Here is a 288,358-nt window from a genome sequence, read left to right on the forward strand (position 1 = left end):
CCGGGGAGACTCATCTTTGTCCCGTGGACGCGGCCAGAACTCCCGTCTCCCTCCGGGCTGGGTGCACGCGCTGCGCCCCTCCCGGGCTCTCGGATTTTAGGTCGCGAAAAGATGCCCCCTCGCGACAGCGCGCACCTCCCTCTCGCCCCATCAGCGGGGTGGTGGCACCCCTTTTCCCAAAGGGTGCCAGCTTTGCGGCGGGTGCGGCGCGAGGCCACGCGGGCGCTGCGCCCCGGGCGCGCCCTCCCCCTCGCCCGGCGGCCCCGCCCCCGGCGGCGGGACCAGGAAGCGGTGACGTGGGGCGGCGCTGACTGGCTGCGGGCCGCGGGGACCGGCGCCGCCAGCAAATTAAGGCGCGGGGCGGCGAGCGCCCGGCGCAGTGTCCTGGGGGCCGCGCTGCGCGGCGATCCGGCTCCCTGCTGTCGCGCCCTCTCTCGGGCTTCCCGCGGCTGGGGCCCCTCCGGCTGTCCCCCGCGGGGGAGAGGGAGGAAGGACGCGGAGGGGGCGCTGCGGGACCCCCGGGCTTTGCGCAGCGGGTGCCCGTCCCCAGCGGCGCAGCCTGTGGTCCTGCCGCGCGCGCCGGTGCCTGCGCGCCGGGTGGAGCCCGCGTCCGTGCCCCGCTCTCCGGCCGGTCCGAAGGCTCTGCGGCTCCGGCGCTTCGCGGTCGGCGAGTGCGGAGGCCGGTGTGGCGCTCTCGGGGGGTCGGGACGGACTCCCCCGGAGTCCCCGGCCGCGCTGTGGTTGCACTCGGAAACTTTGCGCCGCGTTTCGGTCTTTGTCTCCCTCGGGGAAGCTGGACGGCGCTTCGGCCAGCCCTGTCCCTGGGCAGGACCGCGTCCTCGGGGCCATGGAGTTCACGGCGTCGCCCAAGCCCCAGCTCTCCTCCCGGGCCAACGCCTTCTCCATCGCGGCGCTCATGTCCAGCGGCGGCTCCAAGGAGAAGGAGGCCGCGGAGAACACCATCAAGCCCCTGGGTAAGTCGGCGCCTCGCCGCCCGCGGGGGGCAGAGGCGGGGAGCGGCGCGTCCTGCTGCCCCTGTCCCCGGCCGCGGGGGGCTCCGGAGGGTGGGTGGCCGCCTGTCCCGGCTCGCGCGCGGCAGCCTCTGACTCTCCGGCCACGGCCATAAGTCGGGGGTGGGAGGTTTTTTCCTTGAAGGCCCACGTTTTCTTTGGGAACTTCAGAGTCTGAGATACAAGCGGTTTCGCATCTCGTTCAGGCGGTAGGCGCTCCCCGTCTTTGCCTAGAATCCCAGGAGGAGTGGGTGTGGGTGCAGAACTCTGTTGGGATAATATATATAATAATAAATAATAAGTAAGGATATATAATAATAAAACCCATTTTTAAAGACGCAACAGGATTGACGACGCGGGTAACACCTGCTTGTGCATTTGAATCCAAGGAGACTGCAGGCGACTTCACCAGAACCTGGTTTAATTTTGTTTTCCTTCCGACTGGATAGACTGCATTAAACGGGGTCAGTTCTTAAAACCACGGCCGAGGGCTGTAGGCGAAGCCAGTCCTCCCCGCGCGAGCCATTTTCTTCTCAGAAGTTCTGGACTTATCAATAAGACAGCATTTCCTAAGGGCCGTCATTTCAGGAGAGGTTGGCAAAAACATTAGCCAGTAACCATTTCCCAAATTCCTCGACTTTTAGCTATACTGTTTATGTAACAACCTTTGCCATTTATAGAAGACTCCAGGCTGGGAGGAAAGGGAGGATGGTCCCCTTAGCACAAGGGAATTACGTGGTTTCACTGTCCCTTTACAGCTGAGAAAGAAGTGTCCTCATTGTCACCTCTTGGGGCCCCAGGAAATAATCATTTCATATCCCGACCAGCTGGTAGCCCTAAAACAGTGAAAAACATCAAATGGCAAACGGGATAATATTTCTTTTTAACTCTCCCAATTTTTTCCTTCCTCCCCTCGGCCCCCCCCCCCCCCCACATTTTTCCCAACAACTTAACATCTCACATCCAGAACAACAACAATAATATGAAAGATGAAGCCCTAGAGATGAAAACCAAGGGGCCTGGGCAGAAAAAAAAGAGAATGAAAACCCCCGTAGCCACTCAGAACCAAGGAAGAAGAAACCGGAAGGGCTCCCGAAAAAACGTCAAAAAGTCTCTCCTCCACGGCTCTCGCTTTTCCCTGGCGTTTCCCACCCACCCTCCCATCTAAACCGAAACCTGCCGACCCAATGGAAACAAGCAGTCAAACAAACGCAGGCCGGCAGGGAAAAAAATCAACCACCAATTCCAAAGTTGTGGTTGTGGGACTTGCCAAGGGTACCCACTCCTGTTTGGGGGCTCCCGGATCCTTTCTCGCTGCCCCATCACAGTTTGGTAGCCAGCAGGAAAAGACCATTTCAGGTTAAAATTCCTCCCAGGACAGACAGCAGCCTGGGACACAAGCCGGCTTCAGGGCCACTGTCCTTTCACCATTGCCACCTTGTCTACTTACTTTCCTGAGAAAAAACACCCGATCTAAATTCTAAACGAAGCCCAGCTCACAGAGCCACCACCCCCTCCCTCACCACACACCCCGTCTGTGTCTGTGGCTAAGCATCCCCCTGGAGGAGCCAGAAGTCATTCCGGTCCCTTTAGGGGTCAGTGCCACAGAGCACCACTGGTGACTGTAAGCCGTGGACTCCCGGCCAGAGAAAGACGGGGTTCTGTTAGGAGAGAACACGGTGTGAAACCCTACTGAGCTGCTGAAGCCAGGGTGGGGGCCAGAGGCGTCTCCTGACGGCCCGTTTAAACCCTGTAAGGCTATTTAGAAGCACAGCCTCAGACTTTTCCTTTAGAGAAACTTTTTTTTGAGACGTAATTGACGTTCGGCATTGTGCGAAAGCATTTCCGTGTTGTTTTCTTCTTCCTCTGCTTCCTCCACTTCCCAGCCCTGACGCGCCGGTGGGTCCCAGGCTTAGGGAGTTTGCATTTCTCCATGGTCAGGAAATAAGAAAACTCCCCAGGCTCCTTCCTCATTCCCTGGGAAGACGTTATGTGAGTGAGCTTCTGAACATATTCTTAGAGGATAAGATTTCCCCATAGCACGGGTCTCTTTGTTTTCCACTTGAAAATATAGGGATAAGATAAAGAATTGGATATTTTTTAATTTAAAACCTTCCTAGGAGCTGGATGGCTATTGTAAAAGAAGAAAAGGTAAAAGTGCGCTCTTTGCTGCCCTAAGTCAAGGAGAAATACAGACGACAAAACGTTTTCTACGATGCATCTATGATGTACATGCATACCTACTACATTTAGAACTGGTTTCAGTTCCTGGGGGCCACTTAGAATAGAGCTGTTTGGAGGTCAGTTTCACATCGCAGATTCAAGTAGTTTCTTTTTTAAGGGCTGCAAGATAATTGGGATAATTACAGAAGTCCCCTGTGCTCCATCAAAGTGACTGGTGGAGTCCCAGGCCCTTATCAGCGGGGGGGGGGGGGGGGGGGGATGTTTGGTTCCTGGTGGTGGTATTCCCGCCTCCTGGTGGATGGCAAAGCCTCCTTCCTACTAGAACATGCCTGCTAGCCTAGGGTTCGGGGTGGTTTCCTCAATCCTAACACCTTTTGTCCAGAAATGGCCCAGAGCACGCACTCCTGTGACGTAACAAGCCAAATGCTAGTCTTTCATAAGATCTCAGGCTGGGGGGGACATCGTATAAATGCTCTAATCTAACACCCGAAGGCCTATGAAGTGAGCGGCCGGCCGAGAAGTGAAATGGCTTCATTTTTTATTTTGAACCGCCTCTCCACTCGCACCCATGTTTCCTTTTTCTGTGGAGAGGGGGCTCCGAGCGGGGGAGTTCCTCTCAGCCAGAAGACGGGCTCATCCCTTCGCTCCCTGGCTCTCCCTGGACAGAAGTCTCTCTCTGGCACCGGCTCGCACAGGCTGTGACGTCTAGGGCTTGGGAGGGATGCAAACAGGATCCTTGCTTTTTATGCATCGTGATCACCGCCTTCCCGGCCCTCACACGTCTGTTCTCCAGTGTGGGCTTCAGCCGTGGTAACAAACCCTGCCTCTGGGACGCACTAGTTTGGTTCCGTAAGCCAGCCCCAGGCGCGCCGCTCCCCGGGACGGTCAGGCTAGATTTCCAGAATGGTGGGTCCTCAGCTGCCTTCCTGGAGTTTCTGAGCTTCACTTTTCCCAGGTCACATCTGGGCCCCTGTTTCAGCTGTGCGGCTCTCCCTCCTGCGCCTCCGCTCACAGCATTCGCTGTCGCGGTCCGTTCTCTTGCAGAACAATTTGTGGAGAAGTCATCGTGTGCCCAGCCGCTGGGCGAGCTCCCCAGCCTGGATGCTCACGGGGAGTTTGGCGGCGGCGGCGGCAGCGGCAGCCCAGCCTCCTCCTCGCTGTGCACCGAGCCACTGATCCCCACCACCCCCATCATCCCCAGCGAGGAAATGGCCAAGATCGCCTGCAGCCTGGAGACCAAGGAGCTCTGGGACAAATTCCACGAGCTGGGCACGGAGATGATCATCACCAAGTCCGGCAGGTACCGGGGCCTGGGCGGGCGAGGAGCGGGTGGGGGGGTGCTCCCTGGGTGGCTTGGGGGCGTCTCCCGGAGTTGGGTGAATCCCTGCGGGTTCTGAGCCCAGAGAGAGAGCTGCTTCGCTCCCTCGGGGAGGGCGTCTTCCCGCAGACTTACTGCGGAAAGTGCTGCTCAGAGAATTCCCAGGCGTTTGCTTTCCCAAGATCTGGCCGTGGGAAACCTCACCTCGGTCTTGATGAGAAGGGCACAGGGACCAGGAATGTCTGCCCCCCACCCCCCGCAGCCCGGGAGGGATTGGGGGTGCAGGCTGGGCATCTGGAGGGAAGGAGGAACCCGAGTCCAGGGTGCAGGGGTGGGGGTGGGGGGCGGCTGGGTGCTGCAAGGGAGGCAGGGAGCTTCCTTTATATGGGCTCAGTCTGCAGAAGCTCCGGTCCCCCCTAAAGGAGAAGTGGAGCCCGGGCGGGCGGTAGAGTGAGATTTGTAAGGGTGGCACTCTGCGGGAGGGGCGCTGGCTCCGAGGCCCTGGGCGCGCTGCTGGGCAGGCTCAGGGCGCGGGAAGCCAGGCCCTGGAGCTTGGTGGCCCTGGGCTCCAGCTCTCAGACTCGGGGAAATACAGCCAAGGTCCCCCAAGCCCAAACTGAGAATCCTGCTCCGCTCGCTCTCTGTGGCAGGAGCGTTTTCTCCCAGCAGCCCCAGGGAGTTGCAGCGCTGGGTGGCTCCGGAGACCCAGGGTCAGCCCAGTGGGCTTGCTGAAAAGCTAGGCTTCTCCATAGTCACAGACGTTGGGCATCCAAAACGAAACGAAACACAACTTTCCCCAGCCCTGAGACTCTTGTAAAACTATCCAGCCCGTAGGTCTCCAAATTCACATCTCTGGCTTTACAGGAAACAGAAAGGGTTTGGGGGCCTCTGGGAGTGGCGGCGGGGCAGGGGTGGGGGGGTGTCCCACTCTTTCCTTCCCTTCCCTTCCCTTCCCTCTAACTCAGCGGCTCTTCAGGCTGTGTGAGCTCAGGCCGGTCTTCTCTGTCTCCCCGTGTCAGGAGGATGTTTCCTACTATCCGGGTGTCGTTTTCCGGCGTAGATCCTGAGGCCAAGTACATAGTCCTGATGGACATCGTCCCCGTGGACAACAAGAGGTACCGCTATGCCTACCACCGCTCCTCCTGGCTGGTGGCTGGCAAGGCGGACCCACCGCTGCCGGCCAGGTGTGTGCCTCCTGACTTTTGCCTGACCAAACATGCCTGTGACCCCTGCTAGCAGAATGTCTCTTCCTTGGCGGTTTGAATTCCAAGCAGGTCTGTTTTTAAAGCTCTGAGCTCTGGTAGGATTGCCAGCCCAGACACTCCGGGATCGACTATACCAGCTAGTCTCTGAGAAAGGCAGGGTTTGTGCCTTTTCCTCTTAATTCATGTCAGAGTTTCCTCAAATGGCAGTTGGAATATTCGTTAGAAATCTGGGCCCGTTTCATATGTCACTCATCATTTCTAGTTGGCTGATTAACACTAGTAGGAAGCGGCTGCCCTAAAATCCTGTTTTTAAAAAGTGCAATTTGGTAAAGTGGTTGCTAATAGTAAATATTTGTTAACAATGTAGTTGTATCTGCACATAATAAATATCATTCTGGTAAACATCAGGTTAGCTTTTTTTTTTTTTACATGAAACATTACTCAATTGGGATATTAGGGATCACACATGTTTATTTTTGTGCTATTCATTGGAAATAACGTTTTCCCAGTAGAACCCTGTTTAAAAAATCACACAGGTAAACCTTTGTTATTGCTGCTTTGCCCAGTTGGGCAAGGGGGGGGAGGGTTTAGACCTCCTGTTCACATACTTGCTCCTGTGAACAATGAACAGCTATAGCGATAGGCTGCGGAGCGATAGTCTTAATACAAAGACTCCCAGCTGACCTTACACTCAGGGTCCTAAAGCCAAGGCGCACAGCTTTCAAGTTGTTTTAGGGCTGATGCATGGAATTGACTGAAAGTTCCTATCAGAGCTGAAACTTCATTTCGATGGGAAGATTCAGGAACGTTGACGGTCCAGCTGGTTCTTTGTAAGTGTGTAGTCTGGAGTCTTAGTCAAGGCACAGAACCTACACAGACCGTTTCCACTCACAATTCACACGGAACCTTAGCTGATTGGGCAGCTGTGCCATTACGGAGCCCACAGGGCGCTGGGCTGCCGAGAGGAGAGGAGAGACGAGAGGAGCCTCTCAGAGCTTCCCATGCCCACGGAGACCAGGAAGGACATCCCCGACCCTCCCAGGTCAGCACGTTAAAACCATATTAAATGACTAAAGACATTTTAAAAAATTGTTGCTCATTTTTTAAAACAGTTTACAATAGATATTAAAATGAATATAATTAGTATTCTCCACTATTTACTACTACTAAATAGCGGATTCACATTACTTTCAAGCTTTTAAAGGAGAGAGAGATTTTAGCAGATTCCTAACCATTTTTACAAACAGGTCTTTTTTTTGTTTGTTTTCCTTCAAAGTCTTTCCTCTGAGAAGTTAATCACTCTGACTTAGCATACGCTTTCTTCCTATCTGAAGGGAAGGGGAGCTGGGCAGGCCAGCAGGACTTTGGGACTAGGACATGCCTTGTTTATGTTACGAATCTGCTCTGGTTGGAGAAGGAAAGCATGTACCAATACACTATCTGAGCTGAAGCATGTGTAAGCTATTGCTGGAATTTTAAGTCCCAGGGACCTGGAGGGAAGAGGGCTTCCTGTATGTTTTCTCATTCATCTTAGTTCAGCCTATTTATATTGGTATCAGGTAAAAACATCTAGTGTAGACATATTCAGTAGGATAGAAATAGGATCGGATAGAAATACTCGAGGTAATTTAAGCAACTATTCTTTATTAATATTTAAAAAAGAAAGAGTGCTGTATTTTCTAGCTCCACACGGAAAAGGAGGGGGAACTTGGGAGGGTGATCTGTTTTGTACCGATGGTGGAAATTCCTTGTGGCTCTAGTTCTTGGACACGTTTTATTTCAGACTGAACTTCATCCGTCAGTTGTTCCTAATCAGAAGAAATACTGCTTGACAATGTCATTTGACCATCATAATGGGCAAGGCTTTACACGCGATCTAAAACAGTGCTCTGTTTTCGCATAGAATGTTTCCTTTTCTTTAGAGTAATGGATGTTGAGGTGTGTTAAGCTTTATCGATGTGACAGCATTTGGTGAATTGATACTTGAAGGGAGAACATTTCAGCAGCTTCTGGGACTTGCCATGTTCTGGAGCCGTCTTTTTGGCAGGGAGGCTGGGACGTGGGGCTGATGGGTAAAACAACTGCACCCAAAAGGTATAGCCTTGGACGGGTGTCACGTGAAAAGCCATGATGGTTGTGTCATCAAAGAATTCTTCAACTGAACGGCAGTTTTGAGCACTCCTCCTAAAAGGAGCAATCCAACAAGCAGGCAGGCAAGCAGACACCTAAAGAAAGCTTCCCCGGCTCTTGCCTGAGTCCAGGAAGAATCCTTATTCTGGGGGCTTTGTTTCAGCATCTCCATCCCCTTCCGTGACAGACCAGGGCACCCACTTCTTGTTCTTCACGCGGACACTGCAAGGAAAGGTTTTGTGACCTTTTCCCTGGCCTTCGCCCCAAACATGATGCTGATGTTTAGCTGTAGTCACACTCTCCTATAGAAAATGGATCTACAAATAACCTGTTACCGCCAGGAAGGAACTTGTGCTGTTGAATCCAGCACATCTCCTTCCCCTCTCATTGCTTCTGTGATCTCCCCCGACTTCAGAAAAGCTTATGTCAGGTGGTTGGGATGGACAGAGAGCTGTGCTTAGTGGGATCCTCGGAGATAGAACAAATGCTGTGCATTTAACTGTGAAAGATGGCTTTGCACGTCGCAGCTGATCAATAGATGATAAATGCTTGATAGATACATTTTTTTTTTTTGCTTAGGCTTTTTTACAAATGAATATACTGAATAATTTGAAGCTTTCTCAGCTTGTTTTCACTGCCATCACTTAACAACGTTCTGATGTGTGGACTGTTAAAAGTTCCCAGGTCTCTGTATTAAAGTTACTCTGTCCTGTATCTATAAAGAATATAAACTTTAAATTCAGTCACCTTCAATTTTAAATGATTGGAGTCTCTAGAATTCTTTCTTTTAAAAATTCTTTGTTTTTATTGATTTTTAGCAATGCTTATCCTGGGAACTTATTATGCAATTAGTATAGCCTAATCTTTCTTTTGAAAATACCTATACCATTAGATTTCATAATTTACAGAAGTAGCCCAGTAGCCTATTAGATAGATAGGAAAAACCCCATCTTTAAAAATGGCTTGCTCCACAGATGATAGAAAATTTATTAAATGTTACTTGTTTTAGAGCATTGTACATGAAGAAACGCATTTAGAGGTTTTAGAGTTCTTTGGGTATTGCTATATTATTAAATTTGACATTATACAGGGTAAATAAAAGTCACCATTTATACAGGGGTTTTGTGTTCCTTTAGAATCAGAATATTTTATAACACACAGAGAGCAGGTTTTTTAAAAAATGCCTCAGTGGAATCTCTCATAATTTTCTCAGGCTGTATGTGCACCCGGACTCCCCTTTCACTGGTGAGCAGCTACTCAAACAGATGGTGTCTTTTGAAAAGGTGAAGCTCACCAACAATGAACTGGATCAGCACGGCCATGTAAGTACAGCACCTGGGACTGGGTGGGTTCCCCGGGACGGGGTAGAATGGAATGGAGAAGTCACACAAAACTTCCTCCCTCTAACCTCCTGCTCGCCGCCCTCTGCCCCTCCCACCCTCTCGCTGCGAATCCTCTATGAGAACCTCCAAGTATTCATCTTGTCATGAGGCCATTGTTATGCAAGGGGGCCGGGCCTTCAACACCATGGATTTCCCAAGACTTGAGCAGCTGCTTTGTGCCTTTGCCCATGAAACAAAGAGAACATGCATGTTGCAGGCTACTACATCCCTTTCTTGGGTTAAACATCTGAATTCTGTCAGTGGGATGTCAGATAATGCAGCATAAAAGGAATGGGGCTGAGACCCCGCCCCCCCTTTGGGGATTGCCCAAAGCATGTTCCATTGAGCACACTCACGTGAGATGCAAGAGAACCACAGGGTTTATGTCCAGATAAGTTGGAAACCTGTTCACCTGCTTCCAGCCGCTGAACAGCGCCACCAGCAGAGCAGAATTAACCCGGTTACTCTGACTGGGTCTCGAGAAACAAGGCCCCCTGGGGCAAATGGATGTTGGCAACACCAGAAGCAATTTATTTGGTTTCAGGTCCAAGCCAACCATTTGAAACGATGTCGAAAGAGGTTTGGGAAAGTGCTTTTTACTCAATCTATATCCCCTGTGTAGAGAGTCTTACGAATATTAAAGCACAGGGAAGTCTTGCAATTAAAAAAACAAAGCAGTTTGATGATTTGGGGTCAATAAAGGAGTTCATCAAAATGTGGAAAGGGAGAAACTGGAATGCTGAGCTCTTAGCGATAGTTAATAGAACAAACACCACTGACACAGGCCTCTTCGCACGTCTGGTAAGATGTCTTTTTAAGGAGCCATCTGTGATGTTATTCCGTGCTCTTAAATAACAAGCACTTCCTATCTGCTGTGTGATTTACCAGGGTTACATCCTCTAATCCCCACCACACCCTATGGGGTTAATACTGGTTTTGTATTTGAGATGAGGCTGAAGAGGTGAGATCACTGACTCCAAGATTAAAGAGCTAGAAAGTGGCAGATTCACTATTTTACCCCAGGTCTGTCCAATACCACCCCCCCCCCCCCCCCGTGTTAATAACAATCTGTCCGCCTAGCATATATCATTTCTTACTTTGGAAAATGTAGACATATATCCTTTGATCTAACCAGACTAACAAATGAGAAATATTTTACAGACTTGATTTAAAAACAAATGTATTCTCCACATGACTTTCCTCCCATCATTTTAGAAAAGATACTTAGAAAAGATCAGAAAGATGCTTGACCTGGATTCTCTGCCGTTGGTTTGATGAAATGTGATTGACAAGGATGACTCTGCAGTATCTTGTGAAAATGATTTGCTGTAGGAATGGAACAGGGTAGATCCTACTCTTAAAAAACTGAATTTGAAACTGTAGACTCTATGGTTCTCTGTTTGCCTCATTGCAGTTTGGGCTGTTGAGCAATACGAACACCTAGCATTCAGTGTTCCCCATTTCTTTGTTGTAGATCATTTTGAACTCGATGCATAAGTACCAGCCCCGGGTGCACATCATTAAGAAGAAAGACCACACGGCCTCGTTGCTCAATCTGAAGTCGGAAGAATTCAGGACGTTCATCTTCCCAGAGACGGTTTTCACGGCAGTCACTGCCTATCAGAACCAGCTGGTGAGTGCCCTGTTCACAGTTCACTTCCTGAATAAGATAAGGATTTAGGAGGTTCTTCCATTTTTGTGGGTAGAACAAGGATCCCAGTACTTGAAATAGAAGTTCTCTTTGGAGAACGCTGTTGAGTATCAGCCAGGGCCTCCACGTGTGTTGAGTGAACCACACTCAAGGTTATGAAGGTCCGTATTGCACCAGCTTTTCTAGAATCTGTGTACTCCTGATTAGGTTGTTCACTGCCTACTCTCTGACCCAAACCTGCCCCTCTCTGGCTTCTCAAATTTTCTTCTCGAGAAATTACCTGCTTCCTTTTCCTCTCCCTGATAGAGCCTCCTAAGGTACATAACCATGCACTCATTGTTGCCCCATAAAATATAGACGTTCCATTTTTTTTTTTTTTGCTAAATTAGCACCCATATTCTAGCCGACTGCCCACACTACTGATGCTTTAGACACTTTCTGAGGCATATTCAGCTGTAACTTAGGGTGTGGTCATTCTAGTAGAATGATTTTAAATGTCTCTTTATGTAGTAAACTGTAGTAGGCAAGCAGTGTGTATTTAATTAACATCAAGATATGTAATTTATAATATTGAGTGATCTATTGTCTACTCTCTGTTGTACCTCACATTTAAAATGTGTGCATTTGTTCATCCATATGGGTTAGTTCAATTCAATAAATATTTATCAAAGTCTTAGTAAGAACTGGGTGCTGTTAGACACTTGCCCATGTATTTTCTTCTCTCACGGTGAGCATAACCTTGCAGGCTGGGGGTAATAGCGACATTCTGTAGTGAGGAAGCCAAGGCTGAGGGAGGACGAGTAGCTTGCACAGCCGGGAAGGACCGGCCGGGCTTCCTTGTGCTCTGTCTGCCTCAGGAGGAGGAATCACACCGTCAGGTTATTCGGTGGTGTGCCCCCTCGCTAGGTCTTTGCATCTTGCTTTCATTTGAGTAGTTACGGGTCACTGGCTGTGCTCCTGTCTTGATGTTATATTTTGGGTTCCGAGTGAATGACTGTTAGAGTGGGTTGGTCCATCAGAGGAGACAGGGTGTTGGGTCTCTCGGGAAAAGCAACAAGAGGAAGCTGAGCCCCAGCTGGTTTGGCTCAGTGGAAAGAGCGTTGGCCTGCGGACTGAAGGGTCCCGGTCCGATTCCAGTCCAGGGCATGTGCCCGGTTGCAGGCTCGATGCCTAGTAGCGGGCGTGGAGGAGGCAGCCGATCAATGATTCTCTCTCATCATTGATGTTTCTATCTCTCTCTCCCTCTCCCTTCCTCTCGAAATCAATAAAAATATTTTAAAAAAGGACCAAGCTAAAAGCACGGATAGCCCTGCTCAGATAAGGAAGTGGGAGCCCAGAGCAGGGATGTGGGCCGATGGCCGAGAGGAGGTGTGACGGTAAGGTGTGAGCACCTGTGATTCCTATACAACTTTGAGGAGGTTTCGTGTCACCATATGGCTGCCGTTTTCCTTACCTGTGACTGGGGCTTACAGCTGCCCAGACCATCTTAGGGAAGTCCTGTGAGCATCCAGTGAGAGACTGTGCATAGTCATGCCTGGAAACCGTGAGGCACTCTGTAAGTGAGGCGTGTGGTTTTAAGGACTTTCTCTGGAATGTCCGAAGAGGATCTGTCACCATTGGCATTGTAAAATGTTAGTGGCATATTTTTTAATGAGATACATGAGTGCACAAATGTTATCATACTAATCATCTTAAGGTGTAAAAGCAAAGTTAAAGGAAGTTTCGCAGGAGAGCATCTTAGATTAGGTTTCATAAGTGAAGGAGCTGTCCTGAGTAAATGCTAGCAGGACCTCTCAAACCAAGGTTCACGGGACTAGGAGGGGGTTGTTGACATAATTATAACAGCTAATATTTGGGTGCTTGCTGTGTGCAAGGCACCATTTAAAGTGCATTGTTTTATTTAATCTCCACAATGACTGTATGTGATAGGAAAACAGTATTTTTGTGTCGCCTTCTAGGGAAGCAGAGGCACGGAGTTAAATAGCTCGCCCAAGGTGACCTTCCCGCACTCTTCTCTGTTTGAATCCACGTGTTTAGGTGCAGCAGTCAGTGTGCTAATCTCTAAGCTTTAGATACCTGCTGTCCTCTTGGCTTGTGGCTCTGACGGACTCCGAGACATCCTTTTTAGAGGATTTCGCCTCTTTATGATCATTTTTCCCCCCTTTTCAACAAGTGCTCACTGCTTACCTGCCAGTGTAATGAGATGGCAGTGATCTTAAACCGGCGGTCAGAATGGCCACTAGCGCTGGCTGCACCTGGTAGCAGCCATATGTTTGTTAGAAAAGGTCAAATATGCCCTGACCGGTTTGGCTCAGTGGATAGAGCGTCTGCTGGCAGACTCAAGGGTCCCAGGTTTGATTCCGGTCAAGAGCATGTACCTTGGACCTTGGTTGCAGGCACATCCCCAGTGGGGAGTATGCAGGAAGCAGCTGATCGATGTTTCTAACTCTCTATCCCTCTCCCTTCCTCTCTGTAAAAAAATCAATAAAATATATTTAAAAAAAAAAAGAAAAGGTCAAATATGTAAAAGTTAAACAAATGGTAAAGTGAACCTCACGTGCTCCACCCAGATTCAAAAATTAACGTTTTGTCACTTTGCCTCCCCTTACCCATTCTGTCTCTGTATGTATCCATACTTCCTGTTCATTTAATCGTTTGATACTAAGTTGCATGCATCATGATACTTTATACCTGTAAATACTCCCGCAAGTGCATACTGATATGAGAGTATTATTTTTGTAACCATAATATCTTTATCATAGCTAAGACAATTATTAAGAATTATTCCTTAATATCATCTAAAGTTCAGTCAATATTACAGTTTTCAGGATGGGCCAACAAATGTCTTTTATAACCCCCTTCCCCTCTCTGAACTAGATAGAATCCAACTAAAGTCCATGGTTTGGATTTATTACTTTTAATTTAGAAAAACCTCTCTACATTTTTTCCTCAATATCTCATTTAATTCTGACACCCCTCAAGAAGGCCCCACTGAGCCCCATTCTGTAGATGGAAAAACAGGTTCAGGGTAGTTAATACACCTGCCCAAGGTCACAAATCTGGATCTGCATTCCTCCTTTTTGGTGGCATCATGCTGGATTGCAGGCCAAGGACATTACCACTGACAGTGTCAAGGTTTGGAAACTGGGTTTGAAAATGTTGCCCAATGAAAATAGTCAGTTTATTTCAATGCATCTACCTTTACCTGATTCCCAGCACAGTGCCAAGTATATATTTGAAATTCAAGTAATGGTCAAAGACTTGCTTTCCAAGCCAGTTTGAATGGTTTATAAACCTCATGAAAACCAATCAAAATTCATGTTTAATATACATACACGGGGTGAATAAATCAGTTTGAGGGTTAGTATTTTCTTTAGTCCTGTACAATTTTCTAAAGTTAGCCTCGATTCTTTCTAGGCCTCCCACCTCTGCTTTTTCATTATTATGTCATGTTTGTGTACTGGCTTTCCTAAAATAAATACAGGGTGTCCCAAAAATGTATACACACACTTTGACTACTAGTAATTATACAGACAGTGTTTATTAACATACATTTCATTTTCAAAATTGAGCTATCAGCTGTTAAAGTGTGTCTGTATTTTCGGGACACCCTGTATATAGGAGATACAATAAATATTTACTGAGGATAGTAGAAATATTACAAGTTTTCTATGCACACAAAACACAGAAGAGAGAAGAAGAAAATTTAAAAGTTCGCATCGAGGATCACCTTCATATGTCTCAACCTTTAGCTAGGACTGTTATTTTTACATCTATTAAAAGCCAAATCAGAGTTTTCCAATTTGTGAAAAAGCATCTCATTTATTATGGCTGGTAGTTTTATTTAGAAGTAATGAAAATGGGACTTTTACAAATTATTATTTTTTTGCCTCGGGTTTTGGCGAGGAAATGATCACATTTGTCTACATTATTAGATAAAAGCTAAATACATTATACTTTCAACAAACTATTTTATAATTTGAGATTTAAAGGTCATACATTGTTTTTAGAGCGGCAGACCACTGCTGTGGAGTTGAAGTGTAGGTCAGGCTTCATTTTTAAATGCCTGGGGACAGATCCTTCCCTGATAATTGGAGAAATGGTCTCCGAGGGCCAATTTCACCTCGCGCCTGGGAACCTCGGCGTATTCAGAGACCCGTGATGTCACGTGGAGGATCAGCCCCTGGAAGGTCCCCTTCTCTTTGGCACAGCTGGTAGTCAAACTCTGCCCCCCGTCGTGCTTACATTTATCCACAGGAAAGGGGGTGCTGAAGGAGTGAGTGTTTTGTTAGGACATGCATTGTGTTCTGTTAATTAAGATCAGATGTGGAAAAGTGCGTATGTGTTGACCTGAATCAGTTGGTGGTTTGCATATACGTGCATGTACACTTATCTACAGGATTTCTTCAGCACGGTGTGCTGTCCTTACCTGTTAATGCATTTTCCTCACACCCAATATAAGAGATTGCTGCTTTTTAAATTTGGTTTTGAATTATAAGCCATACCTGTGGTTTGGCTAAGCAAGACTCTGCATCCTATGTTCACTGGTTGACTAGTTTTGGATCCTTACCTTCGACACGGGTGACACTGTTCAACGGTGTTACAGGCTGCAGGTGTTCCGTGTTAGGGACAAACAAAGTGATGTCCCACTGAATCACTGTCTGTAACTCAGGTCCCTTCTCTCATCAGTTCTCAAATGTGTGACTTCGCCAGTTGTCCCAAACTTCATGCAGGGATGTAAAACCACACCTTCAGAGATGAATGCCTATATAATGACTGGTTTTTGTTTACATATCCATGGAATAAAACCTGTGCCTGATCTTTAAAAATGCATGATTACCTAGAACAGTGGTCGGCAAACCTCGGCTCGCGAGCCACATGCGGCTCTTTGGCCCCTTGAGTGTTCTAACGCCACTTCTTCAGAATAGACTCGCCCAGGCCGAAAACCGACTTCTGCGCGTGGGCCACGAAGTTTCAATCGCACTGTTCGTGCGCGCCTGCACGTGGTATTTTGTGGAAGAGCCACACTCAAGGGGCCAAAGAGCCGCATGTGGCTCACGAGCCACCGTTTGCTGACCACTGACCTAGAACGTTAAAATTCTATCTAAAAATTATTTTATCTTAAGATAGAAAATCCAGTAGAACGCTTTTTTTTTTCTTCTGTAATCGGAAGAAGAGTTCATTTCGTCTCTTAACTGGTAAAAAGATGAAAAATATTCCCGACTGCTTTCTCTGGAAGCCAGGTTCAGCAAATGCTTCTGGTGACGGTTGCTGGCAGCCCAGGAGCCGGGGAGCCGGGGGAGAGCGCAGCGAGCACGGTGGCTGGTGAAGAACTGGAACCCACATCCCTGTGCTGCTCACAGTCCTCATAAAACCTGTCCCAGATGGGAGTGTGAGTCCAGGGTCCCCCAGTTTTAGTAATAAGAGCTCCCCGCCCCCCCAACTTCCAAAAGCAGCTGTTTTCCCTGGGACTAGAGAACACGGGCCGTAGAGGAAGTAAATAGCTGGTTATGTCTCCGGCAACTTTTCTAATCAGTGCACTCGAGTTAAACTATTGCTGTGACCAACGGGGAGGTCGAGGCGTATGAGAGCACCCTGCATTGTTCTCTAAGCTTTCCTGTTTGAAATTACATCAAAATGGAAAGAAAAAAGTTACCACTGATCCTCCTAGGGCTCATGAGGGAGGGATTTAAAGACTATTTGGAAGTATAGCATTCCCATAACGAGAGAAAATCTCAAAGAAACCGGAAAACTGGTTGAAGCTAATCCATTTTCTCGTTCAAAGCTAAAAGGCGGTAAGATGTGGTGACACGCCTGTTGAACAACATTACGTGTTGGGAGTATTTATTCTCCACGACAACGCTACCAGCATCACCCTTACCCTTTGGAAATATAAAGACCAACCAATTCAATGTTCAAAATGCTTTTCAGGGACAAAGTGGATCAAAAGTCTTTCTTCAATTATAACAGATAGAGAATACTTCCTGTCGTTTTAGTTAGTAAATACTCAAACATAGCTTAATGTTTCACGTTTTAGAGGGATGGTGTAAAAGGACTTCTTCCCAAGTCCTTGGTTTTTCTTTTCTTTTATTATGTGTTAGTTTCAAGTGTACACATTATATACTTGACATAGTGTTCCCCTCGATATTTCCAGTACCCCAACTGGCAGCATACCTAGTTATCATAATATTATTGACTATATTCCTTATGCTATACTTACTTCCCTGTGACTTTTTTATAACTACAAATTTGTGTTTTGTAGTCCCTTCACCTCTTCCACCCAGAGCCCCAACCAAACCTCCTTCCCCTCCGGCAACCATCAGTCTGTTCTCTATGAGTCTATTTCCATTTTGTGTGTTCATTTATTCTGTTCTTTAAATTCCACCTGGAAGTGAAATCACATGTTATTAGTATTTAGTTTTCCCAGCAGCTATAGTATCTGCCATGGTCTCCAGGAAATGTCGTTCGTTGGTAGATCCATTTACTTCGTGACTTTATCAATGAGCTTGCCGTGAGTCACTGAGCTTAGAAGCAGACTTCACTTCATCGCTCTGTCGCACAGTTTCAGTTTGAAATTTCCCCCTGGGGTCTGCTCACCCTGCAGGTCGCTCACACGGCAGTGGGTGCGATGCCACTCTCTTTACTGGCACTTGAGTCATCTCGGTCCTGCTCAGCCCCGTGTCCCTCTGCCTGCTCCATGGCCTTTTCAGCTCCGTTAGCGCAGGACCATTTATTTATCTTTGCACTATCCAACGGTTCGCCTGGGACATGATAAGCAACCCATCTCTATTAACTCTTTGCTGATGAATTATTGTGGAAGCAGTATTTCATGAACTATAAAGCACTTTAGAAATAAAAAGTACTTTAACATAATTATCCAGTAGAAAGACACAGCTCCTGTCTTTGAATTTAAAATCTTGGCGGTATTCTATCATCTTAGAACATACTGATTGCTTGGGCTTTAGAAGATGTTTGTAAGTTGATTTCCAACAAATAAAAATGTTCTCCTTCGTCCTGGAAATGGAGCTTCCAAAGGAAACGCTACTCTGACAGACGGGCTCGGACTGTCACCCTTCGGGTCCGCGGCTGAGTGAGAGAAGGGTCTCCCCAGACGCCTGGTCACACCTGGAGCCACCGCCTGGGCCTCCTGTGTGTTTCTCTGTCTGCATCCTCCACGTGGCTGCTCCTGCCCACTGGAGCAGGTTTCTCACTTATCGAGCTTATTTCCTCCCCCGTTTCCCCTTCCCGTGAACTAAGCTGAAAAGGAAGTTAGCCAGTTTGTGTGTGTGGCTGCTCTAGAGTGAACGTCATGGGCTGAAAGTGAGCATTTCTCAGGCATGGCCCAGTGCCTGACAGGGAAGTGCCTTCTCTAGTCAGGAGAGTGGGAATCTCTCCTCTAAGTGGGATAAGGAGCTTGTTTGCAGCTTGTACACTGGTCAGCTCACATAAGAAAAGGAGTGGGGGAAGAGATCCAGCAATGAACTTCTTTGCATACGTGCATAGCCCATGGACAGACAAGACTGCGGAGAAGGCCTGGGGTGGGGTGGGAGTGAGGTGGAGGGGGCCAATGGGGGGAAATGGGGCATCTGTAATACTTTCAGCAATAAAGATACATTTAAAAAAAGAAAAATGTGGCAATAAATAAGTACCTAAAAAATTTGAAAAGGAAAAAGAAAAGCCTTTCTTTTGTAATAAGAAAAGCAGTTCTCTAGGTGCCGGTGGCTTGAAGGGAACAGTAGATACACGGACCTGAGGAAAAGGTGCTTTTGGCAAAGGAGCATTTCATACTACTTTGATGGTGGGAACGCCGTCCTTTGAAGGAGGAGGACGTGCCTCCACCCACAGCTTTTCCCAGGTTAGACTGGTGGTGTGTCTCTGAAGATTGCCGTGGGTTCTCGTAGTGATAGGATGAGCCGTGACTCCCTTAAAGGGCCCCGGTTCTTCTTCACACACCGCATAGCGGGGGCAGTGCTAGGTTCCTGCCAGCGCTGACACTCAGGACCTTTACAAGCATCTTTTAATCCGTGTTTCCTTTCTTTGTTCACTTATTTTTTGCTTCAAACCTAATGTATTATTCTTTGAAGATGCAGTGCGTATGGTTTAATAGATCTTTTCACGTTAATATTAACTCTGTGGGAATGAGGGCTAGCACAGCATAGACAACTAATACTTCAGACCATGATTCTTAGTAGAAAATAACTCCACCCCCCCCAATGTAAGCGTAGAGTCTACCAATAACATTGCATGGGTGGACAACAAAAGACTGACTCATTTGAGTCTAATTTAGTAAGATGGAGGCGGGGTACTGGGGTACGTTTATATTCTAAAAGCTTTATAGCATCTATTTATGTCATGTGTCTCAATATAGAATTAAACATGAAGCTATTATTGGCCATGTAATCTTTTTATCTATTATGGCATATGCTGGTATATATGTGCCCATGGTATTAATAAATGATGTCGCCACATCAGCATGAGGCAGTGTTCTTATTTTTGTTCCCCATTCCCCACCGGTGCTGGCCTTCCGGACAGCTGCCCCCTCCCCGGTGGAGCCCGAGCCGATGACGACTGTCTGAATACTTCACACTGTTCAGGAGAGCCCCCCCCCGATGGTCTCCATCCACTGACCCGCAGCCTGTTCCCAGACACCGCCTTCTCTCCGAGGCTTTCCCCGGCCAGCCCCTCGCAGCCATCCCTCCCGTGAACTCTCTAGCAATTTCGACCTTTCTCCCGATACTGGCAGACACTGGATGTGCTTATGGAGCCAGGGTGGGAAAGGAACAAACACTTTCTCTCTGCTTTTATTTTCTGGACCTCAGAAATGACCTCATTGTGTCACCCCTTCTTCCCCTTCCAGATAACCAAGCTGAAAATAGACAGCAACCCCTTCGCCAAAGGATTTCGGGACTCCTCCAGGCTCACGGACATCGAGAGGTAATGAGGATTTTCTGTTTACTTTCTTTGTCCAGATAAGATAAAGAGGAGAGCGAGTCTGTCCGGGCACACTCCTTTCAACGCCGGAGAGCCGTGACCTCCCTGGACACAATCTCCCCGTCTCTGTCCCCTTCCCCTCCAGCTCGGAGCCTGTAGATACAGGAGTGCTTAAGCTGTGACAGCTGCGCAGCTGCATGGACTCTGTACTCAGCTTCTCCGTGAAGTGGCTCCTTTGGTCGGGACATTTATTCGGCTGTAAAAATAGGGCGTTGTTATCAAAGTCTCCGTCCTCTGGATGCCGTTAAGCTCCACGTCTCGAGTGGCATCCCCAGAGAAATGGAATCTTGATACCTCGGAACTGGGTATATATATTTGCGAACACCACGCATACAAGGGTAGTTTGGGGTTTTGAAAAAAGGGAGGTGTCATTTAATTCAAGGCTCACCTTTTACCCAGAGCTTAGACTGCTGCTATTTCATAGGAGAGATGTCCGATCTCAGGACCTTTAAGACGACAGGTGACAATCATGTGCCTGAAACTCACCCCACTATTAACGTCATTCAAATGGTTCACACAGTGAGACCATCGATGTGGTCAGTAATGACGACTCTGAGACCCAAGGTTTGCTCAACAGGAATGTCAAAAAAATGTGGTTTTCAGAGAAGATTTTTTTTAACCTGATCCTTTATATCTCTTACACATACTATGTAACTTTCTGTACTTATTCTGTGTGTTTTGTGTGTGTGTGTGTGTGTGTGTGTGCATGAGAACACTTGAGTTCTACTCTATGAACAAATTGCAGTTATGCAACAGTGTCATCAACTCTAATCGCCATGTTATACATGAGACGGTCAGACCCTCCCCATCGCCTGTGCTTGTTCTTTTAGGTGGCCTGAAGTCTTTATTGACAGGTGGGGTACCCTCAGTTTTACTTTATCTCCAAATCTTGGTGTGATTGTCCCACCAACTGCCACACTCTTCATTATCTACCACGTGGTCGCATCTTCTGACCTTCGCCCTTCTTCCTAGCCTGTGTTGGCAACTCCGATTCAGGGCTAATTACATGTTTTAGCAACACCTGTCCGATCCTTCCCTCAGCCTTCCACATGGCGGATCGTAGAGGGGTGGTTTTCATTTGGGGGAGCAGATATAGAGGCTTTGTGGGGAGGCAGTGAAGCCAGCAGGAGAGGCCGAAAGTGGGCAGCAGCCGTGGGATTTGAGTCGGAGAAAAAGGTCCATTCGTTGGAGAGTTCGAAGAGTGGTTGGGGGTGTTGAGATCAGAGAAAGAAGCTGGAGCTTGTGGTTGAAGGTCCGTGGCAAAAGCAGAAAAGGCAGTGGGTGACCCTCCGGTGAGTTGGGACATAGGTGGGACTTAGGCCTGGAGACCCACCTCAGTGACAGTGTGGGATCAGCAGCGTGGGTAGCACGTGAGTCCGTGTACAAGGGCTCCTCAGGAGGCGTGACCTTTTTCATCTATTTCTGGAGGGCCAGAGGCGCCGGTTCAGATTGGGAGTCTGCAGGTGGCATTGTAATCAGTGAACCTTCCTCGGGGTTCGTCTGGGGTCAGGCAAGAAGGAAGTTGGTGGCTCAGAGGGGGCGTTAGTGATGTGTTTTCATGGCATAGACGCCATACATCCTGTCTCAGATCAAGGGTGAACATGGTGAATTGGGAGACAGAGTCATGGGTTAGAGTCCCAGCTCTGCCTCTGACTGGCTGAGGGGTCCTGGAGAAGTCACCTGACCTCTGAGTCTGTTGTCCTCATCTAGAAAACAGAGAAAATCACCCTGCGGCTTCACAGGTTTCTTAGAACCAAGGAAAGTGGCGTTTACGCAAGCAGCTTAGAAATGCAGGTTTCTTATTTTACTAGAGGAGCATGGTTTTTGCCCCAGCCAAGTCTACTTCTAATGGGTCTTAACAAACTGCTCCTGGAGTGAGCTTAACCCCCTTCGATGCCCACGTGTTCCTGAGATGGGCGTGTCCAGACCGCCTGCCCTGTAGAATGACAGACTGGCTGATGCATGCTTCCTGAACCAGCATCCTGGCTTCAGGGCACTCACACGCACACGGCGCTCATTCGCTCTCGGCGGTCTGGAGGCTGTGAGAACGTCTTGTGTGACTTAACTGGAAATGTGCAAGATGACCCAACTTGTGTGAAATCGGCCAAGGTTTTGGATTTCATTTCCAAGTATTTTAAGTCTGAATTTTCCCTAAACAGCCTTTGGGGATGGGACAAATCAGATCAATTGATCTTTAGAGACCTAAAGGAATTAAATTAGTCTGGAGTCAGTTACTGCACTAAACCACCTAGTAATTGAATTGCTCCTTGTAACTGATTGAAAACAGCCCCATCTGTAACAGCTCAGGGACCTTTTCTTTAGAAGGGATCTGAGAGAAAAATGCACTTTTTCATGACACGATGACAGAATTGGCACTTTTCTAACCTAATTGAATATGATGGTGTAAGTATGTGACCTCAGTGATTTCCAGTTTCCTGTTCCAGATTTACAGCTGCTGTGGGACACCCCAACAAAAACGCCTGTAAGGGTGTTTGCCTTATACCTGCAGGCTCATCGTTTTGAGCTTCAGCCCCTCTACAGCTTTTGGGGTGCTCTAAAACAGCAGTCGTCACCTTTTGGACCTCATGGACAACCAGTGGTCCACAGACCACTGGTTGGCAACCGCTGCTCTAAAAGGCATTAGGTTTTCTTGATCTTATTTGACGAGGTTCAGTTTGGATCCTGAATGTCTCACATACTTCACGTGTCGCCTGACTCTCAGGGACAGCATCTCCCTCATCTGAAAAAAGAAATCCGCCTTGTTCACCAGAGCAGGAGGTATTTTCATTAGGTGCTTTGCACATATACCTGCAACGGACAGCTAAGAAGCAAACCAAACGCCCAAAGAGATTTCTTAAAATAATGTAATTTACAGCTATTTTACTTCAGGGAAAGAAGTATCTATCTGATGATCCCAAAAAATAAAAAACATATAGACAGTCTATTGGCATTTTATTTTTTGTGGCAGGGGGAAGGGGGAAAGGACACTTCTGTACTAAGAGTGGTTTTTGGTTGTTGTTTTTTTTGGCAGGTGGGAAAGGACTTGCTTTTGAAAATAGAATTTTTTCATTAGAAATCTGCCCAGTTTAGTCTGTAAAAAGCTATTGATTCCTATATGTCTTTGGCATCCTGCCATTTTACTGAACTTAAAAATATTAGTTTCAATAATTTTTCCTTTTAGCCTGTTGAGTTTTCCAGTTAGATTGCTATATCATTTATAAAAATGATAATTTTATATTTCTCTTTCTAGTAGTTATACTTTTTAAGATGTCTTTTTTTGTTTTATTGCACTGACTAAAATTTCCAGGACACTATTGAAAAGTAATGATAATAGCATTTTTTATTGTTTTTGACTTATTTTAGTAATGCCTCTAGTGTTTTCTCATAACATATGATTTTCATTGGCTATCGTTTCAGATGGGTATCTTTATATTGAGGTAATGCCCTACTGTGCCTAAATTAAGAATTTTATGTTATCCTGAATGTTACTTGGGGTTATATTAAATGCTCTTTTAATATCTGATGAGACAATTTTAATTACTTTTGTACTTTTAAATAGCAGTGTAGTTAATTATAGTCATATTGTCTATGTTGAGCCATTCTTGTATTCCTGGAATAAATCCTGTCTGGATTGTCTCTCTCTTTCTTATAGTACATTTCTAGCTTTAATCTACTGATTTTATTTAAGACTTTTTATGTCACTCTTCATAACAGATTTGACTTTGTTTCTTCTTGCCTTCTCTGTTAGATTTTGGTATCTGGTTTCTGCTAATCTGTTTAGATGAGCTGAAATACATTTTCCTTCTTTTTATTGTCTGGACCAGTTTAAACAGCAAAGATGTGATCCTTTACCTGGAGATTTTGCAATCTTGCTCATAAATTCATCTGGGTGCAGTATTCTTTTGGCGAATACTTCTTTACTTTTTTAGTTTGTCCCACAGTTTATCAAATAGATATTTAACTTCTATCCCACTTAATGCTTTTTGTCTTAATTCTACTTTGTCTAAATCTTATATTGCTATACTTACAAAATGTTTGCTTTCTTTTACTTGCTTTTTAATTTTAAAAAATTTTTTTGTCACTACTTCCTTCTCTTTTGCATCCTCAAATGTCCTGATGTTTCTTTCATTAAGGAAAAACACCTTCCCCTTGATCCCATTTGTCTTTTGAGTTACTGATGCTCCCAGCTTTTGCTCCTTCTTACAGTAAAGCTCCTTGAAAAGAGTTATGTGTGTTTTCTTCTCCAATCCCTCTCTTCCCTTTCTCTCTTCTACCATGCCATTTTGACTTTCACCCCCACTGCTCCACCAGTCCGCCCCGGTCCAGGTCACCATGGCCTCCCCATTGCTAAATCCAGTGGTCCGTCCTCAGTCCTCATCTTACTTGACCTATCAGCTAGGTCTGACACAGTTGTCCATTTTCTCCCTGTTTTCTTTCGGCTCCCAAGACTGCCCCACTCTGCTGGTTTTTATTCTCCCTCATTGGCTGTCTTTCTCTCTCCCCCTTGTTAGCTCTTTCTCTTGTCCTCCACCTGTTTACAGTGATGTGCGCCAGGCCTCCATCCTTGGACCACTTCTCTGCCCTGTCTGCTTCTCCTCCTGGTGATTTGACCCAGTTCCATGCCTTTAAGTACCGTTATAGGCTGACTACTATTAAGTTTGCATTTCTGGTTCTGGCCTCACTAGCGTTAAAGACCTGACTGGCTGTTTCTTTTACATTTTCCTCTCCCCATACAAGGACCTAAAATCTCACACATCTAAAACAGATGCCCATCTCTCTTCTTCCACACCTCTCCTCCCTGCAGTTCCCGCCTCAGCGGCTGACAACTGCACCCTTTCCGTTGCTCGGGCCCAAACATTGGGAGTAATCGGGGCTCCTCTTTTCCTCTCACTGCCCGCACCCAAACTCTCAGCTAATCCTTCATTACCCAGAGGAGTCCACCTACTTCTCACCATCTCCCTTACTACCACCGCACTTACCCAGGACACTCATCTCATTCCTAGAGAATTACATTAATTTCTAATTGATCTTTCTGCCCTTCAGTCCATTTTCAGTACACCAGTCAGAATGATCTTGTCAAAGAAAGAAAGTTGGATCGCATCACTCTTGCACAGAACTTTCTATTTTGTTAGAAAACCTAAGAATTGGCAACACATGGGGATAAATTTGGATATATATCATATCTGAGTTGAAATGTCATTATTAGAGATAACAGTTTTAGCTTCTATTAGACCAGAGAATGTAAAAACTTATCCAATATTCTTAAGAACAACAACACACTTAATTTCACAATTCCCACTGGATTTCTCATAGCCTTGATGGTTGTGTTCAAGGCTCAGATAAAAAAAAAAGTATGAACGGAAAATATGACTTTCCATAAATAAAAAATAATTGAGATGCAATGTAGATTTTTTTTCATTAGTGTTTACAATATAATCAAGTCCTTTGAATTGAAAACTCAAGTCATTATTGGGCTCAGAAAAATTTTCTCTTTTTTCCCCTCCTCCTCCTCCTCGTCCTCCTCGTCCTCTTCCTAGTCCTCCATGCTTCTAATTAGTCCTCTCTGTTCAGAACTTATAAAACTCCCATTATACATATGTTACATCTCCTAACTCTATTCCCTATTTCTCTTATTTATTGTTTAACATTTTTCATCTCTTTTACTTTTTACAGTTATTGGGAGAATTTCTTATGAATCTTCTAATTTGTTGATTTTGTTTTCTGCAGCATCCAGTATTAGGTTTACTGCCTTTACTGAGTTCTCTTACAATGTGGTGACTGTTATTTCACCATTTCCAACTGTGCTTCTACATTTCCAGATAGTGTCCTTTTCATGACTACAGTCCTTGCTTTAACAATACAGGGTCTTCTTAAAGCTGCTCCAAGATCTGCCTTTATCATCAACCTCCGCTGCTTCGGGGTGGGGTTCAGGTGAGGATGAGGCCTTGTCGTCTCTCTCCCTCCCCTGCCGCCCCCCCCCGCCCCAGGTAGCTCTGCTTGTCCACAGATGAATGGCATGCTGGCTGATGCTTCCCTCCTTTCTTGCTTGTGGCTCAAATACCTAAATAAGGAGTTGGCACTCTCCCCAATTTCCTGAGCTCCCTTTGCTTTCTCAGTCCTATCCGTGGGGCAGAGAATTAAATACATAGGCTTATCTCAGCACATTGGTTCGGAATTCATACTGAGAGTCTCTACAAAATACGTTTAAAACGCCCTGGCATTGAATAACACTTTCAAACACATGACATCTGGACACATGCCCAGTGAGAATCAGGCTTCTTTGCTCCGAACTCAACAACACTGTGTTAGTTTAGATGAGGAAGGAAACTTCAGCTGAGTGAGTTGCAAATCTACTATTCTGGGAAATGATAGAAGTCTTATCTACCCCCAGCCAGGGAACAGCAAGCATTTTGGCAGATTTGATAAAGAGGTTCACAGTTTATGGATAATTCTAGGCCTTTCCTAATGACTGAGGTGCTAGAAAGAAAGTGGAGTTTGGTTCTGACTCAGCTCTAGGCTGGCTGGAGGAGTACCTGGGGCCGAAGGTTTTAGGGGTAGCGTGGGGTCAGTGGGCACACCTCTGAGCAGGTAAATGGCTTTGAGTATGGGTTCGTACACCCCTCTCTGTTTGGGACAGCACACAAGCTAAAATGGTCCTTACATTTTTAAATGGCTGAGAAAATATAAGAATCATTTTAATGGAATTACTAAAAGATAATATGTGACATGCAACAGTAACACGAAATTAAATGGAATTGTCTATAAATAAGTTTTATTGAAGCACCGTTATGGTTTTCAGTCTGTATATTGTATGTGGCGGCCTTTGTGCTGCAAAGACAGAGCTGAGTGTATCTGACAGAGACCATAAGGCCGGCAAAGCTTAAAATAGTTCCTGTCCGACCCGTAAGAGAAACTCTGCTGATCCCGGCTTAGAGCTGCAAGGGGCGGTGGGAATGTGGCAGCCAGGAAAACTCGTGCCCAGGAATTTGACCTCCTCAGGATGAGTCTTCCTCTTTCAGGGTTGAAAGGAAGGAACGTAGCATTTCATTTCGAGGTCTCTGTGGTGATGCTGTTTGACAAAGCCGGCGGCGGGGTGGGCTCTCTGCCCGCACTTGACCCTTCTGTCTTCCCGCGGTGGCTGAGGCGTACGCTTGGGGTCCTTTTAGCACCTGTAGTCCCAGCCAGAGCAAGATGACAGAGCAGGTGACCGAGGGATGCACCCTTTCTAAAGAGTCTGTAGATTTCACCGTCTAGGTTATTTCTGTCCGTCTTATGAGTATAGAGAACGAGGCTGCCTAGTTTTTCTCGTTGAGGGGGCTAGAAACTGGCAAGGCCTGTGGGGAGCAGTGGAAGGGGCGTTGGGGTAAGCAGGTGTCAGCGAGAGTCCTAAACCATCGCCTGTCCAGTGTGTTGTTCAGGACTCAGAAAATACTTTTTTTGACTATTTTCCAGATTGGCATTTTAACATGGCAAAATAACATGATACTTGAAATGCGTAAGAAGCAAGTACTCAGGGAGGTCTTTATTTTGAGGCTGAAATGATGTGGGGAGCCACCCAGCTGACGCCTGTCATTCCACCAGCGAGGCAAGTAGGACCCAGAGAGTACGAGCGATCTGCCCGAGTGGCTCAGTTGGTTCGAAGATTTGGAGTTAGAACTCAGGGTTCTTTGCAGCCAGGACTGGACTTTTTTAAAATAGCTAGTTAAATTTTTCGCGTTGGTTTCTATATTTATAGGTTCATAAATCCTTAGAGCCGTGACGAGTCTTAGAGACCCAGCCCATCAGCTCCCCACACCCTCTCTCTGTAGAAGAAAGGAAAGCCCAGCTGCAGAGAGCCATTCTGATCTCGCAGTTTCTTAGGAAAGAAACTTCTCCTTTAAACATCGCCCCAGTGAAGGTAGACTCGGTCTAAGAGGCTGCACGCATCCAGGGAAAGCGGTTTTTGTTTGGTCGCCGGATGAAAGTCTGCTTTTAAATAAAACCTGCTTATCGGATACATGACAATAGCCACAAAAAGGAAGGGATGGCTTCTAGCAGAACTAATTTTTTCTCTCAAATTATAGAAGTGCTCACTACAACATTCCTCTCACTAGCAAAGCCGGGTTTCTGCCCCTCAACTCACTTACCGGCAGCTTCAGGAGGAAGCACTTGTTTATGAAAGTGTCAGACAAACCAGCGGGCCAGGGCGGGGAGCAGAGGGACTCACAGTTAATGTCACCTGCCCTCCTTTTCCCCTGGCGCGCGTCTGCCTTTCTGTGTGTGACGGACTTTTGTTCCCTGCCTCACAATTTACTGGAGTTGATTTAGGAGTGGAGGCATCCGCCTTTTGCCTGAGACCTTTCTTCTGGTTGTCAGCCGTGAGTCTTAGGAAATGAAACCTAACAGCCTTTGTTTTTTATTCAGTGTAGTTTACTAATTTAAGTTGCTAATGCTAAAGTAAAATCAGAATTGTCTGTTACTACTGAAAAGAAAAACGGGTAGGACTGAGTCAGATAAATGAAAATCAGCGAAAGTCTAAAAGCTTTTTCAAAGATTAATTTAGACTTATTTTGTTTTTCCAAAATGGATTGCATAATATGTTTCCGTTTTCAAATTAAAATTAATGATTTATAATACATTTCAAATGGTATTATCTAAAGTTTTCATTTATTAAGTACTTGGTGGAAGCTATAAATATTGATATGTTGTCTTCCAGTAATTTATAAAATTATCTGCATAAATCTTTAGAAAAATATTGTGACAAGGAGTTATTTACAAAGGCCCAGCAAGACATGATGCAAACATGAGCAAATTGATGAGCAGGAACAACTTGAAATATTTTGTTTCCTATAAGTTAGATTTGATTTTAATGGATTTGACATTTTCTCCCAGGACACAGTTTTTTCTAGGTCCATATTTAGGAGAGAAAGTTAAAATGTAAATTGAAATAACATTTACTTTTTATTTAATTTCGGCTCTGACATGTATATATTAGAGGCTGGTTTGAACGCAGCCTGGCACTTGGGAGCGACTGCAAGTCTCAGTTTCATCTAAAATGATTATGATTGTGTGACCAGCGGTAGGAACACGTGACCTGGATCCTCACTAACAATTATCATTGAATTTTGTTATCTATAAGCACTTACTGAGCACTGATTATATTCCAGGTACCAAAATACAATGTGTTCATTCATTAATTCTTAATAATAACTCTAGAGCTAGATCATATTAATGTCCTCATTTCATAGATGAGAAAACTGAGGGTTGGAGAAGTGAAGTGATTTGCCCACAAGCACACAGCTGGCCAGTGGGAGAGCTAGGATTTGAGCTACGTGGGTTGCAGCAAGCATGCTCCTAGCTGCTAGCGGGGGGCAGGGTTCTCCAAGGGGGGCCCCCAGGTCAGCAGCAGCAGCAGCATCGCCTGGGGGGGGGATGTCACAATCCCAGGCCTTCCTCACACCTACTGAATCGGAAACTCTAGGGCAGGGCAGACACTCCTGTTCTGACAAGCCCTCCAGGTAGTTCGGATGCCCACTGTCTTCGTCTGCTCGGGCTGCCGGGACAAAAATGCCATCGCCTGAATGGCTTACACAGACATTTCTTTAAAAAAAAAAAATATTTTATTGATTTTTTACAGAGAGGAAGGGAGAGGGATAGAGAGTTAGCAACATTGATGAGAGAGAAACATCGATCAGCTGCCTCCTGCACACCCCCTACTGGGGATGTGCCCACAACCAAGGTACATGCCCTTGGCCGGCCGGAATCGAACCTGGGACCCCCTCAGTCCGCAGGCCGGCGCTCTATCCACTGAGCCAAACTTGGCCAGGGCCAGACATTTCTTTCTCATAGTTCCGGAACCCGGGAAATCCCACATCCAGGTGTGGGCAGATTCCGTGTTTGTGGGTTCACACACAGCCATCTTCTCCCTGCGTCCTCACCTGGCTGAGAAGAAGGAACCAAACCATCTCCCTGTCTCTTCTTATGAGACTGTTGATCCCACTCACGAGAGTTCCGTCCTCGAGACCTAATTGTCTGCAAAGGCCCACCTCCTCATTCCATCGCATCCGCGAGGAGGATTTCAGCCCCGAATCTTGGAGGGGACACAAGCATTCAGTCCCTAACACACACTAACGCGTGGGCACCAGGGCCGGATAGAGAAAGCGCTGCTCTCCGCTGGTCCCGAGGCCCGCAGTGGGGCAGCGCAGACACTCAGCACACACGCAGCTGCCGCCGATCTAGTCAGGGCAGTGGAGGACGCATGAGGTGCCTGCTGGTGCCGAGGGGCAGGGAGGGAGGAGGACGGTCCGGTTCAAGGAGGGATCTGCTCTCCAGTTTCAAAGACACAGGAAGGGCGGTCCGTTCCAATCGGGTAGAGTCTGTTGGTTCTGCTCGTCTAGAGTCTGAACAGATAGTTGAAATGACTTCAAGTGGTTCGGATCATTTTGGCGGGATCAACAGGGGCCCTGTAGCTACCCTCTGTCCTGCCCACCTTCTGAACATGACTGTGCCTCTCACATGTTATTCTTGGAACTGATGGCTACAAAGTAGTCAGAAGAAATCTTAAAAAAATACCTAAGATATGATGTACTCTTTTAAAAAATAGTTTTATTGGTGTTTAGAGAGAAAGGAAGGGAGAGGGAGAGAGAAAGAAAAACATTGCTGTGAGCACGGAACATCGATGGACTACCTCCTGCACGCCCCCTACTGGGGATCGAGCCCACAACCTGGGCATGTGCCCTGACCGGGAATGGAACAGGTCACCTGCCGATGCGTAGGATGCCACCCAACCAGCGGAGCCACACTGGCCAGGGCTGATGTGTTCTTTCTGCCTAGAGAAGTAATTTAGTCGTAGATATTAGAAAGGCTGACCTTCAATCCTAGTACCCGTTTCTTTTATCTGTTAAATCCAAAGTAGGTCTATCAAAACTACCACCTCTAGCTTTGGGCTATAGCAGCACTGAGCATTACAAGGCACTGTTATACCTTGCAATACCTAAATCACTTAACGTATGAGGCGAGTCATTGTTATTTTTCAGGATACAGTATTTTAGAAATCTTCCCTATCGGTTTCCAGGCTGACGGGTTAGACGTAAACAGCAAGGGCTGTCTACTCCTCGTAACGTCTTGGAAGAGATGGCCCTGATATGCACCACTGTTTTCAATCACTTAAAAGGCAGTAACTCGATTAGGCCACCCTTTGTCTGAGAACTGCCACTGCTTGCAGCTCCCTCCCCAGCCCGGCACAAGGAAATCACTGCGATAAAACCCCCTTCTCCCCTCCCTCCTAGAGACGAGAATAAGCAACAATACCAGTGGTCTACCAAGGACAGCATGAATATGATGTGCCTCTTCTAGAAAAGCACCATATTTCACCAGGCAGTGGTGCATTGCGTTGCTCGGAAAATGACTTTTCGTGTGTGTGTGTGTGTGTGTGTGTGTGTGTGTGTGTGTCGAGCAGATGCTAAACTCTGCTTTCAAGCTAAATGCTCGGGTTGAGCAGTGTGTGTGCCTAAAATGGGAAGAGGGATACGCTTTCAGCGACACACCATCCCTAATGGGCCCACGGGTGGTCATTCCTTCATGACTGTGCGAAGAGAAAATACGTTCTCGGGTATGGGAAGCAAGTGCCTTCCTCGTGTGAAATAACCGCATATATCAGCAGCCTGGCACGAGGCTCAGGCTAAAAGGACCTGGGCCTGAATGTCCTGTTCGTAAGGGTTGTCATTTCAGTAAGGGTTGCTCAGCTCACTTGACTTTTTTCTTAAGGACCCAGGTTACCCAAGAAGACAGTCCCTCTCCAACACTGTAGTGAATTAAGTCCTTGAGTGAGTGACAGTGTCTGTGCAGGCTGTGGGGGTACAACATTATCAGCGTGGGGACATACAAAGATGAAAATGCAAGCGTCCCCCCAAAAATGATACACCCTTTAACACCTGACAGCTCAATTTTGAAAATGAAATGAAGCCACACTGCCTTTAAAATTATTCAGCGTGTGTGTATCCGTTTTTTGGGGGACACCCTATATCTGATAAGTGGCAAATTGATTGATTAGGGTCCATGTCGTGCCAAATTATCCTTTCCCTTCATATATTTATTAGCATATATAACATTATTCCATTTAATATGTTTACTGGTACCTCTTACGAAGTGATACAATATTTTCATTTTAACAAGTCTAACTCAAGGGACTCAACAAGTCTGTTTAAGCAATTCTAAAAAGTAGGTTACACTCTTAAACAAGTGATACAGACTCACTAAAGCTTACCATTTTATCTCTCGTGGTGGATGTAATTTTATGGAAGCACCACAGATACCATTCCAGTCAAGTTCTCTGCTGCCTTCAGCTTCCCTTCACTGAGAAAAACCCTCTTATTGGGATCATACTATTCTGAATTAGGATTATTCAGATGGGTAGAATTAAATTGGAGAAAATATAACCTAAGACAATAAAACGTTTTTACCTGCTTTCGTTATACTGTTATAAATCACTAGCATTTACTGAGCACCTCCTAAGTGCCAGACACAGTTTGGGGCAACACAAATGCCGTATCTCATGTAATCCTCACAGTTACAGTTCTCATCACGAATCCCGCTTCATTTTATTTTTCTACAGCACGACTGTCACCGCCTAATATGCTACACCTTTTCCCTACTGTCTCTCTCTTCCCTCTAGCCTCCTCCCTCGTTAGGCATGGATTTTTGAGGTGTTTTTTTTTTTTAATATATTTTTATTGGTTTCAGAGAGGAAAGGACAGGGAGCGAGGGATAGAAACATCAATGATGAGAGAGAATCATCGATCGGCTGCCTTCTGCACGCCCCCTACTGGGGATCGAGCCCGCAACCAAGGTACATGCCCTTGACTGAAATTGAACCTGGGACCCTTCAGTCCACAGGCTGACGCTCTATCCACTGAGCCAGACCAGCGAGGGCTGGATTGTTGAGTTTTGTTTACAGCTGTCTCCACAGCTCTACAGTGGAATCACTTACAAATGTTCTGCGTGTCATCTTTCCCGGAAGGAGGTCTTTTGGCTGAGACACTGATCTTCCTGGTAAATATCTGTGAGACCCCTCTGCTCCCTGAGTACCTGCCTTTCCGTTTACTGGGCGCGTTGCTCTCTCCCCCAGGGAGAGCGTGGAGAGCCTCATTCAGAAGCATTCCTACGCCCGCTCACCCATCCGCACCTATGGCGATGAGGACGTGCTGGGGGACGAGGTGCAGACGGCACAAACCCGAGGTAAGATGCTCCGGAGGTGCCGCTGCCGGGAGCCCAATGCCCAGCGCCCAAGGGCGAGAGGCAGGCGCGGGATGAGACCTTGACCTCAGGGTACACTTGGCCCCTAAGTATTTCAGGAGCCCCTTCAGGAAGGGGCGGCCCCTGAGGGCTCAGAGTGCAGTATTTTGCCCTTGAGCCTTAAGAGATGCTGCTGCCCGAAGCTTTCCTGGGCTTTGGATCTCTTGTAGAAGAATCTCGAGCCTCTGAGTTACCTGTCTGTGACCTCCTAACCAAAGAGCTGGAGGGTTTGGGGGGCAGTCCCTTAGTCTGCCTGACCCTCAGTTTTATAATCTGAAAATCTGTCCTCCTTCGGTCAGGAATACCTCGTGAGGATAATGACTAAAACAGGAAACACTTTAAAGAGAAGGTTCTCCCAGTGAAGGGCATTATGGAGAGGCAGCGGCCCAGTGGGAGGGGGAGGGGGGACTGGAAGTTCCTCCGTCCAAAGGCCCAGGGAGGAGCCCTCTGCACCTGGGAGACCAGAGGTGCCCGGCCCGGGGCACAGGGGTGTTTGCAGGGACAGAGCACCCTCTGCCATATTTAAATGTCCGTCACATAGAAAGAGCACACAACGTCAAAAAACAGGACATCTCTTAAAACCACACCCACATACGCGACTAGAAAGTATCCGGTGGGGAAATTTAATGTCCACTCTCGTTTAGGCATCTGGATGCTGCGAGGTAAGAAAAAGTTACTTTGTAAGTTGTCGAATAGCTAATAAAGAACTGTGGAAGCTGGGGGGGGGGGGGGAAGGAAAAGGAAACGCTCACGTGGGTTCTCTCAAAGGCTTCGGAAACCCCGGAGCTCTGGGAGACTCCCCTGGCCCGCACTCCTTACGGGGAGGCCTCGGAGGTTCCGGCAGGTGTCGGCTCCCTGCAGCTCCTTCGAAGCGAATCGGCCCCTGCCCTTCAGGTAGCTGCGGATGTCTGGCCACTCTCTGGGAGTGTGCAGGCCATCTGACGAGCTGTCTTTATCTGTTTAGGAAATTCTCTGTTCCAAATATGTAATACATGATTTTGTATCTGGAAAGGTAGATTTGCCTCATGGTCGACAGGTTTGTCTTTTTGGATTATAGATCTTTGACGTATTTCTTAAAATAAGAAATATGATCCTTACAGATAAATGATACAGGATGTCCCAAAAATATATACACACCCTTTGAATCATTATTAAGACAGTGATTATGAAAGTGTATTTCCTTGTTAAAATTGAGCTATCATCAGCTGTTACCGTGTGTGTACATTTTTGGGGGAACACCCTGTATACGTCCGTCTCGATTTGCACATTGACGTCGAGTTTCCGGTCTAACACGTGGTCCCCCCTTTCAGGGTCAGCCTTCACCACATCCGACAACTTGTCTCTCAGCTCCTGGGTGTCGTCCTCGTCCAGTTTCCCTGGATTTCAGCACCCACAGTCCCTGACGGCTCTGGGCACCAGCACAGCGTCCATAGCAACACCCATTCCTCACCCCATCCAGGGCTCTCTGCCGCCCTACAGCCGCCTCGGCATGCCTCTGACCCCCTCGGCCATCGCCAGCTCCATGCAGGGCAGCGGCCCCACGTTCCCCTCCTTCCACATGCCCCGGTACCACCACTACTTCCAGCAGGGCCCCTACGCTGCCATCCAAGGACTGCGCCACTCCTCCGCTGTGATGACGCCGTTCGTATGACTCTTCTGAAAGCAGGAGAACCCCAACCCCGAGTGTGCGAGTGGGTATGGAACTAAGGACAGGCTTTGGGGGGGGTGGGAGGGAGGGTTGGCGCGAGGGATCTCCAGGAGACATGCGCTCTATTGAGGAGGAGAGCTGGACTCCCAGCGACGCCGGAGGGAATGCACCATGGACCAGGATTCATCTGGAGCTGTGTGTGGGGGGGTGCTCTTGGGTTCGAGAAAGAATCAGTGTAAAGGTCTCAGCCGGCCTAAGTTCTGCAACGGATAGGATGCCAGTTTCCCCAGACAGTTGAATCACACAAGGCAGATGAATCTTAAAGTGCATTATTCCTAGGGGTTTAAGACGCTGCGTCCATGCAGTCATGTATAAAATCACAGTGTATAGTTGCTTTCTGCCTCCCGCAGGTTAAGAGAGTCTTCAGAGAGGCCAGGCTGCCTAGCATCACGGCATCAGGCAGAACGACTGGGAGCCCGTGTCTCCCTGTGGGAGCTGGGCGGGGGGACGCGTTGCGGGCGCTGAGTGTGGGCATGTGGGGGTTTGCTTTGTGTTCGCTTGCTGGGGGAGGCGCCACCATCAGCGGATGATCCTGTTGTGTGAACGGCCAGCAATGACTTTGCGCCGTTCTTTCTGTGATGATAATGAAGGGCCAGGGCCTGGAGGGTGCTTTCTCACCGTCTTGTCTTCTTGCTTCCTCATTCCGTCCTTGCAAACCCTTGCCATGTAGGTAGGAAAACTCTTTTGTACACAGTCTGGAAGCCAGAGGCTCTGTGTGTGACCGTGTAAATCCGGGGGCTTGTTTTTACTACTGATCTCCTCGCTGGGGCGTTCTCCAGAGGCTCCAGGAGGACACGGGAGCCCTGTCCCCTGAGCGGCGATGAAGAGCTGGCGGCCCTGTTCTGGAAGGCACGTCTGTGCCACGGGCGCCAAGGCCCCTGCGTCTGTACTCGGCGCTGGGAGGCCCTGAGGAGGTCACCAGGCACCGGGCCACGTTCTCGTGTGCTGGGTGGATCTGCCTTGTGGTTGGGTCAGCTGCCACGGCGACGGAAGGGATTTGCGAGGGACCGTTTTGAGCGCCTGGGTAGCCACCAGGGAGCCCGTGCTCACACGGAGTTAGACGTCCACCCCGCTCATCTGCCCTTTTCCTCACTCTGCATTCAGTGACTCCCTCCCCATGTTTCTAGCCTGTCCTAGGAGACGACATGTTGCTCAATGACTCCCTGACACTGAAGCATTGCTTATGAGTAAATCTAGACACGTATCCACTTTATTTCCAGCTCTTGCTGTCTCCTCAATCCCTCCTCTGCTGTGGAATAGTAACTCATTCTATTTTAGTTATGTATATTCTCTCTCTTATTTTGAGGCAACAGAGATCCAAATATTTGCGGTCGGGGTAGGACAGTTGGTATTTTGCAACAGTTGGTGACCCTCATCGCAGACATTTAATGAAGTTTATAGACCATCAGCTTTAGATACAATGCAGTTAGCTGTAGGATAAGCCCGGTCTCCTTCACCCAGCTCCCCCAAACTCTATTCTAATGGAATTTAAATTTTCTACGTAATAATCATTTTACTCCGTCTGACTGCAAAAGTATTGACTCTGTTCGAAGAGATGGGAACTGTTGCTGTGGAGAGTAGAGGTGCATTTCAGAGTAAAAGCAATACACTCACCACCTCCGACGCCCCTGGGGTTTTATTGGGTTGTTTTCACGTTAGGCTTCGCCACATCAAATACTCTTCTCGGGCGCTTGCGGCTTATGAGACAAGGCGAGACGGCACAGCCGGTACATGGGATGCTGTCGTCGGACTTTGCAACGGCCGTTCTCTGCGGTCCCCGGGTTACAGATGGAGAAGCATGGGCTGAAGCAGCCCAGCATCTGGGTCCTGTGGCCGACACTGTAGTCCGGCTTACAGCTCCTGGCATGCTATGCTATAGTCTCCACAGGTAGTTTTATTTGAAGCACAGCAGCGCAGTGTGCATTTCCTTTAAGAAGCAGTGATGAGTAATGTTTCAATAGCCACAGAGCTTAGGATGGGGATTTGATATTGAATAGTTGGCCTGTTGCCAGTGGCTCCTTTCAAGACAGTGGCTGCTTCCAGCAGGAACAGCAGAAGTAGATGATATTTTACATGATGCTACTCAAGACCCTGGTAGATTGCTGGTCTGCTGGAGTCAATCGTCCCTGAACTTGCCTTTCAGTGAGAATGAAAGGGTCATTTTAATACTATGTTGACATTTTTCCCAATCGGTGTGTCTCAAAGGAGGGTGCGTGTTTTTGTTAACTATGGGTTTACACCAGTATTTCTTGACTTCGTAACTTTCCTTGGTAATCAAGCAATAAGACTAACAATAAGTAGAGTGCTTAGAGAAGACTAAGGTAGCAAAGCATGCTATCGGAAAGTCACGTCTGAAACGTTAAATGGGATGTATTAGTATTGGGTTTTGTTTGAATCAGAAAAAAAAAAAGCACAAGGGACATGGAGCTCCGCCCGTCAGTCACTGTCGCCATGGGAACCAAGGGTAGGCGTTCACCCCATCCGAGTCCTATGAGCTTTTCAGATTGTTGATTCTTACTTAACTCCTTGGGCATTCAAGATTTAAAACTGTTAAGTATATTTTACCAAAAGTACTTACAAGAACTAGATAACGGAATGCCAGCTGAATAAGAAAGAGCATGAATTTGGCTGAATAAGAAAGAGCATGAATTTGGCGTGAATTCAAGGTTTCCCCTCAGGTATCAAAAGCATGGCTAACATGCAGAGCTGATAGAAAGAGGCGCAGCCACAACTGCTGTATCTCGAGCCCAAAGAAATGAATTCATAGCTTAGTAGGGCCTGCATCTGTGATTTGTTTTAAAAGCATTTTATCAATAACTCTTAAGTTCTGTTATTTATTCTACTTAGTAAATTCCCCCTCCCCCCTCTGCCCACCCTTAGCAGTATGAAGACAAACACATTCAGATTGTGTCTGATACATCCCAAATTATGGGGCCACAAGGTCTACAGTAATGAATTTATATTTCATTGCCGGTCCCTCTGAGTTTATAGCAATGGTACGTTGTCCGGACGGTGTACCCCCGTTCCTGGTGGGTGGGCACACAGGAGGAGCAATACAAAGCGTCCTGATGACTCACCATCTAGCAAAACTCCGCTGTAGGGCTCTGATATGGGAGTCCCATGGATTTGGGGGGTCTCCCCTCCCCACCCTTATCCACATCTCTATCATTGAACAACATCCCAACCCCTCCCAAAGAAGAAAAAGGAAATCCTGTAAAAGCCCAAGAAATGAGTCTTCTTAGGTAAAGCATCCTCACTCCATACTGCCTCTGAGTTTTTCCGAAAGATGTTAGGGTAGTTATCCCCATTCTGAAGTTCTCATTTGCCTTTCAGGCTGTCCTGCTTGTATTGAAGCTGAATTATATGGAGAAAATAGGGCTCCAATAAAGTGGGTGGAGTGACTGCACCACCCCATTAGTGAGGCAGTCAAGCTTCGCCACGACTCGGTAACTCAAGTTCAAAACTTTGGCTATGCAATGTGCAGGGTCACATGTTGTAAGAAAAACCCTCTTTTTACCCAATCTTCCCTTCACTAGGTAAGGAAAACTGTTTTCATTGTTAAACATGTATGCACTTGATAATTATCACCAGGATAACAATATTATATCCTAAATCTATAAACTTTTTAAAAATATATTTTTATTGATTTCTGAGAGGAAGGGAGAGGGATAGAGAAAGAGAAACATCAATGATGAGAATCATTGATTGGCTGTCTCCTGCTCGCCCCCTACTAGGGATCAAGCCCACAACCTGGGCATGTGCCCTTGACTGGAATTGAACCTGGGACCCATCAGTCCACAGGCTGATGCTCTTATCTACTGAGCCAAACCAGCTAGGGCTATACCCTAAATTTAGATGGCCTAGACAGAAGGAAAGCCCTGCACGGAATTCAGCAGCTCCTCTGGAGAATCCCACTGGGGTGGACGCTGGATTTTATACATTTCTATATGATTTCAGAATGCAAGGATTTTATGTAAACAAGCAAAGGGAAGGTTACAAACTCACTTTGGAAAATCAAAATGCTTTCTTCACTACTGTTCATTCCACACCAGTTATAAAACAGTCCAATACTTACCTTTCTTCAGCATGCTTATATGTGCAAAGGTTCACTGACAAATGTTTGATAGGCAGAGATTCCCAAGGTATTTTCCGGCCCTTCTTTCTCTGTCCATGCCTTAAATAATTCCAACCCCCTAACCTCTGACAATACGAAAATAAAAACATTTTGGTGAAATGCTACATCTGGACAAAAAATACAGTTTGTTGTATTTTACTTCTGGTACATTATAATAGTGTATTTAGTTGTTTTGTTTTTTTTGTTTTTTCTTAGTTTCAGAACCCTAAAAAAAAGTCTTTGATTTCCTAAAGGAAAAAAAAAAATGAATTAGCCTTTTTAGGAGAGCGTATCACCGGCCTGTTGTTTGCTGTGCTCATTTGCTTCATGAATTGCGTGAGAGCAGTCACTGTAATGAAGTGTGTGCGTGGGGGCGGGGGGGAGGGCATGGGAAAGGTTTTATGAAAAAAAGAAGTTATAAGCCTAATACTATGAAGTAACATCTAACAAAGTTCTTTTTAAGTGCAATATATTTATTTCTGCTAGAAATGTATTATCAACATTATGTAATATTTGAAGCATTACATGTTATTTGTAAACAGCTTAAAATTATATATTACCCAAAGTTGTACAGAAGTACACATGTGTGCATATTCATTTCTTTCATGAAAAACGGTGTGGTTCTGATACATATACACACATTTACGCCTCTCACTCTCAGACACACTTTGCTCCGTGACTCTGGGTACCCGTTTCCACCCCTGGAAGAAAAGAGGAAGATTTGGTAAGGCCACAGGTCATGGCTGGCCACTCCCGGGCAGACACAGCCCACGGGACTACTACACAGGGTTTGGGTTTTGCCTTTGAGAACCCCACAGAGAAGACATTGCTCTCAAGTCCCCACTAGTTCCAAATGTCCCACCCCTGGTCCCCTTCACTCATCCCTCTTCCCATGAGCACTCAGAGTGCGGGGAGTTGGCCCCTCTGCGCAGAATGATATGGAGACGCCACAGAGCTTAAAGGACGCCTGCCTCTCATTCCAGCCCTGAGCTCCTGGATGTGATGTAATGACATTACACAGCAGGCTGACACCAAATAAGATTAGCCAAACGCAGCCCTAATCCTTCTTCCACATGACAGTCCTTCAGAAGCTGACGTTATCACGCCTCCTGCGCTCGCAGAAGTCTAATCTGTTACCTGGCATTTTCCGTGCATGCCAAACACCAACTTGTAACAATCTTTTATTTGGAATAATTCTAAGCTTACAGAAAATGTGCGCAAATAGTATAAAGAAACCCTGTGTACTCTTTACTTAGATTGGCCAATTATTAACTTTTTGACTCATTGCTTTTAGCATTTGCATTCACAGTAGTGCACGTGTGCACATGGACACACACACACATATACACACGTAATATATACAAACTATAGAGGCCCAGTGCATGAAATTCGTGCACGGGTAGGGTCCCTAGCAGCTACCAGCTGCCGGCCAGGGCCTCCCTTCATTCTGCGCCGCCCCCTGATGGTCAGTACACGTCATAGCGAGCGATCGAACTCTTGGTCAGTTGAACTCCTGAGGGGACACTTTGCATATTAGGCTCTTATATATATATAGATGATTTTTCTGAATCATTTGGGAGTAAGCTTCACATACCATTCCCTATTATGCCTAAGTAATTCAAAGTGTATTTCCTAAAACCAAGAAGGTCCCATGAAACATCCCGGTAGAGTTAGCAACCTCAGGACATTAACAATGGAACAATGCTGCGATCTGCTGTTGGTACTCCAGTGATGTCCAATGACCCAGTGGTGTCCTCTGTGGCATACCTTTTCCCTCAGGATAGATCCAGAGCAGGGTCACATACTGCATTTTTAAATGTTTCCTTAGTTTCCTGTAAGCTGATACAGTTCCTCAGCCTCTTCGTCTTTCATGGCAAAATAATAATAATCATCCCTGTTATTAGTGGTTTATAAGCGATTCCTTTTAGTTGGGGATCTGTATTAGAAACAGAGATCTGGTTGCCAGATGTGCCCAGTGGGGTGTGGTTGCTTCTTTCAGTGGACAGGAATCCACTGTGGGTGGCGTGCAGGAGGCAGCTGATCAATGATTCTCATCATTGATGTTTCTATTTCTCCCCCTCCCTTCCTCTCTGAAATCAACAAAAAATATATATATTAAAAAAAAAGAAACCAATTCTAAAGTTTAGGTGGAGAGGCAAAAGACCCAGAATATCCAATACAATATTGAAGAAGAACAAAGTTGGAGGACTGACAGGACCAAATGTCAAAACTACCAAAAAGGTACAGTAATAAAGATGGTATGCTCATGGTGAAACAATAGAAAAGATCAGCAAAACGGAATGGAGAGCCCAGAAAAGACACCACATGAATATAGTCAACTGATCTCTGAACAGAGAGCTCACCAAAGAAGATAAACAGATCACAACCGAACATGAAAAGATGCTCAACATCCCATGTCATTTGGGAAACGCAAATGAAAACAACAATGAGACAGCACCACACAACTCGGAGGATGTGGGATTAGATAGTGGTGACAGTTGCACAACCTTGTGAATATACTAAAGTCAGTGAATCCTACACTTAAAAGAATGCATGCTATGGTATGTGAGTTATATCTCACTAAAGCTTGTTATTTTAAAATGCAAAAGAAAAAAGATAGCCAGCAAATCTTTTCTTTTCATTCTTTAGGGCCCAACTTGTCAACTTTGAGAACTTCCAGGGAAGTAAAATCCTGTGTATTTGTGAGTTAAGAGTGAGTGGTCTAGAATCTTCTCCCTGCCTCAATTTATTTTATCTGTAAAAAGAAGATAATATTGCCTATTTGAGAGCATTATGTGGCCTTGGGCTATCAATTTATATTAGTTTATTTTTACCCTCCCTCCTTTTTTTTTTGAGAAGAATTATAGCTGGTTCTTTGGGAAGATAATGTAAATAATTCTTCATCCTGAGTTTTAATATGGTAATAATTGCTACTTTTTATAAAACATTTACTGTATTTACACACTTTATATACATTATCTTGCTTAATCTTTGCAACAAATCTATGAGGTAGGAGCTATTATTGCTCCCCTTTAAAGTATGAGAAAACTGAGGCTTAGAGAGATTACGTGGCCTTCAGTAAGTGGAGAAGCCAGATCCCCAGGTTCTGCCTTTACTTGTAACTAACACACTACACTAACTCCTCACACACATAGCTGTAAAATAGAAGAATTAAAAAACAACAACACACCATTTCTCTTGCCTTTTTTTTTTTCTGAGCCCAGGTACAGGGCCTTAACTAAAAAATGTAAAGACTGTATAACTCAACACCTTTTCTCCTAATCGACTACACTGTCACTGGTAAGTGTCTCAGGAAGAGTTGGAACAGACTGCAGGCCAGAAGGGAATTTTGGAGTTCTACCTCCCTCTTTTGTGGGTGGGTAATAGCCATGTGAAAGCAGGATGTTGCTGCCCACAGAGCAGTCTGCTGGGCTTGATATAAGTGCCTACTACTCATTTAGGCACAGGTTCTAGTTGCCATGTAGCCTACAAGAAGGTGGACGTGATTAGAAAATAGGAACAATGGATCCCACTGTACTTAGAGACTGGATAGCAAGTGAAGTCAGGGAGGAGCCAGAGGAAGAGACCAGGAGTGCCGTGGGAGCCGCTGGGGGCTGGGCTGAACAGGTTAGAGCGAGGGGAGATGGGGACGCTGTGCTCATCAGGATTGGCGGTGAGAGGTGCCGCCACTGGAGGACAGGATGGGGGACACACTGTGGGGTGAACTGCAGAGAGTCAGACCCTCAGGCTGGAATCAGAACACAGAGCTGGAGAGAAGGGAAGCCCTGGGAGGAAGAGAATTTGGTACAGGTCACTGTATGACCTAGCAGGTACGTCTTTCCAGCTACCCAAATATATGTCCACATCCTAACTAGAATCGAATGAAGCCATGTAGTCCAAAGTCTTTATTTCAGAGTTGAGGACATCAGAGGTAGAGAAATAAACAGCCCAAAAACACACTGGGCCCGATCCGGTAATATTTCTAGACCACTATGTCATAATCGAAGTTAAATCTTAAATCAATCTAAAATATCATGTAATATAAAACATAGCATCCGGATGCCTCATGTATCTTTGCTGTGTTTGCTGTTTTGCACTTAATCTGCCCATATGTATTTTACAATTTGTTCTTTAATATATTCTAAGACTTCTGCCTATTTGTATTGAATGTGCTAATTCTTGTATTAGTCACTTTGGTGGTAAGTAAAAATAATCTCAATATGTTGGAGTCTGTCCATGGAGCTGTCACCAGTATGTTATATGTACATATGTATGTGGTTGTGTCTGTGTTGGTTGTCAATTAACAATGTATACTGAGTACCCTTCTGCTGAAGTCAGTGAGCATATACTATGCAATCGGGCTGTCTCCCCATGTAGGAGTTGAAGAAGTTCTCCTTCATCCATTAATTCATGAAACATGCCTTTTAATGAAACATGCCCATATAAGGCTGCCCATGGTGAAGGAGGTCTCATTTCACTGGACATAGGCCTGGGGAACCATTCAGAGTATGGGTGGCTGAGAGAGCTCCAGTGGTAAAAGGAGAACAGGCCCCTGTAGACACAGAAAGTAGACCAGAACTCCCAGAAATTCCAACTTATCACAGATGCCTTTTCTCCTCTGGACATCTGCATGACGTTGGCAGTGGTATGCAAAGCAGCTCACACAGATGTCTGTACATTCAAGCTGTCTGCTTTGTGGTGATTTTCCATTTTCTCCTATGAAGAAGGCCTGCCTCCAACCAGGATTTAAGCATGCCATACAAAGTAATTCAATGGCTGTGAAGTTACTGTTTAAAAATGAATCAATCAAGATATGTAATGGTTTTGGTCTAAAACAGTTGTTTTATAACATACTAGAGGCCTGGTGCACGAATTCGGCACCAGTGGGGTCCCTCAGCCTGGCCTGCGGGATCAGGCCAAAACCGGCTCTCCGACATCCCCTGAGGAGTCTCGGATTGCGACAGAGCACAGGCCAGGCCGAGGGACTCCACTGGTGTGGCCGAGGGACTCCCACAGGGATTGGGCCTAAACCAGCAGTTGAACATCCCTCTCGCAATCCGGGACTGCTGGCTCCTAACAGCTCGCCTGCCTGCCTGTCTGATCACCCCTAACCCCTCTGCCTGCCTAATCGCCCCTAACTGCCTCTGCCTGCCAGCCTGATTGCCCCTACCTTGCCCCCCTGCTGGCCTGATCACCCCTAACTGGCTCTGCCTCAGCCCCTGGCCTAAACCGCAGTCTGGCCTCCCTCTGCGGGAGGCGACCTGGCAGATCAGGGGAAGGCACCGTCCCCATTACCCTGCTGCTGCTGCCACTGCCGGCCTGAGCCTGGGCCCTTTGCAGCGTCTTTGTCTGGAAGGACATCTGGAAGGTCATCTGAAAGACATCCGCTCTAATTAGCATATTACCCTTTTATTAGTATAGATACACGGGCAAAGATATATTTTCCAGCAGAGGTAACTGAAGAAAAATTTGAAAAAAATCTTTTAACATGTATATAGTACATGTTAAATTAGAAAATAAATAGCCACCAAGAAGCATATACCTATGGCTATCCTATTTTGGGGAGACAAAAATAGAGATACATAATGAAGCAAAAACGTTTTTTTCATCTTTGTGAATTTATTGGAAGACTTGCAAAAATGTAAGATGCAAAAATGTAAAATATAAATCCCATTTGATTTACCTTTTTATTTTATTTTTTTAAAATATACTTTCATGGATTTTAAAGAGAGATAGAAACATCAATGATGAGAAAGAATCATTGATTAGTTGCCTCCTGCACACCCCACACTGGGGATCGAGCTTGCATCCAGGATATGTGCCCTGATTGAGGATCGAACTGTGACCTCCTACTGGTTGACCTTCAACCACTGGGCCCCACTGGCTGGGCTGGTTTACCTTTTTAAAATTTCTTAATTGAAATAAATAAAATTAGTAAATCAAATTGCTCTGAAAGAATCTTGGATATGTAGTTCAATTATAGCTGACATAATTATGAGATCCTAAGAATTTTGTTACCATCTTTGGGACCAATGATGACAGACTAGAGATAACACTGGGATGGCAATTCCAACTCCTTGCACCATAAAAGAGAAAGAACTACTTTAACGTAAAAGAAACTGTGAAACAGCACAAATACAAAACCATCTTTTGTGCAGAGAGTATCAAGTAAAGTGAAATTAGTATTTTAAATGATCAAATTTCAGGTGGGAAATTTTAAATTTTCAAAATGATGTTCGTTAAACATACCTCTATCTTTCCCGTTCCCTTTAACCATGCTAGACAGAGACATAACTGAGCTACCCACTTAAATTTACATCTATGTATTTGTGTAAAGTAACATTTAAGTTTGATTAAAAATTATCTGAATCAATTAAAGCAAAGTCATTACTATATTAAATGGAAAACCAAACATTGGCCATGATGAATATCTTAATTATTTTGAAAAATGAAATATGCAATGTAATTATTTTTATCAGTTATGTTTGGAATTTTCCTAAATTTTATATTTAGTAAACTAATATATTACAAGAACAGTGATATTTCTTTTTAAAAATAAAAGTTAAAACTACCTAAAATGTTAAATTCTGATTTACAAGTCATTATTGCCATCTGCTGGTTATACAGTTTCATTGCATTTTTTTTGCAAAAATTACCAATCAGGTTCACTGAAAGACAAAAGGGAAAAGGAAAACGGAGGTGAGGTTTAGATGACTACATTCAAAATCTCTAAGTGAAAGAAGTAAATGATTTGCTAAATCATGAGATCGCTTTATTTAAAAGAGAATAAGATACAGTGAGAATATATTGTATTATATCAAATTATAGTGTATTATTTTAATTGTCAGTTCACCACAGCATACTATTTTAAGTTATTGTCTTTAATAACTAGGTAGCTAAATATGACTGAAACAACTGTCTTCTCAAAATTAGTAGGTCAAATAAGTGACTAATGGTAGAGACGTCATGAAATGATGAAAACATATCATGTTCTAGTCAACTGAATAAAACCCCTTTTCTCTTCCCCAACAAAACCCATTCTCCACTTAGTAAGAGGATGCCTAGTAATTTAGGCAACTGTTGGCCAGTTTTCTGGGTTAACTAATGAACCTAGAACTTGTATTACTGTTTAATAATAGAACTAACATATAACTTAATGACAAAGAATCCAGGTAAGCAAAAAATAAAAACTACTATGCATCATTTTATTCTGAATATGATCAATCTAGAGCAAGATATAAAAACTTTTTTATTATTAAGCACGTACTAAGCTTTAGGTGCTTCAGCATTTTTCAGAGGAGGAAATAAATAGTTAAGTGGCTAAACTCTTCGGCTGTCACACACTGCTGATCTTCCATAGATGAGTCCTTTATGGAAACGGTGTGGACTGGAGCCTAGCCTATGGTTAATTCTACGTGTTCGCTATATTTCTGAATGATATACGAATTTCCTGCTTCGTTTCCTTTAACACTAAACCATGAGTATTTTCCTATATCATTATTCATTCAAAATGACTTCAGTCAACTTAGTAATGAATGCGGCACTGTCCGTGTGTTCTATCATTTATTTGATGTTGAGGCTATTTCTAATTTTTAACTGATAGAAATGACAGTACAATGAACATTCTTATAAAAATGTTTTAGTGATAAAAATGACCATATTTGTACTTTCCAGGGTAAGAATATGCTTTATTCTCTTAGGACACCGAGTGATCCAAAGCCAATGGGAAACTCCAGGCAACGGAAAAAAAGTTGATTAAAAAGGGAAACCTAGGAAATAGAGGCTGTGCACGTGGGGACTGCGCGCACCACCTGGGGGGGTCTGCGCCTGGGGCGGTGCACCTGAGGGCTGCGTGTGGGGCAGTGCACTTGGGAGGCTGCGCGCAGTGGGGCGTTGCACTTGGGGGCGGTGCATGTGGGGGAGGTGCATGTGGGGGCGGTGCATGTGGGGGAGGCTGCACGCGGGGGAGGGTGCACGTGGGAGGCTGCGCGTGGGGCGATGCACGCGGGGGACGATGCACGTGGGAGGCTGCGCGTGGGGGCGGTGCACGTGGGAGGCTGCGCGTGGGGCGATGCGCGTGGGAGGCTGCGCGTGGGGGCGGTGCACGTGGGAGGCTGCGCACGTGGGGGGCGCCCGAGCGGCGCGGGCCGCCCGGACCTCACGCCCCGCTCCAGGGCTCTCAACGGCGGCGGGCCGAGTCGTTGAGGCTGTGCGCCCTGGGCCGGGCCGCGCCGGAGAGACGCAGCCCCATGGAACAGGGACTAGGAGAAAATGCCCAGGCAGAGGAGGAGTAAATCCAAAGACGCGGCCTCGGCCTCGAAGGCGCGGCCGGCCTCTCCCCGCTCCACGGGGCCCAGGCGGCGGGGCCGGGCCGGGGCCGGGGAGCCGGAGAGGGAGAGGCTGCCGCGGGCGGAGGCGGACCGGCCGGGGCTGCGCAGGCCGGTGAGCGGCGGCCCCCCGCCCGGGAGCGCCCGGCCCCTCTCCCCGCGGAAGACCAGCAAGCCGAGGGCGCAGAACGGCGTGCCGGGGGAGGCGGTCCCCCCGAACTCGCTCCTCCGGCGCTTCCAGGGGCTCAGCTGCGTCCTGGAGCAGCTGCGCGACAAGGTGCACCTGCTGCGGAGGCGCCAGCTCTCGGTGCGCACCACCGTGGGCCTAGGTGAGCGCAGGCGGGGGCCCTGGGTGCGAGGAGGTTTGGGGGCGTCTTGAGGGTCAGGTGAACAGGCAGGCCTGGTGGCCACAGTGAAGGACAAGGCCCAGGCCCCCCCAAACCGCTGACAAGAGCCCCGCCCCAGCCCCCTTGTTTGAAAACACTTCTCAGGGTTTTCGGGCGCAGTGGACGCCCAGGAAATATTTTAATCAGGGCACCACTTCGTGGTTGTCAAAAGGAGGGGTTGGCCCTTGAGGGGCAGACATTGGGAAGGGCGGGGTCAGACTCCTTTGAGAAGCTCCGCGGAGAAGAGAGGGGTCCCCTGGGGAGATGGCCAGGAAGAGGAAAGCGGGGGGGGGGGGGGGGGGGGGGTGCATGAGGCGTCGGGCGCTGGTGCCACGGGGTCTCTGCTGCGGTCACAGGGACGCTCGGGTCCAGGTTCCCATTGGAGGGAGGGAGGTCCCCCAGGGCCCGACCTCCTGCGGTTGGGGGGCTGGCATCATCTGCCTTAGGTTCTCAGGCGAGGAACGTGGGGTAACGGGAGGGAGGGAGACACAAGGAATGTTGTGAGGACTTTGGAAAGCCAGACAGATTTAATCGGATATTTTATTTTTTCCTTTAACTTAATGTGACTTTTAAGAGTTTTCACCAGTATGTGTAGTTGTCTGGAGAGTAAGAAAGAGGATACCAATGTAGCGGAACAGGACAGTCTCTTTGCATTTTATTTATGGATTGTTTTTCCATTGGTTTTGTGTTTGTTTTTGAGAGAGAGAGACAGACAGTGGCCGCCTCTGCTCGCCCCCCACCGGGGTTTGAGCGGAAACCTTTCAGTGCCCAGGCCGCGGCGGAGCCCACTGAGCCACACGGGCCAGGGCCAGTGTCTGTGCATTTTAAAGCCCACGGAGCCTTACCAGAGGGGCGCCTGTTCCAAGTTGGGGGAGAAGGTGCAGGCTGAATTTCAGAGTGGTCCAGAGTTGATTCTGTGTTAGTAAAAAGTGTCAACCTGTGTAGTGAATATCTACTTCTTCTGTAAAGAGCCAAGTAGTAAACATTGTAAGCTTCTCAGGCCACATACAGTCTCCATTGTCTATTCTTCCTCCTTGTTTTTACAACCTTTGAAAATGGAACAGCTGGCCGGTGTGTCTCAGTCGTTGAGCTATGAACCGGGGACCAGGAGGTCACAGTATGATTCCCGTCAGTCAGGGCTCATGCCCGGCTCACAGGCTGGATCCCCAGTGGGGGGCGTGCAGGAGGCAGCCGGTCCATGATTCTCTCTATCCTTCTCCCTTTCTCTCTAAAAATCAATGACAATATATTAAAATTATTATTTTTTAAGTCACCGTGCTCAGCTAGAGGACAGGAACACACCGTGGCTGCAGTTTGCTGATAATGGTGTAAAACAAGCAAATCTGAGATGTATAGAGCAGTTGTGAGGAAGAGCCCAGGGTGGTTAGGAATCTGGGAAAAGGCCGAGAAGTGTGATTGGGAGGCTTGAACATTGCGGCGTTTTAGCATTGTTATTATTATTAGTTGTGTTATTGATTTGCACTTATTTCGTTAGCCAAGTTGAGTAATTCTTTTTGAATCTTTAAGAGGTTATTGGTGGTGGTCTGTAAAACGTATTGCCAAGTATATTTTGGGACAAGCGTAAGACATACCATTATAAAGCCTTGGAGGGGAGACAGGACATGAGGAATAGCTAAGTAAATTCACTCCTCTGTGACAGTAACAAAAAATACTTAGAATATTATGAGAATCAACTTTTTCAGATCTTTGGAAATTAACCACAGGTTTACAACACTCCAGAGTGTGTTCATTCAAGAAAAACTGCTGAAACCCTGTAAGAACGGGGATTTGTGGTGGTTTAAATTGGCTTCCTGCCCTCCCTTCTCCCCAGCTCCATGGTACCCCTAAAAATAAGCAGAGTGCCAGCCACCGAGGGGTCAGGGTTTGGAGCTCCTCAGAAAGTCCATCCTCAGGAGGTCACAGTGGCGTCATGGTTTGACCTGCCTGGCAACCCCCTGTTAAGCCTCATTCCTACAGCGTTGACCTGGGGACTCCCAGGCCCGGAGTCTGGGGAAGGGGCCCTCAGGGGTGCTGCTGAGGACGCATTTCCTGTCTTTGCCATCTTCTGGGGAGCACGAGGGAGAGTGGGCGAGGGGGGCTCCTGTGGCCGGAGTCACTTCTGGAAGGAGGGAACTGGTCATGTTGTGTATATGTGATTCCTTTGTTAAAAGTTGATGTAAAGAAAGAGAGAATAACAGTGATAATAAGAGAGAATGATACTGAAAAAAAACAAACAAGGCCCAAATCATCAGGAATTTCATCACTTTTGCAAATTTTGTGAAGGCGACAGGATCTCCCAAGTCTCCCCTTTTGCTCCTCAAATCCCCCCTGCAGAGGTAAGTGCTACTCACAATTTGTTGTATGAGTTTCTGGATTTTTTCCTAATTTATGTAGACAGGATCAGCCACCTTGCTTGTGTGTTCTCGCTAGACATACAGGGAATGCATTTGAAATAGTTGGTTTGAGGGTATATTATAATTATAAGAAAGCAACTTTTAATGACTTTATTTTTTTTTTCCAGGTATCTTTGTGGGAGTTATGCACTGGTAAGATTAGGTTCAGTTTGAAATAAATAAAAGCATTTTAATTAAAAATTGCCATCACTGTTCACATACAATAAATCGTAACTGTTTGGTATGTGTATAGAGCATCTGTATGTGTATCTGTATCAGTTGACACATACAAGCTACTTTTTTTTTTTTAACTTTATTTTTAAATCCTCACGCAAGGATATTTTTCCATTGATCTTTTAGAGAGCGTGGAAGAGAGAGAAACATCTATGTGTTTGGTTGCCTCATGCACGAGGGCTCGGGCCAGGGAGGAGCCTGCAACCAAGATATGTGCCCTTGACCCGAATGGAACCTGGCAGGCCAACGCTCTACCCAATGAGCCAAACCGTCTAGGGCCAGATTACATTTTTACTTTTTTATTTTTTTTAAATATATTTTATTGATTTTTTACAGAGAGGAAGGGAGAAGGATAGAGAGTTAGAAACATCAATGAGAGAGAAACATCGATCAGCTGCCTCCTGCACACTCCCTACTGGGTATGTGTCCGCAACCAAGGTACATGCCCTTCACCAGAATCGAACCTGGGACTCCTGAGTCCGCAGGCCGACGCTCTATCCACTGAGCCAAACCGGTTAGGGCCAGATTATTTTTTAAAAACCTCATAATGTGAAGCAGCATTTACAAAATGGGTACATTAGGGGAATAGTAACTTATGCCTTACAATACTTGTGCTTTACCAAAGGATTCACTCCTGTATTTCTTAAATATCTAGATTTTTCTAGTGGACTCTGCATGTTTATTTCATCTAAAAAAACTCCCTTACTTTACAGTAATGATATATGCTAGTTGACATAAGCTTAGATGTTAACTTTAATAGCACCTGTCAATTGGAAATCAGGTAGAAATGAAGATCAAGACCCTCAATGGTAATACAGAGTTAAATGAGACTTCAGTGCACATGTACCTTATTTTGCACAAGTGATTATTTTGGTAAAAATTATAGTAGTTTTCCTCTTACATATTGTCATTTTTACCTGAGCTCCAGGATTTCTCTTCTTGGGAAGAATGGGATCTGCCCCAGGTCCCGTTGGGACAGTGCTATTCTGGCCATTTGGTCTGCAGGGAGACTTGGATGTTAAAACTAAGGCGGTAATGGTAAGAAATACTCCTTGCAGCTATTGGTAGCCTGGCATACGTCCCACGTGTAGCTGAAGGTGTGTGGAGACAGGGTTGGCATGTGGGATTTTGCTTTGTTTTCTGATCGTTGGAAAGAGTCTGCCGCGTCAGTGAAGGAAAGCAGAATTGCTCCCTTTCTTTCCGGACTCCTTTTGCTCAGCGCACATGCCCCCATCTGCTCTGCCTGCAGCGGTTGCCTTCAGCTGCAACAATAAAACATCTTGGTGTTCTGAGTTCTTTGACACTTGAAAGCTGATTCCTTATGTGGAATTATTCTTATTTATAATAGCTTTAATGTAAAGTAGTTTTATTCAAAATGACGCCCCACAGGCTTTTCCACAGTTACAGAGGCATTTCCAAAACCTGGCACATTGGAGGCACTTGCGAAATGAACAAACCCAAACTTAGCCTCTGTTCTGGCTGAGAGGCCTGGAGTCGAGTCAGCGGTGTGCTGTGCTGGACTGAATGCCTGAAGACACACAAGCCAGTAAACAAACTATAAAGTTATTTCAATGTTTACTGTAAAAATTTATTCTTTTTCCTTTTCATGGTTTTGTACTTTGTGTCTCTATAACTTAGTTATTTTAGGACTTGTCTGAAACATGTTTTTATTATAATATGGTGCTTTTTTTCTTCTTTCTAGGATACATTTATCAGTACTTTTTGAAAATGATCGTCATTTTTCTCACCTCTCATCTTTGGAACGGGAAATGACTTTTCGCACCGAAATGGTTAAGTTCTTTTTTTTCTAATGAGTTAATTTATGGACATAATTAGCGGGCAGTTATGAGGAACTGAAATGCGTCTTTGGTGAACTGCCTTGTTCCTCAAGCTATGACTTAGGTTATTACTAGAGTAGAAAGGGTTTCAGGATTCTTTTACTTACCTCATTTTCTCTCCTCCTGTCCTGATACGGACTTCTCGTTAAGATAATAAAGGTCAGTTATAATAGCTGAGGAAGAGGAGAACAAAGACAACACTTAAGAAGTGATATAAGGCATCAGATATTATCAGAAATGCTTGCTGTCGGGTTAGAGTTGGGAGACCCCATGTTTTACCTAGCTTTTTCTCATCCCCCCCCCTTTTTTTTTAGCTCTTGACTTCAAGATAATCTCTTTTAAGAGGGAACTTTAAAACCTCTAATATTTTTTTTCTGTTATTTTGATATATAATCTGTAAAATGTAATACATGACTTATTACAGTCTTCTGCTATTATCCTTTTATTAACTCTAATGAGGTATAGAAGCCTTGCCTTTCTTTACATCTCTTTACCCTAACCCCTTTATAACGTAATCACCTTAAATATTTTCTCTCCATTTAAACCTACAGAACTTACGAAAGAATAGCACATTGATAACCTAAAAAGTATGCCTTTTGAGTCTAAGAATGCAGTAGTAGCAAGGAGGAATTAGGAGGCCTTATTATTAACCTTTTCCTACAGAAAAACTGTTCTGAAAGGAGTTATGAAAATAAATATGTCAGATTTTACTTACATTGACAATTTGTGCCTTTTTAAGGGACTTTATTATTCCTACTTCAAGACCATTATTCAAGCACCTTCGTTTTTGGAAGGACTGTGGACAATTATGAATGACAGGCTCACTGAATATCCCCTTGTAATCAACACAGTGAAACGCTTCCATCTTTATCCAGAGGTGAGTAAAACTTGAGTGATTCGGTATTTTTTTTTATTAGATAAAAATAGTAAGTGAACACAATGATGTTTTATAAAGGAGGGGACCTTTAAAGTTTATTGATTGTGTGTGTCCTTATAGTTGACTAGAGTATCAAATCCTCTCCTGGATTTGTTTTAATCTGTACTTCCCTTATTGTTTGTGGAGTTAAGAATATTTTCATGTTTAATAGACATGTGAACTTATTCTTCTATCAATTACCTATATAAATATTTGTCACCTATTTGTCTGTTTTCTTATTTGTGGGCATAATTTATACATTTTATAGCGGAATCCTTAGTAATACATGCTGACATATCGTCCCTCATTCTGGCTGCTTTCTCTTCACTTAGCTCTGTAGAGGTGTGACTTGCATGCAGTAGAACACACCATTTTGAGTATATAGTTCTTTTAGTTATACACTTGACAGATGTACAAAACTGGATAAGCAAACCACCATTGAGTTATAAAACATTGAAAATAATACCATCAAGTTCCCATGTGCGTCTTTGTGGTAACTGTCCTTTTCCATTGAATTGCCTTGGCACATATGTTAAGAATTGATTGACTATATTACGTATGGATCTGTTTCTGGATTCCCTACTATTCTGTTGTTCTATATGTCCATATTTATGCAAGTACCACACTGCTTTGATGATTGTAACTTTATGCTCAGTCTTAAAACAAGATAGTTCTCCAACTTTGTTTTTCCGCGTCAAAATTATGTTTCTATATAAATGTTAGTCACTTCATCAGTTTCTCTAAAAATCTTACCGAGATTTTGATTGGGATTGCATTGGATTTATACATATATTGGAAAGAGTCGACATCTTAATATTAAACCCTCCAATCCATGATGATGGTATATAGTAGATCTTCAATCATTTTTGTCTCAGCGGTATTTTGTATTTTTCAGCCATACAGTCTTCTATAAATACTATTTTTACTATTGTAAAATTTTATTTTTGCATCTTATGTTGCTTTTGTATAGAAGTTACAGTTGATTTTGAATATTGATCTAGCATCTGTCAATCTCTATCTTTTGATTGGTGTATTTTACCACTTTTAATGTAATTAATATGTTTGGGCTTAAGTCTGTAATTTTTTGTTTTCTCTTTGTTCTGGTTTTTCATTTCCCTCTTTTTCTGTCTTCCTGTGAGCTATTTGTACATTTTTTAGTATTCTATTTCAATTTAAGTATAGTGTTTTAATATTCTTTATATAGATTTCTAGTGGTTGTAGCTATTATATTTTATACATGACTTATTACAGTCTTCTGCTATTATCATTTTACTAGCTCTAATGAAACCTTAGCTTTCTTTACATCTCTTTACACCTACACCTTTATAACATAACTAGGGGCCCGTTTCAGGAAGATTCCTGCAAGTGGCCGCTGGGGCCACGCGCACCACCGCCCGCCCCGCCCGCGCTTTCCCTCTGGCAGACACCTTGCTTTCCACTTTCCCTCCCTCTTCCTTCTATGCTGTCTTCAGTCTTCACTCCTCCCTCCCTCAGAGTATGCAAATTAACCGCCATCTTTGTTGGGTTAATTTGCATACTCGCTCTGATTGGCTGTGGGTGTAGCGAAGGTACAGTCAATTAGCATTTTTCTCTTATTAGTGTAGATCATCTTAAATATTTTCTCTACATCCATTTAAATCTACATCAGATGTTTGCTTTATCTATTTAAAAAAATTCTTCCTGATGTTCCAAGATGCCTTCTTTCATCATTTCATTTCTGTTCAGTGAATTTTCTTTAATCATTCTTTTAGTATAGATCTTTGACAACATATTTTCGTAGCTTTTCTTAATTTTTCATGTTGCATTCCCTTTAATTCTTGAAGGCTAATTTTGCTGGACATAGAATTCTGTATTGACAGCTTTTCTTTCAGCATTTGACAAATGTGCCACTTTATTCAGCCCTCCATGGTTTCTGATGAGAAATCTACTTGTTGAATTGTTTTTCTTTTTTAAGGTAAGATTTTTTCTCTTCCTTGTTGCTTTCACTATTTTATCTTTTTTTTTCACAAGTATTCAAAAGTATGATGTTTAAAAGTTTTAAAAAGTGTGATACATTTGGTGTGAATTTCTTTGTTTTTATCCTATTTTTTTGTTTGCTTGGCTTTAGTTTCCTCTTAGGACTCCAGTGACACAAGCATTAGTTCTTTTGTTGTAGTCCCACAGGTCCCTATGGATTTGTTATGATTTTTTTCAGTCTCTTCTCTCAGTTGCTCAAATTGATCAATTTCTACTGTTCTATTTGCTAATTCAGTGATTATTTCCCCCAGTTCCCTTCATTCTATTGTTAAGCCCATCCATTGAGTTTTTATTTCGGTTATTGTATTTTTCATTTATTTTTTCCTTATATATTCTGTTTTTTGTTTGTTTCTTTTTGTTGTTGTTTTTTTGCTAAGACTTCATTTTTCCCAAAGACTTTCTGTGTTTCCATTTGTTTTAAACATGTTCATAGTTGCTCATTGGAGTAATAATTCTAATATTTTTGTCATCTCATTGTTGGAATCTTGATTTTTTTCCATTAAGTTTGAGATTTTAATGTGATGAGAGATTTTAAATTGAAACCTGGACATCTGAACATTGTAGAGATGAGACAGTAATCCTTTCAGAGGTTGAAGGATTACTTCAGGCCATGGAAACTAGAACTTGTAAAGTGAAAATTTGAGTTCAGTTTTGGTTTCAGAACCATGGTTTTCTACTGTATCAAGCTACATCCCAGAATGTTCTAGACTTAGAACATTCATTCAGTGTGGTAATGTTTTGTACCTCTATGATAAATGCACAAGAACAAAAATTATACATCTTAACAGAATGTCAGTTTTACAAAATTAAGTTATGAAATAGTAAATCTATGCTTTTTGGACATGGAAAGAGGTTTACGATGTTTTTAGTAGGAATAATAATATATAATATTCAGCCCTAGCCGGTTTGGCTCAGTGGGTAGAGCGTTGGCCTGCGGACTGAAGGGTCCCAGGTTCAATTCCGGTCATGGGCACATGCCCAGATTGTGGGCTCGGTCTCCAGTAGGGGGTGTGCAAGAGGCAGCCAATCAATGATTCTCTCTCACCATTGATGTTTCTATCTTTCCCTTCCTCTCTGAAAAAAAAAATATAATATTCATTATAATATTCATTATAATGAAAAAAATAATATTCATTAGTAAGAGTAATATTATATAATATTGAAAAACTCTATGTGTTTTTATATGCCTGGGGAGAGAGAGGGATGATCACTAACCTTTTAAAGTACTTGGCTCTAAGCTCCACAGAATTCGAAAAGGGTCCTTCCCCTACCTCATTGGATGCAGATATCTTGACAATGTACACATTTCCTGCCACTAGGTTTTCCAACAAAGCCATGGTTATGGCCCCTATTAAAAAGACATAGCAGTGACAAATTAAGTAAACTTTATAAAAAATCCTACATAATAAAATGGTAATATGTAAATTACCATCACTCTGCTACGCCCACGATTGGGCCAGCAGGAGGTGCAGGGGGCGGGACTCAGGGTGGCCGGGGTAGCTGATTGGGCCAGCAGGACGCTGAGCTCGTGGCGCCAGTGGCGCCGCGAGCTCAGCATCTGTGCCATGGCTGTGCCGGAGGCTTTCGAAAGGCCTGGTGCACCAGCAGATAGACAGCCAGCTCCCCCGCGATCAAAAGCCAAAGCGGGGGAGCTGGCTGTCTGTCTGCTCCGGCACAAGGCCTTTCGAAAGCCTCCGCCGCGCCGGAGGCTTTCGGAAGGCCTGGTGCACCAGCGGACAGCCAGCCAGCTGGTGCACCAGGTGCATGATTAAACCATGCACTGGGCCTCTAGTAAAAAATAAAGTACTTGGCTCTAGGCAATTTTTAATTTTACTTTGAACTCTTTTCTTTTTTACTTTTTAAAATCATCTTGCATTATTTCCCTCAACTAGATAAACTTTTTTAAATTCTACCAGGTATGCCCATTTTATTTGCAATATTTTGTTATATTCATTTGTCTTTACACTTTTTAAAGTGGATTGCAGATTGAGAAGAATTGGTTATACTAAATTTACTTGGTTAGAGTTTTAATGGGCACAGGAGCTATTATTCCATATGCAATGGGTTAAATATTTTTTAGACTATGTATGAATTAAATAAATTCAAGGGCCTCAATAACATGTTATGAAATATTCATATAAATCTTTGTATTTTGCTATTAATCATCATGTTTTAATACAGAATGTTATACTTGATTTTACAGCTACTATTATGTTAGAGTTGATTATAAGAGTATATTACAGGCATGTTGATTACATCAAAAATTTTTACAGATGTTCATTACTCTATAATACACAACTGTAGTTTATAATGTGTGTGCATAATTTTAAAATGACTGTTTCCCAAGTGAAATTATTGAAATACATTTGTCAAAGTTTATAATGTCAAAGGCAACCATCATGAAGTGATATTTTGAAAACATTATGAAGATAATGTGCTTTCCTTCACTCTCTCCTTTATTTTTATCTTTTGTAGGTGATTCTGGCCTTCTGGTATCGCACATTTGTGGGATTAATGAATTTATTTGGGATAGAAACTAAGACCTGCTGGAATGTCACAAGAGTCCAACCTCTAAGTGAAGTTCAAAGCTGTGAAGGCATGTTTATTTTTCCTAATATGCTGCTATGTTGTCACTAATGTTTGCATAAACATCTTATACTGTTATGACTTATTTTAAGAATTATTGTAAACTAGTGATTGATTTTATTAAAAGACTATAACTGATTCCTCTTCAATTTTCTGAGAATGCTATGTACTTACTAATATGAGTATTTAGAATTTGAGTATTAATATACCTCAGTGCAAGGCAGTCCTGACATTAAATCATTCCTTCCATTTCAGAATAAGATACAAAAAAAGTTTTAGGGTAGCTTGAATACATAAATGTGGGGATGTAGATTAAACAGTGAAATATCTACCTGTGATAGTGAATATAAAAATTTAGTTATGGAAACATAAAATCAGATATACAATAATAGATTGATTTAGAAGTGTTTCCCACTCTTCATATGCACCTTCTGCATTGGTATTTTAGTCAAAGAATTACTTTGGGACAGGTCACAGTGTTCCGGGGTCTGTAATTGTTACGGCTCTTTAAGATGTGTGCGATTTCTCACTTTCACAGTCTCTGTGTGATTCTGTCCCTTGAAACTGATATTCGAAGTCACATGTATCTATTTGCATAGCATTTACATAGTTGCTTTCCCCTTTATTTCTGTATATTCTCAACAACATGACTACTTAGTATATTTTATATAGTTTTGTAGATTTGTTTGCAATAACAGTCAACTCTCAGAATATTTTTATTGATTTCAGAGGGAGAGAGAAGTAGAAACATCAGTGATGGGAGAGAATCATTGATCGGCTGCCTCCTGCACACTCCACATCGGGGATCGAGCCTGCAACCTGGGCATGTGCTCTGACGAGGAATCAAACCATGACCTCCTGGTTCAAAGGTCGCCACTCAACCACTGAGCCACACCGGCTGGGCTATTTAAATTTTCTAAGTTATGTTTTCTCAATCATTAAAAATTATTTTCATAACAACGAATCTCATAGATTTGTTTTGAGGATTATGACATGAAGGTTGTAAAGCACCTAGTCCACTGTGTGTTAAAATATTTTATACATGTCTGTCTATCTAGTCTTATGCATGGGATTCATTATATGTTAATGTTTAAGGTTCTGGATATATACATAATGATGGATCAGATAACTAGGTTATCTCATATAGTCTAAAGCTGTTCCTTGAGGTCAGGGCCCATATTTTACTCATCCTAGGACCAAGCAAAAGGTAATAACACAATGGATTTTCTCTTGTAATTCATCAAGTGACTCTACAGACAGTTCCAGATACTAAACAATAGCAGTACTTATTGTCCAAATAGAATGAAGCACCAACTAATTATTACAGTGTAATAATAATTAATTGGGGGAAAGTATAAATGCAACCACAATAAAGTATAAAATCTGAGTGTAACTGATCTCATGTAAGGGGAAAGTACTAATGAACTATTAAATAGAGCAGCAATCTGTAAAGCAAATACTTTCAGCAAATTCATGAGTTCCTGATTACAAAGCACTGCAATAATTATGTCCAGTTACTTTATAGCCATTTATTTATTAAATACTAAATAATCTGTGTCTTTTTAAAGGAATAGGAGAACCTGCTTGCTTTTATGTTGGTGTGATTTTTATTTTAAATGGAGTAATGATGTCGATGTTCTTCGTATATGGTGCTTGTCTGAGGTAAGACTCCTGTATTATAAGATCTTGTAGTGGGCCTATAAAGCCTGGCTGACATTTGTTGATTATATGAAAAGGATAATTAATGAGATCAATTTATTAGTAGGAACATTTGTAGATTTACCTTTTTCAGCTTATTAATATAGTGGAATACTGGACAACAGTGACAATGGACGAGAGCTGCGGCCACACACACCAACATGGACAAATCTCATAAAATTGAATGAACGAAGGCAGGCACAAAATGAAATCCTGCGTAATTCCATTTGTACGAAACTTGAAAAAACATGAAAGTAAATGATGGTGTGATATGTACGTACAAGTGGCTGCATTGATCATCGCAGAAGTCAGGACAGTGGCTGTCTCAAGGGGTGACGAGTGGGGACTCGGGTGCATTCGGTTCTCTGTCTCAATGACATGGTGGCAGCAGGGATGTCCACTTTATAATTACCCCATAAATTCTCTAGAAATGTTATGTACTTTCCTATATGTGTGTCATAGAGGAGAAATAGACTGAAGCACATCACAGTTTTTTGAGGGAGGAGGAAAAGATTACTTAAGATTATGGTGTCAGGCTTAAAGGTGTTTTATTTTAGAAAGTAGTTTGTATATCTTGTGCTTTATTGAACACTAGTAGCCCGTTTGCACGAAGATTCGTGCAATAGACCTTCATTCACCTGGCTGCCTGCACCAGTTTTCTGCCGGCACCGGGGACCCAGGCCTTGGTTGTGGCCACCACCTTCTGCCTTTTTCAGGGTCGGGGCTTGGCCCCGGGCGGTGGCCTTGGGCTCCGCGGCACCCAACATCCTTGCTAAGGATCGCAGGAGCCGACCCCCAGTGGTTTCCTGCGATCGGTGCAGGCTGCCCACTGGTGCCCAAGGCCGGGAAAGCCTCCGCCCCAGGCTTTCTTGGCCTTGGGCTCGGCGGCACCCAGCGTCCCTGCTACCGATCGCAGGAGCCGACCCCCAGTGGTTTCCTGCGATGGGTGCAGGCTCCCCACTGGTGCCCAAGGCCCGGAAAGCCTCCGCCCCAGGCTTTCCCGGCCTTGGGCTCGGCTGCACCCAGTGTCCCTGCTACCGATCACAGGAGCCGACCCCCAGTGGTTTCCTGCGATCCGTGCAGGCTCCCCGCTGGTGCCCAAGGCCGGGAAAGCCTGGGGCGGAGGCTTTCCTGGCCTTGGGCTCCGCCACACCCCAACGTCCCTGCAACGGTTTCCTGGTGGGCGTGGTTGGTGGGCGTGGCTTGGTTAGTGGGCATGGCTTGGTCGTAGCGAAGGTGCGGTCAATTTGCATATTTGTCTATTATAAGGTAAGATGGAAAATGTTACACAAGACTAAGACATTTTAAAATTTATATTTTTCATTGCTGAGCAATCGCAGAGTTACTGTCTTCTCTAAATTAGTTACATAGTTCTGGAATATCAAAGGAAGCTTCCCGTCTTTGGGAAGTTTATGTAGCTACAGCAAATGTTGACTGTAGATGTTCGCTGAAACTGGAGATGCTGAGTGGCATATGAGAAAAAAGAGAAATGGGAATTTGTGGGGATATTTTGTTTTTCTTACTGTGGCCACCCTCCCCCACCGGCACCAACGTGAAAAGCTACTGCTCCGTGTCTGTTGTTTTGGTGGCGAAGGCTAACATGTGAACATGCGTATCTAACTTCATCACATCTGCACTTAACGTCTTCCCTGTCCTTCGGATCAGGACAGGGAATTTTATAACCCTTTGCTTCGAAACAGCCCCTGGCATCTTACAATTATTACCACAGTTTAGTACTCCTACTACCCCTCCACAGGGTTTATTTTTGTGTGTGTTTTACTCTGTTGTTTATGTTGTCAAGTCTTAGTTTTACCCACATGTTCCTAGTTTCTATGGTATATACAGTATTGTTCTTTTCAGACATTCCTTCTCTCAATTTCTTACTTTGCAAAATGCATCCTTTGAATTTCCTTTAGTGAAAACTTACTAATGGCAAATCACTTCCTATTTGCTTTCCTCTGGTGTTTTGTTAAAAAAAAAACAATTTCTTCCTTTTTCAGTCATTCAGCCAATACTTACTGTCTTCTAAGCATGGAGCTATGGATATAAGTGATGACCAACATACAGAGAAAAGGCAGCTTTAAGAAATGGTTCTCAACCATTGATAGTTTTCCTTGATCTGGTTTTTGTATTCTACATAGTTGTTTTCATTGGGACTCAAGAATATTTGCAGGAATTTAGACAGTTTAAAGTGACTGCTAAATGAAACTGTTAGACTCTTGTTTTCATCCCTTAGTCAAAAGACAAAAATCTGCCTCCATTCTGAATATTCAAAGAATGCAATATAGACTCTGAAGTGTGGCCTGTTTGTTAAATATTATCTTATGTTCAAATCCTATAAATTTTATTTCAAAAATAAATATAAAATTCAGATTATTTTATATGTACACTTTATATGTTTGTACATTCAACATTAAAGCATCAACAATGTGTACTTTAAAAATTTTTACTATTATATGGCTTAATATGACATTTTAAATACGATTTTAAATTCTAAGACAATCTTGTGTAAAACTCCCTATGTTTTGTATGAATTATGATTGTATACTTTTCTTACAGTGGGACTCACATTGGAGGTCTAATTACAGTATTGTGCTACTTTTTCAACCATGGAGAGGTTTGTTTCCTAGAAAATAATTTTTAAGAAATAGAAGGGACTGTGTAGGAACAAAGAAATATATCCATCAAAACAATATGTAAATTGCATATTACTTAGGACTTCGCAATACTTTAAAGAGCCTTGTGCTGTAAATTGACATTTAATCCTGTTGACCCACGTTTTTACATAATTAGAATTTGTGACATGAAATGTCTTGCCTGGTTTTTAGTGTATGCACTCACACACATATATTTCGCAGAAAAAGGAAATACTGTACTTGTTGAGTTCAGGCACTTTGTATCTCATTTATTCCTATTAAACCTTTTTGGGAAGATGGCTGTTATCCTCAGAGACGATTTGAAATAGAAATGCACAGAGGTTAAGATCTGTACCCAAGATTTCACATTCACTACCTGAGGAAGCCGGGGCTCCCATTCACATCTGTCTGGCTCTAAAGCCTCATTTCTTCTATTACATGATGCGGCCTTTTCAGTAACACAAAATGCTGAATCAGAATAGAGCGTGACCAGTTCCATCCAATGGGACATGCCACCTTAGGAGAGTTTGTAGAAAGTGTTTAGAATAGGATACATCCATCCACGTGGCATGTGCCAGACTCTCTGTCAGGTGCTGAGGATGTGGCAGTGAAAAGGGAGAGAATCCGATGGCTAGTTTTTGGAAGCAAAATATGTAATACGTTATGGCACAGCTTATACATGGTATGACCTTTATTCATTACCACTGAGAAAGGTAGATGGTTAATTACTTCCCCTGCCAGCCTGGTCACCCCTAACTGTCCTCCCTTGCAGGCCTGGTTGCCCCTAACTGCCCTTCGCTGCTGGCCCAGTCACCCCTAACTGCCCTCCCTTGCCAGCCTGGTCGCACTTAACTGCCCTCCGCTGCAGCCCTGGTCACCCCCAACTTCCCTCCCCTGCAGGCCTGGTTGCCCTTAACTGCCCTCCCCTGCTGGCCTGATTGCCCACAACTGCCCTCCCTTGCAGGCCTGGGTCCCCCCCAACTGCCCTCCCTTGCAGGCCTGGGTCCCCCGCAACTGCCCTCCCCTGCAGGCCTGGGTCCCCCCCAACTGCCCTTCCCTGCCAGCCATCTTGTGGCGGCCATCTTGTGTCCACATGAGGGCAGCCATCTTGTGTGTTGGAGTGATGGTCAATTTGCATATTACTCTTTTATTAGATAGGATAGTAACTTAAAGGCAAACAAATGCCTTGTTATTCACCAAATATGTTCATGTGAAGAGATGATCCCTTCATGTTTGTGAGTTCCCTCGTTAACATCTGTTTAGGTATTTTCCTGGGCGTGGGTACCTCTCCAAGCCTTGGGATACCAGGGTCATCCCTGCCGCGCTGGGATGTGGGTCCGGTTTTCCGTCCCAGACTCTTTACTGCTCCTGTACCTACTATCCTGTTTGTCCTTTGTGTTTCGTACACGTGGCCTGACAGAGCTTTCCCCTATTTCTGCACTTGCTAGTTCAGTGGTCGGCAAACTGTGGCTCGTAAGCCACATGCGGCTGCGAGCTGCAGTTTGCTGCTCTGTTGACTAATGAGTTTGCTGACCACTGTCCTAGACTCTCGATTCCAATAATTACAGGCTGTTGTTGTTCCTTGTGATTAAGCCCCTATCCCAGTGGTCAGCAAACTCATTAGTCAACAGAGTGGCAAACTGCGGCTCGCAAGCCACAGTTTGCCGACCACTGTGCTAGTTAATGGCCCTCTACCTTATGGCTTTGTGTCATTCAGAGAGCTCCAAGGACTGAAAACTATACCAGGCATTTTCAGAAGTGAATGAATGTGGTATTAAAAGCACTAAAACCAGCCCAGCCATGATTTGAAAAAAAAAAATATTTTTATTGATATCAGAGAAGAAGGGAGAAGAAAAGAGAGAGCAAGAAACATCAATGAGGAGAGAGAATCATTGATTGGCTGCCTCCTGCATATCCCCTGTTAGGGCGATAGCCCACAATCCAGGCATGTGCCTTGACCTGGAATCGAACCGTGACCTGGTTCATAGGTTGATGCTCAACCATTGAGCCAGGACGGCCAGGCCCCAGCCATGATTTTGAGATTAATAATGTTTATTGCATTGGAATGGAAAGTGAATAAGCCTTTAATTGATTTCAGGCTACTCGTGTGATGTGGACTCCACCTCTCCGGGAAAGTTTCTCATATCCATTTCTTGTACTTCAGATGTGCATTTTAACTTTGATCCTCAGGTAATTTTTATTTATGAAACAAATCTAAGTATATTATAAGGTATGTTTTTTAAAATATGCATCAACCTATTAAGTTATTCAAAAAGAAAAAAGAAAAAGTTATTCAAATGTAGGTGCTGTTTTTTTTAATCACTTTTAAAATAAGTTGAATAGCCAATTAAGAAAATCTAAAATACTAAGTTTTAGATAACTACATGATGTTTTAATAAATCAAAACATAAGTTTTTATGTGTATTTGGTAAAGATTCCAAGGTTTTAAGGAAACTATTACTTTCTCCCCCTTCTAACTTACGTAATCAGACTCATAATTTTCCCACCTATGGTTTTGAGGGAACATGAATGTATATTCCAAGAAAGGAGTGTCCCATACAAGGATGAAGTTGGGAAATGCTAGGTTAGATAGACAAGGAGCATATATATTTAGCTATTTGTGAAAATACCTTAACCACTGATGTTTCTAGCAGTTCCATCAGTCTATCTCCGGTGCTTTTCTTGGACACATTTATTTGTGTTGGAATTAATTTTATAAGCCTTTCAGACGTTAAGAGGTCTGAGAAACAGCAACCACAAAAAACGTGAATAGTAGAATCCCATTAATAACTTTATCATAGAAGTAGTTTTCACACGTTAGTGAGCCCTCTCACTGAATGATATTTATGGATCAACAAGGTCTGATATTTCCTTTTAGAGCTCAAATTCAGATTGTTTTATGCTAAACATTTTTATAACCCAAGTAGCATTTAAGTGCCTTTTAATGAGCTTTTAAAAGTGAACTACATCTTGTCTTCCAGCAAAGAGGAGGGAATCGTTAGATGTGGCCATTTTGCCGGTAGTTGACCTGTGTAGTGATTGGCTCCTTTTAGGGGCAAACTCACTGGTGTTCGTTCCCTCCCCCAGGCCCTCGCACAGCAGCGGGAGGTACTTCATTGCGCTCTGCCTCTCCAACGTTGCTTTCATGCTCCCCTGGCAGTTTGCTCAGTTTATACTTTTTACGCAGGTAAGATGATTATTTTAAACCAATTTAAGTTGAATGCAAATGTACTTGGTTGTTTCTATACCTGTGTTACAATGCGATTATATTTGTGCCCTAATAGGTTTTCAAAAAAAAAAAAAGGAGTAATTGTGAAGTTTAGATATATGTGTGATTTTGAAAAATAACAAATCGTATAGTCTACAGTCTGCTAGTGTACTGCTTAGTTAGGCAGGTACTCACGGTCAGCATGCAAAAGGATTTTCCCGATTATTTGAATTCACACTTTTCTTGTTGGCATTGGACGTGAGCTCTATAAACAAACCTACCTGTAGACTCTCTTTGCCTTAGGAATTGCTTTGGGTGCCAAGCTACGTAACATGGTAAGGGCCAATCCTGTTCCTCATGGCGGGGCTTCTGCTTCTACTCCAGCTTAAACATCAGCCGTTTGGTCTGAAGGACAGAGTCTCACTGGACACCATTTCTCAACTTCAATCATGATATTTCTTAAGCGAATTGAGACCATGTCCTATTTACCCAAACAACTCAGTATTAATGGCAAGAAGCTGATCTGAGATTTTAAAAAATATGTATATTTTTTATTGATTTCAGAGAGGAAGGGAGATGGAAACATGATGAGAGAGAATCATTGGCTGCCTTCTGCACGCCCCCCACTGGGGATCGAGCCCACAACCTGAGCATGTGCCCTGACCTGGAGTCGAACCGTGACCTCCTGGTTCATAGGTCTATGCTCAACCACTGAGGTGTGCCAGTCAGGCTGAGTTCATTTTTTTTTTTATTATATCATAGAGGAGGGAATCGGTAGATGTGACCACGAAATGTGTAAGTTCTAGGTCTGGATTTATTTTTTGTGCCTGGGTGTGCAAGTCTTCCAGCACTGTTGGTTAAAAAAGCTATCATTTCTCCATTGAATTACCTTTGCTCCTCTGTCAAAGCTGTTGCCTATAATTGTGAGCATCTGTTCCTGAGCGCTCTCTTTTATTCTTCTGGTCAGTTGTCTATTCTTTCTCCGATACCGTGTGTCTCAGTTACTGCTGCTTTGTAGTAAATCTTAAAGTCAGTTCGTCTCCAACTGCTTTTGAGAGTTTTCTCTTTGGCTTTGGCTTTGAGCAGTTTTTACTATGATGTGCCTAGGTGTGGTCAGGTTTATTTATTCTAATTGATCCCTTGTTGGGGTTTGTAATAGCTTATAAATCAGTGCTTGATTTTTTTCCCTATAAATTTTGGGAACTTCTCAGGTAAAACCTCTTTAAATATAGCTTTTACTTAATTCCCTTCTCCCTTTCTGAGATGTAAAGTAAAATATATTAGATTTTTACAACATGTACTCTACATCTCCCATGTTCTTGCATATATTATTCACCCCTTTGGCATTTTATGCTTTTTTCTAGATGTTTTCTTCTGACCTGTCTTTCAGTTTGTCACTGGTTTAACCTGCTTTTAAACCCGTCTTTGACTTCTTAATTTTGGTTCTTGTAGTATCTAGTTGTACATTTTCAATTTGTTTCTTTCTTAAATAAGGCTTTCGTGTACTCTCCTGGAATTTTCAATCCTGTTATTTCTTTGCACATGTCAAACATAAAGTCATTGCCTGATGATGTCAGGCATGTTTTTGAGTGGTTTGTGAGCTAAGAGTAGTTTTTATATTTTTAAAGTGTTGTTAAAGAATAAAAGAGAGCCCTAGCCGGGTTTCTCAGTGGTTAGAGCATCAGCCCATGCACCGAAGGGTCTCGGGTCAAGGGCATGTACTTTGGTTGCAGGCTCGATCCCTGGCCCGGGTCGGAGCGCATGGGGGAGGCAACCAATCAATGTGTCTCTTTCACATCGATGTTTCTCCCTTTGTCTGCCCCCCTCCCTTCCACTCTTTAAAAATCAATGGAAAAAGTATCTGCGGGTGAGGACTAACAACAAGAAAGAATACAGCAGGTCCTCGACCATCGTTTCATTTAATATTGTATTGTTATAACATTGATGAGATTCCACGAGAACTTATATCAATTAGCCTATGGTAAAATTGTTTTCATGTATGTCTTTTAGCTTAAAGTCAGTGAAGCCTATTGACCATGTTAAGTGGCAACTTAGTGTATACAATAGAAACTATAAATGGCCAACAGAGTATAACATTTACTATTTGGCTTTTTATATAAAAAGTTTGCTGACCCCTGAAATAGATTAGGGATCTGTTTCTTATTTTTATTTTTTTGGCCTTATTAATAGTTTGTGGCTTTCATACAGGTATTTTCCCTAGCCTAGCTATTCTAGTTCCCAATGAGAAGGTTAGTTGAAATTACTTTGGTATCATTATTAGAAATATGACTCTCCTGTTAACATGTACTTTGCTTATGAATAGTGAAGTATTTGTTTTCTACATTTTTTTTCACTTTTGCTTTTTTTATATCTTTATTTCAGATAGCCTCATTATTTCCTATGTATGTTGTGGGGTACATTGAACCAAGCAAATTTAAGAAGATCATTTATATGAACATGGTAACATTTTTCATACTTATAAGTCAAATATTAAAATAAGATCTCAGGGACGCCTTCTTTCAAGTTTTATTTAATACACCAAAATGGAAATGTACATTATAGATACTATATTACAACATACTTTCAACTACAGAGTTGATGCTTTTACTCTCTGAAACTTTTATTTTTATGTTTTGGTTATTATTAGTCACTATTTTTGAAACTGTCTTTTCCCTGAGACTTGAAATTTCTAGCACTGTGCATGAATATGACACTGTAAATTTTGTTTTTGCATTTTTGTTTTTATCTTCATTTCCCAACACATCTCCCTTAGTAACAAATATTTTCTAGCTAAGAACATAAAATAAAGCTTCCTTAGTAATAGAAGTCCTCAGGTAGTGCAACAAAAATAAGATAAAAAATTAATACAACTAAGTTTTATTTATTATATTACTCCATTATTGAATCAATAGAAATAATAGTTTTTTGCAGTTTTCTTTGTACCAAGTAGCAGAGAAAAACATTAAATTTTTCTATGTAGAATTCATAGTGTTGAAACTACTTAGAATCTATCAGTGTGTTGAAATTCTATTATCATTCAGCCAAGATCTATTTATTAATCTTATTTATGCATAAAATGTTTGTATTGGAATGGCTATATGCCTGTAGACAAAGTCTGCATTATGCTATAGATCCAATAATGATGAAACATTCTTTCCTTTTCAGATTTCAGTTCTCCTTTGTTTCGTGTTGATGTTTGGAAATCCAATGTATTTATCTTCTTATTATTCTTCATCTTTGTTAATGACATGGGTAAGTATTTGTTAAGCTCATTAAGTTGTGTTTTTTTTTTTTAACCTGTGAAATAGGAGGTTTAATGCACCTAATATAGGTTTAGGAGAATAAATAGGGCCCTTTCCTGATTATTGGTCATATGAAAAAGTTTTTCCCAAATAGCACCTATCCTATCTAATAAAGAGGGAATATGCAAATCGACTCTCATGCCATCACAAAGATGGCAGCACCCACAGCGGAGGTGGGGTCTCCATAACACAAGATGGATGCACCCACAGCGGAGGCCGAGTTCCCGTAACGAGCCTTAACGAGCAATCAGCAGGGACCTGATGTTGTGTGGCGCTGGTCCGGGGCAGGGGACCTGAGGCTGCGCGCCCCCCACCCCGCCCGGTGGGGCTTGACGGGGGACCTCAGCCATGCCCCCCGCCCCAGTGCTGGGCCAGGGGACCTGAAGCAGTGCCCCTGTCACAGCACCAGGCCGGGGGACCTGACGCTGCACCCCCCACCTGGCGGGGCTTGATAGGGGACGTGAGGCTGTGCCCCCTGCCCAGTGGGGCTTGACGGGGGACCTCAGCCATGCCCCCCGCCCCAGTGCTGGGCCAGGGGACCTGAAGCTGCACCCCCTTCCCAGCAGGGCTTGATGGAGGTGGGGCTGGCCAGGTCTGGGTCTCGCACGATTTCGAGGCACGCACGAGTGGGTGCAGACCTGACTCTGGGTCCCGTGGTGCACCACAGACTCTGACAGGAGGGAGATTTTCATATACATTTTACTGATTTTCTTTCATCTCTGACACTTCTATTATAGAGAAAGGGCAAATAGCAATATTGAAATATTTCCTCTAATTACCTTTTAATGTGCATGAATTTCGTGCACCGGGCCACTAGTTCTCTATATCATCCTTAGAAAAGAACATGGTACTTTAAAGTTACCATTGTAGGGAAAATACCCAAGTAAATATTTTAAAAAACAACTAGCAGGTAAGACTTACTTTTATTTTTTTAAAAAATATGTTTTTTACTGATTTCAGAGAGGGAGGAAGAGAGAGAGAGAGAAACATTGATCAGCTGCCTCCTGCATGCTCCCCACTGGGGATTGAGCCCACAACCCAGGCATGTACCCTAACTGGGAACTGAACCATGACCTCCTGGTTCATAGGTCGACACTCAACCAATGAGCAACATCGGTCGGGCAAGACTTACTTTTAAAATATACCATTAATTTATTACCAAGATTAGTTATTTCCTTCTAAGTCACTTCAGTAGATTCAATACATATTGCAGTGACACTACCATTGCTCAGAACATTTTTGGAACTCCTCTGAATTGCCTTCACAGACTGTGGCACATTCTTTTGAATATCCTCAATGGTGGCAAAACTTCGTCTTTCAAGGGTGGATTTGATTTTTGGAAACAACCAAAGTCTTGTGAATAAGGTGGGTGATTGGGATGGGTAATATATAGATCTTGATCAAAATATGGTGTGACATTAAAGTAATAAGACCTATTTTCTTGCACCCATACCTAAATTATCTTTGGGAGGTAGTTTAGAAAATGGAGTTCCAAACTGTTTTGAGCAATGATAACATAATTAGAATAGGTAAGTAATCTCCTCATGTGACTTACTTTCACTGAATGACACCCATTTGGATATGTATTTGGAACGGTGGTTCAGTAAATCGGCTTTATTACTTTATAGTCACACTTCTGATATTCCTAAGCCAGAACCTATAATGTTCTCCACTGGAATGCTCCTGCATGTTCTCTTTCCGCAGTTACCAAAAATGATACCAGCCACAGTAATACCAAAATAGAACACTTTCCCATGTATGGTGTATTGATTGAACCTTTTGGGATTGCCCTTATGTTTTAACATTTTTTGCTTCCCACACTTTTTTTTTTCTCTTCACAATAAGTAATCCATTCTCTTGCTCCCAAAAAATGCAGGCTTTTCATTTTCAAAAATTTGTCAAGCTTTTTCAGCATGACAAAAGACTTGTAGTAGTGTGCCCATCCACCTCTTTTTAAGAAAGCTATTTTATTTTGAAATACAGAAAACTGCGTAAAACCAGTGTTTTATGTACTGACAGTACCAACTAGTACTGAAAGTACTTATTAATGAACTGTTTTTGGCAAATAAACTGCCATCAACTCAAAAATCAGAATTTTTCCTACCATCCTGTTTCAATAATGACTTTGCTATGGTAATCATTCCTAGATTTCCTTTATATTTTCATAACTGATATCTCTATTTTTAATCTATAGGTTTCCTATGTATCTGCTTGTTTTCTTTCCTAGGAAATGTAAGAGCCTAGGCCATTGAACGTGTAGAGGATTCTGTGGTCTAGAGATTTTACTCTTTGAATTCTATGGTGTAGCTTTACATCCTCCTTTGTCTTCTGTATTTATAATGTGTTAATAATTGAATCCAAAACTTGGATAGGTTAAGGTTTTATCCCTTTAGCGTAGTATTGTTCTTTTATCAGGATGCACCCAATGTCCAGAGCCTCCCTTTTTATGATAGTAGCCATCAATGCTTTGTAGCCGATCCATTAACTCAATAAAAATAGCAAATTGGTGTTAGTCCAGTCCCTCATTTGCAGTTAGTATAGGGAAAGTAAAAGTACATGTCTGAATGAGTGGAGTTGAGAAGAAGTAGAAAAATATTTAAAGAAATAACAGCCAAAATTTTTCTAACTTGATGAAAATTATTAACTCAGAGATAAAGAATTTCAGTAAATCCCAAATCCAAGAAATCTGTAGTAAGGCATATTATAATGAAATTGCTCAAAATCTGTGATAAAGATACAATACTAATAATAGCCAAAGGAATAAGATGTGTTAAATATAGAAGAACAAAGGGTAAGGATATAAGCAGATTTTTCATAAGGAAAAAAAAATGCAAGCAATAAGACAGTTAAGTAACATCTTTACAATATTTAAAGAAAAAAATACTGTCAATGTATAGTTCTATACCTAGCAATATATGGCTCAAAAATGAGGGCAAATTAAAGACTCCATGACCAGATTTGCACTAAGAGAAATTTTAAAGGGGGTCCTTCAGCGGGAAGGAATAGAATATTAGGTGTCAGTATGGCACTGCACAAATGAAGCCCTGGAAATGGTAGCTAGAGTTGCTGTTACAACAAAAATACCAGAGGCTGGTGCTTATTTCTCATAACTCTAGAGCCTGGCGAGTCCGAGACCAGGATGCAGCTGATTTGATTCTTGGTGAGGGCTCTCTTCATGTGTAATCAGATCCCTTCACTGTATCCTCCTTAGAAGGGTACTAATTCTCTTCGTTAGAGATCTAATTACCTCCCACTGGTTTCATTCCAGTACATTGGAGATTAGGGTATCAGCACCTGCATTTGGTGGGGGACATAAACATTTCATTGATAGAACCGAGAGTATGATTTTTGAGGACCCTAGCTTTATACATCGGTCTCAATTTCTTACCTTTAATAACTCCAAGCCCTCTCCTGCTGCCCTCCTTTTTAATACTGGCATATAGTTGTAACCTCTCTCTACAGTCCTCCCTAAAGGCTGCATAGGTTCTCTCCTAATTAATGTTTTCGTTTTTAAAATCGCCTTCTTTTGTCTGGAATCTGGAAAGTTCCTTTTCTTTCTTCAAAGTCAAGTTAGGTTTTAAATAAAAAACATTTCAAAAATTTTTATTTGGGAGTTTGGAGAGGAAGGATTTTTAAATTAACTTAAGCCACTAATTTTGCTGGATAGTTTACATATATCCACTTACATGGACACACCATCCACACACCATCTGCCTCATCAGAGGGAGTTGCCCTACACAAAACATCCCAAGTAATGCAGTGAGGAATTAACTTGATTCTAGAGGCAACTTTTTAGCACACACAGCATTTATCTCTCACCCCAAGGACAATTTGTCATTTTCAAATTTTGAAAAATCAATAATTAAGAAGGAAAATGGCTGGGGTAGGCAAGATGGAAGATGGGGTGGCTGTGTAATTTTTGAAACACATAATTCATATAAAATATGATTGTTAATTTTATTTGTTTCATTTTTTTATTACATGCACTTTAGGTGATAATTCTAAAGAGAAATAATATTCACAGATTGGGTGTATCTGAACTCAACTTTTGGGTAAGATTCAACATTTTAAACATAATTTCTTTAGACTCTTTATATCTATAAACTGAACATGATAATGTACTTAAAAAGGAATGATTTAGAGTTAATCTTATTAATAGCTATTTGCTTAAGGTGGGATAGTCCTTAGCAACTTCTACAAGTCATTTTTAAAAAACTTGTTCATTTATTTCAGTACTACCCTCAGCCTTTCTTCCTTTACTTTCCATTCTGCTATACCCTCACTACCTTACTTTTAAAATTTCTTTCTATTTGCTGTGAGTCTCTCACTCTAAATTAACTAACCTTCTCTTCAAAATAACTTCATTTGTAGTTCTGTTCCCACTTTTCCCTTTTTGTTTTCTCTATGCTTTCAAGTGTAGACTCTAGTATTTTTGTCCTTGTAGCATTTCTCCACAATCTCCCAGCCTCCTCTTATTTCAACTTAGACACTGCTTAATCTTTGACTTCCTCCCAAGTGTACAAATGGGTGGGTCATGTTACCTCTATGTTTGTGTATTTTGTTTCCAAGTAAAATAAGTATATTATTAGGGAGGCACTGCAAATACTAATTACCGTAATATCAGCAGATGACATTGTTTTTCTTTGATTTACTTCTATTAAAAATTAAGACCTGCCATACTGAAGGACTATGTGATTATACAGTATATTGTATATTGATAGGGTAAAACTGGAAAAGTTATGGTAAGATAAGAAAGTACATTTCAGAAAGCAAAAGAACAAAGTGGAATGTATTCCCAGTTTCTTCTTGCTTGAGGAATTCTCCCATCCCTTGTGGTGAACATGTAGAAATATTTGTAGCCTTAAGTTATTGATGACATGACTTTCAATATATGATTTTTTTACTTCAGAAAAAAATAGCAATGGTTTTTTTAAAATATTAAACCAAGAAATCAGAAAATTCAAAGTTTTTATTTAATTGTATTCAAAGAAATTGAAAATGTCATTTATAAACTATTGAAAAATAACAACATAGAACAGTGTCTATGGACATTTAGAGAATTCTGTCAAAGCTTTTGCAGCGGCAAATTTATTGTTTTAAATATTTTCAGTTTTAGACTGGAAAGAATAAAAGTTATGCTTTTATTTCAGTAATTTCAAAGAAACAAAATTCTAAGAAGAGAAAAGTTGAGGTGTAATGAGTGTTCAGCACATACTAGTATTTATATTTTGAAATTTGCATAGTTTATATCACCAGTCTCTTGCAAAAGGGAGAAACAAATCATGGTGGTCATCTAAAACCATGCAAAAGATGTCCTGGCTTTTAAAAAGCCAGTCAAAAAGGAAAAGCAAAGATATTTTGTGAACTAACACTTTTTCTTACAAAAAACCTATTTTATTTCTCAAGTATTTCTTTCATGGTAGTGGAATAAAGATTATATTGCATATCTTACTCTATCATAACTGGAAAATTTGAAAACAATGAAGCTCTTATTATTTTTATATTGAGTGAGAGTAAAAAATGAAAAAAATGTCACTTATGGTTGATTAAAATCTATTTTTAATATTCTTTACTGTCATGTGGCCACGTGAAAGAAAGAAAACACCTGTATATAATTATGTACCCTCATTCTGATCAAATTGGGTTCATCCCAGGAATGCAAATATGTTTCTGGAAAATCCATAAATATAAATTATCACACTAACAGATTAAAGGAGAAAAGTGACTTATCCCATTAGATGCAGAAAATGAATTTAATACAATTGAACACCCATTTATGGCAAAAACTCTTAGCACAGTAGAAATAGCAGGGAGTTTCCTTAACCTAATATAATTCTTTAGCCTTCATTGGTTGTACAGGTGAGGTACTTGGAGTGATTAAATTTTTTTCTATGCATTTATTGATATGATTGAATATTTAACCAGGTAATTTTTAGTTCCTGACTTCTATCTATTTTATTTATTCTTTAGCTAATTCAATGTTTCGGTTGGTTTTGTGGAACAATCATTTTGAAATTCCTGACATCTAAAATCTTAGGTGTTTCAGATCATGTAAGTACTTTCCAGTTAAAACATAAAACGTTTTGTAAACATGTATACCTGGGTGGAAACTTTGGAACCAACTATTTTTTTACCCCTTCATTTTTATATAGGTTAAGTGCCTTCTTCAAGGTCCCCAAGCTAATTATTGGTAGAGTAAATACTGAGAAAAATGTGTATCAATGAGTGCTGACTTAGCCTTCTAGGGAAAAAATTAATAATATGTTTAGTAGTTAATTTGTTTATTTCAGTTGAAGTACAGATAATTATTTGTTTAAATATTCATTTATTGCAGATGTTAGCACATGAGCAGTCTATACTCAGCTTTGAAACATAGAACTCTTAAAATACCAATATTTTTATTCATAATTATGGATTAAATGGAAGAGATGATTTGATTTTTAAAAGTTTTTTCTTAAAAGTTCGCTATCTTTTTATCTTCTGGAAAATACATGGACCACTTACCCCTCATGCGTGGCATTTCTGCTTGTTTTAAGGATAATGCCTTGATAATGGCCCTTTTAAAAACATAAGTCCCTACTTAAAAATTAATTTAAGGAATAGAAAACAATGCATGAATTTACTTTTGATTTTTAGCACTTACTGTTGGGATATGAGCATACATGCTTGAATCCTGCAATAATCTACTCTGAAGTTTACCTAGTACTATTCAATTAAGACCCTATCTAATGCTGAAATCACTTCAACTTTAAGAAGGGAGTGTGGTATTTATTCTCTAAAAGGTCAAGTGCTGTCATTATCTAATAGAATTGAACATGCATACATGTGCATGTTAAGTACAATTTTAGAATGTAAGGATTTATTTGCTATCGATTGCTAGCTTTGCATAGTGGTTTGTTAGGAGTATTTGCTGCTGCTGTTTGTGTATCTGACACATTTTCTTCATTCCCCTTTTGTTCTTAACTTTTTATTCTCAGGGGAGTATATATTTTATGATAAACTTTCTTTAGTTCTCCTATGATTCATCTGTGTTTCTCTTTCCTGCCTCGCTGCATGTTGTCAACCGACTCTTTACAAATCTTACACACACATGCACGCACACACGCGCGTGTACACACACACACACACACACACACACATATCCTGGGTACTCTTACTAAGTGACTTCCTCTGTGACAGCAGTGAGAAAGAGTTGAAACTAACGTGTTTTGGTTAAATTATTAGTCACCAGACTTGCTGTTAATTAGAACCATAAAGGAAACTCTCCCTTATCCTCGGTCCTGGTAGGTGATGGGAACCATGAATAACCACAGGTAACCATATAAGCTTGATATAAAATAATTTCTGTCTCTGTAAAATGCTCTGAATTAAGGGTTCCCATACCAACTATTTCCCTGTTTAATCTGGCCGTCCGAGAATGCAGTGGGAAAAGCATTGTCTCCCGACCGCAGGTGATAAACAGTCCGGAGAACACAGGAGTCCCACGTAGGGGTGCTTGGCAGTGCTTATTTTAGAGACCTTGGAGATAAGGAACTCCAAGTGGTATGCGCAGTTGTTGTAACTCCTCTGAAGGACAGCTGTCACGTTTAATGGCTTGATTATATGTCCGAGAAATTCAAGAAGCACCAAAAGTTGTAATCAGTGCATGAGGCTTGATGAAAATGACAGCGCATAGAAAATTGGTTCATGATTTACAATGTGTGGTAAAAGGGCTTAACATGAAACTGCTTTTCCTTGGTAAATGATGTGATTATAAAATCTCATGATTAACTGCATGGTGGTTTCTGCCCAGCAAATATTGATTTTGGCTCATTCTTTACATTATCATCTCTGCTTATTTTTTCTGACCTCTTTCAACTTTTCATTTCTCTTGACATTTCTTTTTCATAGTTCAGCGTATAGCATGCATTGTATTATTCACTGTATTTTTTTTTTTCCTTTGAGAGGGACACCAGGTACTGGATTTATGTGCTCTGTAGCTTTCATTACCATGATATCAAATGAGTTGTTATTGACTGCAGTTATTGGCATAATTTTAATTTGCTTTACTCTATTTTCTTCCAGATTCGCCTGAGTGACCTAATAGCCGCGAGAATCTTGAGGTTTACAGATTTCGATACTTTAATTTACACCTGTGCTCCTGAATTTGGCTTTATGGAAAAAGCGGTATGTTGTTTTTTTGTTTTGTTTTGTTTTGTTTTTTCCTTCTCTACTGGTATGATAATTTTTTGCTCCTAAGTTTTCTTTTGAATCTGAAACTCAAAATTTTCATTCAGAAACATCCGACTTTTACCCTATCACCTTTCACAGTAACTTTGCTAATCACATGGCCTTCCTCACCTGTTTCCTCTTGTGTAAAAGCACTAAACAAGGGCTCCTATCTTACAGTTATTGGTGGTGGTTGAATGAGACAATCCAGGAGGGAGCTTAACATGTCATGTGAGCCACACTGAATGACTGTTAAGACAGTTCAGTCACTTGTAATAACATAGGTCAGTTGGAGCTATGGGACTACCCAGAAAAAGTAAATCCAAACTCTTACTTAGGTTTTTTAAAAATTCAGTTTTATTTCAGTTAATACCTCAAATACTACAAAAAAATTTAAACAAGACATTGCCAGCAAAGGGACACCACTAATCTTACTTTGAAATTTAAGAAATGACTATTTTGAATAATTTGTTTTATTTCAGACTCCAATGAGATACATAAGGACTTTATTGCTTCCACTTGTTATGATGATTACTTATTTCATCTTAAAAAAGGTATTTAAATTTTTTAACACTTTGGGTTAAAGATAATAACTTACAATAGATTGATAATATCTCAGAATTCTGTCTTATTTTTAGGAGGAACTCTTCCCCTCCTAAAAACCGTGTTTTTTTTTATTGAAATCTTTTTTTTAAATCTAGTATTATGTTTTTTTTAGAAAGCCACATTATAAAAGGTATTTTCATGTATCCTCTCAAAAGAAATGTTATCAGTCACCCACCATGTAGCAAGAACGATGTTAACATCGTAGGTACAATGGGACAAAAAGGCCCGTGCCTTAGAACTTAAAGCCTGTGGAAGCTGGGGGACCTTAAACAACCACACAAATGACTGAAGAATTATAGTTGTTACGGATGCTATGAAAGTGAAGTATAGGACAGCATTCATCTTTCAAATATAAAGCTCATTCAAAGAAATTTTGATCCATTTGGAGACATGCACAGAAGAAATTTTTATAGCCATTAAAAATCATTCTGTATGTGTTCATTGTTTTTATAACAAAGAACATATCACTATAGAAGAAATAATGTTTAAACTGGCAGTTTTTCTTGGTCTCGGAATGGTTGATCTGGAAGCCTGGTTAAAGACAGCAGGTCCTTAGTTTTAGCAATTTTGAACTAGTTTTATATGGTTTACAAGTTGTCTTGCCTTAAGTCACTATACTAGTATATTTATTTTATACTTTTGGGCAGATAACAATGTGATTTCTCTACCCCCGCCCCCTACCGAGGGTGGTCTGTTGAAACTAGTTTTTGGTATTTAGAATCGAATTGCTTATCTTCTCCCTGTGGTTCCAGTTCCCACGTTTCTCATTCCTTTGTTTTCACATAGAATGTGAATAATTTATGAGTGAGAAAGGCACCTCCTCCACATCTCTGTAGTTTCACCCCTGATCCAGGTCCTGAATGACTTGGACAACTAGTCAACCCCAATGACTTGGACAACTAGTCAACCCCAATGACTTGGACAACTCCTAATAACATGGACAATTGCTCAACCCCCAATGGCTTGGCCAATTGCTCAACCCCCAATGGCTTGGGCAACTGGTCAACCCCCAATGGCTTGGACAACTGGTCAACCCCAATAACTGGGACAACTGGTAAAAACCAAATGACTTGGGCAATAAAAACACTTCTTTTGCCCTGGCTGGATGGCTCAGTTGGTTGGAGTGTCATTCTATGCACTGAAAGGTGGGGGTGGGAGGGTTCAGTTCCAAGTCAGGGCACATACCCAGTTTGCAGGTTAGTTCGCTAGTTGTGGTGTGTATGGGAGGCCACCATTCGATGTTTCTCTTTCTCCTTTACTCTCGCTCTCTAAAAAAGTCAGGAAAGGCATAGTCTCAGGTGAGGATGAAAAAAACAACAACTTGCTATTGGGTGTGTTTATGTTAATGAATGAGAGCATTTTAAATGTCAAATAATTTCTTAGAAAACTTTCATTGATTCTATTCACAGACTTTCCGTGATGTTTTATTTGTTTTATCTACAAACACTTATCAAAGGTAACAATATCATAGTTGTTTCTAAATCATACTATATTTATTAAATGACTTGCTGTCATCCATTTTTTCAAATGAATGGACATTAAACTTAAGCACTATGATTAAGGAAATCCATATTAAAAGGCCTCTACATCCTGTGAAGCTTTGCTATCAAACTAAAACACCTAGTCTTTTTAATGAAACATAAAAATGGGCAGTCGTATACTCTTGTGTGAGTCTGATACGAACTCTCTGAGGACAGAGCCAGTTATCAGTGCTCTTTATTCTGTGTTCACTGCACAGTACCTAGAACACAGGTGCCCTAAACATTTAGTCCATTTCTGCTGTAAATATTTAGTAAATTTGTTACACAACTTTTTTGGAAGTAAAAATATTTATAGACTTTACCCAGTAACTTCTAGGAATTTATGCTAAGGAAGTACTCAGAGATGCTCCCAGTTTTACGTACAAGGATGTTCATGGTGTTTATAATTGTGAAAAATGAAAACAGTTCTGAAGTCCAGGAATGTTTACGTAAAGTTTTGCATGCACTGTATATGTTTGAATATGTAATAGACAGTCTTCTTATTAATTTATCCCTTCAGAGGTACACTCTCCAGCAGTTAGTAAAACCTATTTTATCTTAAGAGACACCTTAAATAGGATGACTGTAAGTCATTCCTTTTAGATTGCTGATTTACCTAATATATTTATTTCCTTTTATGCTTTTAAGTAGTTTAGAGAGAATCAAAATTTTAAGATCTAAGAAGAAATAAAGTTTATTTTTATGTAATCATAAAGTGGACGTTTAGTAAGTAGATAATATTTTTGTTTTATTCCAGAAAACAGCTCCTTGAACATGGTGAGGTAAAGCCTTAATTTTCATCTCTGGTAGACTTGTGTATTCGATTCTAATTCAAGGCCAGTTTGCCAAGGTCTAAAGTTCCAGGCGTCCTCAAACTACCGCCCGCGGGCCACATGCGGGTGTTTTTGCTGTTTTGTTTTTTGACTTCAAAATAAGATATGTGCAGTGTGCATAGGAATTTGTTCATAGTTTTTTTTAAACTATAGTCCGGCCCTCCAACGGTCTGAGGGACAGTGAACTGGCCCTCTGTTTTAAAAGTTTGAGGACCCCTGGTCTAAACCATGCTGCCGGCAACCATCAGCACTGCTTGAGTGGGTCAGCCGTGGTGGTAAATTTCTGCTGGTCCTTCCCGCATTTTAATCTGCTCTGTTTAATCTGAACGGTAGTAAGGATTGGAAAGCCAGAAGGTTGATGTATGACCATGGAGCATAATTAAATTAAATTGCCCCCATACATTTATTTTTGCATTCATTTGACGATAACAAACATTACCTTTTTGCCCGCTGAGCTAGTTCAGCCATCAGGATGGTTACCTGTGGCTCTATCACTGGAGCCGGGGCTCCTGCCCCACACAGATGGGATGGTCAGTTAACAAGCTTTAGTAGTGCTACAGGTTACAAGAGACTTTACAGCAGGGTTCTCGCCCTCTCAAATGTGTATAGATTTTCAGTGGAGACATGAAACAGATAAAGCAGCATTTTACACGGTGCTAAATTATTTTGTGGCACGTAAAGGACATATGATTTCCTAATAGAACTAGGAGTCTTACAGGAAAGGTCAAATTTACCAGAGAGGGCAACTAAATTTGAACTTAGTAGGAATAGCTTACAATGACAACTACTCTTTTCTGAATAGTTACTATGTGCCATGTACTCTTGCTGTTTAATTCTCATAATAATATTCCCATTGTGCAAATAAAATTATGTTAATTAGGTGATACTACCTGTTAAAGAGATAAACACTAACACAACTTAGTAGTAGTTTAATCCTTTGCTCACTTAAAGTTAAAAGTAGGAGTCCTGATTGGCAGGAACTAAGGACCCAGATTCCTTCCATCTGTGGCTCTGCCATTTCTACATGTGGCTTCTGGGGCCAATGTGCTTGTCTGCACCTACCCGCCAGTGAAGGAGAGAGAGCATGGAAGATGGTGTGGTGTGGGCGGGGGCTGTGGGGGCTGTGGGGGGTGGTGGTGGTGGGGGGATGGGGTGGGGGGTGTTGTGAGGGCTGGGCCTGGAAAAGGTGCTCATGTTGCCTGCAGGTGCAGGGCCACACCTGACGACCAGGCAGGCTGGGACACACGAGCTAGCTCTGTGCTTGGGGGAGGAGCAGGGGAGAAATAAGGAGCTTGCTAAGGTCTCCCAGCTAGCTGGTAGGAAGGCTTGCACTTGAGCCCAAGCAGGCCATTTCCAGAGCTCTCAGTCAGGCAGCACTTGGCGCTTCCCCATTTGCATATATTCACAATTTCACTCTCACAGCAGCCTATTGAGGTCAGGACTGTTATTATCTCTGTTTCTCAGATGAGAGACGCTACGACATAGGGAGGTTCGTGGCCAGTTTTGTGGACCGAGGAGGACATGCCCAGGGTGTTGAGCAGCCTCCCTATCGGTTAGCCGTCACTCTGCTGCCCCCTACTGTGACTGCTTTTATGTACATCGGCCATGTCACATTCCTCCAAGTTTTCCTTCTGCCTTCTCATCCACACTTTATATTTTATCAGACAGCACTTAAAACCCACCTCTCTTTAGAGGCATACTATTCCGCAGCGTTCTGCCTTTCTCTCCGCCCAGGCCCCTGGTTCTGCCCAAAGAGGAATTTTACATATAAAAAAAAAAAGGAGAAAAGGAAAAAGGATTGATTTTGAAATAAATGTTCCACATTCCAACTTTGGGTCTCATAATTAGGAACAAATAAGTAACAAATTTCACTTTTAAACAAATTTACTTAAAAAGGGAAAGAAACAGCTCTGGGTAGAGTTTCACAATTCTGTTTTAAATATAAATTATGCATTTCTGCTTATAAAAATGACAAGTTTAAACATTGTGGAAAATGTTTGGGAAACATTTTCTGGAAAACACAGAAAAATTACGATTCAGAAATAAACTCTGTTAACTTCTTAGGCATATATGCTTGTAGGTTGTCCTCCCCGCCCCCTGCCCCCCATGCCCCCCATGCATGAATGTGTATACAGGTATGCATACATACACAGGCACGCACACACACACCATCCATATCATTCTGTATGTACAGAGTTTGACACTCTGAGCACTTTCCGTGCCATGAAGCAATCCTCTGCCATGTGATCTTTGAGTGGCCGAGTGCCTGTGCCAGGGCAGTGCCTTAGTGGTTCCTCTTTGGTGGCTTAGGGCGTTTGCTTTGCTGCTGAAAGGTCACTGCAGTGGCCGCCTTTGCAGACGCGTTTCTGTGCTCTGGCTCCTCCCGTCAGGTCCGTCCCTGGAATGGGACGTTCGGTCCGAGGGGTCGGCTCTCTTCGGGGACTTGATGCATGCGCTCCATCTCTTTCCTGGCATCCTCTCTAACACTTAGTGTTCATTTACTCTTTGTCAATTTTATAGATGAAAACACCTCATTGCCTTTAACACTTAATGTGTTTGACTGTTAGAACGTGACTGTTGAGTTGCCATTTACTTCTGGTTGCATTAATTCTGTCCGCTTTTCCAGTGCGGAATCGGTGACTGTTTTAACGAATGTGTCCGCTAGAAAAGTTTTGTTTGAAGCCTTTGCTTAGTTGAAACTCCATCTTAATCAAAACGGGGTGTCCTGCTGATGAATCCGTGTATTTATACAGTCCCTCTGCTTTAACGTGATCCAGGCTGTGTTTTGCTGTGCTGTTGGCTGCTGTCTGAGTGACACGTGGATTTGTGCAGCGCTGCACGCTTCTCCCTCTCAGCGCCCCTTGCTCACCTGGTGCAGGTCCTTGCACACGCCCCACCCTCCCCCTGAGCCCAGCCTGGTGGTCCTGCTTCTCTCGCAGCCGCTCCCCTGTGGCCCCCCCCCCTCTCAACCCCGCCCTCCCCCCCCCCCCCCCCGCTCCCTGTCTCTGTCCCTTGCTCCGTGGTCTCTTCCATCGCGCTCACCACTTCCTAAAAAGACTGTATAATAGATTTATTTTTACTTTGCTTCCGGTCTCTTTACTAAAACGTAAACCTCACAAGGGCAGAAATTGCTCGCTGACGTTTTGTTCACTATTGAATCTGCAACACCCAGCACCGTACCTGGCATGTAGTAGGCATTCAACTCCTCTTCGTTGAATAAAGGAATAAATATTAATAGACTAGCTACGTTAAGAGTTCCTGTTCTAATGAAGCATAATAGTTTTAATAGACTTTATTAATTTAAAAGCCTGTGAAGTGACACCGCCGTGGTTTTGCTTTGTGTGTCTGCAGCTAATTTTCCACACGTTGCAGCTGCTGGCGTTTACGGCCCTCGCCGTCTTAATTATGAGGCTGAAGCTGTTTCTGACTCCTCACATGTGTGTGATGGCTTCCCTGATATGCTCCCGGCGGGTAAGGTGTCCATCCTGGTCTGCCTGCGTGATGGTAACTGTAGCCTCTGCGGTGCCGTTACCCCGACTGCGGAGTAACCCAGCCCCCAAAGCACTAGTGTTCCCCGCAGCGTTAGTTCCCGCTTCCCCAGGGAGGAGCAACGGCAACTAACTCCACGTCGCTGTGGGAATTGTCCCGAGAGGCGCGCCCCCCTCTGCCAGTGGCCCACCCACAAAGCCCTTTGGGTGGGGTTCGGGTCCGTGCAAGAGTCTTGGCCCATCAGCGCCAGCCCCGGGGGCTCCTCGGCCATGAGAGGAACGCAGTGGGGTTGCTCTGGCGCTGTGCCGCCGGCCCAGGGGGTCCCCGGGGGCCACGACGCTAGACAAACAGCTGGGACTTTGAGACCAAGGTGCTTCTAGAAACACCTCACTTAGTTTTGATCATGAGCGTTTTGGGAACGTCGGGTGCTGCTTCTCCTGGAGGAATGTCCATGTCCGTGCTCCCGGGGTCTCCCCTCCTTACTCGGGATGTCCGTAAACAGCAGGCAGGCGTTACAGCATGTAGTCCCAGGATGCTTCAGACCGGGGATTTGCTGACCTTAACCCCTGGGGGGAAATCAGTACTGGAGGGATCCGGGGTTCCTTCCTTCTTTAGAGAAGAGAGAGAGCTTCATTTTGTAACTGGACCCAATAATTCCAAATACTTGCTGTTTTTAACAGTAGGGGATGGTAGTTCTGTAAGTTATTAGTGCACTTGGCATCATCAAGTGCTAATCCACGTTGGTGTAAGTAGCCGGGGGAGAAGTTATTACTGACCATACAGCACTCTTCATGTAAGGCGGGAGGAGGGTGGAGGTGGTCTGGGAAAGAGAGGACATGGGTAATACTGTAATTCTACAGATAAATTAAAAATGAAGAATGAATGACAAACGGTTTCTCTCATTTCAGCTCTTTGGCTGGCTTTTTTACAGAGTTCGTTTTGAGAACGTCATCTTTGGCCTCCTCACAGTCATGTCACTCCAAGGCTTTGTCAACCTGCGCAGTCAGTGGAGCATCCTGGGAGAATTTAATAATATGCCTCAGGAGGAACTGATCGAGTGGATCAAATACAACACCAGACCAGGTGTGCGGCTGCTAGTTACATGCATAGCAAGTTTTATGCACACACATGTAAAAATTCACCCACACATAGTCATTCACGCCTGCACAGACTTCGAGCAGGCTACTTACAGTACTCACTGAAGCAAAGCTCTTCAAAAAGTGGTTTTGTGCCCTCTTTTAATTGCCCTAAGGTAACCGTCAAAAAGAATTTTCATTAACATCAGGAATTAAGGATTGTTCATAGCTTTGTGCTGTAACTTTTTAAAAGAATGTTTATAGCCCTACCTTGTTTGGCTCAGTGGATAGAGTGTCGGCCTGTGGACTGAAGGGTCCCTGGTTCCATTCCAGGCAAGGGCACACGCCTGGGTTGTAGGCTCAATCCCCAGCAGGGAATGTTCAGGAGACAGCCAATCAATGATTCTCTCTCATCATTGATGTATCTCTCTCTTTCCCTCTTCCTTCCTCTCTGAAATCAATAAAAACATTTAAAAAATAATAAAAAATGTTTTTATTGATTTCAGAGATAGGAAGGGAGAGGTGAGAGGGATAGAAACATCAATGATGAAAGAGAATCATCGATCGGCTGCCTCCTGCATGCCCCACACTGGGGATCAAGCCCACAACCCGGGCATGTGCCCTGATCAGGAATCGAACCGTGATATCCTGGTTCATAGGTCGACGCTCAACCATTGAACCACACCAACTGGGCAGACTTCAGTATATTTAAAGGAAAATATCCTAGCCTTTTCCTGTCATGTTCTTGATTTCTCCGTCATTGATGATCTCTCCTCAGTGGTTCCAACTTTTGCTGGACAGAGCTACGTAGTGTCTCCCTGGTGGCCCTGGGCTTGGGGGCCTCCAGCCCAGGGCCTCTCGGCTTTGGCTGGCACTGCTGACATTGGGGGCTTGTCCTGTGCATCGCAGAGTGTTCAGCATCAGCCTCTCTTTGGACACCCACAGCCCCTCTCCCGCACACGTCTCCAGCAGGTGGCGCTGTCCCCAGGAACAAAAATCACTCCTGGGGAACCTCGGCTCTAACCCGGGAGCTTTTCATTATTAATCTTGCCATAATCCATACACATTTCTACTTCATTGGCTTAAATATTTTCGAAGGCGTATAAAGAGATTTCAATTCAAAATTATGTTTAGAATGCTTGGTTATATTTGAAAGTAAACAATTTAGTTATTTATAGGTCTGTTCTTATTGGGGATTTTATTGTGCTGATTAAAAATGATACTATTTTTCATCATTTATACAATGATTTCTTATACAGAAGTGCCTGAAGGTAAGTGTTTGGTCTTTTTGTCTCCAAGAGACGAAACTGGAAGTGAAGTCAGGTAGTGGGCTTTGGTGAATCCCGAGTTACACAAAAGGTTGTACATTTACACCTGCCATTACCGCAAGGGTATACATTATAAAATCAAATGGGAACCAAGACATCTTGAGTATGAACATTTAAAGCTGATGCAAGGGGAGAAAGCAAGGCTTTCCTCTGACAGGTCCTCAGAACCACAGTTCACAGCCCACACAAGTCTTCTAAAAATGAGCCACGAGACTTGCCCTGGAGCCTACCAGTTCCTGGCATTGTAACCATTTGTATGCCATAAGCCTTTTTTAATTCAAAATATCGTGGCAGTTCACTGGTTAAATTGTTGGAGCAAGATATGAAATCCCACGATTCTTTCTACCTTAGCGCAGTGCCTGGCGTTGCGGGAAGCTGTGGTGAGGGGGTGGTGAGAGGGCTCTGACATGTCCTCGCTGTGTGGTCTTGGGCGAGTCGCTTAACCTTGCTGTGTCTCAGCTTCCTCGTCCACAGACTGAGAATCACATAGAACCCACCGTGTAAAGTTGTGTGAATTTAACTGTGTGACCCCGATAGCAATGTTTAGCTCAGAACCCGGCACCAGGATGACCCTTAACGAAGGCTGGCTGTTACTACAGTGGACAATCCGTCCATATCGAATGAAGAGAAATAATGGTGCCAGGGGTCATTGCTTAAATGCACTTCTTGTTCCTCATTTGGGTTCACATGTGCTAGGTGAGTAACTTGCGGTTTTCTCCAAGGCCTGTCACTAAGGAAGGCAATCTTGTTTCTCAGATGCCGTGTTCGCGGGCGCCATGCCCACCATGGCAAGTGTCAAGCTGTCCACGCTGCGCCCCATCGTGAATCACCCGCATTACGAGGACGCAGACTTGAGGTTGGCAGCTGGTGGGATAGTTCAGACACACTTGCAACTTGTGCTGACCCTCAGGCCTGGGGAGAAGTTTGTATGCGCGCGCACACACGCGTGCACACGCTCTCGTCCTCATGTCCAAGCTGGAAATTGGGAAATGTGCGCTGACCGTCCAGAAATCACATGTGCCTCTGGACTCCAAAGCAAGCTCAGCGGGCCCTGGGAACCGACACAAGCAAAAGCCAGCTTTTACAAAGTGAAAAATGTGTCACATCTTTATGACTGGCCTCTGTGCGTGTGCACGTGTGTGTGTGTGCGTGCACGTGTGTGTGTGTGTGTACACGTGTGTGCACGTGTGTGCACGTGTGTGCAAGTCCCAGGAGCTCCTCCAGGAGCTGAGCTGGCCACACTCTCCCAGCCCCTGCTCTGGACTCACGGCCCCTCCGCCTGACTTAAGAAGCCCTTCTCCACTTTACTGAGGGCCGATGGCGAGCCTTTTTTAATAGGAAAAGTACATGAAATTTGCTGTATTACGTACTTTTATGAAAATTTAAGGTGTTCTTTTGCTAAGTGGTTTTGGGACCTCGAGTTTCCATTGACATCTGAAAATTATGTTTTTCTTCAGTGACTGATTTTCAGAAGTTATTTTAACCATTCTAGTAATTGTCAGGGTAATTTTGCCTTTGCATATACGTTTGGCCTATTGTTAAAGGTAAAACTTTAAATTAGCTAAAGCTTTATGTCTGGCTGTGGAGTTTGGGCATCCCATATGCTTGAACTCCTAAGCAATGTCTGATACATAAATGCCAACTAAAACTCCCAGGCCTGGCTAAGCCACGCACTGTACCATGTTTTGTTGCGCATCCCTGCTTCCCAACCTTCGGTGAAGGTGCTTTGTCTGACCGCTACCCTGGGCACCCACTGAGTGAGTGTTCTGTTCCCTACCTTCAGCTTCAACTCTATGCTTTCCGGAGCTGCTGTAGATGAAACTGTCTACTAAAATCTATGTTTTCACTCTGGTTAGCCTCTATCGGAATGTGTTCCATGAACCAGAGTAATTACTTTATGAATTATCCAAAGCAAATTTTATATTCTGAAGGATCATCCTGCTCTCCAACTCTAGACCCTAAACCGGTGTATAAACAAGCAGTACATGCAAGATTCAAACCGCTGTACGTTTTAGCATGTGGGGAATAGGAGTGTGGGAACTGTCACCCTCCAGATAATTCTTGCTATTGGGGGTCATATTTCTTTACTCCATTCTATTACCATGTATTAAAATTTCTTGAACCTGTTTTTAAATTTAAAGGGCCCGGACAAAAATAGTTTATGGCGCATATAGTCGAAAATCTGCAAAAGAAGTGAGGGATAAATTGTTGCAGTTACATGTGAATTACTACGTTCTAGAAGAGGCGTGGTGTGTTGTGAGAACTAAGTGAGTATGATCCTATGACATGTTTCTAAGCAACAATGGTTTTACTTTATTAAAGTAGTCCTGATTCTTAAAGAATTTTTATTCTAAAATAATTTTATTAAAATATTTGATTGAAAATTATTTCTTGTAGGAAAGTAAATTATCATTTCAGTAGAATTTAATTTCAGAAAATTAGGGTATTTTAGTTTCCTGATTTTAAAATTTTAATGGATTATCTTAAAATGTTTTTTATGAATATTTTTAAAGTTTTTATGATAATTTTTATTAGTGGATGTGTGAAATACAGGTTTGAATTTACAGCTGAGGAGATATTAGCATTTGCTATTACATGTGAATTACATTGGATTTATAAGATTATGAGAAAAGTTTCACATAGCTTAAAAGGACATAATAAAAAGATTATTAATGAAAGTATTTAAATTTATGAATTTTGAATCTCTAAAAATCATACAATTAAAAATGTTTACTGGGTAACTTGAGGCTTTTTTTAGACTCCTTGATCTAAGAAGTGCTTAGTTGTATTAAGCCAACATTGAACATGTTCGTTTCTCCTGTGGATAATTGGGAATTAGGCTATAATAGTGTTGAAAAGCTAAGTGCAGAAGTTTTAGTACCTTATTTTTATAAACCATTTTAACATCTAATATTAGGAAGAAATGGCATCTCACAAAAGAAGAAGTAGGAACATCGTAATGTTCATGTGTGTGCATATCACATTAACTGAAATTTTATAAAACAAAGTAGACTTCAAAACAAGGCATATTGTCATGGAGATAGGTGTTTTATGATGACAAAAGGATTAATTTATCCAAAAATTCATAATTATAAATCTACATATATCTAAGTAGCGCTTCAAAGTATACAAGGTAAAAATATGCAGAACTAAAAGAAAAAAAAAAACAACCCAAATCTTCAATCATAGCTGGAAATGGAAACATGCCTTTCTCTACTTTGAAAAGTAGATAAAAAGCCAGCAAGGATATAAACAACAAACAGTATCAGATACCCTGATCTGGTTGGCCTGGGTAGACCACTACGGGGAACAGCTGGAGACCACATGTCCTCTTAAAGGGACATGGAATGTTCATCGAAAGAGAAGATATGCTGGGCTGTGAAGGTAGCTTCAGTGGACTTACAGGGTATGAAATTGTACAGAACTGAATTAAAATCAGTAATAAGTAGATATTTAGTAAATCCGTACACAATAGAAACTAGGCAATAAACGTATGGATAACATATGGGTCAAAGAAAACACCACAAAGGAAATATGAAAAATAATATTTTTTACTTGAGTGAAAAGGAGAATTTTCAAGAATGTTGCTGATCTAACTGGATATCTGTAATAGAAGGAAAATTGTTCTATGACCCACACTGTACCACACACAAAAATTAACTTGATATAGATTGCAGAACTAAATGTAAAAGCTAAAATTACAAATATTTTTTAGAACACAGAGCACTAACCATCAAATAGAAGTAAATTGTATACATGAAAATTGAAATCTTTTCCTCAAAAGAAAATGAAAAGGCAACTCACAGATTGGAAGAAAACAGTTGCAATGTATGTATCCTGATGAAGGACTTACATACATACTTTCTATGAAGAATTCTTACAGATTAATGATCGCTAGAATCTGAAAATCCTGAGCAGAGATAGCTTCTACCCACGCCTGGGGACCCAGGCAAGTTCATTGAGTACAGTTTGACAGTCATCACAAGAACAAAACAGATTCCAGAATCATGACCATTGGTAATCTCCAGTGTCCAGTTTACAACCCAAAATTTATCAGACCAGAAAAAAAAAGTGTGTGACTGATACTAAGGAAAAAGGTTGGTAGAAACTGATTTAAATAGGCCCAGATGTTGGATTTGACAGTCAAAACCTGCAAAACCGATATCTATATATATAAAAGCCTAAGGAACCAGATGACCAGATGACCGGCTGGTAGCTATGACATGCACTGACCACCAGGGGGCAGATGCTGAATGCAGGAGCTGCCCCCTGGTGGTCAGTGAGCTCCCACAGCGGAGGCACCACTCAGCTGACAGACGGGCGCCAGATGCCGGGCTGACGACTGTCAAGCGCAGCTGCAGCAGCCCGAGCCTCTCCCACGGACACTCCCCCTGTGCGCCGTGGGGGCGGGTGGTAGGCGCAGTGGGTCAGGACGAGCGGGAGTGACGCAGCACCCAGCCCAGGCTCGGACTCCTCCCCGGCCGCCTGCCGCTTCACGCACTACTTCACGCTGTGTGGGATCGACAATGCGGACAGCGGGCTGGAGCCCGAGGTGCTGGCCGGACAGGCCGAGGTCCACTGGTCCCCGCAGGCCAGGCCGAGGGACCCCACCCGTGCACGAATCCATGCACCGGGCCTCTAGTTACAAATATAGTCAAGTAACTAAGGAAAAGATTGTTTAGTGAGAAATACTACTTCATGCAGTCCACTCATGGAGCCACCAAAATGGGAGAGGGTCGAGGGGAACAGACCTGGCGTGAGAGCTTCCCTTCCCGGTCTTGTGTTCTGTGTTTTCATGCCTTAAGCTCAAGGATACGAGTTTCATCAGGAATTATATTAACTTCTTAAAAATGCCTCATTCCACTACGAATGGGCTTTATGTTTGGTTGGTTATATCATTTAGAAAATACTGACTTATATTTTGAAAATGAATTTTTAAATATATAGTTCTGAATGTATATGGATCCTTTATTAGATTCAGTAATATACTGATTAAGTGGAACGTGAAAATGCAACATTTTTTTTTTAATCTCTAAATATTGAACTTACGCTTTTTGAAATGGTGCCTTAAAATCTTTAGTTTATTGAAAAATTAGTCTCTCTGTCCTCCGGCTGTGGATGCATTGCTAATGTGCTTGCTGTGCCCTGTCTCCAGGCCTGGCTGCAGCATGCTCGAGATCTGGGATTTGGAAGACCCTTCCAATGCCGCCAACGCGCCCTTGTGCAGCACCTTGCTCAAGGACGCCCGGCCCTACTTCACCGTGGTGTTCCAGAACAGCATGTACCGGGTGCTGAAGGTGGCCTGAGGCGGCGGCTGCCGTGGCGCAAAGACGGGCATCGGACACAATCGCTTTGGCTTATTTGATGCGTAAAAACCACCATCTCTAATAAGGGACCCTCACAAAGAAGACAGTAAAACGATCTAGTGTTTCTGATTGCTAAAGGGCAAATTATTTCACTTTTTCCCATCGAATGTCAGCCTTGTTAAGCTTGTCATTTCAGTAATTAAATTGTTTCACACCGCATGGACAGATGGTCATCTTAATGTTTTAAAAAATTGTACGTGAAAGAACAATTATTTAATAAATCAAAGATATGTATGTCCTTTTGAATCCAGTGAGGTGAATTGCTTCCGATTTTCTCTAGTCCCAGGATACACTGGTGTTCACTCTCGAAACCACGTGGGTAGACGGAAGCGATTCCTGAAGTGACACTTCAGGTCCCGATACCACGACTGCTTACCTCTGGGGGACGTTGCTTGTAACCGGGCCACTATTGGGGATGTCTTCCGGCTTTTACTAGCCTTCAGGAAAGGTCTCTATCGCTTTTAATAACTTCCTATCATTTCAACTTAAGTATTTTTTTAAAAAAAACAAACAGCTTACTTTGTAATGTTTTGAACTTCTCGAATTTCTTTATCCAACCAGATGAGTATTTTTTTTCCACCGGTTAGTTGTCGGCCTAAGTTCAACAAGTTATTAATCTGTCTTTAGAATCCAGTGGTTTTTCTTTTAATATCCAGATAAAATACAGATGGCTATCACACATGACATGATTTTGGGTTAGACATAATCAGAAAAGAAAATCCAGTTAGGTTTATCAAATGAGATTTTCAGATCCCAGATCTTAAATGAGGCAAAGGCATTTTACCTTGTAGGGCATAGTTCATGGGACGTAATCTTTCCTTCTTGTCACCCTCTTTTGTAACAACATGTTTTAAGTCCTCATTTATTTTTGGTTTGCACTAGGAAGGTGGTGGTTTATAAATTCTATCCCTAAAATAAAACCTACCCAACAATAATGCTTTGAAAAGGGGTAGTGATCTTGAAGATATTGTTGCTAAATGCAAACATAAACACTCTCTCTGCTTGATATTAAATATGCCACATCTATAGTATTTTTAATGTGCTTCTATTTTAAATTAACATATTGGAATTTTTGTAATTCTCTTATGTTCTTGGTCCTCTGTAGTTGAGGTAACAAAATGACTTACTTCCATAGATTAGTTCACATACAGTAGGTAGGAGATTATATACAGGAAAGCCAATAAAATAATTTTTCAACTTTTATAGTTGTAAATATTTTAATACAGGATATAAAGCAGCTAAGAAAGTATGCCGCATTTTATTTTAGCTTTTTCAAATAATTTGTTTTGGTGTGTGGGGCAAAGAAGAAAAAGAGACATCTAACATTCATGAAATTAACACATTGGATGGTGTTTTCAAAGGAAACATTTTTTAAAGTTGGCAGAATTCAACAACAAAATGGGACAAGTTGTACTAACTCAGGAAATGTTCCATGTAGATATAATGTGTTGATATGGATTTGTTATTTTCATGTGCTATGTATGTTTAAAAATTAAAAGAAACCTTGAAGATTCTCTGCGTGTGTTCTCTTTTGCCTCATCCTTGACCAAGTGTGCGTCCTGAAATTGTTCTCGAAGGTAGAAACCAAGTACATTTGGCAATGATACGTCTTAGCCATTTTAAAACAGTTGCCTAGTCCCACACACAAGGCAGTGTATGTGGTGGAAATCGTATGGGCTTTGTAACCAGGTGGGTCCCAGTTTGAATCCTGGCACTTGATTCAAAAGGTATTTATTGAGCGCTTGCTGTATGCCAGGCGCTGTGCTAAGCTAGGTCTTGTGTCTTGACTTGGAGCTGCTGTTTTTTACCTGTAAATCAGAAGCCACAGGACCTACCGGGAAGGGTCATTATGAGGATGAGGAAGAGTGTGTGAAGGGACTCCACAGATGTTCCATCCTGTGCTCGCTCTCCCGCTCACTGAGCAGCCAGTTCGGGAATGTCACGTTACCTGGTGGATTCTCTCTGAATTCCAAACAGTCCTGCCTTTATTCTGTGTCAGGAAACAGGAAGGCTGGACTGTAGCCCCCATATGATAAGAATTCTGTTTTTGCAACCAAGCACGTCTGTGTATTTGATAGTTTTTGTATATCAAACACCCAGGTTCTATAATAAATAGGAAAAACACAAATGAGATTTGTTCTTTTTTAAAAGGTGACCATTTTTACCCGTTCGCAGCAGCCGTTGCTAGGAGAGGGGCGGTGTGGCTACGAGAGGCTCGGCCTTCCTCGCATGCCAGACCCTCGTCTGGTTTCAGAGCTGCCAGAAGGGAGAACAGCGGCGTCCAGACCTGCACACTTGAGTGTACCGTGTGTACACACTGTGCACGGCTATGGAATGGTAAACACGGAAGCTGGTCAGAGAAGTACTCCCGCCAAGTCCGGTGATTGTAAATGAACGGTTGGACTTTGTTAGACTCTCTTCACAAGGTTGTAAAAAGCAAAACTATCTTAATCTGAAATACTGTTGTTTATGCCCATACTTAGTGAAATGATGTACTGTATTATAAAAAAGATTCTTTTAAAATGAATAGAAGGAAATACCCACTAAAAACCGTTAGGGGGGCCCAACCGGCATGGCTCAGTGGTTGAGCGTCGACCCATGAACCAGGAGGCCCTGGTTCGATTCCTGGTCAGGGCACATGCCTGAGTTGCAGGCTCGATGCCCAGTGTGGGGCGTGCAAGAGGCGGCTGATCAATGATTCTCTCTCATCATTGATGTTGCTCTCTCTCTTCTCCCTTCCTCTCTGAAATCAATAAAAATATATTTAACAATAAATAAAAATAAAAACCTTTACTGGGCAAAATATTTTATGTAGACTTGGCGCCATCTGCTGGCTGTGTAATGTAACATTTGTCATGAAACAGGTACAGAAGAGTGTTGGACTAGTTGGCATGTTTTAAGAGAAAATGGGAGAAATCCAGAGAGAGACAGAGAACTCAAGGACGCGGACTACACTTCTTTAGCGTTGTGATGGTCGCTGCAGGCAGTAACGGAACAGCGATTCCCGGTTCTTCTCTCCCTTGCCCACCGCATCTCCACTATTTCTTCCACATCCCCTCCCTCTGGCGCCTCAGGAGGCTCTCACGTGGGTCCCCTCCTCCTGTCCAGGATGAATGACACTCCCCATTTCTCACGTCAGCAACAAGGAACTGCTTGAAACCGCCAGCATCCCTCTTTCCTGGCTGTGCTCCCACTGTTGTCTCAGCCTGTGAAAGTCTTACCTGTTCTCCCACTCCCTCTCCCTGCTCACACCTTTACCTCGTGGCCCAGCTGTCCCCTTCGCCAGGAGGCCTGGCTGACCATCTCCTCTGTGGTCTGCCAGGACCACGCCCCTGGCCGTGTTGTCTGATCATGTAAAAACCGCCTCTTCAGCTTTGGGAACCTCTTATTGAGATATGGGCTACTTGAACATGGGGTTTATGCCATGGTTCTGTGCTCCACTTAGCACAGTGCCTGGCACATAGTAAGTGCTCAGTAAACGTTGCATGAAGGGATGACATGGAAAATAACTGTTCCAAACATAGGAAAAAATTAAAGATAGGATGGTTGGTGGTCCCATTGGGTAACTGTTGCTGTTTGCTGTTTCTACTACATACTTAATTTGTTCCCCAAATGGGTCAACACATCTCTTAGGTCTCAAACACTGTTTGGGGACCAAATACAAAATATTAGTATGTAGATTAGGAGTGGGTTTGAATCTCTGCTCTACCACTTACTAGCTGGGCAATTTATTTAACATTTAAACAGCTTCTCCTATGCAAAATGGAGATATAAAAGGCATACAGGGGCAGAGGCAAAAGTAGGTTTATAATTGTAATACAAATAATGTGATACTAAATTAATAATGCAAGAATATTTTGTGTACTCACACTACAAACCTACTTTTGCCCACCCCTGTACTCCTCTGTGAAAGAGAAAAACCACAAGCCCCAAATGGCATCATTTGTGCCTGAGTCCTTGATGACCATGCCTCGGTTTAATAGCCGGCCTAATTGTTTCATCCTCTCCCAGAAACAGAATCTTAATGAGACTGGACTTTTCTGGTCAACACCAGTAAGGTAATCTCTCATACAGGCCCTCTCCATGCCCTGTGGGAAGAAGAGGGGATCTGCACAGTAAAACCCCCCGAAAGATACCGTGGTCTAAAACACAATCCTTTCTCCTCTTTAGTGAACCTCTCCCCTGCCCCATCCTTCTCCCTATAAAACCCTTCCGTTTTGCACAACCCTGCTGAGCGCCCTTCTAGCTGCTGGATCGGATGCTGCTCCATTCGTGAATCGCTTAATAAAGTCCATTTAGGCCTTTAAATCTACTTGGTTGAACCCTGTCCTTTAGCAGCTCGAAGTGGTCTTTTAAAGGGGGAAATGAGGTAGTGCATGTAGCGCACATAAAACAGGCGTGCGCTGGAGGTTGCCGTTTGCTCTTTTCGTTGTGGTTCTTGCTCAGGTCGGATCAGCTCTGAGTGCGATGGGTGGGTTCCTATTCTCCACGCAGTGATTTGTTTATCCTTTAGGGGCCGCCTGTGCCTTCCAGAGTCTGTTACCAGCCGTTGGCTATGCCCATTTGGGAAGCTTTTACTATTGTGCTAGTTCTCTGATGAGGAATATCTTTAATTTTAAGAAGCCATTATGCTGCAGACAGAAAATGCGCACAGCCCAAATATATGACTGTAGCTCACCCTGCAGGATTGCCGGTGGCCAGAGTGTGGTGGCATCCCGTGGTGCTAAGCTTTACAACTTTGCATTTACTCGGGTGGACTTTCCCTCCAGGGATAAAATAAGAACCCCAACACCCCAGACCTCCACAGCATGGCTTCTGACCAACGTCTCCCCAAGTGAACACAAAGCAAAGCGCAGAGGAGAAACCACTCCTTAGCACCCCGAACTGCCTGGGTGGACGCCCTTCCCCAAGGTGAGGGGGTAGAATGGAGGTCTAGAGAGGAAGGGACCCGGAGACGTCCTTTTCTATCTGGGGCCGGGTGGTGAGGGAGACGAAGGACCGAGGAGAGCTGGCTGAGAATGGAGACCCTGGGGAAAGAAAGGGGATGCCCTCAGGTAAAGACCTTGCTTCCAGAGGTCACCCCAAGGACTGTCTCCAATATCACTGCCCAAGCAGCTACCCAGCTCTCCTCGCCCAAACCTTGTCCAGGTTGGTGTAGGCCTGGGGGTGCAGGGCAGGGCTGACCGGGGCAGGGGAAGCGGTCTTCATCAGACACCAGTGGAGAGGGACAGGGAAGCAGGCAAACAGGGTGTTTTGTGAACTCGGGAGCTCCGCCCACAGCAGCACCCAGCTCTTTCTATTCCCACAATCAGCAGCCGATTCCCGGGAGCTCAAGGCAGCACTGAGGCTCCCGGCTGACCGCCCTGCAGCAGGCTCCTGGCAAACTGGAGACGATTGGGCTTCCTCTTGGCGTAAGTTCAGACGTCTTCCATGCAGACCACCGAGGGTCCCTGCCCCGTGGCTCGTGCCCAGGGTTTGCATTCAGCAGGAGTCTAGGGGGCGGGCCTTCGAAGCACCCCCATTTACCTGTTCCCTGGGATTAAAAGCTCTCTGCAGAGAATCAGATTCCCCGCGGAGGCCACGCTGTGACGGAGTGGGGTGTAGAGTGAAACCCTGTGGAGCCCCGAGGGTGTGGCACTGTCCCCAGCCACAGGATGCACGGAGCCCTCAGCCACACCGGTGGGCCCTCCATCTGGAACATGTAGGTGAATGACTGAGATGACATCTGGCTGAAACCTCTCGGATACAAAGTTCCCCAAGCATCTTCTAGAATAATAAAAACGTAATATGCTAATTAGACCAGACATCCTTCCAGAAGACCTTCCGGACAAAGCCAGGGCTGAGAAGGAAGCCCGGGTCCCAGATGCCAGAGGGAAGCTGGTGCCGGCAGCCGGGGGAAGGAAGGCCTCCTCTTGCACGAATTTCGTGCATCGGGCCTCTAGTGTAAAGTAAAAGCCTTGGAAAACAGCATGAAATGGCCTTGACCGCACTCATACTCCAGAACATTGTAAGTGCTTTTTTTTCTTTTTTAGCTAAAATACTCGTTTAAGGCTATTGTGGGAGCAGTGATATCATGAAGTGTGGCAGGCCACACGAGTGGGGGTTAATTCGGCCTGAGAGACAGGAAATCAGAAAGCCTGTTCTGGAGGATGTCCTTCTGCAAGGGTGAGGATGGGCGCTCGTCCCTGTGCACGGAGCCGTCTGCCGCGCAGCCGCAGCCGAGGGAAAGCGAGGTCGGACTGCCACTCTGGGTCTGGGTGACTCAGATTCCCCATTTCGATCTATTCACGGGGATTAATAGCTTTTGGTTGAATCGAAAGACATCTGGCCGCCCCGGGTTTAGTTTCCTGTCTCAGAAGCGGAGAAGATTCGGGGGGACCAGGCCAGACAGCTCCAGGACGCCCATGTTGCCAAAGCGTGGACCCTTATCTCGGGGACCAGAGGCCTGGGATGGCAGGCTAGCTCTCAGACAGGAGTGATGTGTTCTTATTATCAGGTTTGTTTAACAAGCCAAGAAAAATGCCGTCACTGGTGCCAAGAATCCGAAAGTCAAGTTTAAGGCAAAGTCAGACAATTGAAAAAAAGAGTGATCGCATTCCTGCTTTGTGCCCGAAGAGGAAGGAGCTCAGAGCGCAGAGATAAATCCTCTGCCTTTGGGGAGGAAACAGGCCTCTAAGCCAGCGATGACACTCGCATCACAGGGGATGGTGGCAGGAGCAGTGAGGTAGTTTCCAGAACACGAACACTGCGTCTTCATTATGCAAATGAGACACAGGTGGACGCACAGGCCACGCCCCTGACACGATGTGGGCACCTCTCCCAGAGAAAACACGAGTCACGTTGACCTCACCTGTATCCACCTGGTGGAGAAGCCCTGGAAAGACAAGGCAAGAATAACAACGATCGGTAAACCCTCCCCCCTTCTCCTCCCTCCTCCTCCCCCCTCCTCCCTTCTCCTCCTTTACTGTGTGGGAATACCTTGATCTTCTGCAATAAATGCCGTGGCTTCTGGGACCATTGTCCTATAGTCTGGGCAGGTGCAGGGCACCCTGAAGCTCACCTGGAACTCTAGGCGCAGCTGCAACCTGTGCCACGGTGCCTCTTCCACCGGCTACCGCCCTAGCCCCCCTTCCAGGAAAGGCCCTGGGCTGGGAGCCTGGGTGTAAGTCTGATGTCCTTCCAGCTCCTTCTTCCAGCCTGTCTCACAGAGCTCTCGGCTCTTAGCTCTGTTCCCAGGCTGTCACTTCCCACAGCGATGGAGTCGCACCTGCCCTGGGGTGGCCATGGGCTGGTGACGCAAGTCATTTATTACTAACAATAGAGTTCCAAAGTCTGGGAACGACTTCCTTTTCAATGCATACAGGCAACAGAACCAGTCACTCCCAATGCCCTGTGGAAGCCTGTGATTGTCGGATGGGCTTTAAGGCCTTTATTGTCAAGGAAGCAATTTTGAGCGCTTAGGAGAAACCGGGACTCGCTCACAGTGTCTTTTATGAATGTTCCACCTCTCGAGACAGTGCCGAGTCAAGGGTGAGGCGGAGTGGCCCCGTCGGGGTTCTTTTCCCAGCATCCCCTCTAACTAGCTGCCTGACCTTGAGCGCGTTACTCAGCTTCTCTGTGTTTTCCACCCGGTAGATGCCGGGAAATTAAAGTTCGCGCCCGTAGGGTTGAATAATGTGCATGAAACACAAACCAGTGCCTGTGACCGGTCAAGGCTAGTTTTATGGCAGCTGTTTGTCACTGCGGGCCGTTCCTTTCCCGAGGGGTTCCCTTGAAGTTTCACCTGCCGTCGTTTTGCTTGGGTGTAAAGAACACACATGTGCGTCATTCCTATGTTGAGTCATGCCTGCACACGAATCCATGCGGTGCCTCCGCCTGGATTTCTCTGGTTGGTTCTTCTACTTCCATGCGCCTCTTCCTCGGCTGGCTCCAGCAATGTGTCTCGGGCTTGGGCAGCTCCAGAAAAATGGGATTTGGCACAAGGAGCTTTTCTCTGTATTTCATGAGTCCCTTCACCGGCTCCTCACACCTGCACCTTGATTCATCCCCACCCCCACCCCCGCCCCCCATAGCCATTACTTTCTCGCTCTTCCTCTCTCTGGCCAGTCCCTGAAGAAGGGGCAGGGGAGACTCCTGCTCTGGTTTTCCAAGCTGCAGCCAAGCTGGGTGGGTGGAGGGAAGGGGCAAATGCTGGCAATTCAGGTTGAAGTTCCAGATGGGTTCCAGGCGGAGCTGTGCCCTGCTGTGCGCTGGGGTGAAGTTGGCATCTGGGGCCTGAGCTGAGTGTTGGAGAGACGCAAAGGAGGGACTCACACGGAGACCAGCGCCAAGGCCAAGGTCTGCTCTGATGCGTGAACGCCACGCCTGCGTTTTGGCCAGACCGACCCCCTGCATTCCTTGTTACCATTGTGTTTTCTTTTTACTGGACAGACACTATGTAAGGAAAAATGAATGTATGTTACTCATCTATCATCTAGCCAATGCGAATAGAGAGGCTTTGCATCTTTCCCCGAAGGTGTGGGTCTCAGCCTCACCCTCTGGCCGTCACCTGGGGAGCTTCTAAAAGGCACACGCGCCCTTCCTGTCTAGTTCCGTGGGTCCGGGGGAGGTCTAAGCACCGGTGTTTTTGAAAGGCTCCCAGGTGATGTTAACGTGGCCAGAGCCCCCGGGGTGAGACCTGGAAGGCCTGTGGGTCTGCACTGAGCAGCTGTGCGCGTCCCCTCACCTCCTTCCCCCACTTCCGGTTCCAAGGAAAGGGTCAGTGACACCGAAGACGCAATGTAATATATATCTGTGTAACCTCATCCCAAAAGGCTTATAAACAGAACTTGGCCTCACTTTCTTGGCAGTATTTTTAGGACCCGTTTCTAGATCCATCTTAAACCACTAAAGGAGAATTATTATGGACATTCAATAGCTATTCCTCCAACACACCGCTCCAAAGAGAAGGATGAAGCATGATTCTGGTGAACATGCATATCCACTGCTCTTTCCATTCGTTCTACAGGCCAAATTGGTTTGTCTCTCCTTCACACATGTGCAGATTATTAAATATTCATAATAGGGGGATTTGAGAATTTTCTTCAAAAATGCCAAATGGAAGCAAAAGGAAGGATGTACTGAGGAGTGTGCTCTCCAAACACTCAGAGCTGCCTCATTTGGAGTCAATGAGTCTTAAACCACCACCCAGGCCAGATTTTGCAAAGTGTGTTCAAGAACCTCTGGCTAGAAATGCAGGCAACTGTGTCCTCACCCCTGAGCTGAGTGTTGGAGAGACGCAAAGGAGGGACTCACACAGAGACCAGCGCCAAGGCCAAGGTCTGCTCTGATGCGTGAACTCCTCCCTCTCTAGAGGCAGGGGCCAATAATCTGTATTTTAAGCAAGCTTCCTAGGTATTTTGCTTGACTTGAATTTTTTAAAATATATTTATTGATTTCAGAGAGGAAGGGAGAGGGAGAGAGAGATAGAAACATCAGTGACGAGAGGGTATCATTGATTGGCTGCCTCCTACACACCCCACACTGGGGATCGAGCCTGTAACCCGGGCATGTGCCCTGACTGGGAATTGAACTACGACCTCCTGGTTGACAGGTGGACGCTCAATCACTGAGCCATGATGGCTGGGCTTGACTTGAATTTTTAAAGGTGCAGAGCCATCTTTAAAGTAAGATTGTTCACGGGATCCTGGAGAAAAACTGGTGAGGGTGGAGTTCCTCCGTGATGAGGCAGGTCGGGGGGTCAGCAGGTGGCCTGTGATGGACGCTTCCCTGCGGTTCCACATGCAGCTGCTTGAGAGACCCAAACCTCAGTGTCCTCTCTGCCTCCCCTTTTCCCCTGAGCCGCCCACCTTCCGACGTGTCCCCTTCCTGTTCTCTCTCCATCCCAAGGGCCGACCTCCTTAAGGCCCTCAGTCCTCATCTCAACATCTTATTCAGGTGCCGACTTTCAAATACATGCATCTGTCCAATTAGTCATAAAAGACATTTAGAACACAGAAGGTTGCAATAAGGTGGACTAATTTTTTTTAACATTTGTAGGGAGTGCGTGATGAGGTTGGGGGTGAGAGGATAAATTGTGTGGTACATCCAGGTGCTTACCCTGGAGAATAAATGGGGGCAGGAGAGAGGGGGAGGGGGCTCGACTGAACACAGATGTCTACATGAGTCAGTCCCCTCCTTCTCTGTGTCTGAGGGCAGGTGAGAGAGAGGCCTAGACTTCTCCATAGGTGTCAGCAAAAGCCTGCTGGTTGCAAGTAAGTCCTGGCCCGGACCAGAGGCTGGAGGTGGAGCTCATGGGCTCCCAGTATTCCTAAGGCCACCTGGGTGTAGGGGATGACCAGTATCCTTCTGGGAAGAGCCTGCTCAGGTCTAGATGGATATGCGGGGCTTTGCAAGCCAGGATCAGTGCTGGGGAACTCTGGGTATTTCCTGCTCCAATTATTGCTTCATTCATTTACGCACTTTTTTTTTTTTTCTCTTTTGGCAAAGAAATTGGATTTTATCCTAAGTTTAAAACCAACAACGATACAATAGCTTGCACTTAATTGTGTACCTACTGTATGTAGGTACTGTTCTAAGTATTCTATGAGTATCATTTCATTTAAGTATTACAACAACCTGGCGAAGCAGATATTATCAACCTCCTTTTTCAGAGAAGTAAACAGAGACATAGGGAACGTAACTCATGTCAGGTTACACAGGTAGTAAGTGGCTGACCTTGGATTTGAACTCCTGTTGGACTCCTACTTCTGCAGTGGCGAAGGAACCAGTCATACGAACCCTACATCTCATCTGACCAGCAGCCAAAGTTTGTTCCCAGTGAGCCAGTCTTTGCAATCCATCTGTCGATTGCTCACGCTTACCGTTGCTGTTTCTTCCCTCCCTCATTCGGAAGAGGATTTAAGATATTCATACGAGCCGCTACTATGTGCCAGGCACACAGGGGTTTCTGAACGTTTCTTTCTGTTTGGAATGCCTTTTTCATGTTTCCTTTATTCGAACAAAACCTGTTGTTCTAACAGGGTCTAGACCGCGTTTCCTCTCTTCCCCGAGAACTCCTCAGTCGTGGCGTCCATGGTCTTTTGTCTTCGGAGCTCTCTCTGTACTCGGGCCCTGAATCATGTCTTTTCCTATGTAACTATGTTTTGTTCCAGCGTGCCCAGCCTCTCTCACTCAACTGTAAGCCCTTTGGGGACGGGGACTTAGTATATGAATTTTAATGTGGTTGATATGTCCTAGGGTCCAAAGGACATAGGGAGCCTCAATAACAGGAATTGCATGTTAGAGAGTCAGACCCCTCTGCAAGGATGAGAGAGAATCATTGATTGGCTGCCTCCTGCACACCCACTTCTGGGGATTGAGCCTGCAACCCAGACATGTGCCCTGACTGGGAATCAAACTCTGACTTCCTGGTTTGTAGGTCAAGGCTCAACCACTGAGCCACATCGACCGGGTGATAAAGTGGTTCTTGACATGAACTCTAACCAGACCTGACAATGAACTCTGAGTTTCTCAGGAATGCTCACCGGAGCGTGAACAGTTTAAACGACAAAGTCAGCTAGGAGGAAGAGGGTAGATAAATGTGAAAAGCAATAGAGTAGCCATTTACATGTGTTCTCCCCAGAAACCAAAGGACTCTTACAACACAGTGCCCGGTGAATGCTGGCGATCTGCTGAGCGCTGGGTGTCCCACAGATAAGCTTTGCTGTGCCCACTTTCTGTTACCGTGATGTCTGCTGGGCGTGTGCAGTTCCTCTTTCGGCATGAGCAACAACGGCCAGAAGCTAGAACTTGACCCCGAGACACTTCTCCAATAAAGAGATCCAGTGACCTAGTCCAAGGAAGTGAGAAATGGGTGCCACAGCCAGGGTTCTCCTTTGGCCGTCACGGTGTAGAAATCTGGGAGTTTTATTGGGCATCGACCTATGAACCAGGAGGTCATGGTTCGATTCCCAGTCAGGGCACATGCCCAGGTTGCAGGCTCCATCCCCAGTGTGGGGCGTGCAGGAGGCATCAGATCAGTGATCCTCTCTCATCATTGATGTTTCTCTCTCTCTCTCTCTCTCTCCCTCTCCCTTCCTCTCTGAAATCAAGAAAAATATATATTAAAAAATAAAATAAAATCCAATGTGCAGAATAAGGAAGTTGGCTCCCAGCATAGTCTTCTCTTGGCCTAATTTGATGTTTCCTTGCCCATTTCACAATATTCTTTCCTGTGCTCTATCTTTTGGGGATTTACTTGTTTGCCTCTCTTATTTTATGCTCTCCCTCTTTATTTTATGCTCATTTCCTCCTTTTAATCTCCTCTCTCTCCATCTCCAAAGTTATTAAAAATTATTTTTCAATTAAATTTTTTTTTTTTTAAGTTTCAAATGCCCAAAGTGGGGCATTTAGTGAGAAAAGGATTGGGTTTGCACACTGGGCACCAGACCAGGGCTTCTTCCTGAGTGGTGGCTCTGGTGGGTCGCTGTGCTTGGAACCCGTCTGTCTTGGCCCAGTATTTCTACAGTCACGTGAGGAAATACCTCCTCGGTGTGCCTGGAGCTCCTGCAGAGGAAAGCACAATGAAGGTGGTCAGTCATTGCAACGCTCCATCTATAGTCATTGCAACCTGGAATCAATTCCTAGGATCATCCACGCACAGTCCCCAGCACAGTGTGAAGTCAGCCTTCGGTTTCCGCTTCTCTTTCCCTGCATCCACCACTAAGTGGCAGGCACTGGCCGGAGGATACAGCTATGCATAAGCCGCACGGCTGCTCTGGTGGATCTCGGTGTTAAAGACCAGATGAAATCCGACATGTGACCTTCCATGAGTGTTCTAGTTTCTGCCCCACCACCCTCCCTGTGTGTGAAACCTCCTCCTTTTCCGGGGGGCTGGGGAGGGTGGAGAAGGGCAAGAGGAGTCGCTTACTATTTTGTCCAGGCTTAATAATGACCCCTGGCAGCCTCAGGCTCTGGGAGGGCCGAGGAACCAGCATCTTCCTTACACACCATCGACTGCTTTGAACAGTTATTGAAAAATTACTTCCATGGAAGTAATTGTTAGATAGGTTACATACATTGTCGTGTTTATTTTTTAAAAATATATTTTTATTGATTTCAGAGAGGAAGGAGAGAGAGAGAGGGAGAGAGAAAGACGAGAGAAACATCAATTATGAGAGAGAATCATTGATCCGCTGCCTTCTGCACGCCCCACACTGGAGATAGAGCCCGCAACCCGGGCATATGCCCTGACCGGGAATTGAACCCTGACCTTCTGGTTCATAGATCAACGCTCAACCACTGAGCTATGCTGGCCGGACAGTTGTCTTATTTAATTGTTGCAAACCTGCTGTGGAGATGTTTTTATTACTTTCATTTTAGGGATGAGGAAACCGACACTCAAAAATATCTAGTGTCTTGGCCAAAGTCACAGGGCTGTTACATGTCAGAGCGAAGACTGGAACGGGGGCCGAAAGCTATCATGTTTTTTAACCAATACCCTACACCGTCCTCTCTGAGATTCACTACTTGGTAATCAACCCAAGAAGGGGACTGGTCAGCACTGGTGGAACTCAGAAAAAACCCACTGGGCGTGTCTTCAATATAGGTGTGACTCTTTCCATTCAGTCCAGCTTCAGCAAGCTGCCACAGCCAGGTCTGGGACAGGCTCTGTGGCACAATGGGACGCTGAGTGAGAAAGATTCTTTGCCCTCTAGAAATTCAGACCATGGGAGAAAAGGGCGAGAAATAAGTGACTTTCAAGTGCAGTACCGAACACAGCCTAATGAATTAGCATTTGATTATTTTATCACCTGCATTCAATCACTCAGTCTCTCATTTATTCGTCCAACAAGTGTTTTCTCTGGTCCAATGAAAGGCAGTCCCTGAAACCTAGGCTTCCATGAATGTTCTAGTTTCTGCCCCATCACCCTCCCTGTGTGCGAAACAGCCTTCCACCATGTAAAGGAGACAGATAAGTGATCCAGTACTTCAAACAGTAAACCTCGCTTCCAGGTGTTTTTTCTAATTAAAAAATCAGTCAACAAATTATTTCTATTACATTTAATAGACGTTAGATTAGGGTTCTTTTCATCTAATGGGTAATAAATTCAAAATTAATCCAAGAGGGTAACACTGGATCCACCTGACACATTGTATTAAAATCCAAGCGTTCTGTGGTATCACTTTCACATCTTTTTTTACAAGTGTCTAAAAATAGTTGTTCCCCGCTCCAAAAAAGATATCTGAAAATCCAAGTCCACAAAATGTAGCGTATGCGGGATTATTAATTAGCATGCAAAAGAAATTCCCTTTACAAAATAATGCCTTGTCCCTTAAAAAGGGCATAATAGCGAATGCCAGTGATTAACTTCCTTAACGAATAAACCTGTGTGAGAGTGAGGGTCCACAGGCCCGTGAAGACCCTGGAAGTACAATGGAGATAATCAAATCAGAACGACGTGGCTTGGATGACAAAACTGCGGCTTATGTACAACTTTTTGGGATAAACCCACTGGACTGTTATCCAGGAGGTTCAAGGATTTGCGCGAAGAATGTGGGGGTGCGGGGTGGGGGTGGGGAATGGGGGAGTGGGTGGAGGGGAGGGACAACTCTCATCCGCCCGGATTTTCCCAGCCCTTAAGATTTCCTTTACTCGTGCATTACGAGGCTATGGAAAAAAAAAACAAACACGTTTTCGATTAAAGTTTTTTTTTTTTATTAGCAAATAAAGTTCTTGCTTTCTGTTAAGCACGTGACACTAAGAATTCCGCTGTCTTTGGGAGTCGGGCTGCACCGTCCATCGCATGAGCGGACCCGCGGGCTGCACTCCGCGTCCCGCTAAGTCGCGAGGCCCCACGCCGTGGAGTGAATGCCGTGGCGTGAACGTGGCAGGGGCTCCCCTTTTATCCGCTCGCTCCTCCGCGGCCGGGCCCCGGAGGCTGCAGAGCCCCCGCACAGCGCCCCCGCGTGGTCGTCCCAAGAGCCTCCTCCCGGGTCCAGCCAGCCCACGCCGCGCCTCCCGGGCGCCGCAGGGCTCCACGCGCAGCCTGGATCGGGTCAAGGCTCGGACCCGCGGCCCCTGCCCGGGGCGGGCCCTGCCTTCCCGCCACTCCCCAGAGGGACGGCGGCCGCGCCCGGAAGGCGGTGCGTGCCCTCGCCCCGGCCGACTTCCGCGCGGGTCCCGAGCTGGACCGGGGTCGCCGGGCGGCCACGGGGTTGGCTCCCGCCCGCGCCGGAGTCTGCGCGTGCGCGCTGGGCGGCCGGGAGCGCGCGCCCAGAGGGGCGGGGCGGAGGGGCGGAGGGGGCGGGGCCGCTCGCTGGGTGTCCCCGCCCCCGCCCCCGGCGTTCCGCGGTCGCCGTGACAACTGGAGCCCAGGCAGCGGCGGCGGCGGGAGCGCGAGTCCGGCGCCTCCTCCCGGCCGCAGCGCTAGGCAGGCGGCCGCCGCCCGGCCTCGCCGCTCTCCCCGCCTCCCGGCCCGCCCTCCGCCGGCAGTGAGCGGCGCCCCGGCCGCCGTCCGGGCGCGCGCAGCCAGAGGGCGCGACTATGCCAAGATGGTCCTGCAGGCGCGGAACAAGCACCGGGAGGCAGCCCCCAAGTCGCCCCAGCCGCCCCGCGCCTCGCAGTCGCCGCTGAGGGGGACGCCGGACGCCGGGGAGCCCGGGCCCGAGCGCGCGTCCCCGTCCCCCGGGCGCAAGGGCGCCGCGGGCAGGAGGGGGCCCCGTGCCGAGCCCGCCGCGCCGCCCTCCGGGGGTGGCCTCGGGGGGCGCCTGGCGGCCGGGCTGCGCGGGGCGCTGGGCCTGCGGCGCGCGGGGCGCGGCCGGACCTGGACCACGCTCCTGCTAGGTGAGCAGCCCCCGCGCGGCGCCGCCGCCGGACGCGGAACTTTGAGCCGCGGGGTCCCGTCCTCCGCTGCTCCTCTCCCGCTTCCCGCCACCCGGCCCCGCCCCCGGCCCCCGCCAGTTTGCAGCCCTCTCCGACTTTTCCTGGGACAGCCGCGTCTCCTCCCCCCCCCCCTCCCCCGGCTCAGGCCGCCGGGCTCCCTTCCCACCCGCTCCGGTGTCTGCTTTTCAAAACATGGCCCCGAGATCAACAGCTGCGGGGCCCCGCCGCGAGCTGGCCGCTCTGCGCCCAGGAGCCCGGGCGCCGCGGATGGGCGCGCGCCGCCGCCTCGTCGCTGTCTGGGCCGCTGCCCGGAGGAGGGTGCTCCGCTTTGGGTCAGAAGTGATCCTTGGAGCCCAAAGCCAGAGCACGTTCCCTGTCCTAGAAAGTTGCTAAACTTACAACATTTTAGCCTGCTTGTTCCTTCTTGGCCACCAACACCGCCGGGGGCCCTTGGTTTGCGATTCTCCATCAGCAAGTCACTTTCCAGGGCGTTTTGGGGTGCCCGAGCCGCATTTCCTTCCTGCGACCTGGGACCTGGGACCTGGGACGGTTGGTGGGGAGGCCTCGCCCCCCCTCCCCTCCCGCGGCCAGGCACCACAGAGGATGATGTGCAAGGTGCTGAGCCAAATTAAGTGGCCACGTTCGCTGGTTGTGTGGACCGACGTCAGCTTGCCTTTGTCTCGTGACGTGCATCCCGATAAGGCAAGCGGGAGCAGTTAGATAGCAGGCCTAATTTTTCTAAGTCAGCCGGTAACAGTCTCTAACGCTGCTGCTCCCAGGAATGCCACTCAGGGGCTCTGGCTCCGGAATTGTTTAACCACTGGTGATTTATCTCTTATTAACCTTTCCAATCCCCTTAGGGAAGCAAAAGAATTTGGAGCTCAGTATAGGCCGAGGAATAGAACCCAGCAAAACCAACTTCCCCTGAGAGCACTCAAATCATAAAAACCCAGACTCATCACTGTGTGTGTGTGTGTGTGTGTGTGTGTAGGGGGGTGCGTGTTAGTGATGGGCTCAGAAAGGTTGTTACAGTTATTGGGGTACTTTCTTTCCTATTGTAGACTCAAGCCTAGGAAATTCAGACTCTCAGTACTGTTCATTCCCCGTCTTCTCAGTAGCGGGCTTGGGCAGCCCGGCGGGTGTGCAGGCAGGTAAGTTCACCTGGGGGAGGCAGCATGGGACAGCGGATGAGACGGACTCCGGGTTCCGTGCCCGGTGGTGAAGTTTGGTTTGAGTTTCAAGTCATCTCCTTTGTGAACCTTTCCTTCTCTCTGACATGACAAGGGATTACCCCCTCCCTGCTTCCCGGGAGTGTCCTGAGGAGCAGAACTGAAGGGTGGGTCTTGTTCAGGGTGTCCCCAGAAACGTACACACGTCCGCAGCTGCTAGCTCAGTTTTGGACATGAAATGTATTTTAATAAACACTGGCTTTCAGATGATTCCAAGTGTGTGTACACGTTTTTGGGGACACCCTGTCTCTGGAAAAGCACTTTGTGTCTAAAGCACTTAACACATTGTAGTTGCTGTTATGAAGGCGTGTGGGGGAATGAAGTTGCATTTTTCGTGAACATTCACAGTGTAAACGTTCACAACTTTATAATGAACTAGTGCCGTGGTCGGCAAACCGCGGCTCGCGAGCCACATGCGGCTCTTTGGCCCCTTGAGTGTGGCTCTTCCACAAAATACCACGGCCTGGGCGAGTCTATTTTGAAGAAGTGGCGTTAGAAGAAGTTGAAGTTTAAAAAATTTGGCTCTCAAAAGAAATTTCAATCGTTGTACTGCTGATATTTGGCTCTGCTGACTAATGAGTTTGCCGACCACTGAACTAGGGGGAGGGGGGTGGTGGAGCTTCTTCAAGGAGGCGCAGTAACAAGTCAAATAACACCCATTGCCATTTTCTTTGGTGCGTGTTTTCTTGTAATTGCATTTTCTTGGAATCTTGATATATTGGGTAGCTTGTGTTTGGATTTAGCGGTGCCCATACCTAAATACAGTGTTGTGTTACTGTAACAGTGGGCCGCTTTATTTGACTCACCCCTTTGGCTATCGGAAGGGGGCACGGTGAGGGAACTGTCTTGTGTTCTTGGGTTTGCGTTGGCCACTGACCACCAGATGTGTGGAATTAGGTGACCAGACTTAGGTCTAGAGACTTCTGTCTTGCTAACATCTACAAAAGGCCACAGGGCACCTCGAGAGATGGTTCTGGAGAACCATAGGACCTGGGATGTTCGTCTCTTTCTCCGGCCCTTTACTCTCGATCTTGCAAAGAGGAGCAGTACGCAGACATTTGGAAAACCGCCTCATTTCCTCTCCTCTTCCCCCTTGCAGCATGAGGGAGAGTTGGGCTGACCCTGTACCGTCTTTAGTATGGGACTTCGATATGACAAAAATGGCTTCATTTATGATTAGGAAGAAATTTTATAACTTGAGTTTCCTTGATAAAACTACAGATTTTTAAGAGTAGAAACTGACTCGGGGTCCCTAAGTCAGTGTCTCTCATCTCCTTCCTAAGTGCTGAGTGCTAGCTTCCAAGGAGACCCTTTCCACGGTTGGGCAGTGTTAAACGTTGTTTAAAAAGCCATTGTAATAAACACGTGCGTTTAGCATTTGGGGTCCTGACTTAGGATCTATTTAGCACTGACAGTTGTAAAGAAGGGTTCTTGCAATGTTTTTTTAGACGTCTCAGCCCAGTAGCTTCCTGTATCAGCCAGGGAGGCCGTGCTGTCGTCAGGAAAACCATAGCAATGCTCCTCAGACTTCTTTGACCACAACCCACAGTGAGCAATCGAGTTTACGTTAAAGTCAGTCCGCGCACATCCTGAAAGTGCAACCCACTGCATGTAGCACGTGCTTCTCTGTCTATTTCTGTATGTCCCGGCGGGAAACATCTAACACAGGGCTGTTTCCAGAAGTCTGGGCAGGCATGAGGCCACAAAGGGTCCCGAAGCCCCAGGCACTGTGCACAGTGGGAAGGTGCTGCCACCCCTGGGCCTGAAGGGAGGGGGCGCTGTCAGCAGCTGCACCCCAGGAGAGCTGTGCCGGGGAGCGGACCACCGAGAAGAGTGGCTCCGGACGCTCCTGCAGCCCTGTGATCCGCTGGTGCCTCTCTGCTGACCACCTGGGAGCCCTTACAAGGGCCCAGCTGAAGGGTGGGTGGGGTCAGCCTCCTGGGGCTGGGAACGAGGCAGAGGAGAGGAGAACTCCTTTGGAGAGGCACAGGGAGACGAAGCACACACGTGCACATGTTCAGCAGGGTCATGTAAGAACACTTACCCCACGTGTGGAGGACACGCTGATTTTCTATCTGCTCTTTTTAAAAATGCTGTTTATAAGCCATTAGGCTGTTTCCTGACCTCCTGTTCTGACCCGTAGTTTGCAAACACTGCCTTAGAAGAGCTGCGTCTGTCTCCGTACCTGTTTCGGACGAGGTAGGCGCCTGAGCGCAGCGGTTAGCTTCTCTGAGTCTCAGTTTGTCCCCGTGAAGAGGGAGATCGGCACTGGACTAGGGTCCTCAGCCTTAGCTGTCCCCTGGGGCTTTAAAATGCAGGTAGCTTGGCCAGCGCAGTCAGAATGGGCCGGGGTGGAGTGGGGGAGCAGAGTGCTTTTAAAGCCTGATGTCCCATTTCTGTTAGAAGCAGGCTGCCTGGCATCCCTGCGCTGACTTCCTACGAGGAATCCCCTGGAACTGAGTGAACCTCCGCCCCTTCTCAATGGGACGCAGTCCAGGCTGCGGAAGTTTCTCCCAATCTCAGTTGTTTTCCTGACACGGGCTCTGAGTTGCCATTTATCATCTGATATGGCTTATCGAATTAGGGTTCGAAGAAGAGTGACAAAATTCTTGCCCCCGTGCCCCTTATCACAGCCGGAAGTCTAGAGGCTAACCTGCGAGGCTCTGTGTTTTGTTTTTTTTTTTTTTTTTTTTTTTTTAATATATTTTATTGATTTTTTTACAGAGAGGAAGGGAGAGAGATAGAGAGCTAGAAACATCGATCAGCTGCCTCCTGCACGCCCCCTCCTGGGGATGTGCCCGCAACCAAGGCATGTGCCCTTGACCGGAATCGAACCGGGGACCTTTCAGTCTGCAGGCTGACGCTCTACCCACTGAGCCAAACCGGTTTTGGCATAGGGTCTGTGTTTCTAGAAATAGGGGAACGGTGCTTTCCTTTGCGGAAGTGAGGAATGTGCATGTTAAACGTAAAACAGAGCTTGTCTGCGGTGAAAGACCAAAATGTCAGATGCCATTTACTAAACAAACATCATAAAAAACGCAACCTACCGGGCCAGCGTGGCTCAGTGGTTGAGCATCGATTCCTGGTCAGGGCACAGGCCCGAGTTACGGGCTCGATCCCCAGTGTGGGGCGTGCAGGAGGCAGCCGATCACTGATTCTCGGTCATCATTGATGTTTCTCTCTCTCCCTTCCTCTCTGAAGTCAATAAAAATATATTTTTAAAAAGTAACCTGAGTGTGGAAAAGATAGCCGGTGGTAAAACTGCTGTTTCACCCCCTTCTGTGTGTCCTTCCTCTTTCCCGTCACCGGCGGAAGAGAAGGTGCGAGGCGGGCAGAGGAGGAAGGCGTGGGGTGCATTAGCATGTTGGAGAGGAGAGGGTGGTGGGCACCAACATGAGATGGGCACAAACAGATCTCCTTAAGGAAGTTGGGTTTTTATTCCTAGTGCGCTGGAAGCCACCCAGGGTCCGAGAGGGGACAGGTTGGAAAGAAAAGGTCAAGCATTCTGTCTTATCTTGGGCGTGTTACCCTTGAGGCATTTGTGCAATTTGAGTAGAAATGTCAAGCAGGCCCTAGCTGGTTTGGCTTGGTGGATAGAGTGTCAGCCTGTGGACTGAAGGGTCCCGGGTTCGATTCCGGCCAAGGGCACATGCCTGGGTTGCGGGCTTGATCCCCAGTTGGGGGCATGCAGGAGACAGCCAATCAATGATTCTCTCTCATCATTGATGTTTCCATCTCCCTATCTCTCTCCCTTCCTCCCCGAAATCAATAAAGATATATTAAAAAAATTAAAAAAAATGTCAATCAGGTGATGGGACCTCAGAAGAGGTCTGAGTGGAGACATGCATAGGGGTCATCGGCAGTGGGTGGTATTCAATGCATGGGAGCTGTCACAGCATCTTTCCTGACACGGCTCCTGTGTGCCAGGCGTGGGTCTGAGATGAACTCACTTGTCTGAAACTCGCTTCACTGCTCGCTCAACCCTCACCATGACGCTGTGACTGATCTACCCAGGTGGGGGGTCTGAGGCCCACAGATGTTAAGTAACGCACCCAGGATCACCCCTAGGATGTGGGAGGGCAGGGGTTTGAACCCAGGTGATGGGCACCAGGCTTCATGCTCTAACCACTAGGCTGTGTTTCACCCTTTGCAGGCGAGTATCCCGGGGAAGAGAGGAAGCCCAACACGTAGTGCTCCATGGCATTACCCTTCTTGTTTCTCCCTTCCTCAGGGAAAGAGGGACTCCACACAGAGATGCGGAGTAAGAAGTGGGAAGGGCATATCAGGGGTGGCGTGGGCCCAGGAGAGCTGTCCTGGGGGCCTTGCTTTCAGAGGCGGAGGCATGGTGAGCGCCGGAGCCAAGGTGTATTAATGAGGAGATGCGGACCTATACATTTCCCTGGAGAGCCAGTGAATAGGGTGGGAATTCAGCATTGAAAGAGTTTATTTTCAATGTTTAAAGCCTTTTTTTTCTCTCTAAAATAGACTTCTGGTTAACTCTAAAGAATGTTCATATTCACTTAAACATATTAAGAGGTACAATTAGAAGGACTCTGAACCTGACATTCATGAGTACTCAAATAAATAACAAATGTGATGAGTTTAGGGTAAATCTGAGGATAAATTACCAATTTGTGATTGATTTGTGGTCATACTATGACATCAATAGTAAAAGCAGATACAATTTTATTGTGTAAATATGCATATTTGGATGTTGCTAAAATTTGAACGGTAGCTATTTTTATAAATTTTACACACTGAGCTGTTTGGCTGTATTCATTTCTCTTATGTAAATGTGCCCTAGCCAGTTTGGCTCAGTGGATAGAGCATCCGCCTGCGGACTGAAGGATCCTGGTGAAGGTGGTCAAGGAAAGGCACGTACCTCGGTTGCAGGCTCCCTTGATATTTCTCTCTTAACCTCTCTCTTCCACTCTCTCTAAAAACCAATGGAAAAATATCCTAGGGTGAGGATTAAAAAAAAAGTTTATGTAAATGAGATGCATTATCATAGGGACCACAGCCTGAGTGTCGCTGTTCTCTTTCGTTACCATTCTAATGATTACCAGTCATCAAAGTTAGTGAAAATCACATCTATTTCTAGGAAAAGACCATTATGTGGATGTTTAAGTCCATAAAAGGCGGTCTCGTTTCATAGGAAAGATCAATTCTGCATGGATGACCTTTCGTAACTCAAGAATCATTGAATAGGAATAAATGTAAAATGTGGAAGAAATAATTTTCAGAGCACATAGATCTACAACTATTGGAACTGTTTTTTGTGTTTTTTTTTTCTTTTTTTGCTTTACTATACTGTATTTTCTCAGCATTTTCACTGTTTTTTTTTTGAATGCATGTAAATTAATAGTTCACATGTCTTCATGTTTGTCTGTCATGTGTCCTCTTGTTCAATTTTCTTGCCAAAGCAACCGATTGTCAGGTGTGATTTTCAGCCCTGTCACTACACATAATCCGTGTTCAGATGGCATTTTGTCATTTTAATTTATAGCAGCTAATGTTACCAGAGTAGCGTAGTCACCAGAATCGAGCACAGGAGTTCCAGTGTGACTCACTGAACTGAGCAAGGATGCAGGGCGTTCATCGTCAGCAGCACCCACTGCATCTGAAGCACAGGGGTCCGTCACTTGACTAATTCCTTTTGAACACTTGCCATCATGACAATTTCTCTAACGTGAGAAGCTTGTCATACTTGAGAAGAGCGAGGCTTTACTCATGTTCTTATAGCGACTCAGGCTTGCCTACCTGTTACTGCCCTGCACGTTCCCTCCTGTTGACGTCCTGGCCCTCATCACGGCTCTGCGTGACGCCGTCCTCCAGGGCCGTGTGTGAAACCTCGGAATTTGTCCCTGCATTTTCTTTCTGATCCTGAGGTACTTACGTAACTGGCACGGTGCTGCTGTTTTCCACGATGTTTAACATTTTTTAAGACCTCTTTCTCACTCTTTTCTCATCAGTGATCTCCATGGAGATTTCATAAAGGTTACCTCCTGTAGTTCCCCAGGGGAGGAGTGGATGTAGGCCAGGTGAGCGCCCGCATCATCAGAGAGCTCGCTGGGGAAGCGGGGGTTGAGTCCAGGCCTCAGCACATCTGTCAGGGTGCAGGTATCAGCTCTCAGTCTGAGGACCGTCATCTATGCGTGAATGGGGAGATGACCGCACTGTTCCCAACCTGACAACCCCTTTAGGAAGAGCACTGTTTTGCTGGCTGCTGCTCACATAAATACTGAAAAAATGGGGAAATTCACTTTGTCTGTCTTCGTTTACTTGCCTAAGTATATTCTCTCAGGTGGTGACACACTCTCTCTGTGCTCCCGTGTAAGCCTTTGTCCTGATGCGTCAGTTACTTCTAAGGACTTTGCTCCTGCACGTCAGCGCATCCTTTGGTTATGGACTCGGGCTCTCCCGGCCTGGGCGCTCCAGGCCCCTTCGGTTGGGGAGCTCTGCCGAACCCCCTCCTGGTGCTCATGGCTCTCTGAGAGCTGGACACTGTGTGTGGAGTGGGCAAAGGTAGGTTCACAGTCATAAATAAATAATACAATAAATAACCCACAATACTGTAAGAATCAACTTCCGCATATGCACAACTGTCAACCTACTTTTGCCCACTCCTGCATATAGTGAGTGGGACTAAATAAATAGTCTCTCATTATTGTCATTGCCATTTATATTCCGTACCATCACTGTTAGTGATGGGAATTCTTTTGTCATGTTGGACAGCTTTTTACAGCTGTCTTCTTTTCTGCCTACTCGCCATAAACCCCACCTAAGTTGTAATCATATCTTGAGAGCTGCCCCCCAGCCCCACTTGGATAAACCTGCCCTGACAAGGTCATTGCTGACCTGCCTGCTCAGATCCCGCGCAGTCCACGGACGGCGCCATTTCCCTGAGCGCCGCTTGTGTTCTCTCGTTATTTATGTACCCAAACCTCATCTCAAAGATCGGCTCTCCAAGGGCGCCGGGATTGGCTAGTATTTCCTTAATGGTCTTCTCGGTTCCTGGGAAAATGTGTTGTGCAACTAGTAGTCATTTAGGTATTTGCTGACTGTAAAACCCACACACGTGTCGGTGCTAGAGAGAGGGAGGGGGCTGAGCGCGTGGCGTGCGTCGCTGCTTCCTCCCTCCCAGCCCGGGTCCTAACGAATGTCTTCCCTTGATTGGTCACTGCACAGAAACTGGGCTTTGTCTCCTTCTAGGCACTACAGCCTAGAAATGCTTATTTCCATACGTTCTCTGGTTTTATAATACACTTTTCCTTCTGTAACGGGCAGGCTTTGGGCAGTTTCAAATGCTTAGATATTGCCTTTAGGTGTTCAGGTTCTTATTGAATTGAGTCCATGCTGTAATTTCTCGTACATGGTGACAGTCACTTAACATTCTAACCCAGTGAGGTGCCAGGCGCCGTGCCAGGAGATGGAGATGGTGCGATGAATTCACCAGGAGCTCAGCCTCACGGCGTTGCTTCCAGTAGGGGGACTGCCGGGGTGACCAGCTCCCAGGCTGTGGAGGTACCGCTGGGGCCGAGGGCAGGCCTCCCCAGATGCCAGGTAGCGTGGAAGGACGGAGGCGGCTCTCAGGCGGGAGCAAAGGCAGAGCATCTTGGCGTTTTAGGGGGTTGTTGCCCAGTGCCCCAGCGTGAGGACTGTGTGGTTAGGGATTAAGTGGAAATCGGCCAGTCGTGGGCGCTCCGGTGTGAGCCATGGAAGTCATGGGGCTTTTCTAACAAGGGCTGAGGTGCTAGGTCTCTACACGTAGGACTTGACTGTGCTCTCCAGGAGTTGGCCTGGGACAGGGATGCTCTTTACTGGTGACTCAGCTTCTGGAAAGAAACATTTATTTTATTTGTTGTTGACATTACAGATGTTCGCCATCCCCCCCCCCCCATTTTATCCACCTCCACTCAGCCCCTCCCCCTCCCCCTCTGAATGGATGCTTGAGAACAATCAGAAGTTGTTAGTCAGAGAGGAAGGGTTTGTGTGTAGAATTGTCCAGGCTGGCTTGAAAACCTTGCCTAATAGATTGAAGGGACGTCCTTAACCTCTTTTTGTCATGTTGTCACTTGAGGGTTAGGGAGGCTAAAATTCTTTAGAATATTTTAAGCATGGATTAACCTCAATTTAGGAATAAGTCGTATTTTTAAAATTCGCAAGTCCTTTGGACTTAGAATGCATTTCTTCATATTTTGGGCTGAGAATGTATTTCTCCATATAAACATTGTCACTAGGTGAGGTCATCCTGTGCCCACACATGGGAAAGGAGGCAGCTCTGTAGGTTGGGAGTGAGAAGGCCTGGGTTCCCCAGTGCTTGCCCCTCACCAGCTGTGTGCCTTGGAGAAATCCCCTCTGGGCCCTTGTCCTTACCCTCCAGGTTGTGTAAGAATCCAAGGAGAGCCTGGGAAGGTGCTGTCATTTAAAGCACATGCTACTTACAGAGTCACGTGTCAGGGAGAAGGCATGTCCCCGGTGGGAGATGTGTTGGTCAGGAAGGCATGTCGCTGCCTGCAGGTAAGCATAGAGGGCCCCGGAGACACAGCCCACCCTGGCTCCAAGTTCTTGCTCTCACTCCTTGAGGACGAGGACAAGAGAAAGGACTTCAGCTGCAGAGGACTCGGCTGAGGAATCTTAAAAATGCAGATCGTGCCCGGCCAGCATGGCTCAGGGTTTGAGCATTGACCCGTGAACCGGGAGGTCACAGTTCGATTCCTGGTCAGGGCACATGCCCAGGTCACAGGCTCAATCCCCAGTGTGGGATGTGTGTGCAGGAGGCAGCTGATCAGTGATTCTCTCTCATCATTGACGTTTCTATCTCCCTCTCCCTCTCTCAAATCAGTAAAATATATTTTTTAAAATGCAGATTGCAGGGCTCTATTTCCTGGTCATCTGGTTGGGGTGGGGTGGGGCGCCTGGAGAGGACCAGGAGAGGAGGTGAGAGGTAGGGAGCTCGGTGGGCAGAGCCTTGAGGATGGTCAGAACGAAGGGAAGAACCCCGCCCCATTTCTTTCTAGGTTCCTGCCCTCCTTACTGCTGCTGCTGTAGCCGCCAGGCAGTGGGGCGGGGCAGGGCTCTGGACTTGCCTGTATGGAGCCATCAGAGGGCGAGAACAAAGGCCTGGACTGGCCTTGGGGACTGCGCTGGAAGGACGGGCATCAGGGGAGCAAGAGCTGCTTTAGGACCACAGGAGCCCGATCCGATGGAACACAGGCCTGCTCCCCGCTCCTGGTGCCCAGCTCCATTCCTGGTACCCCAGCTTCGGGCTGCCAGGCACAGGAAGCAGGCGGCTTATTTGCACTAACTCGGTGGTGACTATTTTTGGAAAAAAAACCAAAACAAAAAACAAAAAAAACCAAACAGGTATTACTCGCACACGTGTGTATGTGTGTGTCCACCAATCAAAGTATATTCAGCTTGGGGTCCTTATGTGGGCATGGTTTAGGATGCTTTCATTGCCCCCTTAGTGATACCAAGTTGTACGCATTTGTTCAGCAAACATTTGCGTCTGGCTGTGTGCTCAGCTGAGTGCTCTAGGAAAGTTCAGTAATATTCTGTTTCGTTTAAACAAGATCCTGATAAGAGAAGAAGAAGAGGCTGCTCAAGTCCCATAGGACTGAGAATTGATATAATGCGACATATAATCTGGTGCAACATTTTTTTGATCAGAAAGAGGAAAGAGGGTCCAATTTCGTTTCAGAGTGTTGGTGATTTATGTGCTTCCAGCAAAACTTAAGAGCCTTTCACGTTTCTCAGCCATAGGATTGCAGTGTTGAATCAGACCACGAAGCAAACCTTCTTTCCTTGAGCACCTTCTTGTTACCGAATAGGTTTATGTTCTGATTTTAAAAAGAAAACAAAAACAACTTGCTATACTTACCTCAATACCTTGGAATGACAAGATATAGCACATGTATTAAAATGGAAAAAATGGATTATCAATTTTGTGACACTTCCAAAAAGAGTATAAACTGCTTTGATAATCACTAGAATAAATTTAGAGAAAATCAATTTTAATCTCTTTTGTAGGCAAGAAGGTAAGAAAGGTTCTTTAGGGGGCCTTCAGAAGTTTTTATCGCTTTATGTGTTGATGCCTAAATTACCTGCTCACAAGGCCGTATCTACTTGTGCTTTCATTTTGAAATGACATACATATAATTTATTTCAATTTTTAATAAATGAAAGCATAGCTCTACATTTTTATATAAAAACCAGTGGCCCGGTGCATGAATTCATGAATATTGAAAGGAAATTAATTAGAAGAAATATTTTAATATTGCTATTTGCCCTTTCTCTATAATAGAAATTTACAGTCGACAATGACAGATGGAAACACATGCGTGTGATTGGCTCCAGGAGAGCTTTATATGTATTGCGCGTGTGTGAGACAACTTAGCCTTTTATATATATGGAGTAAACTTGCTTAATTAGACCTGCTTTCTGATTAAGCTAAACTTTTTCCAGCCCAGTGAAGCACCCCAACTTCTCTTTCAGGTAATTGTCAGTAACACAGCAGTAAATATCAACACAAAGCAGATTATTACTGTAGATCATGCAGGGAGAACAAAGGATAAAATATTTAACTGCAGCAGTGTTTGACTATATTCTGTGCAGTGAGAAAACCTGGTTGCCCCTAACTGCCCCCCGCTGCCGGCCTGATAACCCCCAACTGCCCCCCCCCCTGCCGGCCTGGTGGCCCCTTACGGACCCCAGCCCCCCCGCGGCCTGGTCGCCCCATGCAGCCTGCTGTTCAGTCATTTGGTCATCCCTCACTAACCCGCCTGCCGGCCTGGTCGCCCCACACAGCCTGCTTTTTCATAGGCAGCCATCTTGTGAGGACGTGAGGGTTAATTTACATATTTCATCTTTATTATATAGGATAGCTTCTATAAAACATACTGCCTATATCTACAGATGAACTGCAGCTTTTCCCCTTTTATCTTTAATATAAAAAAAGATAGGGAAGAATAAGATACTTGAGAATAAGGAGGCCTTGGCCTTTGTCTCCCCCACACCCTAGTCCCCTCGGCATGGCTCTGAGGTCACAGTCCCTGCCTGCAACTTCCCTTTCTCTGTTTACTTGCTTTGTTTCCTTGGGCAAGTTACTCAAGTTTTTTGGGCCTCAATTTCTCATCTGTAAACTGGGGCAGTATCTGTACCTACCACATAGGGTAGCTGTGAGGATTTATTGGGGTAGCTCAAGTAAAGCACTAAAAGTTTCTGGCCTGTAATAAGAATTCAAATATTATCTGCTTTATTATGTTTACTGCTACATGAAAATGAACAAAGGAGTTCAAAATGTTGAGCACATTATTAGTGGATCCAGAGACTGTGAAAGAGTGCCATTCAGATGCCAAGAACTCCAAGAATTGTTTACTCTAGTGCTGTAGGAATTGAATGAAAGGAATCACAGAAGGCACCAACGGCCACTTTGTACCTTCCACCCTTCTCCTGAGAAAGTAGAGGGATGATGGCCTTGAGAAATCCTATTCATCACTCGGGAATTGTGGAGGTCAAGGCCTACTTAAAGGTATAGCGTGAAATGCATTGCTGTTAGTAAAACACAGGATGCACTCTTTTAGAGAATCGTTTAGTATTCTACAAGTTTATTATTGTCAAATGGGAAGAAGAAACTAACAGTCAAATTATAAAATAGGAGCAACATTATTATTTTCAAATAATATTGTTTAAAATGGAGAATTGAAGATGACAAACCAAACTCTACGAATTAATAGTTTAGTAAAAAAGCCACGAATACATGTATTACAAAATAAATAGACTTGAAAAATAAATACATTAACAATATCTAGTATATATAATGAAAACATGATTTTGTGGATATTAGCAGGAAAAAACACGTTAAATTCTCAGGAAGGCTTAATAAGAAATATGAATTGACTGTATTAAATATGTATTAACTCCACTGGTAGAATTTTTGTCGAGGGCACTTGAAAAGCACGATGAATAATGGAGGGTATATATCATGTGTATGGATGTGAACATATGGAATTATACTGTAAACATGTGGATTCTTCCAAAATTAATTTATAAATGAAATCCTAATTATCTTCTCAAAGGGATTATCAAAGTATGACAAGTCTTCAGTATGATAAAGGTGGCTTTTACATTCTGTGAGAGAAGAGTGATTTATTCAGAACATTATGGTTAGATCATTGAGAAAGTAAAGCCCAGATTTTATTATGGTGGGGTGAAGTCTTGAAATGAAAAGGAAGCGGATAGTGTTTGTCAACAAGAAAAAAATCACAATTTCCAAAGGTCAAAGTATCATATACAAACAAATGTCAGATGACAAGCCTAGTTCAATATTTGCAGGTTCATTGATCTAGAGAGTAACCCTTTATCTTTTATAATCAATTATATCTCCTAGGCAAAGTGTATTATTTTAAAAAAATATAAACACTTCTTTAAGAATCAGGCAAAGATCTGAGCTATTTTCATTGTCCGGTTCCTTAGTAATTATTTAATCAGAAGCCTGCACTAACTAAGGTGAACCTTGAGATATAAGAGTATTGAGTGGTATTTTCTAGATTCATCTTAATATGTTCTTTTTACTTGGACAGAAGCATACTATTGATTCTGTTAAATAACAACAATTCAAGTGAGTAAATTTTAAGGATGGAATCGGCTTTATTGAATGATTCATGAATTGGGCAGCCTCCATCCAGCAGTAGAAAGGAGCTCCACTGGGCTGTGGAGAGGACAGGTGTAAAGGCTGGTGGGCTGTGGGTGGGGGGTTATTAGCCAGGAATGCATTGTTCCCTCCAGGGCTGCCCTCCTGAGCAGGGAAGGGCCTTCCTGCAGCTGGGAATTCCAGGTTGACTGGTTACAGGTCAGGCTCCTGCACAAGCTGAGGCTGCAGGTACATTTGGCATTAAGTCGTGGTTTGCTGCTGTGGGGCTCAGCGCCACTTTGGTCTGTTTGTTAACAATTCTCATATACTGATCTAATTATTAGCCTGTGTTCTCTCTCTTACCTTTTCCTTATTCCTTTTTCCTCTCCATCTCTTCTTTATTTCGTTTTAAGTTTGTTTAAAAGTAGTAAAATTTATCAGAAATATATGGAAGTCACAGTTCCCTGTTTGTATCCGCCCCCGCCCCTCCCGGAAGCCAGCACCTTTCTTTATTCCAGATCACCATCAGCACTGGCTGTGCTCCTCTCCCGCTTCCGTTGGTGGCGATTTCCCTCAGAGGCGACCATGCGCAGTTTTGGGCAAATAATAGGCCTTCGCATATGTTGTTGAAAGAGCCAGTGAAAATTGCGGGGGCCTGATGCGGCGGGGGCCAGACATGGCGGGGATCTCCCTTTTCCGCGTCCCGCTCGGAAAGAGAGATGAATGAACCGGTTCTAAATGGAGGCGGCCAGGGATTGAGAAATAATAGGAATAAAGAAAACAAGACGCAGAAATAGATTCATGAAGCTGGGGCTGGGTGGGATGCCATCTTTCCTCTCTCATGGAGAGGCAGCATGACGATGATGACCCTGAGCCACCCAGCAGGTTTATTTTATATCCCAAAAATCCAGGAAGTAACACCAAAACTTAGGATCAAAGGAGCTTATTTGCATTCTTAACTAGGCCCCAGCATTACTGGATTTACATATCTAGACCCGCCCCTGCTGACACCTGGGCTGCTAGAAGTCAGAACTGATTAACATGTCCAGCCTTATTGGGGAAGCATGTTCCCAGGGCGTGACTCGGCCTACGATAATTAAGGAAATGCCCAGGTGCCTCCCAGGCGGCCCTCTACAGAAAATTGTAGACATAGCCTTAATTTGCTTAATTCCTTTGCAATTCAACCAACTGGTATTTTAAGCAGAGTCTTGGGGCTTCTTTTGAAGAGACGGTATTCTTCTCGCAGCCCCTAAAAGTCCAACACGTACGCATCCCTAACCGCGCAGTGCATGTCTTTGTGAGGGTTTGTTAAGTGGAAACATTTCTTTGTGTCAACATAATAATCTGTTTTTTTCCCTTCCAGCTGCCTTTGCCGCCGTGCTGCACTGGTAAGATCTCTTTCCTCCCGTGGCCCTTTCTATGCAGGTGGTTATGACTTCCCTTCGCTACCAGGGAATCATTTCAGGCTGATCGGGGGAATATACATGATCACATGCAACACAGGCGTCTGAAAAAGTAGTTTAATTGATAAATCAGGTCAGAGTAATAGAATTTTTTAATAAAGAGATTCATTATTGAAGAGGTTATATTTGAGATTCTATTTCGCTTAACATTAGTATAGTGTTCATGTTGCGAAGAAGATTAATTTTTTTAATCTTCTGGATAGAGAGAAATATGAATTTCATTAATCAGACATTTCTGAAATGGTAATTCAATGACATTTATAGTTTACAAATTTTATTGTACTTGGCTTAAAGTATTTTCTGGTTCATTTTACATTTAAAATCTAACTGGAATGTGTTTTCTTGCAGAGAGAAATTTTAGTACAGATGTAAGACATATTGAGCAGGAAAACAAATATGGGTACCATTGTATTTGCCTGTTGTTACAAAATTATCTGCAAATTATTAGATAACTTTATTTCTGCATTTAGTGTTTCTTTCAAAAAGATGACTTCCTGTAAGTTTCAGCATTGTTGCTCTGTTGCTCTTTTGTTTTTGCAGGAGCCACATAACACACCTCTTTGAAAATGATCGGCATTTTTCTCACCTCTCAACATTGGAAAGGGAGATGGCTTTTCGCACTGAAATGGTTAGTTTTCATGTGGTATTTGATTGTAGTATTTTAGAAATCTAAACATGTTAAGCTTTTTCTTACGGAGATTTTCAACGATGTTCCAAAGTAGAAAGATTGGGCACCTTCCATCTCCCATCCCCCAGTTTCAGCACCTCGGACACAGCCATTTTTCTTTCCATCCACACCTCACACACCCCTCTCCTCAAAGGAAACGCAGCCTTGTATCATTTCATCTGTCAGCACTTTCATGTGGATCTTTTGGGAAGGACGTTTTTGTTAACGACAGTCCCTTTATCACTCTTGGAAACAATGAACAGCAATTTTTAATAATGTCGAGTGTCAATCCCTGTTAAAAAAAATCTCTTTTTTACAGTTAGTGTGTTGGTATATTTGAATCAGGATCCAAACATTGCATTAGTTGATGTATCTCTTATTTCGCTCTTAAGCCTTTCAATCTACAAGTTCCTCTTCCATTTTTGTTTTGTTTTCCTTGCTATTTATGTTTTGAAGAATCCTGGCCTTTTGTCCTATAGAATTACTCTCAGTAATTCATGTATTTAATACGTTCCACTGTCCCAGATGTCCTGGAAATTGATAGATAAGAGTCTCGATAGCTGAAGGTTTGATTTTTTGGGGGAGGGGTAGGGATACTTCAGAAGTGGGGCTATGCACTGACTGTGCCATGCGAAGAGGCACCCGTCACTGGTCGTCTCACTTTCTGTGATGTTGAGATTGATCAGTGGCTTTAGGTATTGTCATAGCTGGCCCTCACTCTAGATCAGTTATTTCATTAGGATTTCCAGATGATGACTATCTATTCTATTACCTTTTCTGCATTATTGACTGTAACTCTTCTATAAAGGACTTTCCCATAATACTTATTTGGTTTCTCTGGGGCAGGGGTCCTCAAACTTTTAAAACAGGGGCCAGTTCACTGTCCCTCAGACTGTTGGAGGGCCGGACTATAGTTTAAAAAAACTATGAACAAATTCCTATGCACACTGCACATATCTTATTTTGAAGTAAAAAAACAAAATGGCAAAAACACCCGCATGTGGCCCGCGGGCATAGTTTGAGGACGCCTGCTCTGGGGTTTACCTCATACAGATAAGACGGGGTCCTTAATTCTTTCTAGATACCACTTTTCGGAGAAATTAGTTGGTTCTCCTGCATCTTCTCATTATGATCGATGGAGTTTAACAGGTTGTATAAGCTTACCTGTCTGTAGGTGCTGAGAGCCTGGCAGCTGGCTCTCTGTTCCCTTGGCATGACTCACTGCTGCCCTGTAGCTTCCTTACTTTCCGGTTCTGTAGACATTTTATCTCCTGACCTGGAGTTGTCCAGTTTTTTAAGAAGCCCTGATTCCTTTCAGTGGCAAATGGTTTTTTGAGACCACAATTTTGGTGCTAGATATGCTCATTGCTGCTATTTTATGTTAGATTGGCCTTTTAAGTAAATTAGAATTAGGAAACAGTATTTTTAAGAGAAAACAAATCGTGAATTTATGTTCATATTTTTAAATTAAAATTTAGGATTTCATGATTTTTACTTATTTTATATTAAATTTCTATCTTTCCTGTTAGCCTGAGAATCTTGGTTTGAAATTACTTACTTTTGAAGAATAACAGTGCCAATGGTATTGTTAAAAATGTGATTAAAATATGATAACTGAAAACAAGTTAGGACTTCCTTTCATTTCATTATGACTTAAGGATACATAGTAGGGATGCACAGTAAAATTACTATATCTTAAAGTTATTGGAAAACATCTCCCAAATTGATAGTTTAATTTCTTTCTTTAAAATTTTTTTGACATATAGGTATTTAAATTTAATTTTATGATTAAATAAGGTATTTACATGATTCCAAAATCAAACTTACAGAACAATAATTCAAATAGGCTGTTAGGAGAAACATTTTTGGCTCGGTAAGAATTTGTGGCTCATGGTGAATTTTAAGTTCCATAGCAAACCACTCACCCTATTCATAAGATAGCCTCCTCCAACACTTACATTATGTGGGTTTTCTTAAATGAGGTCTGCTGAGCTATGTTATTTTTGTAAATGTAGAAACTATTTTTGAAGCTCTTTTGAGTCCATTTGTTTCAGTTAAGACCAAGTTATACTAAAATATGTAGGTTTTTGCAATCTAAGAATTTATCAGTGGTTAAAAACCTGTGAAGTTGATTGTAGTTATTACTTACTGGATTGCTTTGTTTTTCAAAACACAGTGTACTTGACTTTTTTAAAAAGCTAATAGGAGGTATAGTAATTATGTACTTTTTATTATAACTATAATATGTCCTTATTTCAGGGATTGTATTATTCCTACTTCAAGACTATTGTGGAAGCACCCTCGTTTTTGAACGGAGTGTGGATGATTATGAATGATAAGCTGACTGAATACCCCCTTGTTATTAACACATTAAAAAGGTTCAATCTTTACCCTGAGGTAAGTTGCTTTTTCAATTGTGATTTTCTTACTTAAAAAAAGAGTGTTATTTGTATTACATGCTCATTCTAAATCTAAAAAATGATTCAAAATAAATTTTATTCCATTTTAAAAAAGAATGTATCTCTTCTTGGAAAGGAATGTGAAAACATCATTATTTTTGAAGGGCTTGAACAGATGCAGTGGGGGCTGTTTTGACTGCGTGGCTTAGGAAATGTGCAGATTGTCTGGGTCGGGGGCTTGAGGGGATCCTAACAAGGCAGCACCATTCATGTCCCATGCCATTGGCCACAGTGCTGCTTCCTTGTCTGGGAGGCTTCCTTTAATTGGAGGTGCATTCTTCCGCTGGCCCACCCACGAGGCGAGGGAGGAAGGCAGTGACATCAGTAACTTGTTTTGGCCTCTCCTTACCTCCCTGCGTCCTCCAGGGCCCAGCTGAGCCGTGCCTTCCCAATGCTCGCCTCTTAGTGACCTGATGGCTGGTGCTCCAGTTATGCCCACTTCCCCTGGGTCTCTTCTGAGCACACGGGCTGCCAGACAGCACGGGCCGATGCCAGGGCCGGAGGCCTCGGTCTCTGCAGGGCCCCCAGCCCTGGCTCAGGACCAGTGAGAGCGGGGCTCCCGGTCGGCTCCCAGGGAGTGAGAGGAGTTGAACTTCCAGGTCAGTGAGTTAGCCCGGCTGATGAATGGGCAGACGGAGGCCAGTAAATCACCACCACGGCTCAGTGCTGTCCTGCTTCCTGAGCACTTTCTGTAACCACGTACACAGTGGCTTTTGCAGAAGGAGGAGCACAAGAAACATGGGATCACATGGCACGTTTTTAAAATAAATGCCTTTTGTCTTTTAAGACTATTTATAACCATTTTCCTGTGTCATCTTCTCTTCCATAGCATCCTTTTCAATGGCTGTGTGCACAATGTGCCATTGTTTATTTACTTCATCTTTTATGAAAATTCTGCTTGTTTTCAACTGTTTAAAGTATTCTAACACTGCAGTAAGCATTTTGAACTCAGTCTTTGCACATATCCTTTGTTTTTACACTGTAAAGTGTTGATGTGGAACTGTTGAATTGAACAGAATACGTATTTGAGTGATTGTACATGTCGCCAAAGTGCTTTCCAGGTAGGTTACAGCAGTTGAAATTCCCCTAGCAGTGTTTTTGAGAATGCTTGTTTACTGAATCCTTGCTGCCTTGAGTAAACCTTTGCTGTGTGTGTGTGTGTGTGTGTGTGTGTGTGTGTGTGTGTATGAATTTATAGGAAAAAAAATGCATTTTCACTTTTTTAAAGAGTCCATTTTCATGCCCTTTGTATAAATTGCCATTGAAATTTTAGAAGAGCTTATTTATTGTGTGGAGAATGTTAATACTATGTTATATGGATAAAACATTTTCTCCAGCTTCCTCTTTGCCTTTTAGTTTTGTGTATGCTGTGTATGTATTATATCTGTGAATTGTTTTAATTTATTATTTTCTTTTATCCATACAAGTAAAAAATCCTCTTTTTAATAGTGATAGCTATGTTTGTAAGATTTACATTTCTAGTTTGTCTGGAACTTGTTTTAGTGTAGTGTGGGGTAGGAGTGTAATCGTATTTTTTCACAATGGTTGTGTGACCTAACACTTTGATGTGTGCTCCATCTTCTCTCCACATTCATTACTATATACAACATTATTATACACTTATGCTTCTGTTTTTGATTTTTACATATATCTTTATTGATTTCAGAGAGGAAGGGAGAGGGCAAGAGAGATAGATACATCAATGATGAGAGAGAAGCATTGGTCGGCTGCCTCTTGCACGCCCTCTACTAGGGATTGAGCCTGCAACCCAGGCATGTGCCCTGACCGGAATCGAACCTGGGACCCTTCAGTCCGCAGGCTGATGCTCTGTCCACTGAGTCAAACCAGCTAGGGTGCTTGCTTGTTTTGGACTTTGTATTCAATATGGCCTTAAGTTGAGGTCTGGAGGCAGACTTGGAGATTGAGATTTCCTGCAGGACGTGTGGAGGGGGTGCCTTGGGGTCAGTGCCTGGAGGGGAAGAAGGAAGCAGGATACGGCGGGAGGAGGAGTTGGGCTGTGATGCAGTCACAATAAGGCCTGCAGCCAATCCCAGGGGAGCCCTGGAGCTGGGAGGGAGCTGCACAGTTGTCCTACCTGGAGGCCAGGGCTCTGGCACTAGTCAGTCAAAGGATGTAGTTGTCCTTGGGCAGCGAGTGTGACCTTGAGTGAATTTACTCGTTAGCAGAGGGTAGTTCCAGAGGGACTCAGCTGAGAGCTGCCAGCTACAGTCCTCCCAGCTGACTGAGCCCTGGAGGTCTGGGTGGCAGTCCATCACCCGCATGGGGTGCTTTGATCTGTTGGCTCTTCCTGTGCCAGGACCACACTGTTTTATTGTAAGTTATACTTTTATGTGTGTTAGGACAGTCTCTTCAGTTATCTCCTTTTTGTAATTCTTCTAGGTAAAAGTTCCTGACAGATATTTGACATTTGTTTAGTATTGTTTTATGTGTATGAATTAATTTGAGGGAGAATTCACATCTCAAAAAATTAGATCTATTCAGGAAGGCATCTCTCTGATGGTTCATCTCCTCTCTGTTCCTTAGTGGAGTGTTATAGCTCTTGGCCATATAAATCTTGCATGTTTCTGGTTATATTTTGTTCTTGCCGGTGGGTGAGTGTTGAGGACTGACCAGCGAGGAGTCTGTGTTGGGGAGTGTGAGGCTCATCTTACCAGACCTCAGGTGCCGAGTAGATGGTACCAGAAGGGAAAATTGGACAATGATCAAGTATCTTCAAAATATTCCAGTAATGAAACTTTTCAGGATAATATCTTTTCTCATAATGTCTCTATTTTTTAAAAATTAGGTCATCTTAGCCAGCTGGTACCGGATTTATACCAAAATAATGGACTTCATTGGCATTCAGACCAAGATATGCTGGACGGTCACCAGAGGGGAAGGACTCAGTCCCATCGAGAGCTGCGAAGGCAAGTTTCTCTCTGCGACCTTGTCCAGTTTGTGGCAGCCCAATAGACTTACCCCAAGCTTAGGGTATGAACAGCCACCGTTTTATTCTGCTGATGGGCGCGCAGAGTCAGGCATGTGGGCGGGGGTGCGGGGCTGGTCCGTTTCCCTGGTGTGGGGGCCTCAGCGAGTCTCCAATGGCTGGGAAGACGGGTGTCACCTGGGGGCTGCCGCACTTTCATTCTGGCTCCTGGGCCGCGGTGAGTGCGAGGCTGGGCTCAGCTGGGGCGCCTGCCTGTTCCCTTGCCAGGCAGCTTGGCTTTTATATAGCGTGCACCTCAGGGTGGCCTCCTAGGGCCTAGCCTCAGCTTTTACATAGGTCCCACGTAGTGTGGCTTCTGCACTCTCTGTTGAAGTAGTCACAGCCCAGTCAGACCCGAAAGCTGGGGGTAGACCCCATACTTCCACACGAGGAGTGTCTGTCCGCGGCTGCTACCCTTTCATCTGAGGGCCGCAGTAGTGGTGTGTGTATGGATGGAAACCAAGGCAACCATTTGCAAAATAAGCCTGTTTACTACAAATCGCCAGATGCATAAAGTAATTTCTAGAGCATATGTTTTGTTCATTTAAAGGATTGGGAGATCCTGCTTGCTTTTATGTTGCTGTCATTTTCCTTTTAAATGGACTGATGATGGCATTATTCTTCATTTATGGCACATACTTAAGGTAAGACTGTTCATTGAGAATATTTTAGTTTGTGTTTTAATAATGTTTGCTAGAATAATCTAAACAGTGAGTGTATCATTAAAGTGTAGTTCCGTTTTATAACAATGCCATTTCTGGTATATCTGCTTGTAGATATAAAATTACTTCCCATTTGGATGATTTCACCATTGCCATGGCCAACCAAACTGAAAATCATTTTAGAGGTTTAAATACAACATGGTGGGCACATGTGATACATGTTAGGTATTCGTAACCATTTGAGCATAAGCAATATATGTTATTTACATAAAATGTAATGGGAAGGACCACTCGTTACCAGGTGAGGTCAGTGGCTGTTCCTTTCCTAATGGTAAACTAGGACTGTATTTTGTGCAGGTATTTACTGTCCGACCTGATTTACTAGTAATTGAGCAGCATTCCTAAAACTGAAAGCTTGAGAATTTTCTAAGGCTTTTTCTATTTATCGCTCTCTTTTTTGACAAGTCTCCACGCTGTTTACTTGTTGAACTATTTTGCCATGAGAGTACCCTTAGAATGTTCCTTTTTTCTGCTTGCTGATTCTTCGTAGCACGGAAGTGTGGGCACAGTATAAGTATGCTTTTCAATTGGAGTTCATGGGTTCGAATCTGCTATTCTCCCATTGTCTGCTTTTTTTTGGCAGTGTGGCATTTCATTTTAGTGCCTCTATTGAGTTCTTAGCTCACTGTTTGTGTATATAGTAGCTACTCAATACATATTTATCAAATGAGGTAGCAGGTAGATCAGTTGAGAATGTATTTGCATATAGATTGAAGATACTTTGATGCTAAGATTTCTGACTTAGCTCTAAGAAAAGTCTTTTTAATGATTTAATTGGGGGAGACGGAAATGAAAATACATGATTAAAATGTGTGAAAAATTTTGTTTTTGAAACAAGACAACTTAACCCAGAGTGCATGGTGATCAGGAGAGGAGGTGGCTCGCGGGGAGCAAGGAGGGAGGCTGGCGTTTGGTCCTCCTGCCGAGCACTGCCCATCTGTCTTACGGATGGCTTTATTACATTGGGGAGATTGGATTTTAAGTAAGGAAGTTAAAATATGGAAATGACATTATTGCTGAGTCGCGAATCTATAGCCATGCTCTTTTTTCATTGCAAGAAGGATTTCTGTGCATTTATTAAAGTCATCATTCAGAATAATTTTCTTAAGTGCCTCTTATAACCATTGCTTCAAAGGCTGAAGGTACAGTACCCACTGCAGAGTGTCCTTAGCGTCCATTGTCCTGGGCTGTCGAGATGAAGGCTGGAGGGCAGACGCGCTGTATGGAAGCTCTGAGTCGGGTGGAACCCGTTAACATTGTGTTTTTATGTAATTTGAATAAATGACATGGGAAGCAAAAGTTATTGCCAGTTCTTTGCTTTGCCCTTACAGTGTGTATGTGTGTGTGTGTGTGTGTGTGTATGTGTGTGTGTGTGTGTGTGTGTATTGCAACAAAGGTCTTTCAGGGCTGGACCATGGGGTGAAGTGTTTTATCGGGTTAACTGAAGTGCCAGTTGTATAGAGAAGAATGTTTAAGAAGGGATTGGTAGGAAGGAGACCTAGTAAGTTAGGAGACACCGTCTTCGATGTGAGGAGAGAATAAGGTAACGTTTGCAAGGCACCAGAAGAATGCCTGCCCTCAGAACACAGTTTTTAATTGAATGAAGTGAATAAATAAATTGAGCTCAGGGTTGCCATATATGAAAAACTGAGCTCAGGGTTGCCATATATGAAAGGCACAATAAGAATGTGTTATCTATCACATACACTTCATTGGCATTCACTGGTTTAGGAAATGTTTTTCCAGTGGACTCAGCTGAGCTTTCCCTCTGTAGATCCCACTCTTTCCTTAGAGCTAGTTGTTTACGGAAGAAATACAATATAGCACTTACGTACCCAGCGCTAGTCGCAGCTCTTTGCTGTCATAAACTCATTAATCCTTAGGGTTAGCCCTGTGAGGTCGGGTAACCATTTTATAGGTGAGGAAACTGAGGCACAAGGACATTAAATAACTCTCCCGAGGTCACATAGCTAGTCAGGTGCAGATGATTGCTTTGAATCCATGTCGCTGAAAGGTGTAGGAAAAAAGAAAATTATAAGGTTATTCAGTATCAGAACTGAAGTGTCTGCATTCTTACCCCCTCATTTTATATCTAAGGAACTCCAGGCTCAGAAGGGGAGTGAGATGTATGAGAAAAAGTGGTAGATGTTTAGCAAGCTCAGAGCGCTTTACAATTTGCACCATAGCAGCTTTCATATTTTCTGACAGTTGGTGGTCATATTGCAAAAGAAACTTTTTTTTAACCGCTAGGGAATGCTGAAATATCAACTGATCAACTGTAATGGGGGAAAAATCAATTTTAAGTGTTCTGGTTAGAACATCTTTTCTGTGTAGCGAAATAAAAGGACCTCTGTGGTATTTATTCTCTAAGGACGGAGGGGAGAGAGGACGTGCTGGGACACTATTGTGGAGTGATTGGGAGTCACATCGTGTCACAGCAATTGAAACGCAGCATTTCTTGTAGAAAAGCAGGGCATTAAAGCGCACCAGGAAATCCGCCTCCCTGGCTGGCTAAGCAGAGCTGTCTGCACTCGTGGGAGATGCTGCCCCATCACCGACATTACGGTAGAACACTGAAGAATTTTGAGGTGGGGAAGACAGGAAATGCAGAAGAATTATAGGAAAGTATTGACATCTCACTACATAAAATCCAGATTTCTGGTAGAATATACCATAAATTATACCAAGAGACTTGGTCACACAAATGATTAAAAAAAAAAAAAGATTTCCCTAATCTTTAATGAGGGAAACAGACAATCCAACAGGAAAATGGACAAGAATGTGAACAGGCAACTCACAGAAGAGAAAATGCACCTTGTCAGCAAAACAAAACAAAACACAGCCCCACTACGCGGACGCTCGGTGTGACAGGCAGGAAGTACAGCTCACAGTAACAGCGAGGACCGTTTCCACCTGTGCGGTGGCAATTGGGACAGGTCTGGGCCCATCAGTCAGGTACAGAGAAGGGGGTGTGGATGGTATGGCGTTTCCTGCAAAGTTCACATTCTTGGACTTGGCCGGCTCATAGTTAGGTCTGTCCTATAGAATGAGAGCACCAGCATTTACATGTGCAAGGGTGTTTATTTGAACTTTTTAAAATTATTACAGTAAGGAATTGAAAAATATCTGTCCAACAACAAAAGGGCAGGACAAATTGCAATTCATTTATACTATGTGTAGTTGACATCTGTTCAAAACAGTGCCTTGGGTTACATGTATTGACTAGGAATAATCTTCATAATAAATTAATTAGAAAATTCCAGAGGCATGTTAATAGTATGATCACGTTAAAATCTGTTTGTGATGGGTCAGAGGAAGATGTGCACGGATGGACGCACACTGTGATTTCAGGTTGGTTGGGCCAGGCCTGGATTCCGTGACCTGAGCACGTTTTCTCTCTTGCAGCGGCAGCCGGTTAGGAGGCCTGGTCACAGTGCTGAGCTTCTTCTTCAATCACGGAGAGGTAGGCAGCCTCAGGATTATTTCCAAAATCCTTGGGGGGTTTTACTTCTAGAAATACGAAGTTTATTCTATGATAGTCAAATATTTTTAAATTTTTATGAAATTTTACTAATAGAAATGCAGGTTTCTTTTTAAAATTTAATGTCTTTAGAATTTATGATAGCATTCTTTAAATGTTCGACCTTATTTTGATTCAAATTTTAAACACTAGCGTTTATTGTAAGTTAACTTTTCACCATGGTAGCTTTTATGTGGTGAAGAAATCATGGGTCTCTATCGATGCTTTATGTAACTTCAGACTGAAAGCTCACGCGTTAGCTGTTACCGACACAGCCAGCCATGGACGTAGTTACCTTCCTGGTGTGGGCATAACTTCCTCCTATAGGAGCTGTATCACACATTCCTGTTTTAATGTATTTACCATAAACTCTGATAGACTCTAAGCATTCTTCGTATAGTATTTTGTTTTAGTTATAAATGTGCACATGCCCCAGGGCTTTCTTAGGAGACAGCTTGGTAGGAAGCATGGACTCTGGATCCCGCCCCGCTGTGCTCAGATCCTGGCTCTGCCATTTGGTGGCTGTGGCCTGGACAATCTTCGCCTCTCACTCTCCTGTGTTTCCTCTTTGTACCTGGGCATAAAGGGGCGACCCATCTCCTGGGGTTATCGGGCAGTAAGTGAATCCAGACGTGTACAGTGCCTAGGACCATCTTTGACACATGGTAACTGCTCTATAATTGTTAGTCTGTATTATTATTAGTAACTTAAAGTGTAACGTAAATTCAGGGTGCCAGACAAATCCTTTCACTAAATCAGAGTTGTAATTGAATTCCTAGTAATGTGCCCCTGACCAGTTTTCTTTCATGTTAAGTAAGTTTTGTGTGAAGGAAAAAGAGAGGTCAGCTTTCTTTTTGAGCTTATACAGTAAGTGGCTGCAGTCCTTGAAAATGCACATGTTCAGGAGCTCTACCAGGGGTCACTCTGAACTTAACAGTGCAGTCAAGGTTGAACTTTTAAAATTTGAGTGGGTTACTAATGGATATTGAATTAACACCTGGTTAGTATTTAGAATCACGGAGATTTAAAGCTGGAGTGATCTTATGGGGTAGAGCATTTGACATGATTACAATACAAACATCAATTAATTGGTTTGGTCTGCGTTTTGAGCAAAAACAAGGAATTTTTTGGTTCTTTTTGACTGGATGCTGCTCAGTGTCATAGTATGGGCCATGAAACAAAGCACAACTTCCGTGGGGATGACTACGAAACAGGAAGCGGCTGCCAACCGCGGGGAGCACGGAGAGTCCACGTAAGGTGCTGCAGGGAGGGCGTACAGACACCTGCACAGTTTTATGAACAGTGTCACCCACAGATTCAGTGAAAACGGGACATCTGAAACCGGGGTTTAAAGGGTGCTGTCTGTCCGGCTGAAAGGCCTGATGTTCCCTCAGTGTTAGGGGTAATTCCGGACCTTCTGTTCTTCATACAATTTTGATACTCTTGGAGCATGAGCATCATTTCTTACAAAGTCTTTCTAGTTTTTAACGATGCAATCCAGACTGTTCAGTTCCTCTTCCAGGTGGGTAGATTTTTCGTTTTTCAGCTACTTGCTATATTTATTTGGCTATGCTGAGCTATCACTTTCTACTTAGGAAAAGGTGACTCAATGTGATTAGAACTGTGGTTTTACTAAAATGGTCCAGGCAGTCATGGTACTCACACCAGTGAGGGTAGCTTAGAGTAGAAAAGGACCATTTTGAGTAATGACGTATATTAAAATTGAGAGCATACATTGAAGTTTTGGGTAAAATAATGGTGAGAACTCAAGGAACTGAGAACTATTTTATTATAATTTTACTAGCGTTCCTGTTGCAGGAAAAATCCTGCAATAGGGTTTCCTGCTGCACTCTACCCTGCCCCGCCTGCTCTCCTCCCTTCTCCCCCGCCCCGCCTTCTCCGCCAGCCCGCCTGCTCTCCTTCCTTCTCCCCCGGCCCGCATGCTCTCCTTCCTTCTCCCCCAGCCCGCCCACTCTCCTTCCTTCTCCCCCGGCCCCGCCTCTGCTCCTCCCTTCTCCTCCCCCCGGCTTGCTTGCTTCTCCACAGCTTTGCTCCCTTCTGCAGCTCTTGGCTTCTTTCTACGCAAATTAGCCGCCATCTTGGTTGGGGTGATTTGCATACTCGTCCTGATTGGTTGGTGGGTGTGGCTTGGCTGGTGGGCATGGCTTGGGCGTAGCGAAGGTGTGGTCAATTTGCATATTTGTCTATTATTAGGTAGGATTTTTCAGGTTGTGAGATTTTTCAGACCCTTTTATTTTCTGACTTCTAAATACGTCGCCGAAAGTATAGGATTGCTGTATGGGGAGGGGTATCTACTCCAACCGTGCCTGTCCCTCAGCGAACTTCCCACAGGGTCACTTGCTCTGCTCCCTGGGCTTGCTGGAGGCTTGCTGATCGGTACCCTGCTTTCTTAGCAGAGCTATTTTAATCATGGAAGCGAGTGGTTTATGTGCCAGAAAATAGTTGTGAGTTGTTACTGGCTTTTAAGTTCTATTTCCATTATTTAGTTTGCTCTGAACTTGAGTCTAAGATAGTGTATGACATACTTTTAAAAATAACCTCTCTCAGATGGTTTTTACAAGGGAAAATTTTTGCCTGCACAAAAGAACTACAAAGTGTATGAGAAAGGATTAACCCAATTATTTAAAACAGAAATTTAAATCTGAAACGTGAACATTCAATAAAGGGGCTATTAGTTGCTGAGAGTAATGATTGATAATATTGAGGTTGTACATTTCATAATGAAACTACACAGATGACTGCTAGGTTTCTTCCCGTGTTGATCCTGTCCCTATGGAGAGCTCTGGCTAAGATGCAGGCTCCCATCTGCTCTGCTTCAGCTGCTTCCTCGTGTGAGACACGCTGTATGCAGTATGCTTGACCCTTAGCATGATGCAATTGAACAGCATTGAGATCACATATAAAAAAAGGAAATATTTTTGCCCAATTTGACTGTTAGGAATTTATTATCTGTGAAATAGGTTTGTTTTGTTTTTCATGATGAGATTTAGAAACTTACTCTCAATCATGACCGATGTTGTTTTATATAAACCATGTTCACAGATGTAAAGATATACACATATGAAAAGGAAAATCTTTTAAACCAAAATAATTCAAAGTATATAGAGGGACTGCTTTAGAGGCACATCTAATTACCTTTCTTGTTACCTGTAACATTTTTCTGACCTGTATTAGTTTCTTAAATATTTTTTAATTGACCTGAGATGAAAATATTAATATAAATGTATCTATTTCTGATTACTTATTGAAGTAGTTATGTTATTTATATAAGATTTGGAAAGAAATTCTCAGAACACTTTGAAAATAGTCTCAGAGTCCTTAGAATATTCTTGTATGGCAGATAAGCAGTAAATGATAATATCCGGATACACATTAAAATGGAAGCTCTTTGTTGTTGACACGTCCTGATGTTAATATTTCACGGGATCTGTGCTGTGTGTCTCCTGCTCACCAACATTTCGCACTTCCCAGTTTCGCTGTTGGTGGAAACGTGGTAGCAGGTTTGACAACACACGGTTTAAATTATGTGTGAAAAACTTCTCTGTGCATAGAAACGGCAGCTTTCACCTGGTGTGTCTCAACAAGTGTCGCCAGCACACCTGACGCTGTGAATTCTCTCTAGTGCACCCGTGTGATGTGGACTCCGCCGCTCCGAGAGAGCTTCTCGTACCCGTTCCTCGTGCTTCAGATGCTGCTCGTGACTCACATCCTCAGGTAACTTTGACTTGTCCCGGTTGCTGACTTTGTTTCTTCTGTATCGAGTAACTTAAGCTAGAATTTTTCATCTTCCATAATAAAAACAATCAGTATCCTATATAATAAAGAGGTAATATGTAAATTAACCAACACGCCATCACAAAATGGCTGCGCCCACAGCGGAGCGGGGTTCCCGTAACACAAGATGGCTGTACCCACAGTGGAGGCGGGGTTCCCGTAACACAAGATGGCTGCACTCACAATGGAGGTGGGGTTCCTGTAATGAGCGATCAGCAGGGACCTGAGGCTGCGTGGCGCCGGGGCAGGGTGGAGGACCTGAGGCTGCGCCCCCTGCCTAGCGGGGCTTAACTCGGGACCTCAGGACATCCCCCCCGCCTGGTGGGGCTTGATGAGGGACCTCAAGGTGCGCTCCCCGCCCCGGTGCTGAGCCAGGGGACCTGAGGGTGCACTGGGGGACCTGAGGCTGCACCCCCCACCCGGCGGGGATTGACGGGGGACCTGAGGCTGCAGGGGGGGGCAGCCGGCCGGGTCTGGGTCTCATGCGATTTCAAGGCGTGAGTAGGTGGATGGGGACTTGACTCTGGGTCCCGTGGTGCACCCCAGATTCTGACAGGAGGAAGGTTTTCATATACATTTTACTAATTTTCTTTAATCTCTGACACTTCTATTACAGAGAAAGGGCAAGTAGCAATATTAAAATATTTCCTCTAATTAATTCTTTTAATGTGCACGGATTTCGTGCACCGGGCCACTAGTAATAACATAACTAAGATGATGCTGATGCTAGGTGAAGTTCAAAGGTAGTGGGAAAATGCTTAATTTTAGACGGCGGCTTTCATCTTTTGACTATGATCTACAAGACAGAAGAGCTGCATTTTACCTTGTGACCTGGTACACCCAAACATGAGTGAACACAGACAGCTCAAACAAGTTCCATGGAATGGAACCCTTATTATGTAGGATGCAATCATGTAGATTCTTTCCCTCTCCTCCATTATGGCTGGTTCTTATCTAATAACTTAATGGTGACTCATGACTGGGTCACCTGGATTCTTTAAGTGCTTGTTTGGGGGCAGGCTGGAAAGAAAGGGTTGGGCAGCAGAGCCCAGAGGGAGGTCCTCTGGGGAAGGGGTGCTTGGGGCCTGAAGGAAGATGGGCAGTCACCTGTCCTGAGGCTCCTTACTCTGTCGGGCACACCTTGTGGCCTCAGGATGCTAACGTGGACACTGCGCTTCGTGAGGATGTCAGGTGTGTTGGAGCTGTGCATTGGCTCACCGTTTCAGGAGGAAAGTAGTTCTTAAAACTCACATGCAAGATGAAAACACTCACGCCCCTAAAAATCCTAAATTACAAGTACGGCCCCGCCTCTGCGTCCTCTTCTCTTGTCGGTGTCCTACCCGAGCAGGGCCCGCTTTTCTCCCACATCCTCCCCAGTGTCCCTCCCCCGCCCCCCACGCGCCCCCCAGCTGCTCAGCCTGAGTCCCTGCAGGACTTGCCTGCAGCATCCCGAGCACTGCATGTGCTGCTCCTGTGCTTTTTCAGGCCCCCTCGGTCTCTCCAAATGGGTCTGCTGAGGCGTCACACGTGTTTCATTAAGAATCTGCCAAACGTAGTTAGAAAAAGTTCAGTGGCTATGCCGACCCAGGTGCCTCTCCCCCCGGCTGGCTTTGTTTTTATAGTAATAATGGGTATTTACTTCTCTTAGAAGGTGGTTGTAATTGAGTGTCAGGAGGTATAATTTCTAACCCATTGGCTCACTTTGCCCACTCTGTGCTATAACCAGATCATGTTTAGAGATTCTAATTTGCAGCAGTTGGGAGCCACGCTTGAATGCTTGTTAAACTCACTGATCCTTATTCATCCTCTCGAGGGCCCCGAAACTCTATCGCGGAAGCTTGATCGCGCTGTGCATCTCCAATGTGTTCTTCATGCTTCCGTGGCAGTTTGCTCAGTTCGTGCTTCTTACTCAGGTAAGTGCTTCTTTCTCTAACCTGACTCACGTGTGGTGTGTTTAATCACGTGCACTTATTTGTATAAAATTATAGAACTGAGACGTTATATGATTCTAAGTCTAGAATGTTTTTTGTTAATTCTTTTAAACAAAGTTCAGAGTAGAGGAATATGTAAGATTTACTTATAATGGGTGTTATTTACCTACTAGTGGAATGCATTGATTGAACTCACATTCGTAGGAATGCCTATCAGCGTTATTCAATATTCATTAGTGTTTAAAAGAGGACAAGGGCTCTAACTTTAGGTATTTCTCTTAGGTGAATGTATTTCTTTATGAATAGTTGTGCATTCTTACACCTGGGGTAAATACACAGAGGATAACATAGGATGGGTTAGCTGAACAGCTTGTACTTTGTGGAACTCCCCTGTGACCTGTGATCTATGTATCGTCTGTCTTTCCATGCCCTCGTCTCCATTTCCCTTCAAACAGAGGTCTGCAGAACAAGGTCAGGCTCGCTTGTAGAGAGGGTCCCCCACCCCACTTCTCCACTGTTGATGGGTCATGTCAGTCACTCAGGCAGCGCAGTGTTCCAGGGGACAAACCTGGTGAAGGGAACTTGGTTTTCTTGCTAATAGGGAATTTGTTGTAGATTCTTTGGAGATAAACCACCTGATGAATGGAACTGACGTCATGTGTTTAAGTATTTAGTTGTTTGCAGTCTTTTACCCCGTTTGTGTAGTAGGAGGAGCATGGAATTCAATTTGAATTTCTTTCTCCACGAAGGAGGGTGGAGAGGCATCATTTGACATAATATCTGTACTTTGTTGGAGGTGCACTTTCCCCATTCAATCAGATCCTCGAAATAACACCAGCATTCTTAGAATTCTTGGTAATTACATGCACAATTTTCCTCAAACCTATAAAGAAAGTTAAAATACCTTTGTAGTGAAAGTACTTCTTATTTGAAACTTGATAAATTTGATAACTACCACTTGAATATTTATGAAAGAGAACATTAATAGAGATACTTGTAAAGCATGACTAACAAGCAGAACTTAATGTGTTATACACACATGCATTACATGATTAGTTTATTGTACCTTCTTCAATTATGTATTAATCATAGTGTTTTAATTAAATTTTAATATTTTTTGATTGGGCAAGGAAAGTTGTAATCTTACCTGTTGACAATAGAGTAACCCTGACATTGAAATGAGTATTGTTTTGGTTAACCCACAGAGTAGGTAATTTAAATGGTTAATTGAGAGAGCTGTGTATGGAAAAGAAAAATCAACCGATGTTTGCTATATTAATATATTGACCCATATCCTATATAATGAAGAGGTAATATGTAAATTAACCCTCACACCCTCACAAGATGGCTGCCTACGACCAGGCCGGCAGGGGGGTTAGTGAGGGATGACCAAACGACTGAACAAGCAGGCTGCGTGAGGCGACCACGCTGGTGTGGGTGGGGCTGTGAGGGGCGACCAGACCGTCAGGGGCGGGCAGTTAGGGGCGATCAGGCTGGCACGCAGAGGCAGTGAGGGGCAATCAGGCTGGCGGGGGGGGGGGGGGCAGTTAGGGGCAATCAGGCAGGCAGGTGAACGATTAGGAGCCAATGGTCCAGGATTGTGAGAGGGATGTCCGACTTCCAGTTTAGGCCCAATCCTGGGGACAACCCCCAGGGGTCCCGGATTGGGGAGGGTGCAGGCTGGGCTGAGGGGACCCCCTGCCCCCGTGCATGAATTTCGTGCACCGAGCCTCTAGTTCAATAATAAATTGATAGGTAAGAGGGAAAGTAAAGAACTTACTTTCAATAACAAATATAAATCAATTTGAAACCTGAATTGTATATATAATTTTCACTCATTATATATATTCATTGTATATATAATTTTTATTTTTAACTTAATTTTTATTCAATTTCAGATTGCCTCATTATTCACAGTATATGTTGTGGGATACATTGATATATGCAAATTACAGAAGATCATTTATATACATATGGTAATGGTTTTTAAATTTGTTTTTTCCCCCTTGAGTTTGACCTCAAAACAAACTCCTGATAATTATTTGATTTGTTTATGGTTAAAACTGGTCGTTCCATGATTCCATAACTAAAACAAGTGTCCTTCAAAAACTGTGACATAATTAACAGACCTATTTTACATAGGCCACCCAGGAGTTTTAAGTCAGGTCATATTTTCTGATTTGAGGCTGTGCCTAACTTACCCGTCATCTGTAAGAGGGATAATTCATGAAAGAGAAACACAGAATGCTTAATTATCCTGGGGCCTCTGTTACAATGACGAGGAGTGTTCACTTGCGGAGTGCTGCCTGTCTGGTGACCTTTCAGGTTTCGAAGTGTGGCATAGCACCTGGGCTGTGTTCCCTTTTGAACAGTTTGAATGTTGTCTATCGTGGGCATGTGCAATTTCCAGAATAATAATAAAACTTTATTTTGTTTTATGTGCATTAATTATATTTTTCTTGGATTTTTCCAGATTTCTCTTGCACTTTGTTTTGTTTTGATGTTTGGAAACTCAATGTTATTAACTTCTTATTATGCTTCCTCTTTGGTGATTATTTGGGTAAGTGTCTTTAAGTACATGGCTGTTTTGAAATTAAGGGGTATCAGTTTCTTTATCACCAGCTTGGGATTTGTGAGGGCTTTTCTGTAAGAAGCATCTCCGTGCGTGCACCTGTATGATAGAATACCCACGCCTTCACTCCCAGCACAGGAAAGAAGCACAGCAGAGGTTGCTGTTGGAAAGCCTGGCACTTGCCTCATGGTCTAGTGTGCCCTTCCTCCTTCCTCATCTCTTCTGTCACCTGAGCTTTGGTCCCAGGGTGAATTTCTTCTTTATCCTGTTGTCCTCTCCTCTTTTTGGTTTTTATCCGATTCCTGCTCCACTCCCTGATCCCCGTTCCTGCCCGTGGCTTCTCCCAGCAGTCTCTCCTCCTGTTCCACGGATCAGAGGCTCGAGGCCTTGGGTGTTAGGGTTTCCCCGTGTTGATTTGTATGAGATAGTCAGGTAGTTTAAATCAGGTGGTAATTCACTTGGAGTTTGCTAGGTCACTACAGGTTTACATGATCAGGACACCATGGTGGGGAATCGGAGAAAACAGGGAAAGGCCACCTACCTCCTCTGCCACTTGGGTCAGATGACTTTCTAAATATAAACTTTCCTGAATGGAAGGACTTCAGGGTGCTTATGCCTTTTTTTTTTATCAATGGGGTTCCCCAATACAGAGTTTTGTACCCTAAGAAGAAAGAAATTGTTCCTGTTTAGTCTAGGTAGGTTTCTGGAAGACCAGCACATATTGTCCTGTGTTAAATGAAATGTGTTCTACTTCTTGAATAATCATTTAAGGTACAGGGCATTTTGGCTTTCTTGATTTCTAGGACCCATTAGCAAATTTGGAGCCTCCTATTTCTTTGTCCCATTTTACAGGTAACATTTATTTAAGACCTTATTTCCCAAGGATCTGCTTCTCCCCAATCTGGACCGACACCCTTTCAGGTTGTGTGACCTCAGAAAGTAGCAATTAGCATGAGGTGACGCTGTGTTTCCAACAAGGACCAGGAAAACTCATTAACGGAGTCGTTGTGCTCCGAGATTAATGATAGTTCTTATAGTTAGTGAATTGTGCATGTAATTAGGAAATGCGAAAACGTGCTCAGTTCTCTATTTTACGTGTGTGCGTGGGCAAGTCCCGCTGTCACTCAGGCTAAAGTACATGGCTCTTGGCACTTGTGCCCAGGGAAGCCATTGAAGGGAAGGTTGCATGCCAGTGACCTCTAACCTAAGCACATTTGCAGGGAACTGCTCTTCGTTCAGTTGAGCACCTGCAGTGTGTCAGGTCTCCTGCTAGGTGCTCGACATTGAGGTGTGTCGTAGGTATGAATTGATGCGTATTTATTATAGATATTTCATATTTTTGTTGTATAAAAACATGTGATGCTAACAGTTACAGAATATAGCATGTTTTTGCATATTTAACCATAAACAAACATTTGCCTATTTTTATTTATAGTTATCACTTTGAAACGTGAATCTTAACACCTTTTGTGTTTGCAGATACTCAGAAACTTGTGAAAAGATTGAATTTGGTTCATGTATTTATGTTCTGATCTCTAACCTTATTTTTGCCAAGTTTGAAGGAGATTTAGATCACGATAGGGTATTATATTTTTGGAGTCTATCATGCACTTGGACATGTTAATCCTAAGAGTTAATAATACTTAACTTAAGAAAAATCTTATGACTATGAGGCATCTGTCTGAAATTCTGAATTTATTTTATACTTCTTGATTCTTAGGTGAGTCAGAGATACAAAATCACTCATAAAAATTAATATATGGTGATTCTGTACATAGTCGCTAACTGACCTAATCTACTTTGGTTAAAAAGGGCTAGTTCTTGAAGTCAGTGAGCTTGTGGTGATGTTATGTGGAACGCTGACAGTGTGCTGGATTTTAGAGTCTTGAGAGTCTTATTATTTAGAAGTATTTTGTGGCACTTGGATTTATAAGTATTAACTATATGCTGTGTTATTTTCTCCATGCAGGGTGTGCTGGCAATGAAACCACATTTCCTCAAAATAAATGTATCTGAACTTAGTTTATGGGTAAGAATCAATCTATTTCAATGCATATGTTTTCCCTCTCTAAAATATGCCATTGGTTTTATGTTTTACTTTTAAAGAAATGATGTATGCAATACAGGCGATCTAACAGTTTTATTACACATTAGGGCTCAATTTCATGTACTAAATTGCCCTCTCATGACCCAATTTAAGGTTAATATTTGATAGGTAGTTAAAGAATTCCAGTTTTATTTATTGTCCATGTTTTTTCCTAAGGAGTGGTGCATGTGTAAGAAACTGTTAGTAGAGGGGGACTTTAACTGCAATTGCTGTATAAATCTTCTGTATAGTATATTACTTATTATAATAAATTATACATTTATATTTTTAGTGATTGCCCCTGGATTTTAGAGGAACATTATTTTAATTTAAGGTGTATTTTTTTTAACATTTTCTCTTGGATGCAGTTATTTATTTAGCATGTGATTAAAGCATTTTTTCTTCCTGAGCTGTCTCTGAAATGGCTATGTAAAGCATCAGCTAGTTTTTGTTTTGTTGTGTTTTTCTTCTGTAGGTCATCCAAGGATGTTGTTGGTTATTTGGAACTGTCATACTCAAGTATTTGACATCTAAAATCTTTGGCATTGCAGATGATGTAAGTGCATTTTCGTTTAAACTTGAAAGACTTGAAAAGAATCAAACAGGCTAAAACCAAATTACTTGGGTTATTAAAATGCCACTATTTAAACCAGATTCCAAGATGAAGTCTATTCATCTTTATTTTATTTATTTATTATAGTAGAAGGTAAATGTGACTACGTATAGTCTGTATTCTTTACAATTAATTTCTCAATAGAATTGTTATATTGGTCTTTCCATATCACAAAGATTATAATTTTTAAAATTTATCTTTATTGTTGAGAATATTACAGATGTCCCCCATCTCCCCCTCCGTTAATCCCCTCCTCCCAGCTCCCGCCCAGATTATAAAATGTTAAGGTGAGAAAGCTCTAGAGACGTAAGCTCATGTTCTGAGGTCTGTGAGTCCTGGTTTCTCACTGGTTTCTCTGCAATCCCCTGTCACAATGAAGACGCTGTCTTCGGAGCCTCTTCACCTGTTGGTCATATTACATAGTCTTTTCTTTTTTCCCCCTCGGTTTTCTGGTCAGTTCTTATGAAAAGTTTATTTATGAGCCTTTATATGTAAATTATTCCAAGTTAGTTTTATTGAGTGAAGTTTTTGTCGTTTGTTCTGTTTTGTTTTGTTTTTTTGGGTAGGAGAGAAAAATGAAAGGAGAATTTTGCTTTATAACATAAATTAAGGACCCTTTGTACCATAATTTTGCTTTGCCTATTTTACTTTGCTATTTAGTAAGCATATTAATTAAATTTAAAAAGAACAAACACAAGAACCAACATGGAAAGAGTCAAAGTAAACCACACATTTTCTTCAATTTATTTTAACTGACTGTCCTTTGTCCCGCTCTAGCGGATTAACGCCATGGTTCTGGAACTGGGTTCTGTGAAGTCCTGGGACCTCTGTGGACGCGTCCCTGGGGCCCATCACTTCCCAGTCCCCTTGCCCGTCCCCCTTTCACCGGGCAGTTTAGCTTTCATCTCTTACACATTGTACATGGATACAGATTCATATGAACAAGGGAATTTTTTGCTGAAAAAAGATTGAAAACAATTAGGCTATTAATGGGTGGTCTAGAACCTCTGGAAAGATTTTTAAAAGTATAACACTGTAGTCTAAAATGTGTTCATGCATTCAATATGTACCTGCTGTGTGGCTGGCAGGAGAGTGCACCCTAGAGACACAAAGCTGATAAAACATGGTCTGGTGGGAGAGAGGAGCAAGTCCTTGCGGCTACAACATAGTGTGGCTGCAGGAGTAGTGCCCGCTGCAGGAGACACAGTGTGGCTGCAGGAGTAGTGCCTGCTGCAGGAGACACAGTGTGGCTGCAGGAGTAGTGCCCGCTGCAGGGAGACACAGTGTGGCTGCAGGGAGACACAGTGTGGCTGCAGGGAGACACAGTGTGGCTGCAGGAGACACAGTGTGGCTGCAGGAGTAGTGCCCGCTGCAGGGAGACAAAGTGTGGCTGCAGGGAGACACAGTGTGGCTGCAGGAGACACAGTGTGGCTGCAGGAGTAGTGCCCGCTGCAGGGAGACACAGTGTGGCTGCAGGGAGACACAATGTGGCTGCAGGAGACACAGTGTGGCTGCAGGAGTAGTGCCCCCTGCAGGGAGACACAGTGTGGCTGCAGGGAGACACAGTGTGGCTGCAGGAGACACAGTGTGGCTGCAGGAGACACAGTGTGGCTGCACCAGCACTGAGACACAGCGGGTCAGGGAGGCTCCTGGCAGCCAGCTGGGGGTGGGAGCAGAAGGTGATTGAAGTCACCAGGATGTGGACAGTGAGCAGGGAGAAAAGTGAGAGAGCCCAAGTCCTAGGTTTGTGGAATTTGTCGCCTCACGGGGAAGACAGACTAGTTAAGGCGCTGATTCAGGTTGAAGGTTTGTGTATATGTGAAGTGGTCTTTTCTGTTTCATTCACATTCCTTATTTGGAATTGGAACTGACGTTAGGTATGAATATTTCCAAGCACCACCTCTTTGGCTTTGTTGTGTGTCCCTCTGTCACCAGTCTGTCACCCTCTCGCTGCTGTGGGCTGTGCTGCAGCTTTTTCTGACGCTCGAGGGAAAGTGTGTGGCTCCTTGGTTTTCAGCCTCTCTTATTTTCCAATAAATGCATTAAAGCTATACATTTCCACATAAGCAGTACTTTTTTTGTGTCTCTTACAATGAACTCTTTTATGATTCTCTTTTTAACCTCGAGGTTAAGTTTTATGTTATTTAATTTCTAGCCAACAGGATTTTTAAAGCCCTTTATAGTTATCATTTTCCGATTTTATTGTATTTGTGATAAAAAATACAATTAGTACTATATGACTGAAATTTATTGCGGCATAAAATGTGAACTTTTTTGAAAACATTTTACTTTTGTTCAAGGGTAACATGTATTCTCTCTTTGTGAAGTTAGTATTTTATGTTTGTGTGCTTATTAATAGTATTATTCAGATTTTATATTAATGTTTGTCTGCTTTTTCTATTTTAGACGGAAATATTTAACATTTCTATTGAACACTGTCCACTTACCTATTTCCTCTACAGTTTTTAGGTTTTTTTTTTTTTTAAATATATTTTTATTGATGTCAGAAGGGAAGGGAGAGGGAGAGATAGAAACATCAGTGATGAGAGAGTTATTGATCGGCTGCCTCCTGCAGGCCCCCTACTGGGGTTCAAGCCTGCAATCTGGGGCACATGTGCTCTGACCGGGCATCGAACTGTGACCTCCTGATTCATAGGTTGATGCTCAACCATTGAGCCACACCAGCCAGGTGGTTGTTTTCTTTTATACAAATTGAATCTATAAAGTTAAATGTAAATATGCTCATGTTCGTATGATTGTGCTTTGCTATTCATTTTGTCTGTGTGTGGTATTAGCCACTCTCTTCCATATAGTCTTGCTTGAATTCAGTTTTGTGAGACGTCACGGTTGCTGGCCTAGGCTTCTTTGGTTCAGTCTCTGGTATAGCTTGTTCTCTTCTATGTCCAACCTTCCTGCAGACTTTGGTTTTAAGTATGTCTTGCATAGACAATATAACATGGGATTATTTTCCCCTTAAACCCAATTGAGCAGCTGTTCTTTAATTAGTGAAGTAAGCTCTTTATTTATATGGCAGACAATTATCATTACAGCTGGGCCTATTTCTTGCATTTTATTTGAGATTTACCAACTATTTTTCTTACTCTTTAGATTTTCTCTCCTTTTCATTGGACACACAGTTTTCTTAGCTGTTTTAGGTGCTATTTGTTCTCCTGTTTATTTCTTAAAGTCATTAGCACACATTTCTTCTCCAGCAAACGAAAGTGCTTTGAAATTGTTGAGCATGCCCCCAGCACCCTTCAGTTCCTACTCACCCCGACCCCTGCCGTCTGGATACCACTGGGGATCTTAGTTAGGCTTTGTTTTAGATGTCATTTCCCCCCTTTTCTTCGTTACCCCTTTTTAAGACAATAATGAATTGGAAGTTTGGCAAATGTCTCATTTAAGTGGAAATAAGCTACCTTTCCCGCATGGCTTTGTGGGAGAGGAGGTGAGGTGGGCGAGAGCACTTGGTAACATAAAGGTTACACAGAGTCGATTGCCGGTGGAAAAGCGCAGCTGTTCCCAGCCTGCCCGTCTCCTGCTTCTTGCAGAGTCTCCAGTCGCCTCTCAGAAACCTGAGTGGATGTGTCCTGTCCTTGGATGGGTGGCGGGTGTCTGTGTGTTACCGGGCCCCGTCCTGTGGGCTCGGCAGAGGCAGTGGTGTGCAGTGTCGGGCACCAGGGTTAGCTCACTGAGCAGGGAAAACCCGGGGGAAAAGGCTTTGGTGTGTGGATGACTGACTTCGGAAGCCAGGGTGTTGTTGGAGCTTCCATTTGCCAGTGAAAGAAGAGGGACCGGGCAGTTGGAGGTACAGTGCTTTGTTGTTTCACCAAAGCTCACTGTATGGGAACAGGAAGCTCTGTCATGTAGTGAAAACTACTTTCAGGAATGAAGTGAATTATTACAATAAATGGCCTAATGTAACGGCACCTCGTTTCATTCCTTACTAGGCTCATATCGGCAACTTATTAACATCAAAATTCTTCAGTTACAAGGATTTCGATACGTTGCTGTACACGTGCGCAGCGGAGTTTGACTTCATGGAGAAGGAGGTAAGAGAGGGTTCCTAGTCTCCCCTTAGGGTGTGGTTCCCTCGTCTTCCAGAAAGGCTATTCCTGTGGTTTATACTCTGCCCCCGTGCTGTTACCTGAGTTTGAAGGAAGAGGAAAACCTGGCAGCGTAGAGGCAGCTGTTCTAGGGACATTGGTACGGCTCCCTGGACTCCGGGCGCTCTCTCACTTAGCAGTGCGGAACCTGCACTCAGACGGCGGCTGCTGAGTACACACAGAGTCTCCTTCCAGCCGCCTCTGCCGGCACAGCACCGTCCAGGGTGCTCAGGCTCCTGCACTGTGCTCACTTTGTGGTGCTTGTTTGAATGATCGCATCACTTTGAATACGATTGATACAAGTTTCTTATCCCACATCAGTTTTCTGTTAAAACTCGACTCAGATGTTTACAAGGAAACCAGAGAGTAGTGTAGCGGCTTGAAAGACAAGCCTGCAGTATCGCCTCATGTTCCCGAAGAGAGGACTCCCTTCCGGTACCATAGCTCCTGGGCATGAGCAGCATGCTGCAGACCGACGACGTGCATAGTAGCAAAGCACTTTGCTGTCTTAATGGTGTTTTATAGAAAGTAGTACTTGCAGTACTTGGTGAGCTGGTTTGGTTCAACAAACATGCATATATTTGTGTCTTTTTATACCACCCATGTGGCCCTGATTTATGATATTTTATTATCTACGAAACGTGTTTCTTTTTTTAAATAGTATAGAATTTCTTGTGAGGGAAAGTGTTGGTGACAAGCAAATCAATTGCGATTTAGAAATTTCAAGTTTAGGATTGTTTAAGACTGTGACCTCAAATTATTGAGAGGTGTATAGGATTGCAATGTGCCAGGCTTTGTTAGTGAAGTTTTTCCAGTAGTTTTTAAAATCTGTTATAAAGGAAATGCCAAAATGTTTTATTCTTCTTGTAAATATTTGTCAGTGTGTGTGTGTGTGTGTGTGTATGTGTGTGAGAGAGAGAGAGAGAGAGAGAGAGAGAGAGAGAGAGGATCATGGTTAAGGCTTTATTTCTTAAAATATTTTTTTATTGATTTCAGAGAGAGGAAGGGAGAAGGAGAAAGAGACAGAAACATCAATGATGCGAGAGAATCATTGATCGGCTGCCTCCTGCACACCCCCTACTGGGGATCAAGCCCGAAACCTGGGCATGTGCCCTGACCTGGAATCGAACCCTGACCTCCTGGTTCATGCATAGGTCCATGCTCAACCGCTGAGCCGAGCCAGCCGGGCCTGGCTCAGGTCCCCCACAAAGTGCACAGGGAAAGCCCGGGCCCTTGAAGGAGTCGTGCTGGCTGCAGGTGGACGTTAGGCGGGGCCTGTCGTTAGGGGAGCTGGTGCGAAGGGTGAACAGTCATCTCTCTCATCACATTTTACACTCTCACGTGTGAGGACTGGATCTGTTAGTGTTTTCAACTCAGCGCTTCGGGGAAGTTTGTTTCTATGGAAACGCATCTTCATTTGTATAATGGGAGTCTGTGGTTAGATTGGACCCTCGCTGGGTGCGTGCTCCTGTTTCCCTTCACTCAGTTCATTATTTGAAATGGAGTTTTGTGTGTTCACAATAACCCTTTCTTCTGACAAAGCATCCTGTGAATTTCAGACTCCACTGAGGTACACGAAGACACTGCTGCTTCCCGCGGTCCTCGTGGTGTTTGCTGCGATCGTCAGAAAGGTGCGTCCGCCACCGAGGGCTCTCTCACTGCCAAGCCCTGTCCCGTTCCTCCGAGGCGGCGCGTGTGCTGGCTACATGTTACTCCCGCACAGCAGTTCGGGTGGACTTACTGAAACACAGTCGCTATTTCTTACTCATAGCCTCGGACGAACATTTATAACCCTTAAAACACCCCGCTGTCCGCCAGCTCGAGATAGACCCGGGGAAAGGGTGGCTCAGGCTTGATAGGCAAGTATTTGAAAGACAAGATCAGAGACCTTATTGACCCGGATACAGTGGTTTCCGCCAGTGTAAATTATTACTGACTTGCTTTAACTCTTATGTAGTAGCTCCCTAATCTTTAACACGTGCCTTTGTAAGTCATCTGCACGGTGTCCACTAACTCCTAGATTGAATTTATTATTAATCAAAAGGAAAAATGGAGTATTACCTATATATTATTAAACTCAGTAAAATGGTTAGACTCCCAACTTTGGCTTTGATATGGAAACTCTAAGCCCAGATATAGGTCAGGGCAGGGAAGTTGCAGTCTTCAGCAAAGAGCGGGTGTGATGGCCTCTCTCTTTTCTTTAAGAGTTGGTGGAGTGAACCGTAGGCATTTTAAGAGGATGAGTTGAGATGAATCTGTAATAGAATAACAGGTGATAGCCCTGCCGGTTTTCTGACCTGTAGCTAGTGGTGTCTGTTTTAACACAGTGCTGCATATTGGTAGAATATCCTGCACTGTAATTGTCGGTCACATTATGTACTTGTACTTCCCCCAAACACATCACGGGCATTATTTCAGCTGGTCATTCGACAGCCCTGTGGGGCACGCAGACATTATTGCCCCATTTGGACAGACGCGGAATCGGAAGATCAGAGAGCTTGCTCCACGGGAAAGCTAGGGCAGCGGGGAGGGGACCGCACACCTTCCTCCCCAGCGGCCTGTGCGGGATCCAGCGTGGAGCCTCACGGCCCAGGCCGCGTCTGATCAGTTTACGGTCCCTCAGTGCTGCTGTCTGCCAGGCTCTGCCTCCTGTGCACTTTTGCGCACTTGATGTGGGTCTGCACCCAGAAGGAAGTAAAAAACACTAGATGTTCGCAACCCAGAATGCATGGAAAAGACACCATCTGGGTGGCTGCAGGCGACGGAGACGTAGGTTGGGTTAAGGAAGTGGGGATGTTTGATTTAAGAAGGAAGGTTCGACTGGAAAGAGGATCAGTATTTCACATATTTAAAAGCCTGCCACTTGGAAGTAAGATTACATTCATTTGGCTCCTTAGAATTATGGCCAATTCCAGGAGGCAGGACCTTTGACCAGAATTGATCCAAAGTGATTAGGAAAGTGCTGTCGATTCAGGCAGCAGCCAGTGGTCCTTCCAGAGCTGGGTTAACCCCAGTTAGCGGCGGCCTAGTGGACATGGTGCGGGGATGGCACTGCAGGTCACACGGCCGCCCAGTGACTGCTCAGTCTGAAAAGGCCGTTCTCAGTCACGGTGTCCGTGCGACGGGGCGGCCTGGAGGGAAGCAGTCACTGAGTGTGCATCGGGAGCCAGAGGGCCGGTTTGCAGACCCAGCAAAAGGCTCCGCCACCTTCCGGGAGGCCGCTTCATCCGCCTGAGGGAGCTGGCGGCTCTTTACAGAACGAGGACTGAACCTGCCTGCCCGGCTGTCTGCTCCAGAACTCTGCAGATACAAGATTGTGTCCTCGGAATTATTACTTTCTGGGTTATCTCTTCTCTCCATACTTTCATTTAAGTAAAAGTTTGAAAGTTCAGAAGACACTTTAGTTAAAATTCTGTTTTTCCCCAAACAGCTATTCTGAAGTGTTTAAAATCTTTTTGCAGATCATTAGTGACATGTGGGGTGTCTTAACTAAACCACAGACACAACTAAGGTAAATATACTATTAATAATGTTGCTACTTCCTCCATTTATTATAAAGTAGATACAGTGTGTTAACTGCATAGTTCCGTGTTGTATACCGACATTTGCTAATCGTTGTTTCCCTGGTTGTCATCCCTTCTTCGTTTTTCTCGTTATTTCTTACCTGTGCAGAGGGCAGCGCATCCCTGTCCACACTCCAGGCCCCACCCCGACAGGACCTGCACACGGTCTGTGCCTGAGGGACACAGCGCTGTGCTTCGGTTCAGCAGGGAAAATAGGATTCTGTTGATGGTTTCAGGACCAGAGAAGATCAGGGAAATATGAAACTGGATCCACACCGCACTTTTTATGCAAAATACATTTCGAATGGAACAAAGATTCAGGGGGAAAAATGAAACCTCAAAAGTAACCGAGAGATTATATTTCTAATTTTAGGATTAGAGAGGCCTTGTTAAGTCTGACATAAAAACCTGTAAGCTAGAGGAAAAGATGACAAGGTTGACCAGATACATACTTGGGTTTGGTAAGGTATTATAAGCATTGTTCAAAGAAAAAGACAAATTGGGGAAAGTATTTGTAATATATGACGAAGGACTAAGGGCTATCTTACATAAAGAATTTCAGTAAATTAGTAAAAAAAATGATAAAAACCCATTACGAAAATGAGTGAAGGACACAAACTGGCAATTGAGAGAAAAATGACTTCTCCTTCCCCTTTCTGCCCCTGACCAGGCAAGTGGTGTCCTGCCTCGGTGGTTCGGCAGTGGTCGTGCTGAGCCCATACCTGCCCCTCCCCTGTCCCCTTAGCCTGGCTCTTTGGTCTGGCCAACGTCTTTAATCCTTACATAATGTCTCCTCCTCAGGAAGCCTTCCCTGACCATCATTCCTGAGTAGATTCCTTGTCTCTTGCTTGTTGTTCTTCATCACCTCCTTATGATTCTCGCAGCATGCATCGCCATTTGTGCGTAAACATTGTACCTCCGGAAGTTTGACAGGGCCCCGCAGAACCTACGGTGGGCCTGTGCGTGAGCCAGCATCTCTCTCCATGCCAGCCCGTCCTCTCCATGCTCACAGCAACGCAGAGATAATGGCACAGAGATGCGCGTGGTGGGGGGTGTGCAGTGACCCGTGGGCACAGCCACAGTGTCCGCTAGTAAGGGGTTTGCTTAATTAGGACCCAGTCATAGATGGGTGCTGGCCGTCTTCATGGACATCTTTCCATCACACATCATTGAATACAAAGTTACAAAACCGTATATAGGATGGTTCTACTTTTGTTTAAAATAGGAAGGTTGTGTATGCTTATTTGTGCATAGGAAGGGTCTGGAAGGATGAAAATAACAACTGAGAGCATGGATTGGAGGACAGAGTAAAGGACGTTTCAATTCGACTTACACACTTTTGGGGCGGGGATAGAGATGCTTAAGTTTATATGTTTGTATTTTCTTTTATAACTTGAACACACACAGTCTTATGTATTATGCTCTCACCTGCAAGTTCCTACCAACCAGAGGGATGGTCGCACGTACACAGAGACAGTCCTTGTTCTCCTTTAGAAACAGTGGCCGTGGCCGTGGCCGTGGCTGTGGCCGTGTTTATTCCCGGAGCCTTTGGTGGCCGGGGCGGGAAAGGCTTCTGGTATAAATGCCAACATTTCTCTCCATTGGAGACGGAGTTTTCCCGAAGAGCTTCCAGGCTTGTACAGATGACAAGACACGAGGCCGCAGCTGTGAAGGCCGCTCCGGAGGAGAAGGGCGGGCCTGTGCAGACGCGAGCGGCCCTGGGAGAGCCGCTGGCTGTGGCAGTACCTGCAGAGCCCACTGGGCAGCGGGTTCACCGGAGCAGGGCCGGGCTTGAGGGCTGGCACACTGACCCTTCGTTGTGCATGGGTGCCCGAGTCCGATGCCAGTGTAGACGGGGAGCGGGCGGGAGAGACGATTGGCTATCAGATGTGAGTTCCGGGATCCCCTTCCTTTGCCTTTCCTCTCCTCCCCCTCTGTGTGAGCTGCGTGGGGGCAAAGGGCATTTCCCACCCTGTTCACCGCGCCACGTCCAGTGTCATCTGTGCTCAGGGCCATGGAGCGCATGGATGGGTTTGCACCCTGTCCCCCTGAAGGGAGAGATGATAGTCAGTAAGCCCCTGACAGTGTTTGTAGGAGGCAGTAAACGGAGATGACGTGGGAGTGATTGAGAGGGGGCAGCGCATGCGGGGACAGGGTTCCTCTGGGTCGGCAGGAGCAGCATGAGTCTCGTGCGACTAGAGCTTGGTGATCAGGAGGGACGTGACCCCAGGATGAGGAGTGGGGACCAGCTTAGGAAGACGGTGGGCAGCGTGTTAGGGATTTGAGTTTCTTCTAGTTACCGGAGGACCCAGTGGAGGGTTTTGGGCAGGGAGTGGCGGGCCGGATTCCCCTGTTCAAGGTTGCTCTCGGGACTGTGAAGGCATCTGTAGGGCGGGGCGCAGGTGGGGTCGGAGGGGGAGTGTGAGCCTCCTAGCTCACATCCTCCTCAGGAAGTTCAAGCTGTCAGAGCTAAAGATGGGATTTTGAGGCTATTTGTATTCCAGAGCTGCTGCTAAAATAATCTCCTGTGTGGCTTCCTAAACTGTCTCTGTAGCAGCTACAGTTTAGGGGGAGCGGAGGGAGCATGGGGCGGGGGCAGGTTTGGTACCGAAGGCCTCGGAGCTCCTCGCAGTCCCGCTCTGCTGGGACGGCTGCAGTGAGCGGCTGGCTCCCCCGTGGGCGCCCCCCCCCCCCCCCCCCGTGCCTCCCTTCGGCCTGATGAATGTCCCTGGCATCAGGTCTTCGGCACGGGCAGCATTGCCGTTCCTTTCCCAATAAACTGCCTTAAAGGGCTGTGGCCCCGGTTCGGGTTTATCACTTTAGTTATTTGGCTTTACATAGATGCGTCCTGAGGGACTATTATAGGAGCTGTAAAACTCACATTGGTAAGATAAAAATGCAAACAATTGAAGAAGTGCTTCCACGGAGATTTAATAGCAGTTTTTCTTTTCCCATTTCAGAAACCACCAGTGTGAGCACGGAGAGGTAAAGACGTGATGTTTGTCTATACATGGATCTTTTCCTGTCCCACCTTCCCAGTGTATTAGTCAGTGTCACTGCTCACCCTCAGCCTAGGCCTGCATGTGTTTGAGGAGAACACGACAGGCGTGACTGTCCCCGTTAGAGGAACTCACTCGGGCCTCTCCTCTGTGAGCACCCCACGGGACAGCAGGCCATCTCTGGAGCCATCAGAGGCACGCGGAGTGCCTGTGGCTGATGGAGATTGCTTTCCCCTCGGCTCACCTTGCCCGGGGCTTCGGAGATGTGACCGCTGCTACCCCCAGCTCCTGGTGACTCAGCCTGGGTTCCCCCCCCCCCCTTTCTCTTTTTAAATTGAGGTATAATTGACATGTAACATTATATTATAGTTGGAGCTGCAACACATAATGATTCGAATGTCTGTACATTGCGAAATGATCACCACAACATGTCTAGTTAACTCCCGCCACCCTCCTCAGTTACAGGAATTCCCTCTCTGCCTTCTGATGCGGCCTCTGCGCTCTCCTCTCTCAGCACACGCATGGCGAGGGCAGCCAGGGATGCCGCACTGCATGTTCCCGCCTGGCCTGATGGGGGGGCCGGCACAGGGCTGGGCGCTTAACCGCCGCTGTTTCTGGTGGCCGCTCCCGCCGGGACCTGGGAGCGCGAGGTAGATGCAGAGCGTGCCTCCGTGATGGAGTTTGAGCCCTCAGACAGAGGGGAGAGGTTGGACAGTGAATGTGAAGACTTGTTTATTTCAGAAATGAGAGTGTTGTTACTAAGAAACACTACGCTTTCCGGTATGCCCACCGTTTTAACGCTGTCGTCTCAAACGCCACAAACAGTCGGAGTGAAACTGTCTCCTCTTCCTTCCAGCTGGTGTACCATGCGCTGCAGCTGGTCGCCTACACAGCCCTCGGCATTTTAATCATGAGACTAAAACTCTTCCTGACGCCACACATGTGTGTCATGGCTTCCTTAATCTGCTCGAGACAGGTAAGGCGTGGCTCGCGTGGTAGCCGCTGTGCTAACGTCACAGCCTTTGTTGTTGAGGGACCCGGAGACAATACTGAATTCCCCAGAGTTCTTGAAGTGATCATCATTGAAGCTCTTCATGGTTTGGTACTGATTATTCCTGCAAAGCCAAAGCTGATCCTGTTCTGTCTCCTAACTTCTGGAATAGTCCTTGACAACAAGTCAGTGCAGTGAGTTCAGGAATGATTACTGCCGATGTTGATGAGAAGCAGAGCTCAACTGTAGAGATATTTGTTTGCTTTGACATTCATATCAAAGAATTCTAACAATTGATTTTATTTGATCAGTACTTTCAGGTTACATGTTCTCTCTGTATTGAGCTTTACAGTATCTTCATTGCGTCCACATGTGCATACAGATGTATGCCTAGCTTCGATGCTTTCCCGTTTAAATAGCCTGCTGGGTATTTGCTGCTTGCTTTGCCTGGATACCTGCCTCCTTGCTCTGTAGTCACAGATTTGTGCTTCTACCGAGTTACCTTTTCTTTTTTTTAATTTTTTTTTAAATTGATTTCAGAGAGGAAGGGAGAGGGAGAGAGATAGAAACATCAATGATGAGAGAGAATCACTGATCGGCTGCCTCCTGCACGTCCCCTCCTGGGGATTGAGCCTGCAACCTGGGCATGTGCTCTTGACTGGAATCGAACCCGGGACCCTTCAGTCTGCAGGCTGATGCTCTATCCACTGAGCCAAACAGGCTAGGGCCACAGGGTCACCTTTTCATCAGTCAAGTGGCCCTGTGTGGCAGCAGGACCTCTTTTCAACGCAGAGTATTTACTAAGCGTCTAAAGCACGCTCTGGGGATGAGGGTAGAGCAGTGGGTGGAATACCTAAAGGCACCATTTTCGGTATGTGTCCTCGGAAGCCATCTTTGGGAGAGAATGGTAGCGGCCACGTGTTGTTATCCAGCTGGCCTCCGGTTCCCAGGCAGAATATTGTTAGGTGTGAGAGGCACTGCTTTCCGGGGGTCGATGGAGGGAGGCTGCTGTTCCTGCCCCTGCAGCCCAGCAGCCTGGCAGGAAAGGAGGCTGGTTGGAAGCTTTCCCTGCACCCCCCGTCTAAGTGAGACTGAGGCCCTAGGAGACCCGGGCTGGCCTCTCAGGCAGGTGCTCCGCGCACAGCCACCTGGGGAAGGACGCTGCACTGAACTCCGTGCTCTGCTGTGGCTTCTGTGATCTTCATAATCTTCACACAAGGGGCCCCATTCTCATTTTGCCGTGGGCCTGGCCTGGCCTGGCCTGATGGAGGAGAGAGAGCGAGTTGAGAGAAGAGCTTCTTAAGTCTCGGCCCACTAGTGTAAGGGCTGGTGGGAGAATCCTCTGATTCTCACGGTCACTGTTTGTGGAACTTTTCTGTGGGGTGATCCATGCTTTATCGGGGCCCTCGCAGAGACTGTGTTGTTCTCTGGGAAGAACGTGTGCGTGTTGGGAGCACGCTGCTTCCTGCTGACAATTAACTGCCGTGTGCCTTTGACTTGGTTTCAGCTGTTTGGATGGCTCTTCTGCAAAGTGCACCCGGGTGCTGTTGTTTTTGCTCTGTTGGCAGCAATGTCGATACAAGGTTCCGCAAATCTGCAAACCCAGTGGAATATCGTAGGGGAATTCAGCAATTTGCCACAAGAAGAACTTATAGAATGGATCAAATATAGTACCAAACCAGGTAAAAAGAAAAGTAGTGTTTTCCCCAAATTTTACATGCACTGCCAAACCCTGAAACCAAGTAATTGCCAGTAGCCTTACTCTTTCTAGTCAGTGCTGCTCGTGGATTATCCAGAAGAGAGATTTCAATCTTTTTTGTTTTTGTTTTTAATATTTTTATTGATTTCAGAGAGGAAGGGAGAAGGAGAGGGAGATAGAAATATCAATGATGAGAGAGAGCCATTGATCGGCTGCCTCCTGCACGCCCCACACTGGGGATTGAGCCCACAACCCTAGCATATGCCCTGACCGGGAATCGAACAATGACTTCCTGGTTCATAGGCCAATGCTCAACCACTGAGCCACACGGGCCGGGCAAGGTGTCAATCTTGCTTAAGTGGTTTGCAAAGGAAATGCTAGACTTATTTTTTTAGTAATTAATTTTGCTATTTTCCATAAATTCCAGTTTTTTTTTAAAGTTTTACATGCCACAATTTAAAAGAATTTTTATGCTTGTTTTCTTCATGAATTTTTAATCTTAGCCAAATGAACTCATAATCTTGAAATGAACTCATGGGATCTTTATGTTTAAAGAGAGAGATTTTGTTATCCTGAGTATCAAATGACTGAATATGAAATCATCTTCAGAATTTTTTGGTGCTATGAAAGTTTCTTAGTCAAGTTGATAATTCTTTCCTAGAATCAGGAAAGCTATCTAAGACGTGTACAATAAACAGAACACAAAACCCTCAATAGGGAGGCGATGAGGAAAAGGGCTCACGGAGCTGGGTGGCGGCTGCTATGTTATTGGCCACTGGACTCCACTGTGGCTCTGCCCTGAGCCGCTAAGTGACCTCTGCGGGCCGCAGCTCCTTTGGCGGGGCTCCGCTTCCTGGAGTTGAGCGCCCTCCTAAGACGTGGCTCCTGCTTTGCAGACGCGGTGTTTGCGGGCGCCATGCCCACGATGGCGAGTGTGAAGCTCTCCGCCCTTCGGCCCGTTGTCAACCATCCGCATTATGAAGATGCAGGATTGAGGTACACAGTTCTCACCCTGGAAACAAGTTTTTCATACACACAGTGCGGGAGCCAGCACAATAGTCAGGTTTCAGCAAGGATGCGGTGAGCTGGGCCTACAGAGTTGGGAGGAAGCTGAAGGTAGATGCTGAGTTACTTGCAAACGTGAGGCTCCATAGGGCAGTACAGCCCCCTCGGGGCTTATCTTCTCACCGGGCACCGAGGAGGTCCCAGCGTGTCCGCCCAGTCGGGTCACGGCTCCCAAACACAGGTTATTACTCCTCCTCGGGCTCCCGGAGACTCCTTAGCCTGTAGCTTCTGGAAGGTTTTCTCATGGCCCATTTTTATGGAATTCCATTCAGAGAGGCTTTTATTCTGGTTTTCACCAGTATAACCTGTTAAAATGATTTTGTGTTTTGTCTTTTACTGTTTTTTTCTTAAAAACATAAAGTATGCTCTCTTTGAAAAGGAAATAGACTCCGTTTTCGTGCAATTTCTAGGGTAGGTCAAGTTATTACTTTCCTAAGGGACTGGGTGAATCCTAGTAGTAACAGTGGGATATACATTTTATAAATAAAAAGCTTTTCATTATAAAAAACATTCCTGGCAAGCTAATTTCCAGAGCAGTGTGTTGGATGATTTTAGCTTTTACACAGCGAGGGATGGAATGAGAGCCGCTGGCCGCCGGGGTCAGGGCTGGCCAGGGCAGCGGGAAGGAGCCAGCTTGTGCTTGTGCAGCGCGTCCCGCCCACTCTTGCTTGTGCGAGTGACGCGTTAGAACAAAACCAAGCAAACAGACAAAAGCCCAAGTGTGTGGGAACCCCTCTCCCGGTCTCCGGTGCCGCCTCCTCCCCTTTCCTTCTGACCCCCTCCCGAGGCCCTGAGTGGGCTCCTATGGTTTGGGGAGCCTCCGGCCCAGTCTCCTGGGTGCCTTCTCCCAGCCCTTTGAATCTCCACAATCTTCTGCCCCATTATTTTTCTTTAAAGAGCCAGAACGAAGATAGTGTACTCGATGTATAGCCGCAAAGCCGCCGAAGAAGTGAAGCGAGAACTGGTCAAGTTACACGTGAATTACTACATTCTGGAGGAGTCGTGGTGCGTGAGAAGATCCAAGTGAGTACTCCGCGCAGTTCCTGTGTGCTGACCGGGGGCAGGGAACGTCCGTCAGGCTCCTGGGCAAGCGCCTCATTACGTCGTGCGGGTGCGATACAGCATTAGCAAAGTAGAGGTGGAAAAGTCTTTGTAAGATAACTATTTGAATTGGCGTTTTTTCCTTCCATCATTACAGATATCTGTTTCTTTATAATGATTGGTACATGTACACTTCCTTAAAGGCAGTATACAGGCGCTGATTGATAATTTCCCAAATTATTAATATTTGCCCGTGATATTTTTAAATCTTTTATTTCAAATTGGATGTATTTTCTCTAAAAGACTTGCAGAGTCTGAGACCACATAGTGGAGAGTCTGGTTGTGATGACGTGGTGAGGCGTGAGGGTCAGGGCCTCCTTGGTCCCCACCGTCCCTGCCACCCCATGGCCTGGATGGACGGGGCCCTCCCAGTAGCAGCTTAGACAGAAACTTCTCTCTCGCTGTTTCACATCTTACTTGAGTGGGAAAATAGCTAACTTTACCCTGACCCATATGTTCTTGGGTTTATCGTTTTAAAAAATGCCTGTTTCACAGAGCCGCTCACTAAGGGTGTAGCAGCAAGAGTTAGTAAGACCCTCAAAGCTAATGTGGCTCCACAGCGGACTGTCAGCTGCGCTGGGTGGCCGGGCAGCCGAGGACAGCGGCTTGCTGCTGAAACACCAAGCATTGGCTCCAGGCGGGGCAAGGACGTGAGCGTCTCATCAGAAATCGGGGATTTTTATGGAATGCTCCTGTTGCTCATTCTCACTGCTCTTGAGCTAAGCAGAAGCCGTCAGGAGATTGCTGTCGATGGCTTGATCATGCTCACCATGTATTTCAGTGGTACACAGGGTGTTAAGACAGACTAATTAGATATGGACTTAGGAGTAAACGCAGTTCTGGGGCACGGTTTGTCAGCGTTGCCCACCAGCAAACTCGAACAGTTGTTGATTGTTGGACGGTTTTTCTGTGAATATGTCCCAAGTGACTTGTCTTGAATCAGGATTTATGGAAAATGTTATTGTTCTTAAGAGTCATGATTTAGAAAATGCTTGAAGTCCTTTTGAACATAAGAATGTATATGAAATTCATATACTCATCTTTAACTTTGTTGGGTAAATTTAGGACAAAAACCTCTTAACTTTTCTCATACTTTTATGAGGACTTTGTAGTAACTGGATGGGGCTGACATCTGCTGTCAGAAGTACTCCTTTTAAAAAAACATTTTTATTGATTTCAGAGAGGAAGGGAGAGGGAGAGAGAGATAGAAACATCAGTGATGAGAGAGAATCTTTGATCTGCACGCCCCACACTGGGCATTGAGCCCGTAACCTGGGCATGTGCCCTGATTGTGGGTCCTGGTTCATAGGTCGATGCTCAACCACTGAGCCACTCCGGGCAGCACTCCATTTTTTGATGGCGATTTCCACCGTGCTTGGCCTCACTCCAAGGCTCTGCCAGCCTGAGACAGCTGTAGGTTCCTGGGACAGAAATGTCATGTTTCATGATCCTCCCGCCACCCAAGCTAATGACGAGCCTTGGTCCAAGAGTCTTCATGTTCCCCGGGACCCTGGCAGAATAGAGTGGACCGGTGCTGCGGTGCTGTGGGAGCGCCCGGGATGTGCGTGGCAGTGGTAGTTCAGCACTGCTGTCTGTACATGAGGGTGAGAAGACAGCTTCAGGAATTTAGTCAGGCAGGTAACCTGCACCCTGAACAGTCAGCAGTGAATCACCCGTTTAGACAGAGCTTGTTGCCAGCACCAAGACTCAGAGGTGGAGGGTGGGGGTGCTGGCGTCCCCACGGGGACCTTGAGTTGCCCTTGTGTTTGTTCAGCAGAAGTGGGGAGGCAGGAAGCGAAGGAAGTGACTTTCTCTAACCTGTTATCCCCACTCCGTTATTAAAACAACACTCGATCTGCTGCAAGATTGCAGCCAGACTGATGATAAATCTCAGGACATCTCAGGACTTAGTCCTTGAAACAAAACGCACACTGTGCTTTCCGTTCTGCTAGGGAAGCAAACAGGCGCTCAGAGAGGAGGCGGGGGAGAAAGACTGATAGCGGGGCCGGCCGTGGCCATGGGAAGGACGGAGTTTCTTGGCAGACTTCCCTCCCGCATTGGGATCTCCCTTCTCCCCCGCCTGGGCCCTCGCTCCCGGCTCAGCCATGTCGGCCTGAGACACCTGCGTGCCAGGGGACAGAGCAACCTGCCAGACCAGAGGAGCACTGGGGAGCTCACCTGCGAGAAGAAAGGACAGGGACTAATATTTATCTAGTGTTTGGTTCGTGCCGGCACTTGGCTGAGCCCTGAATTATACGATCTCCTTTACAAGTGGCTTAATTGTGTGCCTTGATTATTCCTTATTACTGGACACCCCGTGTTCCAATAACGTATGAAAATACGCTCAAATGCGAGTTATAGACGAGCTTTTAATGAACTGCTCTCAATTCTCTGCTTTCTTTCTCATTAGTCCCAATAATACAGTTGACATGAAATTAAAATACATGAATTCAGAAGAAAATTATTCAGGTTGTCACTGATGCTGTTTGAAGATGTAGCCGGCTGGCCTGGGGAGACTTCGGGAACTCCGTAGGGACTCAAGGATGTCACACTTGGGCCGACAGTACTCCCCCAGGCAGCTCTGCCCTCTCTCCTCCTGCAGGCAGGGAGCTCAGGAGCGGGGCGTTTCCTGCTGCCTGTGTAGCTCACTCCCTGCCATTGGCCGGCGTGTGCTCACAGTCTGGCCTCGGCTCGTGGGAGAAAACGAGAAGGTACACAAGCCGAGCCCAGTCGTGTGTGCTCAGTGTCGGTAGAATCGGGGTCAGCCCCGGTGTGCAGAAATGTGCACCGAACACTCATGGGAAAACCTCCCGTGGAGATGGTTTGACGGAGGCAACGGGAAAGGCGTGTCGCTTTGCCACGGTGATAGTGCTGCTTCTGGAAGCGGAGCTTGCAGAGGAGAGAGGCACAGGAATGTCTGTGCAGCGCCGCTTTATTATGGTAACAGGGAAACAGTTAAATACCCCCGTGAGAGAGTGGTTACGTAATGCATAGGTGTACCAGCGACAATTAAAGAGTAAAGCAGGTCTTTGTGTAATGAGATGGAAAAGGGCCGCATTTCATCGGCCGGTGAGGCGTCCCCGAACAGCCTCATTGTGTGAAAGCAGCCCTGGGCGCCGGTGCACACACAGGCCCGGGCCTCCGCGTGCCCGTGTCCGAACCAGAACCAGGGGAAGGCGGTCTGGCAGGGTGTGCTGGGCTCTTGGCAGCAGCCCCCTCTGAGGGTGGCCGGGAGGGGACGCTGCCTCCGTGTTTTATTTCGATAGGTCTGTGCAGGCACTTTCTGGGTGATTGATGCCCTCTAAGTAAAGATGCTCCGAAAAGGGAAAGGATTGCATTCCACCACTGTGTCGCTCCTGGTGGAGGGTAGGGAGCGAGCGGGGTTGCCATTGGGAATAAAGGGACTTGCTGGGAATGGCTGTTTCTCTTAGAAAAAAGTGAAGCAGCTGTGACAAAACATGAGCAGTTGCCAACGCTCTATAATTTCTCCTTTTATTTTTCTGTCGTTTTTATTTTGTAAATTTCTCAAAGCGAATAGAAGATTGTCCACTTGCGTTCACCTTTTCTGTTTTAGGGACGGGGCCAGTGTCGTGTAGCACGTCCCACATGTGGGCTTGCCCCCCGACCCTCGGGACTAGGTTCAGTTTGGCAGAGAAGTCGTGTGCGCTTCCCATTCCGTGTCCCTTAGGAGTGCACATCCCTCTGTTCCGTCATCCGTGAGGCTAAGTCCCATCACGTGATTGAAGCATGTCCCACTCTCTCCAGTTTAAGGAGACAGCTTTCCTTTATGATTAATAAGAAATCTATAGAGTGGTACGTAGAGGCCATTTGTTCATCCTCTTTCCCAACAGCGTTTCACCAGATACCTTTTGCATCCAGTGTTTATTCCTTGCTGAATCAATGATTACTTTAGTGATTTTAAGTATGAGGCAATATAGATTTGAAAGTAATGTGTCACTTACTGATCAGTGGGTATGTGAGGGTGGATTTGATAAACAGTAATTGGACCAAGAGTTACTGAGCAAAAATTAAAATCAAATCTCTACCTCACACCATACAGAAAAATTAATTGCAGATGAGTTCTAGGTTTAAATGTACACAGCAAACTTAAAACTTTCATGGGAGAATACACAATGTATGTGTTCACGATAGTGTGGTATGGAAGAATTCTTTAAACAAGACAAAAGTCATAAGCTCTAAAAGAAAAGACTGATATTTTGGAGTATAACATAAAAATCTTCAATATACAAAAGCCAAAAAAAAGGAAATTGTGAACCCTAGCAAAAGCCAACAATTCTAGATTTAAAATAAATGTTCAAGTTATCTCGAAGACCTTAATCTTATTTGGGCAAATATCACACAATACCAATTTTACTTCTGTTCTTTAAAAAGTATGTCGCTTTCAAGATGGAATTATGCGTTCAGTTAAGATGTGAGTTTAACACTACTGCATTTTCTTGAAGTTGGTTCTTTCTGGAATACAGTTTATGGAAAGTTGCATAAATATGAACTAAGTAAACTTGCCAATTAAAATTTGTCAAATTAATATAATAGGTTACCTCTTCCTACATGCTGAGTACGATGCTAGATACAGTGTCTCTATTAATCCTTATGCACAGCCAAGCCAGGGGTATTTCCCATTTTACCAATGTGGGGGTGAGGCTGAGCGAACCGTCCAAACGCACATTGTGGTAAGTAGCTGAGGCAGAAGGTAACCAGCTCTTTCCCCATCACCGCATTCACGTACTTGGTAGGTCTGCTTCTTTAGCACCAGCTTTGCTGTGTTCCCCTTGTTCTAAGGAGGGCTTAGGGCGGCTCACACACTGTAAATTACTCTGAGGGATTTTTTGAACTCAGTTAGTTGACGTGGAGCGGGTGAAAGGAGGGAGGGCAGGAATACAGCGTGTGCTCTGCTTTCCCTGCGCCTTCTGACCCCTCTGGCTCCCTGTGCGTGCACCTTCCAGGCCCGGCTGCAGCATGCCTGAGATCTGGGACGTGGAGGACCCCGCCAACGCTGGGAAGCCACCCTTATGTACCCTCCTGGTGAAGGACTCCGAGCCGCACTTCACCACCGTGTTCCAGAACAGTGTTTACAAAGTCTTGGAAGTTATAGAAGAATGACCACGGCCTCCAGAGGACATCAGTCATGGTTTTAACGTTTTGCTAATAACTCATGCCTTGTTTTTAAGCAGATCCCAAAAACTTTTATAGCTAACTGTTTTCAAATAGGAAAATGTCTTATTTGGTCGATTCGAATGTCATTCTGATTGTAAAAGTACGTATACCACTATGAATTGGGTACTATTTCAATGCACCCCTTAAAATTTGCTATGCAAATGAGTATGTGCTTGTATTTGACTTAAACATGTGTGCTAAAAGGAGCAAAGCTACCTGTCTACAAAATAAATAGGTGATAACAAAGATGATCTGAAAATATGGTCAATTCTGAGCTACGTGGGGCTGATTTCACAGCTTATGGACTATTAGGCCCTTGCTTTTGTGTCTGCCTCTCGCTCTTGTCTTTGGGACACGCCAGTGATCACGGGAGCTCCTCAGTCCTGTGGTCCCTGTCCTCAGGGTGGACGGGGCTGCCATGGTGGCTGCTGTGTGGAATTACCTGTTTACTTCCCTTCTCCCTGTTCTTCCGTTCTTTGTTGCTCTTGTTAACAAAGCGTTTCCTGCCCATGAATAATCCAGATTCTAAGACCTAATGGTCCGGTCCATTGCTGTGCAGCCAACAGTGCGGTGTTAGCGTTTCTTCTCCCCTCCTCCTCTCCCCCATCCCAGCATTCTTTGTCAAATAAGTGGTATTTACTCATTTAGTTCCTTATCAAGTACTTATTCTTGATTTAAAAATATTTAATGGCGAGTGTATATTTTCTCATTTTTAAGTATTATTCAAATGTGTATATTTTAATACCTTTAAACCACTTTTAAAATTTTTCATGTTTAATTGTAGTTTTAAGAAAAACTATTTTGAACAACCTCAAATGTAATACATCCAGAAACTAATGTATATTTCTGTAGACATAATTTACAGTGGAATAGTAGATGGTAGTGTGTGGTTGTTTTTCTGTTACTATTAAGATATACTACCACATGACTAATTTTTCTGTCAGAAAGTAAATGAATAATAATATTGAATGGAGTTTTATATTTTACTTTTAAAATTGCCTGTCTTTAATAAGACAAAGCCTTAAGCCTTACCATTTTGGTTCTAAAAACCATTTCAGTGTGAGGAATGAATATATTCAGCTTTCCTCTTTATATTTTTCTTCCTATTTATTTTTATTTTGAAAAATTTCCAAACCTCCTTTGAGTTCCTATTATGAATTTTTGTTTTCTAGAAGTTGTGTGAAATGAGATTTTTCAAAACAGTGAATCCTTGTAGCTCTGAGAAACGGTTTTAAGATTTTAAATTCTAAGCAAACCGTGCCTCTGGCGGGCTACACAGTGAAGCATGCAGCGTCCTCTGAACCACAGGCATGCCTGAACCACTGGGCGAGGGAGCCAGCATCGCAGTTGTCTCCGCCTCCTCACAGACCAAGGACCAGCCGGGTCCGGAGTGCTAGCTGAGAGCAGACCTGAGGGTGCGGCCCCCACCCCAGTCTGCGTCCCGGGAACCTCCTCCCAGGCACCCCCTCCCCCCCCCCCCCCCCGTTCTGTCTCTGTCTTTAGGTGCTTGGCCCCCTCTTTGTCACTTGCTGGGTGACTTTTACTTCTTGGGAAGTAGCCGGGGAGTTGTGACCCGGGAGTAGAATTTGAGCAAAGCTGCAACGATCCAGAAAAATGGGCAGAGGGCACCGGAGCCCGGGAGGATGGGCGAGCAGGGCGCGGAGGGAAGCGCTCCCCTCGGTCTGCAGCTGTTTCCCACCCAAAGGTGGCTGTTTGGTATATTCAGCGGTCACAAGACTTTTCAGAAATGGTACTTTTTATTAAAGTTATTCTCTGTTCCTCCCACCCTCCAGTAATCTCCTTCCTAATAAGGCACATGTAGTGATGGGACATTAAACACTGTGGCAACTGCTGCCTGTGCTGGGAGAGGGGAAGTGGTCACGTTGGTGTCATTCCAGAAGATCGCTGTGCCAGTGTTTGTAACGCGGCTCCCAGCAAGCTCTGCTTCTGCTTTTCGGCCGACGGGGCGGGCAGGCCTCGGGCTGCGTGGCCCGCTCGGTCTCCGTCTCGGTCACGGTCACTTCCGGGGGCAGCCGGTGCTGCAGATTCTAAATCTCTTTTTATGGAAACACAGCGTAGTAGTAGGTTTCATAAATGGGACAAAACAGTATTAAAGTTCAGTATTTTACGCATTTCTTTAGCCTTTAAAGCTCTTTTTGCTTTAGTGTGAGGAAGGTAAGGATGAGCAAGGAGGTGGTAAAGACAGCTATGCTCTGAGGGGAACACACGAAGCCGGGGCGGTATTTCTAGCAGAAGATCAGCCCCTGACAGCGCCCGGCAGAAGCAGCGCAGTGTGAGATGAGGAGGAGAGGAGGAAGGGGAGGCTGCATCGGGAACAGTGATGTTACAGAGGAGCGGTGTATTTTTATGACTTTTATGCCGGTTGTTTACATGTACTATGTATGTTCAATAAAAAAGATGATGAAAATACGAAGAGTCCTTTGTTGCTTATTGTGATTTTCACTTCCACCCCGACGGGGGCGTGTTCAGCCTCCTGTGCAGTCGGATAATGAGGGTGGGGCTGGCGGAGCGCACCTGCTGGCGAGAGAGGCCGCGCCATGCCCGGAGCTGCTCCGTCCTGGGGGGGTGGGGGCGCTGGCTTACCCCCACCCCTCTTGTACCTGTGGCATCACACACTGAGGTGGCTTTATCATTGTCATCAAGGGACACAGTCGTTCTTTAAAGCCATGTTTTGGGGATCCTTCCAGAGCCACTGCAAACTTTTTCTCGCACACGAAACCACAGTGTGGGCACGCGACGTTTCCTCCACCGCGGCGCCGTGGTTTTGCCTGATGCAAGCGTCAGCTGTACTTGCTGTCTGCCTGGAGGGAAGACAGGGTAGGTTGGTTCACGGCTCTGTAAGTATTTCTTTGCACGGTGACACCTGACATCTCGGGGTGAAGTGTTAGAATACAGTGGCTCTCAGATGTAGTGCGTGGAGTCCGCATCCCTGGAGGCTTGTTGCACCCAGATTGCTGCCCCCCCGCTGCAGAGGTTCCGATTCAACGGGCCTACGATGGGGCTGCTGTGGCCTGAATGTGACTCCCCCAAATTCATGGGTTGAAATAATCCTAACCCCTAAGTGACTGTTAGGAGGTGGGGCCTTCGGGAGGTGATTAGGACATGAGGATGGAGCCCACACGAAGGGGAAGCTCCCTTGCCCCTCCCACCATGTGCTCACAGCTGCCAGGTGCCGTCTATGCTCCAGGAGCCAGGCTCTCCCCAGACACTGGCTCGGCCAGTGCCTGGGTCTCGGACTCCCAGCCTCCAGGACTGTCGGAAATGGACTTCTGTTTGTAAGAGATCCAGTCTGTGGCATGTTGGTGTAGTCGCCCCAGGGGACTAAGACACATGTAGTCCCAGCATTTGCTTTTCTAACAGCTAATGCTGTTCTTCCAGGGACCATGTTTGAGAACCACATGCTAATGAATGGGAAAGACTGGAAGACTTGCCTCTAGGGGGCGCCCCATTCCTGACAGCACTTATCCCACCCACCAGGACAGGCTAGCCACTAGACTCTAGTGACTAGAGGGTCGCAATAGTGGGAACTGGGTTTTGCGGAGTCCCTTGTGTCTAAAGGGCTTTGCTCCAGTGGGACTTGCAAGGAACAAAGAACAGATCTGGTCATTTTTAACCAGAGATCAGTACAGCTTACTTGCATTGTATTTATTGAATAGAGAGTTCTGGACCATAAATATTTTAAAACGAGACTGGGTCCAGGTCCCTCTATGCTGTCTCAAAGGGTAAGAGATCCTTTTTTACGGCTGCCTAGTCCTCCATGGTGTAAATCAAGCATGTCAAACAAAGGCCAACGGCCCAAATAAACGAGGCCCACGGCCCGTGGGCTGTGAGTCTGACATGCTTGGTGTAAATGGACCACAGTGTTTCTTTCACTTTGCAGATGGAAAAAGAGTGAAATCCTTTGAAACTGGACTTCCTTTTGTAAAGTTACTTTGCCTAGAAGGAAGTAGATAATTTAGTGATCTGTGTGGATTTTAAAACTTCATTTTTCACTTTTCTGCTTTTGTTGGATCCCAGAAACCCTCCATTTTCTTTCTCCCTCTGTTAGAGGGCAGGTAAGGGTCAGATCTGGGTCTCAGATGACCTGTTTCTTGTCTGTCCCCTTCCCCCAACCAGAAGTTCCTCATTTCACTCAATAAAATGGTTCCTCATGCAAAAACAGCGGAGCTGCTTTTAAACTTCCTTACATCCTTCAATTGTCTTCATTTCACAGTGCGGTGTTGTCTATATTTCACAGTCTGTGTCAGTACAAACACGCTTTTACAATGGAAGTCCACAAGGACATCAGGGTATGCGCTTCCCTTTCAGCCTTCCTCCCAGAGGGAGATCTAAACATATAAATGAGCGGGAGACCGGAACACTTTCCCTTAAGATTCCGAGTCACTGTGGTGTAATGAAAAGGTAGATTTGTCTTTTTTTCTGCAAAGATATTGGGATGGTGTTGATATTGGCTCTGTTTTCAAAGCCATGTTTTCTGTGCTCCATGGGCTGTGACCTCAGATTCTAATTAAATAAGCAGCGTGTTCTCAGAGTGACTTTCACGTGAATGGCAGTGCAGTGAGTGTTCTGTTGGAGCAGGCATGTTCCTTTTAATTCGACATGATACAGTTTCATTGATGTTTATGTACCTGACCTTGTTTCCTGCATGCAAATTTAATACCTTGAAAGAAGGTGGAATGTAGCAAAATCAAGCTCATTGAGTTGCTGTGCTGATTGCCCTTAAAGCTTTAGTACTTACCCATTTCTAAAATATAGAAATGGAAATAAGAGATGGCCGATTCTAAGTAGATTTGGCATCTGTCCATCAAAACTGATTTAAAACAACAACAAAGGAGCCTGAAGGCCAGATCCTCAGCTCAGCTTTCTGACCAGCCCAGGTCTCTGGTTCTGCCCCCTGGGCAGCGGTGCCGGCTCAGGTCTGCCCCCTGGCAGCGGTGCCGGCTCAGGTCTGCCCCCTGGGCAGTGGTGCCCGTCTCAGGTCTGCCCCCTGGGCAGCGATGCCCGGCTCAGGTCTGCCCCCTGGGCAGCGGTGCCCGGCTCAGGTCTCCCCCCTGGGCAGCGATGCCCGGCTCAGGTCTCCCCCCTGGGCAGCGGTGCCCGGCTCAGGTCTCCCCCCTGGGCAGTGGTGCCCGTCTCAGGTCTGCCCCCTGGGCAGTGGTGCCCGGCTCAGGTCTGCCCTCTGTGCAGCGGTGCCCGGCTCAGGTCTCCCCTCTGGGCAGTGGTGCCCGGCTCAGGTCTGCCCTCTGGGCAGCGGTGCCCGGTTCAGGTCTGCCCTCTGGGCAGCGGTGCCCGGCTCAGGTCTGCACTCTGGGCACCTGCTTATTGAGCAGAGTCCAGACTCAGAGGCCTGCCTCTTGCCCTAGAGCATCCTCCTTCCAGGAAGAGCAGTTGGCAACCCTGCCAGCCCTTTACATCTGTGATGCGCTTGGCTTTTTCTAACAGAGACCCCTTGCGGTGGTGATACTTACAATCTTGTTCGCACATGGGACATTGTTGGGGAGTTTGGAAAATACTGAAGCCTTTTCCCATCCCCAGAGTTCGGGATTTAATCGGTCTGCGCTGTGGCTTAAGGTTTGGAACTTTTGAAATTGCCCAGGTGACATCTTAGGACCTGAACTCTCTGCTCACTTCCGGATAGCCACCCTTTCCACGCCTCCACCCACTCAAAGGAGAAATGTAAGCGCGCTTTTCTCCCCTACACACTCTCTTTTACTAGTCTGCTTTATTTGTATCAATCATGGAGCCCAGCGTTGAGCAGACTCTAAGGAAGGACCCTGGGCCCAGTTGGAGATATCTGCCCGGGAGGGGGGCACGGTGGAGTGGCAGGATGGGTGCCACTTACTTGCAAACGCTGATTAAAGTGTCAAGAAGAAATGGAAATACAGCAGCGAAAACAGTAACAAAAAGAAATTAATCACTTTGAACGTTTACTATTGGTGCGGAGAAGTATGTTTCCTCTCCGTGGGTATGCTTTTCTCTTTTGTCTGGAATGTGCTTTCTTGAGCAGTTTTCACTTCAAGTTACAACTCACATGTCACCTCCTCCGTGAAGCCTTCCCTGACTTCCTACCCCGTGGCGGAGTGTACTGCCTCCGCGGCCCACGCTCCCATAAGCCCGTCCTTTCAGAGTCAACAGGACTTTCTCTACTGCATTGTGTCCCTACAGGCTGGGCCTATGCCTGTTCCATTCCAACGCTACAGTACCCCCTAGCAGTTCCAGCAAGGAGTAATGCTTCATGGTTTTTGCAAAATCAGTCTTTCTGCAGCAATGCAGTGAATTCCAGGGAGCACTCCATTTCTTTTTTAATGAGAAGAAATGGAGATTATGTGCTCCAGCCGTGGTGATGAATTAACCAGGAAGTGCAGGGCGTCTTCTGTTGAGATGAACATACACGGAGTGGCCAGATGATGATGATCTCTGAACACATAATAATCTGGCCACTCAGTGTATATTCTATATAATGAAAGGCTAATATGCACATTGTCCCCTCGACCAGGAGTTCGACCATCAGGCAGGCTGGCCAACTACCCATGTCCCCTCCCCCTGGCCAGGCTGGCCGGACCCCATCCATGCACGAATTCATGCACTGGGCCTCTAATACACACACACACACACACACACACACACACACACACACACACACACTGAGTGGCCAGATTATTATGCGTTCAGAGATCATAATAATCTGGCCACTCAGTGTATATAGGAGAACAATGTCCTTGATAAGCAGCTAACAAGAGTTAAGCTCAGATCCTGACTAGGTACCTTGGTACATTTCAAACGTGGCCAGTAACCAAATAACTATTGGAGAGCACCATGGCAAAGACGGGCGTCTGTCTAGAGGGAGGACTCTCGTTGGCCTGGTTAGGGCTGTGTGGCCCAGGGTACTATGATGGCCAGTCCTAAACCCACCCTCCGCCAGCCGGGAAGCAGGGAACTCGGGGTGAAAATCTGGTTAAAGTCTGGGAGAGGGCATTCCCAAAGGATGGGAGAGACTGGCGTGTTGTTGCTAGATGAGGATGTTAGACACAAGGATGGCAGCGGTCATACAGTTAATATGGTCAAAACTGAGACGGCTGCATTGGAACCCGGATCCCTCCCTCATAAGCTCTGTGAGATGAAATGTGTTTCTTAACTTGCGAATGCGTTTTCTTATCTTTCCAAAGGATACGACTCCTGGGGTGGTAATTAAAAACGAGAGAAATAGACCTGCACAAACACAGCGGGGGGTTTTACCAGACCTCCCGTAGCAACCAATAGCAGAAGCAGGCAAACCATCAGTAAGGATATATGTGATTTGAGTGATAAGATAAGCAACCCTGAATTAATGGTCATATATGGAACATCCAACCCTGAATTAAGGGTCACATACAGGGAAACTGCACTGAACAATGAAGAGCCTCATTCTATTCTAGCATGTAGGACATTTCCAAGAACTGACAATAGAGCATGAACCCCAGGAAGGCATGATTTGGGCTGCTGTGAGTGCCGGGAACATGGGGGTGCCGAAGCGCCCGGAGACCCTGATTTCAGGGCTTTTGTCTAACCTTCTTATCTAGGTTATCCACTCCCAGGGGGCTTCCCATTCACAATCAAACATGTCTGCTAGCTTATTTCCCCACCCAGGGGGCCAGGGCTTGCTCTGAAATGAATTCTCTATCCAACTTAAATAGCAAACAGCTTTACAAAAACAGCATCTCCCCCCTTTCCCCTTCCTGAATCATAGTGCCCAGGCAGACGAGCAAATGAGCGTGGATCTGAGCACTAACCGTGTCTAATACTGACAACCTCAGGCGTGTGTGTGTGTGTGTGTGTGTGTGTGTGTGTGTGTGTGTTCCCAGGTGTCTCTCCATCCCCTCGGAATAATTTCTTGCTGCTCCCCTTTGCTCCTCATTGTGAATAGGAATAATTCATCCAAACACAAGGAGAGAAAAAAGGCTTTGGGACGAGGGGGAAGAAAACAGTCCCCTGTCAAAATAGTCTGTCTCCACATCTGTCCCCTTCACTCAGCCTTTGCTTCAAGTGCCGGCCGGGTGGGCTGGGGGGCGGGGAGGGGGTGTGTGCTCTGCGCAGCACAGCGTCTGTCTCCCAGGCAGAGCCAGGGCTGCCTGCGGAGCTGAGCAGGAGAGTGACTAAGTGACGACAGAGGAATGGCTGCCAATTCCAAGCAGAATTGCCACCTCTACGCACAACATTGTCTTTTCCGATGGCGTTTCCACAATGCGCTTTCTCTCCCTGCCCAGGCGTGTCTGTGATCTGAAGGTCTGGTGCCTGTCCATATGCCCAGGCGGGCACGGGTTCCGAGGGTTTTGGAGTTTTAGCCTAGAACAAGCCTTGCGAGTGAAAGGCAGAGTTGTGGGCTGTGAGATGGGTTTGGTAAGGAGAGAACATTCCTAAGGAAGTTTCAAGAATTCCAAGGTTTCGGGGTGAAAGCTCAGGACAGAACCCTGGAATTGTTCCCCAAGACTTAAGTGTTAGCGTAAGCAGGCAAGCAATCAGTAAGGATATATGTGATTTGAGTAATAAGATAAGCAACCCTGAATTAATGGTCATATATAGTTAGTCTCCGCTCCGGCACTCGCATGCTGTGTGATCTTGGGCAAATGACTTGACTTCTCTGGATGTCTCATTCAGCACAAAACAGGATAAAACTCACAATGGTTAGCATCTAACCAAAGATGATGAGATATGCCAAAAACCATGACCCAGAGTGAGGAGAAAATGGACAATAAAAACTGGGTGGGTAGGGCTCTGAGAGAAAGGGGTTGTGGGTCAAGCTGGGGGGAGCAGAGCTGTGGGTAGCCATGAGGGGCGGGAAGGGCAATCGCTGAGAGAATAAGGCAGAGAAACAGCTGGGGAGGCCTCAGTCCTCGAGCCTCTCCCAGGGCAGCGGTCAGGTGCCTGGCAGCTGGAGACTGTTCCTCCCACCAGCATGGGGTCAGGCCCCAAACCACTGAGCCACAGACCGCACTGCAGAGGGGCCCGGCCTCGGGCCTCAGTGGGACCCTCCCTGCTGCTGGGAAATTCTTTTATTTGCTCCCCCACTATCCGCTGCACCTCCATTCTCACAACCCCACTCCATCTTTGTCAATACGACCTTCAGTTCTTTAAAATGAATGAATGAATTGAAGATTCCTTGAATGATCTCCCTCGGCTTCCTGAGTAAATGTATTCCTTCCTTTCCTTCCACCTATTTTGAAGTTTAACCATAGATATTCTGTTGGCTCTGGGGTTCTATTTTATTAATTTATTTTGCTTTGATCTTTTACTTTTAATCCTATTTTCTGCAGATCCTGATTCTTTTTCCTGTTTTTATCATTATTTCTGTGTGAATGTGTGTGTGTGAGTGTGTGTGTGGGTGTGGTTGAGTGTTAGTGTGTGTGTGTGTGAGCGTGAATGTGTGAATGTGTGAGTGTGAGTGTGTGTGTGAGAGTGTGTGTGTGTGTGAGTGTGTGTGTGAGTGTATGTGAGTGTGAGTGTGTGTGTGTGTGTGTGAGTGTATGTGAGTGTGTGTGTGTGAGTGTGTGTGTGTGTGAGTGTGTGTGTGAGTGTATGTGAGTGTGTGTGTGTGTGAGTGTGAGTGTGTGTGTGTGAGTGTGTGTGTGCATGTGTGTGTGTGTGTGAGTGTGAGTGTGTGTGTGTGTGTGAGTGTGTGCGTGTGTGTGTGCATGTGTGTGAGTGTGTGTGAGTGTGAGTGTGTGTGTGTGAGTGTGTGTGGCAGTGCTGTGGACTAGCACTAGAGACCTACCTAAGCAGCTTTACTCATTAGGAACTAGTAACTGCTCTTGATTTATTTAGCCTAGGACAAGCCTTGCGAGTGAAAGGCAGAGTTGTGGGCTGTGAGATGGGTTTGGTAAGGAGAGAACATTCCTAAGGAAGTTTCAAGAATTCCAAGGTTTTGGGGTGAAAGCTCAGGACAGAACCCTGGAATTGTTCCCCAAGACTTAAGTGTTAGCGTAAGCAGGCAAGCAATCAGTAAGGATATATGTGATTTGAGTAATAAGATAAGCAACCCTGAATTAATGGTCATATATAGTTAGTCTCCGCTCCGGCAGCGTAAGTGTTAGCGTAAGCAGGCAAGCAATCAGTAAGGATATATGTGATTTGAGTAATAAGATAAGCAACCCTGAATTAATGGTCATATATAGTTAGTCTCCGCTCCGGCACTCACATGCTGTGTGATCTTGGGCAAATGACTTGACTTCTCTGGATATCTCATTCAGCACAAAACAGGATAAAACTCACAATGGTTAGCATCTAACCAAAGATTATGAGATATGCCAAAAACCATGACCCATAGTGAGAAGAAAATGGACAATAAAAACTGGGTGGGTAGGGCTCTGAGAGAACGGGGTTGTGGGTCAAGCTGGCTCCCGTTTGCCTCATCTGGAACACGAGGGAATGGCCAGTGTGCTGGTTCTGCCAGCCTCACTTGCTCCCTAACAGGCGGAGCGCGGGCCCTGAGGAGATGGGGCGGCACCGGCCCCCGCAGTGCGAGGAGCACCACGGGGAGACCTGCGATTGCTTAGAGTGTTTCTCACGCATCAGTGGCACTCATCTTCCCCTCTGCAGTCATTTCCCGAGGCTGCAGCAACCAATTCCCCAGACTCAGTGCCTTCAGGCAACAGAAGTAGATTCTCCCAGGGTGCTGGAGGCCTGAGTCTGAAGTGGGTATCCGTGGGTGGAGGTCAAGGTGCGGATACACCTGGGCTCTCCGTGGGGGAGAAATATTGGGGCAGGTTCGGTGTCTGGGTGTCCTCGGAGTGTTGGAAGGGGCGCCGGCCCGGGGCCAGGCAGTGTGCCTGAGAGCCGGGCAGCGGGAAGGCGGTCGGGGGGGGGGGGGGGGGGGGGCCTGCGTTTCTACCCGGCTTTCTCCTTGCGGCAGCTCACAGCCGCCTCCGGAGCTGGGGAGAGAGAACTCCGGGAAAGAAGAAAGACCTATGGAACCGGTTCGGACCTGGGCTTCCTGGTGTGGCCGCCGATCAGTGATTCGACCCAGAGTGCGCCCCCACTGGTTATTCACCTTCTAACTCAGGGGTGGGGAACGTTCGGCCCTCAGGCCAGGTAAGGCCCACTAAATCATTTGGTCTGGCCCTGCCAAGGCATTAGGGGTGACTTAATTAAACGTTTGACCAAATCGAGCAGCTGATTTTTAAGTTGGTAATTTTGTATGGCCTGTGGATGAAGGATGCCATAAATACCCAAATGGCCCTGGGCAAAAAGCAGGCTCCCCACCCTGTTCTGACTGGTAGTCCCCAGACCCACAGGCCTCTTTATTTTTAGCTGTAGGCATCTCAGATGATTTCTTTCACCCCCTCCCACCCTTTCCTGAGGGCTGGGCCTTGCTGGGTGCTTCCTCACAGCCTCATACAAACCCCTCCGGAGGTCAGCGCTGACCCTAGCCGGGGGCTGAGCGAGTCGCTCAGCCCTTGTTAGTAGAAACACGTCCCGGAGCAGCAACGCTGGCCTCACCTTGGAGCTTCCAGAAATGCAACGGCTCAGGCTGAGCCCGGCCTGCGTTCCCCAGCCCAGGTGATGCGGATGCTCGCTGCAGGGTGAACGCCCGTCTGGGGAGGTTTCCCAGCGCAGGGCTGCCCGGTGCCGGCACTCAGGGCCTGACTGGGGCGCAGAGCAGAGGCTGCCGCAGCAGGCAAGCCACTGAGAGGCCCAGAAGGGGCCCTGGCCTGCAGCCCCATCACCCCGACCTCCACCCCATTGGCCCGGAGACCCCCGAGGTTAAGGTAAGGGATCAAGCCCCAGCGCTTCCTGGGGCCTCCAGCTGCGCCGACTCCTGCTCTTGGCAGGCCCGGCTGCTATTGTTGGGGAAGAATGAGGACGGTGGGGACAGTGGGGACAGAGGCACTGCCCATGCTGGCTGCAAGGACCAGGCCCCATCTGCACGTGGGATCCTGGGGAAAGGAGCACAGTGGCCCTTTATTCGGGGGTGCTGTAGGATTTCCATGGCAGGAGCCCGCGGGTCGGCCAGGGGCCGATGGATTGAGAGACAGAATGCCAGGCTTTGTGTGCACACATCCACTCTGGCCCAGAAAGTCCTGCCGTCACAGCCACTGTCCACACAGCCCCCGCTGCCCGCCACCTCCCTCAGAAATGCTGTGGGCCTCCCACATGTCCGTCCCATCTTCTCTCCTCAAGGAAAAGGAGGTGACGTTCTAGCAGACTCCGCAGGGCCTGGGAGGGCCGCTGGGGACAGGGAGGTGAAGGGGCAAAGGACAGGTGGGACTGAAGGTGACAGTGAGGGTGAGTTAGGTGAGAGACACCGCGGATCAAGGAGGGATGTGGTGCCGGGCTTCGAGGCGAGGAGAGAAGGAAGAGGGCAGGGGAGGGCAGGAAAATGTCACTCCTGGCCCACCCCTGAGATGGGATGTCAGGAAGGCCAGGTTCAAACCCCTCCCCCACTTAGGACACGTGGCTTAGGCATGCTGCCTGCCCTTCCAGAGTCTCATCCTCCTGACATTTCTGAGTCTCAGATTCTGACATTGGCCTATGGGGGCATGTGACAATGAACTTAAATGAAACACAGCACAAGAAAGTACCCAGCGCAACACATAAAAACACGACTTCTAGTTCAGAAAGACGTTGCCTTCTGTTACCTGTAGACTAACACACCCCTTTCCCAGCCCCGAGAGTCTCGCCCCCGGAGGGGTTCAGGGTATGATTCCCAGAGCAGTAAGGGGGGGGGGCTAGGAAAGGCTGTGGCAGTTAGGGGATTACTGCAATCACCCCTGCAGCACTTCGTTAGTTATGGTCTGAGCCAAGGTGGGGTGGAAATGGAGAGAAGGCAGCGATGCTAAACAGGATCTGATGTCACCAAATCTGCATTTTAGAATAATCACTGTGAATGCATGAATGGGCCTGTGTTTTCTGCCCTTGAGTTATGTTATTGTTCCACTTGAATTGCTTTATTGTCCAGTCCCTGTGTCACTGATTTTGCCTTCACCTGGTAATGAAGGACACTTTCTCCCCAGGGTTCTAGGGGATGTCCCTCAGGGGCAGTTCCATCTGCTACCACGTTGTCAGGCCTGTGTCGGGAGGGAGGAAGGATGGATGGGGCATCTCCTCCCATGGTCATAACAGGACTCATTTCCTCGGAAGCGGACCCTAAATGCTAAGCAGAGGGAGCTGTGCGTGTGCCACCTTTCTAGTTCGTTGGGAGACGCTGGTCTCAACCCCAGGTGGAGCCACAGCTTCCCACGAGCGGGCTTGATGTTGTGACTGATAACACAACGTGGAAATGGAGCCTTCTTCAGACAGGCTCAGTGATGCCCGCAGGTGGGGCAAGGGAAAGGGAGTGACTGTGAGGGCAGACAGACATGGAAAGAAGTGAGCAACTGTACGGAACCAAGATACCTCTGTGGGTGGTCCTCCACTGTGTTCTCTCTCCCTTGTCCCTCTCTCTTCCCATCTGCATTTCTCTGCACAGCTGCACCATGGTTCTTTCTCTGTCACTCAACTTCCTCTGCTTAGTCATGGGTCCTGCTGCCTCATGGGCTTGAGATGGTCCATTGGGACCTCTCCTGTTGGAATTCTGTGTCATGAACTTTGGGTTTCTATTCCCACTAACTCTTGGCTATAGTTTGCTGACCAATGTGTGGATGAGCCCCCATGGGTTGGAGGGTCGACTGTGGTCTCATCTGTTTTGGCCAGGAGGCGCTAGACCACATGGAACCCAACCTTGGCCAAAGCATTAAGCGTCGTGCTGGACAGTGCCCCTCAGAAGGGACTGTGTCACACTAATGCGGGCCCATCCCCGCTCTGTTCTTGCTATGGTGAGGTTCTGAGCTTTTCTCTGCCCACTTCAAGTAAAGGTATGAAAAGGAAGGTGTTCTTCCTGGCAGGCAGACTCTGGGTGTGGCTGGGGACAGGAATGTCCTTCAGAAACAGCCTACGGATTCATAAGCAAATGCCACTATTCTTTAAAAGCAAAACAGAACATGCTAAGAATCTCCTGAGAATGAGCCTTGGTGAACCCTGGAATCTTGAGCAGGTATGGAGGTCAAGAAGAGTTCCTGCTCCTTTAACTTTTGCCCACTTTTACCCAAAGAGGACTATTTGGCTGGGAGCCACAGGCTAGCCACAAAAGAGAGGCAAGGGCTGCTCCCTCTGTCTGACACCCATTGAGGAAGCTAGGAGGGGTGTGTCTTGGGAAAGAGCCAATAAATCTGGATGGGGAGCAAAGGAAAGACTGTTCGAGAGCAAACAAGCGTGCACAAGAAGAAAACACATTTTTGGTGGTGAGATATTTCCTTCCAGGTGGAGGTGTGATCACCTAGTCTCTGGAAAGAGGCTCCCTCACTCCTATGGGGTGGGGCTTAGTCTGTTTGGTTTGAAGGCGGGAAGACTGTTTGGAGCATGCTCAACTCAGCCTCACCCTCTCTTGGGCCTGAGCTGTCCACAGGGTGAAGAACTTCTGCTTTTCATTGTCTCACTGGAGCAGCTAATTCCCTGCCACAGGAACACCTGTCCTGGGATGGTGCCTCCAAGAACTCAATGGGCAGGCTACATGCTACAGAAGCAATTTCCAGAAAATTAGTAGCCTCACCTGTTTCTAAACCATCAGCGTCCTCCCCATTCAGCTTGCAGATGGGCTGGGGGGAAGGGTGTCACGAGGAACACTCATGAGAAGTTGTTATGGATCGTGCTAGGAAGGGGCACAGAACATATCTCACAATCCATTGGCCAAAACTCATGTGACCAGAGTTAACTGTCAGAGAGGCTGAGAAATACACAGAGCAGCTGTGCCAGGGGAAGAGCTAAATTCAGATATTGGTGAGTAGCAGGGGTCCTAATTCCAGAGCTCATTATTAGTAAGCTCTCTCACCTGTAAGTACAAGCCACATTTATTAGTAATAAGGGTGTTATTTCTCTCTTCTGTCATCCTTTGTTTTACTTTATAACTAGGGGCCTAGTGCATGAATTAGTGCACCTTGAAAGGAATTGTGGGCCGAGCAATCGGGGCTGATGCCGGGTGCCGGCAGCAGGTGCGAGCACCTGGCGGGACCATGGCACGTGGGAGCAAAGAATTTTCAGTAACCACCAGAGGCCCTCCCCAATGACAGCGACTGGCACCCTGCCTTGGTTTGGTGCCCCCACTCACCTGCTCCACCATCCTGCTGTGGCTGATGCCCACCATGTTCTGTGCTCTGCCACCTGCTGCCGACATGCACCATGTTCCGCACGTGCCCCCTGTTGGTCAGCGCACATCATAGCGACCGGTTGTTCAGTTGTTCGGTTGTTCCGTCATTCGGTCTATTTACATATTAGGGTTTTATATATAAAGATCTGTTCAAAACTCTCATGGGAAAGAGAAAGGCTATTTTGGACTCCTCAACTCCAACAATTGATGCATGGTCTTGGAACACTGAGAAGTAAAACATAGGAGTTGAATAACAAATTGGGAGGAGATTTGGACTCCAATTTTCTTTGAACTCTAAATCACAAGGGAAAGATAATACAATTTTGGACTATAAATCCTTTGGACTTGAATAATCTTTGGACTTTGACTTAATTGTTGACTTTAATCATCAAACTTAATTTCTTCCCAGAAAATTAATGATGAGAAGGGGTTGATATTCAAATTTGGAACATTTTGTAATTGGTATTTTATTGCTAGTGTATCTTAACATCATTTAATTCTATTGTAGAACATATAATGGTCTATATTTAGAGTGGCCATAAAATTTATTGTCCAAACTAGGATAGTTTGAGAGAGAAAGGAAGCCCTATTAATAATGCTGGGACAACAGACATAAACCTGGTCTATTTTGGGTAAATTGGAATGTATGATTGTCTAGCTTTATTGGGAAGTGTGGAAGGACATAATTAGAAAAAATAAATGGAATACATGAATTTCTAGTAATGAATGTAATTAATGAAAAATTTCTGACCCACATAAAAGCCCTTCAGGCATCAATTCTAACTTGTCTACCAGTGGTCCCAGGTGGATCCACAAAGGAGCTGTATGTGTCAGGGGCCATCCAGTGAGGGAAAGAGGAACCATAGTAGGTATTTCAGACAGAGGGGACTCAATGCAGGGAATTGGGTACAATTCAGTACAGGTGTTGGAGGGCTGAGAGAGCAAAAAGGAAGAGTAGCATACAGATTAATAACAACAGGAAGCTGTTATCATTGCTATGTCTGCGGGGGGCGGGGGGCAAATGGAAAGAGGTGGAGTTCTCCTAGGAGTTCAGAGGAAAGCCCCAGGTAGATGCTGGGATTCCCAGGGCAAGCTCCATTCAACTGAGGCTAGGTGAGACTTGGCTGCTGCTTGTAACTCTGAGTGGATGGCAAGGCTGGTGCTTGGAGAACAGGAAGGAAGCCCCTTATGCTCTTCAAGTTGTGTCTGTCCTTCCAATCTCCTGCTCGTCTCCCTTTGGCAGACCCTACCCAGTAGAGACCAACAGTCAAGGGGCCTGGGGGATGTGGTTGGCGGAGGTCCCAGTCCCAGTAACAAGAGTGGAGTCTAGGGTGGGCTCTGAGCTGGAAACAGTGGGGATGTGAAGGACCTAGATGCAGTGGATGGCACTGGGGGAGTGCCTGGTGAAGGAGGAGTGCAAGGTCTTGGTAGAATTGCCCTCTTCCTCCTCTGAGGACCACCCTGCTGACCACGAGCACAAATGGGTTGAGAACAAACAATGGGGAAGTCATGGTGGGTGAGTCTTCTCCATTCCTGATGTTTCCTTCCATGTGGAGATGTCCATGCCCAACTTCTATTTGTGTCATGAGTTTGGGGAGCATACACCGGGCATGTCATATCAAGGCCTTTCCCTTCCCGGAGGGCAGCCTGTCTGCAGGAAGCTGTTCTCCTCTGCCCCTCCGTGCGTCAATCTTACCCTTTCATTCAGAAAACTAACATTTACTGGCGCTCGTCTATATTCCAGGCCTTGTGTTGGTCCTGGAGCTACAACCCTGAACAAAACAGACAAAGGTCCTTGTCTGATGAGATATATGGGCAATAAATAAATAACCCAACCAATACATATGTTGTATAACATATTGGAAGATGACAAATGCTAGTGCTGAGGGGATTGGGACTGCTGGGTTGCCAGCTGCAGGGCTAGGCAGTGTGGTCTGGTCTGGGAGCCTCACTTAGCAAGTGCATTGGAGCAAATGAGGGGCACTACTCGGAACCTTAGCAGACCCCTTTGCTTACCTCCATCCAGTTGCCCTGGGTCCAGCGGAGGTGAATGTTGATCGTTCTGTTCATCAGTCCAGTCTCTGGACATGCTGGGTGGTTTGTCTGAGTAGGACCATGGGCTCTGGTCCCCACGGAGGCAGGTTTCATCATCAGGGTCACCTGAAGAGGGGCTGTCTTGGAGCAAAGCCTCAATCAGAATTGCCTGTAGTTAGTGCTGCAACCAGCTTTGCAAACTGGTGCAAAGGGCGCCTTAGCCTGCCCACCTTGCCCTGCCTGACCTCTGCATCTAAGAGGGCAGCATTCCAGCAATGGCCAATGCTATTGGCAAGCAAATGAGCAGTTTTGCCTTCAGGTAGCAGCCCTCACTGTGGTCCCGAACCTGGTGGGTGGAGGGCCATGACTTTGAGAGCGGGGGGGCGGGGGGGGCCGGTCTGTGAGGTCAAAGCTATTTGCACAGCAGCATGAGGATGTTATTTGCCTTTCTGTCTTTCATTCTCTCATATGTACGGTGGAATTTTCCAGAGGTTACATGCCATGTAATAGCTCAACAGATTGACTGCAGAATCAGATTAAAATACTCCTTTTCTTCTAACTACGTATTTGCATGAAGCCTGATTTTCTTTATATATTTCCATCAAAACAGCATATTGCAACAGATTGCGTGCAGAAGACAGGAAAATTCAGCTGTCTGTGAAGCTGAACTTAAAGAGGTTTGCAAAAAAGTTCAAACAGTTTCTCTTCTTGCCAGATTATTTTTGGAGAAGTATAGTTATTTTCCATGGAAAAGATATTTATGTTAATATGCAATGAGTTTATTGTTGTGATTTATAAATAACTTCATAAATATTACACATTTTTTCAGTTTTTATTTTAATGTAGTAAATATCAATGGATATAATCCACGTTAACAAACGGAAAGGGGTCCTGAGACCAAAGAGTTTAAGCAAGGCTGCTCTCGAGGATTTGACATGATGTCACACCCACATGTTGTTAGAGGCACCAAACACCTGCTCAGGGCATCCTTCCTTGTTCCCAGACATCACAGACACACGGGGCCAGGTTTCCCCACCTGGCTCTCTCTCGGGTATCTATAGACATGCGGAACTACTTTAGATTAAGGTCTATTTTAATGGAGAAAAAAAGGTGCATTTAATCCAGAGTGGGAAGAAGATGAACTCAGAGATGCCCTGGGTGTACCTGACAGATACCTGGACAGCTGCAAGGCGATCAAGCGGGCTCTTAGGAGAACACATTCGGCCTCAGGTTGGACCCAGGACACCTGGGTGGAGGTGAGCAAAGGGGGGCTGCGCACTCCCTGGCCCTGAGCAACTTGGGCTTTAACCACCGGCATGCTGGTCACTGGCTCCAACACGCCTGCCCATGGAAGAGCTGCGTCAGAATCACCCGAGGGGCTTATATACGTACAGGTTTCCATGCTCTGCCCAGAACCCAACTAGTCACCATCTCTGGGGCTGGGGAGCTAGAAATCTGTATTTTTAAAAAGTCCTTGCGTGCCAGAACTGGTTTGGCTCAGTGGATAGAGCGTCGGCCTGCGGACTGGAAGGTCCCAGGTTCAATTCCGGTCGAGGGCATGTACCTTGGTTGCGGGCACATCCCCCGGTGGCGGGTGTGCAGGAGGCAGCTGGTCGATGTCTCTCTCATCGATCTAGCTCTCTATCCCTCTCCCTTCCTCTCTGTGAAAAATCAATAAAATATATTTAAAAAAAATAAAATAAAAAATAAAAAGTCCTTGCGTGATCTGCAATGCAGCCAGGTTTGGGACTGTTTGGTCAACCTGCTTGAAAGCTGTCAGGTAGTTACGGGGATGTGTGAGTGGCATGCTGTTGGCCTGAAGTATTTCTCCCATCTGCCTATTCAGCCCCCAAGTCCCTACCTTTGGCGATTTAGTTCTTTGGGGTGTAGGCAGCACCATCTCCAGTGTCCCCTGTTTACATGTAAACCTTCTCCCAAGGATTGCTGCATTTAGGTGGGTTCTGGGAGTAACATCTTAGCAGGTGTATTATATTCTTCATCCTGAGTCATAAGGAAGGGCAGAAAGGATGGGGACCAGGAGGGGGAGAGCTTTTGGAAGGATATGAAAGTGGGAGGCCGGTAGCAAGAACTGAAGGACCCCAGGTCCCCTAGATAAGCAAGAGAACAGAGGATGATATTGATTTCTGCTGACCTGACTCTCAAGGCAAGGAGTCAGCCAAGATGTGTCTGCAGATTTTGAAAAACGTTGGCACACTATCCCTGGCGCTGGATGCTAATGTTGCAGAGGCGGGTCCCGGAGGACTGACCTGTCAGCCGTCACGGCTGTTTCGAGCTTGTAACTGAGACCCCGCTCATGACCTTCCTGTTTCCAGTCGGACTCCCTTTTCTACACTCCTTCCAGCGTAATCCTTCCAAAAGGCTTTAGAAAAGTTATAGAAACACTTTTCATTGTGACCCAGAACACATTCATAAAATGCACAAAACGTAAGTATATATAGATGAACAGGAAATTAGAGAGAGGGCACCCTGGTAGCTGCCACCCAGAGCGAGGACTAGAACCTGCATGCCCCCTGCCAAACAGCTCTCTTCCTCCGCACAGAGGGCCCGATCCTGAATGGTATAAAGAGGAATTCTGTTGCTGTGACTTAGAATTTTATCACCTATGTGTGCATCCCCCAACACAATCGTTTAATTTGGGCTGATTTTGAAGTTATAGAAATGAAGCCATATAGTATCTTTTGATATCTATCTTCTTTTACCGTATGTTTTTAAAGATATTCTGCATGTTGTGGCAAGTAGCTGTGTTGTTGCTTTTTTCATTTTTGTTGGTGTAAAGTAGTCCATTGTATGAAATATACCGTAATCTGTTTATCTATTCTACAGTTGGTGGGCATTTGTTTTGCCTCTAGTTGGGGGTCTTATAACCAATGCTGTTATGAATATTCTTTCACATATATACACACAACTGTGCTCTTCTTCTTTAGTATGTGCATTCAGGAACAGAATTTCAAGGTCAGGTGGTATATGTAGCCTCAATTTTACTAGTTAAAAGACCATAATTTTCCAGAATCGTGGTACTAATGATTTACCCACTATAACAGAATGAGAATTTCTGATGAGCTACATCCTCATAATCAACTGATATTGTTAACACATATCATTTTTGGCAATCTAGTGGGTGCAAATTAGTATCTTATTATGGTTTACTCTACTATTCCCTGACTTTGAATGAGATTAAACACCTTTCCGTATGTCTATTGGCCATTTGGATAACCTCTTTTCTGAACTAAAGTCTTGCCCACGTTTCTATTTGTCTTCTATTGTCATTTCCTATTGATTTGCTTGAATTTCTAGATATTCTAAATACCAAATCTTGGACAATTATCTGTGCTGCAAGTGTTTTCCATGCTATAGCTTAGTTGCCGGCAGCTCTGTGGCTCGCCTGCGATGATCCTGCAAGAATAGAATGACTTTATTTCCTGCTAAACCTGCTTGTGTTTCCTCAGCAGACACAGGCGTGTGGTCCCTCTCCACACTGTGGATGTGGAAGGAAAAGGCAAAGCCGTCCTGTATGTGTGGACAGAGCTGTCTGACTCAAGTGAGGAAGGCAGTTTAAACCATGTGTTTGTTCAATTTAAGAGGGTTACTTTTTCCCCCATCATGATTAATCACTAGTTAAAGCCATTAAAAAGGTGGGGGAAAATAGGTGGAGATGTTGCTTGGTGAGATTAAACTTAAGTTATGCTTCCCACAAGCCCGGAAGCAGAGACGTTTTAGCCATTCATCTTTAACTTAGTCCGGTAGAGCAGAAACACTTCTTTTCTACAGTGTGGCTGTGCCTGCGGCCATGTGTCAATGGAACCGAGATTTCTTCCTTATCTCGGTGTGGGAAGTAAGCCTCTTATTTTACACCCTCTGACCGGGACCCACTTGGTCCCCAAGGCTACCAATAGTGACATCGCAGCATAAGCTTCCCATGTGTTCCTGCCTGGGAAACCACGTCTCTCTGACGTCATAGTGTTGATAGGGAAGTTACACGTTCCAAAGGGCAAATGAGTCAGGGCCGAGTCATCCAGTCACTGAGGCCCCCGGGAAAGAATTCCAGAAGCTCTCGCAGGATGTGATGTAACTCACTGTAACTCATTTCAATCTCAGAACCCGTGTCTGTAAAGGACACACTCCACCCTCTGCTCCAGCCTCATTCTGTTCTCATTTTGTTACCGGAATGGGGACTGGCCCTGCGTGGGTCTGCCTTGGGCGGCCGACAGTGTGTGGGCTCTTGCCTTTGTGCGGGAAAGATTTCACAAGCGAGTCCAAGTGATTCTGAGAGCGCATTTATTAAAGCGGGGGCCGGTGAAACAAGGGCGGGCCTAGGGTGGAAGAAGCAACAGGAGAGCAAAGGCGGGGCTGCGTAGCTCACTGGAGAGTCAGAGGAAGGGGGGTCTTGGAGACAGGTTCAGGGGCTTTGCCGGGGACGAGCTGCTGCTGCCCACAGCTCCCTGGTTGCAAGTCTTGTGGGGTCTCTTAGAGTTTAGGAGATGCACGCCTGTGGGGGAAGGAGAGGGGCAGGGAAAGGGGTGGGCATGCTCCCAGGAGGGAGCCTGTGAGCTGGGTCCTTGAGGGTTTTAAAGTCTGGGGGTTCAGGGAGGTCTTAAGGGAGGATGGGTTTTGGTCTCTAGTGATTAGTCAGCACCAGGGCAGGAGGTCATTAGTCAATGCAGCTGGTCCTGGGGTCCCCCGCCTGGTTTTACTGCTTTTCTGGGCCTGGAGCTGAAAAACACCTGGGGCCTAGATGCTGTCTCTCAGGAGGAAAGGTCAGGGGCCTACATTTCATGACCAGTGATACGGAAGGTCAGGGAGTCAAACCCACATGGCCAGGGACAAGCCAGGGGAGGAAAGGCCACCTGGGGGCGAGGTCTGGCACCAGATTTATTCGTGGTTAGACACCGGGACTGTCCACCCTAGTGGCCTTCTGCATCTGCTGTACATTCCTCAGCCAGTTTGCTCAGCTGTCTGCCTCAGTTTCCCCATTCCACTTGCCAAGGAATCTCCCCAGTTTCTTACTATCCTGCCTCTGTCTGACAGATGAGACAATTGATGCCCAGAAACATTCAGTGATGGATGTGTGCAAAGTCGTAAGGACTGGCCATGACCAGGGTTCTCATCACGTTTAAATCATGCTTCGCCAAGCTCGGCAAATCCACGGACGTGAGGATTCCAGGGTCCACGCCGACATGAAGCAGGCCTCAGATGAACGGCAGCTTATTCTGCACCCGCACCACTGTCCGGCTGATCTGCAGTCTTCAGAGGGGCTGGGAGAGACAGCACTACAACCCCAACGTCACGTTCAGGGCCTCTCAAGAGCACAAAGCCCTTCCCACTCCCCTTAACTTTCAGAATGGACGGGTGGATGAGGTAGGCAGACCCGAGCTTGACGGAGATTGAAGACTGTCAGGAGGCCCCAGGCCTCCTGTTCTGCCAGCCAGGACGCCGGCCGGGTTTCGCTCTGTTCCTTGGCGCCCATGTAGGCGGCTAGTTGAGCAGCGATTCCGTGGGCCTTCCGGGGCCCATCTTGATTTAAAGTGAAATGTGGAAAAGTACTTCTCAGCCTCTCTATGCTTCCCGGGCTGCTCACACTGAGGTCAGTGGGGAGGGAGGCGGCCTTCAAGACTCTATATTAGACAAGTTATTCAGGCTCTCAGATTCAGAAAATAATTCTCAGGAAGATAGTGATGGAGGAATCTGATTTCCGCCTAAAGAGAGATTTTCCCTGAGGCCACATGGAATTGAAAATAGAAATGTGTGGAAAAAATGCCACTGTGACCTTAAACACGCCATCTCGGTGTCCACCCCATAATGAGGAATGGAGTGCCATTAACATATACCGCACATGTTAATGACTCCACCAGCAGAAGGAGAAAAAAAAAAGTAAAAAAGTTGAGCTCAGAGTCATTCTGGGAAGGAGGATTCTGCCAAGGAGATTTTAATGTCAAGAATCTATGAGAGGCTAAAAATAAGACGCTCACGCGCATCCCAGAGCTGTGGGCGGGGATGTATATATAATCAAATTAAATTCTTCCTTTTCCACTTATGGAAAAATCCAATGGTAAAAATCGACTAGAAAACATTTAGTCATATTTCACTTGGATGATGCTTATAAATACCAATCTCCAGACCTGTCAAAATAAACCCACCAGCGCTTCCTGGCCGAGGTGCTAGGTAGACAATAGCAGCCAGCGACATGCAGAAACGATGAAGAGCTGGCAGAGACAGCGCGCCTGGAAAAGCCGCAGGCATCGGCCCAGGCTCCATGCACATGCCCGGGTGGTGACGGGGACCCAGGAGAGCTGGTGGGGTGCAGCCCAGCCGCCGCCCCGGGGTCTAGATGAATTCTGGCTTGGACACAGCCTGCATTTCGTGCCTCTCAACCCTCTCCCGACAGGTGGTTCTGGAATCCCGTGATCTCCGCTCCCTAGAGAAAGGATAAAGCAGAAAGGGAAAATAATTGGACTTAATGGGAAGGGGAGCGGGAACTTGAAGAGGTAATAGTTATGAAGAACGTATTAGGGATCAGGCACTGTGCTAAGCACTCTCCATGTCATACCCCTGCTCTTCCTTCCCCACCAATTACAGCCCCCCTTCCCTCAGGTCATCACCAGAGCCCCGTGAGCAGACATCACTGGCCAAGAGGTAGGCACTGCTGTTAGCCCCATTTTGCAGGTGAGCAAACTGAGGTTTATGGACGTTAGATAACTCACCCAAGGTCACAGGTAGCTATGAATCCACCATGGCAGGATTGGAACCTCAGCCGCTGGGATCCAACCCAGCCTTAAAGCATCCTATTATTCTATTCCCTATGAGTGTCCCCTCCTATTCCTGTAGTTTGTGTAGGAAAACAGCTGAAAAACAGCAAACGGATGGAGTTGTGGGAGCTCTGCTACCAGTCATTCCTCTGAGCTCAGCAATGCCACGTGCCTGGGTGGGCCTTTGTGTGCTCATCTGTGAAGTGGTCGTCACACTCCGTGTCCTTCCGTGTCTGGGGGCGCTTCCTGTGGACATGCTTGGCGCAAGGAAGGGTCGTCTCTGTGTGACCGGGGGAAGATGTTCACTACAGAGGGTTTGTGGTCTAAGACAAAGAGCACGGGCCATGGCCTGGGCCTGGGTTTCACTTTGTCCAACTAGTGAACTGGCCGGGCACCCCTTACCGGCGGGGGAAGCAGACGTTGCTGCTGAAGGTGAAGTAGACCAGGGGGTTGATGGCGCTGTTCAAGGCCGGCAGGTTCTGGATGATCACAGACGCGTAGAAGCGCTGCTCGGTGTCGGGAAGGAGGCTGAAGTTGTCCAGCATGTCGAAGAGGAAGTACGGGCTCCAGCAGCAGATGAAGGCTGGGGAGGAGTGAGCCGTCAGCACCCCTCGAGGCCCCAGCCCAGGGGACGATCCTTAGTGCCTGGGATCTCTCAGAAATATGTAAAACCATTGTGTGCGTGAACCTTAATGTCATGGTTCACACACACACACACACACACACACACACACACACACACACACAAACACAAACACAAACTCACACGTACACACACTCACACTCACACATGTACACACTCTCTCACACACGTACACACTCTCTTACACACACACATACACAAACTCACACACACACAGGTAACACACACTCTCTCACACACATGTACACACACTCTTACACACGTACACACTCACACACGTACACACACTCTCACACAGTACACACTCACACACATGTACACACTCACGTACACACACTCTCACACACACGTACACACACACTCTCATACACACGTACAACTCATACACACGTACACACTCACACACGTACACACTCTCACACACATTCTCTCTCTCTCTCTCACACACACACACACACGTACATACTCTCTTTCCACACAAACACATACCCCACAGATACGTTCCTGGAGCTTCTCTTTCTGGAAAGAGAGCATCTGATTGGCCCACTGTTGGGGCTCCTTACTGAAAGCCTGGGAACTGCTGGGCATGGAGGGGTGAGATTGCCTTCCGAAGCACTGTGACCATGTGCGTGCTGTTGTATTTAAGGGCGATGGGTGTTGGGTGTCTGGTTCTGGTTTCCCAGGGATGCCAACCCTCCTGCCTGGCGCAGGGCAGTCCCACCATGTCCCTTACATCCTTTGAGTACCCAGCTGGACCCTCACATAGCAGAGAACCCTGTTTCTAATCACCCAGTGGAGAAGCCTATCTTTTGACCTACCTACAGGGGAGGACAAACCTCCATTTACTGAAGGTCTGCTCTTCCCATCCTGCAATGACCTTCTGAAGCTCCCAGGGCACCTTGCTTCATCCCTAGCTCAGGATGTCTGACACACACGTGTCCCCTTTCTGTCCCAGAACCTCTCTGCACGCAGCGTCTGTCTCACAGATGCCGGAGTCCCTTACATATGTATGTATTAACTTGGTTCTTTTCTCTTGCTAATCTTCTCATGTCGATTTGTTTATGAGACCAGCCAGAAGAACCTCGAGGGTAGAGGGAAGTTTGTTCCTCTCCCACAAGGACACCAGGGGGAAAAATTACTTTGCAGGGGCTAGGAGAGCATGCCAAGACTTCCGGCTTGCCATGTTGCCTATAATAAGCTTATTAGAAATACAAATACCGGTTAATAATGTGGATTTTTTTCAAAAGATGGAGTTACACATATGTTGATATATATGCGATTTGATATGTATGCTGTTTTGTTGTATTGACAGAAAGCTTCAAAGCTTCATATGTCAAATTTGCTGAAGGTGTTAACATCATAGATATTTTTACGCTTAAAAATGTTGAATTTTGTGCCAAAAAAAGAGCATTTGCAGGAAGTTTTAATTCATTACTTTATTTTGAAGAAAAAGTTATCGTATACTTTGGGAAGCTTATGGTGAACACGCTCCATTTCAAGATACTTGTGAACGCTGGTTTAAATGCTTTAAAAGTGATGATTTCGATGTGAAAGACAAAGAACGCCCAGGTCAACCAAAAAAGTTTGAAGACCAACAATTACAAGCATTATTGGATGAAGATGCATGTCAAACTCAAAAGCAACTTGCAGAAAGATTAAATGTTGCTCAGCAAACAATTTCCGATGATTTACAAGCAATGGGAAATAATTTAAAGAAAGGAAAATGGGTGCCACATCAACTGAACGAAAGACAAATGGAAAACCAAAAAGTCATCAGTAAAGTGTTGCTTCAATGGCACGAAAGAAAGTCTTTTTTGCATCAAATTGTGACTGGCGATGAAAAGTGGATTTATTTTGAGAATCCTAAATGCACAAAATCATGGTTTGATCCAAGTCAGTCAACCATCAACATCGACTGCAAGGCCAAATAGCTTCGGAAAGAAGACAATGCTCTGTGTTTGGTGAGATCAGGAAGGTGTGGTGTATTATGAGCTCCTAAAACCAGGTGAAACCATTATTACTGTTTGCTACCAACAACAAATAATCAATTTGAACCATGCTTTGATCATAAAATGACCAGAATGGGCCAGAAGACACGGCAAAGTAATTTTGCTTCATGATGATGCACCATCACACACTTCAAAACCAGTTAAAGACATGTTAAAAGATCTTGCCTGGGAAGTATGAACCCACCCACTGATTCACTAGACCTCGTTCCTTCAGATGACCACTTGTTCTGATCGATGGCACACGCACTTTCTGAGCAGCTCTTCAAAACATACGAAGAAGTGGAAAATTGGGTCTCTGAATGGTCTGTCTCAAAACAAGAAAAGTTCTATTGGGACGGTATCCACAAATTACCTGAAAGATGGAGGAAATGTGTAGCTATCGATGGACATTACTTGGAATAAAGCACTTTTGACGTTTCTCTTGAAATTACCGTGTTTTCTTTGATCACAAAATCCGCATTATTAACCGGTACACCTAGTAGAGCTCTGAAGTAGAAATAGTAGATATAACTTCCAGGCAAAGGAAGTGGAGGAGAAACTAATCAAATGTTGCTTAGCAGTCAAATAAGATGAAGATTGACAACCGACATTGGCATTTGGAGGTGGTGGTGACCTTGATAAGGGTGGTTTTCCTGGAGAAATAGAAAAGAAAGCGAACAGAAATATGCTCCAGGGAGTGAGAGGTAAAGAGTGGAGAAGAGCGTGGTGAAGTGGGGCTGTTAGAGGCCATCCAGGCAGCTATGATCGTATGTTTATGTGCCTGCGACCCAGTGGGGGGAAATCTGCGGGGAGGGGGAGATAATTGGAGACACAACGTTCTTGAGCAGGCAGGAAGGGTGGGATGCAGGCTCAAGAGAACGCGTTGGGCACGGGAGGAAGCAGTGCCAGTTTACCCGCAGCAACGGAGAAAAGACAGAGGCACGTGATAGAGGTTCTTCCCCCCAGTGCCTGCGAGGGCAGGAGAGCGAGGAAGTTCCATTCTGCTTGGTAGCATTTCTCAAGGAAATAAGAATCAAGGTCATTAGCAGAGAGGGCCTAAGGAAGAGGACATTTGGAAGGTTTGAGGATCACCAAGAGCACACACCAATCTGACACAGATTAGGTGCTCCAGAAATACCCCCTTTTTTTCCGGAGGTGAGGTGACTCTATGGGTCTTCAGAGTAGAGGACAAGGGAAAGAAAAGGGAAGAAGACAGGAGAGTGAGAGAGGAGATAGGCATCCGTTAGGGAGGAATTTATAGTGACCTTGAAATTAGTCATCCAGAAGAAACAAACTGCCACATCTGTCTTCCTCTTGCTCATCAACCTCAGCCCGGGGGAGAGTATGCAGTCAAGGAGGCACCTGGGTCAACGGGGTGATGGTGAGTGTCCGCTTCAGCTAGTGATCAGATTTTCTCCAAACTGTGTACCCCAGGGCCTTGGTGCACAGCGAGATTAATGAAGAGAGAGATCAGGAACCCAAGGTAACCGTTGGAGGGGCTACAGATAGACTGATCAGTTTCACACATTCCTCTCCCAACCAGACAGAGGTGGGTGTGCCTGCAGACCAACCCCTCTCTCTCTGGACTCGCCACCAGCGCGTCCCAGGTACCAGCTTGCTCTTGGAAAGTCCACGCAGAGCTGCAGCACAAGCAGGGGCGTTGCTTACCGAGAATGATGACCATGCTGTACTTGATGGCCTTGATTTTTGCCTTTGAGAAGAGCCCTCGGTTGTACCTGGTGCACAGGTTTCCATCTGCAGATTCAAAGAGGGAGTGGTCAAATGAAGTGCTGTTCCTGCCAAGAGGAACATGGCCAGTTAGTCCCACCGCTGTCACCGGGAATATCCTGCTCCCCCATGCCCAGGAGGACGTCTTGGACATTTTTAGAGTAGAGATGGCTCTGGGCTGGATGTTGGAAACTGCTGTTTGCAGCTGACCATAAGATGCAAATGTACTGGGACATCCAGACTCTCTGGAGGCTTGCCTGGAGGCCTGGAGTCAGCTGAAGAAGCTGGAATGAGTGATGTGACCACAAGGGGCGATGCTGAGACACCCATCTGATTGCTTTGGCAATCCAGGGCAAAGCCATTTTCTTAGAATGGATACCCCAGGCAAACTCATTCATCTAACTCAGAAACTCCAATCTCGACAAAGGCTCAAACCAGGGATATTGAAAAACAAAAACAAACAACCCTGAAGGGTATGAGAATCCACTGGACTGTCAGCTTGATGGAGACAGGAACTTTGTATTTTCCACTCCTATATCCTCAGAACTCAGTGAGTGATTAATATTTGTTGAATGAATTAATACAAACCTCTCTCTCGTTGAGCAGTGGTAAAATAAAGGATGGTGATGGACAGAATGCAGCACAATAACTCTAATAAGGGGAGCGGAGAGCTGGCAAATTTGGGGATGGAGATGTTGGATGCGAGGTCTCTGGATGTTGGGGAAGAGCTTTATTGTGGGGCTCCTGTCAGCCCACATGCACCTTTGTGAGAATTGGGGAAGGATGCCCTTCCTCTGGTCAGAGGTCCCCCCAGGGCAGTTGTCCGCTAGAGGCTAACTCGTATCCTTACAACATTGTTCAGTTTTTACCTTTAAAATTTGTTTTCATCTCCTTGGGAGCTGGCACGGTAACCTTCGCACTGTTGATTCTGACCCCTCTCCAGTCCCATCCAGCCCAACCCAGCAAGCCCAGCACATCTGCTAAGGGACAAGAACGGAACAAAAAGGCTAAAAGACAGAGTTCCCGGTCTCCAGGACCCTTCAGTCCAGCCTGAAAGAGCGCACACGCCCCACAGAGCTGGACTGTGTGAGAGACCAGAAACAAGTCTGGATGAGAAGTCAGCCGCCCCCCCTCATCAGGAATGACAGGAACAAGGGGCTTTATACGTGCGATGGGCTGAAATGCTAATTATAATGGATGTTTTATTTCTTAATGTGTACCCTGTGAGGCCACTCTCAGGCCTTCAAGCTATTCTGTGCATTTCACAGAACCAACCACATTTCAGTGGGATATGCAGGCAAATACTTCACTAGCATTTACAGTGGTTTTCAATTGGGGCGACAGGGCCCCCAGGGTGATTCTGACAACATCTGGACACACTTTTGGTTGTCACACGGGTGGGAGGTTACTCCTAGCACCTCGTAGGTTGGAGCCAGGGGTGCTGGTGAACACCCTTCAATGCACAGAACGCCTGCCCTCCCCACAGAGTTACCCGGCCCCAAACACTGTCGGCGCCAGGGCTGAAAAACCCTGGTTGCTAAGGAGGCATCTTGGGAAGATACAGGCTTCAGAGCCAGAGCGGAATACAACCCCGGCTGTACCAATTACCAGCTGTGTAACCAGAGGCCAATTGCCTCCTGCTCCCAGCCTAGGTTCCCAATTTAAAAAATGAGACACGAAACACCAACTTCTCAGTTATTTTTGAGGATTCAGATAAAATAATGAAGTCCAGATGCCAAGCCCTATGCTGAGCATGTCAATTTTAATAGTATTCCAGGAGGACTGCGAGCTGCCTTTCTGGAAGCCAACAGAAGGTATTCCTGCATTTAGACAGTTTCTCATATAGTGTTGTTATCTGTGTACAGGAAGTATGTACACCCGAAAATTCCCAGGGGGGGATTAGACCCACGGGAGGCAGGTCAAAAAGCCGGCAGACCAAATTGTCTCCTTTCCAAGTATCCTGTTTGCTGGGGAAGCAGCGGACTCCCAGGCTGACCGCGTTGGTTTTTCAGAAAAGTTCCCAGAATGACACTCGCGCTCTGGCATCTGCTGAAACTGGAAACGCGCCGTCCTCTGCACAGAGCAGCTGGGCGCAGTAAGCGGCTACCTGCCCTTCGCTCTCCCAGGTTGATCAGCGAGAAGCACCTTTCGTCCGGCCACTCTGGGAAATGCAAAGCCTGCAGCTCCTAAGGCCGGCTCTTCAAACACCGCCAGGCTACAAAGCGCCGTAATTCTCCTTTATTGGGAGATAAAGGGATTAATTCTACCAGCCCTGGCCCTGAACGGGAGTGAAAAGCAGTTACATTCAGCTGTCACTGTGCATTAATAGCTGGGGAAGGCTGGAGGCAGCAGGCTCATTAGATTCTGCAAACCGCCGTAGGCTGTTTCAGCTCAGGCATGAGTCCCTAGGGGGGCCCACGCTGGGAATTAGCTTCCCAGTGGCCAGGTCCTGCTCCCCACACGTCATGCCCCTTTTGGAGCCACTGGGAGTCCATTCCTGTGGGTTGAACACCGGAAGCAGGGAGGAGAGAGGCCAGGGCCCCTGTGATCCTGGGATTTTAAAATGAGGCAGAACTTACTCGTGGCCAGGAGGGGGAGCTATCTGTGGACCTATAACGAGTGCAGGTGATTTGTTAACAAGGAATCTACCTCGTACTATTTTAGAACAAATATTTCTCATCTGTTAGGAAGTTTATATACTTCAGGTTCATTTAAATGAGTCAACATTTTAAGAAGGTATGTCTGATTTCTACAATTTTTAAAAGTTGAAATTTGTTTTTGATTTCTGACCATTGATGGCCTCTTTATCTACAAATATAACCCAATCCGCATGTTACATATTTTTAGTGCGTTATGTCTCACCTGCTTAACTGTGAAACTATGGCCACTTCCGTCCTGAGGGTTTTTTCTTTTTCTTTTTTGACCTTCTGGCAAACCAGAGGCCATGGTTAGCTAGGAGGAGGTATGACCTAGCTCCGTGGTAGGCAAACTGCGGCTTGCGAGCCATATGCGGCTCTTTGGCCCCTTGAGTGTGGCTCTTCCACAAAATACCACGGCCTGGGCGAGTCTATTTTGAAGAAGTGGCGTTAGAAGAAGTTTAAGTTTAAAAAATTTGGCTCTCAGAAATTTCAATGGTTGTACTGTTAATATTTGGCTCTGTTGACTAATGAGTTTGCTGACCACTGACCTAGCTCACCTAACTCACAGCCTTTTCTGTTCCTCAGTTCCTTAGCTCAGGCAGAGCCAGGACCCCTGACAGGCCTGAAATCACTGTGGCAGAGACAAATTAGCTTTCATCAGATCCTTTCCCCAGGGGCCCACAGCTAGACCACATTTCCCAGCCTCCCTTTCAGCAGGGTGTAGTCATGTGACTAAGTTCTGCCTATGGGAACATGGGAAGAATCCTTGTACACTAGAACCAGGCCTGGGTCATATAAACCACCTCAGTGCATGCCGTGTGGGTGTTCTGAGTGAAGTTTTTCTGCAAGGGAGTTGGGGGAGGTTACAGTGGCCATCTCAGGCTCAGTCTGCTGGGAGCTGGAGTGTTGGGTCAGGGGGAAAGCATGGACCCTGTTCCACTGGCTTAGGGTCCAGAATTGTTCTGTGGATCGAAGGCAGCTTTCTCGGTCTGTGAACTCAGCTCAATAGAAATGTTCGCTCTGGTGCTTAGTGAATGGATGGTGTTTTCTTGGACAGTCCTCTCTTTTCACCCCAGTGTCCTCCTCCTGACCAGGCCTGAGAGACTGGGATCACCTCAGATTCTGGCTCAAAGGCTGCTTAGCAGGTCCCTCGGCTGGTACAGCCTGGCCAGGCTCACAGTCCCCCTCTTTCTCCCCATTTCCAGGGAGCCAGGTGGAGGAAGCAGGGCCTGGCTGGGACAGGGAAAAGGAGGTGGGACTTCGAAGAGGGTCTGATCTGCCCGCTGGGCCCTGGCACAACAGTGCAGGCTTGCTGTATCCAGAGCCCAAGCTCCTATTTGCGAGAGGAAAACCTCGGCAGAGGCAAAGTCCGCCAAGAGTTGGGTGATTCAGATTAGAGGCTTACCTGAGCAGTTGGAAATGACCGTCTCCTGGGCTTTGCTTTTACTCCAAATGGTTCGGATCACAATGGTGTAGATGACACTGTGGAAAGGAGCAAAGGTGATAAATGGCTGCTGGGTGCCCACCAGAAGGACGCAGAAGGAGGGGCGCTTCCACTTCCTGAGTGTGAGGTGTGGAGGGAGGGTGCTCTGTGTTTGCTGATTATAGACTCGGCCGACTGCAGCTGAGAGCCACCAGAACGATCAGAGGGACGCAGCTCCTTTTTGAAGCGAGGAAGCTAAGGCTGGTGGCTTCAATTTCTCTAAGATCACCCCAGTGGTTAGCGGTATAGTTGAGAGTAGAATTCAAACACAGGGCTTAGGGTGAGAAAGATTTAGACTTGTAATTAGCTCTACTGACCTGGACGTTAGTCTTTACCGTGGCCCCATGGTTCCTGCCTCCAGTGTTCAGCCTCTGTGTGATCCTCTCCATTGGGTGTGACGGGACCTGTGACTTGCTTCTAATCGATGCACGGGATGGGATGTAGGTGATGGGATGCTCATGGTTACATGGGAGTGTAACATCTGTCTTGCTAGTATCTGCCTCCATTGCTGGCTTTGAAGAATCATACTGGGGCTGCAGAATCATGAGTCCTCCAACCCCAGGGAATTAGTTCTGTCTGCCAAGAACTTGTGAGAGGTGAGGAAAGATCCTTCTCTGATGGACACCCCAGCCCTGGCTGACACCTTGGTGGATGCCTTGCATCACAGATGACCCAGATAAGCCATGAACAGACTCCTAACTCACAAGAACTATGAGATAATGAAGTGTGTTGTTTTAAGTCATCAGGTTCATGATCATTTGTTATCAAACAATAGATAACATAGCAATTAGAGTAATATAGCCTGAATGTATATGTCCCTCCAAAACTCATATGTGGACATTTTAATGCCTGATGTGATGGTATATGAAGGCGGGGTCTTTGGGAGATGCTTAGGTCATGAGGGTGGAGCCCTCATGAATGAGATTAGTGCCCTTCTAGAAAGAGACCTTCGCCATTCCACCAGGTGCAGACAGAGAGAAGTCTGCATCCTGGAAGAGGAACCTCTCTGAACTCTGCTGGCACTGGACCTCAGACTCGCAGCCTCCAGAACTGAGAGAAATGCATTTCTGTTGTGTATAGTAGAAGTCTGTGGTATTTTGTTGTAGCTCAAACAAACAAAGGCAATGAGCCCCAGTTGAAACTGGAAAATGGAGTTAACAATACAAACCTCTTCAGAGATTTCTGGGATCAAATGTGACAACATTCAAAGTGCCAAGCACAGTGCTTGAAAATCAGCCGAGACTCAATAAATGTCATTTTCTGTCCTTCTCTCTCCACCATTATTCACGTAATATCACATCTCTCTTCTGTGATATAATATGTGTCTAACAGGAAATCAACATGTTCATGACTCAAAAGCAGCGGCAACGTTTCTATGCTATGTCCCCTTTGGTAAATATAACAATCCATACCCTTCTTTCATGTCATTTGACATTTCCAATATATTAAGTATCTCCACTAAAAACTTGGGGGGAAAGCACTGCTTTACTTTAAAACCCCACCAGCTTCCCTCTTGAGAACCACTGGTTAAGAGAGAAATCGGAGCTCCAGTCTGCAGCAGCTGACAAGGCACTAATTGCTTTTAATGATCTTTGGAATATAACTTAATTAATGACTTGTTAAAATGCTCTGCTTCTTAATGCTTTTGCTGTCTTGTTCAGCCAACCCCTCTGAGCGCTCTAAGGAAGCGAGAGGCCTTTTTGGAGCATCCCCCCTTCTCCTCAGACAGCTGCCCAGGGATTTTTCTGGAATTTGCATGTCTACATTAAAGAAACAAATGAGAACAGAAATTACTAGTGAGTCTATTCTTTACTTTAAGTCGAACATTTGTTAGAGCAGGGAAACTTTTCCCCAAGGAAGTGAAATCCAAGGAAAGTTTACAGCCACACGAGGTCTTGTATATTATAATTGCAAGTCCAGTACTAAATTGATCACTAATTCAAATATTTATTAACAATTGAGCAATAATTCAAATATTTATTGACCACCAACCACATACATGGTGGAAATGAATAAAGGTCTTATGTGTTAGGGGTGTGGGCTTCAGTCACCCCCACCTCATCTTTGTTTTTTTAAATATATTTTTATTGATTTCAGAGAGGAAGGGAGAAGGAGAGAGAAATAGAAACATCAGTGATGAGAGAGAATCATCTATCAGCTGCCTTCTACACACTCCACACTGGGGAATGAGCCTGCAACCCAGGAATGTGCCCTGACCAGGAATTGAACCGTGACCTCCTGGTTCATAGCTCAATGCTCAATCACTGAGCCACGCTAGCCGGGCCCACCTCATCTTTAAAGGACCAGTGAGGCAAGTGGAAAGCCAGCCCCAGCTTTACTGTTAGCCGGGAAAATGCCTAGTAAGGAGGGCACCCCTTTAATTTATTACCCAAATCTGGCCACTTCTCGGGGTGTAATAGTCACGCATCAGAGAGACCTCGGAATTACATCTGTCTCCTCTTTCTTCCTCATTTCTTGCTTCGAAGCAATCAGCAAGTTGTGTGGTTTGTCCCTGCAAAGTGTCCCCATTACCTGTCCCTGCCTCTCCATCCCTGCTCTTCAGGACCCGTACAATCTCTTTTTATGTGTGTTGGTGGGGTTTCACTGTGATCAAATACACAGGACATAACATGTATCATTTTTACCATTTTTAAGTGTGCAGTTCAGTGGCATTAAGAACATTTACATTGTTGTGCAACCATCACCACCATCCATTTCCAGAACCTTTTCATCTCCTCAAACGGAAGCTCTGTCTCCATTAAACACAGGAACACGGAAAGCTTCGTGAATGGATGTGCTATTCTCAGCCGGAGGCCACGCTATCTGCTCTGTATCACTCCAATCTTGTGTGCTTGCCGCCGAGGTGAGCACCCCTTCTAGTCTCCTGCCTGATTACTGCCTCCGTCTTCTAAGACCTCCACTCTGTTACCATGTCGAGTGCTCACCCCACCATGGGAGCTGGTGCTCTCGGGAGAGAACTGTCCCCTGGCTCCAAAGCCCTCTAGCACCCCCTCTTTCCTACAAGATGACACCCAGTGTCTTACGTGGAGCACCCAAAGCCTCCCTCATCTTCCTCAGCCTTCCTCACCTTGATCATTACCATCCTCCCCATACACATAAGTTTCACACATAGTCTATAATACAGCAATATATTTTATATAATACATTGTACATGATTATGAAGGGGCAAAATGCTGTGAAGATATAATGTAGGGTGATATACGAGTATATAATAGGGGCCCTGACTTCCCAAAGGAGGTGACCATTCAGCTAAGATCTGGAGAAAAAATGGTGTTTTAAATGCAGAGGGAGATGATCCCTCAGGCAGAGGGAACAGTATGTGCAAAGGCTCAGAGGCAGGAGGGAGCATGGCACAATTGAAGAACTTCAAGAAGGCCGGTGTGGCTGAGCCTGTGTGCGGGCAGCATGTGTGTGTGGCCTAAGATGAGGGTGGCCTTGTACACAGGGTTGGAGGTCTTGAGTGTTAGCATGAAACAATGGAAATTCACTGAAGGGTTCTAACCAGGAGAGTGAAATGACTGCTTGACAGTTTTCGAAGATCAGACCTTTTTTCAGCATGGATGTGTTATTTCTATACAGATGCAGAGGCTGGTGTCTGATCTGAACGGTCCTGGAAAGGTATACCAGACGTTCCTAACAGCGCTGCCTCTGAGGAGTGGGACAAGGGGGATGTGGGGGGAACATTTTTCTCTTTCATTTCATACTCTACTGCATGCTTAGCAATTTTCCAAACAAAATAATGGCTCTGACTGTCATAAGGAATAGGGACGTAAAAGGGGTAAGGATAGATAGGAAGCTATTGCACTGGACAGAATGAAAGATTGTAATAACCCTGGGAGTGAATACCGCCTCAATTGTCCTTGAATTTTATTCCAAGTCTTGGTGAAATGAATACATAGTGTGGCCTAAAGTTGGGGGGTGAGAATATGCCAGCCTCCGCATGGGCTTCCCAGTCTGATCCCCATGCCCCATGCAAAACAAATAGATTCGTTTCATAGACCACGAATCAGTGCTCCATGCCAAACATGCTTTTACCCACTTACTCCTTCGCAGCTGTCAGCCGTGGGTCTTTTATGCCTCTGCCCTGATCTCACGGAGATGAAAATGAACGGAGAATGAGGTATCAATTAGGTGCAAGCAAACAACCACAGCCAACGCAAAGCACCGCGGCAGGGCTGACAGCCTCCGCAGCGGCAGTGAGACAGGTATGACACGTGAATTTGAAAACAATTGTATTGTTTGAGTTGTGTTGACCCAGAAAAACACTGTATTGCCTTTAATGTCACTCACTAGGATTTCAAGTCCTGGGAGCCTGATTGAATTAATGACAGAACAGCTACATCTTTATTCAGACACAGCTCTCTCGTGAGCTTGCCACAGACAGTACGACTCCTCTCTTCCTCTCTCTTTTCTCCCCTCCTTCTTTCCATCACAGATATTTATGGAGGATCTACCATTTGCCAGAAATGGATCTAGGCACTAAATGGCCAGAAATGTCCATGTTGTGTGTGTGTGTGTGTGTGTGTGTGTGTGTGTGTGTGCACGCGCATGCGCGCGCAGGGGTATGCTATTTCCAAAGACAACACAAAACCACCCAAGTTGGGTTGTCGGCAAGTTTGATGAGAAGCCCTGGTGGAAAGAAGCAGCTCAAACGAATGGGGGACACTTCAGACAGTGAGAGACCCACATGGCAGATCTGGCTAGACAGCACAGGGGGAGCCACTGCCTCACACAGGCGTCCGCCCTGCTGAGCAAGGGTTTTGACTGATTTCATGAGCTGATAGGAAATCAATCAGGAGAGAAGCCAGGACCTGCGGCTGTCACTGAAATTGATCAGTCAGTTGCCCATGACAGCCTGAGCCTCTTCCTCCCAAATACTTTCCTGGGGCTGGGGCTGGGGCTGGGACAGGCCTCTCTCCTCACCCACGTGCCCCTGCTAACGCTGCTATGACTTCCCTTTCATTGGTTGTCTAAATAACCTTCATCTCTCCTTCAAGATCCCTCCCAAACTCAACTTGGTGGGGAGGAGCATAGTAAGTTTAAATGAACTGCAGAGGCTAATGTATGGACTGAGCAGAATGACGGGACCATCTGTAATCTCAGCCAGGCTGCTGGGCTGGCTTATGGGGATCACTCTGCCCAGTTTGACCTCTTATGGGGAGCAAGCCATTTCGTTCCTTTTAGCCCTAAGTCTGTTCTTATACAAAATTCAGCTTTAGTATTTTTTCTGAGACTAAATGTGAGCAAAAAGGAAGAACAAGTGATTCCCATAATATCAGAAAACACTTGGAAAATACCTAACCACTTCATGATCAAAGAAATGCATATTGAAACAATGAGATAGCTTTTCTTTAAACTCTATGACTGGCAATCTATATATATATATATGGCTAATATGCTAAGTGTCCGACCATCTGGGTAATGACATCACATAGCAATGCCTGGCTTCCTCTCCCTAGTGACGACTAGCCTCCTTGCAGTTTCTGCAGCCCAGGAACACGATTTGCTTCATAGCCAGGTGCAAACATTTCACACTTTAACCAAATGTCTGTGAAGCATTTTTCTGTGCCTCATCTCATTTGATCCTCACAGAAGTCCTGGAGTAGGTAGGAGACTTGGTGGAATCCTATTTTCTTTTCATTAGCCGGAAAACGGAGATTTAGAAAGCTTAGAAACTTGACCCGACTGAAAAGAAGTAAGAAATGGTGGACCTTGAAAATGACTTCAGGTTTTCTCACTGCACAGAATATAGTCAAATACTGCTGCAGTTAAATATATTACCTTCTGTTCTCCCTGCATGATCTACAATAATAATCTGCTTCATGTTGATATTTACTGCTGTGTTGCTGACAATTACCTGAAAGAGAAGTTGGGGTGCTTCACTGGGCTGGGAAAAGTTTAGCTAAATCAGAAGCAGGTCTAATTAAGCAAGTTTATTCTACATCTATAAAAGGCTAAGTTGACACGCGCATGTACAATACATATAAAGCTCTCACTGGCGCCAATCTCACACCTGTGTTTCCATCTGTCATTATCAATTGTGAATTTGGTTGACACTTCTATTATAGAGAAAGGGCGAATAGCGATATAAAAATATTTCTTCTAATTAATTTCTTTTCAATGTGCATGAATCTGTGCACCGGGACACTAGTGATTTAAGAAAGGAATGGTACCACCTCCCATTGGGTCGGGGGGAGAAAAACCAAAGTTCTTATTTGCTGTTGGCAGGAACCCCCTTTTCCCAGAGGACAGTCGATAAATATGCATCAGTCTTAAAGTGAGTATCATCTTTGATCTAGCAATTCCACAAGAAGGACTTAGGAGGAACTGATCAGAGACCCAAGTGATTTTTTTTAAGGACAAGAGTTTTTATCACAGCACTAGAGGCCCGGTGCACAAATTCGTGCATGGATGGGGTCCGGCTGCCCACCCTGATTGGGGCGATCGGGGATGGGGCCAGCTGGGGGGAGGGGCCATGGGAGGTTGGCCAGCTGGCCCCACCCTCTTCAGGCGGGTTGGCCGGCTGCAGTGTGCGTCATAGCGACTGGTCATTCCAGTTGTTCTGGTCACTTAGCTTTTACCAGGTATATATATATATATATATATGTAGATTATTTATGCTACCAAAGGCTGGTTTCCTTTGCCAAGGACAAAGTACGTGAAACCCCATGGCAGGCTTGGGGACACTCAAAGGGTGCAGGATGGCAGGATCAGCATGCCCTGCATCCACACTGAACACCCAGATAGCTCCCTGCAGCCCCACCCATGCACTCCACCCTTCCAGAGGTGGCCCTGCCACATGACCAGGTGAGGCCTGTCCTGTCCAGGTAGCTGGGGTCTTCTCTGCTGAAAGACCAGCTCTGGCCCACCATTGGCCGTAGGACAAAGGGAGCATCTATGGCTTGGTTTCTAAGGCCCTTCCCAGTCGAGCCTCACCCCCCCCCCCCCCAGAAAGAGCTGACTGCCAACTTCTCTCCCACTGGCTCTGCCTGCCTGTCCTTTCCTGTTGACACACTCATTCTGACCTCTGGTCACCAGGGAGCCAACTGCCCCTCTGCTTTCTTTCCCCTTTTCCTGTCAGAGTTCTTCTATCCATCAATGGTGGCTTCCGGGAAATGCTCCCTGCCATTACCTGACCTCCTGCACACACACTCTACTTATGTTTTGTGTTATCGTTGTTTTTGCTCAGTTTTGTTTCAACTATCTTTTCAGTGATAAGATCTCTGGAACTGGTACTGTGTCTTATACTTGAAAGGCTGGACAAAGAGCAGGGTGTGAAATCAGACAGACCTGGGTTCAAATCCTGTGTGATGTTGGGTAAGTTACTTAACCTCTCTGAGCTTGAGTGTCATCGTTTATTAAACGGGAACAGCAGTGGTTCTTTCATAGAGTTGAAGCATGGCTAATGGGGTAACTGTTAGCCACTCAGCCCAGTGCCTGTCTCATAGCACACACTCAGCAGAGGTTAGTGCCCTGCCCCTTGCTCTACTTGGAGGAGTTGGGCTCAGCACAAACTTTAGATAAAAGCGTGTGGCCCGGCCACTTCCCCCAAGGACACGAGGAACAGGGAGTGGGCTGTAGGGGAGGAGAGTGGCAGTTGACAAACCAGGAAAGCCCCCTCGGGGTCTGGCCTGCGGGCATCTTACCTGATGATGGCCAGAGGGATGAAGTACACCAGGAAGGCCACAATGGTCATGTACGGGGTCCAGTAGGAGTCATCGGGCCACAGGGCCCAGCACTGCACCTCGCCGTTGGAGAGCTTCCTTTTCCCGAATATGACGAGGGTGGGGATGGAGAACAGGAAGGAGAGGCCCCAGGCAGTGGCGATGAGCACCTTGGCTTGCTTTTCTGCTCAGAGGAAACAGAGGCAGGGCTGGGCCTCAGTCATTTCATAGTGAGGAAATAAATGGCTTTACATATTTAAAAGGACACTATGATATTCATCGCTGCCTTTCCGGTAATTTAGGATGCTGTTCAGAATACCGCACAGTGTCTCCCAGAACTCGTCATCTTTGCTCTGAGCCAAACAGTGGGTTTTTTTTAACCCAGTGACTATGGGGAAACATGTAACTGACCGTGCTTCCCTCTTGGCTACAGATCCCAGGCCCTCCACCTCCAGCAGCTGTCCTGAGACACCCCACACGCTTCCTGATACGTACCTTCCCTTCTCCTATTTCAACTTAAAATAGGCTGGTGGAGGTGTCTTTTTATAGACCACATTCACTCCTTCCTGGAGACCGCTGGGCATAAGTAAATGGATGAATAAGTGTATCACACCTTTGTATACATGTATCATAGACTGTATCTCCCATTTCCCCTCAGCACATTCCCTGCTTTCTTCTCTACCATAATCCCCAGAGCATCGCAGTGCTCAAAAGCTTGGTGCTGCGCGCGCGCGCGCACACACACACACACACACACACACACACACACACACACACAAATAACCTAGAGAAAGCCTATGAAGCAGGTAAATTCAATTACTTTGAATTGCACACAATAAATTGATATGTTTCAGGTTAAAAATTACCTTTTTGCATGTGGTCACTATGGCTTGTCCAACTCTCATTCCCAGAAGTGAGGACTAGGTGGTGGGCATCCTTGCAGGCAACTGTATATTATTCTGGGATCTCCCTTTTTCATGCATTCTCTCTTCTGCCTCTCTCTCAACAATATCTCGCATTGCTTTGACTTTGTCTGTATATTAATCTTATCATACTGCATGGCTCACTCTGCATGGTGTTGTATCACTGAACAGTTTTATATCAATGCACATTGCTGCCCATGGCTCTACCACATCCTCATTGAGAGAGACAGGGTATATCACAGGCAGCTGAGCTAGACCCACACCATCTGAGTTCAAATCCAGCCCCTGCACCTACTAGCTGCATGACCTTGGGCAAGTTACTTTTACTTTCTGAATTGTAATTGCCCAGACTGGAAGATGCAGGTAATACTAGAGCCTACCTCACAGAGCTGTTGTGAGGATTAAAATGTTTAACATACGTAAAGAACTTAGAGTCATGGATGGCACATAGCATGCAATCAATGCACCTAAGCTACTAAAACTTCTTCAGGACAGCTAGCCATTCCTCCACTGAGGGACACCAAGGGTGGCACTGGATTCCTGCTATTCTAAGCAATGCTACAAGACACAACACATCTATACATGCACCCAGAGAAGATGCCAAGATGTAGAATTTCTATGTCAAGGGCTACACATTTTATATTTAATTAGATATGGTTAAGCTGCCAAAGTATCTGCTCCAATACTATGTATTCAGTAGTATCTGATGCCATTAATTCTATTTAGTCTAAAGTTCTGCTTGCTCTATTAATTTTGCTACCTTGGGTGTAAATTTTGCAGAATGGTATTTTAAAGACATCATCTATTTTCCACAAGTTGGGCTTTTGTCACGTTTTTAATGACACTTGACTACACCTCGTAGTCCAGATTTTATAGCAGGCCTACAACACAGCGGTTGGTTGAGGCAGCTCACCTCCTTGCAGGAACTTCATGGGGTGGACGATGGCATGGTATCTGTCTATGCTGAGGGACACCAGGACGTAGGTGGAGGCGTAGAGCAGCACAACCTGGAGGCAGAAATGAGAGGAGCTGCGTGACATCACAGAGGTGAGGGAAGGTACCCCGTGGAAAGAGGGGTGCTTTGTGCTGTTTGGAAACCCGGGCACTGAACCCTGGGGGAGATGGGGTTGGGTGAGGGAGGGGAAGGCTGCCTCCCGTTCTAGGAAGCAGAATGCTGTTCTTGATGCTGGAACTGGCCTCGCGAGTGGTGACAGTTGAGAATGCTCCCAGCTCTCTGGCGCGCTCACTCGCTTGGCTTCTTGGAGACTCTGCGTTGCAGAATCAGCCTCTCTTTGGACATGTGCAGGGTACATTTGTTGGTGCTTGACTTTTAAAGCTAACTCTAATTTTCTCTGTCACCATGGGCATTCCAGAATAATTAAAAACAAAACGTCCCCTTGCCTTTTATCTGCGCGAGTTGCTGAGAGATGATGAAAGAAGGGTTTGGGTTGGAACGGGCTGGTTTAAATCATTTGTCATCCTCGGAGAGGACACTCAGAGCTCCCGTTCCTCTACTTCCCCAGCAGAACGCCTCCCTATGGTAGGTCCTCAGGTCTCCCCTTCCTGCTCCCCACCCTCTCTTTTATCAACCTTGCCCAGCCCTGTGATCACCTGGAGTGCAGTGCTATTTGCATACTTTGCAGAGAAGGAAATTGGGGTATGAGACCTTAGTATCCCCAGTGTGAAGAGCACACTCCAACTGTAATGACAGGAAATAGCTCGGAAAGGACGAGCAAGGAGAAAAGCCCTCAGCTGACTCTGAGCCTCTTTCTACTCGGAGAGCAGCATCTCTCTGCTCCAGAACCTTCGGGTCAAATCCAGAGCACGCAGAGGAGGAATGTGAAGGCTGGAGTGGAAGGGTGACTGTCTGAATTTTTCTAAAATGAAATAACATGACTTTGGCAACGACCTTTGTCTGAATTTGTGCCTTTTTGTCTTTTTCCCCTGCTCAGACAAATCCCAAGCAACCACATGGCTGCCCTTTATTGTCTTTATTTTGGTAACACTACCACAAGACAGCCCAGCACTAATATTTCGAAAGGTGTCCCAGGGTCGGGGTTCTGAGGACTGATCAGAGATTGAAGGCTCCATGAGGAATTTAAGGGGGAAATCCTCCTCTTGCTAAATAGGAAGAGAAAGGATGGCCACCTTTAACCAAAACATCAGACAATTGCCTCCCTAGAGAAAGTTGGGATTTCTATGTGTTCATAACAATTATGAATTCATAACTGTTAGGGCTGCTGAGGGGGTGACCTCAGGGAGGGGATGGGGAAGAGAGCTCCCGGGGCAAAACCCTGGGAGGTGGAATGTCGCACAGTGAAAAGGTGGGAAGAAGCAGGGCCATCGGAGACGGTACTGAGCGAGGTGGCTGACACCAGCTCCGAAACCAGAGCAGGAAGAAAGGTCACGGTGAAGAGCGCCCGGAGAGGCAGGCAACGTTCATAAAACGCGATCTATTCTAAGACACGGTCAAAAAGAGTATGTAATTTCAGGGCTCTCGGAACATCTAGGCAGGGGGAAAATATTAAAGGTTACTTAAAAAATGCATCTCAAATGGTTATGCTTTTCTTCACAAAGACAAGTGGAAAAGAGTATAAAAACATGTTCACAGTTTTGAAAGAAAAAGTATGAGGACTTTATGAATATATTTTTATGCAAAGGCACAGAATTATTCATATATATATATATATATATATATATATATATATATATATATATCATCACATCACCTTCCTGAAAAATCTTCCTTGAGGAAATATTTCTGCCGATTGGGAATTGTTTCAAAATGATGAACTCAAGAAGAGGGAAGGGGACTGAATAATAATAGCTAAGGTAAGCAATGAGTCAGAAAAACACAAAATGTTTACAAACAACTATGAATATAGTTGTGAAGTATTTCCGAAGAAAATCTGGGAAGTTGAGTGAGAAGAGAGGGTAGAAGGAAAGAAGTCATGTTACATTTCCATGTAGGCATTCAGGCGTCTCCTTTGCTTTTCACTTTGATATTAAATTTAAAATTAAAGATAAGCTATCATAGAGTGAAATAAAAATGGAGAAGAGATCTTATTAGTTTCCTATGGCTACTGGAAAAAATTACCACAAACTTTGTGGCTTTAAACAACATAAATGTAATCTCTCGCATTTTTGGAGACCAGAGGTCCAAAATCAGTTATAGAGGCTCAAAATCAAGGTGTTCCCAGGACCCCCCCCCCTTTTTTTGGAGGCGCTAGAGGAGCATCAGGACCTCCTCTCCAGCTGCAGGTGGCCGCCAGCATTCTTTGACTTGTGACCACACCCATCCCATCTTCGAGTCCATGGCTACAATGCCTCCCCTGTCTCCGTGTCATCTCCCCCCTTATAAGGATACAGATGACTGTAGCGGACCCACCACGATAATGCAGAGTCATCTCCCCATTTCAAGATCCTTAGTGTAATCACATCTGCAACGATTTTTGTGGTTTCTCTCTTTCTTTTCTTTCTTTCTTTCTTTCTTTCTTTCTTTCTTTCTTTCTTTCTTTCTTTCTTTTTTTTTTTTTTGCCACATAAGGTAAACATGCATAGGCTTTAGAGATTAGGAACTGGATATTTTTTGAGGGCCACTTGTAGCCTACCATAATTAGTAACCAAATAGAAAGGAAAACACAAGCAAACGGGAAGAAAGTTTAAGACGGAAAGATTAAATGAGGTGGCTGAAATAACACCAAACACGACTTGTCACGATCAATAGAAATGGCTTGAGCCCCTTCACTGAAACAAACAAGGACTGGTTACAAAACTGTCCCCAAATCCAACTGTGTGTGTCCTGTTTAGAAGAGAAACCTCTAAAACCAAATGGTTATCAAAGTTTACGAATGGAGTGATAGATAGGTATGTCAAGCAACTAAAAATGAGAAGGAGGCATTCATTCCAATACTACTATTCGGCAAATTAAATTTAAGGCAAATAGCACTTCGTGGGACAAAGGGATTATTTCTGTTAATAAAGGATACAAAACATCATGGCAAGAAAATATTAATAAACTTACATTAATAACATAACACTAAATATAAACTACTAAAATGTTCAGAGCTTTACAGAGGAACAAATACAATTATACATAGATAGAAAAAAACCCAAATTTAAGAATAATACACATTATTGTAAAATATCAAGGTAACATTTCAAAAATTGGTCATAATGAAACTATGAAAAAGAAACAACAACCCTCAATAGATTCCAAAAAGTGGCACTTGTGCCAATTTACAAGCAATAAAAGCTGACATTATTATTATGTTTTTTTAATACCACTTGGAAATTTAAACGCCCTTATAATTAACTCGAGTCAAGAAGAAAATCTAAGTACAATTATAGTCAATTCATAAATGTCAACAATGAGAATTCTACACATCAACAACATATGGGATACCATTTGGAGAACAGACGGCAGTTTGAGGACATATGTTTGAATTCTCACTACCCCACCCCTCAATTCTGACAAAAATGACCTAGGAAATATGAAACCAAATAAAATCTTGCGGAGATGTGAGACTTAAATAGAGGAAATTTAGAGAAATTTTATTTTTAAAGATGCCAGACTGGATTCGTTTAAAGGATTCCTAGACTGACTTAAAAAATATTTAATGTACTTTATTTCTATAGAGCAATTTTAGATTTACAGAAAAAAATTGAGAAGGTGGTACAGGATGACTGTGGGAATCTGTTTCTGGCCTCTGTTCTGTTCCATTGATCTACTTGTTGGCTCTCTCACCAATTCCATGCTGCCTTAATTACTGTAGCTGTATTTGAAGTCTTGAAATCAGGTTGCTCTTCTCACCTTGTTCTTCTTCTGTATTGTGTTGGCTATTCTGTGTCTTGTGCCTGTCCATGTAAACTTTAGTTTGTCTGTATCTATAAAATAACGTGGTGGGATTTTGATTGGGATTGCATTGAATTTTTAAATTACGTTGGGCAGAATTGACATCTGAACAATAGTGAGTTTGCCTATCTATGAACATGGAGTGTCTATCCACTTATTTAGATATTCTCTCATCAGAGTTTTGTGGTTTTAAAATATTTATCTTGCATGTATTTTGTTAAATTTACACCTTATATTTCATAGTTTGGTGCTACATACATGCTATAGTGGTTTTAATTTTACATTAAAAATTTTTATTGCTGATATATGAAAAAAAATTGACTTTTATATATTAACTTTGTATTCTGTAACCTTACTAGTTCCATTTAATAGTCCTATAGGGTTTTCCTCCTATTCTTTTGGATTGCTTATATAAACAGTCTTGTTGGTGAACAAAGTTGTTTTTATTCCAGTCTGTTTCCTTTTATTTGCTTCCCTTGTCCCGTTGAATTAGTTGGCACTTTCAGTGCAGTGCTGAGTAGGAATGGCGAGAGGGAGAGTCCTTGCCTTGTTCTCAGTCTTAAGAGGAAAGTTTCTGGTTTCTCACCATTAAGTATGAGGTTATTTTATAAGTTTTTTGTAGCTATTCTTTATCAAGTTGAGGAAGTTTCCAACTATCAGTTTTCTGGGAGTTTTTTTTTTTTTAAATCATAAATGAATATTGAATTTTGTCAAGTACTGTTCTGTTTCTATTGATGGGATCATATACATTTTCTTCACCTGTTTGATGTAATAGATTACATTAATTAATTTTTTTGCACATTTTGTAATTGTCCCACAGTTCTTGGATATTTCATTCTTTTTTTTTTTTTAAATACACATCTTTTAGAGTTGTTTTAAATTCACAGCCAAACTAAGTGGCAGGTACAGAGACTTCCCATAAACTCACATCCCTCACTTGGCACAGCCTCCCTCATTATCAAAATCCCGCACAGGAGTGTCGCAATCAATGGACAGATGCCTGGAACCGGTGTGTCTTCCAGTCATCGCAGAGAGTCTCGGTGTGAATGCTGGGCATAGTTTTGACACAGCCAGACAATGGTGGCTCTGCCTTTGCCTCCATTTCCTGCTTGCACAAAGCTTTAAGGTCATGCAAAGGTGAGAGGTCAGGGCCTTCTCTCTTTCTTCCCTATCACGGGTCAGGCAAATCCAATAAGGCAAATCCAATTCTTTTGGATAAGCAATCCAAAAGAATAGGAGGAAAACCCTATAGGACTATTAAATGGGAATAGTAAGGTTACAGAACACAAAGTTAATATATAAAACTCAATTGTGTTTTTCATATATCAGCAATAAAATTTTTTAATGTAAAATTAAAACCACTATAGCATGTATGTAGCACCAAACTATGAAATACTAAGGTGTAAATTTAACAAAATACATGCAAGATAAATATTTTAAAACCACAAAACTCCGATGAGAGAAGTCAAAGAATATCGAAGCACAGGCACCGTCCTGAGTGTGCCCTTGGTCTTCTAGATTCTCAGGGCTCTGTCAGAGGTTTTCTAAGCCCCTATGAATATCTCATTACTCAACTTATTTTTTAAAAAATGTAATTTATATTTAGTTTTTTAAATTTTATTAAGTTTGTTGAGGTAACCTTGGTTAATAAAATTATATAGGCTTCAGGTATACAATTCTATAACACATCATCTGCATATTGCATTGTGTGTTCACCACCCAAAGGCAAGTCAGTTTATGTTTATTTTTTTAAAAATATATTTTTACTAGAGGCTCGGTGCATGAAATTCGTGCACTGGGGGAGGGGGCAGGCCCTTCAGCTCAGCCTGCGCCCTCTCACAATCTGGGACATCCCTCTCGCAATTCGGGACCCCTCGCTTCTAAACGCTCACCTGCTAGCTCCTAACCACCCTCCTGCTTGCTCCTTACTGCTTGGCTCACATCTCCTTAGTGCTGCTGCAAAGGCAGGAGAGGCTCGCACCACTGCTGCTGCGCTCACCAGCCGTGAGCCTGGCTTCTGGCTGAGCAGCACTCCCGCTGTGGGAGCGCACTGACCACCAGAGGGCAGCTCCTGCATTGAGCGTCTGCCCCTGGTGGTCAGTGAGTGTCATAGTGACCAGTCGTTCTGGTCATCCCGCCATAAGGGTTACTGGGCTCTTATTATGTAGGATACTATTAGAAGGAATATTATTGACATGAATAACTCTGGGTCAAAAGGACATTTTTCAGTTAGTAATTAGAAAAGACATAGGTTATCATGTATTTGAAAAATGTGAAGGGAAGTGTGGCAGCCAGTCTCCAAGGTATCCCCAATGATCCTTGCCTCCTGGTTGGCTCCTTTGTGGGTCTTTTATTTCCATTCTGAATTAGGGCTGACCATGTGACCCATGGAATAATGTGGAGGTGATGATGTATGGTTTCTGAGACGAGTTCATAAAACATGTGCCTCTACCGTGCTCCCTTGGGTAGCTGATTCTCGGGAAAGCTGGCTGCTAGGTCGTGAGGACACTAAGGAATATTTGTGGAGAGGCCCGGGTGGAGAAGACCTGAATCTTCTGTCAAAAGCTGGCACTAACTTGACAGCCACGTGAGTGAGCCACCTTGAAAGTTAACTGTGTAGTCCAGATCAGACCTCCCAATGATGGTAGTCCTGGGCAAGAGCTGATGGAGCTCTGTGATAAGCCGTTAGTTAGCTGGATCCACCAGGCCAAGCTGTTTCTGAATGCTCCACTAATGGAAACTGTGAGATATTAAATGTTTATTGTTTTAGGCCACTAAGTATTGATGTGGCTTGTTTCTCAGCAATTGATAGAGTAAGCAGTTGAAAATATTTACCTGCTTACTCTATCAATCCTCAAGAAGAAATATGGAAGCAAAAATCCTTAAGAAGAACTATGTTTTAAATATTTCCACTGAGAAAATATACTAGCCCCAGACAGTAACAGCGGCTCTTTCACATCTAAACTAGCAAGGTTAGGCGCAGAACACAAAAGGAGATTTTTAATTGTAATGACTTTCTATTTCCTGAAGATGGAATAATTCCATTACCAAGATCTGAAAATGATCGAACAACTGAAAATCATAATCTCACTTATGAATATAGATGCAAAGATTCTAAAAAAAAGTCATACTAACAAATGGAATCTAACAGGATTAAATTTTCCCAGAAATGTCTTATACCTCTGTAAAGCTACAATAATTTAGATCTGAAGTACTGGCAACAAAAGTAAAATACATTAATGGGAAATCATTTTAAGAACTCAGGAATAGAACACATCGATCCTAACACCAGTTATAAAATGGTCCATTCTTTCCATACTAAGTTCAATTGTGTTTATTGCTGTGTCTTAATCTATGTTACATACATGGATGATGTATTAATAATGAAATATATATGGTACATAGGTAATATTTTACACCCAATATATATATATATATATATATATATATATATATATATATATATATATATTTACAATTATATTTTATATTGAAGCATATTCAACAGGCAAAGTGTAAATGTCTTTAATCTAAAAACAGATACTAGCGATAACTGAGAAAATAAGTATGCTGGTTATAAAAGAATTAAAAAAGGATAATAAGCAATTTAGAGAAGAAATTCAAATGCCAATAGATACTATAAAAGGTTGAATTTGGGTAGTAATGCAAGAAATACAAGTTAAAACAACTGGAGAGAATACCTATTTTCTAACAAACTGCCAACATTTTTCAAAAACAACAGTAGCCAGTGTTGGGTTAGTTTGAGGAGAAAAAGCAAAAAGAAATTGAAAAAATTTCTCGAGATTACTTAACTAGTGCTATGTATAGTCTGAGTGTTTGCATCTTCCCCAAATTCACATGTTAGAATCCCAAAGCCCAACTTGATGGTATTAGTAGGTGGGGCCTTTGAGACGTGGTTAGGTTATGAGGGTGGAGCCCTTATGAATGGAATTAGTGCCCTTATAAAGCAGACCTTAGAGCTCCCCTGCCCTTTCCACCACGAGGACATAGTGAGATGTCTGCAACCTGAAAGAGGGCCTTCACTGGGCCATGCTGGCACCCTGACCTCAGACTTCTAGCCTCCAGGACTGTGAGAAATAAATGCTTGTTGTCTGTCCAGGCCGGTGTGGCTCAGTTAGCTGAGCTTCATCCTGTGCACCCAAAGGTCACTGCTTTGATTTCCGGTCAGGGCTCATACTCGGGTTGTGGGTTCCATCCTCATACTCAGGTTGTGGGTTCCATCCCCAAGTGGGGTACATATGGGAGGCAACTGATTGATATTTCTCTCTCATCAGTGTTTCTCTCTCTCTGCCCCCTCTCTCTCAAATCAATAATAACATATTAAAAATTTTTAAATGTTTGTTTATAAGCCACCTGCTCTGTAATATTTTTGTTACAACACCCTGAATGGATGGAGACAGCCAGACTATGTCAAAAGCCTTACCATTGACCTGGAAATTTTATTTAATGCTTTAAATATGAATTTTGATAGTTTTATTATTGCTTTATTTGGGTTTTATTTCGTTAGCATAATGCTCTCCATGTTGTGAATGGTAAGAGTTCCTTCTTTTTTTTTTACAGCAGCATAGTATTCCATTGTGTAGATGTACCACAGTTTTCTAATCCACTCATCTGTAGATGGGCACTTAGGCTGTTTCCAAATGTTAGTTATTGTAAATTGTGCTGCTGTGAACCTAGGGGTGCATATACCCTTTCTAATTGGTGTTTCTGATTTCTTGGGATATATTCCTAGAATTGGGATTACTGGTTCAAATGGGAGTTCCATTTTTAATTTTTTGAGGAAACTCCATACTGTTTTCCACAGTGGCTGCACCAGTCTGCATTCCCACCAGCAGTGCACGAGGATTCCTTTTTCTCCGCATCCTCGTCAGCACTTGTCGTTTGCTGATTTGTTGATGATAGCCATTCTGACAGGTGTGAGATAATGCCTCATTATCATTTGCATCTCTCGGATTGATTTTCATCTCTCGGATGGTTAGTGACTTTGAGCATGTTTTCATATGTCTCTTGGCCTTCTGTAGGTCCTCTTTCGAAAAGTGTCTATTGAGGTCCTTTGCCCATTTTTTGACTGGATTGTTTACCTTCCTTTTGTTAAGTTGTATAAGTTTCCTATAAATTTTGGAGATTAAACACTTATCAAATATTTCACAGACCTAGAACAAACTCTCTAAATTCATATGGAATAAAAGAGGACCCTGAATAGCCGCAGCAATCCTGAGAAAGAAGAACCAAGTTGAAGGGATCACAATACCAGATATCAAGCTATGTTACAAAGCCACTGTCCTCAAAACTGCCTGGTACTGGCACAAGAACAGACATATAGATCAATGGAACAGAACAGAGAACCCAGAAATCAACCCAAACCATTATGCTCAATTAATATTTGACAAAGGAGGTAAGAGCATACAATGGAGTCAAGACAGTCTCTTCAATAAATGGTGTTGGGAAAATTGGACAGATACATGCAAAAAAAATGAAACTAGACCACCAACTTACACCATACACAAAAATAAACTCAAAATGGATAAAGAACTTAAACATAAGACGGGAAACCATAAAAATCTTAGAAGAATCTATAGGCAGCAAAATAGCAGACATATGTCGTAGCAATATCTTTACTCATACAGCTCCTAGGGCAATGGAGACGAAGGAGAAAATAAACAAATGGGACTACATCAAAATAAAAAGCTTCTGCCCAGCAAAAGAAACCATCAACAAAACAACAAGAGAGTCCACAGCCTGGGAGAACATATTTGCCAATGTTATCTCCGGTAAGGGTTTAATCTCCAAACTGTGTTGGGTTTTCTTTATATAGGTCTTATTTTTAGCAAAAGAACTACGTTTTAAACATCTCACCAATGTTGCCTGTCCTGTCAACTAGAAGGAGGTGCGCAGTGCGCTGTGTGGGAGCGAGTTTGTATGATTTCCCAGGGAGAATCCCGGAGCTGATTGTGGTGTCAGTTGGACTCAGCCAGTTGGGAAGGTGCTACATACCTGCAGGTAGCGGACCACGCGGCACACCAGATCAGGCGCCATGAAGTCCCCAGTGAAACGCCAGATAATGTCTGTCAAGATGTTCACCAGGCCTGTGAAAGAGTCTAACAAAAACACAGTGATTAATTTCCGTGTCTTTCAAATTTGCAGCCAGGTGCTGCCGCAGACATGAATTCCTGGGAGATTTGTTTTTTTCCCGATTCATCAGGAGGCTATTGAGGAAAAAGGAAGGCGACACAGGAGCCCCTGGACTTTTATTGCTGGAGCTTGTTGCCATCTAGGGAGGAATAGGTAATGACTGAAGAGGAATCGTGCTAATCATACAGTTGACCTTTTAAGACACAGAAGAGAAGTTTTAAGTGGGTTTAGACCTGTGCTAAAACAAGGACTGCATGAGGATTAACCAAAGGCAAAATCGAGAACAGGAAAATATTTGTCTTTGAGAAGCCGCTCAAAATTCTCTTTCCTGCACCCACTGTTTTACAGCTTGGGCCTCGTGACCTCCCGTGAGTGACGTTATCAATATCCAAATGGCCCTTGGAAGAAAAAAGGTTCCCCACCCCTGCCCTAGAGTAAAGAGCAGTCATAAGTCTTCCTCCAACCCCTTATGCCTGCCCTGGCTGCCTGGATTTCTCTTTTGGTCTATTTATAAGGCTACTCTACCCACAAAAGTTGCTTTTATTCCTTTAGAGAACTGGAGAGGTAAATCTTCTCTTTCTCACTGTGAACAGGATAAAGTCCGAGGTTAGTATGAAAGCCTTCTCCACCATCTGGCCTTCCCAAATCTCCACCTGGCACTTTTAGATTGGACACCATGTTGATCACAGATTTGTGTATTCAGGTACCCGTCCCCTCTGCTTGGAATGGGCTCCCTGCATGGATCAGTTGATGGAATTTTTTTTTTTAAAATTATTTCTTTATTGATTTCAGAGAGGAAGAGAGAAGGAGAGAGAGAAATAGAAACATCAATGATGAGAGAGAATCATTGATAGGCTGCCTCCTGCATACCCCCTACTGGGGATCGAGCCCGCAACCCAGGCATGTGCCCTTGGCCGGAATCAAACCTGAGACCCTTCAGTCCGCAGGCTGACGCTCAATCCACTGAGCCAAGCCGACTAGGGCTGGAATTCTTATTTACCTGTCAATATCTACTGTCACGTCCCCTCTCCAGAGCGCCCCTTGACCATTCACATGGCATGGTCTACCCAAAAGGGCACGTGGCCCTCCCAGTCTTATGCCCGCGTGTCTCTTCCTCTTTGTTTCTCTGTGGTCCCCATGGGGACTACAGCAAAAGTGTCAACGTTTGGGGATGAAACCCCCTGGCAGCTGTGGGGAGTCACAGTTCTCCCGAGAAGCTCAGACCTACGCAGGGTCTGAGAGTTCTGGGTTGTGACCCGATCGCGTGGGAACTTCATGAAGCTTTCCCTGCAGGAATGGACTGGGTGAGTAGAATGAACACCGGAATGACTTGGATATTCTCTCTGGGTTTACTTTTTACTTAATGTAAAATAATGTGTGTATGTGTGTGTGTGTGTGTGTGTATGTGTGCGCCCGCATGCTAAACTCATGTTTCTCTGGCTTTATGAACAATTGTCATTTCTTTTTCTCCCTGGAGCTCAACCTGAAATAAACCCAGACCTGGGAGGAGTCTTGAAGTAGAAATAAGCATTTTGTTATTTGCTTTTAAGCAAATGCTGCTGCTCTACCTGATCAGTGGAAGCTGTTTAGTTACCTAAGTAATTGAGCATGCTGCAAATAACCCTTTCCTAAAAGGTAATTAACGGGATCGGGGAACAAAGGGTACACTGTAAAGGCTTAACCACTTCTGTGTTATTACTCCAGCTTTTGAAAATGCATTCAGTGCAAGAGCCTAGGAAACTGTAAGACTCAGAGAAGCCCAAGCAGGCTCGCCGCGGGCTTCATTGTTCCTTTGATGCAATTTCTGGGAAACTTGCATGTGGGTTCCCAGGTGAGCAGGATTACAGGTAAGGTGGGGGGAAGTGAAGAGAGGAGTGGCTCCCCGGGGGAACCCTAAAGAGTCAGTAAGGCCAGGTCAGGGGAAAGGGAGCGAAGGACGTTGACTCTAGGCACAGGCGACAGCATGAGCAAAGCTCGGGGGTGAGAAAAGGTGAGACGAGAACCTCTTGGACAGGAAGCAACCTCAGGGTGTTGCCGCTGAAGCCTCAGATAGGAGTGTGGAACGGTGAGAAACGGGGCTGGAGAGCCGAGGCCTTTCAGGGTCTCGTGTGCCATGAAAGGTGCTTGCATTTTCCCTGTGCACCGCGGGGGCTGTGGAAGGTCTGTGTGCTCAGACACGTGCTTGAAGGGATTCATTTAGTTGCGGGGCTGTGCGTGTCAATGCGGTAGGTCCAGGAATGAAATGACCATTGTGCTTGTTAGGAAACTGCAGACATTCCAGAACGAGATAATTCCTACTGAGTGACTCAAGCAGGATATAGAGATGGAGCGAGGGTGCAGCTTTGAGATAGACGTTACAAAGTAAAAGGAGGAGGACTTGGTGCCTGAGGTGTTAGTTTCCCCCAAACTTTGCATGGCTAGTTCTGCTTCAGCATCTGGGTCCCAAAGAGTCCACCGTGCCTTTGGAGGTAAGGCAGAAAGGGGCACAGATCAGTCACTGTCTGAGGATGGGCTGTGGGGCTGCCTCCGCATGATCGCAGATCTTAGCCAAAATCCCATTTGCCCCAAACTAAAGGCTCTGTGAAAGCTCCCAGGATGTGGAAATACTGCGGATAATGGCTTCTAGGCTCAGAGCCCATCCGTCACGCAGCCAACCTGCCTGTACGTGGGCACCATCATATTGGCTCCTATTGTAGGTCTGTGAGAATCTCTGACTCACTCATGGGAGGGAGCGGGGTGAGGCCATTTTGTTGATGTAGTATCAAAGCCCTATATAGAAAGCTCCACGGAATCAGTGTTCTTGATCAGGAAACCTCTTGCTGGGCATTTTCCTCAAGGCCAGAATGAATCGTATCTGATGAGTTTTGCCCTTCGTTTCGGCCAGTGGGAAGCACAGAATGAAACATACTCAGCTGCGGTGACTGGGTAGAGCCTCCGAGCCTCCCTCTGGGTCTCTGCAGTTAGAGTTGAGCATTTTCTAGGACCCTCTTGTCCTGTGTTTGTCATTTTGCTGAGTGTGATCTTCCACGTCCAGACAGTGAGGGCAGCATGCGTCCTGGAGCCCGACGACAGGGTGCTGGTTCTGCCACAGAATCCCTGTGCCATCCTGGGCATGTCCCTAACCACACGGAGGCAGGCTCTTTGTAAGAATGTGGTGGTAAGAGTACCGGCTCTGTAGGGCCATTGTGAAGGTTAAAGGAGATAGCGCATGTGAAGTTCTTAGTGAAACGCTTGGCACATAAACCCTTGGTACATCTTGGTGCTGATGTCAGGAACGAACGGAGAGCCACAGGGACTGGGATGAGAGGGTGAGTCTCACCGTAGGTCCTGAGCTCTTAGCCAATATTCTGGAAGATAGTTTTCTGAACAAAAAATTATAAATGAAAAGTTGAGGTTTTGTTTAAACTAGACCGGCCGTAAAGACGGGTTATTTTATTTGCTAGAATGCATGCTACTTAATTTATCAGGTTTGACATGGACTAAGAAGACAGTGGTGGTTCCATGAATGGATTGGCTGTCAAGGTGAAGAGAACCAAGACAGAACTTGAGTGAACGAAACACAGGGAAGACTTGCTGTGATGAGTGGTCCAGGGAATGAACCACTCTTTGTTAGCAGGCATGCTGTTTGTGGGGCGACTCTTTCTTAGGCTAGACTGCCCTGCGTGTCGCAGGAAGGTCAGCGTCCTTGGGCTGTGGGATAACTCCAAAGGCCCCAGGACTAGGTCCACCGAGAATCACCGAAGAATGGAAGGACATTTGGGATTAGATTGAGACTATAGCCTGGCACCCCTAGAACAGTCCTACCTTACACCTTGTCATGATTATGCCTGTGGCCCTTTCACGCAAATGTGTCCTGGGGCATTCCACAAGGTACCTAACCTGCACTATTTCTATAATGTCGTAAACACAAAGAAAGACTGAGAAACTATTCCAGATAAGACTAAAGATACACGAGGACAGAACACAATACATGACCCAGGGTTTCTTTTGCCCTGAAAGATGTTCCCAGAGCGACTGGTAAAAAGGGTGAAGGGGTTAAGAAAACAATAACTCATAGACACAGACAACAGTGTGGTGATGACCAGAGGGGAAGGGGGTGGGGAAGGCGGAAGAGGGTGCAGGGGGAATAAATGGGGTTGGAAGGAGACTTGACTTGTAGATGTAGATATAATTTCTACATCGTGGGGGTTATGATGAGGATTAAATTCAGCAGAGCATATAAGCCAGAAGCAGGGCCCGGTGCACAGCCCCTGCTCTGCTCGCTTCCCCGGGAGAGACACGGAGCTGGAAAAACATGAGCTATGTGCCAAAAGCCACAGACCCGGTAGTGGAGCCCAGATTCAAACCCTGGTCTCCAGACTCCCCACTTGTTTCTGTACAGTTTTTAAATGAAGAGTGTTTTTTATATGTTTTAATGATTGAAAGAAATCAAAAGGAGAAAAACACTTTGTGGCACACGGAAAGTTAATGAAATTCAAATTTCAGGATCAACAAATGAAGTGTTGCTGGGGCACAGCCATGCCACTTGCTCACGTTTTGTCCATGCTGCCTTCATGCTCCAGCGGCAGAGCTGGGGACCAGATGTCCCCCAAAGCCTAACATGTTTACTATCTGGCCCTTTGCAGAGAAGCTGGCTACCCCCTGCTCAGGACCTTACACCCTGACCTTTCCATTTTGCCCGCGTGCTAGTGGGCCCAGACTCCTGGTGACCTCACCAAAGCCTCTGGTGCTCCTAAGAAATCATTAAATTCCACGCAGGTTGCACTGACGTCCCTGCTGGCTCACACAGGAGAGCTTTGAAGGGGCCAGATGGGAACAAATTCCCTCTCTCATCTTAACAAAAATCCAGTCTCTCTCCTTCATGTTCAGGATTTGATTAATTAGGACATGAAGGGAAGAAAGAACAATCCAGGCTGCTGGGCTGAGCTGGCAGTCTGAGCTGCTGTGGGTCCAGCTCCCCCTCCCATTCGGACAGGCTCCCCTCTGCCCCACCCCACCCCACCCTGTCTAGTGGAGGCTGTGATGTCGGGGGTTGAACGCAACTATAGAGTCAGGGACCTGTGGTTGCTCCGTGGCTCTCCACCAGCTGTTGGACTTTGGGCAAGAGATTTCAACTTCTCTCTGGCTCAGTTTCCATAGGTCTAAATGGAAGGAATGGACGAATCTATTGCTTGGGTAATTTGTAGGATTAAATGAGAAGCTATATGTGAAAATATTTTTGTTTGTTTTGCAAAGGATTGGCTGAGTGAGCATTCAGTAAATGTTAACTATTATTATTTTTTCTGCCTAATTGTCAGCAGGGAAGGAGCTAAATCTTAGATCCCAATTAAAAAGCTCTGGAAGGTGTTTTAAAAACAGATTTTTTTTTTTTTAAAAAAGTGATACTAGCACACAATACAAAATTCCAGTAGTGCAAACAATTCACATATGTGTCTCATGAAACAATGTGTCCGTTCAGTGCAGCACTGCTCATAATGGCTTTAAACTGGAAATCACCCGCATGCCCACGACCAGCAGAAGGGGGAAATCAGCTGTGGCATGTCCATGCAATGGAATACCCTTCAGTAAAGAGAGTGGCAGCCTTATAAACTTGAGGTATGTGTACTTACTATGTCAAGATTACAAGTCATTTGGCCTGGCCAGTGTTGCTCAGTGGTTGAGCGTCAACCTGTGAACCAGGAGGTCATGGTTTGATTCCTAGTCAGGGCATATGCCCTGGTTGCAGGCTCCATCCCCAGTGTGGGGTGTACAAGAGGCAGCTGATCAATGATTCTCTCTCATCACTGATGTTTCTATCTCTCTCTCCCTTTCCCTTCCTCTCTGAAATCAATAAAAATATATATTAAAAAAAGATTACATGTCATTTAAGTGTTTGGAACATAATAGGCTCTCGACAATGTAAACTTTCCTCCCTCTGTTCTCCTCACTCCCCTTTACACCCCTTCCCTCTTTCCTTAGAAGGTTTAAGAAGAATTTTTTGGGAAGAGAACCTGTGAGACAGAGAACTGGAGAGATTTTGAGCATCCCTTGGAGAGGTAAAGGGATAGAGAGGAATTTTAAGACATTTTGCTGTATTTCATGCAGTTTATCGCCACTGATTAATGCCATGGCCTCTGAGAGATTTTGTTGAGGCTGAGCTGGATGTTTGGGGCACAACATCAGGCCAAGACTGGCCAAAAGGGGGCTCAGCTTTGTTGAGGTTGCCCATGTGACAGAGAAATGATAAGACATATTTATCTGGAAGAAGATTCAAGGTCACAGTCTTGATCTTAGCGTATATTCCCTTAAGAGCTATCACTGGGAGAAACATTAGACATCAGAGTAAGATGGTATTGGGCTCAGGGTCTTTTCTCAGTAATATCTCAGTGCCTCCAAGTGGCTTGCTTTAGCAGGGGTGGGGAACGTCCAGCCCGTAGTCTGTATAAGGCCTGCGAGATCATTTGGTCTGGCCTGCCAAGGCATTAGGGGTGAGTTAATTAAATGTTTGGCCAAATATAGCAGGCTGATTTTTAAGTTGAGAATTTTGTATGGCTCAAATCCTATATAATAAAAGGCTAATATGCACATTGACTGAATGGTGGAACGCCCAGTTGCTATGACATGCACTGACCACCAGGGAGCAGATGCTCAATGCAGAAGCTGCCCCCTGGTGGTCAGTGCGCTCCCATAGGGGGAGCACCACTCAGCCAGAAGCCCTGAGCCGGGCTTACGTCTGGCAAGTGCAGCGGCTGTGGCGGGAGCCTCTCCATGGCAGCCTAAGCCATCAGTTGGACATCCCCCGAGGGCTCCCGGGCTAAGAGACCCCCTGACTCTGAGTGCACGAATTTCATGAACTGGGCCTCTAGTGATGTTATAAATATCCAAATGGCCCTTGGCAGAAATAAAGGTTCCCCACCCCTGCTGTAGGGGGAGGCAATTATCCCCATTTCTAGAAGGAATTATGTAAGATCCTCAGTCTATTTGTTAGGGATTCAGGCACTGGGGGAGATGGATGCAGTGACCCCAGCTACGTCTCACAGATTCTTCCTCCAGGATTTGATAATGGAGACTCAGTAGGTTCCTTTCCTGGGTCACCACCCCACCCCTGGGCAGAAGAATCCCAACACACTCCAGTTGGTCTTCTCCCACCTGTGCCCACCCCCAGGTCAGCCCTCCAAAACCAAAGGTCTCTCATTGTAAATAAATGTAACTGACTGAAAATTAGTCCTAATTCTCCAGGGCTAACAGCTAAAGCCACTTATTCCCTTAACAGCATTTTTATTTTAATGAGGGCATCAAACCTTGGCCTGGAGAGCCTCTCTAATGGAAAGATTCCAGGAAGTGTGGAATGCAGAGAGAGGAACAGAATGGGTTGGCAGCTCGCCCGAGGTCACACAGCAAGGTGGTGGCAGAGCTGTGAATAAAACCCAGCTGCCCCAACTGCCATCTCACACAATTGCCCAGCCTGAGGCTGCTGCTTGTTTGCTCGCACTGGTGACTGTCTGCCTCTCTCTCAGCTGTGTTAGTGACTGTGGCCCAGCCTGCATGTGAAGAGGCTGTGATGCGAGACCTGAACAGTCCTCCCTTACCGCCAGAGCTGAGCATGAAAAGCAGTCGGAAGCCTGATCAATAGATATTATGCAAATGCCTAGAGCAATAACATTCCCTTCCATTACTGAGCTAACAGTCCCAGTAAAGAACACGCCTGGATGCTGACAGTTTTATTTTTCCTGATTTGTCAACCTGAAATCAGGGTCTAACTGATGGCCATATGAAAGCATAAAAGGCACATGACTGGCAGAGCCCCAATTCCTTTTTCTCTGAATTAGAGGCCCTCGCTCCAGCAGCTGGCAAGGGTCCAGGCTCTGTGCACATCAATTATGCTCTCTGGCTGAGAGCCTTGCTGAGCAGAACAAGGCAGTAAAATACCTACAGCCACAATGAGCCTCATTTGAGATGTGGTCCCCAAAGAGAGAAAGCAGTGAGGTGGTGGTACCCAGATCCCTTTCCTACACCCCTCTTCACCTTCCCCCACCTGTCGCACCAGCTAAGGGATCCTAGAATGTAAGCATGCATTACACTTTTGTTTGCAGTTGTGCAAGAAAAATACGTTTCATCTTCTAAAACTGAAATTAATTGCTCGTATAAACTCCTACTCTACTGGATGTCAAAACCGTAATTGCAGACAAAAAAAAGCTATAAACAGAAAAAAATAGCAAAATGGCAAACATAAATCTTTCCTTGTCAGTAATTACTTTAAATGTAAATGGATTAAACTCTCCAATTAAAAGACAAAGAAGTGATCAAAGTATTATCCAACTATATCCTGTTTAAAGAGACTCATTTTATTTTAGTTTTAAAAATCTTTGTTGTTGAAAGTATTACATATGTCCTCTTCCCTGCGCCCCCATTGACCTCTTCTAGCCCACCTCTGCCCCAGGCCTTCAACACTCTATTGTCTGTGTTCATGGGTTATACATATATGCATATAAGTTCTTTGGTTGATCTCTCCCCACCCACCATCCACCCTTCCCTCCCTTTCCTCTGAGATTCAACAGTCTGTTCTATGCTTTTATGTCAAAAAGACTCACTTTAGATTCAAAGACACAAATAGAATGAAACGAAGGGAAATAAAAATTATTCCATGCAAAAGAGAGTTAGTGTGACATCACTAATTCATTCACTCAACAGATATTTATTAAAGGCCTACTGTGTGCCAGGAATTCTTCTAGGTGTAGTAAATAAAATAGATAAAAATGTTCTTCTGATGAGGTTTACACTCCAGTGCTGGGGTATAGACAATGAACACAGCATGTGAGGAACTTATTAGGAAACCTGAGCTCCAGAGAGAACTCCTGGGGCATCATCAGCATAGAGATGTTTTCAGAGCCATGAGACAGGATGATGCCACCAAGTGCAGAGCAAATCACGGACCTCAGAGCTGAAGACATTCTATGGAAGTGAGGTCAGAAGTAAGAGACGGAACCAACGCAGGAGACTGAGAAGGAGCAGTCTGTATGTAGGACAGACACAGAACCAGGAGAGGTGGGTGGCTAGAAGCCAAGTACAAAAGTATTTTCAGGAAATGGGAATGGTCAGTTGCGTCAGATACTACTCTAAGTCCAAATAAGTGGAAGCTTGATAACTGGCCCCTAGGGTTAGAATATGACGGTCATTGAAGAGACTTAACCCAAGCAGTTTTATGGGTATGGTAGGGGCAAATGCCTGGCTGGCATGGGTTTGAGTGGGAAGGGGAGGAGAGGAATTGGTTACAATGAGTACAGACAACTACTTCAAGAACTATTCCCATAAAGGGATATTTATGGAAACAGAGTGGTAGCTGGATGAACACATGAGATGAATAAAACTTTTTGTCTTTTTTTTTGGTGTGTGAGAAACAACAGCATGCTAAATGTCGATGGTACTGTCTAGCAGAGAGGGGAACACAATCAGGGTGGAAGAGATTTTCTGGACGAATGAACTGGAGTCGGGAAGTGGTGTCTAAAGCAGAAGCAGATGGGCTAGTCTGGGGTGCGGGGAGAATTTACCCACATTCCCAGGTGGGAAGACAGCAGCTTTGGAGGGTGATGCTGGCGGAAGGGTATGGGCTGCAGGAGAACGAGGAGGAAGTGTCCTGCCGCTGCTGCTTCAGTTTTCCTAGTGGAGCAGGAAGCAAAGTCATTTGGTGGGAGGGGAGATGGGAGAGAAGGTGCTGGAAGTTAGAGGAGAGAGAAGGTAAGGGATCGTTTAGCAGACTGAGAGATATAGTTAGTATGAGATACAGCTTATCATATGAAAAAGTGCAAATATTTCATTAAATCCACTGCAGTCTTTGGTAGATATATGACATTTTTATTTGGAGAATTCAGTGAACCATAGGGCAATGGGCATACGGTTGCTGGGCAGAATTAATGGCTCGTGTGAGTGCTAAGTTCCTAAACTAAGGAGAGTCCCCATCGTGTGTTTTTGTTTTGTTTTTTTCCCCAGCCTGCTTTACCTAGAGATGGCAAAGACATGGGAAAGGAGATTTTGCCATGGTGGTGGTTTTGCTGAGCAATATGATAAAAAGAGGCAGGGGAGAGGGGATTGAGGATGTAAGAAAGATTAATTAAAAGCGTCTATGGCATTTACATTTTTATTTAGCTGGAGTTCATTGTGCACATATACCTTTCTATCTTGCTTTTCATTTCCTTTATGACATTGTTTTCTATATTATTACAAGTTTATTATTAACATTATTTTTAATGGTACATTATATGCTTTGAGGGGATGTAGCATATGTCATTGAACTGTTCATTCAATGTGGGCTGTTTAAATTGTTTACAATTTTCTGCTGTTATAAATAGCCCTGTGATGAAAATCTTTGCAAAAAAATCTTTACCAGCAGTTTTAGATGACTTCCTCAGGGTAGATTATAAAAACCTTAACTACCATTTCAAAGAAATGAACATTTTTAAAGCTCTGTCTGTGCTTTTGGAAACCAACTCATTAAGCAGTACTTTTCACAGCCCATTCTGTTTTCTCTGGATCCTCGGTTGAGAACTGTCACCTTTGCAGCTCTTATAGTCCCATAAACATTCAATTTATATTTTAGAGAAAAGGAGGAAGGCTGGCGTGGGGTTTGTGGGGATCATATTTGTTCCTTCGTTCATTCATTTATCAAAGTCAGCAAAACAGAGGCGAGGAACAGGGCTCTGGGGTAAGAAATAAGAGGAATGGCCCTGCCGTGAAGGGCCTACGTTGGCCTTCTTTTCAGATTTTACTTCCTGGGTGGTCTTTTCTCTGCCATCCCCGGAGCCTCCCCATGAAGCAGGGCCATCTCTGTCCCCACCCGTGGCTGTGCATGGAGACTGGGAAGGGAACACCACTCCGTGGATCATTGCTGGTGTTCACACAGCCATGGGGAGCCTCGGGGGAAGGGAAAATTGAAGACCCACTGACGTTTTACTGGTCACCTGTTGTTTCTGCTTATCCCACATGTACTTCTTCTCGACAGTATCTCAACCATCCTTCCCTAACCGGGTCCTCATCTGCACCATTTGGGTGGTGTTGACTCAGTTCCCCCTACCTAGAATGCACTCATGACCCAGGCCTTGACGATCAGAATTGTCTACCCCGTGGCCATAGTGACTGGTCGCTAGCTCTAAGGATAATGGAAGCCTGGTGCTGCTGGGGTCCCTTGTGGAGAGGTCATTACATCTCAGAGAAAAATTCAACCACCAAATGGGCAGAGAGCAGCCAGAGAGAAGCAGATGAGGCCAGCAGGAGATGACAGAGAGCACACTGCCGGTGGGACATGAGTTTTTTCAAAAAGATGTACTCACAGGCGTGGATGCCTCAAATAGAGCCGCCGTAAAATTAAAATTAATAAAGTGCCAGGACCTCTGGTGTGAGTGCCAGAAAAGCTCTAAAGCGGCCCTGGGGTTCCGCTATGAATAAGCAGAGCAGTCCTAAAGCTGCCCTGGTGCCCAAGCAGTCCTCTTCTTGCCGCCCCACTTCCTTCCCTGCCACTGAGGAACCTGCCTGTTCCTTAGTCTTAGTGGACAAGAAAGGTGAGCAACAGGAGGACACACTCCTGACCTGTCCCAGCGTGGCAGACGGGAGAAGTGAGTTCTTTTCACTGATGCTTGCTTTGCAAATTCCATCAAAAACTAACCTGGGAGGTAAACTGAACCCTGTTACAGGACGAACTTTTAGAGTCTGTTGTGAATTCTAAAAAGTGAGAATTCAAGGGGTCACCTGTTTTTGTTAGGACACTCCCGTGCCCCAGGCTGTCCTCTCTCTGCACATTCTCCTCTTCTGCCTGTAATTGCTTCCTGCTTTGGCCACATGGAAAACCGCCACTGGGACTTCATGATCCATCTGTGCGGGGTTAGCTCGCATCCCTGGCCCAAATGATGGTAGCAAGCTCTCTAAAAGTGTCACCATTACATGATATTGGGATGTCCCTCTTTGGCTTTCAGGTCTTAATTAGTACCGTTTTAGTCTTACAAGCATTTTCTCTGTTTAGAATATGAGTGATTTGGGGAATGGTTATGAAAATTGTATCTGCGCTCACCTTGCAGCAGGCCAGTGGGCGGTCCACTGTTGTGAGAGCTCTGTTCTTTGTGCTGCAAAGCTTTTGGCCGGCCCTTCCCCACCCTTCCCTTCCCCTTATTACTCGTTTTTGAAGTGGAATTTACTAGTACATGGCTCATCCATTTGGGTAGCTTGGTACCACGTGTTGTCAACACTGTCAGATGTATCTCATCTGACCCCATGGACCATAGACAGTTGGGGATCAGTGTTTAATCACTTCTGTCCCCTAAAATGAGGGCTTTGCTGAGACCATATACAGCACTCTCTGGTTTGTGCTTTGCATATAATCTAATAACGATGATAATTACTTTCATTTATTGATTACCTTCTATAATCCAGACACTATGCTAAGTAAGCATGTTGCATCTATACATCATCTCATTACTTTTTATATATTATCATCCCCACTTAGTAAATGGAAAATCGAGACTTAGCTAATTGACTTGTCATAGTCTCCCCATTGGTGAGACCTAGAGCTGGGGTTTGAGCCTAGACCCTATGACCCCATGTTCATAGCCGCCATGTGCTCACGGCCCCTCGAATCCTCCACTCCAGAGTCTAAACCATTGTCCCAAACCACCTGAGTGAGAATAACGTTGAGGGGGTGGTTGAAAACATCCAGCGTTCTGGGTCCCACCCTGCCTTGAATCAGGCAGTGTGCTCTCTCCCCTTTTCTGAACACACCTTATCCCACGAGCGTTTTACACTTTATCAGAAGAAAGAAACCTCCCAGGTCTGGGAGGAGAGAACAGAGCCTGGGAAGTGTGGTCGAGTGGGCTTCCTGGTAGAGCTGAATGAGTTACAGCCAACTGTAAACAGAGGCTGCTAACTGTAGGGGAGAGGCTTGTATAATAGCCTTTCTTTCCCTAGCATTCCCTAGCTTATTTTTCTAAATCCGTTTCTGTGGTAATATAGCTGTGCTTGTTTATCGGTTTTACTTTATGTTAGCTATACCATTTTCACAGTTCTGGAAAAGAAAGTCCACATTAATTATGTTGGGGTTTTTTTTTGTTTGTTTGTTTGTGTGGTTTTTTTTTTTTTTTGAGAAACCAGCTAGTAATTCAGATTGGATGACTGTGAGGGCAAAGGTCAATGTGAAAGTATAATGGTTCTTTCTAGATAAGAGCATGTTCTTTAAAATAAAAGCCTGACTCCTCAGTGTGGGAAGGAGATGGGTTTTGGTTCAACCAAATGGATAACTTCTCTCTCTGACATCTGGGGAAATTGGATTACTTTCTTAGTGGGATGTAAAGATAAAATGAGGTATGTTCATAGCAGGGTCTGGCAAACCAACAAATATTCATATTATTTTATCATTATTATTGCTATAAATTATCACTGGTGAGAAATGTTGAGTAGATCAAGTGAAAAGGAAGTCTTTTGATAAAGAACTTCAATGAAGACTTGAAATGGAAATCCCAATGACTATTCCCACTTCAAACTTCTGCTAAGAGTAGGTGGTCACAGGCCACCTCATTCTGTGCCACTGAGAGACGTTTGCCCCTTCGTCCTTCATATGAAAGGATGCGTGGTCTGTCCTCAGGGAGAACCTGTCAGTGTGATGAATCTCCACATTCGGACAGGAGCTCACCCTGCTAGAGAGTGGTTTGGAGCAGGTCCTGGGGGAAGGGACACTCGTTCCCAATGAAGGTCACAGAGATTACGGCTGGGCAATGGGACATTGCTCTGCTAGTGTAAGTCATTGGAGTCAAATGGTCATTTCCTAGAAACAGTCACTGTGCTATGCTTGGCTGGTCCGGGATTCCCAGGAGTTCTCCACTCGGGAGTTAATGAGGGACTCAGCGGAGATACCCCGCTCTGCAACGCTGCCTTGGGCCGCATTGTCTGGGGACTGTCGGCTAGAGCCAGGATGGATGGATCGCTCTGACTAGCGTGCTCAGAGCTTCCGGAGGGAATGGTAGTTGCCTCTTCCTTTGAAAATGATGATTTAATTTTCATGAGCGTGTTTGCAGCTTGGCTGGGAAAAGCCACTGTGAGACAGGTCAAGTAACACACCTGCTTGAAACGGCCTTCCCCTTTCTCCACCTGGCTGGCTCTTCCTTATAGTTTTCAGCTCAGTAATTAGCTACAGCCTCACTCCCCTATCTCCAGCCTCATCAGTTCCTGTCTTTGGACTCACTTGTTGGCCCACTTGCACCCATCCCCACGGCCATTTCTGGCTTCCGGCTGCCACCACCCTTCACCTGATTTGCTTCATTTACATGTCTCTCCTGGCCCTGCAGTCCTGTCTCCACCCTTGAAAAGCGAATTATGTCACAGCGTAGTTTGCATTTCTTTCATGTAACTTGCAGAGAATCTAGGAAATCCAGATGAGCCAAAAACAAATCAACATACAAAACAGAAAATAACAAACATGACAAATCTTGCCATCCAGCTATAACAACTATTAACATTAAACTGTAGAAATTTCCAGACTTTATTTTCTATTTGCATGCATATATATTTTTCCCCAAAGTAGAATTATACTGTAAATACTGGGTTTTAACTTCACAGTTTTTTAATGGCAACATATCACAGCTTATTACCCTACAAATGGATTTTATCTACACTCTTCTACTGTATTTCATTATAGGTATACATTATTGTTTATATAAACAATGTCACCACTCTTTTATTCTTATTTTAAATTTTCAACTTTATAACTAACATTCTAAATTATATCCTTATTTAAAAACCATTATACTCATCCTTAAATAATCCATTGGGAAATTTTTCTACTAATAGTATTGTTGAGTTAAGAGTATGCACATTTACATCGATTCTTTTTCTAGTACACTATTTGATGTTTATATTTTCAGTTTACAGCCACATGTGCCAATTACATATGCTGATCTGTATTTTAATTATTTCAGGACTTCTATACAATGACTTCTTCCATGTTAGGCCTTTAATTCTGCTTGAGCTTGTAGAATACATGTAACTATATATTTAAACATTCACTATCAATGCCATGGTTTTTAAACCCCGGCATATCTGCATAGGCCATTTTGTTACCTTCATGCACAGAAGGCCCCTGGGCAGCCTATGGAATCCTGGGCCACAAAGGATCCCTTTAAGACCACAGGTCACTTCTCACAATGTTTCATACTTGGTTTTGCAAAGAAACCTCAAGTCTCTGTGGGTATTGTGAGTAAACAATTTTGTTTCACCTAAAACTTTGGGACTTTTCCTTTAACCTCTATAATAGCAGTGCCTGGCACATCGAATAAGTATTTGTTGAGTGAGTAAGTAAAAGGCTTCGCTAAGATGTGACTAGATGGTGGGGGAGGTAGGCTGAAGCATCTTTTCAATTATTTTGCCTAAAAAGGAAGACTTGGAATCTATCTAGGCGTGGCAGAGAAGGGCTCCTTGGCTGCTCAGTGTAACTCCATCTGCCTTACAGGGAGTGTTAATTCCTCTCTGGTTCTGATTGTCTGTCAGTGGTGGTTTTCAATAGTAACAGGAGTTGCCATTTTCCCCCATATTTTTAAAGTGAGAAAACGGGGCAGGTGGCATTGAGGGCTGCGAGCCAGGCACAGGCTTGAACTGGAGGTCCAGCGAGATTTGTTGCATAAGAGATGGAAACAATCTGTGATTGAGGAACGTTTGGTGGCAGCAGGCTGAGGATACATGTTTAATCCTCATTAAAGAATCAGGCATGAAATAGACATTTATTAGGTCATAATATTGTTTCCCATAACATTTCTGAAACGTCTTCTCTGCACATAGAGACCGGATGTCACCCTTATCCAGGGACAGCGTGTTATCGTTTTTTCTTAGGGCGGATCTTTTCTGGGACACCTGCTGCTTCAACGGCTCTGAACAACCTAACACACTAACCATCTGATCCCATTCTCTTAAGTCCGTCCTGACAGAGAAACCACTTTGCCGTGAATTCTGCCAGCATCAGTGCAGGGGTGGGGGTTTGCATACTGGGGGCATTTCCTCCCCCAGCCCTCTGTAACCAGCCACTCATTGCATAGACCTCCCCATGCAATGCAGTTCTTAGGCTCACACACTTCTGACAGTTACCACATGCCTTGGGCTCTGGATAAACTTCCAGAACACACTCCGTTCTCCACCTCTCTCTGACCCCTGTGACCCTGGTGCCTTCTCGCCAAGCCAACAGGGCTAGGAAAAGCATAGTCTTTGAGGTCAAGCCAACCTGGGTTCAAATATGGGCCATTGCTTTGTGCCTCCCGGTACTTTGTCGGGGCAGAGGACTCATTGATTGCATTTATTCCTGTCCCCCTACCCATCCAGCCCTGACCCAGCTCTGCTTCATGACTGGGTCTTGGATGGGGAGCCCCAGGGACCCCCACTTGGTCAGCCTTGGCGTTCACATCCCGGTTCTGCTAAGTGGGTGCCTACCTTCCCTCTGGGTTCATCTTCCAGGGGACCTATGATCGTTGGGAACTCTGAGGGAGTCCTGTGGGCACTCTAATACGTGGAGGTCCTTCTAGGGAACAGCTCTGTGGTTGCTTCTGAGAGCACCATCAGCTTGCCATGCTCTGAACCCGTGTTTCCATTCATACTGGGATTTCTACAACCACAGCCAAGTACTGGCAGGTGGCCCCAGCCCAGCAGTGTGGTCACTAGTCTCCAAAGACGCCCTCCCCACCCATGAGCCATGTTTCATGTTGTTCATGTTTCATGGGTGGTCTCCTCCTCTTGAATTGTGGCTGGGTTCTAACTCATGCTTGACCAATGGAAAGGGGCAGAAGTGATGCTGCGTAATTTCTAACCCTGGGCCATGGAACCCTTGAAGCTTCTGCCTCATGCTCTTGAATCCCAGCTGCCACCCTCCCAGGAAACCCTGGGAAGACCCACGTGAAGAGGAACTGAGGAACCTTAGTCCTTGCCAAGCTCCCAGCAGTCACCAGCGTCAACACGCCAGCCATTCCACTCAGGCCATTCCCTGCTGAGTCCCCGACATCATGCAGCAAAGAGGAGCTGCCTCACTGTACCCTGTTTGATTTCCAGATCCTCAGAAACATGAGGGGGAATCAACCAATGTTTACAGTCCCTAGCATCTGGGACTGCTACATAGCAATCAATGACCAGAAGAGGGAGACTTGTTTATGTGAATAATGTTCCTCCGAGTTGTCCATGGATGTGGGGCTTGGCACGTGTGTGCAGCGAGTTTGCAATCCTATTTCTTGGGGTTCCTCTATGTGGAGGGACTTGGGACAAGGCCTGGGGCAGATGGCTTGTTTCCAGCCAGTGGGGAGATTTTCCATTTCCCAGGCTCGGACTCGGCAGCCCCCAGTTCCAGCTGTTTCCCGAGAGCAGTTGCCTGCTCTAGTCCTGACGCGTGGACCTCCCCACAGAGATGTGAAAACACAGCCCCTAAATGTTGTACTTAAGCCCCACTATGTTCTGCGCCCACAGCCTGCCTAAGTGTTTGCTTTTTATTTCTGGCAGCTGGAGGTTCAGCTTTCTCCCTTTGAGATAAGCTGCTCATTATTATTGTTTTATTTTTATTTAAAAATTATTTTTATTGATTTCAGAGAGGAAGGGTGAGGAAGAGAGAGATAGAAACATCAATGATGAGAGAGCATCACTGATCGGCTGCCTCCTGCACACTCCCTACTGGGGACTGAGCCGCAACCTGGGCATGTGCCCTGACTAGGAATCAAACCATGACCTCCTGGTTCATAGGTCAACACTGAACCCCTGAGCCACACCAGCCAGGCAATTATTATTTTAAATTTTTCTTTTTCTTCTAGAAGTTATAATGTGGAGTGGAGGTGAGGGTGGCATGCAAAGGTGCGGCGGGGGCGCGGGGAGTGGGGCGGATTTCCAGAGGCTGCTCCATTGGACTTTTTAACCTGAATTTCCTACTTCTTTCTAAACTATTTTTGGGTATTTGCCCCCCTACATCTCGAGACTGTGCTAGCAAAACCATGAACGTGCTCACTCCATGAAAAGATGCAAATTCACGCAGAAAAATGAAATCCTGTTGTGGATTACTAAATTCACAGTTGAGTCCCATTGTTCCACCAGGATGGATCTGAGCATTGGCATGCTGTTGCTATGGGGACTAGCAATGGAAACTACTGATGAGGCGGGACCTTCACACCCTGTGCTTCTCTCTGATAACCTCTGAAGGGCTGTGTCCTTTGGATCAGACCCTTTCAGAATCCACCTCCAACTGCAGACTACAGCTAATGGGGCCAGACTGCTCACATGGCTCACCCAGACAATGTAGAGGGATTTTTTTTTCCCCTCTTGGATTTTAACAAAACTGGCAGATGGGAATTCAAGCTGTAACATTCAGCAAGAGAATTAATATACTGAAATGTGACCTTTGACAAATACTAAAATGAGTCTAAGGCTATCGGGACAAGTGCATGGAGAAAAAATAATTATGGAAGGAAGGAAACTGGAAACAGAATGAAGATAATTATGTCAGTCTTCTGAGAAATGAATAAATACTCTCTCATAAGTAATTAAGTCTCCTCCTTATATCCACACACTGTATTTGGCTTAGGCACTCAAACACATCCCTGTTTGAATTGTGCCTCTGCTCAAAGACTTCAGTGATGACCCAGTGCCCTAGTTATTACACTCCAACTCCTGGTCCTGGGAGGCTTCTACAGTCTGGCCTAAACCTACCCCTAGAGCAGTAGTTCTTAAGCCTAGGTGGATTTCTGAATCCCTGGGACATTTGTAAGTTCTGGCCACCTTCTCACATACACAACATAGATAGAGGGTTATAATTAGCATGTGTGTTAATTTTCTATGGACCATGATACCTACCACCAGCTTCAATGATGGATTTGAGTTTTGAAAAGATCACTTTGGCTACAGTGTAAAGGAAGGACATAAAATCAAAGCAACAACAACAACAAATATGGCAAGGAATGTAAGTGGAAAAGTATACTGGGGAAGTTGGAGAATTTCAGACAGGTACCTGTGGTCTCAGACAATTAATATTTTTGAAATATATACATCCCTCTTGGCATCCTGTTTCCTAGGCTCATCTATCTCTCTGAGAAACCCACCCATTATTGAAGATCCATCTTTTTTAGAATGGCCTGAGTTCTCTATGAGAATATAATCTAGAACGGCCTTTCTGACTTCTCCATGAGAATATAATCTAGAATGGCCTTTCTGACTTCTCCATGAGAATATAATCTAGATTGGCCTTTCTGACTTCTCCATGAGAATATAATCTAGAATGGCCTGAGTTCTCTATGAGAATATAATCTAGAATGGCCTTTCTGACTTCTCCATGAGAATATAATCTAGAATGGCCTTTCTGAGTTCTCCATGAGAATATAATCTAGAATGGCCTTTCTGAGTTATCCATGAGAATATAATCTAGAATGGCCTTTCTGACTTCTCTATGAGAATATAATCTAGAATGGCCTTTCTGACTTCTCCATGAGAATATAATCTAGAATGGCCTTTCTGACTTCTCCATGAGAATATAATCTAGAATGGCCTTTCTGACTTCTCTATGAGAATATAATCTAGAATGGCCTTTCTGACTTCTCCATGAGAATATAATCTAGATTGGCCTTTCTGACTTCTCCATGAGAATATAATCTAGAACGGCCTTTCTGACTTCTCTATGAGAATATAATCTAGAATGGCCTTTCTGACTTCTCCATGAGAATATAATCTAGATTGGCCTTTCTGACTTCTCCATGAGAATATAATCTAGAATGGCCTTTCTGACTTCTCCATGAGAATATAATCTAGATTGGCCTTTCTGACTTCTCCATGAGAATATAATCTAGATTGGCCTTTCTGACTTCTCTATGAGAATATAATCTAGAATGGCCTTTCTGACTTCTCCATGAGAATATAATCTAGAATGGCCTTTCTGACTTCTCTATGAGAATATAATCTAGAATGGCCTTTCTGACTTCTCTATGAGAATATAATCTAGAATGGCCTTTCTGACTTCTCCATGAGAATATAATCTAGAATGGCCTTTCTGACTTCTCCATGAGAATATAATCTAGAATGGCCTTTCTGACTTCTCCATGAGAATATAATCTAGATTGGCCTTTCTGACTTCTCCATGAGAATATAATCTAGAATGGCCTTTCTGACTTCTCCATGAGAATATAATCTAGAATGGCCTTTCTGACTTCTCTATGAGAATATAATCTAGAATGGCCTTTCTGAGTTCTCTATGAGAATATAATCTAGAATGGCCTTTCTGACTTCTCCATGAGAATATAATCTAGATTGGCCTTTCTGACTTCTCCATGAGAATATAATCTAGATTGGCCTTTCTGACTTCTCCATGAGAATATAATCTAGAATGGCCTTTCTGAGTTCTCTATGAGAATATAATCTAGAATGGCCTTTCTGACTTCTCTATGAGAATATAATCTAGAATGGCCTTTCTGAGTTCTCTATGAGAATATAATCTAGAATGGCCTTTCTGACTTCTCTATGAGAATATAATCTAGAATGGCCTTTCTGACTTCTCCATGAGAATATAATCTAGAATGGCCTTTCTGACTTCTCCATGAGAATATAATCTAGAATGGCCTTTCTGACTTCTCTATGAGAATATAATCTAGAACGGCCTTTCTGACTTCTCCATGAGAATATAATCTAGAATGGCCTTTCTGACTTCTCTATGAGAATATAATCTAGAATGGCCTTTCTGACTTCTCCATGAGAATATAATCTAGAATGGCCTTTCTGACTTCTCTATGAGAATATAATCTAGAACGGCCTTTCTGACTTCTCCATGAGAATATAATCTAGAATGGCCTTTCTGACTTCTCCATGAGAATATAATCTAGAACGGCCTTTCTGAGTTCTCCATGAGAATATAATCTAGAATGGCCTTTCTGACTTCTCTATGAGAATATAATCTAGATTGGCCTTTCTGACTTCTCCATGAGAATATAATCTAGAATGGCCTTTCTGACTTCTCTATGAGAATATAATCTAGATTGGCCTTTCTGAGTTCTCCATGAGAATATAATCTAGATTGGCCTTTCTGACTTCTCTATGAGAATATAATCTAGATTGGCCTTTCTGACTTCTCCATGAGAATATAATCTAGAATGGCCTTTCTGACTTCTCCATGAGAATATAATCTAGAATGGCCTTTCTGACTTCTCCATGAGAATATAATCTAGATTGGCCTTTCTGAGTTCTCCATGAGAATATAATCTAGAATGGCCTTTCTGACTTCTCCATGAGAATATAATCTAGAATGGCCTTTCTGACTTCTCCATGAGAATATAATCTAGAATGGCCTTTCTGACTTCTCTATGAGAATATAATCTAGAATGGCCTTTCTGACTTCTCCATGAGAATATAATCTAGAATGGCCTTTCTGACTTCTCTATGAGAATATAATCTAGAATGGCCTTTCTGAGTTCTCTATGAGAATATAATCTAGAATGGCCTTTCTGACTTCTCTATGAGAATATAATCTAGAATGGCCTTTCTGACTTCTCCATGAGAATATAATCTAGAATGGCCTTTCTGACTTCTCCATGAGAATATAATCTAGAATGGCCTTTCTGACTTCTCTATGAGAATATAATCTAGAACGGCCTTTCTGACTTCTCCATGAGAATATAATCTAGAATGGCCTTTCTGACTTCTCTATGAGAATATAATCTAGAATGGCCTTTCTGAGTTCTCTATGAGAATATAATCTAGAATGGCCTTTCTGACTTCTCTATGAGAATATAATCTAGAACGGCCTTTCTGACTTCTCCATGAGAATATAATCTAGAATGGCCTTTCTGACTTCTCCATGAGAATATAATCTAGAACGGCCTTTCTGAGTTCTCTATGAGAATATAATCTAGAATGGCCTTTCTGACTTCTCCATGAGAATATAATCTAGATTGGCCTTTCTGACTTCTCCATGAGAATATAATCTAGAATGGCCTTTCTGACTTCTCCATGAGAATATAATCTAGAATGGCCTTTCTGACTTCTCTATGAGAATATAATCTAGAACGGCCTTTCTGACTTCTCCATGAGAATATAATCTAGAATGGCCTTTCTGACTTCTCCATGAGAATATAATCTAGAATGGCCTTTCTGACTTCTCCATGAGAATATAATCTAGAATGGCCTTTCTGAGTTCTCTATGAGAATATAATCTAGAATGGCCTTTCTGACTTCTCCATGAGAATATAATCTAGATTGGCCTTTCTGACTTCTCTATGAGAATATAATCTAGAATGGCCTTTCTGAGTTCTCCATGAGAATATAATCTAGAATGGCCTTTCTGACTTCTCCATGAGAATATAATCTAGAATGGCCTTTCTGACTTCTCTATGAGAATATAATCTAGAATGGCCTTTCTGACTTCTCTATGAGAATATAATCTAGAACGGCCTTTCTGACTTCTCTATGAGAATATAATCTAGAACGGCCTTTCTGACTTCTCTATGAGAATATAATCTAGAATGGCCTTTCTGACTTCTCCATGAGAATATAATCTAGAACGGCCTTTCTGACTTCTCTATGAGAATATAATCTAGAATGGCCTTTCTGACTTCTCCATGAGAATATAATCTAGAATGGCCTTTCTGACTTCTCTATGAGAATATAATCTAGAATGGCCTTTCTGAGTTCTCCATGAGAATATAATCTAGAATGGCCTTTCTGAGTTCTCCATTAGAATATAATCTAGAACGGCCTTTCTGAGTTCTCCATGAGAATATAATCTAGATTGGCCTTTCTGAGTTCTCTATGAGAATATAATCTAGATTGGCCTTTCTGAGTTCTCTATGAGAATATAATCTAGAATGGCCTTTCTGACTTCTCCATGAGAATATAATCTAGAATGGCCTTTCTGACTTCTCCATGAGAATATAATCTAGAATGGCCTTTCTGAGTTCTCCATGAGAATATAATCTAGAATGGCCTTTCTGAGTTCTCTATGAGAATATAATCTAGAATGGCCTTTCTGACTTCTCCATGAGAATATAATCTAGATTGGCCTTTCTGACTTCTCTATGAGAATATAATCTAGAATGGCCTTTCTGACTTCTCCATGAGAATATAATCTAGAATGGCCTTTCTGACTTCTCCATGAGAATATAATCTAGAATGGCCTTTCTGACTTCTCTATGAGAATATAATCTAGAACGGCCTTTCTGACTTCTCTATGAGAATATAATCTAGAACGGCCTTTCTGACTTCTCCATGAGAATATAATCTAGAACGGCCTTTCTGACTTCTCTATGAGAATATAATCTAGAACGGCCTTTCTGACTTCTCCATGAGAATATAATCTAGAATGGCCTTTCTGACTTCTCCATGAGAATATAATCTAGAACGGCCTTTCTGAGTTCTCCATGAGAATATAATCTAGAATGGCCTTTCTGACTTCTCCATGAGAATATAATCTAGAATGGCCTTTCTGACTTCTCTATGAGAATATAATCTAGAATGGCCTTTCTGACTTCTCTATGAGAATATAATCTAGAATGGCCTTTCTGACTTCTCCATGAGAATATAATCTAGAATGGCCTTTCTGACTTCTCTATGAGAATATAACCTAGAACGGCCTTTCTGACTTCTCCATGAGAATATAATCTAGAACGGCCTTTCTGAGTTCTCCATGAGAATATAATCTAGAACGGCCTTTCTGAGTTCTCCATGAGAATATAATCTAGAATGGCCTTTCTGACTTCTCTATGAGAATATAATCTAGAATGGCCTTTCTGACTTCTCTATGAGAATATAATCTAGAATGGCCTTTCTGACTTCTCTATGAGAATATAATCTAGAATGGCCTTTCTGACTTCTCCATGAGAATATAATCTAGAATGGCCTTTCTGACTTCTCTATGAGAATATAATCTAGAACGGCCTTTCTGACTTCTCCATGAGAATATAATCTAGAATGGCCTTTCTGACTTCTCTATGAGAATATAATCTAGAATGGCCTTTCTGAGTTCTCTATGAGAATATAATCTAGAACGGCCTTTCTGAGTTCTCTATGAGAATATAATCTAGAACGGCCTTTCTGACTTCTCCATGAGAATATAATCTAGAATGGCCTTTCTGAGTTCTCTATGAGAATATAATCTAGAACGGCCTTTCTGACTTCTCCATGAGAATATAATCTAGAATGGCCTTTCTGACTTCTCCATGAGAATATAATCTAGAACGGCCTTTCTGACTTCTCCATGAGAATATAATCTAGAACGGCCTTTCTGACTTCTCCATGAGAATATAATCTAGAACGGCCTTTCTGACTTCTCCATGAGAATATAATCTAGAACGGCCTTTCTGACTTCTCCATGAGAATATAATCTAGAACGGCCTTTCTGACTTCTCCATGAGAATATAATCTAGAATGGCCTTTCTGACTTCTCCATGAGGATATAATCTAGATTGGCCTTTCTGACTTCTCCATGAGGATATAATCTAGATTGGCCTTTCTGACTTCTCCATGAGGATATAATCTAGATTGGCCTTTCTGAGTTCTCCATGAGAATATAATCTAGAATGGCCTTTCTGACTTCTCTATGAGAATATAATCTAGATTGGCCTTTCTGACTTCTCTATGAGAATATAATCTAGAATGGCCTTTCTGACTTCTCCATGAGAATATAATCTAGATTGGCCTTTCTGACTTCTCTATGAGAATATAATCTAGAATGGCCTTTCTGAGTTCTCCATGAGAATATAATCTAGAATGGCCTTTCTGACTTCTCCATGAGAATATAATCTAGAATGGCCTTTCTGACTTCTCCATGAGAATATAATCTAGAATGGCCTTTCTGACTTCTCCATGAGAATATAATCTAGAATGGCCTTTCTGACTTCTCCATGAGAATATAATCTAGAATGGCCTTTCTGAGTTCTCCATGAGAATATAATCTAGAATGGCCTTTCTGACTTCTCCATGAGAATATAATCTAGAATGGCCTTTCTGACTTCTCCATGAGAATATAATCTAGAATGGCCTTTCTGACTTCTCCATGAGGATATAATCTAGATTGGCCTTTCTGAGTTATCCATGAGAATATAATCTAGAATGGCCTTTCTGACTTCTCCATGAGGATATAATCTAGATTGGCCTTTCTGAGTTCTCCATGAGAATATAATCTAGAATGGCCATTCTGACTTCTCTATGAGAATATAATCTAGAATGGCCTTTCTGACTTCTCTATGAGAATATAATCTAGAATGGCCTTTCTGAGTTCTCCATGAGAATATAATCTAGAACGGCCTTTCTGAGTTCTCCATGAGGATATAATCTAGAATGGCCTTTCTGACTTCTCCATGAGAATATAATCTAGAACGGCCTTTCTGACTTCTCCATGAGGATATAATCTAGAACGGCCTTTCTGAGTTCTCTATGAGAATATAATCTAGAATGGCCTTTCTGAGTTCTCTATGAGAATATAATCTAGAATGGCCTTTCTGAGTTCTCTATGAGAATATAATCTAGAATGGCCTTTCTGACTTCTCCATGAGAATATAATCTAGAATGGCCTTTCTGACTTCTCTATGAGAATATAATCTAGATTGGCCTTTCTGACTTCTCCATGAGAATATAATCTAGAATGGCCTTTCTGACTTCTCCATGAGAATATAATCTAGATTGGCCTTTCTGACTTCTCCATGAGAATATAATCTAGAATGGCCTTTCTGACTTCTCCATGAGAATATAATCTAGAATGGCCTTTCTGAGTTCTCCATGAGAATATAATCTAGAATGGCCTTTCTGACTTCTCCATGAGAATATAATCTAGAATGGCCTTTCTGACTTCTCCATGAGAATATAATCTAGAATGGCCTTTCTGACTTCTCCATGAGAATATAATCTAGAATGGCCTTTCTGACTTCTCCATGAGAATATAATCTAGAATGGCCTTTCTGAGTTCTCCATGAGAATATAATCTAGAATGGCCTTTCTGACTTCTCCATGAGAATATAATCTAGAATGGCCTTTCTGACTTCTCCATGAGGATATAATCTAGATTGGCCTTTCTGAGTTATCCATGAGAATATAATCTAGAATGGCCTTTCTGACTTCTCCATGAGGATATAATCTAGATTGGCCTTTCTGAGTTCTCTATGAGAATATAATCTAGAATGGCCATTCTGACTTCTCTATGAGAATATAATCTAGAATGGCCTTTCTGACTTCTCTATGAGAATATAATCTAGAATGGCCTTTCTGAGTTCTCCATGAGAATATAATCTAGAATGGCCTTTCTGACTTCTCCATGAGGATATAATCTAGAATGGCCTTTCTGACTTCTCCATGAGAATATAATCTAGAACGGCCTTTCTGAGTTCTCCATGAGGATATAATCTAGAACGGCCTTTCTGAGTTCTCCATGAGAATATAATCTAGAATGGCCTTTCTGAGTTCTCTATGAGAATATAATCTAGAATGGCCTTTCTGAGTTCTCTATGAGAATATAATCTAGAATGGCCTTTCTGACTTCTCCATGAGAATATAATCTAGAATGGCCTTTCTGACTTCTCCATGAGAATATAATCTAGAATGGCCTTTCTGACTTCTCCATGAGGATATAATCTAGAATGGCCTTTCTGAGTTCTCCATGAGAATATAATCTAGAATGGCCTTTCTGACTTCTCCATGAGAATATAATCTAGAATGGCCTTTCTGACTTCTCCATGAGAATATAATCTAGAATGGCCTTTCTGAGTTCTCCATGAGAATATAATCTAGAATGGCCTTTCTGAGTTCTCCATGAGAATATAATCTAGAATGGCCTTTCTGACTTCTCCATGAGAATATAATCTAGAATGGCCTTTCTGAGTTCTCCATGAGAATATAATCTAGAATGGCCTTTCTGACTTCTCCATGAGAATATAATCTAGAATGGCCTTTCTGACTTCTCCATGAGAATATAATCTAGAATGGCCTTTCTGACTTCTCCATGAGAATATAATCTAGAATGGCCTTTCTGACTTCTCCATGAGAATATAATCTAGAACGGCCTTTCTGAGTTCTCTATGAGAATATAATCTAGAACGGCCTTTCTGAGTTCTCCATGAGAATATAATCTAGATTGGCCTTTCTGACTTCTCTATGAGAATATAATCTAGATTGGCCTTTCTGACTTCTCCATGAGAATATAATCTAGAATGGCCTTTCTGACTTCTCCATGAGAATATAATCTAGAATGGCCTTTCTGACTTCTCTATGAGAATATAATCTAGAATGGCCTTTCTGACTTCTCTATGAGAATATAATCTAGAATGGCCTTTCTGAGTTCTCTATGAGAATATAATCTAGAATGGCCTTTCTGAGTTCTCCATGAGAATATAATCTAGAATGGCCTTTCTGACTTCTCCATGAGAATATAATCTAGAATGGCCTTTCTGACTTCTCCATGAGAATATAATCTAGAATGGCCTTTCTGACTTCTCCATGAGAATATAATCTAGAATGGCCTTTCTGAGTTCTCCATGAGAATATAATCTAGAATGGCCTTTCTGAGTTCTCTATGAGAATATAATCTAGAATGGCCTTTCTGAGTTCTCCATGAGAATATAATCTAGAATGGCCTTTCTGACTTCTCCATGAGAATATAATCTAGAATGGCCTTTCTGAGTTCTCCATGAGAATATAATCTAGAATGGCCTTTCTGAGTTCTCCATGAGAATATAATCTAGAATGGCCTTTCTGAGTTCTCCATGAGAATATAATCTAGAACGGCCTTTCTGACTTCTCCATGAGGATATAATCTAGAACGGCCTTTCTGACTTCTCCATGAGGATATAATCTAGATTGGCCTTTCTGAGTTCTCCATGAGGATATAATCTAGAACGGCCTTTCTGAGTTCTCCATGAGAATATAATCTAGAATGGCCTTTCTGAGTTCTCCATGAGAATATAATCTAGAATGGCCTTTCTGAGTTCTCCATGAGAATATAATCTAGAATGGCCTTTCTGACTTCTCTATGAGAATATAATCTAGAATGGCCTTTCTGACTTCTCCATGAGAATATAATCTAGAATGGCCTTTCTGAGTTCTCTATGAGAATATAATCTAGAATGGCCTTTCTGAGTTCTCCATGAGAATATAATCTAGAATGGCCTTTCTGACTTCTCCATGAGAATATAATCTAGAATGGCCTTTCTGACTTCTCCATGAGAATATAATCTAGAATGGCCTTTCTGACTTCTCCATGAGGATATAATCTAGAATGGCCTTTCTGACTTCTCCATGAGAATATAATCTAGAATGGCCTTTCTGACTTCTCCATGAGAATATAATCTAGAATGGCCTTTCTGACTTCTCCATGAGGATATAATCTAGAATGGCCTTTCTGACTTCTCCATGAGGATATAATCTAGAATGGCCTTTCTGACTTCTCCATGAGAATATAATCTAGAATGGCCTTTCTGAGTTCTCTATGAGAATATAATCTAGAATGGCCTTTCTGACTTCTCCATGAGAATATAATCTAGAATGGCCTTTCTGACTTCTCTATGAGAATATAATCTAGAACGGCCTTTCTGACTTCTCCATGAGAATATAATCTAGAATGGCCTTTCTGAGTTCTCTATGAGAATATAATCTAGAACGGCCTTTCTGACTTCTCCATGAGAATATAATCTAGAATGGCCTTTCTGAGTTCTCTATGAGAATATAATCTAGAACGGCCTTTCTGACTTCTCCATGAGAATATAATCTAGAACGGCCTTTCTGAGTTCTCCATGAGAATATAATCTAGAACGGCCTTTCTGAGTTCTCCATGAGAATATAATCTAGAACGGCCTTTCTGACTTCTCCATGAGAATATAATCTAGAATGGCCTTTCTGACTTCTCCATGAGAATATAATCTAGAATGGCCTTTCTGAGTTCTCTATGAGAATATAATCTAGAATGGCCTTTCTGAGTTCTCCATGAGAATATAATCTAGAATGGCCTTTCTGAGTTCTCCATGAGAATATAATCTAGAATGGCCTTTCTGACTTCTCCATGAGAATATAATCTAGAATGGCCTTTCTGAGTTCTCTATGAGAATATAATCTAGAATGGCCTTTCTGACCTCTCCATGAGAATATAATCTAGAATGGCCTTTCTGAGTTCTCCATGAGAATATAATCTAGAATGGCCTTTCTGACTTCTCCATGAGAATATAATCTAGAATGGCCTTTCTGACTTCTCCATGAGAATATAATCTAGAATGGCCTTTCTGACTTCTCTATGAGGATATAATCTAGAATGGCCTTTCTGACTTCTCCATGAGAATATAATCTAGAATGGCCTTTCTGAGTTCTCCATGAGAATATAATCTAGAACGGCCTTTCTGACTTCTCCATGAGAATATAATCTAGAATGGCCTTTCTGAGTTCTCTATGAGAATATAATCTAGAACGGCCTTTCTGAGTTCTCTATGAGAATATAATCTAGAACGGCCTTTCTGAGTTCTCTATGAGAATATAATCTAGATTGGCCTTTCTGAGTTCTCCATGAGAATATAATCTAGAATGGCCTTTCTGACTTCTCCATGAGAATATAATCTAGAATGGCCTTTCTGACTTCTCCATGAGAATATAATCTAGAATGGCCTTTCTGAGTTCTCCATGAGGATATAATCTAGAATGGCCTTTCTGACTTCTCCATGAGGATATAATCTAGAATGGCCTTTCTGACTTCTCCATGAGAATATAATCTAGAATGGCCTTTCTGACTTCTCCATGAGGATATAATCTAGAATGGCCTTTCTGACTTCTCCATGAGAATATAATCTAGAATGGCCTTTCTGACTTCTCCATGAGGATATAATCTAGAATGGCCTTTCTGACTTCTCCATGAGAATATAATCTAGAATGGCCTTTCTGACTTCTCCATGAGAATATAATCTAGATTGGCCTTTCTGACTTCTCCATGAGAATATAATCTAGAATGGACTTTCTGAGTTCTCCATGAGAATATAATCTAGAATGGCCTTTCTGAGTTCTCCATGAGGATATAATCTAGAATGGCCTTTCTGAGTTATCTATGCAGATATAAATTGGGATGGCCTTTTGGACTTCTCTGGAGAATATGATTTCACCTTCTTTGAAACCCTCTTAGCTCTTGCCTTGATGAATTTATTTCCTCCTGACATTTTCCTCTGTCTTGTGTCAGTTCAATGAACAACTTTGATTTCTCCCTGCTACAGGGAAGTCCGCAGGTGAAAGATTATTTTCTACTACTGTCACTCTTCCCTGCCGGGCCTAGAAGAGGACCTTGTGTGCGGTAGACCCCAAATTAATGTTTCCCCGTTGAATCTGTTCACAGACCAAGGAGAGCTTGTCAATGACCCAATATCAGGCTAAATAGAAAGTTCCTTGTCTTTTTGGGTGGAGGTTCTGCCTGTTCTCGGCCATTGAGACTCCGGTGTAGGAAGCACAAAAGGCAGTTGAGTCATGACCAGTGGAATCTAGAAATAGGTAATTCACAGACAGTGGATTTCTTCCCCCCTTCCTCGGCTCTCTTTCCCGAAAGGGAGGACATTGTCTAATTAGTCCAGGATCTTGAGGAGAGGGCCAAAAGGACTTGGAGTAGCCCTTCCCCCACAAACCTACTGCACTTGTCAGGTTTGGTCAGAAAGTGGCCTTTCTAGGTCCTCCAAGTAGCAAGGGTTTGGGATACAGGGAATGAGAGACTTAGGACAGCTCAGGGAAGGGGTGGGGAAAGGTGCAGGGCATGATCCAGAGAGAGAGCCGCCCACACCTTCATTTTAGAGACGAGAAAACAAAGGCTTAGTGAAAAGGTAAGCGCCTTTCCGGGGTCACGCTGTGACTAATGGAAGGTCAAAGGCAGGGAACAAAATGAAACCCAATTTCTCTCCAAAAGGAAAAGCTTTCCTGGGAGATGAGTTCATTCTTTTCTGTTAAATTATTCCGACAGCGATAGGACAATATCTTCTTTTTCTGCTGGAGAACAGTGGGTTTCCTTTCTGAACACACACATCTCTCCTCGGAGCTGGGGACAATGATGGCAGTGTGCAGCCACGGTGATGATCTAAATGAAAGGCGTGTGCATGAACTCAGGTGTTAGCCAATTAAACCATGTTTGGTGGAAAGAATGAGTCATGTGGTAGAGGATTTTGTAGCGTTAAGTAAGTAGAAGAGAGCACACAAATATCAGAAAAAGAATATACATCCCAAAAAACCTTTAGTTTGGGAAACATGCTCAAATTTTAACAAGTATGTTTTCTGTTCTTTTTACATTTTATGGAATAAAAAGTGAAAGATAACATAATAAGACATTAGACAGTTGTGAAAAGAAATACTGAGAAACTGACAGAATGAAAAAGGTAGTAGATAATATAAAGAATGAATATTTTGAAATGATTATGGGAAAAGCAACTTTGAAGATATTTTAGAAATAATAAGATTAGGGTTAATACTGCTGATAATAATGGAACTAAAATAAAATAAACGATTAGGAAAAGCTTAAATAATTCTTCCAAGTATCGAGCAATAAGACCAAGATATTCAAATAATGACAGAGAAACACCAGCGTTACTGATGTGCGAACAGTTAGTGCTCCTGAACACAAGATCAGAACCAATGGGAGATAATAAATACTCAGACATAAATAAAATGAGCTAAGAAATCACTTTAATCTGCAGATTAAAAGAGCTCACTTGGCAAATAGCAGAACCAATAGAACAGACCAGTAAATAGATACAACCAGGTAACAGTATAAATCCTCAAAGAAAAAAAAATCAAGAAACCAAAGACAAAACTTGATAGCCTATAAAGAAAGAGATCCCAGGCTGACTTTAGACCTACCCTTAGGAAGAGAAAATTCCGGAGCCGGCAGCAACATCAACGGAGGTTTGAGTTGTGAGTTCAATATACCTATGTACATACAACCAACCAATCTGTGACAAGAGATCGAAGAATACTCAATGGATAAAGACTATTTGGCATATTCAGTAAACGGTGCTGGAAAAACGGGATATTCACGTGCAAAAGAAGGAAACTGGACCCCTATCTTACATTGCACTAAAAATTAACTCAAAATAGATTAAAGACAAAGGTAAGGCCTGAAACTATAAGACTCCTTGGAGAATACATAGGGGAAAATCTCCTTGATGTTGGTGTTGGCAATGATTTTATGGTATGATACCCAAAGCACAAATAACAAAAACGAAACCCAACAAGTGAAACTGCATCAAACTACAAAGCTTCTGCAGAGCCAAATAAATGACCAACAAAATGAAGAGGCAACCTATGAAATAGAAGAAAATATTTACAAACCATCTATTTGATAAGGGATTGATATCCAAAACACATAAAAAATTCACACAACTCAATAGCCAAAAAATAAATAACCATTTAAACTGTCCTAGGACCTGAATAGGCATTTTTTCCAAAGAGGATATTCAAATGGCCAATAGGTACATGAAAAAGTGCTCAACATCACTAACACCAGGAAAATGCACATCAAAACCACAATGAGATATCATTCCACATATGACAGAATGACTATTAACAAAAAGATGAGAGGAAACAATGTTAGTAAGGAAGTCTTATACGTTGTTGGTGGGATTGTAAATTGGTGCAGCCACTATGGAAAAACAGTATGGAAGTTCCTCAAAAGATTAAAAATATGATCCAACAATTTCACATTTTGGTATATATCTGAAGAAAATGAAACCTCCATCTTTAGGAGAAATCTGCACCCCCATGTCTGGCAGCATTCTGTACAGTAGCCAAGACATGAAGACAACCTAAGTGTCCATCAACAGATGAATGGATAAAGACTATTGGGTATATATGTGCAATGGAATATTACTCAGTCATAAAAATGAAGATTCTCCCATTTATGACAACTTGAGTGCAATATATCAAGTAAAATCAGTCAGAGGAAGACAAATACTGTGTGATTTCATGAAATGTTAAAAACAAACAAACAAACACATCCCTGGACTCATAGAAACACAGAACAGACTGGTGGTTGCCAGAGGTGGGGTTAGGGAAATTGGGTGAAGCTGGTCAAAGGGTACAGACTTCTAGTTATAAGATCAATAAGTTATAAAGTATAACACAGTGACTACAGTAAACAACACTATGTTGTATATTTAAAAGTTGCTCAGAGAGGTTTTAAAAGTTCTTAACACACATAAATTACAACTATGTGAGGGGATGGATACTAACTAAAATTATTATGGTAATCATTTTTCAATATATATGTATTGCTTTGGACACTTTAAGCCTACACATGTTCTGTCAGCTTTATCTCCATAAAGGTAAAAAATAGAAAAATGAAAAACTGAATGAGCAAAATTAAAATAAATAAAAGAATTAAGTATGCAATTCAAAACCTCAAGGAAAGAGTGAAATCAGCAGAGAAAAGTGATATTGAACTCCATACAGGGCCTTGGACACCCGGCCTCAGCTCCCTTGCTGAGCCTCTCCACTCTTTGTTTTCACATCATTAACAGGAGGGTTGAGGGTGAAGAATCCCTTAGTTCATTAGTCAATTCATCTCCAGAAAGTGCTCAGAGGCAAAGCTGATTTCTTTTACTAATAGGAGAAGATTGGCCCTTACAGAAGGAGGAGGTTATTTGGATGTGTGCCCAAAAATATGTATTCTGTCTTTCAATGCTCAGTGGGAGTTACTCTCATTAGTTCCCCTTCTTTATTGCATTTGGATAAAACAGAGAAGCCGTCTTGATGATGATAAATGACTAATAAATTTTAATTGGCTCTTTAGCTCAAACATACAAATAGTCATCAAATTCATCCAGAAAACTGTCAGAATTGAAAGTGCTAAAGTTGCAGAATATGCAGAAATAACCACTTCAAGATTTTCTGGTTTCCTTCTATTCTCAAAAGTAATCCTACAGCTAAAATCCCTAATGGATGTAGAGAAGAATCAGTTGTGTGTGTGTGTGTGTGTGTGTGTGTGTGTGTGTGTGTGTGTGTGTGTTGAATGGGTCAGAAATGTGGAGAAGAGGAAATGAGTTAAAACAGGTGCAAAATTGAAACACTTCCTCCACTCAGTGTTCCGGTAAGTGATGTGGTCTTTGTTTTCACAAGCACATGAGCACTGCTCTAATCACTGTGGGACAGAAAAAGACAAAGTAGATTTGGACTGTTCTCTGGTACACTGGCAGCCATGGAAGAGAATGCTCCTTTTAAAATAAGCAACTTGTACTTGAGTATGCGGAAGGATCGTATCACTCACGGATGAGCAGGATTCCATAGGTGTTAAAGCAAGACCCAGCGTGGGTCTCTGCTGGTGGCTTCCAGAGCATTTGTCATGACATTTTCCATCATCTGTTAGTCCTGGGGGACCTAAAAGGACGTCGGCCAATTTGAAAGCCACAAAATTGTCTTTCTTGGATGCAGCAAGTCCACTTCTATAAACTTTCCTAAATAATAAATAATGCTCCCAGGATTTAACTATGAGAGAATATTCATTGTAGATTTGTGTATAATAGCCAAATTTATTTTGGAAAGGTATAAACAGCCAACAATATAAAGTCTAATACAGTGACTATAGTAACAACACTGTATTGTATATTTGAAAGTTACTCAGAGAGAAGTTTATTTTGGAAAAAGATAAACAGCCAACAATAATTTACCTACATAAAGAGGCAATCGTCTAGGGGGCTACTCCCGTGTATGAGAGTGGGTAGAGGCCAGCCTGCCGAGATAAGGGGCCAGGAGAGGGGAGCCCGGCTCTCTGGAGGAAGCACCCTCAGAGCTGGGGGATGGGTGGTCAGATAGACACTCTTTGTCTAAACGTCTTTCTCAATGGGAGTATGAAAGACACACTATGCCAGAGACTGCTACTTACCTCTGCTCTCTCATTCTTCCTTAGGACTGTATTCTGACCAATGGGCCCAGGTCAAAAACAAACAAACAAACAAACATGCAAGCGAACAAACAGCTTTTACTTTGGTTAGAGATGACAAGTGAAATGCAAGCAAACATTCATGGGTTGGAGTCCCAGGAATGCCAGCTCAGAGGAGGACAGGTAGCTGGTATGGCCCTCTCTTATTCTTCCTCCCCCGTCTTTCTTCCCATTGGCTGGAATTGGGGTGTGATGGCGGGAGTTCCAGCAGCCACCTTGAACCAAGAGCCATCTTAACCAAGAGCTGAACTTGAGGCATGATGCGTTCACACTTCAACTGCACTGGCCTGTCCGCAAACCCACATGTAAACGTCCGGATCCTGGTTATTATCTTAGGACCTTGTACCACCCCCAGCAGTGGTGTTGCGTGTCCCTTACATTTCAAAAGCAATGCCCTCGGACTTACATCTGCAAAGTACTTGAGACTTCACATGTGTTATTGAAGAGAGATAATTCTGGTCCACTTCCTGGGCTCTCTTCTTTAAGCTCATGATGTGGTATGATATTATATTGTGGAGGCTGCAGTGTATAGAGAGAGTGGAACCTTCTAGAGCCCTTTGGTGGCACTGATATTGGTATTTTCAACTTCGTTGTATAGCGAGTTATTTTAGAGTGGAATCTTATGGATATTTCATTGTGTTAAATTTGCTGGAAGAAACATTCAAATATGGGTTTTAGATCCCCGTAGCAATTACTCCCAAATTGGCTGACGCCTTTGGCTAGAGAGCCTACCATTTCTATTGGCAGAATAATTGAAAGGAAGAAGCCTCAGGAACTTTGCACGCAGCTCATTCCTCTCCCACCTGCACAGTTACTTGCCTGTGATGGCCAGTTGGGTCACAAAGAAGGTCATTCTTGACTTCCTCTTCCGCCTCCACGTGGAGAACAGCACCATGGAGTTGCCAACGATGATGAAAACGAAGAGGACCCACAGCGTGATCAGCTGCTCGGTCTGTGGAAAACAAGCAACACGAAGCGGCGCGGTGACGACCAGGGCGCCCTGCAGAGCACGAGGCTCAGGCTTCCGGCTGGAAGGTCTTCCTTCTGCCCTCATGTCCCCACTGTCAAAGCTCTACTCGCAAGAGGCCAAAGACCAAGACCGTTTGCTCCCAGGGAAGAGGATGGTACCGGGGGGTGGGGGACCTGTCTCTGGTCCCGGACAGGATGAAGGAGCTGTAGGGTGGCAGCGCGGGCCTGCAAAGTCCTGCGAAAATGCAAGTGACAGGTTTTCCAAGCTTCCCCGCCCCCCCTCCCCCCCCCCCGTTCCTTTCGGGGAACCTGTTTCATAGGAAGACGCATTTCGATGCTTTACATCCATTTATTTTTTCCAAACCACAGAACACGGTCACGGCCACACATTCCTCCGCCTGGGCAGTGGCGCGGGAGTGGTTTGCTGCCACACTGCCCAGCGCGGAGCCAATCTCTGCGGGCCTCTTTCGGCCTCAGAGGAAGAAGGAACGGAGTTAGACACCGTTTTCCTTCCCGACTCCGTCTTCTCCAGCACCGTCCCTGGCCCCGCAGGCCGCTCACACCCCTCGGCCGGGAGAAAGCAGCGGGCTCCTCTGTGAGGTCTGAGCGTGCGGTGCACCTGCCGCGGAAAGCTGCTCCCTGGACCCTGCAGAGCGGGGCCCCTGCGCCAGCCTCCCCTCGATGGTGCTCAGGGACACTCTTCCCATGAATACGTCACAGCAAGCGCGTCTGTCTGCCCTGCACTCAGAACCTCCGTACCTTCACCTTCTAGAGTCCTCCAATTTCCCAGCAGGCGGGGGGTGGGGGCGGGTTGGAGGGGGGCTGACCTCACCTATTTTCTATTTCTCACAGAAAATTGTTTGCAACTAAAATGGCTCTGAAGGCCTTTTGGATGAGAATCGGAAAGAGAAGGAGACATGATCAAATAAACTCAGGTACATTTGAACTAGAAGCTACGTGTTTTTTTCCAGGTCATTCTCTCTTCATGCTGTTCTTTCACTAACTGCCTGTGGTTTGGTTTTAGGCCACATTTCCAGAAAACAACACCATATAAGGTAGCTAGTTTGTTGTGTGTGTGTGTGTGTGTGTGTGTGTGTGTGTGTCCTGCGTGCTGCATTGGTGACTATGTAGGCACCAACATTCAGATTCCCAGAAATCAGGTTCTCTCGAATGGAGGAGCCCTGTGGCCCCCAGTGGGCATGGAATGGCTGCTGTCTCTCATCCCTTGGACGGATCAATCCCCACCCAGGCCTGCAGTCTCTCCAAAGGGGCCGGGGCTCAGATGGGCGCTGCTGCGCACACAGTGGCAGACACTGCAAATCTAGCCAGCCTGGCGGCTGTGTCGGTGAATGGGAAGCCAGGCCTCAGGAGGGCTGACGCGCTCTGTGCTGGCCCGGGCCAGCCTTTTCCTCAGGAGCTGACGGTGACTCTGCAAGAGCTCTGTTCCTGAAATGGAGCAATGTCCACGGGGAAGGCTGAGCAGGCCCTGTGAAATTGCCCCCCCCTTCCCACTTGGGAGATTTCTGTTGGAAGACAACCTCCCCTGACCTCATGGGCATCAGGAAGTTTCCAGAAGGAGGCTGCCTCTCACTGTTGCTTTCTGGAGTCTTCCTAAGAGCCCTGCTTATTTATTTGTTTATTAATTAGTTCAACATCAATGAATGGCCTGCAGTGTTAAGATGTTGGCACTCCAAGGGTGAGTAAAATATGGAGCACGTATCAATTATACTCAGCCAAGTTCAAGTCTTGTTTTACCAAGTAAGGTCATGACATAGGAAAACACCTTGTTGCATTTTTCATTTACTCATAGCATCCTTACCCATGCACACATGTGCATGCACACACACACACACACACACACACACAAAGCCAAAGGTAATATGAGGATTGGAAAATTATGGGAATTGAGGAAACAAGGTCAGAGGCGTTTGCGCACCACAGTCAGGTGAGCGATTTGCTATACAGGTGGGGAAGTTTTGTCACCATCCTGACTGGGATCAGATGCTCTGCTACTTGTGAGATGTGTGATACACGGGGGATAGGCTCTCCCAGCCTACTTTCTCATTTACAAGACGGAGATCAAAATAAAATCTGACTCAGGACACTTTGATGGATAGATGCCATGATGGCAATGAGGTTTCTAGATGGTGCCTGAAGCGTAGCATACACACAATAAAAGGTGGTTCATCTCCTTCCTTCGGTTCCTGGGCTGCATATAGGTTTGAGGAGATATTTATAAAGAACTCACAACCTTTTCAGAATGAAGCTCAAATTCACCCTGTTCGTCCTGTTTTCCATCGGAATTTCCCCAGGCACTGATGGTGCCCTAACACGGGTTTCAGAACTATTGCAGAAGCTAGTTGGGGATGAAGTGCTCCCTAGTGGTCACAGGAGGAAAAGTTCCAGCCAGGTGCTCAGGATTGAGTAAAGCAGGGGAAACTGGGAAATTTTCAATGATGAAAGACTAGAGTGTTTTTGACTCAGTCACATGGTTGTGGCTTCATGGCTAATTCATTTCAACCTCAAGTTATTGAGGCCTTGCAGGGATGTCAGCTCTCTACAGACCAGAGAATTCCCGCCTAGGACTTAGAGGAATGAATTGACCTGTTCCCTCGGGGATGCTGGGGCTGCCACAGGGCAGATACCAGGGAATGGCTCTAAGGATTAGGTTTCCAAGGCCGAAAGGATGCCCATGAGGGCAGGCATTGGGTCCGGGTCACCACTTCCTGTAGTAGGTGCTATGTAAACATCTGTAGGAAGGCTATATGGTCAATGACAAGTGCAAGGGTAGTTAGAAGTATCATAGACAAGGTTATTTCAAACTAGAGGCCCGTGCATAAAATTTGTGCACTGGAGGGGGCGGTGTCCTTCAGCCCAGCCTGCATCCTCCTGTAGTCCAGGAGCCCCATGATCGATCGCCCCAAAGAGGTAGGCCCTGCCCACCCAGCTGGGGCTCTGCGATGGATTGCCCCCACAGAGGGTGGCCCCACCCACCCACTGCAGTGCCGCCACCAGGTAGCCTGGGCCTCCCTCTTTGGGGTGATCATGGAGCCCCCTGATTGATCACCCCGCCGGCAGGTGGCCTGGGCCTCCCTCTGCGGGGCAATGGTGGGGCCCCCCCCGACCAATTGCATCGCACCCGCCTTGGCTGGCCTGACGCCAATGGGTGTTATAGCATGGTCATCTGGAAGGTCGTTCCACTGTTCAGCTGTTCGGTCGATTTGCATATTACACTTTTACTATTATAGATGGGAATGATCTCAGGAAATACAGGACATTTATTCAGTCAGGTGACTCTAATTGGAACTGGATAGGTCACACCTGTCTGGAGAGGAAGACATGATTTCCCCCAACCCGAGGAATGATGATCTCCTTTCCCAGTGGAGTCCTGGAAACTGGGAGAAAAAAATGTCTGAAGGATCTTTGACAATCTTACGGGGGATGGGAACTAACATTATTTGAGCGACTCCATTCACCTAGCACCCGAGCTATTCAGTTCGCACTGTATAGTAGGTGATGGATAAATGTGTGTTGCTGATCGATTGTCCTGTGTTGCACATTGTTTGAGACGCCTTACTTACTGCTCACTTCATCCTCACAACCTGGCCAGGGAGATGTCGCTGTCCTCAATCAGAGGGAGAGGAGATGGGGCTCAGAGGGGTTACTTAGCTGGTTGGCACACCTGGTTTAGAAGGGATGCAGCTGAAGTTGGAATATTTTTTTTTGCTTAACTGGGAAGTCCATGATCTGCTTACAATTTGGGGCCAGAGACGGTGAAGTTGCCTCATTCGCTTTCAATTACCATCATTGTTATTCTGACTCCAAACTTGTCTGAAGCTGGGCTTCTGGAACTGGGTCGGTTTTGTGACCGTTTCCCCGCAGGCTGAGCCAAAGGGCGATGCTCAGTGTGTGTTTGAAGGGACTGACCCTGGAGCCGCGTGTGGCTTCCGCACCACAGCATCCCGAATGTCACACGAGATGCAGGGACGCCCCCTGGCCCAGGAATCAGCGCTTTCCATACGCCTTACACGTCCATGGTTCCTTTGATGGTTAGTGATGTTGAAGATAGTATTCCTGTGATGTTGAAGATAGTATCTCAAACACAGGACAGAGCAAATATATCTTCCTTCCCAAGAGAGGAAAGGAGGTCTCAGAAAGGTTACAATTCAGCCTCCGTCCTCAGCGAGCGGGCAAAGCAGCTGTGCTGCCTTGGCACTGGGCCCCGGTGCCACCTGTCACTCCCAGCACCTGCCTCTGAGGTGGCTCACAGCCTCATTGATGCGCGGAGGTGGGTTGGGAATATCAAGAGCAAAGGTCTGAAAGCCTCTGATTGCACTGAAGATGAGTCACCGTGTAGCACAGGCGCCCACGGTGTAAAGCGAGCCCGCAGGAGCGGACTGCAGGGCTTAGGGTTCAGTGATTAGTCCTGGGGAGTGTGATCCAGGCAGAGGCTCCGAGCCCCCGGGGAGGTGAGCACGTCTGAGCAGGTGGCGCTCCGAAGGCTCCGTGTCGCGCCCCACCTGCTGCTTCAGAAGGCACGGCCAGGTGGCAGCCACCGGAACAGCCAAGCAGGCGGCCGGGGGAGGACTGAGCTTGCTTGGAGGGCTCACCTGGCTTCTTCCCACAGCCACCTCCTCCCAGTGAGGCCCCTTTCGAACATCTGCATCTTCGCCACCCTCCCCAGGAACCCTCTGGGAGACACCCTGGCGGATACAGTTGAGTGACTGGCCTCACGCCCTCCTCTCGGCATTCACCTTTTCTGTTTTACTGAGAGCTACGGGGATTCTATCTTGAAGTACCCAGGCTAGTCTTTATTTCTAATATTCAAGTGTAAAAAATAGATAACAAGACATTTTAATGGATTTCTATTACAAAAAAAAAAAAGATGTAAAGCAACATACACATGGGGATGTGAACACAAGTTTTATGTTTGGTAAGGCTTTTCCTGTCGTCACAGGCATGAGGACCAGGGGTGCAGGTGGCAGCCTCTGGCCAGGGGCTGGTGGGACAGGCAGACGGGGGCTCCTGTGTGAAGAACAGAGAACAGGAATGGGGTGGGGGTACTGTCAGAGCCGGGCTCTGTCGAGGTGGACAGCAGGGCTGTGGACCAAGATGGTTCCAGATAGTCATGGACCAAGTCATTCTGTGAGCTCCCATGAAGTGTACTGGGGACGGGGGGGGGGGGGGGGGGGGCACTCAGCCTGAGCGGAGAGCCTTGGCATATATCTGTGGAGCAGAGATGATACTCAGGCGGGGGAGGGGGAGAACTGTTCTGGAAAGCATGTCCTGTGAACATGATTATACTGGTTTGCATTCTGCATAATTCAACAAGCATTTGTTGAGAATCTAGTAGCAAATTCAAAATACTTTGGGGATGGAAGGGAGGCTAAGACAGGAGGAGCTCACAGTCTGATGGTGGAGGCACATATGGAGACAAACGTTTTCAATGTGACCTGTTATAATGGAGAATTTGAGAAGAGGCTGGTTATGGCTGGTCAAAAGGTAGATTCTGGAGGAATTAATATGTGGGTTGAGTCTGAAAACGTGAGTAGAAGTAGCCAAGCAGAGAAGCAGGGTGCCTGGCAAAGGTGTGAGTGAAGGCAGAGAACAGAGGGGGCCGTCCCTGATCCTTAGGTGTGGTCATGGAACAGGGCAAGTCTGGTATGTAAGTGAGAACTTGGGCCAATGTCCTGAAAACCAGCTATTTCAAAAACGGGGCAAAGTCCACCCCAGCTCTTTGTCCTGAGTTCCAAGAACATGTTACCAAAAGGAAAGATTATTTGCCATCTGGAATTTTCTTCAATTGTCGTCCTGGCCAGAGTGGCCTTTGCCCTACCTCTCCACACCATTGTCCCAGGTGACAGGAGGCAACAGATTTACCTCCTTCAGACTGGGGCTGAGGGGAGCCGCTCGCTGCCTAGCAATTCTCTCCCAGTTTCGCCTCCAGGACATAGGAAGCGACTACATCAGGTCTTTCTCCTCTGAGCAGAAAGGGTTATGGGCATGGGATCTGGAGTGTTTCAGCACTGCCGCCTGGGTCCCCGTTCATGGCCCATGGGCGATGCTCATTTCCCACGGCCTGCCTGCCCCTTTCAGCCAGAGGCAGTGCCTGGGACTCCGTTTGCAAAGCTGTCTGAGTTTACGCCTGGAGATGATGGCTGGGCTACATGTTCTGCAGTCAGCTAGACGGAGAGGCCCAGAGAGAAGCCAAACTCAGTTCAGAAAAATCAAGTTACAATCTTGTCCGCTCGAGTTCATGGCCGGAAACAGTCTGAGAATGTCAGGGGGATGTTTTGAAGCGTTCATGGATGCCCTCTCCCCGCTCCCTAGAGAAAACCTCCCCCAGCCAGGCAGCCAGAGAGCTACCCCATGTGCCCTCAGGGAGAAACCCCCCCTCAGCGCAGGGGAGAAAGAAGCCAGCGCAGGCTTTCACATGCCCCTCGGAGGACGTCCTACCAGGGGTGGGAACCGGCTTTCTCCCCGGAGAGGTCTGTCCGTGCCAGTTCAGAGCAGACCGCCTGGAGTGAGAAGCGTGGGAGAGCAGTGTGGGCAGTTCCCCAGGACAGAGGAAGAAGCTGCGGGGCACAGGAGTGCGGGAGGGCACCGCGGAGGGGCAGATGTCAGGAGAAGAGGCACCGGTGAGAGGACTTTATATTGCCACCTCCACAGTTAGCACAACTGAGAGAGGAAGAGATGCCACCGGTTTGGGGGCTTAGGATGAGAAGGGGGGCTGATGAATAGATCCCAGGGAATGGCAGTCCTGGGGGTTTACCCAACTGTCTGGTGTGAGAGTTTTCCAGCCACGACGGCCACGGGGGTAGAGAAGGAACCAGAAGACAGCCCCACTTGGTTTTCTGCTGCCCAGAATCGGGAGCGAAGAAGTGAGATTTCACATTCCCAGTAAGGACACAACGATGTAGCCACGACTGAGACAGGGCAGGAAGGAGCTGCGACCACCTGTCCCTGGAGGGAGGATGACAGGGATGCTGTAGGAGAAGGCAGGGCAAGCCTGGCCTGGGCCGGATGGGGACCCACACAAGGTGGGGACCAGGACGCCCACTCCTGAAGGCCAGCGGCACTCGTCCTCTCAGCTGGTGCCCACGTGCTCAGACCCCGCCCTCACCCCTGCCTCACCCCTGCCCACACTGCAGAGACGCACCCCCTACAGCCTCCACGCCTCCCTGAGTCAGACAACAGGAAAACCCCCCACAGGCCGAAAAACTGTGTAACAACCGAGTGTGCTGTGGAACAGCGAAGATTTTGTGTCTTGCCACCAGATGCGTTAGTCACGCAGAGAGAAATTCAGTTGATCAAGTTTTCCTTTCTCACAACTGGAGGGTATGACTTGGGAGTCCCATGGCATCCTTGGGGGGCCAGCCAGCACATCTGGGCCTTTCTCCGTGGCACGGAGTGAAACTGGACGTGGTGGAGCTTGCCTAGGGTAGAGGATTCAAAGGGGAGCGTCAGGCCTGTGTAGCAGAAACAGGCGGTAAAGAGCAGACCTGTAATAATGATTTCACTGAGCGCGGCGAGCGGTAATTTCCTTATAACAGCTGCAGGATTCAGCGGGAGAAACTCGGAATGAACAGGCCGAGTGGAACTAATTAGAAGCGCATGATGGGCGTGCAAGACCCCTGGTTATAACCGGCAGCAGGTGCACGGGAAGCCAAGGGACCACGGGCTCCTGGCCTCCAGGCAGGCAGCACTGACGTCGCCCTGGGGGCCAGGGCAGGAAGGGAGAGCAGCCAGTCATGGAGGAGGGTTCTGGGGAGAGGAAGTGGGCAGGGGGGACCTGAAGTGGCTGTCCCTGAAGGTGGGACCACTGGCACTCAGTAGGGAGAGTGAGTTCTTACAAATAAGCCGGGAAGCTAAATACAATGACAACAAGCACAGCACAGTACACTTGGCTTCTTAAACTGAGCTCTTGCTTTAAGTCCAGGGTGAGAGAATTGGGGCATGGGTTGAACTGGAATTTGCTTTGGTGACATGAATGGAGGAAGAATGTGTTAGGAAAATGGACAGTCGGACTACAGGCAGGGAGGACAACAAAGGAGGGGAAGGCCCTGTGGCCAATCACCGTCAAGCACTTAGGAGCCGTCATTTGCATACAAACAACAGTTGGACTCACTTTTTTGTAACTACTCACTCCAGAAGACTCTTCAGAGACGGTCGGCAGGTAATGTCTGGATATCCAGCAGTCTTGGTTCATGCTTCTCCCCTCAGCGAAGAACCAGCAATAAAACTGAGCTCATTTGCATTATTTTATAAGTTAGGCAATTTATTAACCGAGTCGGGTTTCCTCCCAGTTACTTTGAATTAATTTTCTCATCATTAAGAATCAGAGATTTGGGAAGCAGTGCAGGCGAATTCCCCGGCAAAGTTAAAGGCTATTATGAAGAGGCCGTCATTCCATCTTTGTCTTCCTCTTGGATGGCTGTATATTCAGGTTCCCGGTTTACTTTCTCGTGAGACAGGTCCCATCCTCCTTGCAAACGTCCGGCAGATTCTTTTTTTTTTTTTTTTAATATATTTTATTGATTTCTTTACAGAGAGGAAGAGAGAGGGATAGAGAGTTAGAAACATCGATCAGCTGCCTCTTGCACACCCCCTACTGGGGATGTGCCCGCAACCAAGGTACATGCCCTTGACCGGAATCGAACCCGGGACCTTTGAGTCCACAGGCCGACGCTCTATCCACTGAGCCAAACCGGTTTCGGTAGTCCGGCAGATTCTTGAAGCCCAGATAACCCCGAATGCTGGGGTTCAGGGTTTGAGGAAGTGAGCTGGATGGGACTTTGAAAGTAGGAGAAACTGGAAGCTGGGAAGGAAAGCAGCGCCTGGGCTGAGGACCTTGAACCCAGGACCACACAGTGTTATTACTTGAAGTTCATGAGCAGGGGTAGGGAGCCTTTTCTCTGCCGAGGGCTCTTCGGATCGGATATCTATAACATCATTCACGGGCCGTACGAAATGATCAGCTTAAACATGAGCTGCTCTACTCGGTCAAACATTTAGTGAACTCACCCCTAATGTCCCGGCAGGGCCAGACCAAATGATTTTGTGGGATGGATGTTCCCCACCCCTGTGATAGAGAAAGAGGGCGGTGAACTCACTCCTGACCCACTTGTGGAGTGGTTAGAGCAGTGTGGGGAGCAGGGCAAGAACTTGGGGGTGGCGATGAGAAAGGGGAAAAGGACCTAAGCCTGCGAGGGAAGGGCCAGTAAGATCCAGACAGGGATACCCTGTCTTCAGCCGAGAGAGCTGTAGGGTTCAGAGGAGAACTCAAGTGCTCGGTAGGAGACTAAGTTAGGAGACCAGGCATGTAGCTGAGGCAAGACAGCCGAGTCTAACGGCTGCACTGCAGTGGGTATGGGCTCCCCGGCTCACCCAGGGACCAGGGTCCCCTCCATGGTGCCACAACTCATCCCACACCCCACCTGCCGGAATCTACCACGTACCGTGGCCACGTTGGCTTAGAAATGGGATAAGGATGCATGGAATGTGCCTGCAGAGAAGGCCCTCAGTGCATACGGGGGCAGAGGCCAGGCAGGGCAGGGCTGACACACAGGCCCCCACTGCCGTCATGGAGAAAGCGTGTTTTCTGTTGCCCAGCCTGACAACATGTAGGCGACTGACAGAAACAGAACCTCCCACTTCATTTTTGCAGGGAATGGTTATTCTGTATTCCCAGGACACTGCTGGAATCCAGAGGAGGAACAAATCAAGGGGAGCTCCATGGAGGAAGCAGCCCAACAGGAGCCTTAAAGAGCGAGTAGAACTTAAACACGGATGCACATGGAACGCAATTCCAGATGAGAGGATACCCCATGCGCTGTGAGAATGAAATGAGATACTTCACAGAAGTCACTCAGAAGGAGTCCTGTCATCAAGGGAGCCCACAGCAAACGAGATAGATGGGTATGGATGTGGTTATTCTGCTGCTTTATTTTAATGACATTTTTACTGCTTTTGGTAAAGGCGACGGGGATTAAAAGCGCACGCTTGGAAGATAGTAAACAAGCACAATTCTGACCTTCTTGAGACGCCTGTGGGATCAAAGCATCCCAGTGAACGAGGGTTTTTTTAAATTTAATTTTATTTGATCAGAACTCTTTCTGCATCAGCAGTGCCTCCAAACTGCTCATGCTGCACGGGGGCCACGGAAGAAAGTTACACTGAGCTGGGCTCCGAGAAACACCGCCACGGACGGCGTGGAACTAACAATCACCGCCTTAGTCAGTGCCTGCATCCCTCACAACCTGCCATGCACAGTGGAAAGCGCTGGGCCTGCCCTCCGCTTCTCCCCTCGTCCAATAGCTGTGTGAGGGCACACACGTCCATAGGAAGGAGACACAAACCAGCAGATTCCTATGAGCGCCCCGGGACGATGCTGCTCAAACACTGGTGGAGAGCGAGCCGTGTGTTTGTCCACGTCGCCAGCACACCCCTCCGGGAGCTGTGTTTAAAACCCCAGGCACGCAGGCTCTCCGCCGAGAGTGATGGTGAGGGAGAAAGGTGGCTCTGTGGTCCCACTTATCTCTGCATTCCCTGGCTGCCTCTGTGTGTGGCCTGATCAGCCCGGCAGCCTTGGCGGATAGGACAACGCTCTAACCGCTGAGCTACCCGGCCAAGGCCGGCTGAGAGCTCTGATGACCTGCGTCTCGGAACGGCCGCCTCGCTGCTATTATGCTCTTTGCCAAGGCCAGTCTCTCTCCGCTGGGGGCTGTCGGGCTCTGTCACTGTCACAGCGGCCGTGGAGGCGGCGTCTGCAGCAGCCCTGGCTCCCCGGGCTCAGCGCCGGCCTCTCCCAGCAGCCGCTCTGGGTCAGCGCACATTTCCGGAGGGAGGGGGGCTGCTCAGCCCTCGGCCACGGGCGGCACCCCGCTTCAGCGTGCACTGGCTTCTGCTGTGGAGCCGCAGCGGGCTGTGCGGGCGCCTGCTCCACGCGGTGGCTGCGGGCCGGGGCCGGGGCCGGGCAGCCCGCCTAGGTCACTCTGGGCTCTGCTGGGCCCCAGCGCCGCGGGGTCCCCAGGAGCGGGCTGGCTCCAGGGGCACCTCTGCTGCCGGTTTATCCTGAGGGTCGGCGCAGAAGCGAAGCTCCCGGGGCAGAGGTGGGTGTTCCAGGAATGCTACCTGGCTGGGTAAGAACCGAATCATTTCCAGAACACCAGGGGGTGTTCCACTAAACGGCTAGAACTTTTCCTGGAGTGTTTTCCTTTGGGGTTCAAAGGGCCAATGTGAGACCCGGGAATTAGTGTCCTGACCGAACGCGCCAACGGGCAGCGTGTGCCATAACCTGGCAGCCCAGCGTCCCGCCCAGGAAGCAGGAGGCGGTGGTTTGCCAGGCGCCCGGGGGCCGGACCACAGCGTGTTGTCCAGCAGGGAGCAGGGTGAGCCTGATGAGAACCATGTCCTCCCCGTGGCCCTCGGGGACTTTTCACCAAACTCGGATTCCTGTGCTCGGTCCGAGGACACCTGTTGCTGACAGTCACAGCACCCGCTGCGGCCCCGGCATCTATTCTGCTGCCGCTCAGGGCAGTCAAGAGGTCCCCCTGTCCCGGGGGACGGTGAGGTACCCCCTCTGCTGTTCCCAGCAGAACAGTCACGGCACTGACCCTCACGAGACACAACTACAAGCACAACTAAAGGATTCATTAAATGTACTTTCACGCGAGGAAAGGAGAGACATTTTTTAAAAAATCGTCCACTCAAATGCACACCTTTTCAGCAGCAGCAGGGGGAAAAAAGAGCCCTATTCATAAAAAACGACAATCCAGGTCCTCGCAGGGTCTATAGAAACTGTTGCGTGAGCTCATCAGTCTGGTTTCTCTCATTCTCTTAAGTAAAGAGAAGAAACTGCCCCCCGCACAACCCTGGCTGTGTGCACGGGGGTCTCTTCCATCCCGCGTGTCCCGCGCGTCCCCGTCAGCGTGGGGGGTGGCGGGCAGCACACTCACCTTGAAGGAGGAGTAGAAGGAGCCCCGCTCCTCTCCTGCCATCACTTCCGTGGAAGTTGTGGGGAAGCAGACGGCCGTGTGGGAATCCGGGGTCTGCGTGGTCCCGCTGGAGTTGGCGCTGCCCTCTGTGAGGTTGGCTGGCATGGCTCGGGGGGCCCGGAGCCCAGGCCGAGCGTCCAGGTCCTCCTGAGAGCAGAGAGCCGGCAGCAGCCGCGCCTCCCGGGCTCCCGGGCTCTGGCGGGAGCTGCGCTGAGCAGAGGCGCGCAGCCCTCGGAGCCCACTTCATTGAAGAGCTGGCTGACGGCAGGGCGCATCCACGTGCCGCTCTCTCCTCGGCTGCCACGATCCAGGAGCTGCAAGCCTCAGCTCCCACAGCCCACCCAGGGCCGGACTCGCCCCTGGAGCGGCTCCCCGGACAGGCCTCCCTGCCCAGGGGTGCTTTCCTTCCAGAAGGGACCCCTCCCCCACACCCCTTTGCTACAATGTTAGCCACTGAGGAAGTTAGACTGATCACAGGTTGATTAATTCAGGTCATGTTGGCACGTTCTGAAATCCAATCGTAATTATGCATTTGCTTCAGCTGAGGTTGCCTTCTGACTTACAATCCTCCGTAGCCTGCACGTCATTTCAGTAAACAAGCGCACGTTTGTCTGTCGCACCCACCCTTCCCCCTGGGCTTGCACAGGGCAGCTCTCTGGAAAGCCTGCGTCTGGGTTTGTCAATAAGCCACGTCCCGTGAGGACTGGGATTGGTGCCTGGGGAGTCCTCTCAACGCCTCAGGCCTCAGCGTTCTTTCATGGATATGCAACCACTCTGTGAGGCAGGCAGCGCGGTCTGTACGCTGTCATTTTACACCAGGAAAGTCTGAGAGGTGGAGTGACTTGTCCAGGACCCCACAGCTGGGGATGGAAATGAGATGAAAGCCCATGTCTTCCAAAATTCCTAGACAGGGGTGCTTTTACTGTAACACACACTGAGTTGCACCAAATCCCAAATGCCTATCCTGGCATGAAGTTACCCCAAGTAAGGGTGGCAGGCCAGCTGGGAAACACTAGGACATATGATAGCAACCAAGCATAACACTGGCCACTTACACAGAAAACATGCAGGGCTAATGCCCACAACCAGGGGCTAATGCCACCTGGTAAGAGGCAGCAGGCATGATGATCATAAGGGACTGTAGCCCTCACGAGGGCTCCTGGGGAAGCTTTAGCATAAGGCAGGAGCCCAGGACGCATACGGTGTGTTAGAGCTGAGATGGTAAGTCTACAATGAAAGGGCAGCAAAGAGGAGGAAGTTGTGCAGAAAAACGTGTGAGCTGTAGGCCCTTAGAGAAAGGGTCAAAGCAGCAGAGAGCGAAATGAGCAAAATATAGTCCCGCTGGCAAATGTACGTGAAAAGACGCCCAATAATATTACAAACTGAGGAAAAGCAACTTCAAACAACAGGCAGAATTCCTACCTATCCGGTAGCAAAACGAAGGTGTGACCCCCACCAAGGTTGACAAGAAATGGGTACACTTTTTCACTTCTGGTGTGAGAGTTAGTTCCACGGTCCCTTTGCAGAGCAATTTGGTGGGACTGGTAAAGATGAAATCACCTGTTCTATAAGGAATGCATCATTCCATTTCTAGATGATGGTAATTCCCATCTCTTTACCTGGGTTTCTTATGTTCAATTTAGGAAGATGCATTGTACTACACGCTGAAAATGCGAGTGCTTTTTTTTTTTTTTGTAGGTATGTTTTACTTCAATACAAATTTGTAAACAAAATCTGTGAGTCACTTCTGGGAGAGGACAGACGCTGGTGAAGTCATATTGTGATGAGGGGGGAGAGAGAGGACATGGTAGATGCCATGGACGGGGAATAGGTGGAGAGAGAGCTTTCTGAATGTGTGGTTTTCTTCCTACTCATGGTCCAGATGGTCACTTCTTGACCTGTGGCTGCCCAAGAGAAACATGTATGTCTATGTACAAGGAGACGCCCAGAAAGTTGCCTTTGCAACATCGTTCAGAAACAAATCAGAAGCAACTCAAATATTTATGGTGACAGTATCAACAAGATGCTCCCAGCTGGAAACTGCCCACATGCCCATCAACAGTAGCTGGATGAATACATTCCATGTGGTCACACAATGAAATAGTGTGAGAAGAATGATCTGCAGCAAATATAACATGATAGCTAAAACTCATAAATGTAATATTCAATAAAATAATCCATATTTTTTATTGATATAAAGTATCACTATACTGTATATGTGTGTATATATATACATATATATGTATATATATACACACATACTTATATATTTACATATATATTCACTGTGGAATACTATACAGCAGTTAAAAGAAAGGGTTGCAGACAAGATGGCAAACTAACATAATGTGGCAGTTACTTTATGTATCAACTTGACTGGGCAGCAAGGTGCCTGGACATTTGCTCAGACATTATTCTCCGTGTGTCCCTGAGGATGTTTCTGGGTGAGATTAACTTGTGAAGCAGTAGACTGAGGGGAGCAGATGGCCCTGTCCCATGTGGGTGGCCTTCATCCAATCATTTGATGGTGTGAACAGGAGAAAGTCAGATCCTCCTGCAAATAAGAGAGAACTCTGCCTGCCTGACTGCTTTGAGCTGGGACATTGGTCTCTTCAGGCCTTTGGACTTGAATTGAAACATCAGCTCTTTTTTGGGTCTCAAGCCTGACAGCCTTCGGACTGGAACTACACATCAGTTTTCCAGCTTGCTGACTACAGATCTTAGGACTTAGCTTCTGTAATCACATGAACTGATTTTTAGTAATATCTATCTATTATCTATCTATCTATCTATCTATCTATCTATCTATCTATCTATCTATCTATCATCTAACATCTATCCATCCATCCATCCATCCATCCATCCATCCATCCATCCATCCATGCATCCATCCATCCTATTGGTTACGTTTCTCTGGAAAACCTCAAATAATGCATATGGCATCTAGCTCCTCACCTGAATTCATCCCTATAGATTCCACAAAAATGAGAGGGGCATTGATGTGTCACAGGACATGGAGTGAAGCCATGAGACCCCCGGGAGACACGGTGTGCTGGTGAGGACATGCAGGAGGAGGCCTGTCTACACGGCTGCAGTGATGTCCGTTGGCACGCGTGCTTTGGAAAATGTCTTGGCAGCATTATCTAAGGCTGAGCATATGCATATTCTACGACCCAGCGGCTTCGCTGCCAGATGAACAGAGCACTTCTGCTTGGAAATGCCCCCAGCTAGACACTCCGAAGTGCTCATTCACAGTGAAGCAGGTAAAGAGCGTGTGGCATGTTCAAATGATGCAAAACATACACTGATGCGGATGAATGGTCTGTAGAAATCTCACAGTCATAAATGTTGAATGATAAAAGAGTTAGACACAAAAGAATCTGTGGTGTTTGATTTCATTTATTTTAAGGTGAGTAGTGACTGGAGTGGACTTACATTTTACTGTTATTTGTTTAGGTTTTGCTTGTCTGCTCTGTTTTCACACTTGCTTAAGTCGTTCACTTCAAGGTCTCTGATCTCTACGTTCCCTCTAGAAACTGGGGGCTCTCAGAGTCCTGTGTAGGACAGGCTCCCTGCTTGCCAGGTCCGGCGTTCTCAGTCCTGCCTGCACCCTAGAATAACCGGCTGTGCTTCTAAAGAATATTGGGGCTGGGGCCTCAGCCCCAAAGGTTCGGACTAGGGCCCTGGTTGGCAAACTGCCGCTCGCGAGCCACATGCGGCTCTTTGGCCCCTTGAGTGTGGCTCTTCCACAAAATACCACGGCCTGGGCGAGTCTATTTTGAAGAAGTGGCATTAGAAGAAGTTTAAGTTTAAAAAATTTGGCTCTCAAAAGAAATTTCAATCGTTGTACTGTTGATATTTGGCTCTGTTGACTAATGAGTTTTCCGACTACTGGGCTAGGGTATCCTGGGAGGCAGCCTGGCCACTGGGAGTTTTTGAAGCTCCCCAGGAGATTCTAATGAACATCCGGGGACGAGAACCTCAATCTCTAGGTCGCTACTCCCTGGCTGCCATGTCTGCTGCCTGCCTTCTGGGGCCACTGTCCACACTGCCTGGCCCTGCCAGCCCCGGGGGCTGCTCCTGGCCCTCCCGGGACCCACAGCGAGCCCCGCATCCTCCCCGGACCCTCCTTCCTCAGGGCGCAGTTTGAGTCACTGGGCATGCGTAGTCTCAGCAAGCAGATGGGAGGGAACTTTCCCATTTCTTTATTTTGGGGCCAGTAGGCTTGCTGCTCTCTCTCAGCATCAGGAAGCCCTAGTTAACCTCCGGTTTGGAGACTTCCAGACAACCAGTTGGATCACCCTTCGGGATGCTGCCTTCCTTAAACACCATCCGCCAGAGCCCGGAGGGAGGTTTCCAGGTAAGGGAGGGAGTGTGGGCGACCACAGCCCAGCTCCCCTTCGGACAGGCTCTGCTCTTGGGGTGGTTCAGGAACTCATCTGCCTTCCTGACCTGGGCGGGGGGCGGGGAGGGGGGAGGGACATGATGAAAGCCTGCCCATTACTGTCAAAGCCCTACCTTCCCTTCTCCTTAGAGTGATGACTGGCTTATGAATGTGTGTCCATTGTTCTGGGCTCTTGGTCGAGTCTCCCACTTCCTGACGGCAGGAGCTCCCCCTTTTCTTGTTGTGTCCTCTGACAACATGGACCCCCAGCCCTGTGGTCCTGGAGCACAGAGTGGCGAACCTTTTCTTTGCGTTGGAACAGCTCACTGCAATGACCCATGGTTCCCCATGTGGCTCAGATCAGACCCATGGATGCCCCTCCCCATGCTGTGACGATGCTTTCCCCCCCTCACAAAGATTCTTCCCAACAACCCAGAGTCCTAAGCGGTTGGTAGACACCTCTACCCTGTTCACCGATTCGTGTTGTACTGAACTGGAAAATGGTATTGGTGGTTAAAAATCTACTTAAGCAACTGCTATGGAGGAATAGGTGATGTCAGGTGCCGTGGGAAAGTTCATGGTTGGGTTGGAGAGAACAGACAGACATGTTCCAGGTTATATCGCTCCAGGTTAAATCACAAAAGCCGTAGGTGGCTCTGGCGGCTGAGTGTGATTCATCTCAGAGTGAGTCATCAAAAGAATTCACGTTCTCAGATCAGAGGAGGCACAGATCATAGTTCTGAAGTTCAAATGTAGGTTTGGTGCTTTGGATACCTTTGAACGAAGCCCGCCACGTGGAGAATGGCGAGTGAGGGTGGGTTTAGGACACAGGAAGCCAAGCTCCTCTGGGGTGTTTGCTTTTCAGACCCCGGGCTTCGCCACTGCCCGCAGAGATGAACGCTCAGGTGCTAATCGACACTCCACCCATGAGTTCTCGCTCAAAGGAACGAGCTGGCAGCCGAGGCTCGTGCTAATCATCGCGTCTCACTTGGTGCCTACGTCAGCTACATCGCAGCTGCTGCACCTGGATCGCCCTGTGTCTCTTTGAGAATCAGTGTAGATATGGGTTGGTTAGAGGAGCTTTAATTATGCAGGTGGAAGTAGAAAGGGATATGGGATAGAGGAGAGGGGTGCTTGACAGCAGGCATAGCATTTAATTCCCAGAATATTAAAGTGGGAGCAGGTTTCCCTGTGTTAAAGGTGCAGAGAGCTCCTGGCAAAGGAGAACTTCTCAATTAGAGAAACACAATTAGAAACAATCATTGACTTCCACGCCCGTTAGCTTTCCGTGGTCCCTTTATTGTTGCCCCGCTTTCTGATGTGGTGGGAGGACTCTAAATCATTCGTGTGGAATAACAGCCTGCGAGAGAACACGGCTTCGAAGGCAGAGGGAAATCCTTGGGGCCCCGGAGAAAAGCTAAGTGCAGTATTACATCTGGTAATTGCCTGCTCTACTAGGTACGAGGGGTTACACGTGTTTCGGTGATATACGAGATATACTCCCGAAAGAAATGAAATGCACTGTTCCATTTTAGAGAGGACACGAGAAGAAATAAGATTTAGCGCTCCGTGCTTTTAGAATCGCATTGTTCTAATTTCAACAGTAAAGCTTGCCTACTCTAAGCAACCACCTGAACATGCAAAGACAGAAGGTATATTAACTGCTAACTTACTCCTCAGTCCCCAAATGAGGTAGATTATGCACTCGGTTTTGCATTCTGTTTTTTAAGTTCATATATTGTAGGTTTTTACATCAAGAAATAGAATGGTTATTTCTCGTGTCTCTCTATAACGCTCTTAGGTAATGTTGCCACGGTTTATTCAATCATCCCCATGTAACTGAGATTTAAGTTGTCTGGCTTTTCAAACACCAAGCATTGAACGTTCGTCTCTGAGCATTTATCTGGTCATTTCCTCAAAAGATTTTCTTGAGGTACGGTTGCTGCTGCCATTGCCTATCTATTCCTTTTTTTTTTTCTTGTCTTACTTTTGCTGTCCTTTATATGACCTCTTGGATTAAATGCTTAATGTGTACTTCCATTCATTCATGGTTAAGGCAATGAATTTTCCTCTGAATATATTTTTAGCAATGTCATCTAGATTCTGATACATAGTATTCTTTTTTTCATTATGTCCTTCAGTATACTGTAATGTGTGTTTTGATTTCTTCTTGGACCAAAGAAGTACTTGTGGGTGGTTTCCAAATGTTGATATTTGTGTTTAATCCAATGCAATTTCATATTCATATTTATTTCTTGAATTATGTTTTGAAGACAAGATCTGTATTTTGAAATATTTTTTTGAATTTTCATATAATTTTTTTTTAGAAAACCATGGAATTCCCTTTACAAGATGATTAACTAATCACACACACAAATGCTTTCATATGCCAAGGTGTCAAGGCACCCTTATTAATTTTACTGTATTCTATAGAACCTCAATTTCCTGACCTATCAGTTGTGGTCCACATGCTTCTTTCAAAGACTCAGACAAGTTTGTTTATGTTTCATATTATCATTGGAATCCTATAAGTTTCACCTTGTATTTCCTAGGGACTCAGATCTTTTTAAAGGAGCTTACCTAGAAACCCCCTCTAGTACCTTCCACTTCTGTTTTCTGTTTCATTGGTTATATGGCCTCTCCTATTGAATGACATTTGAGTCAATAAAATAGAAGGTTTCATCATCATCATCATCATCATCATCATCATCGTCAATAAACTAGAGGCCTGGTGCACGACATTCATGCGCTGGGCATGGGGGAGGGTCCCTCAGCCCAGCCTGCGCCCTTTTGAAGTCCGGGAGCCCTCAGGGGATGTCCTTAGAGCTGCCTGCCGCAAAGGTGGGCCACTCTGCTTGCCAGCCATGAGCCCGGCTTATGGCTGAGCGGTGCTCCCCCTGTGGGAGTGCACTGACCACCAGGGGGCAGCTCCTGCATTGAGTATCTGCCCCCCTGGTGGTCAGTGCACATCATAGTGACCAGTCGTTCCACCTGTTGGTCGATTTTCATATTACCCTTTTATTATATAGGATAGGTAGTAAATTGGAAAATTTCAGGAGAAAGTGGGAGTCATGGGTGAGCCTCATTTCTCAGCTCCATAGTTTTCTTTAGAAAATTAAAAAATAGAAGAATTGATGTATAACACAGATCAGGACATATAAGGAGTTCTATGGAAAGTAAGACAGGCAAAGACTTTTGAAAGAAATAAACCAACTGACCTAAAAGGATATTTACCCATATTTGATTATCCACATCAGTTAAATCTCCAAGTAAAAAAAAAATTATTTTGTGAAACAAAAGATGGAATGTGTTTTAATAATAACACATGTCAAACATTTGAGCTGCTTAGAACATTTTGAAGAACTACAAATTATTAAACATAGAACATAATCATATATCTGTTATAGTTAAACACCATATGTTACTTGGATAAGAATTCATTAATCTCCTCATTGCTTTTTAGTTATTTACTCTAATGTGACTGCCCCCCTCCCAATTTTTTTATTGATTTAATTGTTAACCATGTGTGACCATTCTCTAGATCCATATTGTCTCAGTTTTCCCATTAAGATGAAAGTATTTTTTGGAAGAGAATAAGTCAAATGGTACATATGTATTTAGTACCCATTTTAAGACATTTAGGAATTGGAAGGGCAACTTATGCTCTCAGAATCCTATTGGAACATAGAGTCCACTTTATCTTGCATTTGTAGTCTGGTGTCTAGGATCCTTCCTGGAACAGAGAGAGCTGGGAGGGAGCAAGGTGGAGCTTTTACACACATGGAAATACTCCTGGTCATACATCCACTATGCTAACACACAAATAGAGGATACATATAGAAAGGTATTTTTTTTCCAATTATTAATTCCGTTTTTTTGGGATTCTCATGACTGAGCCAGATGGCAGATGAATTCTCTAATCAGGTCTAGAACTGAAAAGGAAAGAGAACGTAACTACATTTTGGAGATAGACTATCCACTTTGCTTCTGAGAAGTTTGTGTGCCAAGAAAACTTCAACAGGGAAATAATTTACATCTTTTAAATGATAGGAACAATTGTAGTTGTGTTTTCTTTGTCTACATAAGACTTTTTGAGATGGAAACAATGCCTCATCAAAGCTTTAAATGCACAGCCCGGAAGATGACCAGGCCACAGAAACGTAAATTCTGTCAGAACAGCGATTGCGATAACAGCTTCACAAAGTGCCTTATTATGAACATCATCAGCGTCCTGGCTTCAGATGTCTGTGAAGTGACTCACACAGAGCTGAGGAAAGAGGGGTGGCTCCTAGATGGAGCTAACTTGGTGCTTCCTTTAGCTTCTTTCTGTCTGCTTAGATGTTTGCAATAATTCCCGCACTGTCTTTCCGAGTCTTTGAGCCCGTACTCTGATCACTATCAGTCCTTCCATTTTTATTTCTACCCAACAGAGGGAGTGGCAAATAATAACCATCTCCTTTATCCAATTGGAAGCAAGAAGTATTTTTACTGAGATCTTAGAGTTAAGAAGAAAACCAGGATGTCAACCGACTGTCCAATTATGAGAAGACAAGTAGTCTAGTCGTGTTAGTACAGTTTAATATGTGTAGCATATTTAGGATAAGGGTTGGACTCTGAATATGAAGAAGATGAAGAAATTCTTTAACCAATAAATTTCATGTTTAGAGGAGTCACCCCAGTACCAGTCAGACAGCACCCCCTCCTCACCTATAATCTAGGGATAACAGTGTTTCCTCTTCACTGTCATTGGGAAGATTGCCTTTGATAATCAATGGGAAGGTGGGGTGCCGAGTAGACTTTGTATCCAAGTGGTCTCCACTGAAGACATTCTATTGATGTTTTCTCAACTCTAAGACTCTGTTTCTCTTTTTCTATCACCTCCACCCTCGAAGATGAATATAGGAGTTCCTGGGCTATTTTCTTCTAACTTATGCATTTATTTTTCTTATAAATATTTACCTTGCTTTCCCTGCCACTAATACATAAATTGATTTCCAAAATTATCTTAAAGAGTTTGCATGTGCTATGATTTGCATAGAATGTGCTCACTTAGCTCCTTTTTAATGAAATGGAAATGGACATCAGAGTTCTAAGGGCATCAGAGAGATAATGGAAGGGAAATAATGAATGAATCCAAATTAACTTTCAAAACAATTTCCCACATAGCAGGTTTTCCCAGCTATACCTTTTCACTCTTTGAGGATAGATAATATTTTGAAAGTTTTGTCTCGGAGTATTTTTCTCTATTGCCTTTCTCTCTTCCCTAAGGAGCAAGCAACCTCATTGAGAGTTGCCTAATTTAATTCTTAGAAATAGTGGGTAAAATTGGGGTCTTGGTAGCAGAGACAGACAGAAGGGAGGGTGATTGGAATGCTTATCAGCCAGCTTCTCTCCTACTTGACAAGTTGAGGTAGGACAGTTAGGGTGGCCTAGTTTCCATTATTTGAATACAAAGGACAGGAACCTGGAGTTAGGCTATTGGGCTAAGATGGCAGTGGTGCTAGCTCATGGGCGACAGTGTGGCACATCCTCTAGTAACAAAAATTATATTGCTAATAAAACAATAACAACGCTTATTCCATGCGTTCAGCATTGGAGGTACTGTGCTCAGCACTTCTTATGGGATTGTTTCATTTAAACATTACTCGGCCTTTGAAGGAGTCATGATAATTATCTTCAGTTGATGGATGTGGATAACGAGGCTTAGAGAAATGAAAAATTTGTTCAAGATCACAGGGCCAGTAAGTTAGAGGAGCAGGACGGTCTCAACCTTGGTTTCTCATTAATCTTGGAGATAGTTGGAAAAAGAAAACAACAGTAAAAAATCTATCTGAGCTCCTTTTTATAGATTGATTAAAGTCATTGGGTGAAACCCCAGAATGCAAATTCTAAAAACTCAGTGAATTTTGAACTGCCATAATTTACCTTAGGAGCAAGGCTTAGGATCTCAAAACAATTGCCGATGTATTAGGTTGGTGAAACATTCTACTTGCAAGATGCCACCTTAGTTTTGATTAAATTGTTATTTATCTTTAATTTCCCTTTAATTTTGATTCATTATATTATTTATCTGATCCAAGAATGGTTGATTTACTCTATATGGTAATAAATTATTATGATAAAAAGAAACCAGCTTGCAAGTTCACCCTTTGATTTACTCCATAAATGATTATTAAGCACCTACTATGTACTTGGCTATCCTAGGGCTACAGAGACATAAAAAACACTACCCTTGCTCTGAAGGACTTCAGGCCAGTAGGGTGAGCTTGAGAGAAACTGAGAAAAAATAAACTGACTTGCTGAACAGATTTACTGTTTTTCCCTAACCAGTTTGGCTCAGTGGGTAGAGCGTCGGCCTGCAGACTGAAGGATCCTAGGTTCGATTCCGGCCAAGGGCATGTACCTTAGTTGCGGGCACATCCCCAGTACGGGGTGTGCAGGAGGCAGCTGATCAATGTTTCTTTCTCATCGATGTTTCTAACTCTCTATCCCTCTCCCTTCCTCTCTGTAAAAAAATCAATAAATTATTTTTTAAAAATTACTGTTTTTAGGTTAACAGATGTATTGGACACGTACTTTGTGGTGGCCACAGGAAAGCTTTGAGGAAGCAGGGATGAATGGAACAGTCATCACCCTAGAGCAGTGATGGCGAACCTATGACACGCGTGTCAGCACTGACACGCGTAACCATTTTTGATGACACGCGGCCGCTGAGGCGGCCGCATGCCGAGGATGAAACATTTGCTGCTCCTGAGGATGAAACATTTGCGAAATAATGTTTTTTCCTCCAAGTGACACACTACCCGAGTTATGCTCAGTTTTTTGGCGAAGTTTGACACACCAAGCTCAAAAGGTTGCCCATCACTGCCCTAGAGCTTACCTTCTATTTGGGAGGACGCCACATGATAACCAAGTAGTCAAATGCCGCACGATAAGTCCTAGAATAGTCATGAAGAAGAGCTGTGCCACCCAGAGGAGGGAATGTCAGCTCTACCTGCGAGAGTTACTGAGCAGGTAACTCATGGCTGGATCTTGGGTAAGCAGGCCAGTGGATGAGAAGAGGCCAGGAAAGGTGTGCCTTACAGGAGTCTCACATGCAGTGTCCTAGAGCATTGGTTGGCAAACCTTGGCTCGCGAGCCACATGCAGCTCTTTGGCCCCTTGAGTGTGGCTCTTCCACAAAATACCATGTGCGGGCGCGCACATACAATGCGATTGAAACTTCGTGGCCCATGCACAGAAGTCGGTTTTCGGCCTGGGCAAGTCTATTTTGAAGAAGTGGTTCTAACGCCGAGACACACTCAAGGGGCCAAAGAGCCGCATGTGGCTCGCGAGCCGCGGTTTGCCGACCACTGTCCTAGAGCATGAGTAATTCACAACTGTCCAGAGTATTTAAAGGTATGATGAGAAATTCACAGTTACTGAGGCTTAGGGTGGGTTGCTGTTGCCAGTGGAGGACCCATGAGCTACCGGTTGGCAGGAGAGGCCCAAACAGCCACCTAGAATCAGCCCAAGCAAGCTGCCTTCGTTGGTTTCCAATCCAACTATAGGACTGGGGGAGGGAGGGCAGAAGTGGTTCTCTCCCCAGCTGAATAGTACAAACTGACAGCTAATATGTGTGAGGTCTGTGTTCTAAGCATTTTGTGATTTAACCATTTACTATTCATAGCAACCCTGTAAAGTAGGTGCTATTTTTATCTCTATTTTACAGACATGAAAACTGAGCCATAGACAATCAAGTAACCTGCTTAATGTCACATAAAAAAACAAAACACACACCTAGAGCCAGGATATGGACCCAATTTGACTTCATGGTCCATACACCTTGCCACCATTTTTCTCACTTTTGTTCATAGTTAGGTATCAAGTGGCCTGAGGGAGTGCCTCTTGCCTGTCAGGTACCGTGCTAATCACTTTATGTACAGTAGTGTCTCTTTTCGCAAATCCAGGGCAGTACTATGATCACCCCTACTTAGCAGATGAGAAAACTGAGGCTTGAGGACACAGCTGGTGAACAGCGTGGCCATGATGTGAACCTTGTCAGGCCTCTGCTAAAGCCTTTGTATTTACTGGTAATCACTACACAATTCTGACTCTACTTGGAAAATAAGCAAAGGACCAGGGAGGTGCAAGTGCCCAATTTTCTGGGTTATGTGTTGGGCTGGGCATTGTATGTAAAGAAGAACCTGGTCCTTCAGTTTCCAGCAAAACTTGTAGGGAAGAAAACAAGATTGTGCTTTTATCACATGCTAATTGGACTCATCTGTAATAATCTCAGGCAGTTCTTAAGACTCCTCTCCTCTGCGAGGTGACAGAGTGAAAGGAGAGAGGGGTGAGGGAAGGGAGGAAGGGAGGGAGGGAGGAAGGAAAGCAAAGCAAGAAAGAGATAGAAGGAGGCTCCTCAGCTTTCTCTCCCACTGGTATCTCTCCAACTGGGTTCCTGTCACCCCCCTCTTCCTATTCCTGGATTAAGGCCTTGTCTTTTCTTGGATGTTTAGGGACAGTGGGACATGAGTGAAGAGAAGGCACTCTGGATGCGAGAATGTTTCCACTTGAGAGAAAGCTTTCGTTTAGGGAGTTGTCAGAAGAGTCTATAAGCTTCCAGAACCCCATATTACCCACACTTGTCGACTCTGTGGCTGCTGTGATGAATGAAGGGGGATTGCTGCTCCTCCAGAATTTAAATGTGCAAATCCTTTAATTCCATCAGCAATTAGAGATAATAACATAGATGAGAGATCAGACTGTCATTAGCACTTGGACTCTGAGTGAGAGAGAGGGCGTCTGAGAGCTATTACAACTGGAATTGCAAGTCTTCCGTTTATCTCAGCCGAGCCCACAGGCAGCAAACACTACTCTTTTTTTTTTTTTAATAGAAAGTTTTAAAAAATGGGGCTAGCTATGTTTATTGTCATTTTCTTTCAAGTGACAATTTTTTGAGATAAGTGCCTGATTTCATTGTTTTTATAATTTGAACGCTAAAAAACGTCATGCCAATTAATTGGGGGGCGATTATGTTTGTCAAGGGTGAGTTACACCCATGGGTTTAGGTTGTGCAAGTGAACATCAGCCAATACATGTGGCTCAAGTCAGAAATGTGGAGAACAGCTGCCTTAGAAGAACCGATCGCATGATGTCTTTGGTGCCCCCTGGGTCCTGGCCTTATGGTGGCTGGATCTTGTCACCCTTCTTCTCAGGGAGGTGGATGATCATGGGTAGTCATGGGTGGTCATGGGTGGTGGTGAGTGGTGATTGGACTCATCTGTAATAATTTCAGGCAGTTCTTAGATGTCCACTCCTCTGTGAAGTGATAGAGTGATAAAGGAAGGAAGGAAGGAAGGAAGGAAGGAAGGAAGGAAGGAAGGAAGGAAGGAAGGAAGGAAGGAAGGAAGGAAAGAAAGAAAGAAAGAAAGAAGGAAAGAAGGAAGGAAGGAAGGAAAGAAGCCTGGGAGCCTGGATTCTTTTGTGCAGCACCCTGGTCTGTGATCTGGCACATTTGCTCTAAGGCCCTCAGCCCAGGATTGCCCAGCACCCTTGCAGAGCCTGCCTCTGCAGCTCCTGGTCCTCCTGCCACAGGCTCTGCACAGGAGAGAGCCCTGTATTGCAATTCTCCTGACATCAGCTGTTTTAAACCCCAGACCTTACAGGGGCCGTGATCTCCCAGGGGTTAATGATTTCTTATCTGCCTGTTTTGAACCCTTACTCTGTAGAAAGTGATGGACAAATGTATATACTAAAGTGATGTTGATGAGTAGTATATACATGGACAAATGTTGACACAAATTATTGAAAAATTAAATTCTAAACAATGTCATCAAAGCATATCCTAATTTTGCCACGACAAGAAGCTATTCTGATAACTTGACTTCTAACCATCTCAAATATATTATTGATCTCAAATACATCTGTTCTGACTTAATATGTGGCCTTTTTCTTTGCTCCCACCCATTGTAGTCATGGAGGGGGGGGAGTTGATAGCACCCCCAGTGCTGAGGAGTCTAAAAGACCCAGCTCATAACTTATCCCTGCAGAGTGAAGACCACAAATTTGCAAGTTAACTCTGGGCCTTAGGTACAGCGAAGGAGAACCAGGAGACCAACTTACACATCCAGAAAATGGGTAGATAGGGTGTCCCATTTACTGATTCTGGAAAAATCACTTGTTGGTTTTGGGCTTGTTTGTCCTGCATGTGAGATTTGGTATAATCAGAGCGCTGGAGTTCCAAAATGCTTTAATGAGACCCACTCTGTGTTTCTGAAGTTTCTGAATCCCTCTTCTTTCTATCCTTGGGCCATTGTATGGCTGACAACATGTAAAAGATATTTTCCCATTGTGATAAAATTATTTTTCTGTACGTACAACCTCAATGAGTTCCATAATCGAGTGTTTCAGCCTTGGCTTGTCCTCTGCATACTTGAGGTCTCTCACCCCCTTTTTTAAAATCGGGTTCATCTCTTTTCCGAGTTGCTTACAGGATGTGTATAATGATGCACATACTCCCGGCAAGGCAAAGGGCGTGTGATTGACAGGAAGTCAGGCCTCTCCTACTTTATCACAGTTCATGGTCGCATGGGAAGAAGACACGTCATGACACAGTCTAGCGCGGGGCAGGATGTGGGGAGCACTGTCCAGGACCTCACACACAAAAGGAAAGCTCTTTGTGTGGACTCGCTGAAGAAGGCAGCACACAGAGAAAGGAACTGCCGTACGAACGGTGAGAGGAAGGAGGAGGACACCAGAGGAAGCCTGCTTCGCTGGGAGCTCCTAGAATTGTGGTATGGAGGTCACTGTAGAGGTCGCCTGGGCCAGTCTTCTAATCCTCGGCCTCCCCCAGCCATTCCTAACCCAAGAATGCCCCGCAGTCCTCCCTAGCGGATGCTCCTCTGTTTGAACCCTCGGCAGTGGGCTCATCCTTCCTACTAGGCAGCCTCTATCTGTGATCAGAGCTCTACCATGCTCTGACGTGCAGCCAGCGCCCCTCGGGCACAGCAGTCAGTCTAGTCCTATCACTGTGTGATCCCCTTCAAACATTTGAGGACACACATTATGTCTTCCATACATCTCCTCTGCCATTTGTTTCCTCACTAGCTCCCCAGTGACGATACGTTGATGCCTCACCCATCCCAGTTGTCCACCTCTGAATTGGGACCAGTGTACTTGCATTAAGGATTTCATGAGTAGAATCCAGAACTGAACCCTGAGCCATGCAGCTCAAGTCCATGATGGGCTCAGCATACCCTGGGGCTCTGGCTTCCCTTGTCCCAGATGACACGCAAGAATTGTGGATTGCCCCTGACCTTGTAACTAAATAAGCCCGTGCCTGGCTGATAGAGGATGGCTCCCGGCTGACAAGGTGGTCCATACGGGACCCTGGCTCCGCCCTCTGAACCATTAACAATCTCTGCTTCTCGTGCTGGGGCAGCCACCTTTGAGCCCTCCCCCACCCCTCGCCTCATCATCTCTGGTCAGGGTTATTAGATCAGCATATTATTTCAATCCACCTCCCAGTCATTAACAGAAATATTGACCAGAACAAAAAACGAGATCAGAACAAACCATTAAAGGCATTGTTTTCTTTAAAACTCTATTCTCAAAGGTAATTAAGACAAACTACCAACTGTCAGGCTGAGTACAGACAACTTACTTTGAACATGTCCTCTTTATGATGTTGACCTCTATGAGAGATAATGTCTGTGTAATCTTTCAAAACAACTCATTTTCCTCTACACTTTCAATCAGCGACTGGTTCAGTTTTTATTGCAAGTATACATATTAGGGTAATCTCCATCTCTCTTTTGTTTGCAACTTTCTTATTATGGTATTTTCTACAGTAACTTCTTGTGTAAAGAGGGAACATAGTTCTTAATGAATTTTTGCATTATATTTCTTAATGAGACTAGAGAATAATTTTTAAGAGTTTCATGGGAAATGTGTTCCTTTCCTCTCCTAAGGAGGTATCTGAATAGAATTGTTTGAGCAGACTAAAAATTTCCATAAACTCAGGTACTGAAACCTTTTGTTTTCTTTTGTGGATGAAGAGCTGAGTTCCTAGATGATTCAAGTAGCCGAAGGGAAGAGAACAGTGTGGCCTGGAGCCATTTCTAAATCCAGAGGGGTCTCTGGCTTTAGCCCAACCAAGACCGTTTCAAAAGAAATGGTGCTCAATTTGGTAAGACCCGCCCTGTGTCTCTCTTAGTACACCAGTCTCATTCCGTGCCTGTCACTGAAAGCTGAGAGATGAAAGGTGAACAAGCAGGCAGGGGACACCTGCCAGCCCAGTGGCTCATTCCCCTCTCTGTTCTCCAGGTCGGATCAGTCCTGGCCGCCCCAGGCCTTGCTGAGTATCCCCGAGGCGTGTTTTCCGGGGAGAAACTTCTCTGCTGAAGGGCTTCCTTCCTCCTCCTTCCTCCACTGCAGGAGATGCTGGGCGTCTCCTTCCACCTTTCTTGATTTCCTAGATTGTATTTGTTGTGTTTTGTTGATTTTTGCTCTTTTTTATTTCTTCTCTTCTCATTCATTGGGTCTGACTTGCTGATTTTGTGTCCTTATTTGTTTGTTTTTAGCTTGTTGAGATGGAAATTAAGGAGTTAATCATGGGCTTTTTTTCTTCCTGTCTGGCCACAACCATCTGGTAAACCAAGATGGGCGCTTACAAGTACCGCCAGGAGTGATGGAGGAAGAAGCAGGCTGATGTAATGCGCTTCCTTCTCAGGGTGTGCTGCTGGCAGTACCGCCAGCTCTCTGCGCTCCACAGGGCCCCCACCCGGCCCGACAAAGCGCGCAGGCTGGGATACTAGGCCACGCAAGGTTATGCCATATGTCGGATTCGTGTGCACCATGGTGGCTGCAAACGCCCTGTTCCTAAGGGTGTGACCTAACGGTGTTAACCAGCCAAAGTCTGCTCGTCTTCAGTCTGTTGCCGGGGAGTGAGCTGGATGCCACTGTGCGCTCTGAGAGTCCTGCATTCCTACTGGGTTGGTGAAGATTCCACGGTCAAATTCTCTGAGGTTATGCTCGTTGATCTATTCCATAAAGCTATCCGAAGAAATCCTGACACCCAGTGGATCACCAAACCAGTCCACAAGCACAGGGAGATGCGAGGGCTGACATCTGTGGGCCCAAGAGCCGTGGCCGTGGGAAGGGCCACAAGTCCCACCATGCTATGGGCGGTTCTCGCCCTGCACCTTGGAGAAGGCGCAATTCTCTCCAGCTCCACCGTTACCGCTAATATGTTTGTAAAATGCTTACCTAATAAACAATTTAGGACAGTCAAAAAATAAGTAGAAATTTAAAAAATCAATAATTGCCTTTTCAGACTGTCTTCTTCATATAAGTGTGTATATATAATAATTCCCCTTTAACCCCAGCTAGCTGCATCCCCCAGCCTTTGCTCTGTCATTTCTTCACAGAGATCTATAAGGAAGAGTGTGGGGGTGTCCACTGTGCATTGTTTGTGGTAAAAAGGTCCTGGAGGCAATTTAGGCGCTTTTCCTAAGAGCTTGGATTATCATAACATGGTGTGTCATTACTGGGGACAGAGGAGAAGGGAATGAGGATTGGAGAACTAAAGGAAACAAACCAATAAGAAAACCAAACACAACACACGGTCCTTCCATGTGTGGATGATGTCACTTAAGGTCCCATGAATTGAGAAGTGTGATGAATTCAACACACTTTACTGGCAGTGCCGACACCAAGCAAACAAGCCACGCCAACAAGCCCTTTGACATGTGTCTCTGCATTCTAGTGTTAGTCTTTAAATTAAAAAAATATATATATATATTTGTAGTTTTTAAAGTTATTATTAATTTTTAGAGAGAGAGAGGAAGGGAGAAGGAGAGAGACAGAAACGTCGATGTGAGAGAGAAACATTGATCAACCGCCTCCTGCATGCCCCCTACCAGGGAATGAGTCTGCAATCCAGGCATGTGCCCTGACTGGGAATCAAACCAGCCACCTTTCAGTGCACAGGATGATGCCCAAACAATTGAGCCCCACCGACTAGGGCGCAGTATTATACTTCTAAAAGAAAGTTTCCTTAAGTTGAATTGTTAGGTCAAAGATTATATGCATTTTTAATTTTAATATATATTACCAGGCTACTGCTTTTCTGGCCATTTCAAAACTTTTTCTTTTGCAGTCTGATCCATTTATACTTTTGGTTAAACTGAGAGTGAATTAGTTCTAAAATAAATCCATGAGAATTTTTATTAGAATTGCATTCTAGTAAAAAAAAAAAAAAAGGCAATTTAGAATTACATTAAACGAATAGCTTAATTTAATAGGGTAATTGACCCATTTTCTATTCAAAGAAATACTTTATAAGCATACATGAAGAAGCCATAAATGAAAACATTAAAATGTTAACTATGTTCTTTTCTTGGGTAATGAGGCTAAATGTGCTTTTTTCCTTCTGTCTAGTTTTCTGGGTCTTCCAAGTGTTTTTTAATATGCATGTTTTAGTTTTATAGTGAAAGCATTTATTTAAAAAGTCAACCATCCATTAATAGGGCCAGGAGGGATGGCTGTTTCCACAACTTCCTCTTATTTTCCTTTTTAATGAGAAGGGAGATTTGAGAGCTGTATTTTAAATGTCAGAAGCTATTTATCAAAGATGGTTGTAATGATTACAAAAGTAGAAAAATTGATAGTAGAGTTTTAGGTAAGTTAAACTACTTTCCTTATTTATGAAGCTATGTTCCCTAACCAAGTGGGTCTCATTCTGCGGCATGGTCCCTAAGAACAGTGTTACCAAGGTTCTCATAAGGAAGCATGGAGCAAAGATGGTCACCCAGATTGAATGCTCAGAAGTTCCCAGAAGGCTGGAGGGAAGATTCTTGCTAGGAGACATTGGCACATCTTGGCAGAGGGATGGACCGTAGAGATCGATGCTTCTCCGAAAGTAAAGGAGAAACTTTGGGGTTTTGCATTTATTTAGTGACAGAAAACCTGTGCATCAAATGTTCAGGTTGCTAGTTCTTTCTGAACAAGTGCGAGTATCCAATGAAATCTGGGACATAGAAGCCATCAGTGAGACACCTTCACATCTGTGCATCCCAACTCTATCCTAACTCCACTGTTTGGCATCATGAAGAAGGAGGGAACTGGGTATTGGAAGGGGCAGGGGAGACACAAAAAACGAGAAAGCCTAAGAACCTGTTGTAGTGGAAATCCAAACCAATGAACCTTGGGCCTCAGCACTGCTCTGTGGGGTCTGGGAGACAGGAGGGAGAGGAGTCAGCCATGGGACTCTCCCACTACACTGCTCTGGGGAGTTTGGTAGGAAGCCATTATCGGTGAAGGTTAAAGGCAATTCTTTTAGCTGAGATGAGCAGAATATGAAATTAGAGAAAATAAATTTTGAACTTTAACAAGCAAGGCTGTTGTTAATCTTTGAACTTTAATTTCTCCCTGGAATTTGATTAAGGGAGACGTTTGAATAATCAAATTCAGGGTGTATCTCTCTGGTTGGCAATTTATTCACTTGCCTTTTATTGCAGAACCTCTGATATGCTGACTGGACGTAATTTGGCATGGGAAATGAAATACAAAGCTAATTTTTAGTCTCAGGAACTGAACGACCTTGGGGTTGTCCTAATTAATTAATTTCTGAGCTTTATGGAGGCAAATTATATATTGTCCATCGGCAGTCTTATGAGGATAAAAGAGCAGAAGTGGATGCGTGGGCAGAGGCTAATGAAGGTGGGGGCAGTTCTTCCCTATAGCCCCAAGGGAGCAGCCACACCCCTAGTTGACCAAAATCTTAAACTCAGTGGACAAACATAAGGATAATCTAGACAATCTAAGCATGTGAAGGTATATGAAATTGTTCTCTGTTCTGTGGAAGAGTCAAGAAGATTGGTACCTGTTTACTTTGAGTAACATTCTCCATCTTTCCTCCCTCTGAACTCTTCTTGGAGATGATCTTCCTGCAGAGAGCATGGATCCTTTAACTCTCTTCCATGCTTCCTCTTTTAAAGGTGTCGACTCAATTTGGAAGCTCATTTGATCATAGATAGAGGCTCTGCTCTTCAGTCCTGCCTCTGGTAGCCACCTCCAGTGACAAGGTGTTTGGTGTACTCTTTGGCTTGTTTTCAGGTGGGATGGATCCCCGCACCTGGGTATTGTAGAAGACTACTTACCTGGCCTATGTAGACACAGGGGTCATGGGCTTGGTGCCTTATTGTGTTTTATTCTTATGATTTGGGGCTCTCAGACAAGCATGGTAGTGAGGGGGCAGTTCTTGTTAATGTCAGCAAAGAAAACAAACAGACATTGTAGATTTCAGAGCTTTTCTCCTGCCACATAAAAGAGATTTCCTCTAAATAAGAGCCATTGCAACCTTATGTTGATAGGGTTGAGTGTAGCTTCTGCTCAAACAGCCTCTGACAAGCTGGAGGAAGCCAGTTGGAAGGGACGACACTATAGCCCCCGCGTACTTACCACTCTGCTGATGCAGAGAGTGCAATTAAAACATGGCTTTGCCTGTAAAACCCACTTTAGTTTATCCCTTAGAATTTTTAGGAGGCATCCACCTGCTAAAGATTAATATTCAGAAAGAAGAGGATTAAACACGTTCAGCATTCAGTCAAGAGGAATTGAGGGATCCTTCTGCCTTTTGATTATTGGCTTTGAGGCTGGTGCTTTAATTTCCAACTTATACAATGTCAAGAAACTTTTTAAAAAAAATCATAATTTACTTTCCATGGTGCAGCATAGTGTAATAGGTAAGAACAGGAATCTGGAGTCAGAGACCTGGGTTTGAATTTCAACTCACTGGTTGTGTGAACTTGAAAAAATTACTTATCGCTTATGTGTCTATGTTTGCTCATCTGTAAAGGGGATGTTTTGCCTCATATGGTTGAGCATTAAGTAAGTTAATATTTATAGGGCTTTAAAGTGGTTCCTACATATAGTAAGGACTGTGTAAGTATTTGTTAAATGAAATACATTTTAAAAATGAAATATTAATAATAGCAGTACACTGACAATTCCCAGCTATTACATTTAGCAACAAAGCCAATAAAAATCTTTCATGACATTTAATAGATGAAAAACTGGGACTTCTAAAGGTTAATCATTTCCTAGAGCTGGGAGGGTAGTCGGATCCTGCAAAATCTGCTTCTCTGACCTTCTAACTTGTGGTCTGGTGACTATATTTTTTCACTCACTTGGAAGGAATAACTGTTGAGTTTCAGAGGCTGAAGCCAATTAATATCCAAAACAAGATGGTGCACCACTCTGGAGATAACACACACATTAACAGTTAAAGAAAAGGGATTCACAATGGATCTGGACAAATATGGTAACGTCCCTGGTTCTTCTGGACAAACATTTTCATAGAAGTCCTAGGAACTCTACATGAGAGGCAGGGACCAGCCAAATGACAGAGTTCTGAGTCAAATCAATGACTCAGCTTAACAATTTGTATGAGAGCAGCTCAATGGAAATGTCATGATTCCATCCTTTTCTTTGATATGAGTACTTTGTGGGAGGGGGGAAAACCCCCACATATTGGTTGCACAGAAGTCATTTACTTCACTCCCATGCAGTGATTTTTCATTTTTATGACTATAAATCATGGAGGTTCTTTTGTGGCCCAAAGGTGGACAAGGTGGTCCTCAGAGAGCCAGAAGCAGACAGGGGTAAACAAATGCCCTGCTGATTAATGGGCCCTGCCCCATTACTTTGTCTGAAGTTTCTCAGGTGGGCAGTTACTTCATAATTCCATTTTAGCAGAATGAGAGTTAAGGGATCTGGACGTAAGTGCCCTTCAATCATTTCATCAGAATAGCTTTCAATTTGCAGGGGGCTGTACCAGGAAAAGGAGGAGGCCAGAGCTTCTCAAATTCCTTGAAGGCGATGTGCATTCTGTAGACACCATGTAATGGGACGATCAACGCTGTGAAAGAGTGGTTTCTGACTAAATCCACGTTGCCTGCTATTTTGTTCAGCCTGTTGTCTTGACCATTTCCTAGAGGCTTGTGAGCAGAGGTGAGAGTGGTGGAGTAGATGGAGCAGTGAGTTAGATGTCAGAAGACCTAGATTTGAATAGCTGTCTGAGCCTCTGATTCCTGATCTCCAACATGCGGAGTGAGTGAGCATATTTTCACATTCATAGTGGTGAGACATAGATGAAATAACATCAGGGACAGTACTGTTAAAGGTGCTTTTTACAAATGTTTTTATTGATTTTTAGAGAGGAAGGGAGGGAGATAGAGAGATAGAAACATCCATGAGAGAGAAACATCATTGATTGGCTGCCTCCTGCATACCCCTTCTTGGGGATTGAGCCCGAAACCCAGGCATGTGCCCTGACCGGGAATCAAACTAGCAACCTCTTAGTTTTTGTGTCAACACTCTACCCCTGAGCCACAGGATTTGGGCTGAAGGTGACTTTTAAATGCTCACAATTATTACTTGTTTTTCTCAAGGAGAGCTTGAAGTTCTTCTCTGCTGCAGCCTGCCCTTGAGAAAGAGGAGTTGAGATTGAAGAGGTTAAGGTTAAGGCCATTTTATTGCTCAGGGACCGTGTGTGGAATGTCTCCATCTGAGCGACAGCACAGCTTTTTCTGGAGTCTCTTAGTTACACTTGCTGGCAAGTGACGGCCCAGGAGACAGCTGCACTCTCTGTTGCCATCTCTTTCAAGGTACCACGCACACCGCAGGCACTGAAGCAATTTCTTTTAAGAATTTGAGGGCAGTGTTTTTTCCAAAACTGCTGAAATTTTTATGATCAATATGTATATTTTTTATATAAATGTCTGTCCTTTTTAGTGGATCATGACATTCTCAAATAGCAAGGGTGCCTGAGTATTGTGTGAAAGCTAAAAGACCAGTCCTAACCATTTTCAAGAACAAAGAGTTTCTCTGCGGTGCAATGAGTGCTAGTAGGTCAGGGAGTGACGACTCATGCTGACTGGTATTGGAAGCAGCAAACCCTTGCCCTGTAACTGCCTTCAAAAACTTAAGAGAGCTACACATACTTCAGAGAAAGGCTTCGGAGAACTATGATGAGTAGAGCATTGACTGGGGGCCATTTAACCATAAATCAGTTCTTTCTGAGCTGACCCTCTTGCCTGCCCCAATGTCACTTAAAGAGAGGTCCTGTGTTACCCGAGGGTCTTTTCTGTCTGCAGGAGTGTGCTCTGCACCCACCCCTCCCTGCTGCACACAGGTTGGAAGTGCCAGAGACAGTTCCAGGAATGACCCTCAAACGAAGAGCAATGAGAACGGGTGTCATCCATTGTGGAATTAGGTGGTAGGCACCTGAGTACACAATGCACCATCTTTCTACTTTTCTGAATGATTGAAATTTGTCCTAATAACATGTTGGATGAGATGGTATTGTGGAAGACAAAGCATGGGCAGATATTCACCATATGATGTCATATAGATAGATATGTATACATCACTTTCAATAGCTTGACCAGTATTTCTGGAAGAAAAAACAATAAACACATAGCAATTGTTAACTGTATGTAGTGGGCATTTGGAGAATTTAAAAATAAATTTCTATTACTTCTCTGTAACTTGTGTAAATTTTACGATGTATCAGTTTATTTGGTCAGATTAAAAACCCCATTATTTACAAGTTGTTTTGAAAAGTTTTTAGAAGAGTAGTTAATGATGGGGGAAAGAAAGCTATACCTAGATGTTGTTTTATGATATGATTACAACTGAAAAACAACACATGTGATTTTGAAGGTTTTAAGGAGAAACAGATAAGGGTATATTGGAAGTTAAATCATGAGAGTAACAATGCTTATCTCTGAGATATGCTTTTATGGAGAACTTTTTTTTTTATCCTTAAAGCATTTTGGATGGCCAGATTTTCTACAAGAACATTTATTATTTTTACAAACAAAACGTTATATTTTAAAGGGAGAAGACCTACA

General features: G+C 45.1%; 4 protein-coding genes and 1 pseudogene across 6 annotated transcripts; 4 read left to right on the plus strand and 1 right to left on the minus strand.

Annotated features, from left to right (window-relative positions):
* The first annotated feature begins 373 nt into the window (after nucleotides 1–373).
* TBX20 (T-box transcription factor 20) lies at nucleotides 374–34,862 on the plus strand. The gene is made up of 8 exons (XM_079786571.1): nucleotides 374–974; nucleotides 4,239–4,494; nucleotides 5,532–5,696; nucleotides 9,061–9,169; nucleotides 10,704–10,862; nucleotides 19,738–19,814; nucleotides 32,977–33,086; nucleotides 34,454–34,862. Exons 1-8 carry the CDS (start codon nucleotides 848–850, stop codon nucleotides 34,792–34,794), a joined length of 1,344 nt encoding a protein of 447 aa, XP_079642697.1. The 5' UTR covers nucleotides 374–847; the 3' UTR covers nucleotides 34,795–34,862.
* A 12,374-nt stretch (nucleotides 34,863–47,236) lies between these two features.
* DPY19L2 (dpy-19 like 2) lies at nucleotides 47,237–91,070 on the plus strand (the record flags this gene model as incomplete). Its single annotated transcript, XM_079786832.1, has 22 exons — nucleotides 47,237–47,621; nucleotides 50,200–50,224; nucleotides 52,008–52,095; nucleotides 52,883–53,020; nucleotides 57,551–57,671; nucleotides 59,230–59,323; nucleotides 61,919–61,976; nucleotides 64,094–64,185; nucleotides 65,083–65,182; nucleotides 67,586–67,663; nucleotides 68,369–68,455; nucleotides 72,498–72,557; nucleotides 74,476–74,556; nucleotides 76,570–76,671; nucleotides 77,196–77,267; nucleotides 78,729–78,775; nucleotides 79,597–79,621; nucleotides 83,024–83,143; nucleotides 84,070–84,244; nucleotides 86,322–86,421; nucleotides 87,707–87,832; nucleotides 90,721–91,070. 22 exons carry the CDS (start codon nucleotides 47,237–47,239, stop codon nucleotides 90,869–90,871), a joined length of 2,325 nt encoding a protein of 774 aa, XP_079642958.1. The 3' UTR covers nucleotides 90,872–91,070.
* A 15,186-nt stretch (nucleotides 91,071–106,256) lies between these two features.
* Nucleotides 106,257–166,621, plus strand: DPY19L1 (dpy-19 like C-mannosyltransferase 1). Its single transcript, XM_079785943.1, has 22 exons — nucleotides 106,257–106,757; nucleotides 122,023–122,047; nucleotides 122,663–122,750; nucleotides 125,049–125,186; nucleotides 128,055–128,175; nucleotides 128,785–128,878; nucleotides 132,362–132,419; nucleotides 136,120–136,211; nucleotides 138,085–138,184; nucleotides 140,101–140,178; nucleotides 140,676–140,762; nucleotides 142,744–142,803; nucleotides 143,336–143,416; nucleotides 147,424–147,525; nucleotides 149,139–149,210; nucleotides 151,041–151,090; nucleotides 154,103–154,127; nucleotides 154,998–155,117; nucleotides 156,640–156,814; nucleotides 157,728–157,827; nucleotides 158,794–158,919; nucleotides 163,962–166,621. The coding sequence occupies exons 1-22, from the start codon at nucleotides 106,466–106,468 to the stop codon at nucleotides 164,116–164,118; spliced, it is 2,241 nt and encodes a 746-aa protein (XP_079642069.1). The 5' UTR covers nucleotides 106,257–106,465; the 3' UTR covers nucleotides 164,119–166,621.
* Nucleotides 166,622–187,723: 21,102 nt separating this feature from the next.
* NPSR1 (neuropeptide S receptor 1) lies at nucleotides 187,724–264,182 on the minus strand (the record flags this gene model as incomplete). 2 transcript variants are annotated; one of them, XM_079785726.1, is made up of 9 exons in its annotated part: nucleotides 187,724–187,814; nucleotides 188,548–188,728; nucleotides 192,445–192,531; nucleotides 196,549–196,625; nucleotides 204,294–204,495; nucleotides 206,148–206,241; nucleotides 216,105–216,208; nucleotides 251,932–252,064; nucleotides 264,039–264,182. In XM_079785726.1, 9 exons carry the CDS (start codon nucleotides 264,180–264,182, stop codon nucleotides 187,724–187,726), a joined length of 1,113 nt encoding a protein of 370 aa, XP_079641852.1. The 2 variants fall into 2 exon arrangements, with proteins under 2 accessions (XP_079641852.1, XP_079641853.1); XM_079785727.1 differs by lacking the exons at nucleotides 206,148–206,241; nucleotides 216,105–216,208.
* A 16,919-nt stretch (nucleotides 264,183–281,101) lies between these two features.
* On the plus strand, nucleotides 281,102–281,688 carry LOC307108222 (large ribosomal subunit protein eL15-like; annotated as a pseudogene). Its single transcript has one exon. The product of its transcript is annotated as a large ribosomal subunit protein eL15-like (transcript).
* Nucleotides 281,689–288,358: the final 6,670 nt, after the last annotated feature.

Source organism: Cnephaeus nilssonii (assembly GCF_951640355.1).
Source record: "Cnephaeus nilssonii genome assembly, chromosome: 12".
Lineage (NCBI taxonomy): Eukaryota > Metazoa > Chordata > Mammalia > Chiroptera > Vespertilionidae > Cnephaeus > Cnephaeus nilssonii.

Coding starts and splice junctions, on each gene's coding strand:
- TBX20 (XM_079786571.1), top strand. CDS start 848: ATGGAGTTCACGGCGTCGCCCAAGCCCCAGCTCTCCTCCCGGGCCAAC. Junction 4,495..5,531: donor ATCATCACCAAGTCCGGCAG/GTACCGGGGCCT, acceptor TCCCCGTGTCAG/GAGGATGTTTCCTACTATCC. Junction 19,815..32,976: donor AGGCTCACGGACATCGAGAG/GTAATGAGGATT, acceptor TCTCTCCCCCAG/GGAGAGCGTGGAGAGCCTCA.
- DPY19L1 (XM_079785943.1), top strand. CDS start 106,466: ATGGTCCTGCAGGCGCGGAACAAGCACCGGGAGGCAGCCCCCAAGTCG. Junction 142,804..143,335: donor TATCTGAACTTAGTTTATGG/GTAAGAATCAAT, acceptor TTTCTTCTGTAG/GTCATCCAAGGATGTTGTTG. Junction 155,118..156,639: donor CCTTAATCTGCTCGAGACAG/GTAAGGCGTGGC, acceptor ACTTGGTTTCAG/CTGTTTGGATGGCTCTTCTG.